At 43.4% G+C, this 288358-nt stretch overlaps 2 protein-coding genes across 3 annotated transcripts; both read left to right on the forward strand.

The window, feature by feature from the left end:
* The first annotated feature begins 10658 nt into the window (after positions 1-10658).
* WDR1 (WD repeat domain 1) lies at positions 10659-33266 on the forward strand. The gene is made up of 15 exons (XM_072126077.1): positions 10659-10818; positions 12876-12997; positions 14739-14829; positions 16462-16609; positions 20958-21138; positions 25926-26003; positions 26090-26170; positions 26912-27145; positions 27244-27331; positions 28825-28981; positions 29222-29309; positions 29505-29615; positions 31092-31265; positions 31574-31718; positions 32613-33266. Exons 1-15 carry the CDS (start codon positions 10803-10805, stop codon positions 32720-32722), a joined length of 1824 nt encoding a protein of 607 aa, XP_071982178.1. The 5' UTR covers positions 10659-10802; the 3' UTR covers positions 32723-33266.
* A 5646-nt stretch (positions 33267-38912) lies between these two features.
* SLC2A9 (solute carrier family 2 member 9) lies at positions 38913-214544 on the forward strand. 2 transcript variants are annotated; one of them, XM_072126078.1, is made up of 14 exons: positions 38913-39071; positions 61245-61324; positions 69725-69784; positions 71018-71116; positions 77379-77539; positions 80617-80741; positions 84651-84796; positions 109716-109848; positions 121665-121852; positions 123561-123671; positions 150792-150893; positions 153075-153150; positions 189479-189606; positions 213988-214544. In XM_072126078.1, the coding sequence occupies exons 2-14, from the start codon at positions 61295-61297 to the stop codon at positions 214270-214272; spliced, it is 1644 nt and encodes a 547-aa protein (XP_071982179.1). In that variant the 5' UTR covers positions 38913-39071; positions 61245-61294; the 3' UTR covers positions 214273-214544. The 2 variants fall into 2 exon arrangements, with proteins under 2 accessions (XP_071982179.1, XP_071982180.1); XM_072126079.1 differs by lacking the exon at positions 38913-39071 and adding an exon at positions 51024-51042.
* Positions 214545-288358: the final 73814 nt, after the last annotated feature.

Consider the following 288358-nt stretch of genomic DNA (forward strand, 5'->3'; position numbering starts at 1 on the left):
CAGCCATCAAAAGAGCCACATATGGCTCCCGAGCCATAGGTTCCCTACCCCTGCATTAGAATAAATTAAAAAAAAAATGTTAAAATATAAGCCCCTAAAATGTAACTTTCCCATAAAAACACTTAATAAAGTATAAAAAACACAAAACCCCCCGCATATTTGGTATTGCCGCGTCCGTAACAATCTGTATAATAAAACAGAATCATTACTGGAACTGCACGGTAAACACCAGGGGAAAAAAACGCAAAAAACTTTCCAAAAAAAGATAATTTTTAATTAATACCTTTAAAAAAAACTCTCTAAAAAGTGATTAAAAAAAGTTACGCACTCTAACATGAGACCACTAAAAAGAACAACTCTTCTCGCAAAAAATAAGCCCCTAACCAGATTTGTCAGCCGAAAAATAAAAAAGTTATGCACATGAAAATATGGTGATGCTAAAATTAACAAAATTTTCTCCAAATTAGTTTTTATTCAGTAAAATTGAATAAAATACACAAAACCCCTACATATTTGGTATCGCTACGTCCGTGACAATCTGCATAATGAAACGGAATCATTATTGGATCCGCAAAGTGAACCTTGTAAAAAAAAACTTGTTACTTTCTATTCAGTAACAATGGAAATTTTTTTTTTTAAAAACCTATATAAATGAGGTCTTTTCGTAATCGTAGTGACCCATGGAATAAAAATAATACTATTTTTACGGTATGAAAAACGGCCAAAAAAACCACACAAAAAAATGTTCCTAAAAATTTATGGTTTTCATTTCCTCTGCCAACAAAGAGTTAATAAAATCTCACCAATTAGCTATAGATGCCCCAAAATTATGTACCAGAAAAGTGCATCTCATGTGGCAAAAAAATAAGCCCCTATAGGTCCACAATAAAAAAACAAAAAGATTATAGCCTGTACAATGTGACATAGCAAATCTGATCTGCATGGCGCCTCCTTCCCTTCTATGCCCGGCCATGCGCCCATACAGCAGGTTACCACCACATATGGGGTATCACTGTACTCGGGAGAAATTGGGTATCAAACTTTGGGGAGCCTTTTTTCATTTAATACATTACAAATGTTTAATTTTCCATCCAAAATGCGTGTATTGTCAAAAAATATTACAATTTGTAGACTGCGCCTCCATTTTGTTGTAACCCCTATAAAACACCTAAAGGGTTAACAAACCTCTTAAAAGTGGTTTTTCGTACGTTGAGGGGTGTAGTTTACATAATGGGGTCATTCACAATTCTAGCTATTATTTAGGCCTCTCACAGTCAATTAAAAGTTGAGCAGGTCCATCTAAATATTAGTTTTGGTGATTTTCCCAAAAATTTGAAAATGGCACCCAAATTCTGAGCCTCATAACATTCTTGTAAAATATGTGGAATCTTAAAAAACCATGCCAACATAAAGCAGGCATTTAGGAAATGCAAGTTATGAATTTATTTGGGTGCTATGACTATCTGCTTCAAAAGTAGAGAATTTAGAACTTTGAAAATAAAGAATTCTTCAAAATTTTTGCCAAATTTAGTTTTTTTTCATAACTAAACACAAAAGATATCATCCAAATTTTTAAACTAATTTGAAGTACAATGTGTCACGAGAAAACAGTCTCAAAATGGGACGCGTCCTTAAGGTTAAAAGAGGCTGAGTCCCGTAGGGATTAATATTGCTAAATTTGCTGGAAAATTTGCAGGGCATATCTTCTTCTTAGGAGACCCCTGTAAGAAGATATGGCATAATTAAGAAATATGTCCCCAAACACACACCTTGGTATCAGTGTAGCCACGCCTCTTTCACATAAAAAAGGAAGGATTAGGTAGGAGCTCTCAAAAGAGTCTGTCAACACCTACACCTAGTCAGTCATCTTAAGACTCCAAAATAACACCTGGAAGGCTGCCCAAAGGAATTCTTAGCTGGGTCTCACAGAAGCGGATACTGCTACTATTTCATTAGTAAGGTTATTCATTTTATTCCCTTTTGATTTTGCAACTGTTTATGTTTATGTCATGTGTATATTCCTTTTAACCTTTTTACCTGACAATTGATTGTTTTTGTATGTCTGCGCTGCACTTTTTGTATATTATGTTTAATTAAAACTTAATAATTCTCTGCTCGTAGCCTTAGATAATCTAAGTTAAGGAGATAGCACTACCAGGATGTATAGAGGACTGTGTTATTTATAAAACTGTAATTTGGGTTTCTAAATTGTTCAGGGAGTTATGTAGACAGGCGCCTAATTGTCTAATTAATACTAATTTTTATGGGTGGTAGCTGTGAGGAAACTAAGGGAAATTAAGTGAGCACAAGGGTTAGGAGGGTAAGGTTTAGCATAAAGGTGTCATCTCTCGTAGGTGGATGGGGCTTTATGTGCCAGAATTGAACTTCTCTAGCGTAGGAGCACCCCATGATTTCCTATAAGGCTTAAAGATTATAGAGATTATTAGACTTACCTCATAAAGCAGACATTCATGACCATAAAATGGCCACAGATGGAGGGTCATATGATCTTTAACTGCCAATTGCTCGTGGACAGATAACATCACATGACCCTCCATCTGTGGCCATTTTATGGTCAGGAATCTCTGGATGATGAGGTAAAAGAGGAGGCTTCACTTTACATATCAGGAAAGCAGAGCAGAACTATTACTAGATGTATATTGGTAAATTACCTGATATATTCTGCCCCCCTCACTTACACACACATTACAAAAACATGAGGTAACGTGTCCAACTCCTTTAAAGATTAAAGAGCATCTCTTTATAACTGTGTAGGAGGAGAAGGAACTAAATGAAGGAACCAACATTTAGAGACATCGCTGTCTTTGTGTAGTGTTTTCGAATTACCCTATATACTTGAGTATAAGCCGTCCCGAGTATAAGCCGAGACCCCTAATTTTGACACAAAAAACTGGAAAAACCTATTGACTCGAGTAAAAGCCGAGGGTGGGAAATACATTGGTCACAGCCCCCCAGTATATAGCCGGCCAGCCCCCTCAAGTATATAGCCTGCCTGCCTGCCCCCTCAAGTATATAGCCTGCCAGCCCCTCCCGGTCTGTCACAGGCACCATGATGTCAGCCGCAAGCTGACCTCATAGTGTGTGCCGATGCAGCTGACGTCACGAAGACTGTGACGGATCAGGACTTGATGTCGGAACCGCAATGGATGCCGGGAAGCGTCAGAAGGTGAGTTCACTTTTTGTTTTTTCCTTGACTTGAGTATAAGCTGAGTTAGGGTTTTTCAGCACATTTTTTGTGCTGAAAAACTAGGCTTATACTCGAGTATATATGGGTACTTGATCCCTTCAATTGGGTTTCCCCAGTACAACTCTAGCTCTACAATTACAGTGTGAACTGGGACTTACCTGCTAGTGTTGTGACAGGTTATTATTTAACCCTATGGTTCTATCATTGTCTGACCTCTAAGATAATCCTGAGATGCAGGTTCCGGTGTGAATTGCTACCTGTAATACAGATGATTGACGTCATTACTATGTATTGTAGGATTCTCAATCATATCTGTATATTCCTGGCTCATGGAGTGAGAGAATAGAACGGATGATTCCCTAATATCTGCACAAACTTTGTGTTCTGTTACAGTAAGTGAATCTTATTACATTGTTCATGTGAAGCTACAGCCAACCACCAGTGTCTATAATATCCCTGCTGCTGCGGGGGGAAAGTCTCCATCCCCTCTGTGCCTGTTATAGGACTCTATACCTAAGAAAATGTTTGTTTTTTCCAACTGCCCCTTAGTTTGGCAATGTACAGGTACACACCTTGTTATAGGTAAAATGCACAAACGTGTATAGCAAGTCCTGATGCCGAAATCAGAATGTAATATAACGTTTTACCACTAGAGGTCAGTGAACAGCAGGATATCAGCTCTTCTCTATTTTGTCTTTTATTATAGTATTAACCCCTTCCCACCTAATCCATTTTCTGTTTTTACAATTATTTTACTCCCTGCAGTCCAAAAGTCATAACTTTTGAATGTTTTTTGGCTAAAACTGCCATATGAGGACTTGTTTTCTGTGAGACAAAATTGTGCTTCTTACTGTCTGGAAAAGCTGGAAAAAAGTACATATGTGGAGTATGCAGACACGCTATTTTTGTATGGGCCTTGTATTATGTCATTTATTATGCAGTGATATTCAGAGTTATGAGCTAATGAATATACAATACAGTATACAGTATGTGTGCACATTTTATGTGTATACTGTATATGTGTATAAATGTATGGATGCACATACCGTTTTTGTGTATATATACTCTGTATGAGTTTGTATATACTGTATGCATGAGTGTATAAATGTATAATTGAATGTACACATCTATGTATGTGTGTAAAACTGTGTGTCTATGAGTGTAGAACTTTATGTGTGTATATAAATGTGTTTATATATGAGTGTATTCATATGTGTGATTGTATGAGCATATGTGAGTGTAATAGTATAAATATATTTTTAAGGGAAGGGGTCTCTATGCAGAAATCTGCTTCGGGGCCCAGACGCTCCTAGTTATGCCCCTGGAGAGCACTAATGATAACAATGTCCAGCAGCCTCCCCTCACAAATAAAATGTCCAGCAGCTTCCCCTCACAAATGAATTGTCCAGCAGCCTCCCCTAAACAGACAACAGAAATAGAGTCTCTGTGGGAAGAGTTCAGAACCAGTGGACCCTCAGGACCACCACGGGAGATGATGATGGTACTAGCCGACACCCGGGACCAGAGTCACCTGGTCTTCACCAGAGCCCGCCACAAAGCAGGATGTTTTTGCTGTGGTGGGGTGCCACCAGGTCGTTCCATGGGTCGAACTAGGCCTGCGATGGCAGCCAGGGAAAGGTGAGCCTGGGGTGACAGCAGGAGTACGGCTTGGAAGGATAAGCTGGAACTCACGGCAGGCAAGCAGGAAGCTGGAACATGACCCAGGCAGACAGGAACGGAGAGGTGTCTGGAAACGCTGGAAGACACACAGGAACATGGAGGCGCCTGGAAACGCTGGAAGAACAGGGCTGGGGAGGGCTTTCTCTTCTACAGAAACTGCTGTGGGAAGCGAGGTGTGGAAACCTTGGAAGTTCCTTGTAGAATGCTGAAGATTCAACGAGGCAGGAAGGAAGCTGCCGGAATATAAGGGCGAGGCTGGATTAGCCAGCCCATTCAGGGGGATGCTGGATCTTTAAGGCTAGGAGAGGCGGCGCGCCCTAGAGAGTGGGATGCACGTGGCCTAATCAGGAAGCAGGAGTGCTGGAGTTCAAGTTTGGATACAGCGGTGGCGCTGAATGATGACATTATAGAGTGTGAGCAGGTACAGCGCACAGACGTGTCTCTGTCAGGGCCGCTCTCCTAATCACTAACATTTGTGTCTCACACAAATTGATTGTTTTCCACTCTGTTGGGCTCACACTCGGCGTTTGCATTGCTATGTTGACCCTTCAGTACAGCGCTCACCAGTGAGCTGAAGGCTTAGGGCTGTGGTCTCTGTGCAACTTTTTAGTCAAAAAGTCACAAATCCCCTCCTCACAATAACATTTCACGCGCCAATATGAAGATACATGGTGCCGCAATAAAATATAAGGATCACAACGGGAAATGTGTCCAGTTAGTGTCTGGAATGGGAAAGAGAGAAATGTATGGCCTCATCTATCACTATTCCTGTCCTGTCAGCTCTGCCATATAAGGACTACTCCACCTAGCAGAGTAAACCTGTGCTGCAGGACATCCACATTTGGTAAAGGTCTTCTTCTGGTCAGGGACGATGATAAGAGCTAATTATTATGTGAACCTGTGTGACTAGATATAGCCATGAGCTCACACCGCTCACCGGCTACACATGTAACACGAGCAGCGACCACTCCTCGTCAGTCACTGCCCATATCTGTCCACACAACAACTCCTACTATAAACCTCCACTAACGTGGCCATAAGGAATGCGGGAAATTCCCTTTCCTCCTCTGTCCGGATAGGCTAGGTGATATTGTCTAGAAGGAAGTAAAAGCACTTAGATGGTAAAAAGAAGCAGTGAAGAGACTTTTCTGCCCACAGTAAAGATGGTGGATGTGTCATGCCTGCCTTAGTCACCTAGCGGCCATATTTGAAGTGGGAAGAAACCAGAATATTAATATATGTTATAATCAAACTACAAGAACTACAAGTCACATTATTACATACAGTATTGTATTACTAAAGGATTACCAGCACATACACTTTAATATACATGCAAGTAAAATGAATGAATGAATGAATGAATAAGTGAAAGAATAGAGATTGAATGATCTGAGATCACCACATTGCTATCTAGAAAGATTACATGAACCCCGACTAGTACACGACCATGAATGAGTGAATTAATTCAAATTAGTTCCTTAGGTCTCTTAGGCAGTTTTCTACAGTATGTAACGTTAGGGAATATTTATTTGTGTCACAAGATCTGTTTTTTTTGGTGCAGAAATTGTCTTGTTTATTAGACTGTTGTCCAGGTTTATTATTAGAGTGTGCCAGATTATTGAATACTGGTGCACAGTCTTCATGAATCTGGCGCCCCCTGCAAGACAATTTATCAAGTTGCAGTAATACATGTGATGCACGGGCCGAATGGGCAAGATAGGGTCCGGAGGTTTGTTCTTAAGTTGAATTTGTATGTAAGCCGAAACTGTATATTTTATAATTGTAGATCCAGACAAAAAAAATTTTGGCCCCAGTGACATTTGGAGTTTAAACATTTTTTTTGCTGTAATGGGACCAAGGATTATCAATAAAGCTTCATGGAAAGGAGCAGTTCCCCCCACCCTTGGGAAACATGTGACCTTTTCAAATATATGAATAACGCCCAACACTCGGGATTGGCTGTAGAGGAGCAGGGGGCGTCGCTAAGCCCAGTGATGGGTGTTTTCATATATTTGAAAAGGTCACATGGAGGAGCTGTTTCCCAAGGGTGGGGGGAACTGCTCCTTTCCAGCCACTCCCAATAGGACACTGCCTAGTCACACAGCAGATACTAATGAAAGGTACAATATAACATATCTTTTTTTCTGTAAAACCAATTTTTAATACAAAAACACTTTGGCAGTGTATGTACTATGCTCTGTGGGGACTGGGGGAGTGCTAAAAATGGCTCTCCTGGTGACAGGTCCCCTTTAAGTAGGGGACCGCCTGTACATGTGCGGGCAGTTTACATGAACTTTACATTGCAAAGTCAGACAGAAAACTGGCGCAAACGATTTAATAAATGTGCTCCTGTAATGTGGCGATGGTGGTGCAGGAAGTGTGCTATAAATTTTCCCAGGATGTAAGTTTATGGCGCAATGGATTAGTGATTTGCACACAAACAAAAAGGTTTAGAGCTATGTCTCTATTCATGAAAGCAAAATAGAACTTCCTACACCAGCTAATAACTGCTCCAATTGTGCGCCAAAAATGTGCCACAAAAGGAGTCGGAAAAATAGAAACGCCGGAAAAGTGTCGGATTCACAAGTGGCGCCACAATTTTGTGCCTAAAAGAGAACATGTCATGAGTGTAGAAAAAACACCAATATTGTGGCACCGACAATAAATAAGGCGCAAGAGGCGCAGCAAGGAAAAGAAAATTCCGACAGGTTTTTATTTTAAAGTTAATAATAAATGCCCCCCCAGTGTGTCCAAAAAAATGGACTCTACAACGCTCTTCATGAATGTCTGAAATGACTCTGCACATTCATTAAGGTGTTTTTTGTGGGTCTAAGTTTGTGCTACAAATTGCGCCAGAAAAAGGTGTTGGTAAACAAGAGGTGTAGGAAAAGTGTCAGGGAGAAAAAGCTGAAGGACTAATTCATTAAGAGTTGTGAGGAAATTTGTGGTGCCGACACACAATGAATAGGTCGCCGGAGGTGCACCAGGAAAAATGGTAACCCAGGCCAAAAAAACAGGCGCAAATAGCATAATATATGAAAGCTACGGTAGTTTAATGTCAGGCAGTATATGACAAATGAATGAATGAATGAATGAAGGAAGGAATTTTGTCTTGACGCACGTGAGCTGTACACACGCCGCATAAGCAGGAAATTCTGCATCCTCCATATGGGATGTACAGGATCAACCAAAAGAAACAGTTAAAGGATATCTACCACCACCATGCTTGTTACCTTAGGGGTGATGTGGGGGTCCTCCTGCCACGTTCCGGCACGTGCTCGGCTAGCGGAGAAGTGAGTGCCTCCTGCTAATTTGCATAAACTTATAAAGTACAGTATTTATTTCGGGGTAGCAGATGTAACGTGGCAGGAGGACTCCTCCGTCACCCCTAAAGTATGCATGCATTTGGTGACAGTCTACCACCCCTAAATGTGGAGATAGATGTCCTTTAAACATGTTCAAGGTTTACCTGAGTGAGAGGCTATTAATTAGGGTCAGAAAGTAAAAGTTCTCCTTACGGAGACTCCAAACCAGTTCCCTACTCTGTGCTGAACAGATACAACCAGGTCGAAACAGATTTGTCTACAGTTGGGTATATCTTCCTTCTGGAATAGATATACTGGTTGTATTTTAATGGTATTTTATGCTTGATGGTAAGGGAGCTGCCTTACAACGGAGGTAAAAGAGACGTGATTTTCCCTATCCCATCCTTAAAAACATATTTGCATATTTTTCCAGAACCCCTAGTGAAGCGTCAATGGCTAATAGTTTCCACGCATCTACTAGGCGGCCTTAAAGGGAACCTACCACCACGAATCTACCTATAAAGGTAGAAGGGTGGTAGGTGGATGTATGGGACGTGAGTATAGCACTTTTTAGAGCCAATCCTCACATCCCCGCTATTTTAAAAAAATCTTTATTGCTCTAATATGTAAATTTTGTAAAGCGGCTACTGGGGCGTGGAGTAGCCAACATGAGGCTACACGTCGCGGCTACTCCACACCCCAGTAGCCTCTTTGCTCCTCCTACTCTGAGATCTTCGGCGCGCAGATCCTCATAGCTGCGTGCCCTCATCCGAGAAGCTGGCGTTCTGTGCATGTGCAGAACGCAGGCCTGCGGCCGCGCGGCCCCTGCTCCGAAGCCGGAGCTACTGCGCATGCACAGAACTCCGGCTTCTCGGATGAGGGCACACAGCAAGATGTCATGGTAGGAGGAGTAAAGAGGTCACTGGGGCCTGGAGTAGCCGCGACGTGTAGCCTCATGTCCGGCTACTCCACACCCCAGTAGCCGCTTTATAAAATCTCTAACAATGTACAGTATATGTTAACTGAAATGAATGAAGTTTAGACTTGTGCTTGGTAGTAAGAATGAAGAAGAAGATTCTATGAATGTATATGGTAACATACAGTTTATCATGATGCTATGTGATTAGAATGACTATTGATTATTAGATCATTGTATACAGTAGCTGAAATGAATGAATATTGTTACAAATATGAATGAATGAAGTTTTGCATATTAACCAAATTCAGAATTTGATAGAACAATGTACATGGTAACATATATAAACAAATAAAGTTTAGCATTTTGCTCTGCGATTAAAATAAATTAATAGTGTTATATCAATGTATTGCATATAATATTACAAATGTGGTTGTAAGAATGAGTGAAGATTATTACATTAATATATATGCTAAAAAATGAATGAATAAAGTCTAGTGTGGTGTCTGTGATTAGAATAATTAATTATTGTAAGATCAATGTATATAGTAACAAATTAATGAATGAAGTTTATGAAGGTAAGAATGAATGAATGTTATAGCAGTAATGCAGCTGGTAACAAATATGAACACATTGGGAGGCATTCATCATTTGTGGCGCTGGATCCATTCTATGTTGTGCTATATTTTGAACAGGGGTGTAAGATTGTGGAGCAAGGGATTAATGGATTGGTGCACGGACCAAAATCTAACCGAACACCACATTCATAAGGGTGAAATAGACAGCTCCCTAGGGCAGCTTTTTGTAGTTCTAAGTGTGCACCAGAAATTGCCACAAAAAACATGTCAATGCAGAAAAATGCAGAAGTGGCAGATTCCCATGTGGCGCCCAATTTATTTGCCCAAATTTTTGTGAGCGCTTGAAAAGCAGAAATATTGTGGTGCCGACAGGTCATAAGTAAGGCACAACAGGCACAGCGGAAGGTAGGGGAATAAACCAGTTTTCACTAAGTTTTGCAGGGTGATTGGAATGAATGAAAATAGATATATCATTGTATATGGTAAGTAATGAATGAATAGAGCCTTGCTTGGTGATCTGTGATTAGAATGAATATTGTTAGATGTATATGGTAACAGTAACACATGTCACATAAGAATGAACTTTAGTACAGGGTTCTGTGATGTGAATGAATGAATGAGGCTTTGCTTGGTGATCTGTGATTAGAATGAAGATTGTTAGATGTATATGGTAACGCATGTCACATAAGAATGAACTTTAGTACAGGGTTCTGTGATGTGAATGAATGAATGAAAGCTGCTGATATTCTCTGATCTGTAGTAACAGAATGAATGTTAGTGTAGTATCATGGTTCCAGGTCTAGGGAATGATGTGATACATATGGATAACACAGTTCGGCTCCCGTCCCATTAGAATTCCATAAATGTCCATTCTCGCCCACAGTAATGATGGCGGCGGCCGCCTCCCCGCCCCCGGGTGACGTCAGGACGAGCTGACAGCGCGGCGCGGGCGGGGGGAGCGCTGGAGGAGCTCATTGTTGACCATATATGGTCACAGCACAGGGAGACGTCGCAGCTGGGAGCTCGGGCTTTGGCTTCCGGGTTTGTATCGCTGGGCGGCCGGGAGCAGAGGCTTATCCGTATACACTCCGTACAGGCTCCGCACAGACCGCATCATGCCCTATGAGATCAGTAAGTGCAGGGGCAGCCGCCCGTCACACCCGCAGGACACGGGCCCGCAGTGTGCGTATAGGGCGCCGTGCACACAGCCCCGGAGCCGCGCCTGTACCGCAGTATGCGTATAGGGCGCCGTGCACACCGCCCGGAGCCGCGCCTGTACCGCAGTGTGTGGCAGCACTTGTCAGGGAGTTCTCCCGGCAGCCTGTTGCGGGGGTCTCCTCCCTCCCTCCTGAGTGCGGGCCCTGAGCTTATTACAGGGGCCCCTATGGGTGGCAGGCAGTTAGGGGGTGCCCTCTGTAGGTGTTGTGCATTTTTGTGGGTGCCCTCTGTCTATGGTGCACAGTTCTGGGGGTGCTGCTTGTGTCTGATGGACAGCTATTGGGTTGCAATGAATGAAGGGGGGCACAGCTCTGGGGGGTGCCGCCTGTGTGGAGGTGGGCACACAGATTTGGAGGGGGGTACACTAATCTGGGTTTAGGGTGCTGTCTGTGGAGGGGGGCACACTAATCTTGGGGGGGGGGGTCTCTGCCTTTGGAGGGGAGCACACCGATCTGGGGGGGGGGGGGGGTCTCTGCCTTTGGAGGGGGGCACGTAGATCTGGGGGGGTCTCTGCCTTTGGAGGGGGGCACGCAGATCTGAGGGGGGGGGTGGTTTGTTGCCTGTGGAGGGGGGCACGCAGATCTGGGGGGGGGGTGTCTCTGCCTTTGGAGGGGGGCACAGATCTGGGGGAGGGGGGTCTCTGCCTTTGGAGGGGGGCACGTAGATCTGGGGGGGTCTCTGCCTTTGGAGGGGGGCACGTAGATCTGGGGGGGTCTCTGCCTTTGGAGGGGGGCACGTAGATCTGGGGGGGTCTCTGCCTTTGGAGGGGGGGCACGTAGATCTGGGGGGGTCTCTGCCTTTGGAGGGGGGCACGTAGATCTGGGGGGGTCTCTGCCTTTGGAGGGGGGGCACGTAGATCTGGGGGGGTCTCTGCCTTTGGAGGGGGGCACGTAGATCTGGGGGGGGGTCTCTGCCTTTGGAGGGGGGCACGTAGATCTGGGGGGGGGTCTCTGCCTTTGGAGGGGGGCACGTAGATCTGGGGGGGGGGTCTCTGCCTTTGGAGGGGGGCACGTAGATCTGGGGGGGGGGTCTCTGCCTTTGGAGGGGGGCACGTAGATCTGGGGGGGGGTCTCTGCCTTTGGAGGGGGGCACGTAGATCTGGGGGGGGGGTCTCTGCCTTTGGAGGGGGGCACGTAGATCTGGGGGGGGGTCTCTGCCTTTGGAGGGGGGCACGTAGATCTGGGGGGGGGGTCTCTGCCTTTGGAGGGGGGCACGTAGATCTGGGGGGGGGTCTCTGCCTTTGGAGGGGGGCACGCAGATCTGAGGGGGGGGGTCTCTGCCTTTGGAGGGGGGCACACAGACCTGGGGGGGGGGGTTGACAGTGGAGGGGGCGCAGCTCTGGGGGAGTGCTGCCTGTATCTGTTGGACAGTTTTTGTATGTTTTGTAGGTACGGTGCCCCATCTGATTGGCATGCTACTGAGAGATGCTGTTTGTATTGGGTGCACAAGCTTGAGGTGAGGTGGGTGCTTGGCATGATGTGTCTGGGGGGCATAGATGTTGATAGAGTTGGTACATGTTGTGATCACTGTGACCTTAGTGGGTGCCCCCTGTGACTATATGGTTGCAGTGCCCTGTGTGCTCTGCTATAGGTAGGGTGCCCCGTCACACTGGCATGCTGGGGTGAGATGCCTGATATGGCAGGGGGGGCTTGATATATACATATATACAGTATGTGGCGGGCAGTGAGATGTCTTCTATCATCTGGGGTTTGTGTAACTACAGATACAATTGTATCCCGCCTGGACTATCTGTGACCTGAATAGATGCGACTCTGGGCTGAGACCTGATGATACTGATACATTGTAACAGACTCTCAGCTGTGGAGAAGGAATGAATGATGATTATCACATGGAGATACATGTGGCTGGAGAAAGTTGTTCCTTGCACAGCCTGGTATGGAGTGGGGGCGCCACTGTGCCACTTCCTCCATTGTTATTACATGATAGGTATGTTTCCTTCTCTCCTTTAGAATATGTCTTCGCCAGCCTTCCTCAGATGGAACGAGGAGTGGCCAAGGTTCTCGGAGGAGACCCCAAGGGAAACAACTTCTTGTACACAAATGGGAAATGTGTGATCATCCGGAACATTGAGGTAGGACATGATACATGTGTGTGCGCTCTGTATCCTCCTCTAATCTACCATCTGATCACTGTGCACCTCCGCTTTACCCCCATAGCTCTGCCCATGGCTATTCATGTAATGCTTTGCTGGGGCCTCATGGGATTGATGGCAGAGCAGCAAAATCTTAAAATCAAGGAGAGCCACGTATTTGCTCCCTGTCCATTTATTCTTGGTGGTGCATATAATATGCCACTATTTGTTACTGCCTTATTGAAACATGTAACCCCAAATGCCATGTTCCTGTGATCAGTATCCGTCCTGTTCTTCCACCTGGTGTTGCGCCCACATTGGATGCCTGATCCGCACAGTCTGGTTACTGCTGCCTTCTCTTACTACCAAGATTCTTTTGATCATGTAGAGATTCTAAAATTGGCACAACAGGTTGTTTTGCCACGCAGGCCACCTGTCGACTGTAGCGTGGCTGAGCTGTGCTGCACAAACAAAATAAATCGTGCTGGTTGTATATTGGCGCTCCTGGGGGAGACAGGAAGGCACACGTCCGTGTAGAGGGAAGTGGCCTCTCCTGCTGTATACAGGGCCTGGCAGAAGTTTTGCAGAAGTCTTACATAAGGGAAGTGCTTGTTACGTTGTGTTCTGTGCCTGATATGCGGCAGCGAGTGCAGGCTTGTCAGGCTGAGCAGGGAAGCGGTGGCCAGTCTGCTGCGCGCCGCCCGTCTGTCATTATCCTGCCCGTAGGATCTACGTATCTGGGGTGAGTCAGAGCCGCGCCCGCAGAGGTGACTTGTGTAATTCATTCCTGGAAGGGCAAATGTTACTTACAGGCAATGATTACCCTGCTCACACCCCGGACCCCCAGGATCCTTCTCACCCCTCACTGTAACACTTTGTAACAATTCCTCAGGTCCATGAGTAGATATTTCCTAGCTGTGGTTCTGTGTAGTGTGTATCCCCTGCCACATCATGCCGGCCAGGGCCTGGCACACAATGTATTGACCCTGTGTGTGTCTGGTTCTGTATTTGTACTTTTTACATTTTGCAATGGGCTGATATTCCGGACTGTTCCTGGAGAGCATAGATCCTGGATTTATTAACCACCTGCTTACTCACCGGACTATTTGTAGCAGTGGATTTCGGCGTCTCCTATTCAAGTCTGCCGGACGGCGCTGCCATACGTAAATCCACCGTTATAAATAGGCGCAGCTGATCTACGGTGGCCCCCGAATGTCAGACTATGACCGATACTAAAGAGCTGATGTTGGGTTATAAAACTGGGGATAACCCCCTTTGAAAGTTTAGTCTGTGATATCAGCATTAACCCTAAATTTCCCTTAATGCTGTATTATATAATCGTGTTAGCAGTGACATGCAGGCGGCTCTTCTACACACCGCGAGCCCGCGCACAGCTGGATATCCGTGATCGCAGCGTCTGATCTGTTGATCTTTCTTGTAACGGGTCTCTAATGAGGATGGATATAAAAGGGGGGTTGGGGAATGAATTATTAATGCTCTGGTTTGTAGAGCTTCTTTGATCCCCTGAATCCTCAGTTATACGATGTTTAATAACACCCTGTGCCCCCATACCCCCCCCCCCCCTTCGGCTGATCTACAAATGAGGCTTTACACTATTGACTTAGTGATAAGCGGCGGAGCCCATGATGAATACGCCGAGCTATGCACCTTGTACCTCAGATAAATCATGTCTGTACGTATAGAAATAATCTCTATTCTGTTGTATCTTTCCCCATTGTAGAACCCGGCCATTGCCGATGTCTACACCGAGCATGCTCACCAAGTTGTTGTTGCCAAATATGCTCCCAGTGGGTTCTACATTGCGTCTGGAGGTAGGTGAATGGATAATATAATGTGGATATCATGTTGTGGGGGAGGCAGGGATTTATTTACAGGTGGAAGGGGGGAAAAGCTGTAATTTCTGTGCCTAGAAGAGATGCAGAAGATGTACTCAGTGTGCATATATGACACCTGAAAGAGACCAGAAAGCAGTACTGTCTGTGCCTAAGGGGTTTATGCTCATGGGTAATTTACTGGGATAGAGGCAGTACTGCCTGTGATAGTATCTCTTACCGAAAGATACAGGAAAGTGCTACTGTCTGGGCACCGTTAATTAGAAGAGAGGGGGAGGTATTTCTGTTTTTGCCCACATGATTTACAGGGACGGACAGGAGGATAATACTATCTGAGTACAGCACTTAATAAAGAGACAGTAAAGTAGTACTATCTGTGCCTGTGCCTATATTATTCAGTGGAAGAGATAAGGCAGCACTATCTATACCTGGATCCTTTAATGAGAAAGATGGTAAGGAAGCACTCTTATTAAAGGATGTAGGCACAGATAGTGCTGCCTTCCTATCTATCTGTGCCTACGACCTTTAACGAGAGTCCTGCCGTTCTGTCTCTCTTTCACTAAAAGATGTAGCCACAGATAGACAGGAAGGCAGCACTATCTGAGCCTACATACTTTAGTGAGAGAGACAGGAAGGCAGCACTCTCATTACTTACTAAGGTAAGCAGCTCCCAAGCCCTTCACCAGTGTTCAAACACTGCACTGACATAGCCCTCCAGACCAAGCTTACGGTGGTCCGACGTATTCATGAGGGGGGCGGTCCGAGACTCTCCCCTCTCCTCTGCTTCTCACCTGGACCTCCTCGGACCGCCCCCTCATGAATACATCGGACCGCTGTAATCTTGGTCCGGGGTTCAGACAGCTATGGCAGAGTAGAGTTTGCTAGCTTTATTGGTATGTTTCGATAAAACTAGCCGTTTAACACTTCTATTACTGGGATAGGGCTAGGAGCTGCTTACTTTAGTAACTAAGGAGGGTTTAGTTGGGGTGACAGGTCCTCTGTAATGAGAAGCGGGAAGGCAGAACACACTACGATCGCCTCTTTAAAGGGTTAGTCAGTGAAGCCGTCCTGCCTGTTTCATTTACTGAAAGATGCAGAAAGGTAGTACTGTCTGTGCCTGCATCATTTTGTAGGAGAGGTAGGTAGTACTATCTGAGACTACATCCCTTAATAAGAGTGTGTGCTGCATTTCCCTCCTATCTCTGACTACGTCATTTACTCAGAAAGAAATTGAGACCATTTTCTCTGCACCTACATTCGATGGGAGGCATGTACAAGGCAGGACGGTGAGGTAGTCCTATCTGTGCCTACATCCTCTATATATGATGGGTAGGCAGCGTTATCTATATTCTGGTTTGGATGTAACCTTATATATATTCTAGACCAGAGAAGCCTGGTAATGCTGGGGCTCTGTATGGTGGTGTACCTCTGCGCTGTGGGCGTACCGGGCACACCCCGGGTGACCATCTAGTGTAGGGAATGAATGATCATGTTTTTCCAGCCCAGTAGAAATGAATGATGGCAGATTATGTACAATCCTCTATGCATTATTCAGGAAGTGCAGGTCACCGGTAACGTGATGATGGAGGTCTCCATGTTCTTCCTTGTCAGATATCACGGGGAAGCTCCGAATATGGGACACCACACAGAAGGAGCATCTGCTCAAGTACGAGTACCAGCCCTTTGTGGGCAAGATTAAGGACATCGCCTGGACCGAGGACAGCAAGAGGATTGCCGTGGTGGGAGAAGGAAGAGAGACGTAAGGAGGCGCTTCCCGATTTTGCTGGTTTCTTTTAGGTTATCGGATGTTTGATGCTAAGGTTACTAGAGTATAGGATGGAGTGTTACTGCCCGACCACTGGGACAGAGCTGTGGTATTGGATAGTAAAGCGAGCGGCGCAAGTAACGCCATCAATTAAGGCCTCATTATACAGTTTTATCGTGTTCTAGCTTGACAACCATAGTGCTTGATGCCTCTGTGGGTAGTATACAGCTGTACAGTACATCGTGTACCACTGAGTTATCTATCTCTTCCCATGGGCCGCTACTAACTCTCGCACTCCTATCCTTGGTCGTGTCTATAGAACTACTTGATCACTGCGCCTCTGGAGTAGTAGAGAAAATCGCGAGTCCCTGACCTCCCCGGTGGAGGAGTTTGTAGCCTGTAGATGTTGTGTTCACCCTGTGACTTGGATGTCTGACAGGATACATAAGTGCTATCTTGTGTGCGCCAAGAATTGTCTCTTAATCTTCAAGGCGATGGTTTGTACCTATTCCAAGACGCGTGGGAAAAAATTCTGATTGTGACTGGTGTTTGTTAAGGGATGTTTGACAGCAGAGCTCCATGTGTGAATGAGCTGAGAAGAGTCACTTTTATAGGCTGAAGCATCACTTAAGATGGCCATATCTAGGTTCTGGTACTACTTAAAGATAAGAATCTCATCTTTCGAATTGCATCCGGCTCATGGTTCTGGTCTACGGAATCTGAGATGAAGACACGGGAGATTAATCAGAGCTTCTACGCCAGTTTTGCATTCCTGCTCCGCGCTTGCACACTTCTGTGTGCAGGTTTTTATGCAAAACATCCGGTCGTCGTTTTACCCGGCAGCCATGCTTCCCAGCAGATACATCAAGAGGCCAAAAGCCCCTTGATGTTTCCACAGGGATGTGGCCTTGATGATACCCCAGCACACAAGCCTGATGTTCACATTAAAGAGCGAATTCTAGAAAGTACATTTCATCCCCTGCCGGGAGCTGGTAGTTCAAGGAGGTAAAATCTGCTGACAGGTTCCCTTTAATGTTGTCTATAGCATCTTGTAGAAAGTGCAGCAATGACATCACCTGTCATGTAGATTTATTGCTCTATGATGCTGACGTGTACTGACTGCACCGCTGCTTGTAAATATTAACATCTCCTATGACATCTATTGTGTGGTAGGTTACGTTGTACACGGTCTGTGCTCCTCCGCTCTGCTCCAGGCAGATCATAAACATATTATGTATGTTGTGGGTTTAATGGCTGAATGAATCCCTGTATGTATTTGGCATAATGGAGGTGATCTCCCAGGAGGCGCTGAGGCAATGGAAGGCTCCCACGTGGGGGGAGAGGAGGTTTAACTCTTAGGTGGCTGAGTAGCCGACATTGTTCTGCGTCTTCATGTTTATATTCCGTTCATCTTTGTAAAGTGCAGGAGGTTTTTAGGTTTTCTCGTGTATCCCACTTATCGGTCTTGGTGTTGACCTCATCTGTATTAATTCAGAAGACAACCTGAGGCTGGACACATCTGCTGTGACTTTTATTGTTGTGCATGGAATTGGAACTTTTTTTTTGGTGGTCAACTTTGTATAGCTTTTCATTACATAAATATCAATCTTCAAATATACTTTCTGTATCGGTTTTCTAGAAGCTTGCTGTCATTTTATAGGAAGCTTCATGTGGATAAACGCTGCTCTGTGGTCATATGACGTCACACGGGTGCAGGACTCGTTATATCCCAGAGGTTAATCAAAGCTGCAGGTGCACGGCTCATATAACACAGTTTTGATTAATTTCTGGGATATAACGAGCGGGGCACCCATGTGGCGCCTCATGACCAGGAACATAATGAGCCATGCACCTGTGTGGCGCCTCATGACCAGGAATATAATGAGCCATGCGCCTGTGTGACGTCTCATGACCAGGAATATAATGAGCCATGCGCCTGTGTGACGTCTCATGACCAGGAATATAATGAGCCATGCACCTGTGTGACGCCTCATGACCAAGAATATAATGAGCCATGCACCTGTGTGACGCCTCATGACCAAGAATATAATGAGCCATGCACCTGTGTGACGCCTCATGACCAAGAATATAATGAGCCATGCACCTGTGTGACGTCTCATGACCAGGAATATAATGAGCCATGCACCTGTGTGACGCCTCATGACCAGGAATATAATGAACCATGCACCTGTGTGACGTCTCATGACCAGGAATATAATGAGCCATGCACCTGTGTGACGCCTCATGACCAGGGACCAGCATTTATTCACAAGAAGAAAACAATGAAACTTCCTTTTGAATGTCAGCAAGCAGAGGTCTAGAGAACTGTGAGGAATTGATGCTGCACTCTCCTAGCCCAAGCCTATCGATGTACCCGTATTGTAGCTTAGTTCTGTTAGTGTTAACATGACCCGCGGTTTTGCCCCTCTTTTCAGTCCATAGTTGCCACATTTTTATAAACTTTGTCAAACCCTTTAATTCAAGTCCAGACGAGTGTTCCTTTACTGCGGTGTTGATATTACTAGCAGAAGATGGGGTGATCGCTTATGTGGAGACCTGACTACTTTTTGCACCTAGCTCCAAGATAAAATCGAGGAGGGGGGGGAGTAACACGAACGGAGAGGATTTTAAAACCAATCTACCCTCACCCTGCATTCCTGTGAACTCCAACTACTGCCTGAACAGACCAGTTCATGACCAGTAGTGTTACTGCCGCTGTACGCACTGTCCTGCCATCTCTAACCCCTTCCCAACTCATCCACTTCCTGTACACCACCCCTATACGCACTGTCCTGCCATCTCTAACCCCTTCCCAACCCATCCACTTCCTGTACACCACCCCTGTAGGGAATGTCCTGCCATCTCTAACCCCTCCCCAACCCATCCACCTCCTGTACACCACCCCTATACGCACTGTCCTGCCATCTCTAACCCCTCCCCAACCCATCCACCTCCTGTACACCACCCCTATACGCACTGTTCTGCCATCTCTAACCCCTCCCCAACCCATCCACCTCCTGTACACCACCCCTATACGCACTGTAATGCCATCTCTAACCCCTTCCCAACCCATCCACTTCTTGTATACCACCCCTATACGCACTGTCCTGCCATCTCTAACCCCTTCCCAACTCATCCACTTCCTGTACACCACCCCTATATGCACTGTCCTGCCATCTCTAACCCCTCCCCAACCCATCCACTTCCTGTACACCAGCCCTATATGCACTGTCCTGCCATCTCTAACCCCTTACCCAACCCATCCACTTCCTGTACACCACCCCTATATGCACTGTCCTGCCATCTCTAACCCCTTACCCAACCCATCCACTTCCTGTACACCAGCCCTGTAGGGAATGTCCTGCCATCTCTAACCCCTTCCCAACTCATCCACTTCCTGTACACCACCCCTATACGCACTGTCCTGCCATCTCTAACCCCTTCCCAACCCATCCACTTCCTGTACACCAGCCCTGTAGGGAATGTCCTGCCATCTCTAACCCCTTCCCAACCCATCCACTTCCTGTACACCACCCCTGTAAGGAATGTCCTGCCACCCCAGTAGGGAATGTCCTGCCATCTCTAACCCCCTTCCCAACCCATCCACTTCCTGTACACCACCCCTGTAGGGAATGTCCTGCCACCCCAGTAGGGAATGTCCTGCCATCTCTAACCCCCTTCCCCTTTCTATTTATGTGACTATTTTGTGCACATACATAGTGTAGCAGTGGTGTCTCCGGTTGCTTTGCATGTGTGTTTTCCGCTCGGTTACATAAGTTCCTTTTTTATTTTGCATCTTCTCTACAGGATTTTATGCAAATCTCTGATTCACAATCTTAATTGTGCAAAACCCTGGGATCTGACAGGTTGCATGTAAACACCCCCCACGCAAACCCATCGCTGACAGCCGCAAGAGTGCTGGTTGCTATGAAGATACTTGAAAGCGACTGAATCCCCCCCCCTGAAATATAATTATAGACTTTTGATTTATTCAGAATCCGAATTCCTCGATGATTTTGGAGCGTTTGTAGTTTTGATTAACCCTTTCTTTAGGCTTGTGGGTAGATGTTTGAAGGTTTAGAGGGAAACTATTTGCTGCACAATCATTGTTCCGAGGTTGATCCAAGCGGCTCTGGTTGGTCCATCAATTGTCTGTTTCGGGGACCTACCATAGTGCAGAGATCTGTGAGGACACTGTGATTAACAGACCGAAAACGGTTGTATGAAACCGGCGAAAGGTCAATCGTTACATGGTTTGTTGCCAGCACTTCGACCCAGCCCCCCGCCCCCGACTCGTTACTTATACTGTAACCATTGACGTCTCTCCTCTCCCCACATCCAGGTTCGGCTCTGTCTTTCTCTGGGACACGGGCTCCTCCGTTGGTGAGATCACAGGACACAACAAGGTGATAAACAGCGTGGACATCAAGCAGACGCGGCCCTACCGTCTGGTGACCGGCAGCGATGACAGCTGCTCGGCGTTCTTCGAGGGACCACCATTCAAGTTCAAGTTTACAGTCCCTGTGAGTCCCGTGACCTGACACCGCTGCACTTTCTGAAATGAGGTTTTCCTGTGACCTGGTTTGCACTGTCATTCCATCCCGCATGGCTCTGCTTAGTAAGAGGTTATGTGGTGGTGGGGAATAATGCAGGGAAACCACACGGGATGTGAAAACTGAGAGATCAGCGTTATCTGAGAGGTGAACGACAAATATATGCAGGAGGCCGGCAGTTTTATCATCTTTGGAGACAGTGTCCAGCCATTCCCAAACTTGTTACATTTTATATGCCATGGTTTCTTAAAGGGGTATTTTGGAAATGTACCCGAATATAAATATATAGATATTACATTAAAAAGTGGTCAGAACTCCAATGGTCCAATTTCAAAACTAGGTGAACTTTTATTGAAATAGTGGCCACGTTTCGGCATCAAACACCTTCATCAATAGTGATGGTGTTTGACACCGAAACGTCAATCACTTTTGATGAAGGAGTTTGACGTCGAAACGTCGCCACTATTTCAATAAAAGTTCACCTATTTTTGTATTTTGGACCATTGGAGTGCTGCTCACTTTTTACAACCTTTGATTATTTGAGGACCCTGCCGGAGCCTGTGGGGGCCTTGCACCTCTCCTTCTGAGGAGTACTTGCACTGTGCGGGCTTGGATTTTACTGCTATGGCTCCATTTGGAATTGCAGTTCACCCACTTTATTATAGAATGGCACCGAGCTACAGACTTGTTACATCTTGAGTACTCAATGTGCTGCCACAGAATCGACCAGGGTGTTGGGGGTCCCTTCCTGATCTTGTAGAAATCACCTGTTATAAAGTAATTTCTAAAAGTAAATAATTCTAGAAAACGCCCTTTATAGGAAATCTACCATTAAAACCCATCATAATAAATCAGGGAAACTTATTCATAGATTCAGGAATTGTGACTGTAGTAATCTTCTTATATTTGTTATCCATGGTCTCCTGCCTTCTTATATCGACTTTTATAATTATGTTAATGAGCCCAAAGTGCTTAAGGAGAATACTTGTAAAATTAAAAAACTGAGGGGCAGATTTACTTACCCGGTCCATTCGCGATCCAGCGGCGCGTTCTCTGCGCTGGTTTCGGGTCCGGCCGGGATTTATTAAGGTAGTTCCTCCGCCGTCCACCAGATGTCGCTGCTGCGCTGAAGAGCATCGGAACGCACTGGAGTACACAGAGCCTCACCGAGTGAAGGTAGGTGCAATTTTCGCGACGCATATATATATTTTTTTTAAATGCGGCGGATTTTCTGAATCCGTCGGGTTTTCGTTCGGCGCATGCCGGCGCCGATGCGCCACAATCCGATAGCGTGCGCCAAAATCCCGGGGCAATTCAGGGAAAATCGGCGCAAATCGGAAATATTCGAGTAACATGTCAGGAAACCGCGAATCAGGCCCTTAGTAAATGACCCCCTGAATGTCCCCCATGTGTCTTTTTTGACCTCATGGGGGACATATAAAGTAAAAACGCACACAAAAAATATGAATAAATATTCATAAAAAATCGCATTTCCCCATATTAAAAAAAAAAAAAAAAAATCCCCTGCTACACTACAAAAAGCATCACCATATGCCTATTATATATCGCACATCGACTATACGTATTATATATCAAAACTAACAAAATGGGGAATTCATAAATAATCACTATATATAATTTAACCCCCCCCCCCCCCCAATAAAACTAAAACTAGCTCTGTGTCCCAGAAAATACGCCACCAAAAATTGTAAGATAGTGTGTGGGTTTTTGTTTTTTTTTTTTTTAAAACATTCTATGGCCTTTAAACCGCCGCTTATGAAAATTCACTAAAATGTCTAACCTTGTAAGGTTCTGTCACTAAGTGGCTAAAGCAGCTGTATGGGATTCGCTTTTTATTTTCTACAGGCCCAGGGGGGTGTAAAACTAAAACGCTATACACGCCTCACTCCAGCGTTCCAAATACAGAATGCGCATTTAATCACCAGCCGCCACTTTGTATACGGGTGCTCAGCGGTGATTTGCCATCGGCAGTGCACGCCCACTACCGTGACGGGAGCTCGGCTGTTTACGTGATGTCCCCACTGAACCACCGGGTGGTGATGGGAAGTGCTGAGCTATAAGGAACGCGAGTGCTAGATATTGCTATTATAGCACCTTTGTCCTACCAAGGTAATAGTCCGGGTTAGAAAACGACCAAAAAGTGTTAGTACTTAATATTCTCAGCAGTTTTCCCTTCTTCCCGTGCTGGGGTCTCCATCCATGTCCATACACTTACATGAATATTAAACCATGGGGACTGCAAGGTCTGCTGATCCTTTTTATGTTGGGACAGCTCCGGGCATGTAAGGGTTAAGGCGCTAGCATTATTTCCGGATTATGAATAATAAAAGCACATGAAGCGCTGGGGTTGTGGCTGTTGACTGTCCGTGTACGGGGCATTGTTATAGAGCACAGAGCCCCCCGCTGCCGGCAGTGTATAGTATGGGGGATTATACAGGGAGCCGGGATGTCGCTCCGCGGTGTAACATTACAGTGACAGGGATTGTGCCGCTCCGTCACTCCTCATTGTGGCGTCTCTCTCTAGTTCCCGGTCAGACGGTCGTAGAACACTGGGGTCTCTTTTTGTGTGTCTTTCGCTTGTGTCCCTAATGATCCAGACTCGGCTGTCCCTCTGAATTATTCATGCCTCCACAACCCGCTGCCCCGATCAGTCTGCTTCCAGAGAGAAGCGTCTGGTGAATCTCTATTCCTCCCGCATTCAGATTCTTCGCTCGCTGGGCTGATGCTTAAATGGCTTTGCCACGTGATTTTGTTTTTTTTCATCCTGGTATTGTCTGCGACGGGTGGATGGCATCTTGTATTGTCCAAGATGATACAGGGTGCCCCCTCCTCTCGCCCGCCTGTCGCAGACAACACAGGGTGCCCATCTGTATTCTTCAGTTTTTAAAGGCTTTCCCCAACCATATTTTATTGTTAGTGTGTATAGTCACTGCACAGTGTTCAGAGTGTTGGTATCTGCAGTGACAGAATGATGTTGATAATGACATTTAGTGTAATGATGTCCCATTTCAGTGCCAAAGTAGAACTGCCCTTCTAGGTCCTAGGAATCAGGGGAAGCGGAGAGTGAGAAAGCCTATTGGTTAGGCTACATGCACAGTTTACCATCCATTTACTAGGGGTGTTGAAAACCTAGGGACATTATTTGCCAGCCTTCAGTTTAGTTTGAGGGGTCCACAAAAAATGATGACCCATGGAGCGCTTTTGCCGACGTGCACCACAGGAATGCATCCGTTGTACAATTATTTTTCTTATTTCGCTAGACAAACCCCTTTAAATGAAATTAACTTTTGGTTAATTTCTGTCTTGTTAAACCAGGACTGACTGACTGAAGCTCACATATGTGTTAGAAGGGGGGAGAGGGAGCAGGAGCTGAGCTCACACACGTGTTAGAAGGGGGGAGAGGGAGCAGGAGCTGAGCTCACACATGTGTTAGAAGGGGGGGGGGGAGAGGGAGCAGGAGTTGAGCTCACACATGTGCTAGAAGGGGGGAGAGGGAGCAGGAGCTGAGCTCACACATGTGTTAGATGGGGGAGGGAGCAGGAGCTGAGCTCACACATGTGTTCGACGGGGGAGGGAGGGAGCAGGAGCTGAGCTCACACATGTGTTAGACGGGGGAGGGAGGGAGCAGGAGCTGAGCTCACACATGTGTTAGACGGGGGAGGGAGGGAGCAGGAGCTGAGCTCACACATGTGTTAGAAGGGGGGAGAGGGAGCAGGAGCTGAGCTCACACACGTGTTAGAAGGGGGGAGAGGGAGCAGGAGCTGAGCTCACACGTGTGTTAGTAGGGGGGAGAGGGAGCTGAGCTCACACATGTATTAGAAGGGGGGAGAGGGAGCAGGAGCTGAGCTCACACGTGTGTTAGTAGGGGGGAGAGGGAGCTGAGCTCACACATGTGTTAGACGGGGGAGGGAGGGAGCAGGAGCTGAGCTCACACGTGTTAGAAGGGGGGAGAGGGAGCAGGAGCTGAGCTCACACATGTGTTAGAAGGGGGGAGAGGGAGCAGGAGCTGAGCTCACACATGTGTTAGACGGGGGAGGGAGGGAGCAGGAGCTGAGCTCACACATGTGTTAGACGGGGGAGAGAGGGAGCAGGAGCTGAGCTCACACATGGTGGTCTCCCGTCGCCAGCAACTGAGAATTAGTGACTGCAGAGGGGAAAACTGCTATATAAAATGTATATTATTGTCACCCATTTTACACTTTAAACCTTCAGAACCCCCCCCCCCCCATTACTGCGTAAAAGAAATGAAGACTGAACCGAGGTGTTAATATTTACTATGCTCCGCATTCGCTTTCCTTGTTATCTCCTTTAATGAGACATATGATACGTTTTATCCCTCGCTGGAAAGTGGAGCCGGTGTCCAGTGTCAATTAATCATTGATTGGGAGCGGCTTCTACGGATTCCTCACAAATACTCACTTACCATATACTGTGAGGCCCTGGAACGTGTAATAAACGTAGTGAATCAAGAATGGCGCAGCGTCTAATTCAATGGATTGGGGGAAACTATATTATATCTCGTAATGCAGGGGCCATGTTATCCTGCACAGCCACAGTGACCGCTCCGTCCTCCTGTATGGATGTCAGGTCCTGGTGTAGAGATGTCCGCAGGAGGGTAACAGCAATTCTAAAACAAAAATGATAATTTGATGAAATGTGGGTTGATATGAAATGTTTCTTCTGTATAATCCTGTCTTGCGGTCGGACATTTACCGGATTTGTGTTTTGCGATGCAGGACCACAGCCGTTTTGTCAACTGTGTGCGGTTTTCACCCGATGGCAACCGATTTGCAACAGCCGGTGCGGACGGCCAGGTAACACATAGGGATATGGGGGACAACCAGCAATTTTTAAAATGGTCTTTTCCCACATGTTCACGTTATTTTGTATGTTTTAATAGATTTTCCTGTATGATGGAAAAACTGCGGAGAAAATTGGCAGTCTCGGCGGCGAAAAAGCTCACGATGGAGGAATTTATGCAGTAAGTGTTTTTTTTTTTTTTTTTTTTTTTTGGTTTAAAATTCTATCTTTAGTTTAGACAAATGATTGATTGAATTTTTGTTTGTATGTTGCGTGATTTTATTTTATTTTTTTGGCTATTATAAACCGTTCCTTGGGAAAGACTACGGCTGCTTTCAGATGATCATATGCCCGCACGGCTAAGGTCGCCTGGATGGAGAGAACGACAAGTAACACGGGCAAAGATAGGGCATTTCCTATCTTTTTTTCCAGTGTGTGGAGCGGTACATTGCCGTCTATACGGGACGTATGTGCAGCCACAAGCTTTAACTTGGATTAAAGTTGCCTAAATGGGTGAATACTCAACTTCTGGTGTATTATCTATGATGTGGGTGGTCTGATAGAGATGCACTTCATTGGGTGGGGGGGATTTATCAGTAGTGTCTGAGGTAAAACTGTTCTAGTTGCCCATGGAAACCAATCAGAGCTCAGCTTTAAATTTATAAACCGCTGTGGTAAAATGAAAGCTGAGCTCTGATTGGTTGCCATGGGAAACTATAATAGTCCTGCTCTCGGACACTTCTGATAAATCTCCCCCATTATGGCTGAATTGCCAAAAGTTTAATTCCGACGGTGGCGTCCAACCAGAAGTTCTAAAAATTTTTAATTTTTTTTAAAAATGGTAATGAGTGCCAATGTCGCCCCCTCTTACGTCCTGGTCATACATCCCGCTGTAATACACGGCTCCTTTGTTTCCCTATAGATTAGCTGGAGCGCTGACAGCACCCAACTCCTATCTGCATCCGGGGACAAAACCGCTAAAATCTGGGACGTCGGGGCCAACTCTGCAGTCACCACGTTCCGGCTTGGGACGGATACGCTGGACCAGCAGCTGGGATGCTTGTGGCAGAAGGATTACTTGCTGAGTGTATCCCTGTCTGGATACATCAGTTACTTGGACAAGAATAACCCGGACAGACCCATCCGTGTCGTCAAGGTTTGCTGCACCAGTACTTTATTTTATTTTAGTTTTTTGTCTTTCGGTTGTTAAGTAGTTAAAATATATATATTTTTTCTTCTCCCCTCCAATTTTAGGGTCACAGCAAGTCCATCCAATGCATAACTGTCCACAAAAGTGACGGCCGATCCACCATTTACACCGGCAGCCACGATGGACACATCAATATCCTTTTACTGATGGCATTAAAGGTTTATTTCCATCACCCAATGATGAGGTATAGCCCATTGATATCTGGTCCTAACAATCCACAATGCTGGAGCCTGTAGTCCCTCTTGTTTTATGGCCTTGCATCTTGACTTGCACAATATTCTTCGTTTTTAGAGCTGGTCCTCGTTGGTAAACGGCTTAGTATTTGGTGGGGTGGCTTATTTTATTAAAGGGCCAGACCATATACACAAAAGGGGGTATTCAGAATGGGGGGCCCACAGGTAGGGGCTGGATCAAAGCTGCCAGGGGCCCTTTTCTTCGGAAAGGAAGGGTGTCCTTTCTGTTCATCTGCCGTTTTAAAGGGAACCTGTCACCAGGGAGCTCATTTTCACTGAAGAAAGATTGTAAAAGCCCATGACACCTGCAGTGCAAAAATGCGCCTCTGCCTTTTCTTAGCATTTGTATTACAATATAACTGTGTTTCATAACTTACTCTTGCATCCTGATAAAATCCTGGGGTAGTCACAGGGTCTGGGCTTTGGTTTGGATGCATTACAAAAAAACATGTGACTTGTCTTTGCTGCAGGCTGCCTCCATCTTTGTGCTCCTATACAGCTCCTCCCTCCCCCACTGATGTCAGTCTCACCAGCCTGTGACCTCTGAGAAGGAGCAGGAGGGAGGAGATGTACAGGAGCACAAAGGTGGGGACCTAGCTCTGAGGAGTGAGTAACACAGACAAGGCACATGTTGTTTTTTTTTAAATGCATCCAAACCAAAGCCCAGCTCCTGGGACTACACAGAGGATTTAATCAGGGTGCAATGTAAGTTATAACACACAATTATATTGTAATGAAAATGCTTATAAAAGGCAGACATATGTGCACTGCAGCTGTAATGGGCTTCTGCAACCTGTCTTTAGTGAAAATGAGGTCCCTGGTGACTGGTTCCCTTTAAATACCTTTTGGAGGGCTTTTAAAGGTCCTGGAAGGAATCTTCTATACTGGTGTGTTTAAAAGCAGACCTACATGTATGAGGGTTTCAAAATTGGTGGATGGCATGGGAGGCCTCAGCCCCAGGCTGTCACCCAAACCGCCCATATTATACTGCCCACAAGTGCTCCCCCAATGATTTGGAGTGCCCTATTTACTTCTATGGGACCTCGGCCATGAATAAGGAGTACGTTATTAATGTGCTCCTCTGATATGAAGCAGGTATGAGGCACTTGCGGGGTCCAATTTGTGTGATTACTTGGAGCACCAGCATATGGACCCATTTACAAGACCCTACCTATGGATAGGGGAGAAGTGTACTGCATGGCACTACCCCACTTTTCCATTAATACCTATATTTTTATATTTATTTTCGATATACAACCAAAAAAGTTGGGACGAGATCCGTCAAAACGATTCTGTAGTGGGGGACTACATTCGCACAAAGAAAAAAATATTCTGTAAAATTTTGTGTTATCCATGTTATATAAAAATGTTTTTCTTAACCATTGTCCATACATTATTTTGATGCCGAGACTGGGGAGAGCGACTCCTTTTCTGGCAAAGGTCACACCAACCAGGTGTCCAGTATGGCGGTGGACAGCTCCAACCAACTGGTCACGTGCAGCATGGACGATACCGTGCGTTATACCTGCCTGACCGAGAAAGCCTACAGGTGTGTGGAGTTCTGCTGATGCTTCCCGTTTTGGGGTGAAATAGCAGGTTCCCCCCCCCCCCCTCAAAATTCCCATATTTGTCTATGGATTGTACAAGATATTTTACCTTCTCTCTATATTCAGGAATCCAGAACACTAGGGGAGTTCAGCTCTGAAGCATGTCGTATTGTTAATGTAGCTAGGGTTAGGTAGACTGGATAACTTTTGATTATTTTTCTTGTTTTTTTTTCCACCACCAGCCCTCAGAATACTGTTAAATTAGACGTCCAACCGAAAAGCATTGCCGCTGGGCCTGGAGGCTACGCCGTCACCGTGTGCATTGGCCAGGTACATGCCTTACACTTCCAGTGTTCTTCTACATATATACATCCGTAGTTCTTCATTGCTAAATCTGTGTGATGCCGTCATCTTGAAGGTCTTTCGCCTCGGCTTGTGTGCGGGTTCCTTCGATCTGTCAGATGCCTACCTAATCCTGAAACGTTCCTTTTAATATGTATTTGTTATGAATCTATGTTTCCGCAGATTGCGCTGCTAAAGGACAAGAAGAAGGTGTTTGTCGTTGATTCTCTGGACTATGAGCCGGAAGTTGTTGCCATACACCCCGGGAACGGAGACGTTGCAGTCGGTGGTGCGGTAAGTTCTATGTCTACAGGTTTCTCCTAGAATTATCAACAACGTTACTCGCTTAATTTTCTCCCAATTATCCAGAAAATAATCTATGGGATCAGGAGGCTGGAACGGTCTACACACTTGACAACAGATAGTGCTACCCTTTTTTTTTTTTTTTTTTTTTTTTTTCTGGATCACTATATCAGTGCTGAGATAAATGCGGCCATTCCTTCCCAGTGCGTTACTCCTCTGATCTATGGCATAGAGTGCACCCCTGAGCATGTACATAAAATGCAGCCACATTCATCTCAACCAAAAGGGGTATTGGCCGTGCACAAGGTACGTCAGGCCAAATGCAGCTTGTTAAGCCATGAGCTGCTCCAATGAACACTTCCATAACTGATGGCAGATCATTTGGAGCAGGAGGTCGGGTAGCTGTGAGTGCAGCTGACTGCACTGCTCCTGGGTCCTCTCCTGCTCATGACGCAGTTCTGCTTTGAGTCCTGATGCCGACACCTAACCCCAGCAAATAACACAGAGCAGAGCGGCGCAGGGAGGAGAAAAAGTCAGGAAAGGAGAGAATTTGTTTTTTTTGTCTGCTCTGAGATCTCCAGTATTGATTGCAGTTTTTGGACTCTGGGGCGGTAGTAATTGCTGTACTCTGGCATCCAGGGTGCTGGTTACTGATGCGGCTCCTTAAAGTGAAGCAGTATGACAATATGGCCCTTGGACCAATGAATGTCTGGCCTAAATCCTTACATCAGGAATTGAACAGCCATTTTAAAAAAAAAAAAATCACATTTTTTATAATTTATTATATGTTTGGAGTCTGTCCACAGCCCTGCCCCTAACAATGTATTTTCTATAAGGCCACTTTTATATCTTGTTGTAGCCCTCTTTTGTAAGAATAGAGCATTCTGCTAGGATGTATCCCCCCTGTATGTGCGCACAGTTGGATATGTTGTCCAGTTCAGCTCCTCCCCTTAAAGCGGGAAGCGGAGGAGTGCACATCAATGATTGGCAGCTGCTGATATTTTTGGAGTTTCCCCAGTGATGTCACTGTCCTTATATAGTCCGTGACATCACCAGAGACCTTCAGGTCTACTCTCAGTGGAGGCTTGGGATGGATGTAGTACAGCTACATCCGTCCTCCATAGGCTATCATGGCCTCCACTGAACGTAGACATTGCTCGGCAGCAAGAAGACATAGCATGCTGCAGCTTTCTGACAGATTCTATGCAGATGGAGGCAAACAGGACGCCAGCATAGGTCTATGTATATACTGGGAGCTTTCCTGGTGTATACACTAAATGTATCCATAAAACAAGATGTGTGTGCAGCCTATCATTGCCTGTATCTCTGCATCAGCCTCCGGATGCCATAGATTTTCGTGAATTGGGAAGTATATGAAGAGCAGCGCACCAAGGGTTGGTCACGATATCTCGGCACAGATACTTCCATTACACGGACTGGATCATTGTAATTTCTCTCTCTCCATAGGACGGCAACATCCACCTTTATTCCATCCAAGGGAACACTCTGAAGGACGAGGGGAAGACTCTGCTAGTGAAGGCGGCCGTCACCAGCCTCGCCTACTCCAACGATGGAGCCTTTCTTGCTGCGACCGACGTCAACAGAACGGCCACCGTCTTCACCGTCGCTGACGGATACGCGGTAAGTAGGCGCTGATGGATTCGCCTATAGCTCAGAACATGTGCTGTCTAATACAGCTGGTTGCAAAAGTATTCATACCCCTTCAAAATTCCCTTGCTTTTAACATTCTAGCAACAAACCTAAAATGAGTGTTATTGATATTTTACGTGATGGATGCATCAAAAAGCAATTAACTTATCAATGGTAAAGTCCTGGACTGCCCCTTTAAGTGCTGTAGCTGCACTTGCGCACAGAGCCGTGTGTGCGGCTCATTGTTTTGGCTTAGTTTTAGTTTCCGTAAGTAATTTTTGTCTCTTTTTGTTTGCTAGGAGAAGGATCGCTTCTACGGGCACCACGCTAAGGCGGTCTGCGTGGCCTGGTCACCGGACAATGAGCATTTTGCCACTGGGGGCATGGATATGATGGTTTTTGTATGGACCGTGAGCGATTCAGATAAACGTTTAAAGATGCCAGGTAATCCTGAATGTACGGTAACTTGTAATCTAAAGACCAAGTGGGCTGCATGTGTCATGACATATTGGCCACTAGGTGGCATCGTGCTAACATTTGTTTTTCTATGTGACTGTGCACATGCTATTGCTCAGTATGGACACAAGGGGTCAGTGCTTTCCCATACAACACAATACACCTCTAGCAAAAACTTCTTTTAGAAGTAAATGGACTGAGTTTGCAGCATGTTCAGGTCTGACTGTGGAAAGGTAAGTTCACTTTTTTTTTTTTTTTTAAATATTTTATTTTCCATTTTCAAAAAATAATCTACTCTTAATAACCTGCCACTAATTCCCTGCTCCTTTCAGGAGATCTGAATGTAGTTCAGCAGATCTGGTTAGTTATGTCAATTACAGTGAAGGAGCCATCTGCAGAAGAGAGAGCTTGACTTCAGTGTTTAAATCTCCACCTCCTTGACTTTATAAGCAATTTACTTCTCACTATGAAGTTGATTTTCTGAATAATGAAAGCAATGTGATCTAGAAGGTGTTCAGCTGTTTGCCAACATACTGGTAGTGGTTTATTTCTGCTGACGGGTTCCCTTTTAAGCTTCCAAAAGGTTGACAGCAAGCAGATATTTAGAAAATGCGGAGAAATTGATCAAGTATATTCAAAAATGGTATAACTTTTCATTACACAAACAAGATCAATTGCTCAAGGAGGACGACCCCTTTTTAAGTAAAGTCTTAGCTGTTGAATCGACTCATCCACTACATGGTGTCTGCTCCTAAAGACTCCCATTCAGGACCGCCCCCCCACCCTCTGAGGGTGTGACTATATCGTATGTAGTTGTATTGGACGCCTTCCGGTCACTTGCTCTACATTGTACATTGACCTTCTCTCTCTTTAATCTTCCAGATACCCATCGGCTACACCACGTGAGCGGTTTGGCTTGGCTGGACGAGCACACCTTGGCCACCGTGTCCCACGATGCCTGTGTCAAACAATGGACAGTCACCTATAAATGATCCCTGAGCGTGGACCGGCACAACATAGCTAGGACTACTGCAATTGGAAATTCTATTAAAAAGAAAAGAAACAAATTCTATATATATATTTCTGTTCTCTGCTCCGTGGTTTACATGGCCACGTTCTCATTCTCCAGACATAGGTGGTGTGTCTATCTATAACACATGTAATATTAAAAAAAAAAAGAAACAAAATGAAAAAAAAAGCTTTAGTCAGTGACCGCTCGCAGGTGAATCGCTCTTACATGTCAGATTTTGTCATCGACATTCCAGAGGTAACAGGCCAAATACCGCAGCGTCAGAGGGAGGGCGAGCCCCTACGTACCGGCAGGACGCAGCCTTCTCGCTGTCCTTTCCTCGTACAGAACATTTCTGTATTTGCTGCCATGGTGACAATAGTTGTGATCTATTTTTACAATCCTGGTGCATTTACCGTGTTTTGTTGCTCTGCTTGTCCTTAAAACTGTTGCCTCAAAAAAAAACCCCTGTCCGATGATCATGGGGGTACATGAGAAACAAAATAAACTTTTTTATGTATAGTTTTCTTCTGCTTTGTGGGTCTCTTTTTGGTGCTGAGGATTCGGGTGGGGGGGGGGGGGGGGGGCTGTGGATGGTATCCAGAAATTTTGTGCATTACAGGGGTTTTCCCACGAACGTATAGGGGTCCAACCTGCTGATCAGTTGGGGCCTCAGTGGTGAGACCACCACAGATCACGAAAACGAGGGGTCCGTCAGAATAACAATTTCCATCAGTTCCATAGAGATCAATGGAGAAGAATGGTGGCTGTCTGCTCAATAGTCTGATGGAGTGACTAGAGGTCTGACAGACCCCTCGTTTTCTTGATCTGTGGGGGTCTCATCACTGAGACCACCATCGATCGCCAAATTGGGCCCTATGCTTTGCTGAAGCTCCAAATAAAGCAGCAGTTAACTTGAGACGACCCCTTTGGGAATTAAGTGGAGACCGTGAGCACGGGTGATGCCTGCCCCTGTTCAAAGGCTGCAGGGGCCTATGGCAGGAGATGACCCAGTGTCCTCACATGATGCCTAGGTGCAGGTCCTATTTGGAAGGACTTGCACCTAGCAAATATTTCTGATAAAACACCCAACCCAACAGTGGATCCCATTAAAAAAGGGTCTGGAAACACAATGTCAACTATCGTTCGGGACGTGCAAAGTCAAAGAAACTACTGCTGAATACACCACGGGTGCTTTAAACCAATTTTGGCAAATGAGCACCGTGGTGGATGTGAAACAACTTTCAGATCCGGATTTCTGTTGTACCGTGCTGGTAGAAGTTTGACAGAGGACCCATGAATTCCTTCTTGTCAGATGTGAGACTTGTGGATATGTAGCTGAGGAACCTCCGGTGGGGCCTTATGATAAACCATTACAAGACAACCCAATTCGGGGGCTGCTGTGTTCTATCTTATAGAGGTTGATGGAGAGTGTCCTCCAGAATCATTGCCTATGGTGGACCCAAGGTACCATAGTCCTACGCTGGGTAGAGTAATGGTGTAGCAAATGTTTATTTAGCTGACCCCGAGTCTGACTCGTCTGATATTTGTAGACTGTTCTTCCATCTGTACAAATGTGCAAATCGTTTTCATCACATCAAGGCGTGGTACCATTCTACAAAGGACATAGAACGTGCCCCAGGTACATGACAGCTGGTCTTCCTTCAGTCGTCTCTGGGAAGAAGTATAGAAGACTATAGAGTATGTCTACACCTTATGTGAGAGAGGCCGATGTTTCCAACACTTCATGGTATCTATTCCATGACAAATTGCGACCCATGGAAAGGCCAAAGGAAGGGGGGGGGTTCAAGAGGAACACAGTACTAGCTGATGTCACTATAGTGGCCATATTTTGGTCAGCAAATCTTTATCTCCATGTCCTACCTTCAAAAATCTTAAATTCTTTGGTAAAAAAAAAGTCATGTACAGAGCTGTGTGTGCTTCTTTCCAGTTAAGGTATGAGATGAAATTGGAGAAAAATACTTTTGTGCCATTTTCTTGTGCTATCTTTTTGTTCTAAGGGACACCTCTCCTTTATTTCTTGAGTTGGGATGATCATGGGGGATACCAAATTTATAAAGGTATTCATATGTTTTTACACTGGGTTTTAATTTTCATATTCTGACACACTAAACCTTTTTTGATGGCTTAAAGGGAACCTACCACCACAAATCTACCTATAAAGGTAGATCGGGTGGTAGGTGGATCAATGGGACGTGAGGATAGCCCTTTTAAGGGCTAATCCTCACGTCCCCACACTTTTTTAACTTTTATTAAACTTGTATGCAAATTTACTTATGCGGCTACTGGGGCCTGGAGTAGCCGCATCTGAGGTTACACGGTAGCCTCTTTTCCCCTCCTACTCACCATCTTCGGCGCGCAGCTCCGCGCCCTTGTCCGGCGATCCTGCCATCTGCGCATGCACAGGAGAGCAGGCCCGTGCCTGTTTCCGAGCAGTGACCACGCATGCGTGGGCCTGCTCTTCCGCGCATGCGCAGACGGCAGGATCGCCGGACGAGGGCGCGCAGCTACGCGGAGCTGCGCGCCGAAGATGGTGGGTAGGAGGGGAAAAGAGGCTACCGGGGCGTGGAGTAGCCACTCAGATGCGGCTACTCCACGCCCCAGTAGTAAATTTGCATACAAGTTTAATAAAAGTTAACAAAAAAGTGTGGGGACGTGAGGATTATCCCTTAAAAGGGCTATCCTCACGTCCCATTGATCCACCTACCACCCAATCTACCTTTTATAGCTGGATTTGTGGTGGTAGGTTCCCTTTAACATGTACAGCCTCTGGCAGACTTTAGAGATCAGGCTGAAGGACCGGCCTGAGATAAACTCTTAGCAACCGATCTCCGCGCCCCAATGACCCTCACGGGTGGAGGGGGGCAATTGAAGAAAACTTGCCACTTTGCCAGAGACATTTAAATGGTTAAGGCTTGAGATTGGTTCCAGCACCGACACCTGGCGTAACGTCAAGTGTTGGGAAGATTCATGTTATTTATGATGGTTGTTGGAGTCTTGGATCTGATCTATAGGTATACAGCTTGTATGGTGTATAGGTCCAGTTCAAGAACTATTCCATGTGGGGCGGCTGATCACCACGTATATTTCCCAGTGACTACTCGGAGTGGGGAGAGGTTCCTTCTCCTGATGAAACCTTCTCTTATATAATTGGCAATGCTATTATTAACGCTTCTTAATGAGCCGCCCCTGGATCATACACTTCTATTGTGTGAATGGTTTCCACCCTCAGATGGAACAATAAAGTTACTTTAGGTCCATTATGTTCATTTCGAACCTGAAAATGGGATTAATAAAGCGGTGACATGAGCGATGACAACCTGACGACTACCGAGCTGCTTCTCGCCTCCTCCGCTGTCAGTACGATATCTGTCTATGGCAGCGGTGGGCAAGTAATATTCCCATGGGCCGGATGAATATACTTACCTCAGTACTACCCAATAAATACTGTATGTGGATAGATTTTATATATATATATATACACACACTATCCTTCTATAAATGAAAACACTAAATGAAGCATAACAATGATTCAATGACAATATGGAGGCCTAATAACATTTAATGATGAGATGAAGAACTTGTGATTGCGCAGTTTAGAAAATTGTCACCTTTTGCAGTGTTTAAAAAAAGCAAACATCACATCCTGACGTACAATAGACTAGCACCCCTTTACTTAAAAGGGTTTTCCCACAAAGCAAGTTAAGCCCTATTCACTGGATAGGGCCTAACTTGCTGATCGGTGGGGGTCTTTGTGTTGAGACCCCCACAGATTACTAGAACGGGGGAGCCTGCGCATGCACAACCGGCTGCTCCAGCCATCTCAATAGTGCTACGAGGGGTGCAACACGCATACAATGGGCCACCATCCTAATGATCTTTGGGGGTCCCATCAATGCAATGCCTACCGGTCAGCAAGTTGGGCCCTAACTTGCTTTGTGGAACCCCTTTAATATGGAACGAAGCACAACTCCACCACTACATGCAGCATGAGCACGGACCAAGACTGGAGGGAGGACCCCAAAGCCATTGGACATCCGGCACCAACCTTGTGATACATCAGTGTTCAGGTGCAAGGGGGTTGGCGGGGAGCTCAAATTTTTGAACAATTTCACCAAGTCTGGTCAGAACTAGAGGGCCAGATGTGGCTCCGCGGGCTGTACACTGCCCAGTTCTGGTCTAGATGTTACATGAGATGCTGCTCGCCAGCTACAATCTTTTTCACTGCCACTTCATTCATTCCTAGAATTAATGGGGTGGGGGGCGGGGGGTCACATCATTGAGACCACTAGAGATATCATTTAATATGGCCTCTAAAATGGAATCAATGTAGTGTCCAGCAATCAGGACTTCTCTGCTTTTGGTCCATACAAGTTATTTTATAGATCGGTAGATGTAAAGCATCAATGCCAATAAATGGTTAAAACCTCATTGGTTTCTTGTTGTTTTTAAATATTTGTAACCATAGAGTAAAGAACAGGTAGTAATCTGGTAAATACAGAGAGCGGGTCCATTAGAAATATATCACTAGGAACATAAACCATATAAAGGGCACAATCAGGGCCGGTGCCACCACTGGGCATACCAGGGCAAGTATAGAGGCCCAGGGCTACTGGGGGGGCCCACATAAGGCTTTATATAAAATATCCATGAGGGGGCTGTATGGGGTAATAAACTAGAAAATATTTTAGGGAACAGGAGACTGTTTTAGTTTCACAATTTTTTAATGGTGCCACGTGAGTTCTCTGTAAAGGGGCACACGTAGGCTCTGTCACCCAGGGGCCTACTGATACCTGGAGCTGACCCTGGTCACAATAGTGGTATGAAACACAGATACAAAGATAGTAAATAATTGAGTCTTTACAATGACAACAGGATACACAAATTCCAATAGTCTAAACCCTATAGTAGTACAACGTTGGTATTCATTCACAGGTTTTTCCACTAAAACTGTGCCAGGTTGGACCTGACCTATTTTGGCGAGTGGCGTGGCCGCTCCCCAGATACATCAAGAGGCCTGAGCTTCTTAATATGTCACCTATGATTTGTAATGCGCTACGGAATAGGATGGTACTATATAAATAAAGATTATTATTATTCATGTATCCGTCAGGATGGGGGTGGTGGTTATCTTTATCATAACGCGGTGCATCGCGGTGTATGATAAATTCCCCCCATAGAATGTGTATCATACATGTGACTTGCTGAAGCCTGGCTGTGGGATTGTTGCATCTCTCTCTGAGCCTCCATCATGGGGGGTGGGGGGCCGTTACTGTGACTGCAGGCTGACACTTCTATCAACATATACTGTATTACCATCGCAATGGAGAAGCAGTGATATGGAGTGAGCCGCAACGATCGCAGTCAGCTTCAGTTCCATACACTCGGAAAATACATTAATTATATGAACTCCATGGCATAAAAAAGAGTTTGTATGTTCTCTCCGTGTTTTCGTGGGTTTCCTCCGGGTCCTCTGGTTTCCTCCCACACTCCAAAACCTACTACTGGTAGGTTGATTAGATTGTGAGCCCCATTGGGGACAGGGACCGATTTGGCAAACTCTGTGCAGCTCTGCGTAATCTATGTGCGCTATATAAATAAAGGAATTATTAGTATTATTATTATTAAGCAGTGGCGGTCGGCATTTGCCCAACCCTTTATAGAGATTTGTGAAGTATGTAAAAAAAAAATATATATATTATTTAAAAAATCTTTTACCAAAAATAATTCACCAATATACAGTGTGCTGACTGCAGATCTGGATACTATAATACTGCAATGATGTTTATGTCACCTTGAGGCCTCACTCTTGAAATCCAGTTGTTGTCTGTTGTGACTCGCAGAGGCCTTGACTTCAGGTCTAAGAGAACGGAGACAGAGATAAGAACCAAACTGTGATGTAACGAAGACTATTTTGTCTTTGTGAGACTCCTAGTATCTTGAAAGTTGAAGTTCAGTTATTAGGAGACTTCCCACTGACTGGAAGGTACCCAAAACAGCTTGAGAACCTAAGTTTTTGGATGAAGCTCTAGACTTCTTCCTTTGGCTTCCTCCTACTAATACTTTATTATTTCTGGGTTTTTTATTACTCTCACATCACTCTAAATAATTTTTCAGCTTGCCTTCTCTATGAGACGGATTATTTTGGATTTTCTTATCACTCGGTGGAGATTACGGGCAAGCCTGGCTGCTGTGGACATAGAGAACAGGATCTACAGGACAGACAGCTGAAGCTTCTTACCAGTCTCTTTCCTCCCGGGTTGTGCTCTTGGGACGCTGGCTACAAACGACCGATTCAATCTCTCTCACAGGTGACTTTAATTATTTGTAACTGATTGCCAGTAGGAGGTGGGGATGTCCTTCATACACTGTGGATTTCTTGGCCAGGCAGTTAACGTTTCCCATGGTCTATGTTCAGAGGAGAGGGCCCCCCTTCCTTTTAAAAATTTTTTTTAGACATATTTGTGTTCTGCCGTTCTGCTGTCCCCGTCCCCTTCTTACCTGAGCTTCTGGCTCAGCTCTGTGCTGTGGAAGATGTGCGCTGTTATATACATATTACTCTGTACAATGTGCAGTATCGGTGCCTGAGTGGGTAGCACTTCTGCCTTTCAGCGCCAGAGTCATGGGTTCTAGTCCAACCCAGGTCAACATCTGCAAAGCGTTTGTATGTTCTCTCCATGTTTGCGTGGGTTTCCTCCGGGTCCTCCGGTTTCCTCCCACACTCCAAAACATACTGGTAGGTTGTTTAAATTGTGAGCTCCATTGGGGACAGGGACTGATTTGACAAACTCTGTGCAACGCTGCTTAATCTGTGTGCACTATATAAATAAAGAATTATTATAATATGTATATAATGGTGCACATCTTCCATTCTTTAGGATGCCGGGGCCCCCTGACACTGCAGGCCCCATAGCAGCTGCTATGGCTGATACCCCTGTAGTTACGCCCCTGGCTAAGCTAAAAATAACAATTCCATCTACAGCGAAACAACATAAGGAAGGAGTCCTGGGGCATTTCCATAGATTAATAATAATATATATTATAATATATTTTATTTTGGTCTCTGGGACATTTGGATTTAAAAAATGTTGTTATTAGGTCTGACTTGACAAAAATTGTTTAAAGGACATCTACCACCAGGATGAAGGATTGTAAACAAAGCACACTGACATACTGGTGTGTGCCCCCTCTGACAGGATCTGCACTTCTTTTTTCCTGGTTTTTACAAATACCTATGCAAATGAGCCTGAGGGGCTCTAGAGGTATTAATGTAGCCTGGAGCCCCTCAGACTCATCAGCATGATTTTTGAAAACTTTCATTAAAACAAGGGTATAGGAAGGCAGACAGGGTACACACCAGTATGTCAGTGTGCTTGGTGTACAATCCTTCATCCTGGTGGTAGATGTCCTTTAAAAGACCACCCTAATACAATATAGTCCGAAAAATACTGTATGTTTTAGTGTTTTCATAGGTTCTTCAGTGTCATATACTTTTTTGGAGAGACAAATACCTTGTAACCTTTCACTTAGTGCTAAGGGACTCTAGTAATGCCCTTAAAGAGAAAGCCTATGGTACCCCATACATGAGGGGACAGGGAAGGGCAAGACTCAGTAAAGACAATGTACCAAATCAGTAAAAATTAAGTACGTTATTATTGCCAAATTGATAAAACATGATATACTAAAAACTATTTTTGGCCCCCACATAAGGTGCCACGGTAGCGGTGACACAGATATGCCGTCAAACCGGACAGAATTAGAGGAAATACAAATAGTACCAATACTGAAATACAGGTGGTAAGGAGAGACAATTGAAGCCTAGTGCAATTTTAACCCAATGTATCATCTAGGAGAGCAAGCAGCTGAGTCCTATAGTAGACTAAATTTAGGCTAATGGGGAATGGAAATCCTTACCAGTGACAGAGGGGAATCCTCATCTGTCCGCGATGACGGCAGCCCCGACGCGCGTTTTGTCTCTGATTAAGCCTTCACCTGGGGGTGGCGTCATATCGGTAAGAGGAGGGATATAAAGAACCATCGGACCAATGAGAGCGCCTTGCTGGAAGCGTGTCATCCTGAGCGAGCTGCTGGGCGGAACTGTGTGCTAGTCACATGGTACCTGGTCACGTGATCATTAGATCATTAATTGCATGACATCCCCTGTTTTCTACAATTGTGTTCGTAATGCCCTCAAAGCCCTTCGAGCTCATTAGCATAATTTTAATAGTTGATTTTAGAGGGAAGGAGGCCACGGATGACAAATATAAGAATATACCACAGTCACGGTGCCTGGATCTATGGGTAAAGGTCCCTGGTTTATCAGGATGGTAGTTTTCCTTTAACAATCCCTTTAATCTTTGCCTTTCATACCTGCCAGTCTCAGTTGTTTTGCCAAGTTACTCTGACCAGTCACTGGAGTATAAGGTATAATTCATTCTATGGTCAACCAGTTGGCTGAATACATTGTTCTCATCAGGCGTGGCCCAGAATTCCAGCCAAGTTTCACACCAAGTGTAAAAATGCAGCAACGTGCCGGGACATGGTCCTACATCCCCGAGCGGAGACTTCTGCTTCTGCTCAAGGTATTTGCTCCGTCATTATTGGATTGTCAGTATCGGGCTCCAGCCAAAACACCACGTGCGTGTCCAGCCTAAGAGGAATATGTGTACACCGGCTTCTAGAACGTGTTCCCGCTTTGTAGACAATGCTCCTTATCAGCAGCACAGCATTGGCTTCTGTCCTACAGCTCTGCCCACTGTAACAGTCCCATCAGCCGCAGGACACTGTCAGATATCCTCATGTTGTGGCCTTGCAGACAGGACATTGTGGACATAACTGTAGTATGTCTGTGCTTACATTGCTGTGTGTGTGAGGTGTCAGAGACATTCAGTCTTATTATAATTATTATTATACTTTATAATCTAAAAATTGATATTAGAAGGAAGGAGGCCATGGTTAACAAATATAAGAAGATTACCACAGTTACGGTGCCTGGATCTATGAGTAAGTGTACCTGGTTTATCATGATTCAGTTTGATGATAAAGCTTATCTCATAAATCTTTATATTATATTATACCAAGTGTCCTGAAGTACATTAGCAGCTGTCATACAATTATTTATAGTATTAATGCATATAGAAATCATACCTGTCTCCATTGGAAGCTAATGGGGTAGTTCTATCTTATGTTAACTGCAGAATGAGTCTTCTCAGCTATACGGCCATCTACTGCTCCATTCCTGACTAGCAGGACAGAGAACATTTTCTATTTGCTGTCCTACAGTGACCACTACAGTCATGGCCATAAGTTTTGAGAATGAGACAAATATTATATTTTCACATGATCTGTTGCCCTCTGGTTTTTATGTGTGTTTGTCAGATGTTTGTATCACATACAGAAATACAAGCGCAATCAAGGTGCAATCTTTCTAGCTGCGATACTCTTCCCTGTTAGGCCAGTTTTGTGCAGTGCAATGATGACTGCACGTGTTTCTTTAGAGATAACCATGGTTAACAGAAGAGAAACAATGATGCCAAGCACCAGCCTCCTTTTAAAGTGTCCAGTGGTGTGATTCTTACTTAATCATGACAGATTGATCTCCAGCCCTGTCCTCATCAGCACCCACACCTGTGTTACTGGAGCAATCACTGAAACCATGTTAGCTGCTCCTTTTAAGGCAGACCTGCAATGAAGTTGAAATGTGTTTTGGGGGAAAAAGTTCATTTTCTAGGCAAATATTGACTTTGCAATTAATTGCTGTTAAGCTGATCACTCTTTATAACATTCTGGAGTAAATGCAAATTGCCATTATAAAACCTGATGCAGTAGACTTTGTAAAAATTAACATTTGTATCATTCTCAAAACGTATGGCCATGACTGTAGATCAGCCAAGATCTGGCTGTGGATAGAGTTACTGAAATAGTGCGTCCTCCAGGGGTTAGTGTATGTGGACATGAACTTTGCTATACACTTTAAAGGAAAGCCACTGTCAAAATCCATCATGACAAACCAGGGACACTTACTTATAGATCCAGGTTCCTGGGTTGTAACCAGAGCCCCTCTATGGAGTAGCTTCACAGGCTGTTGCACTGTCTCTCTGTCTCTCTCTCCACCATGATCCCTCAGCCTGGGAAGTGCTCCTGTTTAACAACCCATGAAGCTAAAACATTGAGGGGCTCTGGTAAAACCCCTCAGAGCCCTTCAAGCAAATTATCATAATTTTAAAAGCGGGGAAGAAGGAAGCCATGAATAACAAATATAAGAAGATTACCACAGTCACAGTGCCTGGATCTATGAGTAATGTCCCTGGTATATCAGGATGGATTTTGATGGCAGATTTCCTTTACCATTTTCAAGACTGTGTCAACAGTTTTGTGTCTCCTATTTTCACTATCTGCATTTGTTTTTTAAAAAAAATTACAAACCAGTATGAGGGCTCATTGTCCGCAGGTAAATTGTACTTCCTTGTGTCACCATTTAAGTTTTTGTCCATTGTACTGGGAAGCTGGAAAAAAATTCCTAACGCAGTGAAATGAAAAAATCAGTTGCGCCATTCTCTAGTGGGCTTAGTTTTTACAACTTTCACTGCCCTCTCCAAATGACAACTTCTAATTTTTCACTGAGATTGCACTGAGATACCGAATTTATATAGTTTTGTTGTGTCTTGAAGCCGATAAAATTTATTTTAAAGCTTTGTAAAATGAAAAAAAAAGTCTCTGTGCAGGGGAGTAACTAGAGTGGTAGCAGCCATAGCATACACACAGCCTTAATTGTATAGTAATGTCTAGAAATGTCCTTATATATGAAGGGGTTAAGCAACAGGTGGCGTCAGACTATGTAAGGCTGCGTTCACACATATCAGTGGGGTCAGTCTTTTAGTGCTATAGCTGATATGTATGAACGCACCCCAAGAATACTACATAACTTTTTACTGCATCATTTTTAATAATTACATAAATGGCAAGCATCGCCTTATATATCCAGTGGAACAGTAAACCTGCAGTGCACAAACATGAACAGCAGAGGGCAGCAGAACACAACACATACACATGCATCTAGTTGGAATTCCAGTTCCCTGCTTGGATGGCACAATAATTAGTGAATGAATAAACTTTGGCATTTACATAATTGTCCATTGTAATACTGTCATTGATGATCCGATTAAACACACTGTAAATTTCTGAATTTGCACTTTTAATAATTTTTTTTCAATTTCTGTAGCACTTGGAACGGAAGAAGATATGAACTTTCCATATCAATAACAATCTTACTAAAAATATCAAATTTACTAATAATATCTTATTAATAATAACCTTGATTTATATAGCACCATCATATTCCGCAGCGCGGCACAGATCATGGGGGGACATAGAAAACAAAGAAAAGACATTACAGAGCAACAGCACAAGCAAATGAAACAACGGCACACAAGAGCTTACAATCTATGAACGTACGAGAGGCAGCAACACATTATATTATATTGTACAGTATATATACATACGCATGTATTATATAATATTATACAGCAGTAGTGAGCAGTATAACATTGAATCCAAGACTGGAGTGACTTAGAAAAACACTTACTAGAAGCAGCACTGAAGACATAGTACAGCAGTACTGAGCAGTATAACTATGGATCCATCATAGGGGTGATATAGTAAAGCACTTACTAGAAGATGCTGTTCAGAAGATATTATGCAGCAGTACTGATAAGTTTACCTTTGAATCCAAGACTGAGATGAGATAGTACAACATGAACTAGAAGCAGCAGCAGCAGAGAAGACATAGTACAGCAGTACTGAGCAGTATAACTATGGATCCATCATAGGGGTGATATAGTAAAACACTAACTAGAAGCAGCAGCAGCAGAGAAGACATGGCACAGCAGTACTGAGCAGTATAACTATGGATCCATCATGGGGGTGATAAAATAAAGCACTAACTAGAAGCAGCAGCAGAGAAGACATAGTACAGCAATACTGAGCAATATAACTATGGATCCATCATAGGGGTGATATAGTAAAACACTAACTAGAAGCAGCAGCAACAGAGAAGACATGGCACAGCAGTACTGAGCAGTATAACTATGGATCTATCATAGGGGTGATATAGTAAAGCACTAACTAGAAGCAGCAGCAGCAGAAAAGACATTGTGCAGCAGTCCTGAGCAGTGCAATTTTGAATCCAAGTCTGGGTGAGGTAGTTACATAGTAGCATAGCAGTCAATGTAATACAGCAGTGTTGAACAGTATAATTTTGAATCCAAGACTTGTTGAGTTAGTAAAACAGAAGAAGCAGCAGCACAGAAGACATTATATAGCAGTAGTGATCAGTACAGCTTTGAATCTAGGTCTGAATGAGGTAATTAATCACTTGCTAAAAGACATTATACAGCAGTACTGAGAAGTGTCGCTTTGATCTATTATTGAGGTGGTGTAGACGCAGCAGATAGGAGGAGATAAGATGCTTTTTACTTCACACTGCCTATTACTTGGCTTAGGTTACATCAGTCTGCTTTGTGTTGCGCACACTTTTTACGTAAAACCATATCTATTTTTTTATGCAGGTTGTAAATGCCAAAAAAATGGTAAGATATGCCTGCCATGGGCCCTGGGCTGTATGAATATTATAGCCCCTACAAGTCTGGAATCACTTCCTACATATGTTACTACTTCTTGGGGGATGGAGGATGTGTCCCTTCTACTTTCAATCTGCAGTTTCAGTACCTTTGGAGGACGTTCAAAGGTCCTGAAATGGCTCTGGTGTACATGTGTATTGAGAGCAGGAATAGATGTAGGAGGACTTCATGGGTGAAGGTCCTTCTCACTAAAAATTTGGTTGATGGTTTGGGTGGTCATGGGCCCCCTAGAAAGCTTGGGCCCGGGCTATTGCCTATATTATAATCCACTACTTCTTCTATAGAGAATGAGTCAACAGCAATCACCCCCCCCCCCTATTCCTGTGGCTTGAGGGGGCCCATGATCACAAAATAGTCTATATTGTTCATATGAAAATTTGGTGGTTGTGGGATGGTGGGGGAATACTTTAAATACAATGTAACTTTGCATGTAACAAACGATGTGCACAACAAGTGTGAATTGTCTGCAAGACATTATTCACGTCTCATGACTCCTATTCCTAAAGATGACAAAGATGGCGGGTTATTATATAATTACCGGGTGATCTGGAGATCTGTGTATTAAATTATATTTTAATTATACATCCTGGCATTATAAGTGGTGGAAATAATGAGTTAATGTTCTCTGGTGAAGGATGTAGCCCAAGGGTGAGGGTCATGTGGTTACTTCTGTGAGAACCACTTTACCCTTCATATTATCAACAGAAGTAGGTAATGATAGAAATCCATGGATTTACACGTCTCCTCCTGACTCCGACATGTTATAATAGCACTACTACAGGTAGTTGTTACTCCATGATATCAGCTGCTTGTTACATAGTGGTACCATATTCCCGGGATGCAGGACACTGCCGACATGGTGGTACCTCTACTGCAACTGCTGCATGGTCCATGACTATTTATATTCCTTTCTGCTGTGGGACTTTACTGTGATTTAAACCAGTGGTCCCCAAACTTTATTTGCCCAGGGACCGGCTGTAAACATAAATTTACTCCAGGGACCTGTGGGTGGTGGGATGTGGTCTGGTGTATGTTTGCATGCCCCACCATAACTACCTGTGTGTCTAGCTTATGTTGTCCCATTTCCTGAAGAAGCACCCCCCCCACGCTTTCACCCATTTTCTGTAGCATGCCCCCTCCAAAGTTTCCTTTCCTGCATCATGCCTTCCTCCCATGTCCCCTTTCCTTTAGCTGCCCCCGCCCTCTGCTTCCAATATCCCCTACTCAGCCCAATACTCACCTTCCCCATTCCCCTGCAGCAGTATCTTCTCTTCCTTCACTTCTCTTCCGCGTTAATGCATGGTTCTATTGTTGGCAGATACAATGTGATGACATCATGACGCTCGTCGTCAATACAGGTGTGCATTAACGCGGAAGTAAAGGAAGAGAAGACTGCTGCAAGGGAATGGGGAAGGTAAGTATTGTTTTTTTTTTTTTGCTTTTACAGAGGTTGGCCGCAGCCAAGAACCAGGCGTTCCATGGCCCGCTTTTGGGCCGCGGACAGGTGGTTGGGGAAAAATTTTTGAATTTTTGGGGAACACTTATTTAAAGGACCAGTACACATAGTTACATAAGGGGTAATTTATCCTACCCTCACACTAGGTTTATTGTCCTATGATTAAATCCCTGAAGATCCCACCCTCTTTCCCCTTGCTGGAGGCTGCTGATGTATCTGGTGGTTCATAGGACCCAGTTGGTATCTCTAAACACATTTACCATAAAAATAGATGTAAAATGCACGAATCCCATCGATAGTAACAGTACTAGTGCTGTGGCCAAAACTGAACTGGTTAAACCATGACTACAGTAATTTCATTGTAAATCCTACGACACGCACAGAGAATAGTTTTTTATCACTGGGAAAGTGCTCTCGGCTATTAGAGGTGGCACAGAGACAATGGAGGATGCAGATCCAGTGCAAGAGAAGTAATGTGCTATCACATACACCCGCAGGGGGGTCCCATGACTGAATGTGAACTCTACCAAAACACTGGAAATATAAGACTCCTTTATAGATATTGCAGTTACATAATGACTGCCCGGGAGGTCATTGTGACATGGGTGGGTGTATGGAGGACATACCATGGGTGGTCCATCCATCTTTGGATCAAGGATCTTTTCTAATAACATGTACAGTAGAGGTCACTACAGGAGTTGTCAACTTTTTGGCCAGTTGAAACTTGAGGCTGTTCTAGAAATCTGACAGATGGATTCTATATTGGACGTCTTTCCGTACAGAAATGTATGGGACAGTTTGAAGAACTTTCTAAAGTTTACGGGGCAGTTTGGAGGAATTTCCATTACGTTCGGGACAGTTAAGCCTACTTTCAATTGTGTATAAAGCAGTTCAGAGGACTTTCCATCATGGATTAGACAGTTTGGAGGACTTTCTGTTGTGCATGGGACACTTTGGAGGATTTTTCATTTTAGATGGAACACTTCAGAGGACTTTCCATAATGTGCGTTCAAGGGCTTTCCTATAATGTACGCTACAGTTTGGAGGACTTTATATTATTTTTGAGACAGTTTGGAAAACTTTTGTTAATGTATGAGACCGTTTGGAGGACTTTCTGTTGTAAATGGGACAGTTAGGAGAACTTTCTGTTATGTATGGGACAGTTTGAAGAACTTTCCATAATTTATTGGACACTTTGGAGGCTTTTCCATTCTAGATACTTTTGCAGATAACATCACCGCTGCCTTACTCCAGAACACTAGTGACTGTCTCTCTGCTGTCTCTAACATCATGTCTTCTCTCTTCTTGAAACTTAATCTTTCTAAGACTGAACTTCTTGTCTTTCCACCATCGACTAAACGACCCAACGCTCTACTTCTCCATCTCGGTCTGTAGGATCAATATAGCAGTGAGGCAGCAGGCCCGCTGTCCTGGGCAGTGGTGTAACTAGAAGTTGATTGGCCCCAGTGCAAAGTCTGCGCCAGGCCCCCGACTATAATGTATGGTTTATAGTAATATTCTTCTCATATGGGAAAGTGACACCATAAGGGCCCCTAAACCTCTTGGGCCCAGATGCGATCGCATCCTCTTCACCCCCTAAAGATATGCCCCTGGTCCTGGGGTTGTGCTGGACCTCTCCTTTCCACCACATATTGAATCTCTTGCTCGCTCTTGCCGGATGCATCTCAGAAACATCTACAGAATCCGCCCATTTCTGACAATAGAAAAATGCCTATTGTCACTCGGATTCACTCTCGACTAGACTACTGTAATTCCTTACTAATTGGTCTTCCACTAGTCTTTCAGACCAAATACTACACAAACGCCTCCAATTCATAACAGTCACTGGTTGCCAGTCCCCTATATACAGCACCAGAACCAGGCTCAGCTTTTTTTGACCCATTGTTTAAACTTCTGGCTGTTCTTAAACTGTGGGCAGTCACATGACCAGTGCTGTCAAACAGTATAGGGGGCATTCATTACTGACTTTCAGATGGAAAACTGGAATTTTTTCTGTCTGAGAACAATTTTTTCTTCCTTGCTGCGCCTGTTGCTATATATATATATATATATATATATATATATATATATATATATATATATATATACACTCACCGGCCACTTTATTAGGCACACCTGTCCAACTGCTCGTTAACACTCAATTTCTAATCAGCCAATCACATGGCGGCAACTCAGTGCATTTAGGCATGTAGACATGGTCAAGACAATCTCCTGCAGTTCTCCCGAGCATCAGTATGGGGAAGAAAGGTGATTTGAGGCCTTTGAACGTGGCATGGTTGTTGGTGCCGGAAGGGCTGGTCTGAGTATTTCAGAAACTGCTGATCTACTGGGATTTTCATGCACAACCATCTCTAGGGTTTACAGAGAATGGTCCGAAAAAGAAAAAACATCTAGTGAGCGGCAGTTCTGTGGGCGGAAATGCCTTGTTGATGCCAGAGGTCAGAGGAGAATGGGCAGACTGGTTCGAGCTGATAGAAAGGCAACAGTGACTCAAATCCCCACCCGTTACAACCAAGGTAGGCAGAAGAGCATCTCTGTACGCACAGTACGGCGAACTTTGAGGCAGATGGGCTACAGCAGCAGAAGACCACACCGGGTGCCACTCCTTTCAGCTAAGAACAGGAAACTGAGGCAACAATTTGCACAAGCTCATCGAAATTGGACAGTAGAAGATTGGAAAAACGTTGCCTGGTCTGATGAGTCTCGATTTCTGCTGCGACATTCGGATGGTAGGGTCAGAATTTGGCGTCAACAACATGAAAACATGGATCCATCCTGCCTTGTATCAACGGTTCAGGCTGGTGGTGGTGGTGTCATGGTGTGGGGAATATTTTCTTGGCACTCTTTGGGCCCCTTGGTACCAATTGAGCATCGTTGCAACGCCACAGCCTACCTGAGTATTGTTGCTGACCATGTCCATCCCTTTATGAGCACAATGTACCCTGTAACATCTGATGGTTACTTTCAGCAGGATAATGCGCCATGTCATAAAGCTGGAATCATCTCAGACTGGTTTCTTGAACATGACAATGAGGTCACTGTACTCAAATGGCCTCCACAGTCACCAGATCTCAATCCAATAGAGCATCTTTGGGATGTGGTGGAACGGGAGATTCGCATCATGGATGTGCAGCCGACAAATCTGCGGCAACTGTGTGATGCCATCATGTCAATATGGACCAAAATCTCTGAGGAGCTTCCAGCACCTTGTTGAATCTATGCCACGAAGAATTGAGGCAGTTCTGAAGGCAAAAGGGGGTCCAACCCGTTACTAGCATGGTGTACCTAATAAAGTGGCCGGTGAGTGTATATATATATGCACCACAATATCGCTTCTTTTCCAACACTGACAAATTTTTCTTTTTTTGGGGTGCACAATTTGGGCGCCACTTGGGAATCTGTGCTTCTAGTTTAGTGACACTGTTCTTGTGCGCAATTTTTGGCGCACTGTAAAAAGCTGCTCTACCGAGTTCTGTTTCATCTCTGTGAATGTGGAGACAGTTCTAAAACTTTATGGTCCAGCGTCACTTCATTAACCCCTTGCGCCAAAATCTTACATCCCAGTGAAAATGATAGCACGAATTGTGCGCCAAAAACTAGGACCCTGCGCCCATAGTGATATATGCCTACCTTTGCTACCAACTGTAGGGATTTTCAGCAGTGGCATCACCGTTCCTGCTCAAGCCTCAATTATTTTTCATTTTGACCCTACCTCAGCTCCAGAGGGATTATCTAAAAATTCTATAGACCAAATACAGAGATAGACGTATCCTCCATAAGTATGTGCTGGGATAGAATAGTACAAGGGGTAGGTCCCACCAATCCTAATCCGGAGGAGAAGATTGGGGTAGATTGTAGCACATACGTGGAAGATTGGGATGCTATTAGGGTGATACAGGGCCAGCATGGGGGGGCATTCTGAGATCAAGTCCTTGTCCTTACTGCATATCCTGATGAACATTGCAACAATTCAACTCAAGAGACACAATTAGGAAACAATCTCATGTTTCCAATTATAACAAATCAAAGAGCACAAGTCAGTATGCAGCAATGAGGAAATTCTGCTGCCCGGCATCATATGATACCTATTTCCTAAGAAGATTCATAAAAATATGATATGAAGGGAAGCCTCCTCTTCAGAACTCTTCTAAGGAAGCTCAGGCCATGGTGAGTACAAAGGAATGAGAACTCCCAAATCAGTAGAGATGTAGCAGAGCCTGATGCCTTATTTAACGCTATTGGGCTGCATTGTCAGGGCTCCTTGTTTGTTCTTTACAGATCTGTCAGTGGTGGACGTAGAAGATAATGGTCATAGCAGAAATAAAAGTAGGATCCTTTCAGCTTCCGCTTGACCTGAACGTCCCTATAGTGTGAGGTTCTTGTGTTCCTGGGTTATGTGTGTGACTTGTATGGCTCGCCATCATTATAGTGTTGTCACACATGTCAGATCCATGCACTTGTCCCATATAAGTATTGTAAGTAGTGTATTGTTATGTATGCATAGTATTATACAATTCATTTACTATTCTTTCATCCAAAAACAGACCCAATCTTCTGTGTGTGTCTCGAATGGCAACCCAGACATGTCCTATAAACAATAGTGGTACTGTTTATGGAAGAAACTGGGGTTTCAACCAGTCTTAGGTTCTGTAGTACCTAGAAGCCTGTTTTTGGTGTCATCTTAAGGCCCCTTCCACACTCGCGTTGCATTTCACGTCAGAGTTTGATCAGGGTGCGATCAGGGTTTGGTCAGTGAAAAACGCGCATTTTGCATCAGAGTGCAATCAGTTTTCAGTCAGAGTTTGTTCAGTGTCTCAGTTTTTCACGCGCGTTTTTGATGCAATTGCAATGCGTTTTTACGCGCAGAAAATGCGCGTGAAATGGACTCAGGACTGAGTTCTATCTTTTCTATGGCAATTGATGCGTGAAAAACGCATTGCACTTGCATTGCACTTGCAAGTGTCTCAGAGTGCAATGCGTTTTTGATGCGCCTCCATAGACTTGTATGGTGCATTTTTCACGCGCGTGACTTGCAAAAGTAGAGCATGTCGAGATTTAAACGCGCGTAAAAAAAATGCGCTTGTGTGCGTGAAAAAAAATGCAAGTCTGAAAAGACTCATTGATTACAATGGGTCAGAGTGCAATGCAAGTTCTGCACGTCAAAAGCACGCGCAGAAAACGCGCGTGAAAAACGCAAGTGTGAAAGGGGCCTAAGGATGAGACTCTAATCTTTCGATTGGCATCAGGCTTTTGGTTTTGTGTGATACAGAGACATATAGTTAGGAATCTTTATCTGCAGTTCACATTTTTGTGTTTCCATTTTTTGCTCCCCTCCTTTAAAAATCCATAACTTTATAAAATTTTCCTGTGTACAGAACTGTATAAGGGCTTGTTTTTTTGCATAACAAATTGTACTTCCTAGTGATGATATTTAATATTGCATGCCGTGTACTGGGAAGTGATAAAAAAAATTGCAAATACAGTGAAATTGATGAAAAAATGCATTTGCCCTGTTTTCTTATGGGCTCTGCTTTTGCGCCTTTTACTGTTTATGCCAAATATCACCTCTACTTTATACTTGGAGTCTGTCCGATCACAGGGATTTTATATTACAAATAGGTTTTATAGATTTACAAAGCTTTATTCGCCATATTCTGATGTTAATAACTTTCTCGTACTACGGCACAGGGAGCTGTGTAAGGTGTCATTTTGTTGCAAGATCAGATGTAGTTTTCATTGCTAACATTTTTGGGACTGTGCAACCTTTTGATCACTTTTTATAAACATTTTTATGTGCTGCACTATGTGTTGTGCAATTTTCCATTATGGGTGAATAACCGTTTCTATATTTTGATAGATTAGAACTTTTGGGATAGTGCTGATACTTAACATGTGCCACCAACACATTGGGGGTCATTTACTAAGGGCCCGATTCGCGTTTTCCCGACGTGGCGGAAATCGGGGGTCGTGGCCGAACGAAAACCCGACGGATTCGGAAAAACCGCCGCATTTAAAAAAGGAAATTGTGTCGCGGAGCTTGCACTCACCTTCATCCAGGATAGGATCGTGAACTTCCGTGCATTTCAGGGAACTTCAGCGCAGCAGCGCCACCTGGTGGATGTCGGAGGAACTGCCTTGATGAATCCTGGCCGGACCCGAATCCAGCGCAGAGAACGTGCGGCTGGATCGCGAACGGACCGGGTAAGTAAATCTGCGCCATTGTTACAGATTTGCATAAATGGCAGGTCCTGGAGATGTATATAGACTCCAGGCTGTTATAGATACAGATTGTCAATGACATGAGCCAATATGGCGGCACCCATGCGGTGTCGACTTTTAAATGTCTCTGGAAGCACCGATCAGGGGTGTTAGCCACAGGTGTTTGCTGCAATATGCAACCAAGGTGTTTGCTGCAATATGCAACCAACACCTGTACAGACAGCTCCCGGGTTACGTAAAAGATGGGTTCCTTGGGTTTGCACTTAAGTTGAATTTATATGTAAGTCCCAGTGACAATTGGATTTTCAAAATTTTTGGGACCAAGGATTATATGCAATAAAGCTTCATTACAGACACCTTACAGCTGATCATTGCAGTCTGGGACTATAGTAACATCCAGAGAGGTCACCAGAGGTCACAGTGGGCAGAGAGGTCCGCCTGAAACTAGGGGTTGTCTGTAAGTCAGGTGTCCTTAAGTAGGGAACCACCTGTATTGTATGGAGGGAGCTCAGCCCATGAGCACTTTCCATACTCCCCTTTGCCACCTACCAACGTGCTATTACGATGGTTTGTGACAAGGGATTGAAGGACATCCACTATCCGATATACTGATGGTAGACTCCTATAACTCATATGTATGTCGTCTTCTCAGGTATATGAAATGTGTTTTATTACTTTCCTGGACATCGTTCCTTTGGAAATATAGACTGATGCTAATAAGCTGGAGCTTACGCTAATGAGCTGACGTCACCTGAGCGCCTCCTGGCTCCTAGGGCTGATAATTTATTCACGCTCCTTATATTTTAGTTGTAGCCGGGTTCTACCCTTGTATCCTTCACACTGCCGGTGACGTCTCCCTGCAGTCTGTAAGTGAGACTTTCCTTGCTCAGGTGGCTCAGGTATCACAAAGATAAGAACGAATGTGAGTTATAGGAGTCTACAATCAGTGTATCTGATGGTAGCTGTCCTTTAGTGTGACACCATGGTTCTAGGTGCTATAGAACCCTATATAGGGAAGTCTGAAGTCACGCTCCCCCTCCAGCCACTCATCTCAGCCTCAAGCGTCATACCCATGAACCCAAACGGACACTTGGCTCAAACATGGAGCCATGGGAATGAGCCCATAGAAGTAGGAGATGTAGTAGCCACTGAAACTACTGCCATCACGTGTCTACCACAGTCATGGTGCCTGGATCTATGAGTAAGTGTCTCTGGTTTATCATGATGGATTTAAAATGGTAGATTTTCTTCAATGGGTAGAAGCAGAAGAAAGGTTTATTTAATAGATAAAAGTTGAGAGTCCTCAGTTGTTGATCCCTTTTATCGGCGAACTAAAAAAGACGAAGTCATCATCCTTTTTAGTTAGCCAGAAAAATGAAGGGGCACTGTGAAATCGGATTTAGATCCAAAAATAGGGTGCAATCTTGTTGAGGTCTAACTCGAGGATCCCAAAGTTCCAATAATCCAAGGTAGAGAAGCAGCACTCCGTAACAAATAAGTGTTTATTTCACAAGTGGGAATGTTTCAGCTAAGGTTACTTGAAAATGGCTACATTGAGATAGCTGAAACGTTGTATTTCCCACTTGTGAAATAAACACTTAATTGTTACGGAGTGCTGCTTCTATACCTTGGATTATTGGAACTTTGGGATCCTCGAGTCAGACCTCAACAAGATTGCACCCTATTTTTGGATCTAAACCCGATTTCACAGTGCCGCTTAATTTCTTAATTTTTCTGGCTAACTAAAAAGGATGATGACTTCATCCTTTTTAGTTCGCCAATAAAAGGGATCAACAACTGAGGACTCTCAACTTTTATCTATTTAACCAGTGGCTAACATGGTACAAAGAAACTTTTAGATTCATATAATGGTCATTTTATAGTCCTGTTTTTTTAATCGTAGAGAAGAAAATTGACAGTTCCATGGTGCAGTTCTGAAGATGCGGACATGACTATGGGCACAATTTCAGCATTTACTGATAATATAATACATTATAAATACTTCTTTTCATTACTCTCCCAGTAATGTGCCGTGCTTAGAGGTAAAGTGATGTTATTCCTTATGAAGTGGGTGGAGGTGGACAGATTTGTGTGGCACGCTGCGCGCTTATCTTTCACACTGCCCACCTCATTGGCATCTTGCCCAGAACAGGTGACATATCAAAAAAAACTGCAATTGACATGAGCCAAGATATCTGTAGATTGTGAATAACTGCTGCCAAGAACCATATTTTTTTCTTGTTGGTATTTTTGCTTGATTTACTTAATTTATAACCTAGAGTAAGTTTACAGACTTCATTTACTTAACTTTTTATCAACTTTTTTTTAATCTTATTTTTTTATGTGGTTTTGATGCTGAGGGACTACAGGTAATAAAGATGCATCCTGCTACACATAGTAAGAGCAGAAATCTCAATTATTTCAGAAGACATGGGGCAGCAGGGGCGGATTAAGCACCATGGGCCCTGGGCTGTATGAATGTTATATCCCCTACAAGTCTGGAATCACTTCCTACATCTGGGACTACAAAAACGTTTCTTCGGAAATGGAGGATGCGTCCCTTCTGCTGCTTTCAATCTGTTTCCGGACCTCTCAATGTTTAATTAATTGAAGGACAATTTAATGAAAAATCCTTGTGTTTAGAAATCAAACATCATACGTTTCCCAGAAAATAGCGCTAATGAATTAAAAGCCTCCGCTTTGAAGAAGATGAGGACTCCATGGACGTTGCTGTCACTATGGGAATATGTTTTGAGATTTGATGGATGTTATTTTGCAGCTCACATTAAAGAGACTGAATAAGAAGCACACTGTACGGGTAAAAAGCTACTTTCAGAAGTGTCAGGCAGCAGATTATTCTTCTTTGGCTGAGCATGCATGTGCATGTGTGTAAAGTAGGGAGGCAGTGAAAGCAATCAATCAGGCCAACACTCTACTTGCTCCCAGGCGGAATGGATGTGCCACTAAATACACTGCATAAAGAAACAAAGGGAACACTCAACTGACACATCTTAGATCTGAATAAAGTTGAATGTGCTGACAACAAAACACAAAAAAATGGAAATCAAATTTATTAACCAATGGAGGCCCAGTTTTGGAGTCAACCACAAAATTAAAGTGGAAAAACACACCACAGGCTTATCAAACCTTGATGTAATGTCCTTAAAACAAGACAAAATGAGGCTCAGTATTGTGTGTGGCCTCCACGTGCCTGTATGACCTCCATACAATGCCTCAACATGCTCCTGATGAGGCTCAGTATTGTGTGTGGCCTCCACGTGCCTGTATGACCTCCATACAACCCCACTGTATGCTCCTGATGAGGCTCAGTATTGTGTGTGGCCTTCACGTGGCCTTCAAGTGGCTCAGGCAGTGCAACTCATCCAGGATGGCACATCAATGTGAGCTGTGGCCAGAATGTTTGCTGTGTCTCTCAGCGTAGTGTCCAGAGGCTGGAGGTGCTACCAGGCGACAAGCTAATGCACCCGGAGACATGGAGGGGGCCATGGGAGGGCAACAACCCAGCAGCAGGACCGCTACCTTGGCCTTTGTGCAAGGAGGAACAGGAGGAGGACTGCCAGAGCCCTGGACTGGCTACTCGTTCCCCAGACCTGAATCCTATTGAGCACATCTGAGACATCATGTCCCGCTCTATCCACCAAAGTCACGTTGCATCACAGAGTGTCCAGGAGTTGTGGGAGCTTTAGTTCAGTTCTGGAAGGAGATCCCTCAGGAGACCATCCGCAAACCTCATCAGGAGTATGCCGAGGTGTTATAGGGAGGTCCTTTAAGCACATGGAGGCCACACACAATACTGAGCCTCATCAGGAGCATGCCAAGTCGTTGTAAGGAGGTCAAACAGGCACATGGAGGCCACACACAATACTGAGCGTCATCAGGAGCATGCCAAGTCGTTGTAAGGAGGTCAAACAGGCACATGGAGGCCACACACAATACTGGGTCTTATTTTGTCTTGTTTTACAGACATTACATCAAAGTTGAATCAACCTGTGGTGTATTTATCCAGCCCTCCATTGGTTAATAAATTTGATTTCCATTGATGATTGTTTTGTGATTTTGTTGTCAGCGCATACAACTTTGCACAGAACAAAGTATTCGGTACTATAATCAGATATTAATGACCTAAAAATGAGTTATTGTTTAGGGGGAGCCTTTGGCCGGCTACACTGCTAGTATTGAGTTTTGCTTTATCTGCTCTTGATTCTTCTAATAGATCAGTGCACTTCCAAAGGTTGACATTAGTACTTTATGAACTCTTTTTACCCAAGTTTTTCTGGCAGCAGAATCCGCACTGGTCATATTTGTTGATGTGGTGATAACCTTCACATTTCACCATCAGCATGTTTTTATATTGGAGCTAAAGGTTCTGTTCGCTGAACTGGTAGGAGATAAGAGCTATCGTGTAACATAATTTCAGTTTTGATCATTTGCTGGTTATTATAGTATTAGGTATTATGGCGAGTGATAGGAGGTTTTATGTTAGGTGCTGTTCATCGGCTGTTCATGCACGATTCTTTGTCTTGGTTAAAGGTGAACTATATAAACTCCTGTCACTTCAGGCTCCAGCAGGTCATGGGCAACCATGACCACATTGTTACTGTAATAATGCCAATAATCGTGATGGCCTGGGCAAAAGGACCACACACTGCTAAACCCAGGGGACAATGGTTGGTCCTCATTCTTTTACATCCCCTCTCTGGAAACACCATCAGAGACCTTTTGGCTCATTAGAATAATTTTACAAATCGATTTTATAAAGAAGCAGGCAATGGATAACAAATATAAGAAAATTACCATGTTCACAGTTACCTATATGTAACTGTCTCAAAATTGGCCAAATCCACAGATTATAGATCATTTATAGAAAACGTAATGGGGCACATTTACTAAGGGTCCACACGGCGCATTTTCGTCGGGTTTCCTGACTATTTCCGATTTGCTCTGCATTTAAGTGGGGTTTTTGGCGCACGCAATCGGATTTTGGCGCAATTGCCGCAACTTGCATGTGACACAAATTGGGGGCGTGGCTGATGGACAACCCGACTAATTCGGACTGAGCGCGGGATTTACAATTCAAATTGTGTCGCAAGACAATGCACTGACATACACCGGGAAGAAGATGGTGAACTCCGGCGAAACTCAGCGGGGAAGTGATACATGCAGGATATCGGGCGCACGATCTTGAAGAATCACTCCGGACTTCATCCTCGTCAGAGCACGCACCTCGGGGATCGCGTCAAGACTGGGTAAGTAAATCTGCCCCAATATCACTAATATATTAAAAAAATAAATAAATAAATTCCATTCCATTTTACCTTTCTGCTTACAGCTCCTAGAGTAAGTTATGCAAATAAAAGTTTACAATTCCTATTATGAGTCGTGTTTCACAGTCTCTTCGCGTAAGATGTAGCATGCGAGGCCTCGGGGCGGCGAGGTCTGGCCACTTCGCATACAAACAGCAGTTATCTGAATGCAGATTGTACATAAATATTCAGCTTTTTCACAGCCTCCGTTATAAGCAGAGGACAGGTGACGCTTAGTGTTTGGTTATAGGACATTGAGAAGGGATAAACTTCAACACTTTACATTGTATATAGTCCTACTGATTTCTCACGCTGTCTGCCCACCGGTGTATTTTACAAGGTCTCCATGGAAACAGTGTTCCTTGTTAGACTTGTAAATAGTCAAATAGAATGTTCTATTAAAGTTTTGGAGAAAAGTTATTTAACCATATATCCGCCATTTGTGGCCAGACATTTCTCTGTAGTATACTCATCATACTTAGCTAATGGTCACATACAGTCAGGAAAAGTTTATCAGCTGTGACTCAACCACAGCCATTGCTGATAGCAGAGACAACAACGATCTCTGATTTCTGTTTGTTACATTTCCCAGCCTTAGAATATTACTTGCAAAGTTGGAGACCGTTTCCCCAATTGGTTTGTCCACAATCTGTCTGAATCCCCAGATGTCTACTTCCTGTTTATTTCATGACGGACAGGAAGTGCTTAACATTCATTCCAGACAATCACCGGTGACCAGTCTCAGGCAGTGATTGGCAGGATGGGTATCAGTAATGGCAGGACATTATGAACCAAATTAATCCCAGTTGGCTTCCTTACTAGCTAACGGAGTGTGCACATCTCTGTTAAGCGAAGTCTAGAAATTTTATTTGTTTCCACTGGACACCTTCCTTTATTTCTTATCGAATGCTACTGTAAAGTGTGACTGTATAGTACTACATTATTTATATAAATTGTTTCATTATGTGATCTTTACTGCAGTGTAAAGCTTTGGAGCTTTGGAAATCCCCTACTGCTGGAAGTCTAATATATATATATACTCACCGGCCACTTTATTAGGTATACCATGCTAGTAACGGGTTGGACCCCCTTTTGCCTTCAGAACTGCCTCAATTCTTCGTGGCATAGATTCAACAAGGTGCTGGAAGCTCCTCAGAGATTTTGGTCCATATTGACATGATGGCATCACACAGTTGCCGCAGATTTGTCGGCTACACATCCATGATGCGAATCTCCCGTTCCACCACATCCCAAAGATGCTCTATTGGATTGAGATCTGGTGACTGTGGAGGCCATTTCAGTACAGTGACCTCATGGTCATGTTCAAGAAACCAGTCTGAGATGATTCCAGCTTTATGACATGGTGCATTATCCTGCTGAAAGTAGCCATCAGATGTTACAGGGTACATTGTGGTCATAAAGGGATGGACATGGTCAGCAACAATACTCAGGTAGACTGTGGCGTTGCAACGATGCTCAATTGGTACCAAGGGGCCCAAAGAGTGCCAAGAAAATATTCCCCACACCATGACACCACCACCACCAGCCTGAACCGTTGATACAAGGCAGGATGGATCCATGCTTTCATGTTATTGATGCCAAATTCTGACCCTACCATCCGAAAGTCGCAGCAGAAATCGAGACTCATCAGACCAGGCAACGTTTTTCCGATCTTCTACTGTTCAATTTCGATGAGCTTGTGCAAATTGTAGCCTCAGTTTCCTGTTCTTAGCTGAAAGGAGTGGCATCCGGTGTGGTCTTCTGCTGCTGTAGCCCATCTGCCTCAAAGTTCGACTTACTGTGCGTTCAGAGATGCTCTTCTGCCTACCTTGGTTGTAACGGGTGGCGATTTGAGTCAGCTCGAACCAGTCTGCCCATTCTCCTCTGACCTCTGGCATTAACAAGGCATTTCCGCCCACAGAACTGCCGCTCACTGGATGTTTTTTCATTTTCGGACCATTCTCTGTAAACCCTAGAGATGGTTGTGCGTGAAAATCCCAGTAGATCAGCAGTTTCTGAAATACTCAGACCAGCCTTTCTGGCACCAACAACCATGCCACGTTCAAAGGCACTCAAATCACCTTTCTTCTCCATACTGATGCTCGGTTTGAACTGCAGGAGATTGTCTTGACCGTGTCTACATGCCTAAATGTACTGAGTTGCCGCCTTGTGATTGGCTGATTAGAAATTAAGTGTTAACGAGCAGTTGGACAGGTGTACCTAATAAAGTGGCCTGTGAGTGTATATATTCCCTCTTGATTTCTGATTCTTTCCGTCTTTCATTAGTAAGTTTCTGTAAATCTGCTGAGTCTGTCAGCCTGCAGCTGCTGTCTCCCACCAGAAGGATACCCCTCTGACAGAGCAGAGGTTATGTGTGCCAAATTCCACAGAGACTGTATCAGGATAGCTGTCCAAGCAGCCTAAGGTATGATCTATCTTCCGGACCAGGGCTAAGGTACTCTGCCAAGCTACAAATCCAACCAATCCACTGCCTTGTGGAACCCTGCGGAGAAACAATGTTATTGTCTGGGATGGATCACCAATTAAATTCTCACATATCTGTTCCTGCTCTCAGTACACATATACACAAGAGCCATTTCCTTTGATTCCTAAGGATTCCTAAAGTTTTATCTAATATTATCTATTCTTTTTTTGAATATGTGATGACTTTTGAGTAGCTGTTCATGAAGTTATTGCCTATAACTACTATGAGCTTCATTTTGATTACTGTTAATGATTGATCACTATGAAAAATAAGTCAGTGAAATTGTAGCCAATAAAAGAAAATATGCTTAATGATTAATTCTATTTTGATCCCATTCGTAGGTTTTTTTTCCCCATTACATTTGGCAAACAACACAAGGACACGTTACACAATGAAAGAGGAAAACGGAGTCGGCCAGCCGGTAGGTGCATTGTGTGGGACTGGGGAGTTCTAGCTGTGTGTATGGGTGGATTGGGTGGTACCATCTGCATATTGTTGTATTGTGTCAAGGTTGTGCTTAAGTATACAGTATACTGTATTTGTGGCAGTCTTATTGCTATGTCCTTCTTTTAGGGTCCTGTAGGATATGAAATATCTTCTTTCTGAGTACACATGTCCTTAGATGAGCTTCATAGTCCATCAATTCCGTTCTTTGTAATAACTCATCATCAAAGTGTTACACTAGGTTACCTTGGACCAACCCTATGGAATGGTATAGAGGTCCCACTTTCTGTCTATAAAGAACATGGCCATATAGATATCATTGTACACACAGGACATGTCATCAATAAGTTATCTGTAAATGATCCTTTACGACAGACACCCAAGTGATGGGCTTAAAAGTCAGGTTGAGGTGGTTTGTGTGCTGGACCATTACCATTAGTGGACTATTATTAGTAGGGTATGTGCTATATTTTTCCCAGTGGTAATGTTTCAGTTGGCCTGTTTAGAAGTGGCAGGACCACAAAGTGGTGGTCTTGGGGTTGATGTTGCTGCTGACTCTAGGACAGTGGTGGCGAACCTATGGCACTGGTGACCACTCGGAGACCTCTCTGTGGGCACACGGGCTGTCTTCCAGGCACAGAGTTTGTCTGACATGGCACCTTCCTGCAGTCTCAGGCAGTCCAAGTAGTGCCCTGCTATTTTAAAGTGACCCATCCTGTGCTGCTTGGTCCTGTCCGAAGAGTGAAAAGGTGCCGTGTTTGCACTTTGGGAAAAGCTAGTGGTTTTTGGGTCTCATTTTGGGCACTCGATCTCTAAAAGGTTTGCCATCACTGCTCTAGGATCATAATCAGGGTTGGACTGAGGTACCTGTGGCCCACCAGTGAAATTGATTTTGGGGGCGCTAGTGCACGGCTCTTGGTGTGTGTACAGGGGCTGCAGAAGTTGTCTCAGGGCATTGATGTTAGGAATGGTATGAGTAACCTGGTGGCTGGGCTATGGTTATGGATGTAAGTGTTTGCACTCCATGCCTACCTACCAATAAGAAAATGATGAAAACCTTTACAAGAACTGATGACAATAACCCTACACCCTGATGACAATAACCCTCACACTTGTGTATATATGCAAATTTTTGTGCTAAAAAGTCCCACTTGGCTTATACTCAGGTACATAAAAAATTAACTTAGTACTCACCCTCTGGAGCTGTCCTCCGCATCCTCTTCTCTCTGCAGCACCTTTTGGGGTTCCCAGCTGGGCCGGCAGATGGAAGTCTATACGATCTGCCGCCACAAAAACTATGACACGACAGTGGCTGCCCAGCCAGGAACCCCAAGAGGTGCTGTGGGGAGAAGAAGATGCTGGGGGACAGTGCTGGAGGTTGAGTGCTAAATTTATTTTTTAAGGGAGCTCTCTGCTGTATGTTTTATTAATGGGGGCACTCTGCTGGATGTTAAATTAATGGGGGCACTCTGCTGGACGTTAAATTAATGGGGGCACTCTGCTGGACGTTAAATTAATGGGGGCACTCTGCTGGACATTTTATTAATGGGGGCACTCTGCTGGACATTATATTAATAGGGGCACTCGGCTGGACTTCAGATTAATAGGGGCACTTTGCTGGACATAATGGGGCCACTCTGCTGGACATTACATTAATGGGGGCACTCTGGTGGACATTACATTAATGGGGCACTCTGCTGGACATTTTATTAATGGGGACACTCTGCTGGACATTCTTTGGACATTTCATTCATGAAGGGAGACAACTAGACATTTTAATAGAGAGTAGCAGCTGCATTTCCCACTGTAAAATTAGGTACATTGGCTTATATTTAAGTATATATGGCAACCCCCTCCAAATTATTAAAGTGCATATAACATCCCTTCAATTATACGTTTACTAATCTACACATAGTTTCTGCACATTATTTGATTCTATTATTATATAAAGCCCCCAAATTATTAAAGGGATCTTGTCAGCAAAGATTCTCCCAGTAACCAGCAGTGATGCCTTGTGCAGCATGTAATTCGCTTTCCTTATAACTACTGAATTTAACATTGGGTCCCTGCACCCCTCCCCCCCCCCCATTATTTTACATAGGGCCCTCTCATCATACTCAGAGCCCCCCACATGGATTTAACATTGGCCCTCTCATAACCACTGCTCCCCACCCCCCATGAATTTGACATTGGGCCCCCTCATATACCCTGCCTCCCCCCCCCCACACATTGTTTGCACTGCCCCCCGTGAATTTGACATTGGACCCCCTCAAACACAGTACCCTCCCAAATTTTAAATAGGCCCCCTCAATTTTTACACTGAAACCCTACCCATGAATTTTACATATGGCCCAGGCCCCCTCAAACACACTGCACCGAATACAAGAAATAAGGTACGCTTCATCCGGAAGCGATACGCGGCCATGTGATGATGTCATATCATAGAAAGACTCCTGGTCACATCACACTCACAGTGTCAGTACTTGAGAGCCTGTTTCCGGCCGCATTGAGTACTATTGCAGACACTGGCAGGGGCCTCCCATGAATCCAAATGGAGGCCAGGTGTCGGGGCTCACCGGAAGGATTCACCAGCCCACTGGTAAGCCAGTTTCACCCTGTCATCTTTACCGGTGGATAAATCCCACCTATCTTGGCACAGACTGTGGTATAAATTATACAATGGAAAGGCGGCACTAGATGGAATAACCATAGAATGTTTTCTGTGGCCCTTTTGGCCCCTAATTTATTAGCCTTCCTGGCCTTGCAATACTTTAAAAGAGACCTATCAGGAGGAATCTACCTTTAGAAGTAAATCTGATGGTAGATTCCTTCTGCTGCCTCTGCTCTAATCAGTAATTTAATAATCCTGGAACCTAACTTGTTATAAACTTTAGTTTAGTAACATGTAAATTACCTGCAGAGGCTACTGGGGCGTGTACTAGCCTGGCCAGGCACTGGGGGCAAAGGCTTCTACACGCCCCAGTAGCCTCTGTATTTAATTGACATATGTATGATGTATGAGTGGACTTTTCACCTTGGTTTTATATCACACGGAGTATCAGATTGTGACAAATTACGCTAATATTTTCTGATGGCTAAAACACCAACAAATTAGTGAGTTTCCTTTAACTCCACACTAATAATTACGAGCTGAAACCATGAAGGAGCAAGGTCACGCGTAGGAAATGATCAGTATTCAGCCTTGGAGTAGGGGACTCTGCTGTACTGGGAATCCACGGCTGAGGAAATAAACGTGAGTTATACAGGGGTCAGTCAACTGAAAGGATTGAGTTGATCAAGGTCAAACATTTGGAAAAAGAAAGAGAGATGAGGAATTAAAAGCAGCTCAAATGGACCAAAAGACACATCATTTAATTATAGTAATATGAAAAGTACTTACCCCCTTAGAGACTTCCCCTGGTATTACATATTTATCGAATTTATTTCCTAATTTACATCTAAAATCAGATTTTGTTTAAAAAACTCAGTTTTCAAATTTAGTCAAAAAGGGTGATCCAGTGTCTGAGACAAAATGATTAAGAAAATCTCAACTAATTGATTAGTCATGAGCAGACCCGGACCACAATGTTTGGGTTCATACCATAGAACATAAATCCGGACTTAAGTTGAAACCACCTCCATCCCCACTGATAATACCCATGATCCCATGCTGATGGACCTGGCAAAGCCTCCCATGGCACGCAATTGCCGTTGGTGCATGCATGCCTGAATTTGTTAGCAAATGTGTATCTCTCCGTGACTTCATGGGGAGTGAAAAGATCTTCCAAAATGGTGGCGTGCATGCAGGGGTACCAATGGGTGAGGGGACCCATTAAAAAGGTGTTTGGATTCATGGCCGAACCCACCAAAACCTAAATATTGATTGATCCGCTGATCACTAATATTGATGGGTTCACGTGGTCCGGTTTTAGATGCTGAATTTGTTCTTCTCAAAAAGGAAAGAAACAAAAATAGAAAGAACAAAAAGTTGATTTTTCAATGTACTTTTTTAGGCTCACATCATGACTTTTTTGAGAAATGCTGAATTATTATAACATTATTTTTTTGCTCACAATTTTCACCTAAAGATATATGAGGCTTAAGAGAGAAATAGTAAATAAAATGTAATCTATTTTTGTCTAGTGGTAATTTAGTGTTACTCTCAGACAGACATTTTGGAGGGTGTTTATCAATGCTTCTGTGGCAGGACACAGGCATAGAAGCCCTGAACTAATCGCAAATGTTAGCTTACTGCTAGCACTTGTGATTATTCTCCCCTTTCTGCAACTTCCATGCCAGGGGAGCATGGAGGGGCGTGAAGGAGGGCGTGTCCGGGTGGGGAGTAGGCACTGCCGGTGGGGTAGAGGGCTGACACAAGGTGTTCTTGCCCCTGTGCCGGTGCACTGAAGTATGTTGGTGGGGCCATCATATTCTTTATACATACAGACTGGGGGGTCATGGGAGGCTGGACTGGAGCGCCAGAGGGGGGTTAGAACAACTGCTTTCTTGTTTAACAGCCTCCCCAAATTACTGATATAGAATATATACAAGCTTGGACAATCCCTTTAATCATATATGTATATGTATGTATATGTAGAATCCATTAGACAGCCCCCCTTCAGTAATCCATTAGGCAGGGTCCCCTTCCCCTTTAGTAACCCATGAGGCAGGGTGTCCCCTTCAGTAACCCATTAGACAGGGTGTCCCCCCTTCAGTAATCCATTAGACAGGCTGCCCCTTCAGCAACCCCTTATGCAGGGTGCCCCCCCTTCAGTAATCCATTAGGCAGGTTGCCCCCCTTCACTAACTCATTAGGCAGGGTGCCCCCACTATTCAGTAATCCATTAGGCAGCGCAACCCCCTTCATTAACCCATTAGGCATGGTGCCTCATCCTTCAGTAATCCATTAGGCAGGGTACCCCCACCCTTCAGTAATCCATTAGGCAGGGTACCCCCACCCTTCAGTAATCCATTAGGCAGGGTACCCCCACCCTTCAGTAATTCATTAGGCAGGGTACCCCCACCCTTCAGTAATCCATTAGACAGGGCACTCCACCGTTCATCCTCCTTTAAGCCCCACGCAGGAATAAAAAAAATAAATAAAATGAGTACTTACTACTGCTGTGCGGCTACTTTGAGCCATGGTAGCACGGTGAGGTAGCATACTCTTGCGCCCTAAAGAGCCAGAGCTCAATGCTGGAGCTGACTTAAACCAAGGACTGGATAATGATCAGAGCTGTTGGAGCTCCAGGACAGGGCCCAACACTGGAGCTTTAAGAGCGTGAATGATGATCCGCAACCAGCAGTTGACACAGGTGATATCTGACACCCCAACCCTCCCCCTTGGGAAAGAGGGGGCGCAATTGTGTCCTGTGGACTTTTTAAAAAATAAATCTGCCCCCTTCCTGGCCGCTCCCCTCTTCTGGCCACCCTGGGCACTGTGTCTATGGTCCCATATGGCCATATGGACTTTGGGCTTCTCGACCACTCGGAAAGCCACCTAAAATCCTGCCCCAATATTGCTTTTTTTTTTCAAAAAGTAAAACCTATACAACATAAACTTCCTGACCTATTTGCTTTATTCATATTATGGATCCTTTTATAATGTATAACATTCAGGAATAGACTATGAGACAATACTATGTAGCCATGACCTTGTAAGAGGCGGCAACCTTGCCTTTGTCTCCACTTTATTTGTAACTTTCTCCTTAAGTTGCAGAAGAGCCACACATGATAATAGCTGCTTGTACCTCATACATCTCACCACATTCTTCATCAGAAGCCATCGCCACTGCTTGTTTTATAAGGTCATCTTTTACGCTTTTGTATGCCTCATACTGTATGCATTGTTACTATAGCAACAAATAAATATGGAATTTATGTGTCCTCAATGCTTTCCTTTGTAATCTTAGCTGCATACATCTTGTTTACTATTATTTCCAAATCGTCTGTAACTGTTTATTTTAATAATTCCTATTTTATCACATATTGGCCCAGATTTCCTAAAAACAGTGCAGTGTGTACTTGGTGCAGTTTGCCTGTGTAGTGTGCAGGGGGCGCCATATTCATGGTGCCCGTTCTTCCTGAATCTGGTGCCCGCTGCACAGCTCAGAGTGCACCAATTTTTTTTGGTGCATCTTAGGCACATTTTTGTTAGACTTTGCATGTTAAATCTGGAGCATGGTCCGACTGAGCTCCGGACCACCCCCTTCAGTGCAGAAATTTGTGTCGCTTGAAGATTATTGCAGCCATGACTCAAAATGGTCGCATGCAACACACATATGTGGTGCAGACACCTCTTAAATATCTGTGCAAGCAGTTTGCACTGAAAAGAACGTGCAAAGTCTGACAGAAAACTGGCACACGGAGCTTAGTAAATGTGCCCCCTTATTTGTGATCTTTGAGTAACTGATGTTTCACTTTCTTTACTTTCAGTCAACTTGATTCATTCCATATTACAGTTTAATCAGATCCCAAAATTAGATGAGAAATCCTATTCTTATTACTTCCTATAGTAATAAAAAGAAAATATATGAGCTGGACAAACAGTGAAAATGAACCTGTTACCTTATCTGAGAGCAGGATATTAAAGAGGGGGACAATATGAGTTCTTATAGATATAGATATGATTGGGAGCAAGAATTCTAAGTGATTAGTGGAGAAAATCCTGACTGGACTCTTAGGAGAGACAGTGAGAGTCCTGATTACTCCGCCCACACACAGTGATTGACATTGAGAGTCCTGATTACTTCGCCCACACACACTTATTGATAGTAAGAGTCCTGATTACTCTGCCCACACACACTTATTGACAGTGAGAGTCCTGATTACTCCGCCCAAACACAGTGATTGACAATGAGAGTCCTGATTACTCCGCCCACACACACTTATTGACAGTGAGAGTCCTGATTACTCCCCCCACAGACAGTGATTGACAATGAGAGTCCTGATTACTCCGCCCACACACACTTATTGACAGTGAGAGTCCTGATTACTCCGCCCAAACACAGTGATTGACAATGAGAGTCCTGATTACTCCACCCACACACACTTATTGACAGTGAGAGTCCTGATTACTCCCCCCACAGACAGTGATTGACAGTGAGAGTCCTGATTACTCCGCCCAAACACAGTGATTGACAATGAGAGTCCTGATTACTCCCCCCACAGACAGTGATTGACAGTGAGAGTCCTGATTACTCTGCCCAAACACAGTGATTGACAATGAGAGTCCTGATTACTCCACCCACACACACTTATTGACAATGAGAGTCCTGATTACTCTGCCCACACACTTATTGACAGTGAGAGTCCTGATTACTCTGCCCATACACAGTGATTGACAGTGAGAGTCCTGATTTCATCACCCACACACAGTGATTGAAAGTAAGAGTTTTGATTTCTCCACCCACACACAGTGACACTGTCTCTCCTAGGAACATTTTACTCCAAATCACATCAAACCTATACATCACACAGCTCATCTTCTCTCAATTTATTATATCAAGTTTACCTACATAATACATATAGATGAACTAGCATACACTAGTTTTATTATTAAAATTCTTATTGCCTTATAGATAATTTGTCTTTTTTACCCATAGATACCAATCACATGACAATTTTCATTTTTTTTGTGTGAAAAATTCAATGAATACTCTAGTAGGTTTGGTGCTTAGGACAACATAGACAACTTCAATATAAGGTTTCATGTGTTTATCATTAACCTTCATTAAAGGAGATCTACCACCAGGATGAAGGATTGTCAACCAAGCACACTGACATACGGGTGTGTGACCCCTCTGGCAGGGTCCAGTCTTCTCTTAGCGTCTTATGCCCTGTCTTTTTTTTTTTTTTACAAAAAAGGCTCATTTGCATAATTTTAAAGCCCCTTTTTCTTTAAAACCAGGATTTAAGAAGCTTAAAGAAGAGTGGATCCTGCCAGAGAGGTCACACACCAGTATGTCAGTGTGCTTGGTTTACAATCTTTCATCCTGGTGGTAGATGTCCTTTACGTTGCTCAGTTTTTACAACTATCCATGAGAAGAATAATCATGAAAGTAGTAGAAGAAACTTCTAAGCAAAGTGGTTATTATTTTAAGAGCTTTCGAGTCTTTGGCATAGTTAAGCTTACATATAACTTGTTCACATGAGTAGAGTCAGGTGCCAGGTCCATCGATTGACTCTCTGCTCGATCTTCATATACCATTACCACACCACTGCTGCCTCCTTAGATGTCACTAAGGCTCCTTAGGGATGTTGATGTCACTGCAGATGGTCATAATCTCTAGTCTTGGTGCAATTTATTGTATGTATGTTTCATCCATATAAGTATATATATATATATATGTTACTAAACTCTTGTCTATTTTAATAGGGAAAAGAAATACAAAAAATGGACAAACCCATAAAAGTGAAGGATGAAAATTCTGAAAAGGTAAGAGATACCATAAGTACTCTACAGGATAAAACTATGGAGAACATTCAAATAGCTCATTCCGATTCAATGTGATGTCCATGTGATGAGCAACCATCTCGTGTTTTTCCGATATACTCTGAAGGTTACTCTGGTGGCAGCAGTTGCCTCAACAGCCATCCTCCTTGACCCCCATATATATCGGGGCAACTGCAACCTCAGATGAGCACAATTATTGGGATAGAAAACAATAGCACAACATTGGCATAGTTGAACTCACTGTACGGAGGATGTCAATAGTCAGAAGGAGATGTCACATCCCCATGTCGGATCAGAGTGGATGTATCCGCTTTGTGTGAACTCTATTCTGCTGTAAGAAATATGAAGGAATAGGATCAGCCAAGCCCCAGATGTTTGCGCAACATCTATATTATGTATAGAAGATATGATAGAGGCATAGAGTATATATATACACTCCTGTATATACCTGGCCTAAAGTTTTTAACTTCTCAGAGAGTATGTTCAGTTAATCAAAATTGCCGGTACACCACCTCCAACAATATTTGTATAATTTAAGAGACACAATTCCATTGATCCTAAGAAAATTGGAATTATTCCTCCATCTCTCACCATGAATGATTTATCAATGTCAAAATGTTCATCTTTCTACAGTCATATGGGTGGAGCCAACTTGTGTGCTCCAGCCCCGAACCACTTAATGTGCATAGTTTTAGGGTAGTTTTAGTCCTCAATATGGCAATTATTGTCAGATAGAGGTCCTAGGCTGCAGCAGACATCCTAGCTCCGCCTATCTGGCAGTAGAGATCACAAAATATTTATATTGATTGCACCAGAAGAAATGTTTCAAAAGAGAGAAAACTCCAATTGTTCTGAAATCAGTGGATTATCACCTATTGGAAGTCCTTCTGAATAGTTGTTGCCATTGATTCAAAGTCCCGATCATTTATGGGAATTTAAGTCTAGTTTGGACAACCAATATGCTAATCTGGCATAGGCCTGGGCTAGAGAAGATAGCCTAGGATCACCCTCCTAACATTAAAGGGCATAATTATTGGGTGTGGTAAGTAACAGCATTGACTCTTCGGGATTAGAGGAAAAAATGTTATCGGCTCTAGGACCAATGAGGGTGACACTTATGAAAGAATGCAAAGAGTTGAGTTGAATAAAGGTCCACTTTAAGATTATGTTGATATTTTATCTTAATTTTTGTGTTATGTTTTTTTTTGGGTCCAGGAGTTCACATGGAGGCTGATAATGGCGGCTCTTGTTGGAGCATTGGGATCTTCTTTCCTGTATGGTTATAACTTATCTGTAGTGAATGCACCTGCATCGGTAAGTACAAGAAGGTAGAGCTTTCTTGTAACATTTAGCTTGATGTCACTACAATGGCCCCTTCAAGTATTTGGGGTCTGCCGCCACTGATGGCCGTCATGTGGCATCCCAAGATTTTAATGTATAAATAGTTTTTTTTAGTTTAGGTATTTGAGGTTTTCTAGGAATCTAGGTGGCCGGGATGGAAAAAAAAATACTTTGCCACTTCCGGGATACTTTGGAACTCCTGGTTTTCAGGTTTGAGCCTTGTTGTAAATTTCAGACAGGGAGGAGGGCACATGAACCACTTTTGGCAATTAGTGGTCTTTTTGGACCAGAGAACCACAAAGGAAGTGACCTTCTGTAACATTCTATGGTTCAAGGAGGCCACCCATTGGCTGAAGTGGTTCTTGTGAACCAGAACTACTGTAGCGATACAGGAATCAGGAGCTTCGAGGGAGAAGGGGTAAGTATGCTCTTTTTCCCACCCTAGGCCCAACCCTTTCTAGAATATTTATGACATGCAGACAGGATATGACTTAAAGAGATGACAGATGGGGGTCCTACCGCTGGGATCTGCACGTAATTCAGAAATGGGGGTCTACTGACCACCTTGTTGCAACCGGGCTGAACGGGGCTCCAATCTCCAGTCAATGTTAACAACTGAGTAATCCTTTGGGTCAGTAGCCCCCAACCCAATTGCCTTAGAGGGCAGGATTACAATGAGAGCCATGAACAATAGATGCATGATACAGTACCACTACTCATCCTCAAAATGTTATTGTGAGTATAACTCCGAAACAGAAATAATTTATTGCTGCATCTTTGGAACCTCTTTTTTTTATAACAATAAATCTAAATGACAATTTTGTGCTACGTTTGCAGTGGAGAAATTTTACAACATGTAATGTAATTGTAGCTGCGAAGGAGCCGCGCTCCACCTAATTCACATGGATCATTTCCAATGAAAGTCCTTGTATGATTGAATAAGCTCTTTTAATAGATTCACTATAGAGGATTTTTTTGGGTCACTAGGTCATTCCACTCTTATAATCTGTGCGCTTGTAGAAGTATTTAATACTTTATTATAGATACTCCATTTAAGCTGGTGCAGGGTGTTACTGTAGGGGCTTGTTAAACCCCCTGTCTGGTTTCCTGCACTATGCTGGGCTATATGGGGAAGGTGATGATCAGGGATTATTTTCTATAATTTGATTATAAAGTTTTTTAACAGCACAGATAATTTCTCTATTAGTAAGGGCGGCAGAACTCTGAGGCTTACTCTACTGTATTAGTAGGGGGGGTGTAGGACTCACATGCTTTCTCTATTAATGGGATGTGAGCAGCAGAACTCTCAGACTATTCTGGGGGCAGGGGGGCGGGGGCAGGACTCACACGCTTTCTCTATTTGTGGGGGTGGCAGGACCCTCAGGCTTTCTTTGTTAGTGGGGTGGGTCAGGACTCACAGGTTTTCTCTACTAGTGGGAAAGTAGGACTCACCGGCTTTCTCTATTAGTTGGGGGGGGGGCATGACTCGCAGGATTTCTCTATTAGTGGGGGGGCAGGACTCACAGGCTTTCTTTATTAGTAGTGGGCAGGAATAACAGGCGTTCTCTATTCGTGGAGAAGTAGGACTCACAGGCTTTCTCTATTAGTAGGGAGACAGGACTCACAGGCTTTCTCTATTAGTAGGGAGACAGGACTCACAGGTTTTCTCTATTAGTAGGGAGACAGGACTCACAGGCTTTCTCTATTAGTGGGGAATTAAGACTCACAGGTTTTCTCTATTCGTGGACATGAGATGCATAACTATTATCATTCTATAATTTTTTTTTTATATTACTACAATTAGTCCCTGTATAAGCACAATTATTCTATAGCTTTAACACTGCAGCGGCAGGAAAGCAAACACTTAATGTTGTCGCTTCCCTGTGCATCGCTCTATAGCGGACACAGCTAATTCTTAACCTAAAGCTTTGTGCATCTAGTAAGCCGGAAAGTTAGGGGCTTGGAGTTTTGCTTCTTCTAAACTGGTTCATTCCCTATCAATGGTATTTAACTATTGCTGTATGGTGAAAAAATAATTTTCCTCCAAGTTTGCTATAACACAGACTTTGATCTTTGTCCCCATCCATGTCCAAGGCATATCCCCCATCATAGAATGCTCCATATGCCCCCACTCCTGCACAGACTGCTTTCCATGACACATCATAGTGAAAAAGTTTTTGACTTCTCATATAAACATCTGTAACCTTGAGTATAATTGATATTCCTGTGTATACAGCAGAAATAGAAAGGACTGATAGACACAATAGTCCACTGTTCTACAACAAGATTTAGTCAGATACAAATGTTCTTTGAAGATTTCCCTTGTCTGCTTTGCTTTTCTTCTTCATTGTTGCCGTTACGACAAAGGAGCTTTTATGTAGGAACTGAATGTCAGTCTTTGGAATGAAATAAAGAGAGAGTAAACTATGTAGCTGGCTTTCTAAGAAAATGCACAAACCACTCTGAATTGAAATTGAATTTGGATAAAGGGGTATTTCGGGATTATAAACGTCTGTTACAAAAACTCATAATATAAATAAATAAATACAACAAAACTCAATGTCATTAATCACAAAATGAAGCTTAAATGGTTTGCTTTTAAAATTCACAACATTTTATGGGCTTTCTTAAGTAGGTGGAGTTATCTCCAAGATGACCGCCACAGAATACTACAAGTCCCATGATCCCACAGTTTTCCATAACAGCTCCTCTTTCTTATGCTCTGCTCCCAGTGATGATGTAACAGACTGTCTTGCTGTGTTACCACAGTAATGATGTGAGACTGCCATCACTCACATGCTGGGTCAACACTGACCATATTGGATGCACTGCAACCATCAGACTACAGCCATACATAGTGATGGATATGTGATACGGGCATGTGACCATTTGCCATCTTTTGTCCTGTGTCTCCTCCACAGGGACAAAATCAATGGACTGATTATTTATTTTAATCATTTTGTATATGAATAATGTTTAATCCTGGAATACCCCTTTAAGAATTCCAATAAAATACAATTTTATGATGTTATAAGGATGCACTATGGACCCACTTTGTCACCTTACTAGTTTGGCTGCAAGGCACTTGTAAGATCTGAGTGACTTCTCTGGACTTTTCTGCCGGAGGGCCACCAGGCTTCTAGTTCTTGGGGTGGTCCTGATGAAAGTAATAACTAGCCACAGCACACTAAAAGCAGTCAGAAAAAGATTTAACAGGTCAGAACGAAGTCAGGGCCTGCAGAACATGTACAAAGTTGGTGTTTAGACATTAGGTCAGGATAGGCAGCACATGAAAAATGATGCTACTCAGGGACTTCAGCAGAACTAGAACAGATAACAAATACATAGTCAGAAAACCAAAGTCAGTTACAAAAAGAAGAATCAGATCCCAGAACCTTGTAGGATCATAGCAATCTGGGATCCTATAAACTTCTCAGGAGCCTTCCTCGGGATGTGACACGTATGTATAGATAGGAGAAGAAAAGAATTCAATAGGGACCAAAAATTGAATGTGAGAAGCACCAATAGTGAATGCATACACCCTAGAGATAGAGGAGGAGCGTGGATGGTTGTAAGAATAGTGCTACATAGACATAAAAGATGGATAAAAGATATATACATATTTAGAAGACAGAGAGTTTGATGATAGATGTCCACGTCCCTTATAATCAGTATCTGGAACATTTAGGGCCTTACAGCCCCAATTTTTGGATAAAAGAACCCCAGAGCCATTCCTATACTCAATCGCATAATTTTAACAGTTGATCTTAGAAGAAAGGAGGCCATAGATAACAAATATAAGAAGATTACCACAGTCACGGTGCCTGGATCTTTCGTGATGGTTTTTGTGGTAGATTTCCTACAATATTTTTTACTCTTATTTTACACGTCTGACATTTTCAGCATTGTATTATCTCAGAAGATGAATGAGTCAGTTCTGTTATTTACTCTTTATACCTAAATGCTGTTGCTTTACTTGGTTGTTTTTGTCCATGTGGCGGAGAACACATTTAATCTAGAAATGCTAAAACTTATCACCCATAACCTCAGTTCTGGGGCACATTGTAGACTTTTACCTGAATGGTTGGGAACTGGAACACAAGGTCTGTCAGTGTCGCAGGATGATTGATGACACCTTAGTCTGCGGAAGAACTGTATAAAGTCAGGTCACAGACGTGGCACCAGGACTGAACTTACAGACTGGCATCCTGTGAATTGGTACATCCAAATACATAATAACACTAGGGATCCCTTATACAACCAGAGGGAAGGTCCTTGTTCTCTAACAAAATGAATATACAGTCGGTCCCCTACTTATGAACACCTGACTTACAGACGACCCCTAGTTACAGATGGACCTCTGGATGTTGGTAATTTACTGTACTTTTGCAGTATTCCCTGGCCACGCCCCAAATTTTAGCCATATTATAATAATAAAAATCATCTCAATAAAAAAAAAAAAAGTTATCCTCATTGGGATTTGAACCCAGAACCTGCAGTGTCCATGTACAATAATGTCACAGCACCTCAACCAACTGAGCTATAACCTCTGTGATTAACAAGGTGTAGAATTTTGGTAACTAAGAACTATGACTACTGTTACACTGTGACACAGATTTAATGCTTTGGTATATAGGGAGGGATCTTCTCAGAGATTATTGTAATTATTGAGACTATTATTATTATTATTATTATTATTATTATTATTGAGATGATTATTATTATTTTACTATTATTAATAATCGTCTCCATAATAATAAAAATAATAAAATTTATAATAATAATAATAATAATAGTCTCAATAATTACAATAATAATCTCTGAGAAGATCCCTCTCTATATATCAGTGCATTAGTCTGTGTAACAATGTAACAGTGGCAGATAACACTTCTTAGTTACCAGAAATCCTCAGCTATGTATCACTGGGCTTATAGCTCAGTCAGTTAAGGCTCCTGTCTGCAGTGCAGAGTGTCCCAGGTTCGAATCTCAGCAAAACTTTATTTAATTAAATAAAGAGCTTGTGTCTGGGGAAGCCCTGGAGACCATATATGGACAGATGCTGATCTGACCTGATGACGTGGTCCCTGCTCTCCGCTAAGCCGACACTTCTCTGAAAAGGATTCCCTGCCCGATGTCTGCTCTGGGGAACCCTAGGAGATGCAGTGACCATATATGGATAAAGATCTGAAGCTGATGACGTGGTCCCTGCTCTCCGCTAAGCCCGACACTTCTCTGAAAAGGATTCCCTCCCGATGTCTGTAGAAGCCATTCTGTACTGTGAGTTCAGGCTTTCAAAGTATTTACTATGCGGACACAGCGCCGGGACACAGCTGGACCTGGGGGGAAAATCCATGACAATCTCATAGCTGCCCGTGACACAGGGCAGAGGTTAAAAAACTTGACTTTCCCGGCAAAATCGGGACGGTTGGGAGCTATGCTTTAGCCTTAAGCTACAATAATCAGCTATAACAGTTATCACAGGCGTCTGTAATGAAGCTTTATTGGTAATCCTGGTTCTGATGACAATCCAACATTTTTTAAATCCAATTGTCACAGAGACCAAATAACATTTTATCTAGGGTTACAATTATAAAATATACAGTTCCGACTTGCATACAAATTTAACTTAAGAGCAAATCTAAAGAACCTATCTTGTACGTAACCCAGGGACTGCAATTACATACTGGATTTTTCCATTAAAAATTAAATAAAATCTACCATCAAACTCCATCATGATAATCGAGGGACACTTATTCATAGATCCGGGCACCGTGATTATATTTGTTATCCATGGCCTCCTTCCTTCAAAATATCAACTTTTAAAATTGTACTAATTCTCTCATTGCTGTAGCTTCACATGCTGCTACAATGAGCAGAACATGTCTCACCCAATCTCCTGCTCTCTCCACCCTCCCTATGCGTGTGTACTCTAGCAGCAACAGGAAGTGCAGCAGGAGGGGAGACCTGCTCTGCTCATTGTAACAGCCGGAGAAGCTACAACAATGAGGAAAACACCAACCAGATCTTTTTATTAGCATAAAAGATAGTTTTAGAAGGACGGAGGCCATGGATAACAAATATAATATTACCACAGTCATGGTACCTGGATGTATGGGTAAGTGTCCCTGGTTAATCATGCTTGGTTTTGATGGTAGATTTCCTTAAAATATGTCAGGCAGGATTTGAACCAGGCCTTTATCCTATATAATATTATTATATTTTGTTTTATCTACAGTATATACGACAACTATATAATGAAAGCTGGTCCTCGAGGTACAACTACAGTATAAGCAGCAACACGATAACTATAATGTGGTCTGTTACAGTATCCATCTTCGCTATTGGAGGTCTTACAGGGGCTCTGATTGTGACACCATTGGTAAATAACTTAGGAAGGTAAGTGGATACCTCCTCACTTACACATCCAGTGTATGATGTCTAGAAATGTCTCCCATCCTGAGTGTGATAGTAAAATGCAGTATCTATTATATGTTTGGTACTAAAATGCAAAGTAACTGCTTAGAATACGCAACTGACATAAGAGGTGATCAGGGGCGTCACTACAGGGGTAGCAGCCATAGCAGCTGTGATGGGGCCCTGAGTGACAGGGGGCTCAGCAACTGTGGTATTGGGTGTATATGCTCTATGTGTGTGTCGTGTGTATATGCTGTTTGTGTTTGTATATGCTGTATGTCTGTATATGGCATTGTATGTATCTGTGTATTTGCTGTAGGTGTGTATATATGTGATATGTATGTGCTCTATATGTGTGGCCATATGTGATGTTTATATGCTGTACGTATGTGTATGGGATGTATGGTTGTATATGGTACTACATGTATGTGTGTATATACTGTATGTATGTATATATGGTGTGTATATACAGTATGTGATGTGCATATGCTCTACATGTGTGTGCATATCTGATGTGTATATGCGGTATGTCTGTGTACATGATGCATGGGTGTACATGGTACTGCATGTATGTGTGTATATGCTGTATGTATGTATCTATGGTGTGTATTGTATATACTGTATTTGATGTGCATATGCTCTGCATGTGTGTGCATATCTGATGTGTATATGCGGTATATTTGTGTACATGATGCATGGGTGTACATGGTACTGCATGTATGTGTGTATATGCTGTATGTATGTATATATGGTGTGTATATACTGTATGTGATATGTATATGCTCTCTATGTGTGTGCATATCTGATGTGTGTATGCTGTATGCCTGTGTATATGATGAATGGGTGTACATGGTACTGCATGTATGTGTGTATATGCTGCATGTATGTATATATGGTGTGTATATACTGTACAAGATTGTAACTCAAATTTTAGAGTATACAAATAGGTCTACTTCTTAATGGGAAGGGGCCCAATTCAATAGCCTGCTATGGGACCCTGTATCTCCTAGTGACACCACTACCTGCTGTTATAATATATTTTGAAAATCAAATAAAAATTGTTGTTTAAAATGTGAAATTCATGAAAAATTCTCAATGTCTCATGTCATGAGCTGGGACTATAAAACCACCACATCTATACATTGGTTGCATAGTTTATATAATGATTATATCACATTTGTCAGGCAGGGGTTGGTAAGCTCATAGGCCGATATGTCACACATGTTTATTCAGAGATGTCACAATTATTAATACGATTTCTACACATGGATCATTGAGTCCCCCCCCCCCCCCATGCACTGACATAGAGCAGTATAAAAAAGGGACATGATATTCGTCATGTAAGAAATTGGAAATCTGACAGTGACTGTCACTAATTCTCTCCCACCTGAATTTATTGTCACTCTCCTATTATCATGTTTTGTCTGATTTACATCTATTGCTATGCAACTGCCAAATGTTCTAATGTAACAACATCTATCAAACTGTTTACTGACATTTATCGTCAGGGAATTAGTAATGGAAGACTGACATCATCTGTATCAAATTGATATAATATTACTGCAACCTCTATGTCGTTGTCTACCTCTGTCCGTGGAGTGCGGCTAAGGAGGTGCTGATTGTGTCTTTCTTAAATGCTTTCAGTGTGAACATGGGTTAAAACTTGTTGGCTTTTTAGAATGATCTATCTGACCACACCTATTCAGTAGTGGATTATAATATAGGCAGTTTGGGATGTAGCCCAGGGCCAAAGCCACCAAAACCACCCACCAAATTTTTTACTGAGAAGGGTCTTCAACTATGAAATCCTGGTCCATTTGTCCCTGCTCTCAATGCCCACAGCACACACAAGAGCCATTTCAGGACCTTTGAAGGTCCTTCAACAAAACCACAGATTGAAAGCAGGCAGAAGGGACACATCGTCCATTCCTCAAGAAGCTGATTCTAGTATCAGAAGTAGGAAGTGATTCCAGGCTTTTAGGGGCTATAATATACAGCCCCTGGCCCATGTCAGTCTTAACCGCCCCTTTACCCATTGCTCTCTTGCAGCTTGGCTCTCATTCATCAATAGTTAACCTGCTGTTTTTGACAGGTTCTCTCTCTACTCACATTACTTCTTTGCTCTGATCTCAGATTTCTGACACTGTTTGGTGCTGGGACTTTGATATCACATAACAGTTCTGCCCACCATTGTAAGGGTGTCTGTTAGCTCCAGACTTTTCTTGTGATTCTGATCTCCAGGTATCTGACTTTTTGCTTGTGTTTTGACTATCCCCTGCTCTTGTGATTTTGTACTGCTTTTGTGTTCAGGGTTCCTACTCAGCTCTGCAGACTCCCCTTATTTGTTTGTATTGTCTTGCCTTTGTGTTTGTGCCTTTGTACTTTGGCACAATGAGGGAATATCTCCTAGTTGTCCCTTACTGGTAGAGATTGTGATTAGAAATTAGATTGTGAAAGCTGGGAAGTGGGCCTAGCATTAAGGCCCGCTGTCTTTGTCTATTGTTCTAGTCTGTCTGTTCTCCCTGCGTTACAATTACATAATAAAATGTGCGCATTACGTTGAAAATTTGGATACAATTATAACGAGCCGTGCACCTGTGTGACATCACATGACCAGGGAATGGTTTGGATTTAAAGGAAGTAAAAGATGAAGCTTCCTGTTGCATGACAGCAAGCAGAGATCTTGGAAACCATAAAGAATTGATACAGAAAGTGTATTGGAAACTTTTGTAACTTTTCATTACACAAATAATATCAGTTATTATTGTGCTAAAAGTGAACAACCCCTTTAAAGCGTAACTGAGCTTTACAGAAATTTTTTTTATCAAAAGTGCAGATGATAATGGTAAACTTTGTAATATACTTTAGTAACAAAATCTGTCCTTGTGTTTTTCTCTGCATTTCTTCTTATTTAAGCAGTTTGGGAAGATGCCCCCCCTCTATAAAAATAGAATCATATTAAAATATAATTCTAATAATAATAATAATTATTATAATATAATCACCGTGTATGACTTTATAAGATAACTAACATTTCCATTTGTTCTTATGTGTTGCAGGAAAAAAACATTGCTGATCAACAACATATTTGCGCTTATGGCCGCATTATTGATATCATTAGCAAATCTAGCGGGGGCCCCGGAAATGGTGATTATCGGCCGCTTTATAATGGGAGTTGATGGAGGTAGAGTATTAGTCCTATTATCTATCATATATTATATAGTTATCAGACGGGGAAAATAAGATCCTGAAATGGGTCCTGATGACAAGATATACCAAGAGAGCTCAGATATCCGCATTAATATGATGAGAGGGTCATAATCTGACCCCCGGGACTCATTATCTGCCTTTATATAAGGATCCTAAAGCATATTGTAAGAATTATGTCTTAGTCTGCGGATAGATGAGTTATTATACTAAATTATACTACTAAAACTGCTTATATCCACAGAAAGGGGCTAAATATCACATTTCTGGGGGTCTGGTTGCTGGATTCTGCTTAGTTTGTTAAAAAAAAATCTAGCTACTCCCTGCCATAGAGATGTGTATTCTAGCCTGTACATTGTGTGTCTATGGTGGCTGCATGAGCTACCATCTAATATCCCTGTGTTGGGTTAAACTGCTCTGAGAAGGGAGGATTAACCCGCTCACTTTCAGCTTGATCTTCAAAAATACTGCTCATAGCATACTACAGCCAGGGAGAGAGCAAAAAGGGTCAAAACTCACAGCTGTGTAACAAATAAGAGAGGAGAAAGAGACCCGTCTTCAATCTTTAGCTTGGCAGCACCTAGGTAATTTATAAAATCTCAAATTATTACAAATTTTCTAAAAATTTTCTATACAGATAGACAAAACGAGTGAACAAAATACGGCTAACAACAAAACAGGTATGTTTATATGGGCACAAAAATGCTAGGTGGAAGATTATGTAATGGTGAAGAGTTTAACGGCCTCAGGTTGGCTGACATTATACCTTCAACTGATATAAGTTGTTTCTTACCTTACCAGCATACGATACCCGAGGATGATGTAGGGCTGGGTAGGAGCCTATCGTCATTACAGACAGGAAGGTGTGGGGTTCTAAATAGTCTAACTCTATTACCCCATGACTCACGCCCTTACAAGGGCAGTCCCAAAAACTGTCCCTTGTACTGAAACACGTATCACACCTCCCTGATGCGTTTCGACAGAGGTCTCATCAGAGCCAGACAGAGCCGTGTGTTCACACAAGGTGTTGACCAAGGTGTGACGGTCACATCTTGGTCAACACCTTGTGTGAACACACGGCTCTACTGAGGGATGAAGGCACTCCTTCCCCCTCCCCCTTAAGGCTAACCAGACTTGGAGGCATTAGCTGTATGGGCTACTTCTGTGTTGGTATATATTCTCCCTCTGATGAGACCTCTGTCGAAACGCGTCAGGGAGGTGTGATACGTGTTTTAGTACAAGGGACAGTTTTTGGGACTGCCCTTGTAAGGGCGGGAGTCATGGGGTAATAGGGTTAGACTGTTTAGAACCCTACACCTACACGATTACATTATCTTCCACCTAGCATTTTTGTGCCCATATATACATACCTGTTTTGTTGTTAGCCGTATTTTGTTCACTCATTTTGTCTATCTGTATGTATCTCTTTGACACTGTAAATTAGCGGTGTCAAATAAGAAGACATAACGCATCTCGCTCCTTAGTGAGTAGTTCCTAATTTTTATAAAATTTGTAATAAACTTGAGATTTTATAAATTACCTAGGTGCTGCTAAGCTAAGAATTGTTGATGGTAAATACATTTGTGTATATTTTTGAATTGTTGGCTGCTATTTCATCCGTCTTCAATCTTGTAGACAGATAGAAACGGAAAAGTAACATTGTAACTAAGTGCGATTATTGCAGTCTGTTTCTTTACAAACTAAGCAGAATTTCTCAATGACGTATATTACCAAAAACGTTCAACCCCCCCCCCCTATGCATTGTCAAAAATCATCTGAAATGACGGTCACTCTTAAAAATATATGTCATGGGAATTCCCCTTTAAGTAGTTGAAAGTTTGTGAATCATAAAACATTGAATATTTATGTTTAAAAGATTACTGAGCAGAAAGACAATGTTCTCAGTTTTGGTGAGACCAAGCTGGTACTAAGACAGAGAATCGAGCCTGAATCATGTTCCTTTGATTGAAAGTTGTGCTGCAGTTACTCTTTCTGACCACTACATAAAGAATGGAGCTGTTTTTCCAGGTTCGTTCTCTATGCTGATATTCTAGAGCCTGAGGCTGTCCATTTAGTGGAGGTCCGGAGTGTCAGAACCTCACCAATCTTAAATTACTGACCTATTCTATGGAAAGATCATCAGTATCACTAAAATGGAATACCCCTTTAAATATCATTTGGCTGAATGTTTGATTGTTTGCAATTACAGAAAATATCTGACAATTTTGTGTGATGCCATTATGTGCGGTTTAAGAGATTTCCAGTATTAAAATACACAAAAAAAATTTATTCCTATTCATTTGTTGGTCAGGATTTATCTTTAGATTCCTACTGTTCTTCAAATGATGTCTCGCTGTTATTTCACTTTTTTTTTCTCTTTTACAACTTCTTTTGTTCTGTTGTTTGTCAAGTAGAATTTTCATTTTTTTTCCCCAATTGTGCAGCAAACAAAAGTCATTTTACTATAAAACATTTGTTTAGCTTCATGTTATTCATTTTATACTACAAGGATATCAGAAAAGATTCCAATGTTAACAGAACTGGATATATTGAGGATGGAGGAATGAAATATGTACATGACCATGTCCGGGCTCTTCTTGGTCTTCTTATATGGGATGATAATAACCGGGGGTGTAAGTAGAGGGGGTGCAGAGGGTACCTGTGTCTGCTCAGTATATGGAAACACATGGTGGAAATATGCAGAAAGCTGCTGAGCTACATACACACTCAGCGGAGGTCATTTGAACCTTTGAGGGACGGATGCAACGTATTACATCCAGCCCCAGCCTCCGATGAGCGTATGTTATGGAAGGTCCTCAGTAATGTGACTTTCCATATAAGGAAATACCCTGAACATTAGCATCAGACATGATGTTCACTCCACCTCCTGCTTTCAGGGGGGAAAGTGAGGAAGAGGATGACGTATCACACTGTATGCAAATACAGTGTGATACGTCCTAGTCCTCCATTGTAAGTCATAAAAACATGATGTAAACCAAGCCTAAGTCATAGATAATGCCCCTTCCATTGTCTCAATTCAGAGCAGTGGAGGGGGCATCTTTGTGACTAACAGGCAGCTACCCTAAACAAGTAAGCAGCCATTTTACAAGAGAGCATGTATCAGAGATTAATAAAGAAATGGAGGCACTCAGAGCATTGGGTATGTTGACTAGTCAGGGTTAATGTTAGTCATATTTTTTTGGGGGGGAGGGTCTTTAGGATTCAAAGTGGGGGAAAGTGTTGCTGAACACTAAGCTGCAGTGCAAAAACTGAATGATTCTTGTGTAGGACGCTTGGGCAGGCCAGCTATATGGGACTCAAGTGTATTCATCTGAATGATGGTTGTGTAGGACGCTTGGGCAGGCCAGCTATATGGGAGTCAAGTGTATTCATCTGAATGATGGCTGTGTAGGACGCTTGGGCCGGCCAGCTATATGGGACTCAAGTGTATTCATCTGAATGATGGCTGTGTAGGACGCTTGGGCCGGCCAGCTATATGGGACTCAAGTGTATTCATCTGAATGATGGTTGTGTAGGACGCTTGGACAGGCCAGCTATACGAGATTCAAGTGTATTCATCTGAATGATGGTTGTGTAGGACGCTTGGGCAGGCCAGCTGTATGGGACGCAAGTGTATTGTGCTGGCCATATTGGTCTATCTGTCCCTTTGTTCAGATAGAAGGACCTTCATTCCAGTTATCAGTGAATGTTCCTCCCATTTGTCATACTAATTTAAATTTCTCATGGTTATTGTGTATATTTTTGCTTTGATCTTTTTTTTTTTTAGTTTCTGTCCAATCTAGAACCTTAACTTGTAATGACGGTATTTACCACATATTTCCCGTTGTATGGTTCTTTCATTATGATATTGTTATGTTTTTTTCAGGTATAGCGCTCAGCACCCTCCCGATGTATCTCAATGAGATAGCACCAAAGAAGATCCGCGGGTCTTTGGGTCAGATCACTGCGATACTGATCTGTGTGGGAGTATTTACCGGTCAAGTCTTGGGTTTACCAGAAATATTTGGACGGGTAAGGACTACATTTATGGCATTTTCTTGGGGAACAGGTTCTTCACCCTCTTTCTTTTTTATTTCTTTATAGCTTTAAAATAAAAAGTCTTTTACAAATATTCCTGACAAACAATGCGTGTACATGTCTCATACATGTCTCATGAGTGTCCATAGTAACAGACTACAAACATTGGAAGGTAATTAATTAAGACTGCTGTCTTAAAGAAAATCTATCATCAAAAATGTTAAACTTTTAAAATTATGTCAATGAGCCTCAGGGGCAGCCTTAGCCCCTCTGTCATGTGGCTTTACCGGTTGTTAGACGGTCTCACCTTCTCCCTGCTCCCTCAGCACTTCTGTAGTGACCACTTCATGCTGTATTCTCAGTGCTCAGAGGGCATGGTGAACCAGGTTGTGACAGCCTTACAGGTAGCCCCTCAGGCTCGTTAGCATTATTTTAAAAGTTGGATGGATAACAAATATAAGAAGATTACCACAGTCGCGGTGCCTGGATCCAAGAGTAAGTGTCCCTGGTTTATCATGATGGATTTTGATGGTAGATTTCCTTTCAAAACCGGTATTAGAATTCCATTCTGCTTGTGCATTGCATTCCGGATCTCCTAAAATACTTCATATGGGATCTCTATCAGATCAGACCTGTTCAGACGTATTTAAACACCTGCCCTTGTCCTCACCCATCACATACAAAGTGATGTGCGGTGCACAAAATCCAGGATACTGGTTGACAAAGGCTTTATAAATTCCCCCAATGACTTTGTAGCATAGAATAAATTCACCAATAATAATGCTTTCTTCTATTACTTTTTGCTAACCTGGGTAAAAAATGATGCACGCCTGCAACTTGAGCAACTATCCATACTGCCCCCGGTGCCCCCACCAGGAACTCCTCTGCACCTGTTTTTGGACTGCTCCTCTGCTCAGGGTCAGTTGGACGCCCTGGAATACAAACCCAAAGACTGAGTGCCCAAACACGATGCCATGTTTTTTGGATTGTTTCAGTGCACCCCCAGTGTTGGGGCTCTCTAGGATACCCGGCGTCTTCTCAGGGATTAATCTAAACTCTCTACCGTCTGAGTTGAGCTATAGAACGGCACTTCAGCCCCCCTGTCCAGAAGTAATATATTAGGTTTTTTTTTTTTTTTTTAAGGAAGGGGGTTCTTTATGTAGTGTCTTACACTGGATGTGAAAAGACACTATTTTTAGGTGTCAGGTCCTGCTTTGTCGCAGGTGACTGTGTCCCTGATGCTGCCCCCATTTTACAACATGTGGTGCCGCCTGAGGCAAGAGGCTCAACTCATCTCACGAATGGCGCATGTCTGTGCCTTATAAACTATTTTAAGGACACTATTTTGTAAGAGATGCCTTACTTGCTACAAAAAGGCTTTGTCTATCTTTGCATGCCACCATCTGGTCCTGCCAGTGTATGCAATTGAAAGGAGACAAAGAAGAAGTGGGATTCTAATAGGATCCATTCCACTCTTCTTCTTGGTGGCAATGGCCAAAGCAGAAGTCTATATCTTTACTGCAAGAACACGGTGAGCAACATCTTTGACCCTAACAGTAGCAGCAGCTTCTAAAACCTATTAGGGGGAAGCAATTCTTTTAAGGAATCTGAGAAACGGAGGACAATCCTAGGACAACATGAAAGTTCACAGACGTGGTGGTGGGACAGGATGACTAGTATTGTGAGGGCTCTATGGCTTGTTGGGGACAATGACTTTTCTCCTGCTTCTAATTATGGGAACACCTTATAGTTGTCTTTCCTTACAGCAACAAGCGAAGATGGTCTTGTTGCCACTAGAATACGTAAGGCCAATGAAGCAGATGAGGATCTAAGCTGTTCACACAATCCTCTGTACTGTTTACCCAGTCATTAAGGGTTACTCATACAGGAAAATGTGAAAAACACATAACCATTAAGCAGATATCAATCTCTACATTGTCATACGAATAGTAGCTGTTGACTGTCACCGTCGCCTCATGCGCCAGTGGAATTGTTACTTATTAATACAATATGAGAACACAGGGGTCTAAGAAAAGATGATCCAAAATTGTGACTTCATGGGGAATACAAATGTTTTCTAAAATAGGTCCGCCGGGAGAGGTCGCCTTTAAGTGATATGGGGCCATACATTAAATGTATTATCGCTAACAGCAACCAAATTGTATGGGAGGTGAATTGTGATTGATCACTTTTGATGCAGGTCAGGATAATTTATTGCTGTGATTTCTTATTTCGGTTCTTTGCAATCTTTTGTTTCCCATCGTGTAAGAGATCATAAATTGCTTCCGTACCGGTGAGCTCAACAATGGGACGACAAAGTGGTTCTGCGACCAGCAGAGGCTAATTGATAGAATTGCCCCCAATGTGTTCTGGAATATGTTGGCTTCATTTGCCTGAGAATCATCTGTTTATGCTTTTTGGAATAGGAAATGCTCATTTTACTTGTTTACTATTCAATTGAATGTTGAGAGTGAGCTAATCTGTCACAATTTACCTGTGGTTTTGACCATCCAATATTAAGTAGTATATTCCAGGATTGTAGCTGGATCCATATCAGATCAATCAAGGTCCAAACAACAGTTTGAAGAGCTAACAGCTTTCAGAGAAGTGATGTGACCTCTTCAAATCTGTCTCTTAGCTGAAACTGGAATAGCCAAGTCTCTTCCTCCCTAAAGAGGTCAGGGGTTACAGAAACAAATGCGCACATCTGTTCTACTCTGTTGCTGTGACTCCAGCAGTTACAGAAATAGCGGAATTCTCTCTGCTTTGCTACTATGTAACTTATTTACCTCTTTGGATGTTATGGAAAAATTTTAAAAAAGCCATGTTATGGGATTTCCATTATTCTTGAATGGGTTAGATCCAGAAGAGCTCATGTGATAATATCCCTTTAAAGTGCTTTTCATGGGCTATGAATAATGGCCTATCATGTTTGCTGCTCCCAATACTGAAAGCTATACATAGAATCAGAAGTAGATGTGCCATTGACTATATTGTTCCAGTGACGTAATTTGGAACTAAGCTCATCAGTCAAAACATTCCTCAGCTTAGAAAAATATGAATAAAGTACCAATTCCTAGCAATGATTCATTGTGGGAGAAAAAGTAATGTAGAGATGAGTGGACACAAACTTTAAATTTGGGGTTAAGGTGCATCCCATGAGACCAAGACATATTGGTGGAATGGAGGCCTTGCAGCCAATCCGGCAAATTGATGCCTCTAGCTACTAGCCATAGATGTGATTGGTCAGTGGGACAGCCCTGACCAATCGCAGGCATGGCTAGTAGCTATGCCTAAAATTCAGAGACATCACTCCTGGTAGGATCTCATAAATATCAGCCTTGGGAGACCCTCAAAAACATCACTCCTGGTAGGCTGTCAGAAATATTACATCACCTCTGGTAGACCCTCAGAATAATTATCTCAGTGCCCGAGATGGGGGTGGCCCCAATGTTATGCTGGTTCTGCCAAGCGCCGTCGAGTTGTCACCACATGTTGCTGCTCTCCTGAAGGGATTGCAATGGGAAATAAGTCCAGAGAGTCAGGGTCTGCAGTGAATAGTTTTTTCTTTACTACAGAAACAAAGAAATGCAAGCAAATCAAGGGACTAACTCCTCCCTGGCAGAAGAGGGTTTAATGCTGAGTAAAGGCCTGGCATAGCTGTCCCTCTATTTCTTAGAAACCTGGTACCCTGGTCACAAGCTAGGAGCCCAAAGTCTATGGCAGAGTATCCCCATCTCAGCTTCTTCTTCTGGTTGCTCAGGTAGACTGAAATTCTTCTCCTCTCATAGGAGAAAAAGAAAACTGCCCATAGACTAACATTGAGTCCCTATAATATTCTATGGCAGCAAGTTTCTAAAGTGTAAACAACTTTCCAGACAGCACCTGTCATTCTAAAGCTCAAGCTGTCTGCTTTTCTAGTAAACAAGTCTATTTTTGTTTTTCAAAACAATCTCTTTTAAAGCTGGAAAATTACTGGCTTCTCTTGAGTTAGAGGTACACCGCCAGAAATGTCTCTCATTGTTCATTAACTCTTTCTACTAGTCTAAACAGATACAATAATAATCAACAGAATGTATATAATAAAACAAAAGATTAATGCAAGTTAACTGATGTAAAATAAATTACTGAGTTTGCATAGGGGAAATATCCAAATGTCCAAAATTTAATGCTCCTCTGTCACGGGGCACTACATTGGGCCTTCAGGTATATCATCCATGGTAGGTTGACTTTGAAGTAGTAACCTTAGAAGCTGTCAAAATTACACTTTGTATAGATTACTCAATCTGAAAAATAGTTCTCCTACATGGACATGCACAGATCCATTGTAGATAGAGGAAAGATTCTCTGTAGGACCTTCAGATACATTACATCTCGTAGGCCCTCGGAGACTTCACTTCTCGTGAGCCCACTGCACTCTAGTCTTTACTCTAGTAAAGAGATTTATAAAAAATGTATTGCAAAGTTAGAGTGTCTAGTCTTACCTAACACTACTGTATCTAATATTTTTTTCTTGTTTCATTTGCATAATCTTTGTCGCACCAAGTGAGGCGCCTTTCCCCCGAGGCAACGCTCCTTTTGTTATACTAGTTGGAAGAGTGTCAAAAAACTGCCTGGCCCCCTTGGTAAAGTTGGTGCAAGGCATTTTAGACAGTTTTTTTGTGGAGCAAATGACTTCAGAATTCTGTACAGTTGGATAATTCTGTTACATTAATTCTCTAAATGATAAAAAAGAACAGTATGATGACAGATAACAGGACTATTTTTCACTCATAACTGCAAAACAAAATAAAAATTAAAAAAAACACAGAATAAAATGGTCTTTCTGTACTCATATAGCCTCAGCCAATAAAAGCCAAAGGGTTAAACTGGCCCATCTGTGTATCCGCCATAAAATGCAGCTGCTTAAAAAACCCGTTTCCTCCTCGATGAGGATTTCATGCTGATGGGGATGTAATAGGGAAATGTAGGAGATGACAGATCCAAATATGTCTTTGTCAGCTACACAGAAAGCAACGGGAGAGATTTGTCAAAATATGTGAAAGGTTAAATCATCCATTGTGACAATAATTTTCTCGACTGGAATATGCCACCCTCTGCATCTGATTACACTGTGCCACGACGTGTCAGCGTCTTGAGTGGGCGTTAAAAAAAGAGTCAAGAAATCAAATAATTTAACCCATAAAAAAAATGTTAACACAGTGAGACCGGTCGCAGGCACACAGTCACACCGCAGGCTACCACACAACCACTAGAGGCACACCTCGCACATGACTTCAGAGGAGGGGTATGGAGGGGATTCCAAACCTATTTTTACACCCAAAACTTATTATAGTCATAATGTATCATAAATAGTATGTACAAAAAACACATAAAACACATTAAAAATGAGTACACACCAAACTAGGCTCCCTTAATAAGATTAAAGAGTTACTGTAAAGGTTTTTTTCCCCACAAATCAATAGCTGTCGGGTGCTTCTTTGCTATGCTCCTCAGATTATCTCATTGCTGCAGTAGCTGCTTCCTCTGCCTGTGCTGATAAGCCCTGTGAGTCCGTACTTTATCATTCAGTTTTTTTCGAGGGGCTGCTGCTCCCTGCTCACAGAGGAGGCGGTCATGCAACTGTGCTCTCTCTGTGTATATGTAGCACAGTTCAGAGAATTCAAGACTGTGGGTACAGATGCCTCCTGTACAGAATAGTGAGGTACAAGATCTCCCCTGTTCCCTATCAGTCCCTCCATACCAGTCTGTGATTCTACAAAACTTTCTTTGTGTCTCTCCTTATGCTTCCTCCTTCCTTCCCCCACCTTGACATCAGCACAGTGCAGATAAGCTATTAACCCTTAATTCTCAAATAGCAGAGGCTATACACTGCATGTATCTGGGTTACTTATGATTTATACCACTTATTACATGTTCCCTGCTCCTCCATGTGATGGAAGCTGCCAGGCTGAGAGAGTACAAAGTGGACATCATTCTGTTTTTAAGGGGGAAATCACATATAATAATCTGGTAAAATCATAATAACTTTAAAGTTAAGCTCTAAAGACCCCCAAGACTAAGAGTGCCCCTGCTTACGGATACCAAACAGATTTTCACATTGTCAAAACTCTATGCCAATGACCTATTTACAGAACCAGTATTAGAACTACCTCTATATACAGATCCCGAATCCAGTCCTTCTGTATACAGACTCCAGTCCAGTCCCCTTTAAGCAGAACTAACACTTGGTGAGACAGACCCAGACCTTACCTGACTGGGTCACCACATTCTTAAAGATTATAAACTAGAGCTTTCCCCTATAGATAATCCAGAACCAATATTAGTCTAGCAGACCACAACCACCTTACCAGACCACACGCTCCTTTCTACAGGCCCTAATGGTGGTGTTATAGCATCTCTGTGAAGACTCAGGCTGAGTTTGCCAGACAGGCTGAGTAACCCATGGCCTCCTACTGAAGTCCTGGGCAGTGCAGAAGGGATGTAACTACAGAGGTATAAAATGTATGTGTGTGTGTATATGCTGGATGTCTGTCGATAGCATGTATGTTTATGCTGTATGTATGTATATGTGATATATGTATACTGTATGTATGTTTATGCTGTATGTGTGTATATGTGATGTATGTATACTGTATGTATGTTTATGCTGTATGTATGTATATGTGATGTATGTATACTGTATGTATGTTTATGCTGTATGTGTGTGTATATGTTGTATGTATCTTATATTAATGTGTTTTTATATCAGTGTATGATATGTATATTATTTTAAGTATTTTTTTCACCATTATTTAATTTCATATACAGTAGAGGTGCATGTACTGTATTTAAGATTGCCCCTTATTATCTAGGCAGGTTATGCCCACCACTCAGATCTTGTTTGAAATCGCTTGTGTACATGTGAAAGGAATAAGACTAAAGAACGGAATAGAAGTGCACGGGAATTGGAGTGTGAGTGGAGTGAAGGGGAAGCTCTCAGGGGACAGATAAGGGTGTGTCCAGGCTGAAGCTCATGAATAATTCTCACTTCTCTGCTCTGATTTGTGTAGATTGTACCCATCTAATTTGCATACACATTGGGATAAAGATTTATTTTATGTATATATTATTAATATTATATAGTAAATTATTCTTATTTGTTATTACAGTACATTGGGGTCCAACAATTTGATATATAACAAACTTCTGGGTAGATATAAATAGAGCGGTGATGGATGAGACGGTTTAATTTGATGTAACGGGTGTTCTTTAAGATTCTACTAATAAATCTGTCCCATTGTATCCACTGATTTAATAAACAGTAAACTTCCTGTGGAAACCATTCCATTGTATTCTGCCTGTTGACTCAGTGAGTAAATAGCCCATTCCTCTATATGGTGATAAAATGCACCTTGTGTAATTAGTATTTCTTTATGAAACTCTGTGGGGCTCATTTACTAAGGGTCCGAATCGCGCTCTTTCGACGGGTTTCCCGGCGATTTCCGATTTGCGCCAAATTGCCCTGGGATTTTGGCGCACGTGATCGGATTGTGGCGCATCGCCGCCGGCTTTTACGTGACACAAATTGGGGGGCGTGGCTGTCGGACAACCCGACGGATTCGGAAAAAACGCGGAATTTAAAAAAGAATTTGTGTCGCAAGATCAGCACTCACACGTACCGGGACGAAGAAGGTGAACTCCGCCGGACCTCGGCGCAGCAGCGACACCTGGTGGATATCAGGCACACGGACCTTTGTGAATCCGGGGTTGTGCTGTTATACCTTACATCCCAGCCTGGTGTCATACTGTGCACATGGCTCCTCTATCATTTTACCATAACCTATCATTTTTTTCTTGCATATTCCTACAACGTTACCATTTCTCAGGGATGCATTACCATTGCCTCTTCTTGACTCCCTAATGAAGTAGATCAAAGATGTAAGAAAATTGCGTATGCAGAGATGTGTGTTAAACATCATTGCCTGTCATCCAGGGCGAGAATCCTCATTAGGTAAAGCAAGGCAGCGCTTCGGGGCGGCAGAGGCTAAGAGGCAAGCGAATTAGATAGAACTGGAATCTTTTTTTTTTAATTTATGATATGAGGATAAATCAGAAACCTGGATTTTACTGTTTGGCGTGTGTTATGCAGGAATTTTTATGCAATGTTGCAAAATGTAGATGTGAGTCCAGTTACGGAGGCCACTACATGGTGACCTATGCCGATCCTGCAGCTAAGGTTTAGAGTGACATTCCGTATTATATCCAATGGGGAGTGTTTAATGATAATGCCACATTTTTAGTAAATCCCTCACAGATGTGTTTTATTCCTTACCCTTCCTACTGGCTAGACCTTATCTTTCAACTATTTTGGATTGAGCAGGACTGTACCAAAATTTGGGGTCTGCCTTGCGGTCCCAGGTAGTGAGAGGAAGTGTATGTGGGTACATTAAAAATAAGGGTGTTTCCAAAAATCTTAAATTTGGGGGGCGTGTAAGTGGGTACTAAAGGAAGGGAGATTTATTAGTGGGCAAGTAGTAAAAAAGAGGGCATTATAAGTTGCACAGTTTTACTAGGGTGGCATTATTTATGGGGGGCACCATAAGGGGACTTTTTTTGTTTTAGCATCAGGGTTAAGGGGCTACTTAAATATTCAAGCAAACTTAGTGCTTTAATTTTTGAAGATGCTGATGATGCTTGCCTGATATTGCCTGGTTACTGCTATGGTGTGACTGCTTTGTGCAAGCTAAGGGATGTTTTTTCAGGATACAGTGTGTGACAGATACCTGCAGATTACGGTCAGGACCATTATACAGGCGGTCCCGTACTTAAGCACACCCGACTTCCAGACGACCCCTAGTTCCAGACAGACCACTCTGCCCACTGTGACCTCTGGAAAAGCTCTATTGATAATCCTTGTTCCCATTACAGCAAAAAAATTTGAAACTCCAATTGTCACTGGGGCAAATAAAAAAAAAATTGTCAGAAACTACAATTATAAAATATACAGTTTCGACTTACATACAAACTCAACTTAAGAACAACCCTATGGAACGTAACGTACGTAACCCGGGGATTACCAGTATTGATGTCTAGGGTTAAGCTGACCCGAACCCTAACCTGGTCTTCAGCCAGAAGTTTGTGTGCGGGTTCACCCCAACTGGTAACACCTGTGATCAGTGCTGACATTTACCCTAGGATTGCTTCTCCCCATGACACCATCAACTTTGGCGGCAAAATTTAAAGGGTTAACTACTGCGTATATGTGTTCCCATTTGATCCCCAAACTCAAAGTTTATCGGTACTTGGTATAAATGAGAATATGTTTGTTTTTTTCCCCCCAGGCAGAGATGTAGGTATGTAGGTTTTCCATGCAATGTCTCACACCCATGCAGACATTTGATGTGAAGAGACACTGGGGCACAGTGCAGTGTGTACTAAGAACTGTGCAGTAGCCTGTGTATAGTGCAGGGGGCGCCAGATTCATGATTTCTGCCACCTGTTCTTCATGAATCTGACGTCCCACTGCTCCGACAAAGAGCACCACCTTTAATAAGGGGAGTGCAACACACTCCTGTCGGACTCTGCTTGAAAAATGTGGCGCACGGTCCGACGGTACACCTCCATCAGTGCACAAAATTGTGTTGCGTGTAGAATAGTGCAGCCGAGACACAAATGTGGCGCAAACACTTCTTAAATACATGTTCAAGCAGTTTGCACATGAAAGAACTTGCAAAGTCCGACAGAAAACTGACACACTGACCTTAGTAAATGTGTCCCCATACTTTTTAGTGTCAAGTTCTGCTTTGTAGCTGGACTGCACCCCTGTTGCTGCCCCCCATCTTGCGGTGGATAGTGCTGCCTGATGCAATAGGCTCAACTCGCCTCATGGCTGGTGCATTTCTGACTGAGGCAACTAGCAGCACACACAAAGGTCTCATAATTCTCCTCTACCCAATAATGGAGGTCAAAGTCGAATATATATATTAGTACAGACACTAACCAGGCAGCTAGACTTTATTATCTGAGGGCTTTGCTCTATTGATTGCGATTCTAGTGATGTTTTTAGGTTATTTTTATTCGGGAAAAATAAAATAAAGATAGAATTTCAGCACCACCATCACTGCCTATTGCGTACAGTAGATTGAGCGGTGGTGATCAGTAATTACCCTCAGTAGTACAAGGATGGGAAAAATTTTAGCCTGGGCTCCATTTGCCGTCATCCGTCTTCTGCCGACAGAGTGAAGACATAATGAGCGGAGCAAGACTGAGTCATTCAGAAATAGAACAGAGAATTGGAGACTGAGACATCTATAATCTCACATATAATGATGACAGCGTAGTGACGGCCGAGAGTCCCGAAGTCCTGAGACAACTCATCACGAAGGTCATAAGAGAAACATAGCGCTAAAACTAACCAGAAAGCGGAGGCGGAGGTGAGATGACTTCATCTGACCAATGGAATTGTACGTGATAATGAATCCATATAAACACATTCCTTTGCTTATGGTGAGAAATAAGTAGAAAACAGCGTCCGGGTCTGTAATGAAGAAAATAACAAGTCTAGAGATATTCATAAAAGTAATATTGCGGCTGCGGATTTCATGCCTGCTCAGCAGCGACTGATCATCAAGATTCAGCTGAAATTACTAGCACAGCGAAAGCAGGTCCCGGGCCTCTTTTATTAACATTTTATTATTTAAAGAAGATTTCTGGCAAGTTGGGACGTGTTTGCTTTATTAAAGAGGTATTCCCATAAAGACAAGTTTCTTATATATACTCAGGATAACAAAATATCACATTCTCTAATTCACTGTTATTAACAAAAATGCAGCATTTCACAGATATAAGTCCAACCTGTCTCTATCAGTCCTGCTGTACACAATTTCAAATGCCCCTGGTTTCCGACAATGTATCTTCTGATTTTAGGGTCAGCAGCCATCTTGCCTGACTCTCTCTGCTCCCTGCAGCGGCCCCTCCCCCTGCATTCCAGGATGAGCTCACACCAATACACCCACTTCCTGCCAGCAAACAGCAGCAGCTAGAGGAGAGCTGCAAGCTATAGGCAGATAAGTTCTTTATCCAGGGAGGGGGAGGGAGGCACATCAGATCTGATAGTGTGAGAGCAGAGATGTAGCAGAGATGACTCTGTTGTTGTGTGTAAATTGCACAAACGCATGGATCTCATCATCTCGGATCTGTACTAGCAGTACAATGTTCCGAAGGTAAATGAAAGTGTATATAAACCTTGTACCCTGATAATCTGAACACATTGTCAGCTGACAGACTAGAGGAATCATGAAGTGTCTGCTTAGAGAGTCCCTACTCACACCTTGTAATTTTACACTGACCATCACTGAGTGATAGGAACTAAAACAGCAATAAATCTGAGTAAAATTGTAAAGGAAGGAGGTTAAAATGATTTTTATTGGGTAAAAATCACTAGGGGATTGAAATTTGAGAAAAGTCCTTCTTTTTCCCAAAGGGAAAACAATTCTATTCCTTTTTTCTTCCTTATAGTAATTCATGAGTAGTCGATCAAGTGGGTTTACCAGTTGTGTTCAGAGGTGTAGTTCATGGGCCCTTGTGTAAAAGTTTAGCTTTGGCCCCTTCACCTGATGCCCGGTCCATATTACCTCTGCTAAAATCACTATACAAATCTTAGGTATGGAAAGTAATAGCTCACCTGAAGGAGACTTTGCCATTAAAGGCCGTCTCTGCAGTCTTATAGCCACCGAATGGGATAAGTAAAACATTCTTAAACTCAGGATAACAAAATAACACAATTGTGTAATTCACTGTTATTAACAAAAATACAGCATTTTGAAGATATAATTCCAACCTGTCTCTATTAGTCCTGGTGTTTACAATTTATATTGTCTCTGGATACGACTGTAAATCTCCTGACAATGGTCAGATTCTTCTCATGAATAGCTTCTGCTGTCTGCACACTGCAGTGTTCTCTGCCTTCAGCCCCTCCCCCTGTAGTACAAGACCAGCTCAAACACAGGCACTTCCTGCCTGCAAGCAGCAGTGTGCAGAGACTTATTCTACAAGCTACAAGCAAGAGTATGTATTTATCTGGGAGGGAAGCATATAGCAGAGCTGGCTCTGTGTGTGTTATAGCTGAGATGTAGCAGGGCTGAGAGTTTCATTGTGTTTTATCTCATGGATCTCATGGATCTCATCTCAGATCCGTCTCATCTCTTTTTCTATGTGTCAGATACTAATGAATCTTTAGAAGCTAAATAAAAGAGTAGATAAACCTGTACCATGATATTCTAAGCACATTGTCAGCTCACAGCATCTCATAGCACAGAGGAATCATGAAGTGTCTGCATAAAGAGTCCCCGTCCACACTCTGGAATCTGAGTAAGAGGAGCTAAAACAGCAATAACACTGAGTAAAATTGTAAAGTAAGGGGTTAAAAATGATCTTTATTGTCTGAACATCATTAGGGGGTTACATTTTGAGAACATTCTTTCATGGGCAAATCCTTTTAATGACTTTCATTAAGCCTAATGACATGATGCAGTTTAAAGCCAATCCTGTATAGATTTCTCACAGGTAAATATTAAAAAGCCTCTAGTCCCATCCAAAAAAATGTTGACATCATTACGGCCCTGGACACAATTGCAACCCTTTGCAGCGTTGCCACTGGTTCTGTCCCTACACAGTCTTTACTGTCAGCGCTGATCGGATAGTATCAGACAGTGGAAGGATACACCAACAAATAGCCACACCTACTTGACTAACTATTCATTAATTACTGAAATGGTACAACATAGTTTTGTACGAAAAGAGGCTCCAAAACTGTTCATTCATGGGGAATGGGGAGAGTCAGTAGAGGTGGAAACTCCTCTTTAAAGTGAATGTTCTTTACTATCCCCAACATTTTATCATTTAAACGGAACAAAAGCTATAAAGATTTTTTTTAATTTCAGAAATGAATGGAGCAAGTGATAATAGTAATCTTTGTAATATACTTCATTAAGTAAAGCAGCTTCTATATGTATTTTTTTCTGCTCTTCTTTCTCCTGTAGTGAGCATTGTATCTGTGTCCTGTACACAGCATACAGATAAGGAAAGGAGACTAAGGATTAACTTTTTCCATACCTAGAGAATATTTCACTTGATCGTTCATTTCTTTGAGGAGATCAGGCTATCCTGTTTGTAAAGTCAATTTACACCTTATCAAATTCCTTTTTCTATTTGTGGATCGAGGACAGGAGCTGATTATTTACAAAAGAAAGGCAGGGAAAAAAGAAGGACACATAACGATTTTTCTTACATAAAGTATGTTACAACGATTACTATCATTACCTGCACTACTGATTTATGCAATTTTCTTAAAAAAAAGTGAATTGTCCATATTTTCCATGCACCATGTGGCACAGATATGGCATTGTAATAATGTATTCATGTTGCAGTAGTGAGTTATGGGGAAATAATATATGATAAAAAAGAAAGAATAGTTGAAATTCTACATAGTTGCAATTTTCATAAGCAAAACACATTTATTTTAACCAACTGATCAATAGAATAGTTTCTCTTAAATCCCTTCCTTATCCAATCCCTTCCTTGGAACTTGATTTAGAAGTGGAAGTTTGACGTGCCCAAAGCTGGGGCATCCTGCAACTTTTACTTAAAGGGAACCCTAATCAAAATATTGTAAAGCATTGAAACACCTTCTAGTTATTGTTTCTTTCATGGTGCAGTGTGGTGGCATCATCCAGAAAATCATCTTTGAAGTGAGCTGTAAATTCAAGTGTAAAGTCAAGGAGGCGGAGAGTTTAACAGTGAAGTAAAGGTGGGGAGCTCTAAATGCCTCCTCCTCTGTGATTGACATCATGCCTTGGACTTCAGAAGATCTGGTTAGTGATGTCTCTTGATGCAGGACAATCAATTACAGTGAAGGGAACTTTCTCACTAAGAGAGAGCTTGACTTCAGTGTTAAAATCTCCACCTCCTTGACTTTATTCAATCAATTTACATTTTACTTCAAAGTACATTTTCTCAATGATTCTATTACACTGGGTCATGAAAGAAACATGATCTGGAAGGTGTACAGCTGCTTGACAACATACAAGTAGTGGTTTATTAGGTCAATTTCTGCTGACAGGTTCCCTTTAAAAGTAAGCAAATAAAGGTTCAAAATCAGATTGCAGCACGAAAAAGTAAAAAAAACAAAAATAACTAGCACTAGGTAACACTGTAGCATTGCAGAAAGTTTTCCCATTTGCCAGCAGATCCTCCTACTCTGTCCAGAAGGAGACATCACATGGGCAGCTAGAACAGTTCCTTTAACTACTGAGCTAAGAATACAGGTTCAATTCTCAAAACCGAAATTTTCTATAGCAACGGCAAAATCCTTCACCCTGTGTAGTTGCACCATTAACGACTTTTCCAGCCACTGGCTTGCAATATCTCTACAAGATTTTGATAATGTATCCAGATTCTGATAATACCCCCTTTGGGTTCAATTGTTATTCAATTTTGTTGCTTTATAATAAGCATCTTAAAACTTTAGACAAAGTTTAAAGAAACTTTCTATATTACTTGTATTATCATATCAAAGTTCTACCTTGTCCACATAACCTGGCCCACTTATCATCATGCTTCCTTCTTTTCTAATCTGTTTTTTACCCTATAAAATTTCAGCTGAATTCCATCTTGCTAGTAAGTTTGGTAGCTACCATCAAAAACTGTCTGTATATACTGATGGTAAAGCTTCAGTTTTACTGTTTTTACAGTTTTGTTATGTAGCCAGGAGCCTCCATGGGTGGCCAGGGTTGAGTTACTTCATCTTCAGTCTCAGTCTTTCTAATCTGTTTTTCACTCTAAAATCTTAGTTGAATTCCATCTTGCTAGTAATTTTGGTCGCTACCATCAAAAATTGTCTGCAGGTACTGATGGTAAAGTTTCACTTTTACAGTTTCTACAGTTTTGTTATGTAGCCATGAGCCTCCATGGGTGGCCAGGGTTGAGTTACTTCATCCTCAGTCTTACTGACAACAAATCATATGTGACTTTTATAGGTACAGTTTTCCCACCTCCACAGTGGTAGCTAAAAATATTACAATAAATGTGAACTTGTAGACCCTGCATGCTTTAATAAGTAATAATGGAAGTGTCTATTTTAGGACCTGAAAATGTTACATAATTGTATGTTCTGAGGTCTTTGTGTGTACTGAAATCTCAACCCTTTGTCCATTGTGTTGTGTCAATGCAGAACATTATATGAAAGTGAATTGAGACCCCATAGAAAATGTAGATGAATGACAGCATTGTACTTAAAGGCATCAGGTCACCACATGAATTACTAATTATTAGTGGATGTAGATAATGGTGGATTAGTGATGTGAAATATTTTTGATCCCGTAGGAGTTGAGATACATCTGAAAGCTTTGTAAGCACTTCGTAAAGCTCTTTCCTCTAGAAGATTATTTTTCTCATATTTTTTTTTAATTTTATTTTATAAACAATATACTTATTACTACTGTTTCAAAATATGTTTAAAGGGCAATCTTTAAAAGTTTAAATTTGAAATCCTACTCTGCTATCTCTCTATATATAAGTAAATATGTCCAGGTGTTATACAGGGTCAAGATGACACAGACAGACAGTGGGCATTGAGACCCATTCTTAGTTGTCCCTGACTACTTGTCTGGGCTATGCAAGGTGGTCGGTAGACAACTAGTCGACATTCCCTACCTTTGCCAAAGTGCAAACATGGAGACAAAGACATTGCAATGCAAACGGAAAGGAATAGTCACCAAATAAGGGTCAAAACCAAGAGAACAATGCAGTACAAAATCTAGACAATTGGATAGTGAATGGATAGTCAAGAATAAGGGTCAAAGATCTCAGAATACATTATGAAAAACATGCTAGATTGTGAAGTATTAGACAATAGCAGAAAATGACTACTGATTCACAAGATCTTATATGAGAATCCGTAGCCCTGGTCCAAATGGTGATTTCATCAGTCCTCTAATCATAACACAGGATGGCAATGGAAGTGGAGAGAAATTCTGTTCATCACAGCTGTTAACTATACTTGGACCAGAGCAGAGTCTGCAGGAGACAGACAGGTGTGATGTAAATCAATCAAAGTTGCCAGTAGAAAGAATGTACTCGTTTTTGGACTAGGAAGAAGCAGAATAAACAAACTGACATTATCGGTGCTGCCTCAGCCATACTCTACAGACAGAGGATGATGCAGACACAGATGTAACACCAGGATTAAAGGGTGATGACTAGAGATGAGCGAGCACTAAAATGCTCGGGTACTCGTTATTCGAGACGAACTTTTCCCGATGCTCGAGTGCTCGTCTCGAATAACGAGCCCCATTGAAGTCAATTGGAGACTCGAGCATTTTTCAAGGGGACCAAGGATCTGCACAGGGAAGCTTGGCCAAGCACCTGGGAACCTCAGAAAAGGATGGAAACACCACGGAAATGGACAGGAAACAGCAGAGGCAGCATGCATGGATGCCTCTGAGGCTGCTTAATTGCACCATTATGCCAAAACTATAGGCAACAGCATGGCAATGACAGAGTGACCGAATGAGGCTAGATAGCATCTAAAACATCCAATAATTGACCCTGACACTATAGAGGACGATGCAGAGGCAGCGGCAGCAGCGGCAGGCTAGAGAGTGTCTTGGCAACATACCCCAAATGGACTCAGGCTTCCAACCAATGGGTGGCAGAGAGGAACCAAACGAGGTGAGCAAGAAGCGCTCAAATAATATCGGTAAATGATAAAAGTTTGCCAGTATATTTTGTGGATTACACAGCAGGGTGGCGACAAAGTTAACAAGTTTGATGAGGAAGGCATGAAAACAACCCAAAATTCTGCCTGACACAGCTCGTTTCATAAGGGGACCATGTATGGAGGCAGTGAACTAGTAGTAGATTAAAGGTGCTGCAGTTAAAACTATGTTAGTTGGATCTTGGGATGGAGCTGGCGCTCCGCTGCCAGGCGAGCTTTCGCCAATCCAAGCCCCTGTCTCTAGGCAACTCCCCAAACAGCACTTCTAAGAACCTTTTGTATAAGATCAAATGTAGTAGCGTTCTTGTAAGTTTGGGTTCTGGCGGGTGAGGGGAATGTAAACAGATGCGCAAGAAACGCTGAAATAATATTGGTAAATGATAAAAGTTTGCCAGTATATTTTGTGGATTACACAGCAGGGTGGCGACAAAGTTAACATGGAAGCCATGAAAACAATCCAAAATTCTGCCTGACACAGCTCGTTTGATAAGGGGACCATGTATGGAGGCAGCTATATGGACTACTTTTGGAGGCAGCTATGTCAATGACGTGTGGAGGTAGCAATGGAGACAACGTGTGAAGGCAGCTAAAAAGACGACGTGTGGAGGCTGCTATGGAGACAATTTAATTTGGATAGTGCCTGTATGTGGCAGTCCAAAAAAGTTTGCAAACCAGAGGAGCAGGTAGCTTGTCCTCCAGAAAAATTACATAGATTGAGTGCCTGTATGTGGCAGTCCAAAAAAGTTTTCAAACCAGAGGAGCAGGTAGCTGGTCCTCCAAAAAGATTAAATAAATTGAGTGCCTGTATGTGGCAGTCCAAAAAAGTTTTCAAACCAGAGGAGCAGGTAGCTGGTCCTCCAGAAAAATTACATAGATTGAGTGCCTGTATGTGGCACTCCCAAAAATTGTTTAAAACAGAGGACAGTGTAGTTGGCCCTCCAGAAAAATTAAATACATAGAGTACTATAGCCAGAGCCAGTTGGCCCTGGCAAAAAAATAGCCAGTTTCCTCTGCTTTAGTGTACAAAGAGGAGGAGAAGGAGGACAATGAGGAGGAGGAGTGCATAAATTATTCAGGTTCAGCTTCTTTCACCTGGTGGAGAATGGAAATGCGGAGAAATCCAGGCTTTATTCATCTTAATAAGCGTCAGCCTGTCAGCGCTGTCAGTCGACAGGCGTGTACGCTTATCGGTGATGATGCCACCAGCTGCACTGAAAACCCGCTCGGACAACACGCTAGCGGAAGGGCAGGCAAGAACCTCCAAGGCGTACAGCGCCAGTTCGTGCCACATGTTCTGCTTTGAAACGAAGTAGTTGTAGGGAGCTGTGTGATCATTTAGGACGATGGTATGGTCAGCTACGTACTCCCTCACCATCTTTCTGTAAAGATCAGCTCTACTCTGCCGAGACTGGGGACAGGTGACAGTGTCTTGCTGGGGTGACATAAAACTGGCAAAGGCCTTGTAAAGCGTACCCCTGCCAGTGCTGGACAATCTGCCTGGTCGCCTACTCTCCCTCGCTACTTGTCCCGCAGAAGTACGCCCTCTGCCGCTAGCGCTGTCAGAAGGGAAATACTGTTTCAGCTTGTGCACCAGGGCCTGCTGGTATTCATGCATTCTCACACTCCTTTCCTCTCCAGGGATGAGAGTGGAAAGATTTTGCTTGTACCGTGGGTCCAGGAGAGTGAATACCCAGTAATCGGTGCTGGAATAAATTCTTTGAACGCGAGGGTCACGGGATAGGCAGCCTAGCATGAAATCTGCCATATGCGCCAGAGTCCCAACGCGCAAGAATTCACTCCCCTCACTGGCCTGACTGTCCATTTCCTCCTCCTCCAACTCCTCTTCTTCTGCCCATACACGCTGAACAGTGAAGGACTGAACAATGGTCCCCTCTTCTGTCTCGCCAACATTCTCCTCCTCTTCCTCCTCATTCTCCTCCACCTCCTCCGATATGCGCTGAGAAACAGACCTGAGGGTGCTTTGGCTATCAACAAGGGAATCTTCTTCCCCCGTCTCTTGTGACGAGCGCAAAGCTTCCGACTTCATGCTGACCAGAGAGTTTTTCAACAGGCCAAGCAGCGGGATGGTGAGGCTGATGATGGCGCATCACCACTGACCATCTGTGTTGACTCCTCAAAGTTACTCAGCACCTGACAGATATCAGACATCCACGTCCACTCCTCATTGTAGACTTGAGGAAGCTGACTGACCTGACTACCAGTTCTGGTGGAAGTTGACATCTGGCAGTCTACAATCGCTCTCTGCTGCTGGTAAACTCTGGATAACATGGTTAGTGTTGAATTCCACCTCGTGGGCACGTCGCACAACAGTCGGTGAGCGGGCAGTTGGAGGCGGCGCTGCGCTGCCCTGAGAGTGCCAGCATCTGTGCTGGACTTCCTGAAATGCGCACAGATGCGGCACACCTTCGTGAGAAAATCAGACAGATTGGGGTATGTCTTGAGGAAACGCTGAACTATGAGATTTAACACATGGGCCAGGCATGGCACATGTGTCAGTCTGCCGAGTTGAAGAGCTGCCACCAGGTTACGGCCGTTGTCACACACAACCATGCCTGGCTTCAGGTTCAGCGGTGCCAGCCACAGATCAGTCTGCGCCGTGATGCCCTGTAATAACTCTTGGGCGGTGTGCCTTTTATCGCCTAGGCTCAGCAGTTTGAGCACCGCCTGCTGTCGATTAGCGATGGCACTGCTGCTGTGCCTAGAGCAACCGACTGATGGCGCCATGCCCACGGATGGTAATTCAGAGGAGGAGGTGGAGGTGGGGTGGGAGGAGGAGGAGGCATAGTAGGCCTTTGAGACCTGGACCGAGGTAGGCCCCGCAATCCTCGGCGTCGGCAGTATATGACCAGCCCCAGGGTCAGACTCGGTCCCAGCCTCCACCAAGTTAACCCAATGTGCCGTCAGCGATATATAGTGGCCCTGCCCGGCAGCACTCGTCCACGTGTCCGTGGTCAGGTGGACCTTGTCAGAAACGGCGTTGGTCAGGGCACGGAGGATGTTCTCTGACACGTGCTTGTGCAGGGTTGGGATGGCACATCGGGAAAAGTAGTGGCGGCTGGGGACCGAATACCGAGGGGCGGCTGCCGCCATGAGGTTTCGAAAGGCCTCGGTCTCTACTAGCCTATAGGGCAGCATCTCCAGGCTAAGCAACTTGGAGATGTGGACGTGGGTGGGTTGCGCTATACCTCCTTTTGCGCTCCAGCATCTGGGATATGGAGAGCTGAACGCTGGTGGATGCTGTGGAGGATCGTGGAGGCGAAGATGGGGTTTTTGCACGGGAGGTGTTTGGGCCGGGGTCCTGGGCAGGGGGCTGACTAGCAGATGACACAGGGGAAGGAGCAGTGGTGTGCCCGGCCGGAGGTGAACGGGCTTGGTGCCATTGAGTGGGGTGTTTAGCATTGACAACAACTTCACCACTGTCTGACAACTGTGTCTCCTCATCGTCCGACACCTCTTTACACACTTCTTCCACTACGTGAATAATGTCATCATCACCCACAGACTGCGACTGGTGGAAAACCTGGGCATCGGAAAATAGCTCAGCAGCAGCAGGATAAGTGGTTTGTGACTGTGGGAAGGGTCCAGAAAACAGTTCCTCAGAGTATGCCGGTTCAAATGCCAAATTTTGGTGGGAGGGGGCAGACTGGGGGGAAGGAGGCTGAGGTGTAGGAGCCGGAGGAGTGCCGATTTCGGTGACATGGGTGGACTGCGTGGAAGACTGACTGGTGGACAAATGGCTAGAAGCATTGTCCGCAATCCATGACATCACCTCTTCTCACTGTTCTGGCCTCAACAGTGCTCTACCACGAGTCCCAGTAACTTCAGACATGAACCTAGGGAGTGTAGCTCTGCGGCGTTCCCCTGCTCCCCCATCAGCAGGTGGTGTCTCACCCCGCCCAGGACCACGGCCTCTGACCCCTGCAGTAGTTGGACGCCCACGTCCCCGCCCTCGTCCTCTACCCCTAGCCCTCGGGTTAAACATTTTCCAAATTAAAGTGTAAACTTGAAAAAAAAAATTTTTTGTGTTTATTTTTTTTTATTTTTTTATTTTTTTTAACAAAACGATGCTATCCTATTGCTATGGCTAGTTTCTAACCTACACTGACAGCACACAACTGGATTTTGTGCTTTGCAAGATGAGTTTGAGCTATAAAATGAAATAAAGGTAAAAAAAAAAAAAAAAATCAGCAGACTCTGCCTAATTCTAATCAAACCCCTAATAAATTGTCCCACTTTGGTGTTTGAGGTGGATATGCGTGTCACTAAGAGCTAAACACAACGGTCGCAGGTCTCCCAGCAAATTCCTCACAGTATGGTACTAGCTGCACTACTAGTGCCAGCAAGCCCAGCCACAAGCAAACAAAAAAAAGGAAAATATAACGCTATTGTAGGCCTAAGTAAGCCGTTGGGGTTCTCCTATGGCTATTTTGTAGCCTACAATGAGAGCACACTGCTTTGCAAGATGAGTTTGAGCTATAAAATGAAATACAGCTAAAAAAAAAAAAAAAAAAATCAGCAGACTCTGCCTAATTCTACTCAAACCCCTAATAAATTGTCCCACTTTGGTGTTTGAGGTGGATATGCGTGTCACTAAGAGCTAAACACAACGGTAGCAAGTCCCCCTGCAAATTCCTCACAATATGGTACTAGCTGCACTACTAGTGCCAGCAAGCCCAGCCACAAGCAAATAAAAAAAAAAAAGTATAACGTTATTGTAGCCCTAAGAAGGGCTGTTGGGTTCTTGTAGAATCACTCCTGCCTAACAGTAAGCTAATAGAACACCCTAACGCTTTCCCTGACCAGCAGCAGCTCTCTCCCTAGCGGCATCCAGACACAGAATGATCCGAGCAGCGCAGGCAGGGGCTAGTCTATCCCAGGGTCACCTGATCAGGCCAGCCAACCACTGCTATCGACGTGTAAGGGTACCACGTCATGCTGGGTGGAGTGCAGAGTCTCCTGGCTTGTGATTGGCTCTGTTTCTGGCCGCCAAAATGCAAAACGGCGGGAGATGCCATTTTCTTGAGCGGGCGAAGTATTCGTCCGAGCAACGAGCAGTTTCGAGTACGCTAATGCTCGAGCATCAAGCTCGGACGAGTATGTTCGCTCATCTCTAGTGATGACCAGAGGTAATTTTGATATCTGTCCAAAAAATTTACAACATTTTGCATTATTATATCACCTTTGGAAGAAGTGGATGGAAAAGCAGACATGGTTAGCCCAGTGACGTAATCAGATTTATCGGAAGCAAGTTCACTCCTTTACATGCCTGAAAGTGGAGTAATATCTTAGACCAGAAATGTTAGACCTTATACCCACAGCAGAAATAATGGAGAGAGGGATTCAAAATGGACGGAAATAGGATGCAAATCAGCAGTGAAAAACTGGACTTTGACATCCGATATTCATGGGCAAGGATCGGCTTGGTTGTTGGCATCTAGACCTATGTTACAACATTGATTGACTCAAGGCATCGCCAGAAGGGTTAGATATGCTTAAAGGCAATGTACCCAACCAAATACTATAACAAAATTTATAACAAGTCAAGTAGGCTATGTTCTTGATGCTTAGGAGAGGATACCTTGGGAAACATGATACCTTACAAACTCCCAACTGTGAAATCAAAATTACAAGGCAACACATCTAACTGATAAGACTCCCCAACACTTATCTCACTATTAATTATTAGAATTCGGTAATCTAAGAGTCAAACGGTTAGAATTTTGATAGGTTTATCTCTAGATCTTCTCTTCAAAATGTATGGTAGCGTACATTTAAAACCATTTTTTTTTATCAAAAAATGTTTTCTTTTGTAATGTTTAATCAAGCATTCGAACCATTTATGTATCTGTTTTGGTAAAAATAAATAAAAAGCAGGGTAAGTGCAGATATCGAGGTCAAAATGTTTATGTGAACCGTTCAATGTTCTTTATATTGCATTGACTTAGAACTGATAACTTTTGTCAACAAATATATTCAAAAAAATTTACGTGATACAACTTATAACTCACTAGCAGAAAATGGCTTGTCTCTTGAAGACTGTGAAGAATCACAGTCAGGAACGCCACATGTGTTACTCAAGAGTTCGGCTAGAAGGACACGAAAACTCAATTAATATAACGAAAACTTTCATGCATTAAAAAATACTTAAAATCTTGTAAACCACATTTTAAAAGCCAAATAAAATACTGGACTAGCACAGAGCAATCCTGGCGGTACTCCCCTCCCTTCCATGTCACACACAAGAGAAATCAATAGGTTAGGCAGACAATTAACTACAACATTTTGCTTCTTCTTGCTAAAAATATCCGACCTGTTCTAAATTTTCAAACTGCTGAGGAAGAACAGCTCAATATAAGCTTTCTGATGTTAGCTAAGCCAGCTTAATAAGAGTAGATAGTCTTATACTATATCAGATTTATCAACCAGCATCAGATTCGGTGATAAATCCGGCACCATATAAGATTTACCTAGTCTAAGGCAATTGATGCGTGAATAACGCATTGCACTTGCATTGGACTTGCATGTGTCTCAGAGGGCAATGCATTTTTTTGATGCATCTCCATAGACTTGTATGGTTTTTCAAGCGCGTGACTTGCAAAGGTAGAGCATGTTGAGATTTTAAAAAAATGCGCGTGTGTGCATGAAAAGAAATGCAAGTCTGAAAAAGCCTATTGACTACAATGGGTCAGAGGGCAATGCAAGTTCTGCATGTCAAAAGTAAGCGCAGAACACGCACATGAAAAACGCAAGTGTAGAAGAGGCCTAAGGCTACATTCACAGGATGTATGACGGGCATACATCGGCGCTAGGGAGAGGAGGAGAGAATGAGCGCTGCTCACCCCTGTCCTTCTCCATAATGATTTATGGCCACGGCGCGGTATTCCAGCGAAAGATAGACATGTCCTATCTTTCTGACGGCTACGGAACAGTATGGTGCCGCACGTATGCTGCACGGCACCACTCCTGTAGGGCACCGTGAGCCCATATCGCCGTGTATGGGGGGACGTATATACACCGTATAAACGTTGGCCGTATAAACGTCCCCCATGTGTCCCCCATATATAACTGTGAACTATATAACTGAGGTGTGTTTTAGGAATCTGCACCACTGTGTACAATGAATTTGGGCAGGGCTGGACAGTACATAGGCAAGGCTTAAAATATGATACTGTGCACCAAAATATAGTATTTTTTGGCATAAACTAAGCCAAATAAAAGGTGGCATAAAGTAGACTAGACAGTCTTTAATTGGACCATTTTATTAGAGTGGATGGTAAATTTGGTGCAAATGAGAACTGTTTAGTATATATTTATATATATATACACTTTGTAACTTTTAGACAGTATTAATAAGAAAGACAGAGAAATTAGAGAATGAGGTGCAGACCTTGAGCTCAACCACAACCCCTGTCCCTGCCTACTTGCTGCACTCTGATAATCCGCAGGGGACAACTGTATGACAGTCTATAGTATGAGTATGTGTTCAGAACAGATGGAAAATGAATAGAGATATAGATAGACAAACACAAGAAAAGTTAGGATAATCATGTCAAAACCTAGATGGCGGCGAGGTACTGAATCAGGAGGCAAAGATTAGTTTAAAAGAACACAGATCAGAATACCAGCAATAGCACTATAGAGGTTTCACGACCATAAGTAACAAGAGACCAGTGTTGCCAGCATTGGACCGACATTTAGAACCTGGTCTATGTTCTGGGGTTCCTGGAACACCTCCCTTGGCACTGTATATGCCATCTATCACTCAAACCTCACCTGACACACACACACCAAGATGAAACCACCCAGCTTTCTACAGAAAGCACACCCAGCTCAGACATCAGAACTAAACTCTACAGAGCAAGCTGTTAATGACAGCCTTAAGTAGAACAGCCCTGGTTGTGGTTCACAAGCTCATAACACTACAGCAAAAACACATTCAGAGAGTTCACAAGGTTTGCAATATCCTTGAATTGAAAAAAAACTTTTAAAAGTTGTATAAATGTTGTAATAGTGTAAAATTTTGCACAAAAATCACAAAAACCTATGAACTAGGTATTGCATGATGTCTAAAATTTGAGTCTCCTTATAATCAGAGTTCAAATACTTATTTATGATGTGTTCTTCTTCATGTTGTAGGAATCCCTCTGGCCCTGTTTGTTTGGCTTCATCCTGGTTCCCGCAGTGATACAAGTTGCGATATTGCCATTTTTCCCAGAAAGTCCACGATATCTCCTGCTAGAAAAGCAAGATACAAAGAAAGCTGAAAAAGGTACAAAATCATAAGACTTACTGCTAATGTGATGTGTCGGAGGCATGCGGTTTTCAGGATTGCTCTGCACCAGCTGTTATGGCAACTGTTATGAGATGTGACAAGTACACGCTATTTTATTACTTCACAATCAAAAGTGCGCGAGTCCTTAAATTGGACCGTTTTTAGCAATTGTTAACCAAAATCACAATGGACTGGTCTCATCTAATCTGTAATAGAGAGTCATGTTGTGCGTCACTTCTTATCTGTGTGGGATGGTATGGGATGTAAGAGGTTGTCCAGGTATAACACCTCTGGCCTACTAATGGTCTCCTCGTATGGTAAAAAAACACCCTATGGGACCCCTAAGAATTCTCTGTATAGCCTCATTTCCTGTCCCTCCTCAAGAAAGATCCTTTGGCATTGTTTTTGGTGGTTATATAGACATTTTGGGGCTCATTTACTAAGGGTCTGAACGCTGCACTTTCGTCGGGTTTCCCGAATATTGCCGTTTTGCGCCAAATTGCCCTGGGATTTTGGCGCACGTGATTGGATTTTGGCACATCAGTGCCGGCTTGAACGCGACAGAAATTAGGGGGCGTGGCTGTTGGACAACCCGACTGATTCGGACAAACCACAGAATTTAAAAAAGGATTTGTGTCGCAAGATCAAGCACTTACATGCACCAGGAAGAAGCAGGTGAACTCCGGCGGACCACGGCGGGAAGCGATGGATGCAGGAACTACGTGAATCTCGCCGGACTTCGCACCACGGTATCGCGACAGGACCGGGTAAGTAAATGTGCCCCTTTGACTTTGTTGGTTTTAGTTGAAAGTACACAAACCTGCAGACGCATTAGCCAGTTTGGTCACATTGGGATAGACGTGACCCGTAGGTTCTCTGGAGATGAACTTGCTACATAGTTGAAATCATATAATGGCAGTTGTATTTTGTTGTATTTTGTTGTGTCATCCATAAGAAATCTAAAATCTGTGATATATCTTGACGTTCCTTGACGGTTTACTAGAGTCAAAAAACTTGTCTTACTCGCTATTTTAAGGTTGTGCTGACACTGCTTTTAGCCAAAATCTAAAACTGTAGACGCTGGCTAAACAGTGGGGCTCATTTACTAAGGGTCCGCAGAGCACATTTTCGTTTTGCGCCACATTTAACAGGGGATTTTGGCGCACGCGATCGGATTTTGGCGCATCAGCGCCGGCTTGCACGCGACACAAATCGAAGGGCGGGCCGTCGGACTACGCGCAGGATTTAACATTTCAAATTGTGTTGCAAAACACGCACTTACAAGCACCGGGAAGAAGAAGGTGAACTCCGGCGGAGCTCGGCGGGAAGCGACGGATGCAGGAACTCGGGCACACAAGCTACGTGAATCGCGCCGGACTTCGCACCGTCCGAAACGGGGATCGTGACCGGACCAGGTAAGTAAATTTGCCCCAGTATGTTTTAGGGTGGATGGTGATGACTTATTTCAAGAGGTTGAACATCTCAGAGGCCAAGCCTCCAATATACTTGAAGAAACATCTCAGCCCATTAATTCCATGGCATTGTACATATGAAAAAACATATGTTTTTAAAAAAACTCATATATATTAAACAGCTTACATAGTGACAAACTGGTACAAAGAGGGAGGATCCTGTCCAAAGGAGACTACACTTTAGAAGGGAAGCGAGAAGATGGTAGGTGAGAACAGTCGCTATTCAAGTGTCATGATTTCCGGGGCTGCATTTGTAGGGACAGTCTGAGTAAAACTTCTGTTTGACCTGAAAACTTTAGGAAGCCCTAATCACTTCATGGAGGTACCCATGGAAAAGTGGAAGGAATTCAGCTTTCTGTAATATCCTTAGATGCTGTGCGACACTGGATGGCAGGTGGACAATCAAATCAGATGGGACTCGTACAGAGGCCGTTGTGGGAATTTACGTTCAACTAGTTGTGCTCTACTCATTTTGCCATGTTTACTTTCATCGCGGATGTTTTACATTCTAGGAAAGTTTTGCTCTTGCTCTTTAGAAAAATTCAGCCAATTTGTCTTGTTTTCTCTTTCACTTGACATTGAGGAGGATGAGAGGGAAAGAAGTCACGCTTGTGATGCCGTGTTTTTGATTAAGAATATGATTTGACAGGGATTAATATGGCCCTTGGCTTTCTCGTCGGCTGGAAGTCGTGCAATTATTTCTGTAATAATGAACTGCTGCTATCTCATTTAGGTAAATGTACATATTACAGGAGATTTCTATACCTTTTGCCCTGAGGGATTTATGTCTTGTAATTATTTACATGTTATTCATATGTTAACACAATGAATGCACATTTTGTGATTTTTAAAGATTAATATGATATATGAGATGAGCTTTTACGGGTTTGTGTTTGCAATCAGTCATATATGTAACTGTAAATACGATGTACAGGCAGTACCCGGGTTACATACAAGATAGGTTCTGTAGGTTTGTTCTTAAGTTGAGTTTGTATCTAAGTCGGAACCGTATACTTTATCATTGTAACCCCAGTCAACATTTTTTTGGCCTCTGTGACAATTGGATTTTAAAAATGTTGGATTGTCATAAGAACCAGGATTAACACTACAGCTTCATTACAGACGCCTGTGATAACTGTTATAGCTGATTATTGTAGCCTAGGACTAAAGTACAGTAAATTACCAACATCCAGAGGTCCGTTTGTAACTAGGGGTCGTATGTTAGTCAGGTGTTCTTAAGTATTAAGTATTATAAAAATAGCCTGGGATCTTAACCCGTAATGTTCCTCGACACTTGTTTTCAGCTTAATGTCCAGACTCGATTTACAGATTGTGTCATGATAATTGGTTACAACTTGGGAACGCTTTAACATATCCAGATGATTTTGATATTGTTTTCTCGTAACACATTGTACTTCTTGTTAGTTGTATAATTTAAGTGATAAGTTTTGCGTTTCGTTCTGTGCACTGCAGACAGAGGGGCAGATTTACTTACCCGGTCCATTCGCGATCCAGCGGCGCGTTCTGTGCGGTGGATTCGGGTCTTCCGGCGATTCACTAAGGCAGTTCCTCTGACGTCCACCAGATGTCGCTGCTGCGCTGAAGTTCCCCGAGGTCCGCCGGAATGCACCATCCTATACCTGGTGAAGGTAAGTGCGTGTCCCGCGACACTTTTTAAAAAAAAATCCGTCGGGTTATCATTCAGCCACGCCCCCCGATTTCCATCACGTGCATTCCGGCGCCGATGCGCCACAATCCGATTGCGTGCGCCAAAATCCTGGGGCAATTCAGGGAAAATCGTTGCAAAACGGTAACACGTCCGGAAAACGCGAATCGGGCCCTTAGTAAATGACCCCCCAAGTGTCTTGTGACTCGGTCTTATTGGTGATCACCTCATGGTCACAAGATTTTGTTGCCTAATGCAGACTCCTCCCCTCAAGATTGCAATTGCCCTCCTTCCAAACCCGGGAAGGCATAATGAGGATCCGGTGGCCCCTCATAAAAGAGGGGGTACTATAATGTCCATGCCAAAATGCCCCTCTATCCACAGTTGGCACATTCAGTGGCATTAATTTGTTTGTGTTTCCTGTGTGTGAACTGCAACTTAGCTTTTGTTGTGTTTTGATTTACTGAGCCCCACTCTGTTCTTTGTAGTTTAGCCCTGTCCATGTTTCTCTTATCTCAGCTCTGTATGTTGATTGTGCTTCCTATTGTAGTTCTTTAGCTTTTCCTGGTTTTCTGATCTCGGCTATAGTACCCTCAATTATCCCGTTGGACTGAGATTCTGCTCTGTACCTGCTATCTTCATTGTGACCCGGACCTCTGGCTCTGCTTTCAGTGTTTTTTTGTTTGTTTCGTGTCTGCACTGTGACATAGGAAGGGAAGGGCTCCTAGTTACTGCCTACCACTTAGGGTGGGGCCAATAAGTAGATAGGTGACAGCGTGGGGGCTCAGCTTTGGGCTCACTGTCCTGTCTGTCATCCTGCGCCCTCTTGCCATCCTCTTTGCAAACTGGCTAAAAATATAGATATAGATTCTTCTCCTGGATTCTGTTTTTGCCTGATACACTTTGGTTGCTATTTTTAGATTATGATTCTTTTTGTCGTTATCTTAAAATTTGTGATTCATTAGCAAAGCACAAAGTGAGCTCCCAGAGTCTCAAATTTAGTCCAAATATAAATAACCTCACAGAAACCATTGCTTAACCATTCTCGATTGTGGGTTGACTCGGGGTTGGCCACAGCTTTATTGTAACCATTAATAATTTAACCATTTCTTTATTTGAATATATAGACACTTTCAATCATTCCACTTTACATAACACCAGATAACCCCCTGTATGCCTTACCCTGAAAAACCACCCGCTGCGACAAAAAATACACGAAAAAAGATTTAAAAAGGGAGGGAAAACCGATGAAAATGAGGGGGGGTTCTCTGCTGTTCAGAGTATTTAAGCATGTGCCCACCTCTTGTACCGCCCACATTACTAGCCACGCCCCCAGCACATCCCTTGATGAATGAAGATGAGAGAGGATACGGCAACCTCCAATTAAAGGGGCCACACACCTTTTATTGTATTCGGACTGCTAGCCACCTTTGAGCAGTCATTAGTCCAACGGCTATGCCCCTAGGCGCTATCAAGACTTCATAAACATTACCAACAAATATCATGGTTCCAAAGAATTGTTCTGCTGATCTTCTATGTTCAAGATAAGTGACTTATAATAATTCCTTTATTTATATAGTGCACACAGATTACACAGCGCTGCACAGAGCTTGTCACATCAGTCCCTGTCCCCATGGGGCTCACAATCTAATCAACCTACCAGTATGTTTTGGAGTGTGGGAGGAAACCAGAGGACCCGTAGGAAACCCACGCAAACACGGAAAGAACATACAAACTCCCTTTAAATTTTGACCTGGATAGGACTTGTACCCAGGACCCAGCTCAGCAAGGCTGTAGTGCTAACCACTGAGCCACCACGCTGAATAGTGGTCACTTAGCTTTCAAATTATTTTCTCAGACAGAAGAACTAAGAGGCAGAAGTTTTGTGATATCATTATAAGTACATCTACTATTCTTTTTCCATGTAAAATTGAAAATCTAATACCGAATTCCTTACACCCACAAGAAAAGAGTGACGGGACCTGTGCGTGCCACTCGAAAACTATTCTTTCAGTTCTATTACTTTCCTACTTTGAAGTATATTATGACAAACATGAGCTCCGTGTATACCGCAGTACTGTAGCCTCAGGACCGCCAAACTTTCTTCTGATACGTCTATTTTCAGTGCGTAATCCCAATTTCTAGAGTCACAAGGCACTTTCATTCCTTCATGAAAGATAAATGTCAGGTGGCTTGTCTCTTGGCACTTGATCTCTCTGCTGAAAAAAGTGATGAATAAAACATCAGCTTCACGCTCACTTGGTAACACTCTCTGCTTACTTCTTGTATCCAATAGCAGAACTAAGAAAAGGATCATAAATTTTGGTAACACCACTATACTTTATTCTACTCTTTTTCCTATGGGCTCTCTTTCTTTATATGTTGATGGGATGCACTAGGTTTGCCTGTTCTCCAATTTGTTGTTATGGTCAAGTGAACAAAGATCACACATCCCCAGTGCTACATCTGTCTCACTTTGGATAGAAAATTTGGAGAAGTGCTGTTTAGTTCAGTTCTTAGTATTGGGATGATATTATCATAGTATCATCGTTCTCCCACCTGGGACTGACCTTTCGGTATGGTGGCATCTGGATTCCCCTGGCACCTGAGTGGCTGGCGGTGGTGCATGGTCATGACTTGTCATGGTCACTTGGTCCAGGTGGGACAGGCCTCAACCACACCAGACAGGGTTTGCAAGAAGAGGGGGAGACCACAGTACGATGGAGATTTCCCCCCTTGGGCACTTCTGTATGTGTGATGTAGGGATCCCCGGGTACATGGCAGAGGGGAGGTCCGTAATGTTAGCAGCAGTCAGGTGGAGACAAGAAGTAGAACGCAAAATTTACTCTTTACTCTAAGACTTCAACATAGCAAACATAAGAAGCTAAAGTAGTGGTCCTATCTGCCAACGTCTTAGGTAACTGGTTGGATGCAGTCTGGTAAAGAAAGCTCACAGCCTAGATTCAGGAACCGGGGGCTGGGGTAGGTAGTGACTGCTTGGGCCCCAATGTTAAGGAAGTCTCTGTAGGGATTCAGAGCTGCAGGCCTGAAGGAGGGAGATTGCCATCAGATGAGACAGCAGCAGCAGGTTACTAGTCTGCAGGCCATGTGTCCTATATACTGTCCTATACCAGGAGCACTAAGATTGTTCTCTGTCAAGTCTGAGAGAATCTCTGGAACTTTCATCCAGAGGGTGTATAAGTTAACTTCCACTCTGGGCGGAGTTTCAAGGATCTACTAATAAAGAACTTTGTGGCAGAACAGTATTGACAATCATGAAACATTACTGTAGTTATAATTGGTAAACACGTATACCCTCCCTTCCAGGCAGACAACATAAAGCTGTATTACCAGAAAGGGACAGTAGAAGGTGTCAATACCAAGAAATAAATACATCATTAAGGGGAACATCATATAGGACCACTTAGACTATAGGATATAGTCAGTCGTGTTTCACCTACATAGCTAAGGATCAACTGAAGTATAAAGGTTTGTAATGTCTCCGACCAGCGGGCCATTACACATACACGTTTTGGCTTGTATCTAGGCCTTATTTATAGTGAATACAAGCTGAAAGGCATAGGCTTGTCTTACATCTACCACACATGATGGACATGTGTTTTTAAATGAATATACAGTAAAGTAGTTTTAATTTCACCTATCTTACCCAATATATGGAGTAGAATTGGATTCAGGGAACTGTGCTAGCATCAAATACAGAAATCTCAATATTGGCAAACATAAAACACCTTTTCTGGAAACACAGGGACCACAACATTCAGATACCTCCGTGTGCTCAGCAGTCTCTTAGCACCGTAATATCACATGATGTAACTGTCTCTCTATCGAAGAGTAATCTGAATTAGACTCTATAGGTAGGGTCCAATTCAGATGGGGTAAATACTGCACTACTCTTGTGTTGCAGTATATTGTAAGATCAATCAAACCCCTTATGGTTCAAGTACCCTAGGGGGCCAAAAGAAATTATGTGTCTGTAAAGAAAAATAAAGTTCTTGGAAGACGTCTAAAGATAACAAAGTGCTTTGAGAGGGGCCCAAGAGCTGTGACCTCTACAGATACACCGCTGCTATGGACGTGCTCAGCGACAACAAATTTATCGAGAATTTTTTATCTGCATAAATAACTGGCATTTTCACTTTTTCTTGCTAAGATTGAGCATTGAATGACATAAAGTCACATACACTTGAGTATTCTGTAATCTTTCTGCTAAGAAAAATGATTTTTGCCCTGTGTGTAGGAGAGAATACGAAATGAAGACTTTAAGTAATTCTATGTAAAGCTGCGAGTGGGATGCGGGCTTGTTACGCCGGGGTCTTAGATAATGTAATGAAGTGGAACATTCGATGGTGATAAATGGGGACATGAATAATTATTTCAGACAATCTGTTTTTAATCTTGCTTTACATTTTTTTTAATGCTTGTTTGTCCTGTACGTCGTCTCGGAGTTGTGCTTAGAGTTACATCAGGAGCTTCTTAATCGTAATGCATTGCGGGGGATAATTATTGTGGGGTCCGATGCTGCTCATTGTTAAATGTCATCCGAAAAGCAAAAGTAGAACTTAAAAGTAAGAAACAAGATAAAAAGAAAGTGAATAATATTGAGAAAATGAGAGCCCTTGGCTCCTGGCAAAACTGGTCATGAGCGCCTTACAACCATCAGAGATTTAGGCCAATTTTCATATTCGACAAACTGTTATGATTATTGTATTAAAGTTTCTGCAGAAAATTGCCCCTTTGGAGGGAATCTGTGGGTCCTAAGGGGACCACAGACTCCCCTATGCTTCCCCTCCCTACAGATCATCTGTAATAAGATCCCATTCATAGTATACCTGATGTCTTAGCCTTTCCCTGGCCTCGGTTATGACTGTTGAGACCACTGGAAGACCAGAAAAAAGAACATCACAGATGGTCCATATGGTCTTATGCTGTGCCTGATGATGAATCTGGTGTAGTATTGGACGCCCCAAGATCTTGTGGCTGGAAGAGTCAAGGACACCCTTTAGAGGGGTAAGTAAATTGCATCTTTAGGCATTTCCCCCAAATACTTCTTATATTAGGGTTTTCTGCAAAAGTAGAAGACCCCTTTTCACTTTATGGGTAGGTTACGGTTCGTTCCCGAAAAAAAAAGACTGAATTTATGACTCAATTATCACCCAATCTGCCCTTTATTAGATTTTAACACACACTTTATGTACTGTGTATGGGACATGGAAGTAACTCAAGTGTTGGGTCGAGAAGTTGTAATCCTAGTTAAGATTGGGTACAGTTTTGGGTGAATCATAGTCTGAATCAGTGGCGTAACTAGAAGCTGGTGGGCCCCAGTGCAAAGTCTTTGCCAGGCCCCCGACTATAATGTATGGTTTATAGTAATAGTCTTCTCATATGGGAAAGTGACACCATGAGGGCCCCCTAAACCTCTTGGGCCCAGGTGCGATCGCAACCTCTGCACCCCCTATAGTTACGCCCCTGGTCTGAATCCAGCTCTGCTTCCAATTAAAATTATTATAAAATATTTCTTATTAACATTGTATAATTATAAGGGGTTATCATGGTGGGAAACCAAATAAAATGGGCAAAATTGTGTAAAATTAAAAACACAACTTACTTTCTGACCCTGGTGGTCCTCCATTCTCTATACACTGACTGATGGATTATGACTGTAGCTCCCATCAGTGGATATCAGCCGTGATGTGCCAGGCTTTCTGGCACGCTGGCCCCATCTATAAGTTCGCTTGCCAGTAGTTATGGCAGGATACTATTCGGCCACTGATTGACCACCAATTATTAAACAAACAATGGTGACCTATCCTAATGATCTATATAACGGATTAGATTTGCTGTAGAAGTAGATACTCTTCTGATCCTTGTGCACACGTTAGGCTGCAGTGATCCGGGATTTTTCTCATTAGTTCTTGGACAATTTATGTCTCTGTTTTCATCCTGTAGTGACTCAGTGGCAGACTTTCTTATTAGATAAATATGTGTACTCAGCTCCCTTCAATTCCTGGGAGGTTTGGGATGTAAGTAGGCCAGTACTTGGTACTTAACTTTTCAATGTGCATTCACCTATAAATCAGAATTTTTTTTCCAGGTGTATGGACAAACTCTGTTAGTAAATGTCCCCCGTATGCCACATTTTTCTTCTATATAAATGACTATATAACTACTATAACTGCTAGAATTCCAGGTGCTTGATACAAAATATATATATATATATATTATATTACACTAGTATAATATATAATATTTAGATCTAAATATACCAGAATTTAAAAGCTTTTACCAAAAAAACACATATCTACAGGATAGGGTTCAATTGTCTCATTGAGGGTGTCTTGAATTCTGAGCCCCCCTCTAACCAGCAGAACAGGAAATCACAACAGATTTACAACTGCCCTGGTCCCTGGGCTATGTGAATATTATAGTCCCTACAAGTCTGGATTCACTTCCTACAAATGCTACTAGAATCAGCTTCTTGGGGAATGGTGGATGTGTCCCTACTGCTTTCTAACAATCTGCGGTTTCAGGACCTTTGGACCTTTAAAGGTCCTGAAATGTACATGTGTATTGAGAGCACAAACAGATGTATGAGGATTTTATGGGTGAAGGTCCTTCTAACTATAAAATTTAGTGTGTGGTGTGTCTACTTTATATCGGCATGGACTTTTTATGCATCCTCTCTCTTTTGTAGGTTATTAGGAGATTCAGAGATTTGGGTGCAATTTTTTCATTTTTGTGAAAATCTCCAAAACTCTTATTTAGAGGCACCTGCTCAGCTTTAAGTGACTTTGAGAGGCCTAAATAACAGCAATATCCCGTAAATGATGGCATTTTAGAAACGACAACCCTCAATGTATGCAAAATCACCTTTAAGAAGTGTGTTGACCCTTTAGATGTTTCACGGGGGTTAAACAAAATGGAGGTATAATTTACAAGCTGTGATTTTTTTTGTAAACAATACATTAATTTTTGACAAAAATTAAACAATCACAATGTATTAAATGACAAATGACGAAACTGTACATCATGTTCCGGTAACTACCCGAACCTTATTATGTGCAATTACATCAGGGTGTGGGAAGGGGTTAAAATCCAATTGTCACTGGGACAAAAAAAAAAATTGTCTCTAGTAACAAAAATAAAATATACCTCTTCCGACTTACATACAAATTCAGCAAGTACAAACCTAAAGAATCTATCTTGTACGTAACGTGGGGATTGCCTGTAAATTGGCCACATAATTATGTCAATACCCAAGAGATGAAGACTGGAAATCATCTTGTCACTCCATGCATTCGTATGGGATTGTCGTAAATTGCTGAGCACAGCACTTGGTTATCTCCATCACTTCCATGTCAGGATTCAGGATCAGTGGACCCCCTAGACCACCGTGGGAGATGGTACTAGCCAACACCTGGTCCAAGAGTGGCACCTGGTTTTCACCAGAGCCCGCTGCAAAGCTATCTGAGAAATGGATTGTGGGGGCACCCGTGATATTCCATTTACAATGAATGTAGTGCTGGAGATAGCTGAGCACTGTGCTCTTCATGCTAAATTTCAATAATATTTTTTTAAAAGCTTATCATCTCACAACACCTGCGGACATGAGCATAGAGAAACAGCATAATTCAATAAATTCTGTTAAATGACGGTAAATACAAAAATTGTTTAGATTTATTAACCAAAGTAAGCTTGTTTGAACAATATCATTTTATCCTAACACCTCCTTAATAATTTTTAACAATCCATAGGGAAAGTCTCATTCCCTACCATAAGACTTCAGTCCGATCTGCAGCATCTACCATCCCGTACATGGGCCCACATTTACTAAGCTCCGTGCGCCAGTTTTCTGGAAGACTTTGCACATTCTTTTCAGTGCAAACTACTTGCATAGGTATTTAAGAAGGGTCCGCACCACATTTGTGTCGCATGCAAATTTCAGCACTGAAGGGGGCGCTCCGGTGCTCAGTCGGACCCTGTGTCACATTTATCATGCAACGTCCGACAGAATTGTGTTTGCAAGCCCCATGTTAAAGGTGCACCAAAAAAAAATTGGTGCACTCTGTCGTGGCAGTGCAGGGGGCACCAGATTCATGAAGAATGGGCACCAGAGATCCTGAATCTGGCACCCCCTGCACACTACACAGCACACTGCACTGTTCCTAGTAAATGTGCCCCATTGTATGTATTGAAGTCACAGAACACAGACTGTAACCAGCTACATTTGTAATCTCCCTTTGCTTCTTGCTGCGCCATAGAAAGAAATGTCAAATCCATTCCAGCTATAGGTCATTTTTGGCAACGCGCCCGTGATACTGTTCAGTGGCGTCCTTATCATTGGGTGTTCTCTATTAGCTCAACGAGCCTTAATATTCCTATATTAGAAGCAGAATATTCTACAGCATAAAGCTTTTTCAAATCAGATCGTAACTTGATGAGATGATTTCCAGTTATGTAAGATGAGTTATTCTCAATTCATCACAATGTAATGTACGGTAATAAAATTCATCTCATAAATTCGAAGAATCGTAATGGAGTCTATTGTCAGGGTAGAACCAGCTAAATGCAGTCGGTTTTGCTTTATAGAATTATATTATATTACCCCATAAACTGTAAAAACCATTCACTGTGAATGAAATTCTTATTTTACTTAGCTTTCCGCACCTTCCTTGGAAAGAAGGATGTTTCTCAAGATATTGAAGACGTCCTGGCAGAGACCCGGATACAGAGGAACATTCATTTGGTGTCGGTGATGGAGCTTTTCAGGATGCGTTCAGTGAGGTGGCAGATTATCACCGTCATCGTAACGATGGCTTCCTACCAGCTGTGCGGTCTGAATGCTGTAAGTATCTACAGTATATGACTTAATGAACTTCATTGTGACATAATAATACATAATAGTTACAGGAGGATCTCTGTCTATGTGTTTGTTAGAGCAGAAGCTGAGGTTAAAGGGAACTTGTCACCACCTTTTTCACATATACAACTAGTGACAGGTTCCCATAGAGCCCTAATTACTAAATGCCACCATTCTTTTATCTAGAATTTGGTTCCCTGACATCCCCATAAAATCAACTTTGTTATCTTATCTGGCATCAACAGTGAGTCAGATGGTTGTGTGTCCAGCTCAGCTGAGTCCAGCGGCTCCTCCCCATGTCTCCTTCTCACCATTCAGCACTTCATGTCATATGACCACGGTGATGTCATCTAAGGTCTTTTACCCACTAACATTAGCAAAGTCTACCCCATGTATGTGTCTGAAATCATGACTCAGTTGAGGTTGCTGTGATTTCATGTGATCAGATGCATACATGGGGTAGATATTGCAAATGTGAAGGACCTTAGATGATATCACCCTGGTCACATGACATGAATTACTGAATGGTGGGTGAGAAGGAGGCATGGAGAGGAGCCACTGGATTCATCCAAGACTCACTGCTGATGCGAGATAAGATAACAAATTTTATTTTACAGGGATGTAAGGGAAACAATTTTTAGCTAAAAGAAGGGTATCATTTAGTTAATATATCTCTATGGGAAATTGTTACTGGCAGTATTTATTAAAATGTAGTGACAGGTTCCCTTTAAAGACAGCTAAAGGGGATATTTCATTTCTGATTATTATTCCCTATGCACAGGATCAAGGACAACAATAAGATAAGTGGGGGTTTAACTCCTCGCTCCCCACTGAACCTGAGAATTTGGGTACCATTCTTACTAACTGATGGAGCACTAGGTCAGGAATATCTCCTTCCACTCCATTCAATGTAATGAGAGCATAAGAATTTGGAGAGCCCAATGCTCAGGTATATCTGGCACCCCACCTCACCTTCACATTGACAGACCTGGAGATAGTCGAGCTCTTTCCTCATTTCCCAATTATCCCATAGAATTCAAATGAACAGCAGGAAGCATGCTACACTTGTCCCTCCATCATTAAGTAAAAATGGCAGTATGTACAACCCTTTTAAAAGTTGTATATACCAAATTAAGTAATTAAAACCACATCTCATCCAGCAAAAAACAAGCCCCAATTTAGATTCCTTAATGGAAAAATATAAAAAGTAAATACCCGGCATTAAAACAAATATATACTGTATTTTTAATAACTTACTTTCTGTAATACACATGTAAACCAACAGGCTGGTTGCTGAGGGTGTGGTTGAATCTAACTTGCAACAATAGGGTCAAACAGGGATAGTTTTTTGTTACTGGGGGCAAATTGGATATATCTGCCACCAGTGTCTTGAAATCTAGAAGCCCCGTGCCCTTTGGTGTAGAGGAATAACTTGCTGGGTCCCAATGCAAAAATTGTACCCAACCCCCAACTTGAATGTATTACTGATCTTGTATTACTATTATTTGTATGGGAAGCAGCTTATGTTCCTCTACGTCCTCTGCACCCATCTAGAGAATGCCCAACGACACCAGGCCAAGAAGTTGGCTAATACTTTACTCTTAGCACCACCGGAGATGGGTAAAGTGGTTTCCCTAAACTGATTGATGCATTTCTAATAACATGTGGTCACTGTTGCTTTGATCCTCTACAGATTTGGTTTTATACGAACAGTATATTTAAGGAGGCCGGTATACACCCACAGACTATTCCGTACATCACCTTATCCACGGGGGGTATTGAGATTTTGGCTGCTGTTGTGTCCGTAAGTAGAATTTTTGTATTGATAATCAATTATATTTCGTCTCTGGACTATTGAAAATGTAAAACTATTCAGAAGTGATATGTTGTACTGCTAAAAGAAAATAGAAATATCTTTAGGAACAGAGAGAGGTTTTACTATCTAAAATTCACCAGTAATATTACCAGTAGTAACCAATACAGTACAATTCTACATAGAGACTGTGTTTAGGCTCAGACTGGTAGATTGCTGAATCCGACACCAGACCCCTGCCAGTAATAGTGCTCAATAGCAGAGGCCCCTACCAGTAATAGTACTCAATAGCAGAGGCCCCTACCAGTAATAGTGCTTAATAGCAGAGGCCCCTACCAGTAATAGTGCTCAATAGCAGAGGCCCCTACCAGTAATAGTACTCAATAGCAGAGGCCCCTACCAGTAATAGTACTCAATAGCAGAGGCCCCTGCCAGTAATAGTGCTCAATAGCAGAGGCCCCTACCAGTAATAGTACTCAATAGCAGAGGCCCCTACCAGTAATAGTACTCAATAGCAGAGGCCCCTGCCAGTAATAGTGATCAATAGCAGAGGCCCCTACCAGTAATAGTGCTCAATAGCAGAGGCCCCTACCAGTAATAGTACTCAATAGCAGAGGCCCCTGCCAGTAATAGTGCTCAATAGCAGAGGCCCCTACCAGTAATAGTACTCAATAGCAGAGGCCCCTGCCAGTAATAGTACTCAATAACAGAGGCCCCTACCAGTAATAGTACTCAATAGCACAGGCCCCTACCAGTAAAAGTACTCAATAGCAGAGGCCCCTGCCAGTAATAGTACTCAATAACAGAGGCCCCTACCAGTAATAGTACTCAATAGCAGAGGCCCCTACCAGTAATAGTACTCAATAACAGAGGCCCCTACCAGTAATAGTACTCAATAACAGAGGCCCCTACCAGTAATAGTACTCAATAACAGAGGCCCCTACCAGTAATAGTACTCAATAACAGAGGCCCCTGCCAGTAATAGTACTCAATAACAGAGGCCCCTGCCAGTAATAGTACTCAATAGCAGAGGCCACTACCAGTAATAGTACTCAATAGCAGAGGCCCCTACCAGTAATAGTACTCAATAGCAGAGGCCCCTACCAGTAATAGTACTCAATAACAGAGGCCCCTACCAGTAATAGTACTCAATAACAGAGGCCCCTACCAGTAATAGTACTCAATAACAGAGGCCCCTACCAGTAATAGTACTCAATAACAGAGGCCCCTGCCAGTAATAGTACTGAATAACAGAGGCCCCTGCCAGTAATAGTACTCAATAGCAGAGGCCACTACCAGTAATAGTACTCAATAGCAGAGGCCCCTACCAGTAATAGTACTCAATAGCAGAGGCCCCTACCAGTAATAGTACTCAATAATAGAGGCCTCTACCAGTAATAGTACTCAATAACAGAGGCCCCTACCAGTAATAGTACTCAATAACAGAGGCCCCTACTAGTAATAGTACTCAATAACAGAGGCCCCTACCAGTAATAGTACTCAATAATAGAGGCCCCTACTAGTAATAGTACTCAATAACAGAGGCCCCTACCAGTAATAGTACTCAATAACAGAGGCCCCTGCCAGTAATAGTACTCAATAACAGAGGCCCCTACCAGTAATAGTACTCAATAACAGAGGCCCCTACTAGTAATAGTACTCAATAACAGAGGCCCCTACCAGTAATAGTACTCAATAACAGAGGCCCCTACCAGTAATAATACTCAATAACAGAGGCCCCTACCAGTAATAGTACTCAATAACAGAGGCCCCTACCAGTAATAGTGCTCAATAACAGAGGCCCCTACCAGTAATAGTACTCAATAACAGAGGCCCCTACCAGTAATAGCACTCAATAACAGAGGCCCCTACCAGTAATAGCACTCAATAACAGAGGCCCCTACCAGTAATAGCACTCAATAACAGAGGCCCCTACTAGTAATAGTACTCAATAACAGAGGTCCCTACCAGTAATAGTACTCAATAACAGAGGCCCCTACCAGTAATAGTACTCAATAACAGAGGCCCCTACTAGTAATAGTACTCAATAACAGAGGCCCCTACCAGTAATAGTACTCAATAACAGAGGCCCCTACCAGTAATAATACTCAATAACAGAGGCCCCTACTAGTAATAGTACTCAATAACAGAGGCCCCTACCAGTAATAGTGCTCAATAACAGAGGCCCCTACCAGTAATAGTACTCAATAACAGAGGCCCCTACCAGTAATAGTACTCAATAACAGAGGCCCCTACCAGTAATAGTACTCAATAACAGAGGCCCCTACCAGTAATAGCACTCAATAACAGAGGCCCCTGCCAGTATTAATACTCAATAACAGAGGCCCCTACCAGTAATAGTACTCAATAGCAGAGGCCCCTACCAGTATTAGTAATCAATAGCAGAGGCCGCTGCTAGTAATAGTACTCAATAGCAGAGGTCCCTACCAGTATTAGTAATCAAGAGCAGAGGCCCGTGCCAGTAATAGTACTCAATAGCAGAGGCCCCTACCAGTAATAGTACTCAATAACAGAGGCCCCTACCAGTAATAGTACTCAATAGCAGAGGCCCCTACCAGTAATAATACTCAATAACAGAGGCCCCTACCAGTAATAGTACTCAATAGCAGAGGCCCCTGCCAGTAATAGTCCTCAACAGCAGAGGCTCCTGCCAGTAATAGTACTCAATAGCAGATTCTCCTGCCAGTAATAGTACTCAATAGCAGAGGCCCCTGCCAGTAATAGTACTCAATAGCAGAGGCCCCTGCCAGTAAAAGTACTCAATAGCAGAGGTCCCTGCCAGTAATAGTACTCAATAGCAGAGGTCCCTGCCAGTAATAGTACTCAATAGCAGAGGCTATTCCTTAACAGTCAATTGTATCTGTGTATTTAAAGAACATCTACCACCAGGATGAAGGACTGTATGCAAATGAGCCTGAGGGGCGACAGGCTCCATTAACACCTATGGAGCCTCGGACTCATTTGCATACATCCCTTCATCCTGGTGGTAGATGTTCTTAAGGCAGTTAAAATGAGATGATTGTTAGGATGCGAGAGTCAGACCATCACAGATCCAATAGTGATGACCTATTCCATGGATTGGTTAAATATGCCAGTTAACGGACATCTACCACCAGGATCAAGGATTGTAAACCAAGTGCACTAACATACTGGTGTGTGCCCCAACTGGAAGGATCTGGTTTTCTTTTAGCTACTTATGCCAGATGAGCCGGAGGGACTCCTGGCTCCATAGGATTTAATGGAGCCTGGAGCCCCTCAGTCTAATTTGCATAATTTTTATTCTAACAAAAAACAAGGGTATAAGAAACTTAAAGAAAAGTGGATCCCTCCAGGGGGGCACACATCAGTATGTCAGTGTGTTTGGTTTACAATCCTTCATCCTGGTGGTAGATGTCCTTTAATTATTTTCATTTTCAGGATTTCTACCTTATAAATAGAGATACATTAACATCACCCTAGAATCCATAACCAAATTCTACTCCACTTTTCATATTTCATAAATGATTAGAAAAGTAGCAAATGTCAGTACAGATTTTTTTGTAGGAAGTGGACCTGAACCCCAAAGTTTGGGTTCTGCTAAACTTTCCCCCACAGATAACGGCGTTAAATGGCATTGAGCAGTTAATGGTATTGACCCATGGTATTTAAATGGCTGGTATTTATGTGAGCCAGTATATTATACTGTATTAGTGTATGCATTGTAGCATGCTGACCAGGTGACTTATATTTCAGGAGTATAGCTCCATACATACAGAACCAGAAAAAGCCTGTAATCCAGTGATGAGTCTATACTACTCTATACTATGTAGTAATACGGGATCTACCTCTGAACTATAGATGTTATCCATAATATTCATTTCTTGCATCCATTGTTATAAAGGTTTGTAAAGGCGTTACCTTAAATTATTTTCATAACTATGGTTCCACATCTAATATCTATAATAAAGTTGATTCCATCTATAATTTGATACTTTCATTTGAAACACTTGAAAAACTGCAGATATATAAATATATCGCCGTCAGGGCCCCCACTAATCACCAAAATGAACCCCTGTTGATCATCAGAATGGGGGAACTTTTTAAAAATAATTTCTAAAGTGGCAGATCAAGCGAGAGTCTGGGCACTCCATTCAATACTAAAGGGGTATCGAGCACAGCAAAGTCATGTAGACATTGAACGGGAGCAACGAAAAATACCGGACCAGTTCATCACTCCAGTAGACTTACTACTTACAATTTTTCATATTGGTGTGTACAGATTGAATGAGAGTTCATAGTGTTCTTTAACTTACAACACTCCCATAGGATTGATTGGAACAGTAGGACAAATTCTCATGATTGGTGGGAATCCGTTCTCGTAATCAATGAGTGTCCAAACAGCCCACTGATAAGCTGGTTAACCTCTGTCTTGTTCATAAGAGAAACAATCAAATTTCGTACAACTCTTTTAATCCTTAAACCTCCCATGATTCCTGTTTAAAGGAAACCTACCACCATGGATCTACCCATTGAGGTAGATGCGGTGGTAGATGCTTCAAATGTATGAAAGGATAACCCTTTTTAGGGCTGATCCTTTAGTCCTCTCTATATTTTTTCATCTTTAATTGTGCTAATATGTAAATTTACCAAATAGGCTACTGGGGCGTGGAGTAGCCGGAGCTGAGGCTACACGGCGCGACTACTCCATGCCCCAGTAGCCTGTTTGATCCTCCTACCCAGACATCTTCAGCGTGCAGATACGAGGTGTTGTGCACACTTGACCGCAAAACCGGAGTTCTGTGCATGCTCGGTTTCTCCGGCTTCGGAGCTGAGACCGCTCAGCCACCTGCCTGTATTCTGCGCATGAGTTCGCAGATGAGTCTGTGCGCTGAAGATGCCTGGGTAGGAGGATTAGACAGGCTACTGGGGCATGAAGCAGCCGCTCCATTTCCAGGTTCCCCACGCCTCAGTAGCCTTTTTGGTAAATTTACATATTAACACAATTAAAGATTAAAAAATATACAGGGCACTAAAAGATTAGCCCTAAAAACGGGCAATCTTTCATACATTAGATGCACCTACCACCGGATCTACCTTAATGGGTAGATCCATGGTGGTAGATTTCCTTTATGGGATAGAAGGTAAGGAAAACGGGATCTCCTAGACTCTTAGGTGCTTTGCCAGTGTCAACTAGATTGTTTTAAAAAGTCCACTTCCAGCATAAGTTTTAATCATTTCCAATCTGGCCAGATCAGTTGCCTTTTTGATTTTCTGAAGTTCTCAGCCCCAACAATACAAAAGTTCACAGAAGTCATTCTTTATTTACTCCTGTATGCAATATACAACTTGCCATGATTTGTAAGAGGAACATTGTGCCGTCTGTGAACTTTTGCTATGTCTCGATGGACCACAGTATTTATATGTTTTTTTTTTCGTCTCATAAAGACACTGCTCTCCTTACATACAGATAAACATATTGGTGCTGTAACCTGTGAGCTGAGAATGAAGGCAGCAATGTTATCGTAGATAACAAGTAATTGATGATGCAGGTCTTGGTATTTGCTAAACAAATTAAGAGCTTAGAGGTCATGGAGTCTAGAGGTCATGGGGCATAGCTGTCTAGCAATACCTGAAATCTTTTTAATGTTTCTACTCATCTGTGACCCCCCCCCCCTTTACTACGTACTTCATGACTTGAAAACTTTTTGACCATAACGACTGGACTTGGTTGCGTGTCTTACACAATTATTGCACATCATAGACTGGTATTAATATTTTCTGGTAATATGCAAATTTGTATTTGAAAAGTATCATCAAGCTTCCTCTACCGAACTTGAGAGTTCCTTCAATTTCTCGACCCGTTAGCCTCCTTTTCCCTCAAGGAAATAGACCTTGGTCTATTGACTTTCGTCTCATGAATCGAAATCACCAATTTCCAATCTTTTACTGTCCACCTCTTGTAATTTTTGGCCAACTAGAGCCGATGATTCATATGATGATTGTCAGGGTTCGGGGTCAGTGAACACCCTGGACCATCGCAGGGAATGGTACTAGCTGACACCTGGGACCGGAGTCTAAGTGGCACCTGGTCTTCACCAGAGCCCACCACAAGGTCACCAGGTCATTCCACAGGTGCAACTAGCCTGCGGTGGCAGCCAAGGTCACGGTGTCAGAGTCCAGGCAAGTGGTCAGGCACAGACAGACAGTCAGGGCAGGTGGCAGAGATGCAGAGGTTAAAGGTCAGGTCTGAGGTCACAACTAGAGATCAACACCGAACGGGAACAGGAAGGTCAGAGAAACAACGCAGGGAAGCTTTCTCTAGGGCTAATAAGTGCAAAGATCTGGCAGGGAATTATGGGAGCCGCCGGTCTTTATGGAAACCCGGCAATCAGAGGGGCGCTGGCCCTTTAAATCTCCGAGTGCCAGCATGCGCACCCTAGGGAGCGGAGACGCGCACGGCCTAGCCAGGACGGGAGCAGGATCATGGAGAGGTAAGTGAGGGCCTGGGGGTGCCTGCGATTCAATGCATTGAATGAAGTAAAGGCTTCTCCTCCTTCAGAATAGTGGAATGTACTTTACATAGTGCTTGTTGGACATCTATGATCTCACTTTTTCGAGCCACCACCACCATAAGTGCCACATCCAACTGCCATGTGGGTCACTCTGGATCTGATAGACCTTGTCGTGAGCCAACTTTAGAGTTTGGCAATTTTCAAGTTTTGAAAGATTGGTAAACCTTTTGCTTGTCAATGTACTTTCTATAATTCTATTCATTGTAATTTACATGGAACATGATTTTAATTCCTCCGCCGCAGTAAAGACTGACATGAGTGTCGTAGTAGTATAAAGCGGTTGGAGGATGAAACACTGCATTGCTGTACAGAATTCTGTATTCCGACGCGAGGTCTGGGTTAGATAAAACAAAGCAGAAAAGTCTTTTCCACCTTCTTTCATTCCAGTTTAATTACTGACATCTTCCAGAGAAACCGATGAATTATGGATTTGTTTAAAGCAGAATACAAGCCACCTCTGCCGTGATAGCACCACATAAAAACCTCCAGCATGACAGCAGATTAACGTGTCTGTCACATCCAATGCTCGCACAACTCTTTTAGGAGATGCGCTGACAATTAAATGTTTCAGTATTCCGGAGAAAAGTTTTACATCTTGTTCCGCATCCTTTCAGGTATAAAATAGGCTGTAAAATAGGTTTATTGCATATGGTTTATGTAAGGATCCAACAGTAATGTTGGAGCTGAGTTGGCTGTAATTCTGCAGTTTGCAATGTCTATTCTTTACTTATATACTAGGGCAGTGATGGCGAACTTATGGCACTGGTGCCAGAGGTGGCACTCGGAGCCCTTTCTGTGGGCACTCAGGCCATCACCAGAGATGACTCCAGGTATCTTCCTACAGTCCCAGACAGCCCAGGACTTGCTGTGCACAGAGCTATTTTAAAGTGACAGCTGTACCTGGGACTATTTTCTGCTTTATTGGTGTCCTCAGGTGCTGGTATCAATGAAAACTGTGACAGAGAAGGGAGTATAAATCACAAATTAAATTTCTGTGTTGGCACTTTGCGATAAATAAGCGGGTCTTTGTTGTAGTTTGGGCACTCGGTCTCTAAAAGGTTTGCCATCACTGTACTAGGGCATATAAACCATGAGTGTCTTTGAACAGTGGATTATAATATGGGCGGTTTGGACATCAGCCCAGGGCCCAAGTCTTCTAGGGGGCCACCCAAACCACCCACAAAACTTTATACTAAGAAGGACCTTTACCCATGAAAGCCTCAAACATCTGTTCCTGCTCTCAGTACAGATGTACACAAGAACCATTTGAGGACCTTTGAACGTCCTCCAAAGGTGCAGATTGAAATCAAATAAAAGGGACGCATCCTCCATTCCCCAAGAAGGTGATTCTAGTACTATATGTAAGAAGTGATTCAGATTTGTAGAAACTGTAATATTCATACAGCCCAGTTTTCTTTAATAAAATATTTTACTTAAGTTCCTTCTAAAGTAAAGTATCTTGAAAAATTTGTGACTGTTCAGCTCCTTAGTAACCCTATGATAAGATTGCAAGGAATTGAAGTGAGCCGTGTAGCCGTGCTTAGCTGTCTCCAATATTGAATGGAGTGGCAGCGCACATAGGTGACCAGCTGCTCAATTATTTTGGGATGCATTGGAGGTACAATGACCGCCCCCCTTGTACTTTAAAGGGAACCAGTCACCAGGAGAGCCATTTTTAGCACTCCTCCAGTCCCCACAGAGCATAGTACATACACTGCCAAAGTGTTTTTGTATAAAAAATTGGTTTTACAGAAAAAAAGATATGTTATATTAGCAGATGCTAATGAAAGGTACAATATAACATATCTTTTTTTCTGTAAAACCAATTTTTAATACAAAAAAACTTTGGCAGTGTATGTACTATGTTCTGTGGGGACTGGGGGAGTGCTAAAAATTGGTCTCCTGGTGACAGGTTCCCTTTAAAGTGTGATGTAAATTGGTTGAACAAAAGTCATGGGGGCAGAGAGCTCAGTGCTGAAGTCAAGCTCTCTCCTCTCTGCTGTATTTAAAGTTGTCACGGGCGTCCCCACAACCCGGGACGTAGGTCGCGGGCACACCCGTGCCTTGCTTCGGTGCCCAGCTCCTTCCCCTGCTTCCTTACCTATCCACGCTCCTGATCCGGATCCAGCATCCCAGCTCGTGTTTCCCCTTATCCTGGCGCTCGAAGATTTAAAAGGCCTGCGCACCGCTAATTGGTGCTTGCTGGATAAAAGCCGGCCTCTCCCAGCATTCCCCGCCGGATCTTTGTGCCTAGACCCTTTGAGAAAGCTCTTCTATGCGATTTGCTGTGTTTCTGAATTTCCGTTATGACGCCGGTTCTGTTATTGTCTCTGATCCTGTGCTGCCTGTCTCGACCTCCTGCCTGTCCCCGACCACGACCTTGCCTTACAATTCTGTATTTCGCCTTGGCCACCGCCACAGACAGAGTCACGCCTGTGGAATGACCTGGAGGTAGCACGCCGCATGCAAGTCCAGTGGCGCCCGATTTTCACCAGAGCCTGCCGCAAAGCAGCCTGGTGAAAATTGGTTGCCACTTAGACTCCGGTCCTAGGTGTTGGCTTACGTCATCGTCCGCGGTGGTACAGAGGATCCACTACCATCGATCTTGACAATAGTCCTGTGTTCAGGGACATCACTAACTGACTCTCTAGAAGTCAACTCTCCCTTTACTAATCCATCCTATGTCCAAACAGCAGATATATACCAAGCTTCTCTGCAGTCTTCACCTAGGACCCTGTAAATAAGATGGTGGCTGATGGCTGGTTCAAGCAGCAACATCGTTGTTTAATAAATTATTTGTTAAATTATTTTATATTGTTCCCTTATAAAGAATGGCTGGACCATTATACAACCTCTTGTGTCACCGCCTCATCCTCATAGTCTGTAAGCTCTTGTGTCACCTCCTCATCCTCATAGACTGTAAGCTCTTGTGTCACCTCCTCATCCTCATAGACTGTAAGCTCTTGTGTCACCCATCATCCTCATAGACTGTAAGCTCTTGTGTCACCGCCTCATCCTCATAGTCTGTAAGCTCTTGTGTCACCCCCTCATCCTCATAGTCTGTAAGCTCTTGTGTCACCTCCTCATCCTCATAGACTGTAAGCTCTTGTGTCACCCATCATCCTCATAGACTGTAAGCTCTTGTGTCACCGCCTCATCCTCATAGTCTGTAAGCTCTTGTGTCACCCCCTCATCCTCATATACTGTAAGCTCTTGTGTCACCCCCTCATCCTCATAGACTGTAAGCTCTTGTGTCACCCCCTCATCCTCATAGACTGTAAGCTCTTGTGTCACCCCCTCATCCTCATAGACTGTAAGCTCTTGTGTCACCCCCTCATCCTCATAGACTGTAAGCTCTTGTGTCACCCCCTCATCCTCATAGACTGTAAGCTCTTGTGTCACCCCCTCATCCTCATAGACTGTAAGCTCTTGTGTCACCTCCTCATCCTCATAGACTGTAAGCTCTTGTGTCTCCTCTCATCCTCATAGACTGTAAGCTCTTGTGTCTCCCCCTCATCCTCATAGACTGTAAGCTCTTGTGTCACCCCCTCATCCTCATAGACTGTAAGCTCTTGTGTCACCCCCTCATCCTCATAGACTGTAAGCTCTTGTGTCTCCCCTCATCCTCATAGACTGTAAGCTCTTGTGATCAGGGCCCTCCCTCCTATTGTTCCATATGACTGTTTGTTCTTTGTAATGTAATATAGTTGTATATGTCCCCTATGATTTGTAAAGCGCTACGGAATTTGATGGCACTATATAAATAAAGATTATTATTATTATTATTATAAGTCTGGTGAAGGATGTTAAGGGGGGTTGTTTTATGCTGAGGAGAGCTTGACTTTAGTGCTAAACTCTCCGTGACTTAACACAACCTCGCTTCAAAGTTGATTATTTGGATAATGTCACCACACTGGGTCATGAAAGAAACAATAACCAGAAGGCGTTAACCCATTTCACAGCATGCTGGTAGTGGCTTATAGGGCCAGATTCTGCTGAAGGGTTGAGGAAATTAGGATTTTGGTAAAAGTTTTAATCTTGTCCTTGACTGTCTCCTTTAAATCGAGCTTTTATGAATAAGGGATTTTATGCTTCACATCTGTAATGTATATAGACGAATATATGTAAAAATGTGCATAAAAATGCTAATATTTCTGCTCTATTTTGTGCAGCGGTGAAGTGTGATATACATATTATAGTATATAGGTGTCTGGTGTTAAGAGTCCAATCATCTGACATTCCCAATGTGTTTCAAAGCAATCTGCCATCCCATTACTCTGAGAATGAACAGTCCCAATACCTGAGCGCTCTCATCCGTCTTGAAGACACATACGTCACCCGGCTCATTACCGCCTCAGCCGTCATTTCTTCTTTATTTTCTTGCATTATACATGTCTGCGATGCGAGTTCATATGAAATTTAGATTCCTGTCCTCATGAAGCTTTCATGGAGTCTTGTGGGATTAGGCTGTAATAAACATTTAATCATGTAAGAGAATAAAGTAAGGGGCTCATCCATATACAATGTGGCTTGTCAATCATGGAATATTTATGGGACATGGAAGCTATACTCCGGGATTGGAGAACTCTTCAATGCTGGAGATTGCATTGTTAAACTATATGGTTTACGCACTTTGGCAAAAGTCTTGTATTGCTCTTCATTCTCTTTGTGGTGAGAGGTTATCACAGAACACATTTATCTGCTTATACACTTGTGTCCTGCCTTACATTAGTTTATATTCAGCCAAAATATTTCAAAGCGCAGTCTCTGGGACAACCATCCTTTGCCTAGTCCCATGGAAAACAACAGATTTTCTCAAGGGAATCTATGGCCAAAGCTCTTCTGTACTTGTTCACAGGGTCGTCTACATGAAACAACACCTTTTAGAGAACCTAGTCATATTCAGCCTGCAGTCCGGTCTGCAGCATGTTATAGAGCAGGGAACTGAACTGATTGAGAATAGTGTTTTATTTGATTGCAGAATGATCTAGAGAAGAAGGAACAGAGCAGATTGTACATAGTGTCCTATCTCCAGGCAGCATGTTATAGAGCAGGAGGAGCTGAGCAGATTGTACATAGTGTCCTATCTCCAGGCAGCATGTTATAGAGCAGGAGGAGCTGAGCAGATTGTATGTGGTGTCCAATCTGCAGGCAGCATGTTATAGAGCAGGCAGCACTGAGCAGATTGTACATAGTGTCCTATCTGCAGGCAGCATGTTATAGAGCAGGAGGAGCTGAGCAGATTGTACATAGTGGCCTACTGCAGGCAGCATGTTATAGAGCAGGAGGAGCTGAGCACATTGTACGTAGTGTCCAGTCTGCAGGCAGCATGTTATAGAGCAGGCAGAGCTGAGCAGATTGTACATAGTATTCAAAGTGCAGGCAGCATATTATACATCAGGAGGACCTGAGCCGATTTAACATAGGGGCTCATTTACTAAGGGTCCGAATTGCGCATTTTCCTTGGGTTTCCTGAATATTTCCAATTTGCGCCGAAGTGCCCCGGGATTTTGGCGCACACAATCGGATTGTAGCGCATCAGCGCCGGCTTTCACATGACAGAAATCGGAGGCCGTGGCCATCGGAAAACCTGACGGATTCGGAAAAACTGCGGACTTCAGCGCAGCAGCGACACTTAGTGGATATCGGGTGCACGACCTTATTGAATCCGGGCAAGCTCGGAATCAACGTCGGACAACGCTCCGCGGGATCGCAAATGGACCAGGTAAGTAAATGAACCCTATAGTGTCCTACCTGCATGCAGCATGGTATAGAGCAGTAGGAGCAAGGCAGATAATACATAGGGGCAGATTTACTTACCCGGACCTGTCGCAATCCAGTGTTCTCAGTCGAGGATTCAGGTCTTCCGGCGATTCACTAACGTAGTGCGCCCGATGTCCACCAGGTGTCGCTGCTGTGCTGAGTTCGCTGGAGTTCACCATCCGTTGCTGGGGGCAGTTAAGCGCGTGTCAAGCGAAATACCACGGTTTTTCCAAATCTGTCGGGTTTTCCGACGGCCACTCCGATGTGCCAACAATCCGATTGGAAAAATTCGGGAAACCTGACGAAGAAAGACGATTCGGGCCCTTAGCAAATAACCCCCATAGTGTCCTATCTGAAGGCAGCATGTTATAGAGCAGTAGGCGCCAAGCAGATAATGAATAGTGTCTTATCTGAAGGCAGCATGTTACAGAGTAAGAGGAGCTAAGCAAATTGTACATACAGGTAGCATGTGATATATCAGTAGAGGACCTTGTACAAAGTGTATAGTCTGTAGGTGGCATGTTATAGAGCAAGATGAGCTGAGCACATTGAATTATAAGTGTCAGAATTGTTGACAGGTCCTTTTTAAAGGGACCAAATTTCAAACCCCTTTAATGATCCATATTCTCCGGTGGTAGTGATGTCAGAGATAACAACTTTGTTCCTCCAGGAAGGCAAAAGAAGAAACTACATTTACGCTGCTGTATAAAGGATACTTTATATAATAATAAGAAGTTACTGGATATATATAAAGCAGTGATGCTTTTCATTATCTAAAAGCAACAAAGTTCTAACAATTATTTTCTGTGTTATACATTATTTTATGGTGATGCTGTCAGGAAATAAATGGGATCCTCTGTCCAAATAGCATATACACTCACCAGCCACTTTATTAGGTACACCTGTCCAACTGCTCGTTAACACTTAATTTCTAATCAGCCAATGACATGGCGGCAACTCAGTGCATTTAGGCATGTAGACATGGTCAAGACAATCTCCTGCAGCTCAAACCGAGCATCAGTATGGGGAAGAAAGGTGATTTGATGCCTTTGAACGTGGCATGGTTGTTGGTGCCAGAAGGGCTGGTCTGAGTATTTCAGAAACTGATGATCTACTGGGATTTTCACGCACAACCATCTCTAGGGTTTACAGAGAATGGTCCGAAAAAGAAAAAACATCCAGTGAGCGGCAGTTCTGTGGGCGGAAATGCCTTGTTGATGCCAGAGGTCAGAGGAGAATGGGCAGACTGGTTCGAGCTGATAGAAAGGCAACAGTGACTCAAATCGCCACCCGTTACAACCAAGGTAGGCAGAAGAGCATCTCTGAACGCACAGTACGTCGAACTTTGAGGCAGATGGGCTACAGCAGCAGAAGACCACACCGGGTGCCACTCCTTTCAGCTAAGAACAGGAAACTGAGGCTACAATTTGCACAAGCTCATCGAAATTGGACAGTAGAAGATTGGAAAAACGTTGCCTGGTCTGATGAGTCTCGATTTCTGATGCGACATTCGGATGGTAGGGTCAGAATTTGGCGTCAACAACATGAAAGCATGGATCCATCCTGCCTTGTATCAACGGTTCAGGCTGGTGGTGGTGGTGTCATGGTGTGGGGAATATTTTCTTGGCACTCTTTGGGCCCCTTGGTACAACGCCACAGCCTACCTGAGTATTGTTGCTGACCATGTCCATCCCTTTATGACCACAATGTACCCTGTAACATCTGATGGCTACTTTCAGCAGGATAATGCGCCATGTCATAAAGCTGGAATCATCTCAGACTGGTTTCTTGAACATGACAATGAGTTCACTGTACTCAAATGGCCTCCACAGTCACCAGATCTCAATCCAATAGAGCATCTTTAGGATGTGGTGGAACGGGAGATTCGCATCATGGATGTGCAGCCGACAAATCTGCGGCAACTGTGTGATGCCATCATGTCAATATGGACCAAAATCTCTGAGGAGCTTCCAGCACCTTGTTGAATCTATGCCATGAAGAATTGAGGCAGTTCTGAAGACAAAAGTGGATCCAACCCATTACTAGCATGGTGTACCTAATAAAGTGGCCGGTGAGTGTATACATTCATTATAAAAAGCTCTGCTAGTGTTGAAGAATTTTTCATCTTGGGTCCAAATTGCATCCAGTATAAACACCCACCAAATTTTATATTGTAAAAGACCTTCACCCAAGAAATTCTCATACATCCGTTCCTGCTCACAATACACATTTTAACACAAGAGCCATTTCAGGACCTTTGAAGGTCCTCCAAAGGTCCTGAAACCACAGATTGAAAGCAGACATAACCCAAGAAGTGATTCTAGTACCATATTTAGAAAGTGATTCCAGACTAGTAGGGGGCTTTAATATTCATACATCCCAGGGCCCATGGCAGATCTAATCTACCCCTGATTGATTTGGTTCGTTTTCAAAACAACAACATATACAAACAAATCACAAACAATAAACAGTTGACAAAATCTTCCACATTTCAAAACTATAAAAGGCAGAGCATACTTACTTTTTTTTCAGTAGGTTAGAGTTCCGATTCCAACGCTAACCCTAATGGGAAAAAATGTAAGAAAACAAAACAAGTTAGGACCTTTCTGTAAAAAAAAATACATCTGTGTTTTGGAGGACCAAATTCCAGGAAGATTAGAGCACCATTGGTTTGTCCGGATAGATCAGCTCATCTCCACTGATCAGCGCATTTATTATTTGGATTCTGTAAAGGTTAGGGGCACAGTTAGGGAAAAATAGTTGTTGTCATGAATAAATAGAACTTTATGACCTCATTGTATTTAGGCTGTTGTGTAGAGATGAGCGAACATGCTCGTCCGAGCTTGATGCTCGGTCGAGCATTAGGGTACTCGAAACTGCTCGTTGCTCGGACGAATACTTCGCCCGCTCGAGAAAATGGCAGCTCCCGCCGTTTTGCTTTTTGGCGGCCAGAAACAGAGCCAATCACAAGCCAGGAGACTCTGCACTCCACCCAGCATGACGTGGTACCCTTACACGTCGATAGCAGTGGTTGGCTGGCCAGATCAGGTGACCCTGGGATAGACTAGCCGCTGCCCGCGCTGCTCGGATCATTCTGTGTCTGGATGCCGCTAGGGAGAGAGCTGCTGCTGGTCAGGAAAAGCGTTAGGGTGTTCTATTAGCTTACTGTTAGGCAGGAGTGATTCTCAAAGAACCCAACAGCCCTTCTTAGGGCTACAATAACGTTCTACTTTTTTTATTTTAATTTGCATCTAGTACCATTTTGTGAGGAATTAGCAGGGGGACTTGCTACCGTTGTGTTTAGCTCTTAGTGGCACACATATCCATAGCAAAGACCGAAGTGGGAAAATTTAGTAGGGGTTGGATTTCAATTAGGCACTAACTCAGTGTCATCTCATCTGGCATAGTAGTGTGCTTTGATACTTGGCTAGAAAATAGCCATAGGAGAATACAAAGAGCTTACTTACGCATACAGTAGCGTTCTATATATTTGATTTCTGGTTGATCTGCTGGTGGCTGTACTTTCTGCAGTGCATGTACTAGCCAATTCTGAGCAATTTGTAGTGAGACTTGCGACCGCTGTGTTCTGCGCTTAGTGACGCACATATCCATAGCAAAGACCGAAGTGGGAAAATTTAGTAGGGGTTGGATTTCAATTAGGCACTAACTCAGTGTCATCTCATCTGGCATAGTAGTGTGCTTTGATACTTGGCTAGAAAATAGCCATAGCAATAGGATAGCATTGTTTGGTTTTAAAAACTCAAAAAAAAACAAAAAACACAAAAAAAAAAAAAAAAAAAAAAAAAAAAACAACAAAAAAAAGTAAAAAAAAAAATAAAGTTATAACTCTCATTTTAAAAATGTTTAACCCGAGGGCTAGGGGTAGAGGACGAGGGCGGGGACGTGGGCGTCCAACTACTGCAGGGGTCAGAGGCCGTGGTCCTGGGCGGGGTGAGACACCACCTGCTGATGAGGGAGCAGGGGAACGCCGCAGAGCTACACTCCCTAGGTTCATGTCTGAAGTTACTGGGACTCGTGGTAGAGCACTGTTGAGGCCAGAACAGTGCGAACAGGTGATGTCGTGGATTGCTGACAATGCTTCGAGCAATTTGTCCACCACCAGTCAGTCTTCCACGCAGTCCACCCATGTCACCGAAATCGCCACTCCTCCAGCTCCTGCACCTCAGCCTCCTCCCCCCCAGTCTGCCCCCTCCCAGGAAAATTTGGCATTTGAACCGGCATACTCTGAGGAACTGTTTTCTGGACCCTTCCCACAGTCACAAACCACTTGTCCGGTTGCTGCTGAGCAATTTTCCGATGCCCAGGTTTTCCAACAGTCACAGTCTGTGGGTGATGATGACCTTCTTGACGTAGTGGAAGTGTGTAAAGAGGTGTCGGACGATGAGGAGACACGGTTGTCAGACAGTGGGGAAGTTGTTGTCAGGGCAGGAAGTCCGAGGGGGGAGCAGACTGAGGGATCGGAGGATGATGAGGTGACAGACCCAAGCTGGGTTGAGAGGCCGGGTGAACACAGTGCTTCTGAGACGGAGGAGAGTCCTCGACCAGAACAGGTTGGAAGAGGCAGTGGTGGGGCCAGACGGAGAGGCAGGGCCAGAGCTGGTGCATCAGCGCCAAATGTGTCAACTAGTGAAGCTCCCGTGGCGAGGGCTTCTGCGGCGAGGGCTAGATCTTCAGAAGTCTGGAGGTTCTTTAAGGAAACACCGGATGACCGACGGACTGTGGTGTGCAACATTTGCCAAACCAGGCTCAGCAGGGGTTCCACCACTACTAGCTTAACTACCACCAGTATGCGCAGGCATATGAATGCTAAACACCCCACTCAGTGGCAACAAGCCCGTTCACCTCCGGCCGTGCACACCACTGCTCCTTCCCCTGTGTCAGCTGCTAGTCAGCCCCCTGCCCAGGACCCTGCCACAAAAACCCCATCGTCGCCTCCACGATCCTCCACAGCATCCACCAGCGTTCAGCTCTCCATACCCCAGACGCTGGAGCGGAAACGCAAATATAGTGCAACCCACCCGCACGCCCAAGCCCTTAATGTGCACATCTCCAGATTGCTTAGCCTGGAGATGCTGCCCTATAGGCTAGTAGAGACCGAGGCCTTTCGCAACCTCATGGCGGCGGCCGCCCCTCGGTATTCGGTCCCCAGCCGCCACTACTTTTCCCGATGTGCCGTCCCAGCCCTGCACCAGCACGTGTCAGACAACATCATCCGTGCCCTGACCAACGCCGTTTCTGACAAGGTCCACCTGACCACGGACACGTGGACGAGTGCTGCCGGGCAGGGCCACTATATATCGCTGACGGCACATTGGGTTAACTTGGTGGAGGCTGGGACCGAGTCTGACACTGGGGCTGCTCATATACTGCCGACGCCGAGGATTGCGGGGCCTACCTCGGTCCAGGTGTTTCAGGCCTACTATGCCTCCTCCTCCTCCCACCCCTCCTCCACCTCCTCCTCCGAACTACCATCCGTGGGCACGGCGCCATCAGTCGGTAGCTCTAGGCACAGCAGCAGTGCCGTCGCTAAGCGACAGCAGGCGGTGCTCAAACTGCTGAGCCTAGGCGACAAAAGGCACACCGCCCAAGAGCTATTACAGGGCATCACGGCGCAGACTGATCTGTGGCTGGCACCGCTGAACCTCAAGCCGGGAATGTTTGTGTGTGACAACGGCCGTAACCTGGTGGCGGCTCTGCAACTCGGCAGACTGACACATGTGCCATGCCTGGCCCATGTGTTAAATCTGATAGTTCAGCGTTTCCTCAAGACATACCCCAATCTGTCTGATTTGCTCACGAAGGTGCGCCGCATCTGTGCGCATTTCAGGAAGTCCAGCCCAGATGCTGCCACTCTCAGGGCAGCGCAGCGCCGCCTCCAACTGCCCGCTCACCGACTGTTGTGCGACGTGCCCACGAGGTGGAATTCAACACTGACCATGTTATCCAGAGTTTACCAGCAGCGCAGAGCGATTGTAGACTGCCAGATGTCAACTTCCACCAGAACTGGTAGTCAGGTCAGTCAGCTTCCTCAAGTCTACAATGAGGAGTGGACGTGGATGTCTGATATCTGTCAGGTGCTGAGTAACTTTGAGGAGTCAACACAGATGGTCAGTGGCGATGCCGCCATCATCAGCCTCACCATCCCGCTGCTTGGCCTGTTGAAAAACTCTCTGGTCAGCATGAAGTCGGAAGCTTTGCGCTCGTCACAAGAGACAGGGGAAGAATATTCCCTTGTTGATAGCCAAAGCACCCTCAGGTCTGTTTCTCAGCGCATATCGGAGGAGGTGGAGGTGGAGGAGGATGAGGAGGAAGAGGAGGAGAATGTTGGTGAGACACAAGAGGGGACCATTGTTGAGTCCTTTACTGTTCAGCGTGTATGGGCAGAAGAAGAGGAGTTGGAGGAGTTGGAGGAGGAGGAAATGGACAGTCAGGCCAGTGAGGGGAGTGAATTCTTACGCGTTGGTACTCTGGCGCATATGGCAGATTTCATGCTAGGCTGCCTATCCCGTGACCCTCGCGTTCAAAGAATTTATTCCAGCACCGATTACTGGGTGTTCACTCTCCTGGACCCACGGTACAAGCAAAATCTTTCCACTCTCATCCCTGCAGAGGAAAGGAGTGTGAGAATGCATGAATACCAGCAGGCCCTGGTGCACAAGCTGAAACAGTATTTCCCTTCTGACAGCGCTAGCGGCAGAGTGCGTAGTTCTGCGGGACAAGTAGCGAGGGAGAGTAGGCGAGCAGGCAGCTTGTCCAGCACTGGCAAGGGTACGCTTTACAAGGCTTTTGCCAGCTTTATGTCACCCCAGCAAGACACTGTCACCTGTCCCCAGTCTCGGCAGAGTAGGGCTGATCTTTACAGAAAGATGGTGAGGGAGTACGTAGCTGACCATACCATCGTCCTAAATGATCACACAGCTCCCTACAACTACTGGGTTTCAAAGCTGGACATGTGGCACGAACTGGCGCTGTACGCCTTGGAGGTTCTTGCCTGCCCTGCCGCTAGCGTCTTGTCCGAGCGGGTTTTCAGTGCAGCTGGTGGCATCATCACCGATAAGCGTACACGCCTGTCGACTGACAGCGCTGACAGGCTGACGCTTATTAAAATGAATAAAGGCTGGATTTCTCAGAATTTCCAATCTCCACCAGGTGAAGGAAGCTCAACCTGAATAATTGATCCACTCCTCCTCCTCCTCATTTTCCTCCTTCTCCTCCTCTTTGTACAGTAAAGCAGAGGAAAATGGCTATTTTTTGACAGGGCCCACTGGCTCTTGCTATAGTACTTCATGCATTTAATTTTTCTGGAGGGCCACCTACCCGGTCCTCTGTTTGAAACAATTTTTGTGAGTGCCACATACAGGCACTCAATCTATTCCATTTTACTGCAGGGCCACCTACCTGCTCCTCTGGTTTGAAACATTTTTGGGACTGCCACATACAGGCACTCAATCTATTCCATTTTACTGGAGGGCCACCTACCTGCTCCTCTGGTTTGAAAAATTTTTGGGACTGCCACATACAGGCACTCAATCTATTCCATTTTACTGCAGGGCCACCTACCTGCTCCTCTGGTTTGAAACATTTTTGGGACTGCCACATACAGGCACTCAATCTATTCCATTTTACTGCAGGGCCACCTACCTGCTCCTCTGGTTTGAAAAATTTTTGGGACTGCCACATACAGGCACTCAATCTATTCCATTTTACTGCAGGGCCACCTACCTGCTCCTCTGGTTTGAAACATTTTTGGGACTGCCACATACAGGCACTCAATCTATTCCATTTTACTGGAGGGCCACCTACCTGCTCCTCTGGTTTGAAAAATTTTTGGGACTGCCACATACAGGCACTCAATCTATTCCATTTTACTGCAGGGCCACCTACCTGCTCCTCTGGTTTGAAACATTTTTGGGACTGCCACATACAGGCACTCAATCTATTCCATTTTACTGCAGGGCCACCTACCTGCTCCTCTGGTTTGAAACATTTTTGGGACTGCCACATACAGGCACTCAATCTATTCCATTTTACTGCAGGGCCACCTACCTGCTCCTCTGGTTTGAAACATTTTTGGGACTGCCACATACAGGCACTCAATCTATTCCATTTTACTGGAGGGCCACCTACCTGCTCCTCTGGTTTGAAAAATTTTTGGGACTGCCACATACAGGCACTCAATCTATTCCATTTTACTGCAGGGCCACCTACCTGCTCCTCTGGTTTGAAACATTTTTGGGACTGCCACATACAGGCACTCAATCTATTCCATTTTACTGGAGGGCCACCTACCTGCTCCTCTGGTTTGAAAAATTTTTGGGACTGCCACATACAGGCACTATCCAAATTAAATTGTCTCCATAGCAGCCTCCACACGTTGTCTCCATTGCTACCTCCAAAAGTCGTCCATATAGCTGCCTCCATACATCGTCCCTTTATCAAACGAGGTGTGTCAGGCAGAAATTTGGGTTGTTTTCATGGATTACACATCAAAGTTGTTAACTTTGTCGCCACCCTGCTGTGTTATCCACAAAATATACTGGCAAACTTTTACCATTTAGGGATATTATTTCAGCGCTTCTTGCGCATCTGTTTACATTCCCCTCACCCGCCATATCCTAAACTTATAAGAACGCTACTACACTTGATCTTATACAAAAGGTTCTTAGAAGTGCTGTTTGGGGAGTAGCCTAGAGACAGGGGCTTGAATTGGCGAAAGCTCGCCTGGCAGCGGAGCGCCAGCTCCATGCGCATCATGCGCTTCTTGCGCATCTGTTTACATTCCCCTCACCCGCCATATCCCAAACTTATAAGAACGCTACTACACTTAACTTGGTGCAGGCTGGGACCGAGTCTGACCCTGGGGCTGGTCATATACTGCCGACGCAGAGAATTGCGGGGCCTACCTCGGTCCAGGTCTCAAAGGCCTACTATACCTCCTCCCACCCCTCCTCCACCTCCTCCTCCTCCGAATTACCATCCGTGGGCATGGCGCCATCAGTCGGTAGCTCTAGGCACAGCAGCAGTGCCGTCGCTAAGCGACAGCAGGCGGTGCTGAAACTGCTGAGCCTAGGCGATAAAAGGCACACCGCCCAAGAGCTATTACAGGGCATTCCACATCAAAGTTGTTAACTTTGTCGCCACCCTGCTGTGTAATCCACAAAATATACTTGCAAACTTTTACCATTTAGGGATATTATTTCAGCGCTTCTTGCGCATCTGTTTACATTCCCCTCACCCGCCATATCCTAAACTTATAAGAACGCTACTACACTTGATCTTATACAAAAGGTTCTTAGAAGTGCTGTTTGGGGAGTAGCCTAGAGACAGGGGCTTGGATTGGCAAAAGCTCGCCTGGCTGCAGAGCGCCAGCTCCATCCCAAGATCCAACTAACATAGTTGCAGCACCTTTAATCTACTACTAGTTCACTGCCTCCATAATAATAATAATAATAATCTTTATTTATATAGCGCCATCATATTCCGTAGCGCTTTACAAATCATAGGAAACAAATACAAATGTATTGTAACAGAGCACAACATTTGTATGGAACAACAGGAGTGAGGTCCCTGCTCGCCAGAGCTTACGGTTTATGAAGATGATGGGGTAACACGAGGTAAAAGAATATTTAACGGTCAAGCCATTCTTCTTAGGGAATAGAACAAAATATAATAAATGGAATTGCTGTCGCTTGAACCACTCAGCCGTCATCTTATATACCAGGTCCAGGGTGAATGGGACTGCAGAGAAGTCTGGTGCCTGTTGGTTGCTGGATAACAGATGGGAGGACGACACAGGACGGGTTAGTAGAAGAGTTAAAACTTCATGCAGTTAATGAGTGTTATAGGCTTGCCTAAAGAAATGGGTTTTAAGAGCACGTTTGAAACTTTGGAGGTTAGGTATTAGTCTGATAGTCCAGGGCAGAGCATTCCATAGAATTGGTGCAGCTCTAGAGAAGTCTTGGAGACGCGAGTGGGAGGTCCGCACTAGGGTAGAGGTTAATCTAAGATCACTGGCGGATCTAAGAGCACGGGTTGGGCGATAGACTGAGATAAGAGAGGAGAGGTAGGGGGGTGCAGCATTATACAGAGCTTTATGGATGAGGGTTATTATTATTTTAAACTGTATTCGAAAGGAGACTGGCAGCCAGTGCAGCGACTGGCATGAACTGTAAGCATACATGGTCCCCTTATCAAACGAGCTGTGTCAGGCAGAATTTTGGGTTGTTTTCATGGCTTCCATGTTAACTTTGTCGCCACCCTGCTGTGTAATCCACAAAATATACTGGCAAACTTTTATCATGTACCGATATTATTTGAGCGCTTCTTGCTCACCTCCTTTGGTTCCTCTCTGACACCCATTGGTTTGAAGCCTGAGTCCAATTAGGGTATGTCGCCATGCCACTCTCTAGCCTGCTGCCGCTGCCTCTGCATGCCGTCCCCTGTAGTGTCAGGGTCAATTATTGGATGTTTTACATGCTATCTAGCTTCATTCTGTCACTCTGTCATGGCCATGCTGTTGCCCATAATTTCGGCATAATGGTGCGATTAAGCAGCCTCAGAGGCATCCATGCATGCTGCCCCTGCTGTTTCCTGTCCATTTCCGTGGTGTTTCCATCCTTTTCTGAGGTTCCCAGGTGTTTGGCCAAGCTTCCCTGTGCAGAGCCTTGGTCCCCTTGAAAAATGCTCGAGTCTCCCATTGACTTCAATGGGGTTCGTTATTCGAGACGAGCACTCGAGCATCGGGAAAAGTTCGTCTCGAATAACGAGTACCCGAGCATTTTAGTGTTCGCTCATCTCTACTGTTGTGTTTGTGGCATTGTGATTGCCCTACAAGTATACAGTATGTCTCACGAATAATAGATTCCTCGTTCATAGATATTCCTGGGCATCATTTGCATTATGAATGCAGAGAACGGAAGACACAATGTTCTTCCATGTTGGTAACATTCGTTTATTTTAATGTAAGTTTAGTCATTCAAAAAAAAGTGCAAACAATGCAGGAAAACTAAATAATAATGCCACCAAACTTTCAAAAACTTTAAGGAGGACCTTTTGTCCTTTTTCTCTAGAAGCTTCTGGGAGAGTTAGAGATCTTTTTTTGCTATATATTTCTGTGTATATTTTTATATCTATAATTTTAGTGATTTAAAGGAACAACTAAATGCAAAACAAATGAACTATAATAATTGACAAAGCTTTACAAACTTTACATTTATATAAAACTTTTTTTTTACATTTATTTAAAACTTAAAGGGAACCTGTCATCAGGAAGGTCATTTTTACATGGTGACTGGTTTCAATAGCCTGTGGAATGTTGAATCAAAAAATGCCTGTGTCGTTCATCTAAATAATCACACTGCTTGTTAATAATTTCTTTTACATGGCTCTGCATGTGGTGAGTCACAGGGGAGGGGAGTAGGGGAAGGGGGGCGTTGTTTAAACAAGAGCTGCTTACAGTGGTGAGAAGAGAGCCCCCCTCTTGAGGGGGTTGAGGGGTCTGGGACAGATAGAGGGATGAGGCGAGTGGAGAAGATGAGGCATTGAGGAGTAGTTGGCTGAAAACATTTAATTTGCACCCCCTTCCCCGGGACTCATCACACACTGCTGGCAGGGAGCCAAGTATTGTTAAAAATTGAAAATCTGTGAAATTATTCAGAGCCACAACAAAAGCAAAAGCATTTTTGAAATCAACATGCCAGAGGCTATCAGAACCTGTCATGTAAAAATGATCCTCCTCATGACAGGTTCCCTTTAAGGAAAGACTGACATCATTTTTCTCCTTTAGAATTTTAACAGGAAGTTTTAGTTTTTTTTCCTTGTTATAAATTGCTGCATATATTTCTTCCTAGGTAATAAAATACTTGCAAAAATAATAATACTTAACTATAAGTGACAATAAAATAAATAAGCTTTTTTTCCCATTTTCCTGCGATCCTCTATTTGTGTGCCACGTTATGTCCTTTCACTTCACTCTCTGAATCTCCTTTGTTTTGTGTACATAGATTATGCTTTTTTTTTTACCACAACTTAAATGTAATATTTTACCATGAGTCTAGATTATTGGCCCTTTGGAGTGAAAGGTCCTTTGTCAAAGTGGACACTTTGGGGGTCATTTACTAATGGCCCGATTTGTGTTTTCCCGACGTGTTAATCGAATATTTCTGATTTGCACTGATTTTCCCTGTATTGCCCCGGGTTTTTGGCGCACGCGATCGGATTGTGGCACATCGGCGCCGGCATGCACGCGACGGAAATCGGGGGGGGCGTGGCCGAACGATAACCCAACGGATTCGGAGAAACCGCCGCATTTAAAAAAAAAAAAAAAGTGTCGCGGGACACGCGCTTCTTACCTTCATCCAGGATGGCTCGGTGAACTCCGGTGCGTTCCGATGCTCTTCAGCGCAGCAGCGACACCTGGTGGACGTAGGAGGAACTGCTTTAGTGAATCGTCGGGAGACCCGAATCCACCGCAGAGAACGCGCCGCTGGATCGCGAATGGACCGGGTAAGTAAATCTGCCCCTTTGGGTCACCCAGGTGCAAATGTTTCATTTCCCCACACAGCGCCATCTCAGGTTAAATGAAGCATTGCAACTCAAGCTGCATAATTCATGGACATGTGAGAAATGCTGCTTATCTAAAAAGGTACATACTGTGAATGGCTGTGAAGCTTCTATTTTTGTTGTTGAATTAATCGGTCCTAAGCTTTGCCATGTGACCAGCAATGAGATCTTATTTTGGACAGGAAGTCACTTTCTCTATCCATCTTGCTTTTGGACCTGTGACTCGCCGTGCCAGATTTTGCAATGATGGAAGTCTCCAGACTCCGAGGACCAAGATCCTAATTATGTATGCCTTGTATGTGTTACACTGGTCTGAAAGTAATTTTCATTCTATTAAACACATTTCTCCAGTAATTTCCCTTTCTGCAGTTCTCTCGCACACTGCCAATGACTTCATTCACACCTCAGTCATTTGTTACAAACACAAGATCTCAGATTGTTGTTCTCTTCTTGAAAGAATTTATTTAATTGAACAACCTGTTGTTTGATCTGCACCGATGTGTTCTATCTTTGGCTGCACTTATAGCCATTAGGAGCGGATTAAGACTGCCATGGTCCCTGGGCTTTTCAGGACCTTTCAGGGTCCTACAAAGATCCTGAAACTACAAACAGAAGGGTCACATCCTCCATCCCCCAAAAAGCTTAATCCAGCACCATAGGTAGGAAGTGATTACAGCACCTACAAGTCTGGAATCACTTCCTACCTATGTTGTTAGATTAAGCTTTTTGGGGGATGGAGGATGTCTGCTTTCAATCTGCGGTTTCAGGACCTTTGGAGGAACCTGAAAGGTCCTGAAAAGGCTGTTGTGTACATGTGTATTAAAAGCAGAAACAGATGCAGGAGGATTTCATGGGTGAAGGTTCTTCTCAGTATAAAACTCGGTGGGTGGGTTGGATAGCCATGGCCCCTTGAAGGTTTGGGCCCCCGGCTACTGCTCAAGGTCGTAGAGTGGATGAAGAATAGGTTAAGTATCAGGTTGTGCAGATGTGTCCATCTTTACCGTCTCCTTGGCATCTTGTTATAAAGGGGTCAAGATGACTTCATGATGATATTAATCTTTATTGACTTTGTTGGGAACAATATGTGGTCAACCAATGGTAATGATTAGTCAAGTGTTTGTGGAAAGGCAATGAAGGAAAATCTGTACTGATGGAAGGTGTCTGAGTAGCAGTTACACCCCAGTCCTGGTGATTCATCAGTATTGTAAGCCGCTACTTGTAACTCTGGCACCGGGACTGGGGTCCAACTTGCACAGAACTTTAAGTCATGCTCTACTAAGGTATACAATATACAGTAGAGGTTTTCAAGTTTGTATAGTCTTTGGAAAAAGACATTTTAAAAAATTTCTTTTAGTCCCATTGTGTTCAAGGTTCACTAAGAAAGAAGCCATGGAACCCTTGTATATACCATAGTAAGAGGCCACTATGAATATGAAATAGAAAACCTACTCACCTCTCTAGAGGGGCCACCTGCTTATATGGCGGTGACTGTCCAGCCTCTTGGGCTTCCATATGACAGGAAGTGATTATGTCTCATACACTGTTCTGAGCCAATTGGTGGCCTTAGAAGTTATGTCTGAATTAAAGGAGTAGGCCACTCTTTTACATAAGTTGCCCATGAGCCTTTACTGCCTTAATAATAATATCTGAATGTTCATCAAGTAATTCAGCTTTCCTGCTGCTTACTTTAGTGCTGTCTGCGGACACTTTTGTTACATGTCTGAACAGGATGAATAGGAGGGGCTGCAGCAGGAGAGTTATGTCTCATCCTGCGCTCCACCCTCCCCTCTCCCTGAGTTTTTCAGAGAGATGGACAGTGAGAGAGACACAAGGTGGGTGGAGCCATTAGGGCGGACTGAAAGAATCAGAGAAAGGAAGCTGTATATATGCAGAGGGCAGCATGGTGAGAGCAGGGAAAAGATGAAGCTCTCACAGGAGTCGAAGACGCAGGTACATGTACATGCAGAGACATGTCTAATGGAAAAGGTTTATTGAAGTGGCTAACCCTTTAAATCCACCGATCACTGAGGCCAATAATTGGGTCTGTTGACTAGAAAGATACTGCTTAGACTAGAGGAACATATTTATATTTTTGTACAAAAGGAATTTTTCACCATGTCGGAAGACTCCTTTAATGTGATCACATGTTAGTATTACGACTAACATCAATATTTTCTGTTCTGTACCTATCCAGGGAATGACGATTGAAAAACTTGGAAGAAGGGTTCTTCTCATTGGTGGCTTCACCTTGATGACAGTGTTTTTCGGAATTCTGACAGTATCATTGACTTTTCAAGTAAGAATCTTTTAAATATTAGCATAGTTGTGTTAGAAAATGCCATATTAGGGTTCTTTCTCATCATTTCCTTCAAACTTTGTATATTTGTATATAACATTTGGATAGGCTAAGACTTTTACAGTACAGGAAAGAGCAATAAAATGTAACATTTTTGATTTTCTGACCTGAAGCTCTGCACAGGGTACAACTCAACATAGTAATCAATCCAATTTTAGGGCTCGCTAAGATTTTCCCCTCTTTCCAATGCATGCTATACACTTTGTGCAGATGTATGGTAAGTGTTCACATTTACAATTTGATGTGGATTTTGTACCTTTAAAGGGGTATTCCAGGAATCAGCATAATATGTAATTAGTTATTTAAAATTTTGCTCCGCTTAGCAGGAAAATCTTTAGACACACACTGTAATGGAGAATTGATATGCTATTGGCCCTTTAATCAGTCCGTTGATTTCCTCTGTGCTGAACAGACACAGGACAGAATATAGCCAATGGTCACATGTCCACATCACATGTCCTGCAACTGCCTGGGAAGGTCATGTGATCACCACTGTGTTTGGCTGTAGTTGGTTAGTTGCAGTGCATCCAGTATGGCCAGTGTTGTGGTGAGACGTCATCTCAGTGAGGTAATGTGCAGTGATGGAAGTTACACATCATTACTATGAGTAGGACAGTCTGTTACATCATCACTAGGAGCAGAGCACAAGAGGGTGGAGGAGTTGCCGAGAACTAAAGAATCATGGGACTTGTAGTTTCCAGTGGCAGTCATCTTGGTGATAACTCCACCTACTTTAGAAAGTCTATAACATTTTGTGAATCATAAAATTAAACAATTTTAGCTCCATTTGTAACTAATGACATTGAGTTTTGTTATATTCATTCATTTATAGAATTATGGGTTTTTGACATTTTGTTGATATTCTATCATCATGCTGCTGAAATATGGGTGTCAGCATCAGATTTCTCCAATGCCTCCATTTTTGTAGACCCCACATATTTATACTGCTCCTTTTTGTGCACTTACTCTTCCCCATTTCCCCGAGGCAGCTCTCTTGTTCTGTTTTGCGGTGCTGCTACGCTCAGCTTTGTGACCGGCAAGTGTGATGACATCATCCTCTTGCGTCTGCCACACACACAGCATCGGCACGGGCTGAATGGTGGTGCAGGGAGCCAACAACTTCCTGGGGGTCATTTATTATAGTTAGTTCTCTTTGTGCTCGATTCTTCTTTTGTTTCCTGTTTTTATTTTTTGTCTAATTTAGACCGCTAAATTACTGTCAATTCACTTTACTGTTCATTTTTGGTGCCCTTTTTTTGTGCCTTTCCCTCCATCCAAGAAAGAAACTTGCTAATGCCAAGGATTTTCTGGCATAGTTTTTTTTGGCACAATTCAGCCCATATGAGCCAAAAAAGGCACAAATCAAACAAACACATCTGCCCTTCTTAGATAAACAAGGCAAACCTGAGGTAGCAAACAATGGGGGTAATTTACTAAGGGTCCGAATTGCGTGTTTCCATCAGGTTACCCGATTATTACCGATTTGCGCCAATTTTCCCTGAATTGCCCTGGGTTTTTGGCGCATGCGATCGGATTGTGTTGCATCCGCGCCGGTATGCGTGACCGTGGGAAAACCCGATGGATTCGGAAAAACTGCGGAATTTTTTTAAAAAAAAGTGTCGCTTACCTGCACCCAGGATAGGATAGTGAACTTCCGTGAACTCCAGCGGACTTCAGCGCAGCAACGACACCTGGTGGACATAGGGCGCACTACCTTAGTGAATCCCGGCCGGGCCCGAATCAGCGTCGGAGTACCCGCCGCTGGATCGCGACAAGACCGGGTAAGTAAATGTGCCCCAATGTTTCTAATATTAAAGAATTTAAGGAATAGGCGTAAAAATGACACAAATCTACTGCTTATTACACAACCCTTGAAATGCATGAGATTTTCAGGATCTCATATTCACATATTTTCTTCAAAAAGCCTAACTTTTGGTACTATACCAGAATGCTTTGAGTTATATATTTAAAGTACATATCAAATAAAAATTTCTAAATTATCACAATTCCCAATACTAAATTATCTCTAAATTAGTTCTTGTTATCTGGAACAGTATTTTATTATCATTTTATGTTCTTTTGTGTTATTATCTAATCAGATATCATTCTCTCTATTCATAGGACCGAGCACCGTGGGTCCCGTACATTAGCATTGTCTGTATTCTGGGTGTAATTGCATCATTTTGCATCGGACCAGGTAAGACATTTCTGCTGGTAGCAGCGTATTATTTATCACGTGAAGCCTGACAGCTCGCCGCTTCTGCCATGTGTCTCTTTGACAGCATTTAATTTTTTGCCGAGCTGAAAAAAAAAAAAAAAGAAAGAAACCAAAGCTTCGCTAATGTCATTCAATTTTGTTGCTGGAAATTCAGCAGATATTTTAATTAAGATAATTAGATGAATCAAGATGTGTTCACAGAGTGCTTAGGAAAGAAAGGGAGTTAATTTAATTGGCAATAAGCATATAATAGAATAATGCAGAAAATACGCTCCGCAGAATACTAAATTAAAATTCCGTATTGGCTCCTTATTTGTTACTTTCGTATCTAAATGTGATATTCTTGTTAAAGGGGCTGATTGATAAAGACAATCCCTTTATGGTACATGGACTTCATCATGGGGATTATACATTCAGAGCTAAATGGGAAGCTGTTGGGGGATTAGACCTGTTCATATGAACATCTTGGCCATTCATAAAAATAACCAGCATGTAATCTTATATTTCACCAGCAGAGGCTGCTGCAGTAATAATAGGGCAGATTTACTTACCCGGCCCATTCGCGATCCAACGGCGCGTTCTCTGCAGTGGATTCGGGTCCGGCCGGGATTAACTAAGGCAGTTCCTCCAACGTCCACCAGGTGGCGCTGCTGCGCTGAAGAGCATCGGAACGCACTAAAGTACACCGAGCCGGGCTGAGTGAAGGTAAGTGCAAGCTCCGCGACACTTTTTGTATTTTAAATGTGGCGGTTTTTCCGAATCCGTCGGGTTTTCGTTCAGCCGCACCCCCTGATTTCCGTCACGTGCATGTCAGTGCCGATGCGCCACAATCCGATCGCGTGCGCCAAAATCCCGGGGCAATACAGGGAAAATCGCTGCAAATCGGAAATATTTGGGTAACAGGTCGGGAAAACGCGAATCGGGCCCTTAGTAAATGACCCCCAATGTGTAGTTAACTAGAGGTTCCTCTATCGATCCACTGATTGCCAGATAGGTTCCTTTTAGAGAAAAGGTCAGAGGTATAACTAGACTTTTCTGACCCTAGTTCACTGCCCTTGCAAGTATGTGATGCATAACTCAGGTTATTTTAAAGGAAATCCATCATGATAAACCGGGGACACTTATTCATAGATCCAGGCCCCGTGACTGTGGTGTCTTCTTATATTTCTAACCACCCTTTCATCTCTAAACTCCTGGAACGCTTGGTCTATTCCTTGACTAACCCGCTATCTGTCAGCTAACTCCCTCCTTGACCCCCTACAATCTGGTTTCCGCTCTATGTATTCCACTGAAACTGCCCTTTCTAAAGTCTCCAATGATCTCCTCACTGATTAATCCAACGGTGACTCTTCTCTCCTCATTCTCCTGGGTCTTTCGGCAGCGTTCGATACTGTGGACCACCAGCTCCTCCTCAGGATGCTTCACTCCATTGGCCTAAAGGACACTGCACTCTCTTGGTTTTCTTCCTATCTCTCTGACCTCCTTCTCCTTCTCTGGATCTTTCTCTTCTCATCTTCCTCTCAGTGTCGGGGTTCCTCAGGGCTCAGTCCTAGGTCCTCTTCTCTTCTCCCTCTATACTGCCCCCATTGGACAAACCATCAGCAGATTTGGTTTCCAGTATCATCTTTATGCTGATGACCCCCAGCTATATACCTCAGCACGTAACATCACCCCTGCCTTACTCCAGAACACTAGTGACTGTCTCTGCTGTCTCTAACATCATGTCTGCTCTCTTCTTGAAACTTAATCTTTCTAAGACTGAACTTCTTGTCTTTCCACCATCTACTAACCAAACCACCCTGACCTCTCCATCTCGGTCTGTGGGATCACTATAGCACCGAGGCAGCAGGCCCGCTGTCTTGGGGTTGTGCTGGACTCTGACCTCTCTTGCTCGCTCTTGCTGGATGCATCTCAGAAACATCTCCAGGATCCGACCATTTATGACAATTGAAACTTCTAAAATGCTAATTGTTGCGCTTATTCACTCTAGACTAGACTACTGTAATTGGTCTTCCACTCACTAAACTCTCTCCTCTTCAATCTATTCTTATTGCAGCAGCCAGGCTTGTCTTTCAGGCCAAACGCTACACGGATGCCTCCAGTTTGTGCCAATCACTGCACTGGCTACCTGTCTCCTTCCGTATTCACTTTAAAATAATAACCCTCATCCACAAAGCTCTGAATAATGCTGCACCTCCCTATCTCTCTTCTCTCATCTCAGTCTATCGCCCTTCCCGTGCTCTTCGATCTGCCAGTGACATTAGATTAATCTCTACCTTAAATCGAATCTCTCATGCACGTCTCCAGGACTTCTCCCGAGTCGCTCCAATTCTCTGGAATGCCCTTCCTCAGACTCTCAGACTTATACCCACCTTCCAAAGTTTGCTCTCAGACAATTCTGATAATTCTCCATCTATATTTTAGTAGTAGTAGAGTGATGGTAGGAGGCTCAAATTAATTTGTAATGAGGTAACCCTTGTCTAGTATGTAGATTTTCAGGATATGCAAATCTATGTGTCTCCATGGTACATGCAGTCTTGCTCCCATCCAGCTGTCATCTATGTCGTATGCAAATATGTGTTAGCAAAAGTTATGGGATGTAAAAAAGTGAGTACGACCACAGGAGGTAGACATAATTTGTTTGTAGTCTGTTGCCATGGAGATTTCATGGAAGCTGTTAAGGGGAATGTTTTATTACAGATTAATAGCAAAATTGCATTATTCTCCATTTCATTTTCAATTTATTGGTGCAACAATCAGTGCTATTGTTTACAAAGCCTTTATAATGCTTCTATTACTGCGTTATGGGGTATATATAACATGATTTATCTTTTTGTCTGTGCTACCATTTTCCCTTAATGCTGTAATATAATCCCATAATGTCATGTGTAGATCTTGAGCATGTAAAATAATCCTGTAAGGTTCCATTAAAGCTTTAAATCATACAATTTGTCTTCCAGTACCTGGAAAATCTTAAAGGGAACCTGTCAGTAGATTTGTGCTGCCCAATGAGCAATGGCAGCATCACTTTGAAACACAAGTTTTTGAAAGTCCACAGTGTCTTCCCCCCACCTGGCTCATTTTGACTGACAGGTCTCTTCCTATATGCAAATTAAGGAGAGCTGATCAGGTTTTTAACTTATTGTTTAAATTACATTTTTATGACCAGCATAGTCTTTTTCAGCATTTTTAAAATTACATTCCCACTTGTAGAAACACTATTATTTGTAACAATCCTGCAACTTTCACTCTGATGATCATGATAGACAAGTACTTCCTGCTCTGTAGAGATCACTTTTGACAATATCCTCTGTACACCTCATTATTTACCATTCACAATAGGTAATGATCACAATTTACCACCTCCTGCCTGTAATGCACCCTAGTTAAATTGGTTGGGAGAAACTCCTAAGGGTGTTGTTTAAGGGGTTCCCTGGATTTCCTCCCTTAACGAATAGTTCAGAAGACTAATATATTTGTGATATGCCTTGGCTAGGAACCTTATTGCTCAGACACCTTCCTACTGGGAAAGGTGCCTTATATAACACTGGGATGCTAGGGAATGGCTGGACTGAATTCTAAGGCACACCCACTGCCCTCTAAACAGGAAGTCAGAGCCCCCACTTCAGAAGAGACATGCACCTGGTGCACAGGTCACGGAGCATGCTCAAGACACTATTCCCCAGTTTCTATGGTTCATCATTGAGGAAATCTTTGAATGCTATAAAATGGAACCCAAAGTCAAACGGTTGATCCCTCCCATAAAAAATAAATAAAAAAATAAAATAAAATAAAAACGGATTTGAAAAAATACTCCAAACCTCTTGTTTCCTTTCATTCAAAAATATAGGTAACCTATTCCCCTTAAAATTCTGAATGGAACCTCCTCTCACCTATGGCAATAAGGTTCCAGGGATGGAAGAGTTAAGGCTGTCTATGTTTTCCGGTGATAATGCAGTGGATTAGTCGGAGTCTGACGGGGCTGCTTTATACAGCAGATTAAAATACTGTCTGTGTCATTTTTATCTCCGTGGTTCGGCAGTCATAGAGTAAGATTAGGACAAAGATTAACATATTTTGTGTATAAGGAGCACATAACGGTTGCACATTGAGTACAAGGCTAAGCCGGAGCACGAAACGCGGTGATTGACCATTTATCAGATATACTACATCTTCTGTGTCCCCCTCAGCATAATGGATGGGCTGACCCGAACCCACAATGTTCTGTACCAAACACTGCAAAAGTTCAGGTCCAGCGTTCGGGTTAACCCCTACCAGTAACACCGATCGTGGTGGTCAACACTTTGAAAGCCACACGTGCCAGTGTTCCGGCATTTCCCTGGATTTGCCGCTCCTCTATGACATCACAAGGAAAATAGTGGCAGCATCAATCATGGGTGTTTCCGATGGGGGTGAACTTTCTAGTTTGGGTTAAGCCGAACTCAGCCAACCTAAAACTGAATGGGTTCAGCTGATTTTTAGTGGATATGCTAAAAGCTGATTTTGTATATGGTGTGTCAATCAAAGAGGACATTTCACCGCTAATTATTTTCACGGCTGCTGATTCTGGAATAGAATGTGAGCAAATCTTATCATTTGTGGACCACAACTGTAATGGGTGGAGCCAGGTAGTCTCCCCCGCCCAGGACCACCCATCTCATAGTAGAGCTTGGCTAATATAGTTTCAGGAGAGTTGAGTACCCAATATGCTATATAGTCTTTCCACTGTCGTATGGGTGGTCTATATTGGGGGAGATGTAATAACATAGAACTAGTGCTGCCTACAGTTGGGTGTTTATTCCTTTAGAAAGAGACTTACTAGTTGAAAGTCAAACATAAATGTTGAGGGAGCTTCCTAATTTAAGCTAGCACTGAACAGTTTTCCTTTACCCACCCTGCAAAACTTATTTGCATACTCCTTACCCAGAATCAAGGAACAACATGTATTAAAGGAAACCTACCATGAGGAATCTATAATTGGAAGTAGATCTGATGATAGAGTTATTCTGCCTGCCCCTGCCCTGAAATAACACAAAGGGGCTCATTTACTAAGGGTCGTGCTGCTCACTTTTGTCGGACTGTTCGCCTTTTTCCGGGGATTACATGGCTTGTACAGGTATTTAACAAGTGTTTGCGCTGGGATTGTGTCGCACGTGATCCTTTTTTGGCGCAGCTGTGCTGGCTTCCATGTGGGGCGCGCCATCGGACGATCCAACTGATTCGGATTGACTGCGGGATTTATCTTTCAAATTGTTTTGCAAAAAAGATGGTGAACTCTGTTGGACCTGAGCGGGGAAGCGACACATGCAGGATATCAGGTGCACAATCTTAGTGAATAGCGGCACAGTGCATTATCGTCGGACAATGTACTTTCCGTGAACTCCAGCGGAGGGATAAGTAAATGTGCCCCAAAGACTGTGTTTCTTGGTGCCATGGGGTATAATATTTCACTGTTTGAAGTCTACCTCCGCACGCCTGTTAGAAGAAGGCAGCATTGAAGAGGTGGAGGGAGCAACAGGGAAGGATACAATGGCTACAAGCAGTAACATGGACGAGAGGAGCACGTTCAAGGAAATTTCCATTACTAGATAGGAGAACTTGGGTCCAGAAATAATAAATAAATAATAAAAAGCCACAATGGAATGCAGGGTTTGGGGAGTTATGACATTCCAAAGGATGAATAAATATACATTTTTGCTTAAGAAAAATAAGTCCAAACTCATTTTTCAGTGAACAAAATAATATATGATCCTGTAAGTTTTCTTGGAAGGTTTGTCTTTTATAGAGATCGTATTGTGTCTTTTTCTGTGAACAGATAACATCAGATATTATTATTTAGCCCACGTCGAAATTCTCAGAATTTTAGTCATGCTCATTTATATTCTAGAAGTAGAACTCTCTTGTTTTACTGTTTTCTGCATTCAAGACCTTCACTCTTCTGCACGTCAATTGATTGTTTTTTTTAAATTTTGTAATGTTATTTCTCGGGAAAAAAAACAAAAAAGCAAACAATTTGTCATGTACAGTATCCTGACCATTGAAGCCTCTACTGGTTATTTGATGGATTTGTCATTCCCTGAAGACCACATAGCCAGATAGTTGAGTCATTTATCTCTGGAGGATTTCTTTCATGCTTATTTTTGTATCTACATGAGGTCACGATTTACATTATTATGTGGTATGTTTTATAAAATATACTTTATGGATTATATGATACAGTAAAACATGCAAAGAGCAAGACAGGAGGCTAGAGAACATAAAGAACTACTAGTTCCTTCTGTAATTGGATGGTTTGGGATTTAACCTTGGATAAATCTGGACGTAAAATCCGAAAAGTTGGAGAAACAGTCTGTCTGATTTAGCACAACATCCTATGTGCTGCACCACTGCTCATCATTCTCATAGTTGGTCTTAGGAGATTGTGAGCTGGGCCAGGGTACACCACCGATAAAGGGATGGCCAATGGATTCTTATGGCCATTGTGATTCTGAAAGGGAACCTGTCAGCAGACCTTGATCTAATAACCCACTTCAGAGAGATCTGGATGGTGCCAAGAAAAATGTTAAACTACTTGACAACATGCTGGTTTATTGGGGCATATTTATCAGGGCCTCTGCGCTACGCCAGTGGCGCAGAGGCCCTGAAATAATTGCAAATGCTAGCTTATTGCTAGCTTTTGCGATTATTTGCCGCAATCCGCCACCTTCACGCCAGTGGGGTGTGAAGGGGGGGCGCCGGCCAGGAGTGGGCTTTTTCATACGTGAAAAGTCGCGGAAGCCTCTTGATGTATCGGGTTGCGAACTTGCAGCGGCGGGACTATCACGAGCGCCAGCGTATGATAAATATCCCCCATTGAGTCTATTTCTGCTGACAGGTTCTCTTTAAACACATTTGTATGAATGTATAAATGTGTAATTTAGTAATTTCTGTTGTTATATTATTTAGTTACTTTTTTATTTGTACGTTGTATGCTCTGTACCTATCTGGCCAGTGGTGGGTTAGTTTTTTTTTGGAATTCATACTGTATGATGGCGATTAGTAAGCAATGTATGTTGTGACTGGAAATGTAACTGCACTGTTAGGATTCTTAGGTACTATGCTTGGTTGTGATTGGCTTGACTTCATTTGGTCATGTTTCGCATATGTGCAGATACACTGATAAAATATATATCACAATAAAGGTTATATATACACATATGGCTCCAGTCTTCCTCACGGTACCTGGAGGAGGAACGCGATGTACCCCCTTCAAGGCTGCGCTTGGAATTATGTTATCTTGGAGGTCATACCTCGCAGACACCATCCTGCATAGCTGCAGAATATGAAATATTATATCCACAAGAAAAATTAACTCTTTCTTGCATGACTGTAACTAGAAAATATAATCATATCCATAACAGCACCAGGCACTGATTAAAAAAGTAGCAGCCATGTCTCCTTGTACCAAGAGTATGTGTCCTTAGCATTTCAAATCATAAAATGTAAAACATTTTTTATTATAAGACTTAAAAGGCACCTGTTACATGGAATATGCAGTCTGATATGGAGGTTGATTTTACACCATAGATGTAACGAGAAAATGACAATTAAAAATGTAGTACCTTTCCATAAACTTTGCATAAATCAACATACAGGCAGTCCCCAGGTTATGCACAGGATAGGTTCTGTAGGTTTGTTCTTAAGTTGAATTTGTATGTAAGTCGGAACTGTATATTTTATCATTGTAATCCCAGCCAGAACTTTTTTGGTCTCTGTGACAATTGGATTTTAAAAATGTTGGATTGTCATAAGAACCAGGAGTAACACTAAAGCTTCATTATAGACACCTGTGATATCTGTTATAGCCTATAGTTTATTGTAGCCTAAGGCTAAAGTACAGTAAATTAGCAACTTCTAGAAGTCTGTTTGTAACTAGGGGTCGTCTGTAAGTCTGGTATTCTTAAGTAGGGGACCGCCTGTATTAGTGTTTTTACATGAGGAATTGATTTGTATTTTTAGCAGTTTTCCCTTTTGAGGAATGTACCGGTTGTACTCATTGTACTCATACTCGTTTTCATAGAGCTGGTAGCTGGAGAGTAGCTGCTATATTGTCTCCCGTAGACTGTGCACAGGGAGTAGAGACAGGGAGTATCAGCAAGAACATATAGAATATTGTACAGATATCCAAAAAAATGCAATAAGGCACCACTCCGGTACGTATAGAGGTGATCTTTATTCACCCATGGCAAAATAAGGTGCAACGTTTCAGCTCATCCATAGAGCCATTATCAATATACTTGACAATGGCTCTATGGATGAGCTGAAAAGTTGCACCTTATTTTGCCATGGGTGAATGAAGATCACCTTTATACTTACCGGAGTGCTCATTGCATTTTTTTGGATATCTGACCTTACAAACCGGTGGATGGGGTATGTTGGAGGCGTGCACCCACCATTGGACTTGATCCATTATACTCGCTGTGCTGCTCCACAATCGGACTGTTTGCTAGAATATTGTACAAGTACTGGCTATTCTGATACTGGAGTGCAAAAAATCACTTCGGGTGAGAGAGAACCTCCATATTTTGCTACAGCAGATTCTTTCTTTGCATGTGCCTTTTCTGCAAGACTAAACTCATTTGAACTCCCCTCCTGCGGAGACGTCTATTTTCTCTGATTTTGTGACAGTCAAGTCAACTAGAAGAGATTTCACAGTGATTGTCAGAGTGGAAGTCGAGGAAGAAGCATTTTTATCTAATAAGATATATTATAAAGTTTCTTATATTTACTTGTTTCATCGATATATATGCAAAGCTTGTTAATAAGTCAGGAACCATTTAAAGGGATATCATAACCAGGCTACTCATTGATTGATCTTTTTTTAATCCCCACCCTCTTCCTAACCCGTCTTTTCACACCCCTAATCAGGTGGGGCACAAAATACACGTGATGACGTCAGAATAGAAATATTTTTAGCTAAGTCTCCTCCATTGTAAATGCAGACTTATTAATATTAATATTTCTTGTGCTTCACGAAACGGAACAAACGGACATCCAATAACTAAGGACAAATGGCTACTTCTCATTGAGATGACCCCATCCTTGGCTTTATTGTAGTTGAATCACTTCTGGATAGAGCATTTATCTGTGCCACGAAATCAGGATATAAGAGATCCTCATTCCACCACCAAAGCCAATGATAAGTCGCCCTCTGATCAACACGGATTTAGTGTCAGAGGTGAGAGCACAGCAACATCTCATCCTCTATAATTAGAAATTTATCTAAATCAGAGTAAGGGATGAACAGTGATACTGTAATCCCAGTATCTGTACTGCTCTCTGCAAATCCTACACCTTCAGTAATAGAGCAATGGAAGGAGATAAAGTGTACTATATATTATATAGGGCCATCTTCACCAGGGTAGGTGATGTGTTTTTCGATTTCTGTTTAGCATTTTTGATGAATTTTTGATGATGATTTCCTTTGGACACTAAGCCATAAAAGAGACTAAAGACTAAACATATTTACTATATCACACAATAAGCTCCATAGAGATGGCATTACTGACCCATCATCACATCACTACTGACAATAGATGATGTCACAGCTTATCTCCTCCTCCCTGTACAATGACCTCTATATAGATAACACTGACCCATCATTACATCACTACTGACAATAGATGATGTCACAGCTTATCTCCTCCCCCTCCCTGTACAATGACCTCTATATAGATAACACTGACCCATCATTACATCACTACTGACAATAGATGATGTCACAGCTTATCTCCTCCCCCTCCCTGTACAATGACCTCTATATAGATAACACTGACCCATCATTACATCACTACTGACAATAGATGATGTCACAGCTTATCTCCTCCCACTCCCTGTACAATGACCTCTATATAGATAACACTGACCCATCATTACATCATTACTGACAATAGATGATGTCACAGCTTATCTCCTCGCCCTCCCTGTACAATGACCTCTATATAGATAACACTGACCCATCATCACATCACTACTGACAATAGATGATGTCACAGCTTATCTCCTCCTCCTCCCTGTACAATGACCTCTATATAGATAACACTGACCCATCATCACATCACTACTGACAATAGATGATGTCACAGCTTATCCCCTCCCCCACCCTATATAATGACCTCTATATAGATAACACTGACCCCCACACGTAGATCATCATTTAAAATTCGATTTACTGAAGCTTCAACAAATTTTCTAAAGATTTCATTTGGTTCCAAATCAAATCACTCTGAGACAATTTTGCTTGAATTTCTTGGAAAATGGTAAATAACCCCAGGGGCTGCCAAGGGCCCTGGGCTGTATGGATATTATAGCCCCTAGAAGTCTGGAGTCACTTTCTACATATGGTACTAGCATCAGCTTCTTGGAGAATAGAGGATATGTCCCTTCTGCTTGCTTTCCATCTGAGGTTACAGGACCTTTAGAGAAACTCCAAAGGTCCTGAAATGGCTTTTGTGTATATAAAGAAACAGAAATGCAATGGTTTCATGGGTGAAGACCTTTTTCAATGTAAAATTTGGCTTTTATAATAATCCTTTACTGATAACCACCTCTAGTCCTCACTTAAATTTTTTTTAACAAAAGGTCCTATCTTGTTCCGTTTATTTTCTACTATTTATTTTTCTTTAGAGTTACGGTTAACCTTAAGCTTATGTTCAGTCTTGTATTGAGCGGCCATTTTGAAAGATTCCTCCAAATAAAAAACGGATTTATGCCAGTGATTTGTCAAATTTATACACAATCTCCGAATCAATTGGGGAGACGAGTTCCGGTGTAGGATGGAAGCCCTGTCCTTCTGGTGCCTCCAGATACATCAAGAGGCTTGGGCCAGGTGTGTCGGTAGCCAAGACTACACCAGCTGCTAGATGATGTAGTTTTGAGCAAAAACCATGGAAACTTTCAAGGTGAATGTTCTAGGTAGTGTGGAGGTACAGGGCAGGACTGCCCCACTACAGCCCTGCTTCTGGCCATACCCCCTTTATGCCCCCACCACACCCTCTAGGCATGGAGGTCACATGACGGGGAAAATAATCGCAATTACTGGCATTTGACAAGTATTTGTGATTATTTTAGGGAGGGCGGCGTGTTGGATGAGTGAGTAGCACTTCTGCCTTGCAGCACTGGGGTCCTGGGTTTGAATCCCACCTAAATCAACATCTGCAAAGAGTACGTTTGTATGTTCTCTCCGTGTTTGCGTGAGTTTCCCCCGGGTCCTCCGGTTTCCTCCCACACTCCAAAACATACTGTAAGGTTGCTTAGATTGTGAGCCCCATGGGGACAGGGACCAATTTGACTTATATATTTGCGCTATATAAATAAAGAATTATTATTTTCTACTCCACTTTTCTGCTGTAAAATCCCTGATAAATGTCCCCCAACGAATCGATTTGTTTATCTCTACACACAATAAATTATATATTTATCACAAATATTCATAAGATTGGATTTAAGGCGAATGTGATGAGTTATTTTCTGTGCTTGTGACTTGTCTGTGTGTCGTCGGGCAAAATCTAAAACAGCATCTCTGCAGGAAAGAGGGTTTAGCTAAAAGCAACACATTGACCTAGTTTGACATCAGAATTATTATCTGGTGGATTTGCTTTTCTGTTTTCGGAACAGTTTTTCTGACAGTTTCTGGACAATGTGATGTTCTGGTTATAAAAATACAAATCCAGTTTTGTCATTTTTTATGCTTCATGAAAGGGCTGAATGCAATGACTATTTCCTGACATATAAACAACCAATATACAAATATAATATAATTATACATACACATTCGTAGAAATGGATTTGTTGTGGTAAGAGGAATTTTTTCGGGGAAGTGTGACATCAACAAATGTCACACTCCTACCTTAGGGCCTACATGACGGCCATCTTGGCTGTCCTCTGTCTCCTGACCTTTGTACTTGGCATCTTGCCTTCTTTTGCATTTCCTTGCCTTAGGCCTCCAAGCTCTTTGATTTGCTCACAGCCATGACCCTCTAACTGATGAAAGGTCCAGCACTAACACTAATGTTTACACAGTGGCCATAGTCTTCTTTACGAGCCTTGCTCCAAACTCCCAGTGCCTGAGCAATAGGCACATTAGTTCCAGCACTCAGCTAAGGTGTAATTCATCTCTGGTCTATTAGTTTTGATGTAACCTGACCCCTGTTTTCTGTTTGAAGCCTATCCAAACCTTTTGCCTATCTCATGAACTGCTGGAGTCCCATCTTGCCCTCACTTTCCTTATTTGAGGCCTCGAAGACCCTTGATTTGCTCAATGCCATGATCCTCTTGATGATGTAAGGTCCAGAACTAACCAACATTTATCTTCTTAAGGAGCGTAGCCCCAACTTTATAGTTATTGAGCTATAGGTACATTTGGTCCAGCTCCCAGCTAAAGTGTAATTCATGTTTCATGCATTGTTTTTGACCTAACCTATCTTCTAGCCTTTACTTTCTGTTTGCTATCCATCCAAACCTTCTGCTCATCTACTGAACTGTTGCTGGCCTATGTTACCCTCTCTTGCACTTTCCTTTCTTGGGGTCTCAAAGCCCCTCTATTTGCTCAACATCATGACCCTATGGATAATGAAAGGTTCTTTTTCAGGACCCTACTGCAAACTAAAGGTTCTTGAGCAATAGGTACATTTGGTCCTGCACTCAGCTATGGCATAATTAATCTCTGATGCATTGGTTTTGACCTAACCTTTCTGCTCATCCCTACTTTCTGTTTGCTATCTATCTAATATTTCTGCTTATCTACTGAACTTCTGGTGGCCTGATCTTGACCTCTCTTTACTTTTGCCTGCCTTAGTTCACCTTTTACCTAGGACAACTAGGTGCTGGAATCATCTTCTAAGAATAACATCGACTTTAGCTAACAGAGACTATCCCTAGAGCAGCAACCTGGGAATTCTTTATAGGGAAATCCAGATTCCCACAAAAGAGTTAAAAGGTGAATACCGAGTAATCCCTGGTTTAGCCCCAGTCGCCCCACACTTACTTTAGTAGGTCTGTAACAGTGCAGGCATTGATGAATAAACACAAAAGACTATTTTTGCCTATATCTCCTCAATCCTCTCATTGGGATTCTGTAGCACCGGCAGCTAGGGAGGCAATGGTTAACTAGTATTAAGTAAAATACATAAGAATCAATCAGACAGTGGAGCAGAAGATGGATTCAAGTGGTACAATTCTGTGTGATGGTAGATGACAGATGAGGTAGTCTAATCAGGCATATTTTCATATCTTTATACTGGTATACAGTATAGACATATAGCATTTCAGTATAGTTGCCTTCAGCAGCTGCTGTATATACAGCCAACATACGTCTTAAGTGTCCATGATTAGAAATAGCTCTGATTCCGAAAAAGTAATTCTTCATATACTATTACATCTAAAGCGATCCTGAAACTTTGTCGTCCAGCACCATGATTGAAATATCACCTAGGGATCTGATGAAGGCCATTATTAACTAGGTCATTCTAATTTTTTTTAAAATTTTAATGGTAAACCCCTGACGTACTGGGGTAGAGGTAAGGGGAAATAATGTGTTACGCTACCCTACACTATTTCCCCGTTCCTATGTTGCCACTTCCGACCAGTTGGCTGACACTCTCGGGTGAACCATTTCACCATTGACTACTGAAGCCACTGATTGAATCCAATGGGCCCTAATGACATGGCACAGTCACTTAGGGAACTGATGATGGATGGGGAGGCTATTATTGTTTTGTTTTCATTTTAACATTTCTCACATTATTATTTAGTTCCTTCTTAGTTTGGGTCTAGTCTTTATGGAAAGCTCCTGATGGGGCAGAGATAAGGGGAAAGAAATGAATACTAACCCTACTCCACGATCCGGCGTTGCAATGGTCAGCTGCCATTCCCTATGTGCCTGTTTCACCTCACCATTGAATGCTAAATCCCAGTGGGCTCTAATGATGTGACATGTCTGCGGAGGCCACTGACTTGGTGAAGTGTTGGTGAACTGTTTGCGAGCTGCAGGACAGGAATGAGTGGATGAAACTGGGAAAATATACATTTTCTTTCCCTACCCTGATCCCCAGGGACTTTCCACCAAAAGTCCAGAAGGGTCTCCAAACACCAAAATAAAAATGTGACCAAAAGCTGCATGGTAGCAATATAAAAATTTCCTATAAAAATTAAGCCTTTTTTTCATTCAAAATACAGGCAGTCCCAGGGTTACGTTCAAATTTTTTTTGGTCCCTGTAACAATTGGATTTTAAAAATGTTGTCATAAGAACCAGGATTATTAATAAAACTTAATTGCAGACGCCTGTGATAACTGTTACAGTTATTAAATTACAGTAAATTACCAACATCCAGAGGTCCATTTGTAACTAGGGGTCGTATGTAAGTCGGGTGTTCTTAAGTAGGGGACCGCCTGTAGTGTGAACATGAATCCGATATTGCAGTGATAATACAATAAAACAAAACAATAATAACTTCCCCATCCACTATGCTAATAAGACTAATGGCGGGGGCTAGAGAGAAAGTTCCACCTATATCAGAATCTGTAGATTTGACCCTATTTAGAGGGAACCTGCCATTTAAATTAATCCACCTGAAATAAATACTACGATAAAAACTATGATAAAAAGCATTGCCCTTATCCATAAATGTTTACTTTCCATGGCTGCAATGTTAACAAATGAGTTAGTAAACTTAATATGCAACTCACCTGAGGTGAGTTCAATGATATTAAAGGAGTCCTGCCTATTACATTTTACTTGTATTGCCCTGCCTCCTTGTTCCTTATCGACGGGTCTCACGGCTAGGACATGCTGCTGTATGGAACTAATGTTTTTAGTGACTGTTTAGCCAATATGCCAAAAAATCCGTGTATAAATGTTTTACACAGTTTCTTGCTGGAACATTGAGTGATAGTTCTATTACATCATTGAGCACTTCATGTCATGTAACCAGGGTGATATCATCTGAGGTCTGATACCCGGTAACATTAACATCTACCTCATGTATGTATCTGATCATATGAAGCATTCCTCCATGGAGAATGGGGAGGAGTTGGAGACAATAGAGGCATTCTATGATTTTATGTGATCAGATACATACATGGGGTAGATGTTAATGTTACTGGGTAAAGGACTTTGGATGACATCACCCTGGTCAAAAGACATGAAGTGAAGGAAATGGGAGAGACCAGCTGAGCAAGACACGCCTCCTCTGATGCCAGGGAATATAACATAAAGTTGATTTATGGGGATGCGAGGGAAACAATTTTTGGCTAAAAGAAGGGTGTCATTTAGCTAAATGGGCTCTATAGGAACCAGTTACTAGCTGTATTTGGGAAAAATGTGATGACAGGTTCCCTTTAAGGATTCATTCAAAGAATGAAGGCAATGAAAGGTCCTTTTTACAAAAGTTTTCTTTAAAGGGTCACCAAGGGGTCACCTATGAGTTGGGCTGATGTAGCCATGTCCACACTTGGCAGCATTATCAGATAACAACAATCATCATTCCAATAAATTACTTTAAGTGCTATTTCGAGACTCCTATAGTCCTTCCATTATATTCTCCAGTTGTGTTTATACTGCATAGAAATAGTAATTTAGGTCTATTAACCACCAGAATGGACCTGAGAGTGGCTACTGTGCTACAGATTGCATCACATATTGCATTCTGCTATGTCAAGGCAGATTGATGGATCTGCATTATAAAGACTGGAGCGAGGAAATATACCATAAAACATCTCCATCTGAATATAACCTTGGACAAATCTATTATGTAGAGTGCAAAGGGTCAATAAAAACCCATCAGGGACAAAGTATCTTTACTGTTCATTCAAGTATGTGATGTCGATTTTCAGTGAATGAGAGTAACAAGAAATGTCAGCGGCTTTGAAAATTTCTGGAAAATAATGTAACACTAACAAAATATTCTTCCGAACTGGAAATGTACCAGAGATGTTATAAATCCGACATGAATAATCAGTGAATATTGAATCTTACGCTAATGGAATGTTGAGACAGGAACAATTGTTCTTACCCAATCTCACCCATTTACATTGGGTATGGGAAGTATTCAGACCCCTTTACATTTTTTACTCTTTGTTTCATTGCATCCAATTGGTAACATCAAAAAGTTCTTGACAGAAAAAAAACCTGAAATGTAGATATTTTTGTTAATTTAATTTTTGCATGGCGATACGTATTCAGCCCCTCAGCTCAGTATTGAGTAGAAGCAGCTTTGGAACTTTGGAAGATGCAACAAGTTTTTCACTCCTGGATTTGGGATCCTCTGCCTTTTCCTTGCGGATCCTCTCCAGTTCCCTCAGGTTGGATGGTGAACGTTGGTGGAGGCCATTTTCAAGTCTCTCCAGAGATTCTCAATTGGGTTTAGGTCCGGGCACTGACCGGGCCAGCCAGTAATGGTCACAGAGATGTTCTGAACCCCCTGCTTAGTTATTTTAGCTGTGTGCTTAGGGTCATTGTCTTGTTGGAAGGTTCAACCCAGTCTGAGGTCCATAGCTCTGGAAGAGGTTTTCATCCAGGATATATCTGTACTTGTCCAAATTCATCTTTCCTTCATATGCAACCAGTGATCCTGTCCCTGCCTCCATAGCCCAATGCTGCCACCACCATGTTTCACTGCTGGGATTGTATTTGGCAGATGATGAGCAGCAACTGGTTTTCTCCATACATACCACTTAGAATTAACACCAAAAAGATCAATCTTCATCTCATCAGAACAGATAATCTTATTTCTCATATTCTGGGAGTCCTTCACGTGTTTTGCACACTGTATGCTGCTTTCATATGTCTTGCACTGAGCAGAGGCGTCCTGTCGGCAGACTCTGCCATAAAGCCCCGACTGGAGGCTGCAGTGATAGGTGTATTTGTGGAACTTTCTCCAATCTCCCTACTGCATCTCTGGAGCTCAGCCACAGTGATCTTGTACTTCTTCTTTACTTCTCTCACCAAGGCTCTTCTCTCACTCCAGGTCGAGGAAGAGGTGTAATCACCCCAAACGGCTTCCATTTAAGGATATTGGAGACTACTATGCTCCTAGGAATCTTGAATGCTGCAGAAATTTTTTTGTAACCTTGACCAGATCTGTGCTTTGCTACAATTTTTACTCTGAGCTCCTTGGGCATTTCCTTAGACCTCATGATTCTCATGTTCCCTAACATGCACTGTAAGCTGTGAGGTCTTATATAGACAGGTGTGCGCCTTTCTTAATCAAAGCAAATCAGTTTAGTTAAACACATCAGGACTCCAATGAAGGAGTAGAACCATCTCAAGGAGGGTCAAGAGGAAATGGACAGCATATGAGTTATTTACGGGTGTCACAGGAAAGGGTCTGTATACGGTTCTGTTTTTTTCTGTCAAGATGGGTGCAGAGTGTAAATTACTGAGCAAAAAAATAACTTTTTTGATTTTACAAATTGGCTGCAATGAAACTTAAAAATTTAAAGGGGTCTTAATACTTTTCATACCCACTGTACCTGTAAAAAAAAGTGCCTTTGAAGTTATGTGCAAATGAGCTGAAAAAAGTCACTTGTATCCATAGATGAGTAATCATGGGAGGCTGGAGGTAAAGTGTCAGTTAACATGCTTTTATTTTGGGCTCTCTAGTGCCTACAACTATGTTGCTGGTGACATTTTTAAAAATATCACCTTTAAGAAAAACACAAATGTGCTCATTTTCACATGACTTTGGAGAAGATTTTATGTAGGTGAGATTTCACATAAAAGAGGTAATTCTAAATAAAAAAGGATATTTCATACCCCACCTGAGGGGACTAGTAGTTTAGAAGGGTAAAATCTGTTGACTGGTCTCCTTTAAACCTTGATTATAACATGTGATACTTTTCAGAACAGTATAATGTCACTTGCTCGTAATCTCCTACTTTAAAGCTCTTTTATTTTTACTCTTTCAGTATATTTTTATCATCTATTAAAAGTTGAAGCACGCAGTGCAGTTTTAATGTCCATCTCTCTCCAGGTTTTCTTTGTTGGTTTGCATTTCTGCTTGATGAATATGTATAGTACTTTATCATGTAGCATAATCCAGCTTATTACTGTAGAAATGTATTCTGTGATACATTGTTACACCGCCTTTCTAACACTATAAATTACTTTTCTTATATAAAGTAAGTGCTATAATTTAGTACAGTCTGCATCCTTTGTATTACAGTAGGCAGTGCCCTGTGCTGCCCCCGCAGTGTAGCTACCCTGTGGATGTACAGCACAAAAATATGATAAAAAGCTCCTGAATGCTACCTCTGGCTATTCTACATCCATCCTGGTCTATGTCCTGTAGTCTGTCTAGAGATAATAGTGGGGATAGATCATGTAATGAAGACTTCATTGTATAGGTATTAGTTATTATTGTGTGTGGGTGCAGAGGATGTTTTCTTATAAAAACTAGATTTTAAACAGTATAATAGTCCTGGAAACAGCCAAGTGTTAAGGTGTCAACCTCAGAATCCTTGTCTATGCATCTATATCAATCTTTCTATCTATCTCATGTCCATCTACAATACATGTCGTACAATGTCATCTCTGTACTTTGTAGCACTTCCTGGTCTCTGTAGCCTCTATACTTTGTATCACTTCCTGGTCTCTGTAGCCTCTGTATCACTTCCTGGTCTCTGTAACCTCTGTACTCTGTATCAATTCCTGGAATCTGTAGCCTCTGTACTTTGTATCACTTCCTGGTCTCTGCAGTCTCTGTACTTTGTATCACTTCCTGGTCTCTGTAACCTCTATACTCTGTATCACTTCCTGGAATGTGTACTTTGTATAACTGCCTTGTCTCTGTCGCCTCTGTACTTTGTATCACTTCCTGGTCTCTGTACTTTTTATCACTTCCTGGTCTCTGTACTTTTTATCACTTCCTGTTCTATGTATCCTCTTTGCTTTCAACAAAGTTTATTATTCAAAACTTGTGATCACATACACAAGTAGCAGGTAGCACATTTCCGACCATACATGTGTGTCATACCTCCCAACATTTGTGAAAAGGAAAGAGGGACAAAATGGCGGCACGCGTAGCGTGCCGCGGCGATCCCCCTAAGCCACACCCCCAATCACTCCCTGGCCACGCCCCAAATTTTAGCCATATTAAAATAATAAAAATCATCTCAGAAAAATAAAAAAAAAAAGTATCCTCATTGGGATTTGAACCCAGAACCTGCAGTGTCCATGTACAATAATAACACAGTGCCCCAACCAACTGAGCTATAACCTCTGTGATTAACAAGGTGGAGAATTTTGGTAACTAAGAACTATGTCTATTGTTACACTGTGACACAGATTTACTGCCGTGGTATATAGGGAGGGATCTTCCCTATTAATAATTACAAATAATTATTGTAATTATTGCGACTATTATTATTATTATGGAGATTATTATTATTATTATTGTTATTATTGAGATGATTATTATTATTTTTACCATTATTAATAATCATCTCCATAATAATAAAAATAATAAAATTTATAATAATAATAATAATAATAGTCTCAATAATTACAATAATAATCTCTGAGATGATCCCTCTCTATATATCAGTGCATTAGTCTGTGTCACAATGTAAATGGCAGATAACACTTCTTAGTTACCAGAAATCCTCAGCTCTGTATCACTGGGCTTATAGCTCAGTCAGTTAAGCTCCTGTCTGCAGTGCAGAGGGTCCCGGGTTCGCATCTCAGCCTGGTAAAAACTTTATTTAATTTAATTATATAAATAGCTTGTGTCTGGGGAAGCCCTGGAGACCATATATGGACAGATGCTGATCTGACCTGATGACGTGGTCCCTGCTCTCTCTGCTAAGCCGACACTTCTCTGAAAAGGATTCCCTGCCCGATGTCTGCTCTGGGGAACCCTAGGAGATGCAGTGACCATATATGGACAGATGCTGATCTGACCTGATGACGTGGTCCCTGCTCTCTCTGCTAAGCCGACACTTCTCTGAAAAGGATTCCCTGCCCGATGTCTGCTCTGGGGAACCCTAGGAGATGCAGTGACCATATATGGACAGATGCTGATCTGACCTGATGACGTGGTCCCTGCTCTCTCCGCTAAGCCCGACACTTCTCTGAAAAGGATTCCCTGCCCGATGTCTGCTCTGGGGAACCCTAGGAGATGCAGTGACCATATATGGACAGATGCTGATCTGAAGCTGATGACGTGGTCCCTGCTCTCCGCTAAGCCCGACACTTCTCTGAAAAGGATTCCCTCCCGATGTCTGTAGAAGCCATTCTGTACTGTGAGTTCAGACTTTCAAAGTATTTACTATGCGGACACAGCGGGACCTGGGGGGAGAATCCGTGACAATCTCATAGCTGCCCGTGACGCGGGGCAGAGGTACGAAAAACGGGAAAGTCCCGTCAAAATCGGGACGGTTGGGAGCTATGATGTTGGTCCTTATTCAAACATGTCTAACCTTAAGCCTTTTTTGTACCAATATTTTGCATGATTTGTGGCACCTGCTCCCTTTCCAGTAAAGCCTTTCATTAGGACACAACTCTTTTGACTTAGTGCCTTAAAAACCCCTTCATGTTTTCTGCATTTCATATCAACAGTGGCCCATTGTTCCAGAATTTTGGAGGCTTTTGCATTACATTAAAGGAACAATGAAATTCACATGACATTCCCTTTAAGAACAGAACGGTACGATGCAATCGCTTCAGTCCAGATTAGATAAGACTTGGCAGTTTTGTGAATGTGAAGGGAAACTATTTTTTACCTTTGAATTATCCGTCCAAAATGTCTTCTTCCTTCCTGTAAAATATTAATTCTGAGACCGGCAGAGTATTGCAGAGTGATGTAAATGGACACGGAACATTCCCGGAACAAAGAATAACAATGTCTGACTAATATGCAGTTTTTAAAGGATTTAGCACGCAGAGAATAGTAATGGCCTATTTTTCGCACATGGAGTGCAAATGGATTGTGATATTTATAATGGCACACAGCAGTAAATTTGTTTTATGTGGATAAAATATTAAGTCGGAAAAGAGAAGTTCTGGACTTTTAATTTTTCCGCAGAAATATAAACTTTTAGATAGCACTCAATGCCAGACAGGGGCTGCAACAGTTATGCTCCTTGTACATGGACATTTCTATACGGCTTGCACACTGCCACATTCACTTCAATGGGCAATATGGTCATCCAGGAGAATGGCCCTATAGCCCACCATACCGGGCCAGAGCCACCCAGCTTCCTGAGGAGAGGGGAGGGGTGAAGAGTGCACCCCCCCACCACCCAACTCCTGCACTCGGCCATATGCTATGCCCAGGTATGACCTAGGTGAGCACTCAGCCGTTCGCAAGGTTCCTTATGTTATTAATACTAAGATATACATAGGTAACACTCAATGCCAGGCAGGGGCAGCAACCCTAAGGTTAGTGTGCTCATACAAAGAGATATAAAGGATGTAGTTATAGTAACTATTTTATTTCATTATACAGATTTTATAATGTTTTCATACATTTACAAAAATGTAAATCCCCTTCGGACACTCATAACTTTTTCATACTTGTGTGCTGAGCTGTGGTGTCAATAGATGGGGATTTTCTACATCATCTATTCCAATATGCAAATCGCATGTTATATTAAATGTGTTAAAAAAAAAGACAGGTGCAGGTCTTATTATGACCCTAGGCTGTCATACTAACAGATCGTCGCTCCCCGATGTCGTTAAGGTGTTTTTAGTGTGAATTGCCCTACATGACCACATGTGTTATACCCGTTTCATGTTGTAAGACTCCATTCAAGAACCTACTGATTGTAACAATTAATGAGACATCACAAAGACAGAGTGACAAGGTAAAATGATAGTACATCATACTGACTTAAGGGTCTCATGCAAATAACCGTTATGGGGGCCGTGATCTGGCTGAAAAATTGGTGACCAGATCAAGGCCCCCATAGAGGTCTACAGCACCGGATCACAGTGCAGTGAGCACTCTGTGTCTCACCGCACTGCGGTCTAGCTGGACGGCTCGTCTTTCTATGGAGAGGGGATTTGTGAGCAGTCTTCACCCCTCCGCTCTCCTGCACCTGGCTACTTGCTTGTCCGGGTTATGGTGGGCAGGAGGCCTGAGGATGGAAGAAGAGTCCTCACGGTCTAAACCCTTTTGTAAAACACCGGGTGTTTGCTCCATTATATAGCCATACACTGTAGTATGAAAAAGTTATTGGCGTCAGTATATGGCGAAACAAAAGTTTTCTTTACAAAAGGTTTTCATTTTTTAAGTCGATTAAAACATAAAAACCCTATATAAATTTGGTACATATGTGATTGTACCGACTTAAAGAACAAAGTAGAGGTGTCATTTGGAGCACACTGTGGAGGCCAAAAATGGCACATTTTTTCTTCAGATTCAAAGCATTTGTAATTTTTATTTTCCAAGTACATGCCATGGAATATTAAATACCATCACTAAAAAGTACAATTTGTTACACAGAAAATGAGCACTCACATAGCTGTGTACATGGATGTATAAGTTATGGATTTTTAAAGGCAGGGAGCAAAAACTGGAAACACAAAAACAAGAAAGTGCACCGGCAGGAGAGGGATAAAGAAACTTTTGCCCTTTAATTGGATCTAAACTATGTGACTCTTTCCGTGACCGTAACTTTGCTAATACTAGTGATCACACAGTGCTAGAGACATGTACGGGGATTAGAAGCATATTTCAGCGTGAAGCTTGATTAACTGTCTACAGGCAATATCAAACACAGAAATGGTTATACCACTCCGCAAGCAAGGACGAAGCCAGTGCCCTTGTCAAACGCACCCATTAAAAAAAAATCTCAAAGTATAACAGGCCTGGAGAAATGATGGGGAACGGCTTAATATGAGTGGAAGCAATTGAGAGAATATCAGATTCAGCATCCACTCCACTAACACTAGAGTCACGGTATTTTAGCATTAAGGCTCGTCAGCTCCTGCTCACATCATGGGATTCAGGATACAGATGATGAAGGTGATTGAAGACCTCGCCGCATTTTGTGTTTTTTTTATTTTCAAGGCTGAACTTTTATATATGCAGAACATTAACCTTTGAAGGGAAAAGTTTCCATCTCCTCCAGACAAAGAAAATTGAAAGACTAGGGAGACTGAAAGACACTGAGACGTGCCAATTCACAGAAAATCAGGATCATTTCACCCCCCCTGCAAAACCTGCTGTGCGCGCCAGTGTTTACCTACGCAATGCAGACTCTTCACTCCTATAAAATCACTGAGCACCAAGATTTTGTGTTTGCCGAGTAAACCCGAAGAACTGCAAGATGAGCGTAAAACATGTCACAAGCAAATCAAAGCTACTAACATTTATTCAAAGGGTTAGATTATGATTGACTATTCTCTGCCCGATCCCCCAATGCTCCACACCAGCATCTTTTTACCCACTGGGGTTCATTAGGCCCACCAGAGATGATTAATCTGGAGACCCACTCTTCATTATCCCCCAGAAATCTTGGGTTTTTTTCTGCTTTAATTCTGTTTTTACCCACTTGGCTGCAATGGGATCACCAGATCTTTACCACGAGGATAAGTTCTGGTATTGGATCACCATTGTCCCAAGTGCCAATCCCTGAAAAGGGTTTAATAAGAGAAAATGATGGGGTTACTCAGTCAACCGCCTCTGGAGTATCCTATATTAGACTTTAAGGCTATCTAAGGATGTTTAAGCACACCAAAATTCATCTGAGTAAGAATCAGATGGTCAACTTACACTCTCTCCCCATGCATGAGCCTCAGCTACCAGCTCCAGCAAGTCAGGTAGCTCTTCCCATTCACAGCAGACTGCTCAGTTAATACCATTCAGTCCTGCTGACTCCTGCTAAAGTCCCACTTCCTCAGACACGCCCCTTTCCTCCGATCTCACAGCAGACTGCTCAGTTTAATACCATTCAATCTCGCTGCCACTCACTCCAGCCCCACTTCCTCAGACACACACCTTCCCTCCCATCTCACAGCAGACAACTCAGTCTGATCCAGCTAGATCCAGCTGCCTTCCTCCCCAGCCACATCCCCTTCTTCTCTGTGTACTAACAGTGGGCAAAGTTTCCTGGAATTTCCTATTCTAGTAGCCATGCGATGTGTATGGATAATGGGGGGGGGGGGCACAATGCTGGTGCATGCTAGATACAAACAGACAGAACATGTGCCACCTGAACACTGAATGTAGAAGAAGGAGCAATCTGAAAATGATGATTGATGAACGCATGATAAGAAATGGTCAGAGCAAAAATCTTTTTTCTACTACACGGACCCAGCGATATATGTTTTTATTGATTTCTGTTGCACAAAGGTGACCAGAGCTTTTTAAAAAATTTAAGTGATGTTGAAGGTTCATACATAAGTCACCAAAATGGGGGATACACCATTATTTACTTTGTAAAAATTTTTTTTATGCATAATAGTAGGTATGAATCGTTGCTTAAAACCCAAACCAGAGAAAATGGTATCTATGGGTCAAATAATAAGATACTGGTGTTATAATGGCATAATGGTGTTCAATAACCTTTATAATGGTAAGGTGGACACTGTTACAAATGAAACGTTAGGTGCCATTAGGTATGAAAGATTATATTATGTATATGTTTAAAGTGAACCTGTCACAATGAATGCTGGTGTGAGGTTCCAGTAGCCTATGTTATGCTGATTTTAAAAATGGCTTTTTCAGCATTTTGAATCATTTCAGTGATTTATATAAATCACATTACCTGGCTCCCTGCCAGCAGCATGTGGTGAGTCCTCGGGGAGGGGCAGCTACAACCTGTTTGTGTCTCAGTCTCCTCATGTATTCTTCCTTTACTCCACATCATCCCCCTCCTTCCTCTGCCGGCTCAATGCACATGACAGAAAGTGGGGAAGGGGGGAGGGAGCTGCATGTCTGTGGAGGAGACTGAGACACAGACATACACAGGTAGAAGCTGCCCCCTCTGGACTCAGGCTGCTGGCAATGTGAATAAACTACTGAAATGATTCAAGATGCTGACAAAGACGTTTTTAAAATCAGCATAGGATACGCTATTGGAACCTGTCACCAGCTAAAAACAAAATTCCTGGAGACTGGTTCACTTTAAGCATGTGATTTCTGCTTATAGGGGATCTCAGAATTCATGCCGTATTGTATTACATTTTATTTATGCAGGTACGAAATGACACTTTTTATGCTGATATAACAAAACTGCCTTTATTGGTAATAGCATGGAAATGACACAGAAATAAATAGAAAATGCTTGTTTTCAGTACCTGCTAAACTGCTGCCACGAGCCACACATAGGAAATAATTACAATGTCTAATGCTCATAGCCACAAACTGCATTACCAGCCCGAGCATAACCCAGGCATAGGATCTACAGAAATTGATTGTCCTGTACTATATAATAGAGTAGAAGACTGACCCCCCCCCCATAGCGCTTCACTAGATGTGTTCATCTGGAAATGCGCTCACATAGCACTTATTGCTGGCAATTATATTTCTTACAATATTATTTTAATAGGTTTTAAATGGAGTTCAAAGAGGGAAAGAAACACAACTTTACGGGATAAGTCAGTGTAACGTAACCAAATAAATGATTTCCAAGGACGCTGTTCAAAGACCAGATAGCCGGGAGGTATGAAAGAAAATATTTTTGCAGGAACACTTCAAAGTGGGCACCATGGAAGGAAATCCGGAACGTCTGCTTTTTATGATGAGTGCACCCTGCAGTACGGAGCGATTTCCTTCTGTCAATTCTGCAATCGGGTTATGTGGATTTTTATAACTGAATTCTTTATGACGTGAATGTTTTTTGAAGTTTCTAGTATCAGTAAAGTTTAATAAGTATTGGCCAGAACTTTTGCTTAACTCCTTAAGGGGGACTTGTGACCAGAATCTTACCTGTCACACCAGTAATGTCTGGTAGAGGGTTAAAAGTCCTCCCCATATCATCTAAAATCATCTGCCACTGAGGCACTGTACCTTAATGACAGCAGATTTTCTGATATGCAAATGAGTAAACTTCTGAATAGAAGAGTCAAGTTTTCTCCCAGGCTGACAGCTCAATGGGGCAGATTTACTTACCCGGTCCTGTCGCGATCCCACAATGCATTGTCTGATGAGTATTCGGGTCTGCCGCGATTCACTAAGATCGTGCGCCCAAGTTCCTGCATCCATCGCTTCCCCCGCTGAGGTCCGTCGGAGTTCACCTTTTTCTTCCCGGTGCTTGTAAGTGCATGTCTTGAGACACAATTCTAAATGTTAAATCTTGCATGTTGTCTGAATCCGTCGAGTCGTCCGACGGCCTGCCCCCCGATTTCTGTTGCGTGCAAGCCGGTGCCGATGTGCCAAAATCCGATCGCTTGTGCCAAAATTCCGGGGCAATTCGGTGCAAAATTTGGACCCTTAGTAAATGAGCCCTAATGTCTCTTCAAATCCCGGCCTGAGCAGACAGGAAGTCCTCTCCCTGTACACTTCCTGTCCTTACCAGAATGCTGTCCCTCTCTGTACTTAGCAATGAGCACTGTGTGGGAGACCGGAGATCTTCTCACCATTTCACCCATCACACGATGGACAAGGCCAACTGAGATATAGGTGGGAAACATCCAGGGAAGGAACCTGCAGGAGAAGGGGGATTTCAGCCGGGACGCCTGCGCTGCACTTTTCAACAGAGGCATTGCAAATGGGCATAGGCGCTTCCCTGAGCATTTTATTTGTAAGGAGCAACAAACACTTGTCTTTTCGGTGCTTGTGTGAGACATGTGTCTCTGTACAGTTGAAAGCAACTTTCACTATAGGATTTTTCTTTTTTCTTTTCAGCTCAGAACATAGACAGAGGGTCTTGGGTTTTACTTATAGTAATAAAGCGCAAAGTGATAGTGCAGAGATATTACACATAGTAATGTCACAGTACAGGGATGATAGACACAGTGATGTCACATGACAGGGGTAATACACACAGTGATGTCACAGTACTGGGATAATACACACAGTGATGTCACAGTACAGAGATAATACACACAGTGATGTCACATGACAGGGGTAATACACAAAGCGATGTCACAGTACAGGGATAATACACACAGTGATGTCACAGTACAGAGATAATACACACAGTGATGTCACAGCACAGAGATAATACACACAGTGATGTCACAGCACAGAGATAATACACACAGTGATGTCACAGTACAAGGATAATACACACAGTGATGTCACAGTACAAGGATAATACACACAGTGATGTCACAGTACAGGGGTAATACACACAGTGATGTCACAGTACAGGAATAATACACACAGTGATGTCACAGTACAGAGATAATACACACAGTGATGTCACAGTACAGGGACAATGCACACAGATTAAAGGAAACCTGTCACCAGGGACCTCATTTTCACTAAAAACAGGTTACAGAAGCCGATCACAACTGCATTGCAAATATGTTTTTCTGCATTTTCTTAGCATTTGCATTACAGTATATTTGTGTGTTATAACTTACCTTGCACCCTGACAGAATCCTCTGTGTAGTCCCAGGGGTTGGGCTCTGGTTTGGATGCATTTAAAAAAACAACATGTGACTTGTATGTGCTGCTCAGCCCCCACATTTGTGCTCCTGTACAGCAAATCCCTCTCCCACTGATGTCACCAGGCTGTGAGTTCTGTGAAGGAGCAGGAAGGAGGAGATGTACAGTGGGGTCTGAGAGCTGAGGAGTGAGCAGCACAGACAAGTGTTGCTTTTTTATATGCATCTAAATCAAAGCCCAACACCAGGGACTACACAGAGTATTCTGTTAGGGTGCAAGGTGAGTGATAACACACAACTGTATTGTAATGAAAATACTTAGAGAAAGCAGAAAGACATCTGTGAAATTCAAGATGGGCCTTTGCAACCTGTCTTCAGTGAAAATGAAGTCCCTGGTGACAGGTTTTCTTTAAAGTGCACTGAGTGAAGCGGTTGTCCCATGAGTTGCAATTTTCAGGGGAGGTTAAGAAAAAGGGGATCCCTAAATCCTCTGTGTGGATGTGTTTAATAACTTTTATAGCAAAATCTTTTCCATTGCTCCCCTTTGGATGTGTGTGAAGGGGTGGTGATTGTGGGGAATCGGTTCTCTATTTAAAAAAAAATGGACAGGCTTATAAGTGAATTTTCTATTGACATGTTGATATTATATTGCATTTAATCATGAGTGATAGAATTTTTCAATTAAAAAAAAACTTTTTGGGAACTGACAGAGATGGCCGAGTGCAGTGACACAGAAGTACATTAAAGGGAATCTGTCATTCATGGGTCACATATAAAATAAACCTATGGCTTTGTAGGTGAGGTCTGATAAGAATGGATTTCATGAGAAAGTCTATGGGGCACATTTACTTAATGGTCCCAGCACGATCCCCGTGGTGCGTTGTCCACCGGAATCCACATCCGCCGCGATTCATGAAGATCATGCTCCTGATATCCAGTATGTGTCGCTTTCCCACTCAGGTCCGCTGGAGTTCACCATCTTCCTCCCGGTGTATGTAAGTGCATGGCTTGCGACACAAATTGCTTTGTTAAGTCCAACGCATAGTCCGGCCCGATGGCCCGCCCCCCGATTTTTGTTGTGTGAAAGCCGGCGCCGATGCTCCAAAATCCAATCGCGTGCGACAAAAACCCTTTTCTAAATGCAGCGTACATCGGAAATCGCCGGTTGTTCCAACGATAGTGCGGACCGCGGACCCTTAGTATATGAGCCCCTTTGTTCTGAATGCATAGAAATCTTCATTTCAGTGTCCCATGGGTGCGGCCATGAGGATCAGTGCACCTTATCTTGTCCAATTATCAGACATCTTCGACTATCAAAACTGGACATGAGATATAAAAATACAAATGGCAATTTCTCTGCATTCAGACCACAGGAAAGGAATATTTTATAAGCTGACAGGTTCCCTTTAAATATTGGATTCCATGTGAACTACAAGGCTCTGTTCACAAAGAGGACTTTGACCACCCATTTGTTGGTTATGATTTAATCCCTTTAAGATAATGACATAGTCACTAGTAACCAGCACAACCACAGTCCATAAAAGAGTCGACCTATCAATCACATTGACTTGCTCTTTATGAAATTTAAAAATTCCTAAATCCTTGTAATGCACTCACCGCTCCTCATAGATGGTCATTGCAGTCATAGATTGTGCCTTAAATTATAGCTCAGCTCCGCTGAAATGACAGTGTCTGAGGTGCAAATAACACACCGCATGTGGACATGAGTCACGGGGCTGAAAAGCCTTTATTCCTAATGTTACACAAGCCCTCAAGGTGCTTTAGTTACATTTTGCAAGTTGATACATAGATATTGCAAAGGTGACTGTTTGTATAATGATGCAGAAGTTGGATTTGGCAGTAACTTGTCTAACAAAGGGTTAATGTCTACTTATAGCGATTGGCCACATATTCACAATATTCACAAAGTGGCTCCTTTGTTTTTGTTTTAGTGGCAACTAAATTGAAATCTGAGCAACTATTCCTAAAATGGGATCTGCCGGGTCAATTGGGAACCTAAACGAACTGCAGGTCCATATGGACCTGTGCTTTAGTGTTGACATGTAGAGAGCTTTCTGTGTTTTCAATTTTTAAAAAACCCAAACATTTAGACTTACCTAAATGTGAGTCCGACGAGGCACATCGGACTCTCATCTGAAGATCCTAGAGCTGGCAACTCTTCTTGTGTTGCTTGAATGAAGCCGGAGTAATACCTGGAGTGTACTACGCCGGTTTCATTTGTTGCAACAAACAGACACCAGGTGAAATGATGAGTGTTGTGAGTATTAATGTCATACAGGGTGATTTGGGACACTAAAACACTGGTCTATAATACAAATGACTTTCCCATAAGAAAGTAGGGTATGATATGAACAGTCAGACAGCCGATACATGGAGTCGTGGAGCAGTGGACTACTACAGGCAGTCCCCGGGTTACATACAAGATAGGGTCTGTAGATTTGTTCTTAAGTTGAATTTGTATGTAAGTCGAAACTGTATACTTTATCATTGTAACCCCCAGCCAAATTTTTTTTGGTCTTTCTGACAATTGGATTTTAAATATGTTGGATTCTCATTAGAATCAGGATTAACAATAAATCTTAATTACAGACACCTGTGATAACTGTTACAGCTGTTATTGTAGTCTAGGGCTAAAGTACAGTAAATTGCCAACATCCAGAGGTCCGTTTGTAACTAGGGGTTGTATGTAAGTCAGGTGTTCTTAAGTAGGGGACCGCCTGTACTTATATATAGAATATATTCCCTGGATGGGTCAGCAGTAGTACAGGAGCCTGAAAAAACACTTTATATATCTTTTAACTATTGAATGGCTCAGAATTTCTTATTTTTTCACCAGTATCACCAGTATCTTTCAAGTGCTAATAAATATAAGCTGAGAAACGGATACAAATAACATTATTACAATGATATACAATATCCCAGCATTCCATCTTCTCAGCTACCTTTTTAACACAAACATCTAAATATCTCTTCTGTCTGTATCCCAAGAGATCAGCCATTTTGTATTCCTCCTCCTCCATGGCCTGTGCGTGGAGCAAGGGCCTCCTGTGATTCAACACCTCCCTCCTAGGCAGAAGTTGAAGATGGAACAAAGCAGCAGCAGATGTAAGGGGTTTTTATGACAAAAAGTATTAACCTATTTGCATAAGTGCTGAACAGTTGCTTATCACTGTTTAACAGTGGGCCCTGGGTTGTTTACACGACTAGGGCCCCCCCCCCCCCAACATCCAAACCAACACGTGCCCAGATGTTACTACTCTACATACTCTATATCCTGTATATCCTCTGTATACTCTATATCCTGTATATCTTTTGTATACTCTATGGGGCAAAGTTACTTAATGGTCCTTTAGCAATCCCTGAGGTGCATTGTCTGATTCACCAAGATCGTGCGCCCGATATCCTTCTTCTTCCCGGTGTATGTTAGTGCATGTCTTGCGAGACAATTTGAATTTTAAATTCCGCACTTAGTCCGAATCAGTCGGTTGTACGATGGCCTTCATCTCATTGCAGTACCTCTCCACACTACATTCCTAAAAATACTGCGGTCACAGTGATAACAACTATGTTCCACACTGTGCTTCTAATAAAATATACCTCTTACATTAACAATGACCATGCTGTATCCGCTACATATAACACATATACCTCTCAAAACACAAACAAGGAGCACCCTCCTTTCATTGGCGCTGTGACCAGGAATACTGCTGGTACTGCCCTGATGGTGGACATGAAGTAGTGGCTGTACAGGCTCAATCCATACTTGGCTCCCTTTTATGAACTGACTTTGCAATAAGCCTTTATGACCACTACACAATTGACATATCTACCTGCCTCTGGCTTCGTCCTAGGTTTAGCCCCGTAGATCCCACTAATTATGTATTAAGGATCCATCCCAGGGATATACTTTTTGGCCTGTAAAACTTTTTTTTTCTGTAGGATTTCTACTAGACTGTTTCAGGATCATATTGTAAATGCTGAAGTCTGACAAACACTGAGAGCAACTACTGTATATTTCTTGTATAATAAAATGTATGTGTAGTGTTCCTTTAAGATACACATTTGGGACCAGAAGGGTTAAAAAAGAAAAGTGGACTGTGCAATTGTGAAGATGTTATTAAAACTCACACAAGTGTAACTAATGATGTATAATAATGAAAGCGGCCAACCAGAAGAAATAACACAACTTTCATTTCAATGGCTCTTAGCAGCTGTTCGAGTCTCCATTACATTGCTGCAGATTACGAGGCGGGAGCATCAAAGCGAGCACCCTCACATATCCACACAGCCCAAGCGATGACGTCGCAAATGCCTAATTGCATATTGTACATTAGACATGAAAGGTGCAAGAAGTAAACCTAGAAAATGCCTGGCAGAGGAGCGCCTCTGTAATTACTCTCATTATTTCTGGGAAATTCTCCAAGTGTTTCCTTCCTGCTATATAAATGTTTAGCACATTTCTATTTCTGTCCTGCGTGGAAGATGCAGATTCTCCATGTGGAGCTCTAGCAGATACCTTACGACAATGCTCCTTGGGTAAAGCATGCAAAATAGTTTTTCTCCATATTAAGTGACTGTCTGTCATAGGTAGAGAAGATGACGAAGGTCCTAAACTCATCCACAATGACTGCCACCTACCTAAGAAGCCTCACAAACCCTATTAGTTAGGGACCTCTGGTTGACAATCTCTACACTGACCAAACACAGGAAAGATGACCAAACACAGGGGGACAAATAATAGACAACAGACAAGCAAAGTCAGACAATACTGGCTCAAATCCAAGATGGTGGTAGAGCACATAATCGAATAACAAAGGGATGGTCAAATAACGAAAACAGAGGATGGATACACAGTATAACAAAGCAATAGCAAGCAGAAATAGGGATAGGTATCGGGAGACTAGAAAAAACAGCAAGGTGTAATGGAACTAGGAAAATATGCAAAGTTTTCCAGGATGGGGTAAGCAAAACCACGCCTCTTAGCTACCTTGTAAGGCAGCTCCCTTGACATCGAGCATGACCTACAAGAGGCCTTATGACATAATGCGGAATTAAAACCAAACCAGTATATCTATTCCAGAAGGACTCCCTACTGTAGACGGCTCTTTGCAATGTTTCGACCTGATTGGGTCTCCTCAGTACAGAGTAGGGAATTGGTTTGGCTGGGTGAGAGGCTTGTGACTGGGGTCGGGAAGTAAGAGTTCTCCTTACGGAGACTGCTAATTAAGGCCACCATCTAGGCGTGTGGAGTCTTATAGCAATGGATGCTCCACTAGGGAGATTCTGGGAAAATATACGAAGTTTTCCAGGATGGGATAAGGAAAACCACGCCTTTTTTAGCTACCTTGTAAGGCAGCTCCCTTGACATCAAGCATGACCTACAAGAGGCCTTATGATATGATGCAGGATTAAAACCAAACCAGTATATCTATTCCAGAAGGAACAATGGAACTAGACAGATATATAAAGAAGCTCCTGGATGTGTGAACGCTCTGCCCTCCACATTTACTATAGTCTTTGCCGGGAACCTAAGGGAACGTCCCTGCTGCCCCTGCCGGAGCTATACGGGTGTAAACTCTGCCACATCAGACCTGTAGAGCGGGTCTAAACTGGCATAGTTTTTTGCAATAGTCTCTGCCCGTTTTACAGCAGAGACTATAGTGAATGTGGCGGGTCGGGCGTTCACGCCTCCAGCTTCCTACCCCCCTTCTCCAACTTCCTGCCCACTCTCTGCACCGCACTCTCCGCCAGTTCTGGAGAAGAACGCATAATAAATCTCCCCCAATAAACTGTATCTGCCTTCAACACTGAATTGAGTTGTTTCAGCTCTTCAAGAGAAATGCAGAGAGATAAGATATCTTGACAACCTGCTAAATAGAATTCACTTTGTGACATTAATTACTGTGCGGAGTTCATCAAGCAGAGAACATTAGTTTAATAATATGGCCGGCCAGGAATCAGAGCTAAAGCGCTACATGAATGGATGGGTTCCGTCTGTCCTATGAGTCATCACTTTGATACAATTATGCAGTCGTATTGAGTGATGTAGTATATCATAATGCAATGTGGATGCAGTCAATGGACCATTGTGGAGCTCTGTCTGCTCTTTGTGACAATATTTCCAAAATAGATATTTCAATTTAAAAACAAAAATGTGTATAACAAAAAAAAGTGTAAAAAGGTTCTAATATAAATTCTGAACTCGTTCCCTTCATTACCTTAGTTCCCTTCATTGTTATACAAATCAGTTCTGGTCATTCAGTTCTGACAAAACCTGAATTTAATACTGTTTTATTTTTACATTGAGCAAGCTAATGGCAGGCTTGCTTTTTGCAGGATGAGCTAAATTTGTTATAGGTCCCTTTCTGCAGCATGTGCGATTTTTGAAAAAAATAATTATTTATTATTATTTAAACTTTGTTTTCAATAATAGTAATTGAAAATATAACACAGTTTTATAAAAAGATATTAAAGACTGGTAAGTATATCAGGGTTAATATATTATTGGGTTTTTGTCTATATTTGGTGTTGTTTTGACTCAGTTGTGGTACAAATGCTGTTTTGCGACATTCCATTGCGCCAAATGAACATAGGACAGTGCAAAGTAGCTTTGACATAGACCCTGATTGGGTAAAATTCATTATTTGCATAGACTAGTTTTCACAATTCGACTAAATTAATGATTTGCAATTTGGCGCAAATTAACGCCAATCCCCACATTGGTTTATGTTGGGACTTTTAAAAGGGTTTTTTTGCAACTTTTCATGCGACTGACGCAAACAACCCAAGCAGCAAAGGACACTGCCAGCAAATGTATCAAGGGTGAAAGCCACTTTAAAGGAAAACAAGCATTTAGTTTAACAACAAAAACAAACTAAACATACTCACCTGTGCTACTATTCATCACGATCCCGACAGTGCTCTTCTTTAATGTTGACACGTCGGGATCACCTAAAAAAAAGACTTATAATTGCCAGCCAGGAACGCAGGACAAGATGTCCAGTGCTCCGGGCTGCTAATTATTCACACCCCTGCACCTCCCCCTCCCATGCTGGTGAAGGAAGATGACATCACGCAAGAGGTTTGAATAATTATCAGCCCGGAGCACCGGATATCTTGTCCCCGTCCTCCTGGCTGCTATTTAGCAGTCTTCTTTCTAGGTAATCCCGGCATGTCAACATTGAAGAAGACCACCGCCGGGATCGTGAAGAAGAGGAGCGCAGGTAAGTATGTTTACTTTGTATTTTTGTTAAACTGAATGGTTGTTTTCCTTTAATGAGTCTGATTGCAGCGGAACTCTTAAGACAGACATAGAACCATCATAAAGAGCCGGTCTAATGATAAATTACCCCTATTAGGTCCTACCTCCAGATGGACCTAACACAGAGTTGACTATGGCACACCTAGGATCTATAATAGACTCTTTTTATAGGGCTCTCCTTTACATTAGTTGCTACACTATTTATTCTCTCAGTTAACAGAAGGTGGAATGGAATCTTGTGTGAACTTAAAATCCCTACCTACCCTGACCTTTTCACCCACCACTGATATCAGCATGTGGGGACCACTGCATTTACTTTCACTTTTAAAAAACCTCTCAGATGCTGTGGTGAGTACTGACCATGGCATTTTAAATCACCACAATCAGAGTAAATTCTGAATTTGGCTGCTGCAGTATCTGACAGGTTTCTGCTTTGATCTAAACAATGCAATCACTAAGATATAAATGTCCTGGTGCGGGAAAATGAAGCTGACCTGGACGTTTAGTGTCCCGAAACAGAGGTCTTCACATGACAGATTTAGTACAACAAGTAAATGCACAGCAGTTATCCTAATCAGAAATCAGATTTTTCTAACCTGCCTTTTGCATTTGTGAACATAAATTTCTGTAATATGAAGGATGTGATTTGTAGATATTCCACTGCACAAACTTTTCCTTTTTCGTGGAGGTTTTTTGTGTGGGTATTTATGGTACCTAGGGGATTTAACCTTTGCCCTTCAGTAAAATCTGCTGAATATCTTGACATACTGTGGATTTTCAGTTAGATAAGATTTATTTAAAGGAAACCTAGCATTACCATCAATCATTATAAACCAGGGACAGAGAGTGAGACCTTTTCCTGCACAGTGTAACAGCCTGTGAAGCTACAGCATGGAAGGACACCCCCAGAGCCTTTTAGGCTTATTAGAATAATTATAAAAGTTTTTATAAAAATTTTTTTTGAAGAAGGAGACCAGGGATAACAAATATAAGAAGATTAGCACAGTCACGGTGTCTGGATCTATGAGTAATGTCCCTGGTTTATCCTGATGGATTTTCATGGTAGATTTCCATTAACTCATCCACTAAACTGCAAAATTAAAAATGTTCACTGTTTAGCCACCAGCAACTTTGTGGGGCTATGTGTGTAACACAGTGGGGCTTATTTACCACGGATTCGGACTGAGCGCGGGATTTATCTTTCGATTTGTGTCGCAAGACAATGCACTTACATGCACAGGGAAGAAGAAGGTGAACTCCGGCGGACCTGAGCGGGGAAGTGACACATGCAGGATATAGGGCGCATAATAATATGTGATCTAAAGTGATCTATATATTGGAAGTTATATCAATAAGCCTCAATATTAATTGAGCAATTTTATCTTGATCCTATGATTGATTTGGTGGCAATTTCTACAATTCTTTATATGATACAACATGTCACTGTATTTTGGATTCCACCCATACTTCATATCTTTTCATATTTAAGGTGGGATCCCTTTCGTCTTGGTGGGAGAGTTTTTCCAGCAGTCTCAGCGTCCGGCAGCCTTCATGATAGCTGGTTCTGTCAACTGGATCTGCAACTTTGCTGTAGGACTTCTCTTTCCAATAATCCAGGTAATTATACTGTAACTTGCCAACACGGTGACTCCACAATTGTTGTGATTACGTTTCATGAGGAATATGGTAAATTGTAATATATTTGACAAAATCAGAAGTTTTGTTCCAGCTGTCGATGCCTCCATTGATTCCTAGAATAACGCGCATGAGACTGCATACTCGATTGGTTCCTTTTGCCTCTCCTTGGACCACTGAACACGTTCAACAGAAAGAGTCCATACACTGATCTCGGTTACTAGAATATGGGCAGAGCACTCGGATATATGATTCTGCACAATCATTCTAGTGCTGTCTTTCGGACCCTCACTTATCAAAACAGGGGACCTAAGTTCTTTAAAGGGAACCTTTCAGTTAAACTAACCCACACTAACTAAACATATCTTTGAAAATTGCTATTGCAGTACAACTATCCCTATATCGTTCCTCCCTATGCCTGTATAGTTCAACAGTCTGTTAGTAAATCTGACTCACCATCTAAGCATATTTATGTTCTTTAATATCAGCCAACTTCCTGATGGACAAGTGGCCTGCTTACTCTTCAGTCAAGCCAACTCGGCTCTAATACCTGACTCCCTCAGGAATGGGAGAGATGCTGGTTGTGTGCCTCGCTGAAGAGAATTCACAAGGGTGGGGGAATGAGGAAGCTGATTTCTCTTCAGCGAGTCAACATCTCTCTCAACTAGCTCATTCCCCCTTCTTCAATAATTCTCTTCAGCACACAGCCAGCATCTCTACCAGAAAGTTTGTGGGGCGCCTGAGCAGGAGGGACATGAATATGCCGGATTCAGCTCAAATAAAAGATGATAACCGGACATTCCCTTTAAATTTCAATAAGTTGGATTCCAGACATGTTCATCATCAGATCACCCAGGTCTGCCAAGCGCTTAGATATCGGTCCATAAGGTTATCCATGAATGGGCCCTGTATGGCGGGAGGAGGGGAAGGGGCATATAACTACATGAGGGGGTACTCTGTCTTTAAATTTTTCAAGCAGGTGAGATGGGGGTTACTTTTTTATGGAGACCTATATTGTCTATGCCCCTTAGAGGGGATGTGCCATCTGTCCTCTATGTGTTCTCACCCTTTACCCCACTTGGCTTCGGCTTTACAAACTCCATAATTGGGTGCACGGACATTGGTTATGTCTCAAATCACAGACTAGCCACAGGCGACTTTACCTTGTTTAGCTATAAAGTCCCTCCTGACCCCTGTGTAATGACAGACGTGCCCTCTGCAGATATTGTACATTACCAACACCAATATCTAGTTCCTAATAAAAAAAACCCTCTAAAACTCTTTTTGTACAAACCGAAAGGTTCCTATTTGTGATGTCTGCCCGAGAGCAGCAATTCAGACAAAATGAGCAATTTGTTAGGAAAAAATGAAAAGTGGAGTTTTTATGTCTTGTGCTATTTGACTTTTTATTATGAAATGTTCAAAACCTTGTATTTGCCCAGGAAAGGTAAATTACTGACAAATGGGAAGAGGATGTGCAGAATGAGTTGATAATAAGGTGGACGTTGTCAGACTGTTAACTTAAAAAGGATTTGGTAGATGTTATTGGATAAACGTGTATGACCCCATAAACATTCCGACCCTTAGACTAATTACATGAGCTCATAAAGGCAATAGATGAATTAAAGGGGATGTCAATTATATAAAAATATAATTCATTTGCCACTTCCATGCTAAAACTCCCCCCCCCCCCATCACTTTGCCCATAAAGGCCGTCTGGCAGGCGTGTGGAAATATACAAGCAATACCAATGGAAGTATATAGGATGCCACAGTAACTGAATGGATAATAAATCACATAATTACGTACTCAATTCAAAAAATCCAACATAACTTTATTTAATCGGCCATCAAAAAACATACGGTTAAAAAACACACACATAAAAACCACAAAAGATGTGGCGGTGGTCTTAAATAATGCAGTATATGTTAAATACATCCAGAATAACAAACACCAGTATACACAACATCAGGTTATAACCAATAGTATTACCCACCAGGGTGTAGTAGGTAGCCCACAATTGTAAAGGTAGTAATTCTGACCACCGCCACAGCACCCCGACGCGCGTTTCGCCTCTAGGGAAGCGACGGCTTCTACATAATGTTTGAGTCAGACTGGATATAACATGGGTATACAATTAAGGTCCAGAGTATGAGTGGACAAACTAATGTAGAATAAACTCATATTGCTCAGGCACCTCGCCATCAGGGGAACTGCCTTACGTAACCCCAGGTCATTCATTCATTGCAGTCTAAGTGAGTGTAAACCTACTGGCAAAGGGGAACACAGAACCGGCAGACTGTAAGCAGGGCTAAGTGGCATTACACGCAGTTATTGGAGTATCAAGTTACTGAATAACCCATACTATTTCCTCTTACACAACCTCATAATATTTTAGATGACCCTCCGACTTTCTGTTGTGCCCGTCCTCTCTATAGCATTGCTACATTACTGGATGACTGGCAGGTTTTGCCTCGTGGACAGACTTTCAATCTACTGCGCCAATGTCATAACATTTTCTAGCAACTATTCATTTCAGGATGGATGCTAAACATTTCTGTGTGTCTGAGGGGAATGTCCTTCTTGGGAATAAAACAATAGAAATTTTTGATCTCCAAGATCATACTGACCCAAAGAATAAAGGGGAGTTGTCCTTGACAGCACAGTGAAAGCCGTAAAAACAAAGCGCATGAGAAGATGCATTTTTTTCATCCATTTTCCTGCATTTGGAAATTTCTTTCCGGCTTCCCAATACAAAGCATGGAATATTAAATGGTGCCACTAGGAAGTACAGTATGTCCTGCAGAAAACAAGCCCTCACGCGTCTCTGTAAATGGAAAAGGTGGAATTTTGGAAGATGGGCAGTAAAAAATGGAAAAGCTAAAACAAAAAAGGGCTTAGTCATCTAAGGCTTAAAGGGGTTGGCCAGGAGTAAAGGGGTTGTGCATATGTGCATGATAAGCCATCAATAGGTGTTTGAGGGGTACTGACACCCAACTCTTGCTGCCATGTAAACACAGTGCATTGAGCCGTTAGCTCTGTGTCCTTGCCGTGGTCACAAACATCACTGGAGCTTCTGCTTCCACTGAAAGTGCTTGTGGTGCTCTGGTATAGCCCACCAGAGCCCTTCTGCCTCATTAGCATAATTTTAAACGTAGATTTTTGAAGGGAGGGGGCCATGAATAATAAATATAAGAAGATTACCACAGTCATGGTGCCTGGATCTATAACTTAGTGTCCCTGGTTTATCATGTTATTAAAAGCACAACGGGGCTCATTTACTAAGGGTCGCAACACACTTTTGTCGGACTGTGCACCTTTTTCTAAAGCGGTTTGCACAGGTATATAAGAAGTGTGTGTGCTGAGATTGTGGCGCGGCTGTACTGGCTTCCATGTGACACAAATTAGGGGTGTGCCGTCGGGCGATCCGACTGATTCGGACTGAGCGCTGGATTTAACTTTTAAATTGTGTCGCAAGCCAAGCACTTACATGCACCAGATAGAAGAAGGTGAACTCTGGCGGACCTGAGCGGGGAAGCGACACATGCAGGATATCGGGCGCACGATCTTAGTGAATCACTTTCTGTGAACTCCGTTGACCCTGTAAGTAAATGTGCCCCAATATTCTGGCTTTTTTTAGTGTAAACCTCTGTTACTGAGGCTGCCATGCCGGACATAGCCTATGGAAAATGGTGGTGCTACTTTCTTTATTTTTTTTTAAATACCTTTTTTCTATTTTCCCGCATATCTATTTTTATGTTAGATATGAATTTCCCTTTGGTCTAAGAGACGTCATAGCATAAATTAAGTCAATAGAACTACAAAGGCGATAACCCGGGGCAAACCATTAAAACCGAAGTGTCAGTGCGTTTGCACTTTAACAAATGGGATCAACATCATGTTCAGTTTTCCTGTTGACAGCTCATGAGCCATTACACTGGGAATTTGCTCCATCTCCTCTCGGCCTGAGATAATTATCGGGTAGATGAGTAAGTAATAAATCAGGCCATGTAATGAGGGCTCCTGAACACATCGTCATTATTATCTGCCAAGTGCACAGCGCTGACCTGTGTGTCCCCTGACGCTATTTACTAGATTCGATTTTATCTACGTTTTATATTTATGCACTTTACAGTTCATTTTTTATAAGAAATCGGGAGATAATTAGGCGGCGAGTGCCTCCTCTGTACATGTGGTTTGTCGTGTAGGTCATGTGACTGACGCGGGTTAAAGCCTTAGCGTTTCCTCTATACTATTCTATTCCTATAACATATTTAAGGAAGTAAGTGCTAAATTTGTGAGATAACATGTATGTAAAAGAAGTGAGAGTAAGGCTGCATTCACACAGCTGTATGGGGGATGTATATACGGCTGAAAAATATACGACGGATTTACGTCCCCCATAGAAGGTAGTGGGCGCAAGGCACCCTACGGGAGCAGTGCGGAGCAGGACACATGCGGCACCGTACCATTCCGTACCCTGTGAAAAGATAGGACATGTCCTATCTTTTTATGGAGAGGGGCGGTGTTGAGCAGCACTCACCCCCTCCTCCACTCGTGTGCACACGTCAATGTATATGTAGCCTAAAACAGGGTAAAAAAATACCTAAATTACAGTAGCAGGTTCAATGTCATTGGGTGACATAAGTTAGGACTTGTACACCAGATTTCTGGGGTACACGCCCTGAAATAATCATTACTACTTGCAAACCACCAGGAATTATGATTATTTCACCCTTTATGCAACTTCCCTGTGGAGGGGAGTGAAGGTGGACTTGACCGGCAATGGAGTTGGCCTGTCGCACTTGCTATAGCCTGCGCCCATTCATACAGGCTTGGAATTGTGCGCCAATACAGCCGGACACAAGATATAGCATGTGGCCGGAACTTCCTGTTGTGTCCAATGCAGCAGAGGGGTAGAGATTTCATCGTGCACAAGCATATAATAAATTTACCCTATTAAAGGGGTATTTCCACGAAGACAAGTTTTTTTTATATGTACTCAGGATAACAAAATAACACTTTTCAACCTGTCTCTATCAGTCCTGCTGTGCACAATTTCAGTTGCCCCTAGACACAACCCTGTAACTTCTGACTTATGGTCGGGTGGCCGCCATCTTGGATTTGTATGTGACAGCCTGGAGCTGAGTTTCTGTGTCTTTCTGGTCTGTGCCTGTAGCCCCTGGCAGGGAGCTCACACTGATACACAGACACTCCCTCACTTCCTGCCAGCAAACACATTGTGAGGAGAGAGAAGATACAAACTACAGGAGATAAGTGATCCATGGGAAGGGGGAGGCAGGCACATGTCTCTGAGATGTAGGAGTGTTGGTAGTTTAAAAGTCTGTCAGCCTCTATGTAATAGGTATCATGCATCTCATTGGGGGTCATTTACTAAGGGCCCGATTTGTGTTTTCCCGACGTGTTACTAGAATATTTCCGATTTGCGGCAATTTCCCCTGTATTGCCCCGGGTTTTTGCCGCACGCGATTGGATTGTGGCACATCGGCGCCGGCATGCACGCGACGGAAATCGGGGGGCATGTACGAACGAAAAAACGGATTCGGAAAAACCACCGCATTTTTTTTTTAAAAAGTGTCGCTCGGCACGCGCTTACCTTCACTCAGCCCGGCTCAGTGTACTCCAGTGCGTTCCGATGCTCTTCAGCGCAGCAGCGACATCTGGTGGACGTGGGAGGAACTGCCTTAGTGAATCGCCGGAAGACCCGAATCCACTGCAGAGGACCCGCCGCTGGATCGTGAATGGGCCGGGTAAGTAAATCTGCCCCATTATCTCTGATCTGGCTCATCTCTCCTTCTATGTGTCAATGTGTTAGTACAATGTCAGATGAAAGTGTGTATACACCTGTACTCTGATAATCTAACCACATTGTCATCCCACAGAACTAGATGGATCATAATATGTCTGCTTAGAGAGTCCCCGCCCACACCCTGGGATATTACACTGACCATCACTGAGTGATAGGAGCTAAAACAACAATAAAATCTGAGTAAGGCTGCATTAACTTGTGCCCGCTGTAGCATAGCACGATGGACACACGGCGGCGCCGGGAAGAGGAGGAGGGGATGAGCGCTGCTCACCCCTGCCCTTCTACATACAAATATATGGTGCACAGCACTGTTTTTCGGCAAAAGATAGAACATGTCCTATCTTTTTCCCGGCTATGGAACGGTACGGTGCCGCACATGTGCAGGTAACGTATATAAATCGGCCGTCTATACGTCTGCCGTATGCACATCCCCCATTCGTGTGTTGCCTAACATTGTAAAATGAAGGTTAAAATGATCCTTATTATGCTAACATCACTAGGGGATTGAGATGTGAGAATTTTCTTTCGTGGGAAAACCCCTTTCAATATACTTGCTCCTTTCTTCACTCAGGTTGGTCTAGAAAATTAATTAATAAAAAGGACATCTACCACCAGGATGAGGATGTACACCAAGCACACCGACATACTGGTGTGCATCCCCACTGGCAGGATCTGCTCTTTTTATGCCCTCGTTCTTACAAAAAAGGCTTTAGAATAATCAAATGAGGGGCTTCAGATTCAATTAATAGCTATGGGCTCAGGATCCAGCCAGAGGATCCACCAGCATGTAAGTGTGCTTGGTTTACAATCCTTCATCCTGGTGGTACATGTCCTTCAATAGGGTTTTCTCCCTATAGTCTTAAAAACACTTGAAGTTATATAAACAGCATGTAATATCCTATTAATTTTTTATTTGTTTTTATACACCAAATAGTCTGCAATCAATGATAACCCGCAATAACATTTTATTGTGGGTTTGTGCAGAATTAAGGAGATAAACATATTGTAACCCAGCACAAAACACAACAGTTAGATAATTATCATGACTTGAACTGCTCTGCTCAATGAAGGAACATGTTACAGCAGCCACTAGAAGAGAGAAAGACAGAGACACAAGGGCACTGCTGCTGCTTCTAGTAAGTGCTTTAAAATCTCTGCTGCTGCTGCTGCTTTTACTGTTGGGCTGCTGCAGGGTTTCCTCTTCTCTATGTCATGTACAAAGTCATAGCAGCAAGTGTTTGCCACAACTGTGAATTAGAAATAGAGTTTGCAGTGGGGAAAACTGCTGAAGACATAGAATAACATTCACATGATAAATATTTACTAATATGTCACCTAAAACATACAACATAATCATCTCCGTATTGTATAGATATAAGTGTCTATAATATACATAGATAACACAATAATAACAAAAGCCATTGACAGCCATTGATAAAAGTCAGGTTTGCTTTTGAGCTGTAATGTTGTACTTGAATGTATAAATGCAGTTACACTGCAGTGATGTGAAGAGCATCTCCATGGTTATGTTATTATTACATGTATATTAAATCTTCTATAAATGTAACGTGATCATCAGGATTCACAAGGCGGTGAGTATCATGCTCTCTTCTTCGCATCCACTTTCTGTTTCGACAGCTAATTCAGTATTACTATAGTAACACACGAGTGTCTCATCCGTCAGGTGCTTCTTCCTACACATACGTGTGTAGCTATGGGGAAATTAAATTATAACTCCAGACAGAAAAAAAAAAAAGCAAAAAAAATAAATACATAAATTGTTGGCAAAGGTAGATAATGATTTGTCAGACTGATTAATGTCTAGAAAAAGTAGTAATCTTAGTAGTACTGACTACCAGGTGCTCCAGCACTAAATAATACTCAGTCTCCTGTCATGGATGTTCAACCCTTTAGATGCCCTGAACAATGGCATCTGAAGCATTATGGATAAGAATGAGCGGACCCGTTAAAGTTTGGTTTAGGTTTGTGTACCAAACCAGAACGGTCACCCCCACTGGTAATACCCATGTTTGGTGCTGGCCAATCGTCAAGAAAATATGGCAGCTTTGACACCGGCATTTGATGCCAGTACTACAGTCGGAAGTACTGGTTCAGGCACCCGAACAATGTAGGTTCTGGTCAACTGCATGCCAGCCGAGGGGCTAATGGCCACCAGGCTTGCCATCAGGGGTGGAGTAAGCCTGCCATGGGCCCTGGGCTGTATGAATATTGTAGCCCCTACAAGTCTGGAATCACTTACTACATATGGTACTAGAATCAGCTTCTTGGGGAATGGAGGATGTGTCCCTTCTGCTTCTTTCAATCTGAGGTTTTTAAGGATCTTTGGAGGACCTTCAAGTCCTGAAACGACTCCTCCCTGTTTATTGACCTTGCGCTCTCGAGCAACACATGACGCCTATATAAGTCTCTAATTTTACTTGAGAAAGGGACCTTTAGAGTCCCGAAATGCGCTGTGCATCCAAAGACAACTAAATAATATAAAGCCCTTGTAAGACAACCATTTGAGGTGTCCGCACTCATTTCCTCCTACACTTTTACCCTACAATTTCCCTGATCAGAAGCAGTGAGACAACTGCATTCCAATACAAGAGGACGTAGGCTGCACCCGACTATTGAAAAACACTTTAATTAGTGTTGTGCCTGAATACGCCCAATTTAAAAAGGTGAGCGAGAATTATTTTGTTGAATTTTCACTTTTAAAACAATACTACCCTATAAGCGCTATTTCTCTCACGATACTGTTGAGTTTTACATGTTTATTGAGATCAGGAACAGATGTAAATGGATTTCATGGGTAAAAGTTCCTCCCAGTATAAAATTTGGTGGATGGTTTGGGTGGCCAAGGGCCCCCTAAAAGGCTTGGGGCCCTGGGCTACCACCAAACCGCCTATAACATTATCCACTGCTGCTTGCCATCCTTAACCCTACATTAGGACAGACTGTGGGGCAGATTTACTTACCCGGCCCATTCGCGATCCAGCGATCCCGCGATCCAGCGTTCTGTGCGCTGGATTCGGGTCTTCCGGCGATTCATTAAGGTAGTTCCTCCGACGTCCACCAAATGTCGCTGCTTCGCTGAAGTTCCCCAAGGTCCATCGGAATGCACCATCCTATACCTGGTGGATCGGGTGCTCCAAAAACCCGGGGCAATACAGGGAAAATCAGCGCAAATCTGAAATATTCGGGTAACACGTCGGGAAAGTGCGAATCGGACCTTAGTAAATGACCCCCATTATACACTACAATACCCTATCATTAAAAAATAAAAAGATAAATAAAAATATAAATTATATCTAAAAAAATAAATCCAAACCACAACCTATTTGGTATCCCTAACAACTCGGACTAGAAAGTTGCACCTACCCCATTATTCTACCAATAAAAAATTACAGCTCATCCCAGGGAAAACTTTCTGTCCACAGAATAGCCCTTAAGTTCTTCTACTGCCTTAATACCCTCTATAGCTACAACCCTAAACGCTCCTTCTTGCTCCATAGTAAACACTTCTCTTCTACTGATTCTATAACTAAATATTAAATTATGACCCAAATATACAGAAAATTCCTAGTTTTGGGAATTTTTGAGAAATTCTTTAATCTGCATGTTCTTTGTGCTGACCTTTTCTGGGGCCCTACATGAGGCTAAATCTATACAATATATTAGTCAGGGGTTGTTTCCGAAATGATTGCTACATTTGGACTCCACGGACTTCTATTGTTTGTCATTGCACGGCATAGCGCAGAGAGTACACTTTGAGCCCTTGGCAATAAACATGGATGTCCTTCCATAACCTCCCGGTATCACTCATGACCTTATGAACAAGTACAATTTATTGGCTAGTTTTGTTTTGCAGAGAGATGTTTGCAGATCTCCTTCGGGCCCTGTCATATTAATTATTGTCTGGAGACACTGCGCTAATGACCTCCGTGATTACTCCATCTCTCGGATCTCTAGAGAGAACACGATTGTTCTCAGACTGGTGATGGGGTCAACTAGATCCTCGTTTCTCAGTCATTTTTATTGTGATTGTGTAAATACTTAGAGTTTTGTGAGGAATAGTCATTAACTGTGGGGGAATATTTACTAATAGTGTCCGGCACAGTTATCGTAATATCTGATCCTGGATAACAAACCTGTTGTATTATTAGACTGTCTGGTCTATTTTTATACAATCTGATAGTTGGATAAGTTTTTGCCAGAAAATTGCATTGAAAATTTGTTGCAAATTTTTGACACCCTGGGGCATATTTATTGCGCCAGTTTCTGTCGGACTTTGCACGTTCTTTCCAGTGGAAACTGCTTGGACAGGTATTTAAGAAGTGTTTGCACAACAGACCCTTTTGTGGCGCAGCTGCGCTAGTGATCGTGCGACGCAAATGTGACGTCTAACATAATTGTGTTACCGGCCCTATGTTATAGGTACACCAAAAAACCGTTAGTGCACTCTATTGGCAGAGTGCAGGGGGCACCAGATTCATGAAGAACGGGCACCAGAAATCCTGAATCTGGCGCCCCCTGCACACTACACAGGCAAACTGCACATAGTACAGACTGCACTGCTCTTAGTAAATGTGCCCCAATGGGGCTCATTTACTTACCCGTCCTGTCGCGATCCTGCGGCGCGTTGTTCGACGTGGATTCGGGTTCTGCCGGAGTTCACCTTCTTCGTCCCGGCGCATATAAGTGGTGATCTTGCGACACTTTTGGTTTTTTAAACGATTTGTGTCGCGTGAAAGCAATTGCGCCAAAATCCGATCGCGCGCGCCAAAATCCCGGTGGAATTTGGCGCATAACGAAATTAATTCGGGAAACCCGATGAAAGTGCAGCTGTGGAGCACTTAGTAAATGAGCCCCATTGTGTTGCAATTTAGACCAAGTTAACCTTTACCGAATCTATGCCCCTTTCCATTAAAGACACACTCCTACCAAACCAAACCCTATTCTTTTTAGCCATGAAGATTTGTTGAACTGTAAATAAGCTGGTGCAAAGCAGAACCAAGATGTACAAGTCTGAAGATATTACAAACACCAGAGTAAACCAGAGTTGAATTGAAAAACGGCACATTATATAATTTACTTACTAATCAAAATGATACAAACTCTACCGTACATCAGGTTTATTACCAAAAATTATAAACTTTTAAATGTTTACTAGAGATGAGCGAGCACTAAAATGCTCGGGTACTCGTTATTCGAGACGAACTTTTCCCGATGCTCGAGTGCTCGTCTCGAATAACGAACCCCATTGAAGTCAATGGGAGACTCGAGCATTTTTCAAGGGGACCAAGGCTCTGCACAGGGAAGCTTGGCCAAACACCTGGGAACCTCAGAAAAGGATGGAAACACCACGGAAATGGACAGGAAACAGCAGGGGCAGCATGCATGGATGCCTCTGAGGCTGCTTAATCGCACCATTATGCCAAAATTATGGGCAACAGCATGGCCATGACAGAGTGACAGAATGAAGCTAGATAGCATGTAAAACATCCAATAATTGACCCTGACACTATAGGGGACGGCATGCAGAGGCAGAGGCAGCGGCAGCAGGTTAGAGAGTGGCATGGCGACATACCCTAATTGGACTCAGGCTTCAAACCAATGGGTGTCAGAGAGGAACCAAAGGAGGTGAGCAAGAAGCGCTCAAATAATATCGGTACATGATAAAAGTTTGCCAGTATATTTTGTGGATTACACAGCAGGGTGGCGACAAAGTTAACATGGAAGCCATGAAAACAACCCAAAATTCTGCCTGACACAGCTCGTTTGATAAGGGGACCATGTATGCTTACAGTTCATGCCAGTCGCTGCACTGGCTGCCAGTCTCCTTTCGAATACAGTTTAAAATAATAATAACCCTCATCCATAAAGCTCTGTATAATGCTGCACCCCCCTACCTCTCCTCTCTTATCTCAGTCTATCGCCCAACCCGTGCTCTTAGATCCGCCAGTGATCTTAGATTAACCTCTACCCTAGTGCGGACCTCCCACTCGCGTCTCCAAGACTTCTCTAGAGCTGCACCAATTCTATGGAATGCTCTGCCCCGGACTATCAGACTAATACCTAACCTCCAAAGTTTCAAACGTGCTCTTAAAACCCATTTCTTTAGGCAAGCCTATAACACTCATTAACTGCATGAAGTTTTAACTCTTCTACTAACCCGTCCTGTGTCGTCCTCCCATCTGTTATCCAGCAACCAACAGGCACCAGACTTCTCTGCAGTCCCATTCACCCTGGACCTGGTATATAAGATGACGGCTGAGTGGTTCAAGCGACAGCAATTCCATTTATTATATTTTTTTCTATTCCCTAAGAAGAATGGCTTGACCATTAAATATTCTTTTACCTCGTGTTACCCCATCATCTTCATAAACCGTAAGCTCTGGCGAGCAGGGACCTCACTCCTGTTGTTCCATACAAATGTTGTGCTCTGTTACATTACATTTGTATTTGTTTCCTATGATTTGTAAAGCGCTACAGAATATGATGACGCTATATAAATAAAGATTATTATTATTATTATTATGGAGGCAGTGAACTAGTAGTAGATTAAAGGTGCTGCAACTATGTTAGTTGGATCTTGGGATGGAGCTGGCGCTCTGCAGCCAGGCGAGCTTTTGCCAATCCAAGCCCCTGTCTCTAGGCTACTCCCCAAACAGCACTTCTAAGAACCTTTTGTATAAGATCAAGTGTAGTAGCGTTCTTATAAGTTTAGGATATGGCGGGTGAGGGGAATGTAAACAGATGCGCAAGAAGCGCTGAAATAATATCCCTAAATGGTAAAAGTTTGCAAGTATATTTTGTGGATTACACAGCAGGGTGGCGACAAAGTTAACAACTTTGATGTGGAATGCCCTGTAATAGCTCTTGGGCGGTGTGCCTTTTATCGCCTAGGCTCAGCAGTTTCAGCACCGCCTGCTGTCGCTTAGCGACGGCACTGCTGCTGTGCCTAGAGCTACCGACTGATGGCGCCATGCCCACGGATGGTAATTCGGAGGAGGAGGAGGTGGAGGAGGGGTGGGAGGAGGTATAGTAGGCCTTTGAGACCTGGACCGAGGTAGGCCCCGCAATTCTCTGCGTCGGCAGTATATGAGCAGCCCCAGGGTCAGACTCGGTCCCAGCCTGCACCAAGTTAAGTGTAGTAGCGTTCTTATAAGTTTGGGATATGGCGGGTGAGGGGAATGTAAACAGATGCGCAAGAAGCGCATGATGCGCATGGAGCTGGCGCTCCGCTGCCAGGCGAGCTTTCGCCAATTCAAGCCCCTGTCTCTAGGCTACTCCCCAAACAGCACTTCTAAGAACCTTTTGTATAAGATCAAGTGTAGTAGCGTTCTTATAAGTTTAGGATATGCCGGGTGAGGGGAATGTAAACAGATGCGCAAGAAGCGCTGAAATAATATCCCTAAATGGTAAAAGTTTGCCAGTATATTTTGTGGATAACACAGCAGGGTGGCGACAAAGTTAACAACTTTGATGTGGAATCCATGAAAACAACCCAAATTTCTGCCTGACACACCTCGTTTGATAAAGGGACGATGTATGGAGGCAGCTATATGGACGACTTTTGGAGGTAGCAATGGAGACGTGTGGAGGCTGCTATGGAGACAATTTAATTTGGATAGTGCCTGTATGTGGCAGTCCCAAACATTTTTCAAACCAGAGGAGCAGGTAGGTGGCCCTGCAGTAAAATGGAATAGATTGAGTGCCTGTATGTGGCAGTCCCAAAAATTTTTCAAACCAGAGGAGCAGGTAGGTGGCCCTCCAGTAAAATGGAATAGATTGAGTGCCTGTATGTGGCAGTCCCAAAAATGTTTCAAACCAGAGAAGCAGGTAGGTGGCCCTGCAGTAAAATGGAATAGATTGAGTGCCTGTATGTGGCAGTCCCAAAAATGTTTCAAACCAGAGGAGCAGGTAGGTGGCCCTGCAGTAAAATGGAATAGATTGAGTGCCTGTATGTGGCAGTCCCAAAAATTTTTCAAACCAGAGGAGCAGGTAGGTGGCCCTCCAGTAAAATGGAATAGATTGAGTGCCTGTATGTGGCAGTCCCAAAAATGTTTCAAACCAGAGGAGCAGGTAGGTGGCCCTGCAGTAAAATGGAATAGATTGAGTGCCTGTATGTGGCAGTCCCAAAAATGTTTCAAACCAGAGGAGCAGGTAGGTGGCCCTCCAGTAAAATGGAATAGATTGAGTGCCTGTATGTGGCAGTCCCAAAAATGTTTCAAACCAGAGGAGCAGGTAGGTGGCCCTGCAGTAAAATGGAATAGATTGAGTGCCTGTATGTGGCACTCACAAAAATTGTTTCAAACAGAGGACCGGGTAGGTGGCCCTCCAGAAAAATTAAATGCATGAAGTACTATAGCAAGAGCCAGTGGGCCCTGTCAAAAAATAGCCATTTTCCTCTGCTTTACTGTACAAAGAGGAGGAGAAGGAGGAAAATGAGGAGGAGGAGGAGTGGATCAATTATTCAGGTTGAGCTTCCTTCACCTGGTGGAGATTGGAAATTCTGAGAAATCCAGCCTTTATTCATTTTAATAAGCGTCAGCCTGTCAGCGCTGTCAGTCGACAGGCGTGTACGCTTATCGGTGATGATGCCACCAGCTGCACTGAAAACCCGCTCGGACAAGACGCTAGCGGCAGGGCAGGCAAGAACCTCCAAGGCGTACAGCGCCAGTTCGTGCCACATGTCCAGCTTTGAAACCCAGTAGTTGTAGGGAGCTGTGTGATCATTTAGGACGATGGTATGGTCAGCTACGTACTCCCTCACCATCTTTCTGTAAAGATCAGCCCTACTCTGCCGAGACTGGGGACAGGTGACAGTGTCTTGCTGGGGTGACATAAAGCTGGCAAAAGCCTTGTAAAGCGTACCCTTGCCAGTGCTGGACATGCTGCCTGCTCGCCTACTCTCCCTCGCTACTTGTCCCGCAGAACTACGCACTCTGCCGCTAGCGCTGTCAGAAGGGAAATACTGTTTCAGCTTGTGCACCAGGGCCTGCTGGTATTCATGCATTCTCACACTCCTTTCCTCTGCAGGGATGAGAGTGGAAAGATTTTGCTTGTACCGTGGGTCCAGGAGAGTGAACACCCAGTAATCGGTGCTGGAATAAATTCTTTGAACGCGAGGGTCACGGGATAGGCAGCCTAGCATGAAATCTGCCATATGCGCCAGAGTACCAACGCGTAAGAATTCACTCCCCTCACTGGCCTGACTGTCCATTTCCTCCTCCTCCAACTCCTCCAACTCCTCTTCTTCTGCCCATACACGCTGAACAGTAAAGGACTCAACAATGGTCCCCTCTTGTGTCTCGCCAACATTCTCCTCCTCTTCCTCCTCATCCTCCTCCACCTCCACCTCCTCCGATATGCGCTGAGAAACAGACCTGAGGGTGCTTTGGCTATCAACAAGGAAATATTCTTCCCCTGTCTCTTGTGACGAGCGCAAAGCTTCCGACTTCATGCTGACCAGAGAGTTTTTCAACAGGCCAAGCAGCGGGATGGTGAGGCTGATGATGGCGGCATCGCCACTGACCATCTGTGTTGACTCCTCAAAGTTACTCAGCACCTGACAGATATCAGACATCCACGTCCACTCCTCATTGTAGACTTGAGGAAGCTGACTGACCTGACTACCAGTTCTGGTGGAAGTTGACATCTGGCAGTCTACAATCGCTCTGCGCTGCTGGTAAACTCTGGATAACATGGTCAGTGTTGAATTCCACCTCGTGGGCACGTCGCACAACAGTCGGTGAGCGGGCAGTTGGAGGCGGCGCTGCGCTGCCCTGAGAGTGGCAGCATCTGGGCTGGACTTCCTGAAATGCGCACAGATGCGGCGCACCTTCGTGAGCAAATCAGACAGATTGGGGTATGTCTTGAGGAAACGCTGAACTATCAGATTTAACACATGGGCCAGGCATGGCACATGTGTCAGTCTGCCGAGTTGCAGAGCCGCCACCAGGTTACGGCCGTTGTCACACACAACCATTCCCGGCTTGAGGTTCAGCGGTGCCAGCCACAGATCAGTCTGCGCCGTGATGCCCTGTAATAGCTCTTGGGCGGTGTGCCTTTTGTCGCCTAGGCTCAGCAGTTTGAGCACCGCCTGCTGTCGCTTAGCGACGGCACTGCTGCTGTGCCTAGAGCTACCGACTGATGGCGCCGTGCCCACGGATGGTAGTTCGGAGGAGGAGGTGGAGGAGGGGTGGGAGGAGGAGGAGGCATAGTAGGCCTGAAACACCTGGACCGAGGTAGGCCCCGCAATCCTCGGCGTCGGCAGTATATGAGCAGCCCCAGGGTCAGACTCGGTCCCAGCCTCCACCAAGTTAACCCAATGTGCCGTCAGAGATATATAGTGGCCCTGCCCGGCAGCACTCGTCCACGTGTCCGTGGTCAGGTGGACCTTGTCAGAAACGGCGTTGGTCAGGGCACGGATTATGTTGTCTGACACGTGCTGGTGCAGGGCTGGGACGGCACATCGGGAAAAGTAGTGGCGGCTGGGGACCGAATACCGAGGGGCGGCCGCCGCCATGAGGCTGCGAAAGGCCTCGGTCTCTACTAGCCTATAGGGCAGCATCTCCAGGCTTAGCAATCTGGAAATGTGCACATTAAGGGCTTGGGCGTGCGGGTGGGTTGCACTATATTTGCGTTTCCGCTCCAGCGTCTGGGGTATGGAGAGCTGAACGCTGGTGGATGCTGTGGAGGATCGTGGAGGCGACGATGGGGTTTTTGTGGCAGGGTCCTGGGCAGGGGGCTGACTAGCAGCTGACACAGGGGAAGGAGCAGTGGTGTGCACGGCCGGAGGTGAACGGGCTTGTTGCCACTGAGTGGGGTGTTTAGCATTCATATGCCTGCGCATACTGGTGGTAGTTAAGCTAGTAGTGGTGGAACCCCTGCTGAGCCTGGTTTGGCAAATGTTGCACACCACAGTCCGTCGGTCATCCGGTGTTTCCTTAAAGAACCTCCAGACTTCTGAAGATCTAGCCCTCGCCGCAAGAGCCCTCGCCACGGGAGCTTCACTAGTTGACACATTTGGCGCTGATGCACCAGCTCTGGCCCTGCCTCTCCGTCTGGCCCCACCACTGCCTCTTCCAACCTGTTCTGGTCGAGGACTCTCCTCCGTCTCAGAAGCACTGTGTTCACCCGGCCTCTCAACCCAGCTTGGGTCTGTCACCTCATCATCCTCCGATCCCTCAGTCTGCTCCCCCCTCGGACTTCCTGCCCTGACAACAACTTCCCCACTGTCTGACAACCGTGTCTCCTCATCGTCGGACACCTCTTTACACACTTCCACTACGTCAAGAAGGTCATCATCACCCACAGACTGTGACTGGTGGAAAACCTGGGCATCGGAAAATTGCTCAGCAGCAACCGGACAAGTGGTTTGTGACTGTGGGAAGGGTCCAGAAAACAGTTCCTCAGAGTATGCCGGTTCAAATGCCAAATTTTCCTGGGAGGGGGCAGACTGGGGGGGAGGAGGCTGAGGTGCAGGAGCAGGAGGAGTGGCGATTTCGGTGACATGGGTGGACTGCGTGGAAGACTGACTGGTGGTGGACAAATTGCTCGAAGCATTGTCAGCAATCCACGACATCACCTGTTCGCACTGTTCTGGCCTCAACAGTGCTCTACCACGAGTCCCAGTAACTTCAGACATGAACCTAGGGAGTGTAGCTCTGCGGCGTTCCCCTGCTCCCTCATCAGCAGGTGGTGTCTCACCCCGCCCAGGACCACGGCCTCTGACCCCTGCAGTAGTTGGACGCCCACGTCCCCGCCCTCGTCCTCTACCCCTAGCCCTCGGGTTAAACATTTTTAAAATGAGAGTTATAACTTTATTTTTTTTTTAACTTTTTTTTGTTTTTTTTTGTGTTTTTTGTTTTTTTTTGAGTTTTTAAAACCAAACAATGCTATCCTATTGCTATGGCTATTTTCTAGCCAAGTATCAAAGCACACTACTATGCCAGATGAGATGACACTGAGTTAGTGCCTAATTGAAATCCAACCCCTACTAAATTTTCCCACTTCGGTCTTTGCTATGGATATGTGCGTCACTAAGCGCAGAACACAGCGGTCGCAAGTCTCACTACAAATTGCTCAGAATTGGCTAGTACATGCACTGCAGAAAGTACAGCCACCAGCAGATCAACCAGAAATCAAATATATAGAACGCTACTGTAGGCGTAAGTAAGCTCTTTGTATTCTCCTATGGCTATTTTCTAGCCAAGTATCAAAGCACACTACTATGCCAGATGAGATGACACTGAGTTAGTGCCTAATTGAAATCCAACCCCTACTAAATTTTCCCACTTCGGTCTTTGCTATGGATATGTGCGTCACTAAGCGCAGAACACAACGGTCGCAAGTCTCACTACAAATTGCTCAGAATTGGCTAGTACATGCACTGCAGAAAGTACAGCCACCAGCAGATCAACCAGAAATCAAATATATAGAACGCTACTGTATGCGTAAGTAAGCTCTTTGTATTCTCCTATGGCTATTTTCTAGCCAAGTATCAAAGCACACTACTATGCCAGATGAGATGACACTGAGTTAGTGCCTAATTGAAATCCAACCCCTACTAAATTTTCCCACTTCGGTCTTTGCTATGGATATGTGCGTCACTAAGCGCAGAACACAGCGGTCGCAAGTCTCACTACAAATTGCTCAGAATTGGCTAGTACATGCACTGCAGAGAGTACAGCCACCAGCAGATCAACCAGAAATCAAATATATAGAACGCTACTGTATGCGTAAGTAAGCTCTTTGTATTCTCCTATGGCTATTTTCTAGCCAAGTATCAAAGCACACTACTATGCCAGATGAGATGACACTGAGTTAGTGCCTAATTGAAATCCAACCCCTACTAAATTTTCCCACTTCGGTCTTTGCTATGGATATGTGCGTCACTAAGCGCAGAACACAGCGGTCGCAAGTCTCACTACAAATTGCTCAGAATTGGCTAGTACATGCACTGCAGAAAGTACAGCCACCAGCAGATCAACCAGAAATCAAATATATAGAACGCTACTGTATGCGTAAGTAAGCTCTTTGTATTCTCCTATGGCTATTTTCTAGCCAAGTATCAAAGCACACTACTATGCCAGATGAGATGACACTGAGTTAGTGCCTAATTGAAATCCAACCCCTACTAAATTTTCCCACTTCGGTCTTTGCTATGGATATGTGCGTCACTAAGCGCAGAACATAGCGGTCGCAAGTCTCACTACAAATTGCTCAGAATTGGCTAGTACATGCACTACAGAAAGTACAGCCACCAGCAGATCAACCAGAAATCAAATATATAGAACGCTACTGTATGCGTAAGTAAGCTCTTTGTATTCTCCTATGGCTATTTTCTAGCCAAGTATCAAAGCACACTACTATGCCAGATGAGATGACACTGAGTTAGTGCCTAATTGAAATCCAACCCCTACTAAATTTTCCCACTTCGGTCTTTGCTATGGATATGTGTGCCACTAAGAGCTAAACACAACGGTAGCAAGTCCCCCTGCTAATTCCTCACAAAATGGTACTAGATGCAAATTAAAATAAAAAAAGTAGAACGTTATTGTAGCCCTAAGAAGGGCTGTTGGGTTCTTTGAGAATCACTCCTGCCTAACAGTAAGCTAATAGAACACCCTAACGCTTTCCCTGACCAGCAGCAGCTCTCTCCCTAGCGGCATCCAGACACAGAATGATCCGAGCAGCGCGGGCAGCGGCTAGTCTATCCCAGGGTCACCTGATCTGGCCAGCCAACCACTGCTATCGACGTGTAAGGGTACCACGTCATGCTGGGTGGAGTGCAGAGTCTCCTGGCTTGTGATTGGCTCTGTTTCTGGCCGCCAAAAAGCAAAACGGCGGGAGCTGCCATTTTCTCGAGCGGGCGAAGTATTCGTCCGAGCAACGAGCAGTTTCGAGTACCCTAATGCTCGACCGAGCATCAAGCTCGGACGAGCATGTTCGCTCATCTCTAATGTTTACCAAAACCAATCAATGTAAATAAATCATCCCAACTTAGAACAATTCAAAACAAAATACCTCTGTGAATCATTCAATGTCCTCATTAACTGTCACATTCCCCGTTTGCAGTGATGGCCTGAAAGGTAGGCAAGGGTTAAAATCTTGAATCTAACACAAAAAGAGCAATGCAGTTAACCCTTTTTGTTAAAACTGCATGACAAATTTCTTTTAATGCTGTTTCGTTATATGTCATGATTAAGTGTGAGGTACCGCTTGAAAAGCATAGACTTCATACGTACCTACCTGTTATGTTTTCAAGAAGACTCCAATTAGAATATTTTAAAGGGAAATGCTTTTTCTCCTATACCTTAGGTGACTCTCAGTAATCTCAATTGCCAGCTATAAAACTATTCTTGGGGCTGGACTTCTCTGCCAGTGATTTTGATTGTTTGATTGTTGATACACTCACCTGTATATGTTGCCTAATCTGGACTATTGTTGCTTGACCTATTACAACTTTTTCTGAATACCCTTTATACTCTGATTCTCTACTACATTAGCCTCTGTGTTTGACCTATGTTCATATATATCACTATTTTTTTACTGTTATTTTGTCTATGAAGTGCCCCCTAGGTTTGGTCTGCCCTTCTCCCTATCTCTCATAGTATTTGGTGGGGGGGCATGGCCCAGTCAGTGACCATCACCTAGATAGATCATCAAGGGGGGAGATGCTTCATCTCAGGGCTCTCTCTCCCTTTCCCCATCCTGACCAGACACCTTCATTAAAGTCCCCGGATTATGTACAAGATAGGTTCTGCAGGTTTGTTCTTAAGTCGAATATGTATGTAAGTCGGAACTGTATATCTCATAATTGTAACCCCTGCCAAAAATTTTTGTGACAATTGGATTTTACATTTTTTGGATTGTCATAAGAACCAGGATTAACAATAAAGCTTCATTACAGACACCTTTGATAACTGAGGTCAGCTGAGGTCCATTTGTAACTAGGGGTCGTCTGTAAGCCAGGTGTTCTTAAGTAGAGGACCGCCTGTATATGAGTTGTTGTCTATACATTTTAGTTCCCCCAGATACAGACACTTATCAAGATGTTGCTGTTACTTTCCATCTTTTGTATGTTCCACTAAAGATTTATTAAGCTAAAATGTCATGAAATGAGTTTGTCACTAGAAGTAAGAATGGCTCTTTTGTGACAAGAGATGAGTTGTTAAATATAGAATTGATTTGCAAAAAAGATTTCTGCTTTTTGCAGCTTGAAGTTCAATTATAATAAAACATAATGAAACATCTATAAGTGTCATTCAGAGGAAATAGCAGGTGCATTAGGAAATCCCAAGCTATTACTTACAGATAAGTGATGTAATGCACCTTGTAGTGTAGGAGGCTCATCAGTACAGGTCCAATAGCTGGAACTATTCAAGAAACGAACTGCAGCTGGACCCAAATACAAAATATGTACCAGGTTCCAATCTATAATGTATTGCTTCTAGCACTGCTCCCAGTAAAATGGGTATAGACATATTATTGGTCTGTTAATGCAGAATGGCAGGGGTAATAATAATTCCCAGAACAACCCTCTTACATCAATGTAAATGTTGTATGTCCAAAGGTCTACTAGTGGTGGCTGTAAATTGCTAAATCAATGATTGACAAAAAGATTCCATATTGTCCCATCTACATACAGTATACAAAGTGAGAGTCCTGATTACCCCGCCCACACACAGTGATTGACAGTACGAGTCCTGATTATCCCACCCACACACAGTGATTGACAGTGGGACTCCTAATTAACCCACCCAGACAGTGATTGACAGTGAGAGTCCTGATTACTACTCCCACACACAGTGATTGACAGTATGAGTGCTGATTACCCCACATACGTACAGTGATTGACAGTGAGAGAGTTCTGATTACTCCACCCACACACAATGATTGACAGTGAGAGTCCTGATTACTCCACCCACACACAGTGATTGACAGTGAGAGTCCTCATTACCCCGCCCACACACAGTGATTGACAAAGAGAGTTCTGATTACTCTGCCCATAAACAGTGATTAACAGCGAGAGTCCGGATTACCCCGCCTACACACAGTGATTGACAGTGAGAGTCCTGATTACCCCTCCCACACACAGTGATTGACAGTGAGAGTCCTGATTACCCCTCCCACACACAGTGATTGACAGTGAGAGTCCCGGATGTGGGTGGAGTAATGAGAACTCTCTCTGTCTGTAACTATTTAGTAATGGCCATCTACTAGGTTAGATGTGCCAGTGGCCCTTTGCAGCTCAAAATTCTGGTCTGCCATCATTCCTTGTCTCATCGTATAAAAGCCTTAAGAAATCATAAAGATTGTGTACTGTCCTTGTTTGTAATGAGTTAAATTAAAGTTTAAGAAGAAGAACACAACTTCAGAAAATGTCAGATTCCTTTAGATGTGCGACCTATTGCTTATCTGCTATGGCATTGCTCTGAAGAATTATTGTACCAAACCAATCAATAAAATCAAGAAAGGTATTTACTTTGCTTCGTTTGCTCAGTACCAGTGCTGGCGGCTACGAGCAGAATAAATAGCTTCCTCCGAGACTGGAGATGACGGAAATCCACCATTTAAGATTCATGCTATAAAGTAACCGTCTACTCTTATTCCAACATTACAGTCCAGGGAGACCACATCTGTGCAACGTATAGATATAATCAAAATAGTGTTATATCTCTATGGTCGATAACTCGGAATTGTGAAAAAAATTATAGCAACTTTGCAATATGCTGTAGAAGAGAAAATGCTTCCTTCTCCACTTTTCTGGCTTTCTATTGCATCTACAGGTGGCCCCCTACTTAAGAACACTTGACTTACAGATGAACCTTAGTTACAAACGGACCTCTGGATATTGGTAATTTATTATACTTTAGTCCTAGGCTACAATGATCAGCTGTAACAGTTATCACATGTGTCTCTAATGAAGCTTTAGTGTTAATATTCATTCTTATGACAACCCAACATTTTTAAAATCCAATTTTCGCAGAGACCAAAAAAATTCTGGCTGGGATTACTATGATAAAATATACAGTTCCAACTTACATACAAATTCAACTAAAGAACAAACCTACAGACCCTATCTTGTATGTGACCCTGGGACTGCCTGTATTGACCTTTCACCCTCTTAACAACTCCAACTCTTTACTTAATAGGTGTCGTTCCTCAGATTCTTTGGAAGATTTCAGAATACAATGACAGGGGTATCTGTCACTAAGATAAGAAAATACCAAGCAGGATAAAGTTTAGGATCAGAGAACTGCCTTTTTAGACGACACGTTTCGACATCGGAATGGCACCTTTTTCAGGCAAAAAAATCTTTAAAAGCAGATATGGAAGTGAATAAGATCAATACAACCTATTTGGGCTTATATGTAAGTTTTTCTGCTGCCCGGTGGGCATTCCTGGGCCAGAGCACACCATCTGACCCTGCCCACCTGACAGTTGGATGCCCAAGCTATTCAGGAATAGTAAAGGAAAAAATCCAGATGTGCCAGAATCGGTGGAGTGACCTAATAAAGGATACAACAATTTGGAGTCACTGAAGGTGGTTAAAATTCCTCTTTTGATGGACAATATCTCACTGAGGTTGCTGTTGTCATAGATGCTTCTAAAGGGGGAAAACAGAGACAGAAACAGCTGGAAGTTGCTATCTTACCCCAAGTGCTTCATACCAAAAAATATAGATCAACACTTCTCTATCCTCTTCAGATATGATCCTACTGATTCTTCCCTACTACTCAACAGCTAAGACTGAGTCTGTAGGGGGGACAACTGCTACAAAATGCAGTTGAGATATCTGTGCAACTGCATTTGTGTGTGTGTGTGTTCTTTACTGCTGATCTATGCACATTTTGCTAAAAAGTTTGGCATGATTAGAAGGCCGAGTCCACTATCCACTGTGATAACCCTGCAAAGCCACTTGAAAAGGAAGTTTGTCTGTTGACATAATATTTTTTGCCTGGACAACTCTCCAGCCTGGGTTCACAAAGAACTTTCAGTTCTGTTTTGCTGCAATATTTTTTATTTTTATAATGGGGCAGATTTACTTACCCGGTCCATTCGCGATCCAGCGGCGCGTTCTCTGCGCTGAATTTGGGTCCGGCCGGGATTCATTAAGGTAGTTCCTTCGCCGTCCACCAGGTGGCACTGCTGCGCTGAAAAGCATCGGAACGCACTGGAGTTCACCGAGCCAGGCTGAGTGAAGGTAAGTGCAAGCTCCGCGACAGATTTTTTTTTTTAATGCGGCGGTTTTTCCGAATCCATCGGGTTTTCGTTCGGCCACGCCCCCCGATTTCCGTCGCGTGCATGCTGGCGCCGATGCGCCACAATCCGATCGCGTGTGCTAAAATCCCGGGGCAATCAGGGGAAATCGGCGCAAATCGGAAATATTCGGGTAACACGTCGGGAAAACGCGAATTGGGCCCTTAGTAAATGACCCCCAATGTGTTTTACGGGACAACTGATAACTATGATATCTGGTCCTCATTTTGACCCTTCTTCTTTTGTTTTCATAGGAAGGTTTGGGCAACTACTGTTTCCTGGTTTTTGCTGCCATCTGCCTGGCTGGCGCCCTCTACCTCTTCTTCGTGTTGCCAGAGACTAAGAACAAGACGTTTAATGAAATCGATCAAGCATTCGCTAGGATAAATAATATTTCTCACCCTGTAAGTGAGCTTGAGGACATCCCACCAGAGAAGACTATGGAACAGCTGGAGCAGAATAACTTCCACTCGCCAGTCAGTGACCACAACGATCTGGAGATGGACCACTTGGATCAGGCATATGGCGTGCAGAGATAGTAGACACGGGATGGAGTACAACTCCAATCATCTGGACCAAGTCTGGATGATGGGTGTTACACATAAAGAGCGGTTTTGTGGAGCTCTACAGTTACATTACTGTATTTGCTGATATCATAAAATTGACAAACTGTATGGACTTTACAAATATTTTATATATTATAAAATATCTTCGTTTCTGGTAAACTGGAACCAAAAACTTGTTCGCTTTTATTGAAAAAAAAATTACTTTTGTAACTTTATGATTAAATTCAATAAATTAAAGAGGACCTGATGTAACTACTGACATGTGCTCTATTACCATAAAATACAAAATCAGTTTTTTCTTTTCCCCTACTTTTATGTTGTGTCAGTTTTCTGTCTCTCCTTCTAGTTATGTGTAAGTGTCACGGGTGCCCCTGTGATCCATTTCTCGGACCGCAGGCACACCCTCTCCGTGGCGGTGCCCCGTTACGAGTGAACTCACCTCTCTTCGTTCCTGCTCCCATCCCAGCTGGCCAGCGCTCGCATCCCGCTCCCTAGGGCATGCACGCTGGCAATCGCAGATTGGCACTGGCAAGTTTCGGGTTTCCTTAAAAGCCGCCTTCTCCCAGCAACCCCTGCCGGATCTTAGAGCTTCATGCCTATGGGAAGCTTCCCTACTGATTTTCTTGTATTCAGACCTCCTGTTGTGACCCCGGACTTGACCCTGACCTCACTTCTTCGCTGCCAGCCCTGACCTCCTGCTCCGTTCCAGTTTCTACATCATTGATGCCTCTCCGGACTACGTGCCTGTCCCCGACCTCGACCTTGGCTTCCACCATGGACAAGTGGTGCCTGTGGAACGACCTGGTAGCAACATGCCGCAGCAAGACCACCCTTTGCGGGGGGCTCTGTTGAAGATTGGGTGCCACTGGGGTCGGCTTGTGTCATCATTCGTGGTGGTCCAGGGGGTTCACTAACCCCGAAGCCTGACAGTAAGTAGTTAGCCAAGTGTATGTTCCAAACAGTTTGCATGTTCCTGCAGATTGATATTGCCCAACTTGACAACTGGGTATTGCCTTCCTCAAAGAGGTGTGACTCTACAGATTGGACTGTGTAAATGTATATATGTGGACAGACACTAAAATGGTTACACCCATGAATTTCCTGATCACATCAGAGGAACTGGATAACATTGAGCTACACTGAGTGTAAGGGCTCAGTTGCTCAAGTTATGTTATCTAGAGTGACTGACATAGTCATATCACATTTATTACAAAACAAAATCAAGCAATATTATATTCAGCAAATGTCCACATGATATTCAACAGTTCCAGGTGGTCCAAAACCAAATTCAGCACATGGATATCATGGTCAACATAGGTCAATGCGGCAGCTTTGTTAATTCGGTGGTAAAAAGTCATGTTCGGTGTAAGTCATGATGTCTGATGCTGGTATTTTGGTATCACTATGGTCATTAGAAAGGCTTGGCCAGTTTCGGACATCCTCTTGCTTATGGATCAAGCTGATGTGATATTCAGCAACAGCTGTCCCTTCGGCCTATATTCATCTCATCTTTGGTAGAAACAAAGGGGGAATTAATGGCGCTTCCCCACTTCCCCACACTGGCGCTCTGCTGCCCGTATCCACAAAGAGGCTCCGGCATCTTAGAAAATATGGGAGCAAACTCTACCAGTGCAGACCTGTAGACTAGTTCTGAACTGACTGAGATATTTGATATAGTCTCCGCCGGTTTCCGACAGAGACTATAGTAAATCTTGTTCCGGTCGGCTCACGACAGCTCTCCATTCCCCACAAGCCCAAAGTGGCATAGGGGTCGGAGAAGCGAGAAAACTAGCTAGGGTATACTCCTGTGCTGTCTCTGCCAGAAAACTATGAATCTCTCCCATTGTATCATGTTAAAATTCAATATGGCCTGTTGTATTGTTCTTTATCCCAAGGACTGGGAAGGAGTCCAGTGACCTCTATACACATCAGATAATGGGCTGATGCCGGGAGCCGTGCACCTTAACAAAGAATTTATGCAGAAAGTAAATCGAGAAATTGTTTCACTTCTCCTTGTCTAAGAATAACATTTACTAGAGAAAACTAAATTTTTAATTTATTATGTCAACATTTCACTGATCGAATTCTTATATAATGTTATTACTATTCCTAGAAGATGCTCTTATGTCCTTGAGAAGACATTGTGACCAAGGAAGAAAGTGTTCTTATTGTGTTATAGAACATATAATCGGCCTGAGTTCGTCTTGAATATTAGTTGTACATGGAGCATTTATATAAAGGCACACTCAGGGTTAATGAACTTATACCTCAATAGATATAAATATGTGTGAAAAATGCTACATAAAACAGCACAATAGTGGTGGTTACAAAGCATCGAGAGGTACGAACCTAGATTCAACAGTCAAATCCAAGAAAAGCACTCCTTCCAGGAATGAAATAGTGGAGTTCATGTCAAGGCAGAGGAAGGGGTACAGTTCCTGAACTCACCCACAACCCCAATTCCCTACCTAATAGCCTTGCAAACCCTGACGGTAAGGGACTACTCGTTGACAATCCTTTATCTGAGTATGTGCTCAGAGCAGAAGTAAAATGAACAGATAGACAGATAAAGGTAAAAAACACAATAGATTCAGGAAACAGGCTAAGGGTTCAGACTAGATTCAGGTTCAGGTACTGATTTGGGGTTCCAGATCAGGCAGTATCAGGTGCTGGCTTAGGGTTAGAATCAGGTTGGGGGTTCAGGGTTCCAGATCAGGCAGGATACAGGGTTCTGGATCAGGAAAGATAAACACTCAGGTACAGGTTTGGGATCAGGCAGGATTCAGGCTCGGGTCCAGGTTTCAGGATACGGATCCAGCAAAACACAAACAGACAGTAGTTCAAGCTCAGAACAAGGTTCTGAGAGTTCTGACAGAAATTTCCCACTGGATGGGTTACGGCATTCTACCGTTTCTTACATCATGACTTTTCTCTACCTGAAGCATATACTTTCTAAGACTGAACTTCTTGTCTTTCCGTCATCTGCCATCAAACTAACCCTGACATCCATTTCCATTGGATATATCACCATAATTCCAAGGCAGCAGCCCTCACTCTTGGAGTTTTGTTGGACACCAACCTTTCGTTTGTGCCTTACAGAAAATCACTTGCACGCTCCTGCAGCCTGCACTTCAAAAACATTTCTAGATAGCCTGAGATTAGGGCAGAGAGGTAGGTGCTATAGACCTTCTATGCTCTTTTTTTATAAGCACATGAGTAAGAAAAGAGGGAATTCAAGAAAGAACATTTCATACCCTACCCCCCACCGGGGCCTAGCCTCTTTAATGGCTTGGGGGAAGACGGAGCCCTGGGTACCTGAGTAGCTGGCCTCTTCCACAGCCTGGTAATTCTCCGGCAGGTGGAAGGTACAATAAATGGAGGGAGAGGCTAAAGATGTAGGTCTACTGTTTCCTAAAATATTCCCTAGTTTTTCATCCCAAACAGCCCCATCATGGTTATTTTATAAGAAGCCCCTCTCACTTTTTATATGAAGACCTATGTGGTCCCACCAGCAGCTCTGGGCTATGGGCACTTGCTGGCACTGGCCCTTCCCGTGGTGGTAACAGCCTTGCACAGGGATCACTCAGAGGTAGAGTTTGTAAAGGATTCAAGTTACAGTTTGTTTATTGGCACTCGTTACCGGCTAGAGCAGCAGTAACTTCAACTGGGGTGAGATGACTGGTTGGATATCATTCCATAGGAGTTACTCACAGACTGGTAACGGTAAATTCAGACTGGAGAGGTTTTATAAACTCCCCTTGTGAGGTGGCAAGCTCATTATCCAACCAAAATTCTCCTTGCATAGTAACATTAACATTACATCGGATTGGTCAACATTAATACATTCCTTCTCTGGTAGGGAATTACCAGTTGAATTACCATTTCCAAACACTTGAGGCCACTCTAGGAAGATCAGGTCATATAGAATACAATGGCCAACATTTATTAATGCGTTTGCGCCAGTTTTATGTCTGATTTTGCACTAAGGAAAACGTACAAACTGCTTGCAGATGTATTTATGAAGTGTTTGTACCAGGTTTTTTGTGGCGGTTGCATTGTGTCCGACAGACAGAAAAAAATGTGCACCAAAAGGGGCTGTTACTGCTTAGTCAAAGTTTGCGCCACATTTATTATTGACATACTCCACAATTCTGCAACATTAACAAAGTGCTCCAAAAAATGGTTCCCACTTCCAGAGCAGTGCAGGGGATGCCGGATTCATGAGGAAAGGGGGCTGGAAATCCTGAATCTGGTGCCCCCTGCACACTACATGGGCAAACTGCACATAGTACACACTGCACTGTTTTTGATAAGTGTAGGTCATTGTATACTTTTATGTCACCTCAGTCATTGCCATGATCTCCTGTTAACCCCTTTACACAATGCACATTGTTCCAGCACTTTAGTAGAGACAAAAGTTCCATCAAAACTACCTTTTATTTTAATAATACAGGAGATAACAGTGAATCTGGAATTGAATCCCATTTAGCCTTCAAAAATACATCAATGCGTCATCTCCTCAATGTACTGAAATTATTGTGTAACAATTTTGGCCTCTGTAGACAGAACAACATCTTCCTGTTTCCACACATAACAAGAAAGAACTGACGTCAGGCCGAAAGTGTCCTTCTGCCACAAGGTTAGTAGCTGCCGTGTTGGGATGAAAATGGTTTGCCACAAAGCCTTGGTAAGTCCCAGTAGTGGATTATAATATAGGCGGTTTGGCCCAAAACTCCAAGGGGGCCATGAACACCTGAACCGATTGCTAAGTTTTATACTAGCCCTGTAAAGACAGTAAAGTGAAGGACCTCCAGTCATGAAATACTCAAGCTCTTAACACATACAAGGGGAGTTCAATGTATTCTCGGTATAGGCATGAAGGAAAAAACTGAAAATTTGGAATAAATGTAATTTTTCAATGTAGTCCTCCATAACCTAAATACACTTGTTTGATTGGGAAACTAACTTTTCAATACCCTGTAAAAAATCTTTTTCGAATTACGGGCACTTTCAGCTCTTCATAATCGGTAAAACACTTACCACGAAGATCTTTTTGATGTTGGGGACCAGAAAGTAAACATTGGGGGCCAGGTTTGGGCTTTAAGGTCGATGGTTGATTTCGTCCACACCATGTTCTCACACCTTGGAAACACGCCCTGTGTTCTCAGTATAAATCGCTTTGAGTCTCAAAACAAAATGGCCATGAGTTTTCCGTCCAATGGACTTCAAAATTTTTTGGTGGCTGTGATCCTTTTTTAATGCCACTGCTTGGACTCCTGCTTGCTCTCAGGATCATAATGATCAACCCACGTTTCATTTCTGGTAACAATCCGGACGATAATACTCTGCGGATTTTCACAACCGAGCTCCAAAAACTCCCCACTACACTCTACGCGAACTTGTTTCTGAGGCGCCGTGAGCATTCCCAGCAACCATCTTGCACTGACCTTCGACAGTTTAAGATGGTCATGTTGGGTAGTGTGAATGGTACCCAAGGATAGGTAAGTCATTTCCCCTAACATTTTGACATTTGACAAGTTCCTCAACAAATTTCACATTTTTTTAGTAGTGGCACTAACCAGCCCACCAGGCCTCCAGGGGTCATCGTCAATGCTTTTTCTCCCCATTTTAAACTCACTTGACCACTATTCAACAGTGGATAGTGAAGAAGCATAACTTGATAAACAGCCACCATCTCTCCAAGGATAATTTCTTTGAGTTCTTCCTTGTGTTTTTAAGGAATTTTATCACAGCACGATGCTCAAGTTTTTGCAACATTGTCGCTTCAATCATTCTGGTCGTCTTTTCCCAAGGATAACAAGAATAGAAATGATGATAATGAATTGAAAATTTTTATTCATACCCTCAGGGAGTGTCGTTTGCCAATGAGATCATTTTAAAACGTCATCATTACTTAATCGCCCCGATACCGAGAATACATTGTACTCCCCTCCTATGTATACAAGGGTCCTTCTAGGAAATTTGAAGGTCCTCCAATTGCAAAACTTAAATGGATAGAAGGGACCCCTCTTCTTTTCTAAGTTGCTTGCTTCTAGTACCATATGAAGAAAGTAAATGCCATGAAATAATTAGACTTAAAATGGCCCAGGCTATTTATACAGCCCAGGACCCATGGCCCTCTTAGTCCGCATCTGGTAGGTCCCTAGTCTAAATATCAATCCACAGATGTCAGGTATCCAGGGTGTGACAATAAAATATTCTTACTCCACCTCACCCAGCCTGACCTGTTGACACCTGACACAGGAACGGTTCAATGATACATGGTGTTTGCACCAGATTCTGACCAACTTATTACCATGGTCCCATGTGACAAAAAGTAGATGTCAACAACAACCACCCTCTTACTAATGCGTGTTGGGACATCCACTAACCTCCAAATGCACCACATACCTTCCCCGTGCGACCATTATCATAGATATCTAGGGGTATTAAAATGAATGTAGATTTTAAAATCTCAATAATACTCTAATAACAATGCAATACAATAAATATAAAGATGCATTGTAATATCGAGTCATGGTAGTTGGGACATCCACTCACTTCCATAATCTCCATGTGCCACCTTTTTGGTCACTTATCCCTGTGCGCAGCCCTGAGCATGATCAACATAAATAGAAAATAAATAAAAAATTATTAAATGGGTTTGGGCACAATTTAAAACTTTACCAGGGTAAGTGCAAGTGCCTAATATGGTCACATTTCCAGCCAGCAGCAGGAATCGAGACATCCTGTAATGCCCTGTGTCCTGCTGACTTCTGATGGATGATGGGGGGGCCTTGCTGCCATTAATGTAGACACGCCCCCTCCATGACAACCACGCCCATATCAGAGGTTGGATGGCCCTTGCGGATGTCTTTGGCACACCCCTCCAAACACTGCTTTGGAAGTTGTTATCATGGAGGGGGCTTGCATACAACAATGGCTGCACGCCTCTCTCCATCCACTGGAAGGAAGCAGGACACGGGACATCACAGGAAGTCCAGAGTCCTGCTGCCAATGGGTCATATGACCTGCTGGGCCCGATGGCTTTACACAAACTTAGCACATCCACACACCCATCAAACATGACTCGACTGGTGGGTCATATGAACCATTGGCAGCAAAACTTAGGACTTCCTGTAAACTCCTGTGTCCTGCTGCCTTCTATCGGATGAGGGATACCATGCAGTTATTACTGTAGGCCCACTCCGTCCATGATTACCACCCACATCAGAGGTTTTTTGGGTGTGCGCCCCTCCAAATACTGCAATGAGAGTTGTTATCACGGAGGGGGCTTGTATACAATATTGGCTGCACACCCCGCTCCATCCACTGGAATGAAGCAGGACACTGCACTTCACAGGAAGTCTCGAATCCTGCTGCCGACAGGTCACATGACATGCTAGTCCCAGTGCCTTTACCATGGTAAAAACTATATGGTTGACCCTATTTGTAATTGTGCCAACCCCTTCAACAGCAAAATCACAAACCATTTTTAAATTCTGAAAAGACGTAGAACCTGAAACATTGCCGTACATAATTAATCTTTCCCCCGTATATCGTCACAATTTACATTTGTATATATGACAGACGCTGCACCACAATCAGATTTTACAGCGAGGGATAATAATTCCTGTCTTGGGCTTCTACTTTCCCCCTTGGCCTGGCTGAGATTATGTATACATATATTACCCTATAAATGATAAATTAACATTTACAGGAGGTAACAGATGCTGCTGCCAGGCTTTATCATCTAATAGGAACAGGCAGAATAAATTGATTTTATATCCACACGTTTTATATTTCTTTCAGCTCTTCTCACGATAAGACCTGCAGTGTTTCCCTTCTGACTGTCAGCCGCAGGGCATGGATGGCACGCAGAGAGGTCTGTCTCAGGGATGTCAGACCATCGCTCTGTGGATGTAGCTAGCAGCTCCACTCGTCGGCTGGGGCCATGTTTTTGAACAAATGTCGCTATGGGATATCATTTACAAGGGACACATCCTTAGGCTATGACTACGTGGGCTACAAGTTGCTGACTAAGAAAAAAAATCTCTGCAGTCTGTTTATTTTCCTGAAATCATACGATTTTACTTGAATTGTGTAACTGAAATGTTTTAATACATAGAACGTTATGTTATACAATGTTTAGTTTTAGGCTACATTCACACTGCCGTATGGGGGACATATATACGGCCGACGTATATACGCCCCCCATAGACGCCAATGGCCGCACGGCGCCCAACGGGTGCGGTACAGTGTCCTATCTTTCTCCGTAGTACGGCGCCGTGCGCCATAAATTCCTATGGAGAGGGGCGGGGATGAGCTGCGCTCACCTCCTCCTCCTCTCCCCGTGCACTGCTGTTGCCCACTACGGTACGGCGGGCAACGGCAGTGTGAATGTAGCCTTAGGTTGAGTTCCGTAACGTTCTGCTGTAAGATGTGTTTTCATTTTTAATACATTTTTCTATTTAAGAAGAATTTTTCTTCAAGCATGGATAAACCAGGGGCACTTACTTATAGATTCAGGCACAATGGGGCTCATTTACTAAGGGTCGCGCTGCTCACTTTTGTCAGATTGTGCATCGTTTTCGGATTGTGCACAATCCGACTCATTCGGACAGACCTTTTGATTTAACTTTCAAATTGTGTCACAAGCCCAAGCACTTACATGCACCTCTAAAAAGATGATGAACTCTGTCGGAACCTAGTGGGGAAGCAACACATGCAGGATATCAGGCACAGGAGGATGCAACAGGAAGGAGTCCTTCAGAAATATGTGAAGAAACTTCTTCCAAAATGGCTGTGAAACTGAAAAATTTAAAGACACAGTTAGTAATGCTATGAACTGGGAACAGATGCTTTCTTTAAAGGGATTGTCTGGGATGAACTGGTTAATCATTTAAGAAAATGGCTATGACTTTCTAATCTCGTTCCAACCTTTAATCTTATGAATATACACAATTTATTCATAAGTGATAGAAATAGATGGCAGAACAGTACATGTAGTACATTTAGAGGGCAGTATAGTACATTTAATACAAGTAGAGGGCAGTATGGTACATGTAGTACATGTAGAGGGTTGCACAGCACATGTAGAACAGGTAGAGGGCAGTATGGTTCATGTATTACAGGTAGAGGGCAGTACAGTACATGTTGTACAGGTAGAGGGCAGTACGGTACATGTAGTACAGGTAGAGGGCAGTACGGTACATGAAGAACAGGTAGAGGGCAGTACGGTACATGTAGAACAGGTAGAGGGCTGTATGGTACATGTAGTACAGGTAGAGGGCAGTACGGTACATGTATTACAGGTAGAGGGCAGTACAGTACATGTAGTACAGGTAGTGGGCAGTACAGTACATATAGTACATGTAGAAAGAAGCACAGTACATGTAGTACAGGTAGAAAGCAGTGCAATACATGTATTACAGGTAGAGAGCAGTACAGTACAAGTAGTATAGGTAAAGGGCAGGACAGCACATGTAGAACAGGTAGAGGGCAGTACGGTAAATGTAGTACAGGTAGAGAGCAGTACAGTACATGTAGTACATGTAGAGGGCAGTACAGTACATGTAGAACAGGTAGAGGGCAGTACGGTACATGTAGTACAGGTAGAGGGCAGTACAGTACATGTAGTACAGGTAGAGGGCAGTACGGTACATGTAGTACAGGTAGAGAGCAGTACGGTACATGAAGAACAGGTAGAGGGCAGTACGGTACATGTAGAACAGGTAGAGGGCTGTATGGTACATGTAGTACAGGTAGAGGGCAGTACGGTACATGTATTACAGGTAGAGGGCAGTACAGTACATGTATTACAGGTAGAGGGCAGTACAGTACATGTAGTACAGGTAGTGGGCAGTACAGTACATATAGTACATGTAGAAAGAAGCACAGTACATGTAGTACAGGTAGAAAGCAGTGCAATACATGTATTACAGGTAGAGAGCAGTACAGTACAAGTAGTATAGGTAAAGGGCAGGACAGCACATGTAGAACAGGTAGAGGGCAGTACGGTAAATGTAGTACAGGTAGAGAGCAGTACAGTACATGTAGTACATGTAGAGGGCAGTACAGTACATGTAGAACAGGTAGAGGGCAGTACGGTACATGTAGTACAGGTAGAGGGCAGTACAGTACATGTAGTACAGGTAGAGGGCAGTACGGTACATGTAGTACAGGTAGAGAGCAGTACGGTACATGAAGAACAGGTAGAGGGCAGTACGGTACATGTAGAACAGGTAGAGGGCTGTATGGTACATGTAGTACAGGTAGAGGGCAGTACGGTACATGTATTACAGGTAGAGGGCAGTACAGTACATTTAGTACATGTAGAAAGAAGCACAGTACATGTAGTACAGGTAGAGAGCAGTACAGTACATGTAGTACATGTAGAGGGCAGTACAGTACATGTAGAACAGGTAGAGGGCAGTACAGTACATGTAGTACAGGTAGAGGGCAGTACGGTAAATGTAGTACAGGTAGAGAGCAGTACAGTACATGTAGTACCTGTAGAGGGCAGTACAGTACATGTAGAACAGGTAGAGGGCAGTACGGTACATGTAGTACAGGTAGAGGGCAGTACAGTACATGAAGAACAGGTAGAGGGCAGTACAGTACATGTAGTACATGTAGAGGGCAGTACAGTACATGTAGAACAGGTAGAGGGCAGTACAGTACATATAGTACAGGTAGAGGGCAATACAGTACATGAAGAACAGGTAGAGGGCAGTATGTTTCATTTGTTACAGGTAGAGGGCAGTACAGTACATGTTGTACAGGTAGAGGGCAGTACGGTACATGTAGTACAGGTAGAGGGCAGTACGGTACATGAAGAACAGGTAGAGGGCAGTACGGTACATGTAGAACAGGTAGAGGGCTGTTTGGTACATGTAGTACAGGTAGAGGGCAGTACGGTACATGTATTACAGGTAGAGGGCAGTACAGTACATGTAGTACAGGTAGAGGGCAGTACAGTACATATAGTACATGTAGAAAGAAGCACAGTACATGTAGTACAGGTAGAAAGCAGTGCAATACATGTATTACAGGTAGAGAGCAGTACAGTACAAGTAGTATAGGTAAAGGGCAGGACAGCACATGTAGAACAGGTAGAGGGCAGTACGGTAAATGTAGTACAGGTAGAGAGCAGTACAGTACATGTAGTACATGTAGAGGGCAGTACAGTACATGTAGAACAGGTAGAGGGCAGTAGGGTACATGTAGTACAGGTAGAGGGCAGTACAGTACATGTAGTACAGGTAGAGGGCAGTACGGTACATGTAGTACAGGTAGAGGGCAGTACGGTACATGAAGAACAGGTAGAGGGCAGTATGGTACATGTAGAACAGGTAAAGTAAGTAGATTGTGGAACGGCACCGTGTGGAAAGCGGGTGCAGGTCTTCACATAGGGCCCGACACGGTCCTAAATTGTTAGACAAAAACTGAAGAGGATGAAGCAGCACTCCAATTAAGATGAAAAAAGTGAAGATTTATTCCACCATAAGAGCTCTTATGGTGGAATAAATCTTCACTTTTTTCATCTTAATTGGAGTGCTGCTTCATCCTCTTCAGTACATGTAGAACAGGTAGAGGGCTGTATGGTACATGTAGTACAGGTAGAGGGCAGTACGGTACATGTATTACAGGTAGAGGGCAGTACAGTACATGTAGTACAGGTAGTGGGCAGTACAGTACATATAGTACATGTAGAAAGAAGCACAGTACATGTAGTACAGGTAGAGAGCATTACAGTACATGTAGAGGGCAGTACAGTACATGTAGAACAGGTAGAGGGCAGTACGGTACATGTAGTACAAGTAGAGGGCAGTACGGTAAATGTAGTACAGGTAGAGAGCAGTACAGTACATATAGTACCTGTAGAGGGCAGTACAGTACACGTAGAACAGGTAGAGGGCAGTACGGTACATGTAGTACAGGTAGAGGGCAGTACAGTACATGAAGAACAGGTAGAGGGCAGTACAGTACATGTAGTACATGTAGAGGGCAGTACAGTACATGTAGAACAGGTAGAGGGCAGTACAGTACATATAGTACAGGTAGAGGGCAATACAGTACATGAAGAACAGGTAGAGGGCAGTACAGTACATGTAGAACAGGTACAGAGCAGTACGGTACATGTATTACAGGTAGAGGGCAGTACAGTACATGTAGTACAGGTAGAGGGCAGTACAGTACATGCATCACATGTAGAAAGAAGCACAGTACATGTAGTACAGGTAGAAAGCAGTGCAATACATGTATTACAGGTAGAGAGCAGTACAGTACAAGTAGTATAGCTAAAAGGCAGTACAGCACATGTAGAACAGGTAGAGGGCAGTACGGTGCATGTATTACAGGTAGAGGGCAGTAAAGTACATGTAGTACAGGTAGAGAGCAGTACAGTACATGTAGTACATGTAGAGAGCAGTACAGTACATGTAGAACAGGCAGAGAACAGTACAGTACATGTAGTACAGGTAGAGGGCAGTACAGTACATGTAGTACATGAAGAAAGAAGCACAGTACATGTAGTACAGGTAGAAAGCAGTGCAATACATGTATTACAGGTAGAGAGCAGTACAGTACATGTAGTACAGGTAGTGGGCAGTACAGTACATGTAGTACATGTAGAAAGAAGCACAGTACAAGTAGTACAGGTAGAAAGCAGTGCAATACATGTATTACAGGTAGAGAGCAGTACAGTACAAGTAGTATAGGTAAAGGGCAGTACAGCACATGTAGAACAGGTAGAGGACAGTACAATACATGTAGTACAGGTAGAGGACAGTACAGTACATGTAGTACAGGTAGAGGGCAGTACAGTACATGTAGTACAGGTAGAGGGCAGTAAGGTACATGCATTACAGGTAGAAGGCAGTACGGTACATGTATTACAGGTAGAGGGCAGTATAGTACATGTAGTACAGGTAGAGGGCAGTACGGAATATGAAGAGCAGGTAGAGGGCAGTACAGTACATGTAGTACAGATAGAGGGCAGTACAGTACATGTAGTACATGTAAAAAGAAGCACAGTACAAGTAGTACAGGTAGAAAGCAGTGCAATACATGTATTACAGGTAGAGAGCAGTACAGTACATGTAGTACATGTATAGAGCAGTACAGTACATGTAGTACAGGTAGAGAGCAGTACAATACATGTATTACAGGTAGAGGGCAGTACAATACATGTATTACAGGTAGAGGGCAGTACAGTACATGTAGTACAGGTAGAGGGCAGTACAGTACATGTAGTACATGTAGTAAGAAGCACAGTACATGTAGTACAGGTAGAAAGCAGTGCAATACATGTATTGCAGGTAGAGAGCAGTACAGTACAAGTAGTATAGGTAAAGGGCAGTACAGCACATGTAGTACAGGTAGAGGGCAGTACGGTGCATGTTTTAGGTAGAGGGCAGTACAGTACATGTAGTACAGGTAGAGAGCAGTACAGTACATGTAGTACATGTAGAGGGCAGTACAGTACATGAAGAACAGGTAGAGGGAAGTACAGTGCATGTAGAACAGGCAGAGAACAGTACAGTACATGTACTACAGGTAGAGGGCAGTACAGTACATGTAATACATGTAGAAAGAAGCACAGTACATGTAGTACAGGTAGAAAGCAGTGCAATACGTGTAACACAGGTAGAGAGCAGTACAGTACAAGTAGTATAGGTAAAGGGCAGTACAGCACATGTAGAACAGGTAGAGGGCAGTACGATACATGTATTACAGGTAGAGGACAGTACAGTACATGTAGTACAGGTAGAGGGCAGTACAGTACATGTAGTACAGGTAGAGGGCAGTACGGTACATGTATTACAGGTAGAAGGCCGTACAGTACATTTATTACAGTTAGAGGGCAGTAAAGTACATGTTGTACAGGTAGAGCGCACTACAGTACATGTAGTACATGTAGAGGGCAGTACGGTACATGATGTACAGGTAGAGGGCAGTATGGTACATGAAGAACAGGTAGAGGGCAGTACAGTACATGTAGTACAGATAGAGGGCAGTACAGTACATGTAGTACATGTAGAAAGAAGCACAGTACAAGTAGTACAGGTAGAAAGCAGTGCAATACATGTATTACAGGTAGAGAGCAGTACAACACATGTAGTACATGTATAGAGCAGTACAGTACATGTAGTACAGGTAGAGAGCAGTACAATACATGTATTGCAGGTAGAGGGCAGTACAGTAGACATAGAACAGGCAGAGAACAGTACAGTACATGTAGCACAGGTAGAGGGCAGTAAGATAAATATAGTACAGGTAGAGGGCAGTGCAGGACATGTAGTACAGGGAGAGGGCTGTACAGTACATAAAGTACAGGTAGAGGGCAGTACAGTACATTTTGTACGGGTAGAGGGCAGTACAAGACATGTAGTACAGGCAGAGAGCAGAAAAGTACAAGTAGTACAGGTAGGGGCAGTACAGGACATGTAGTACAGGTAGAGGGCAGTAAAGTACATGTGGTACATGTAAAGGGCAATACAGGACATGTAGTACAGGTATAGAGCACTACAGTACATGAAATACAGGTATAGAGCAGTACAGTACATGTAGTACAGGTAGGGAGCAGTACAGTACATGTAATACAAGTAGAGGGCAGTGCAGTACATATAGTACAGGCAGAGAGCAGTACAGTATATGTAGTACAGTAAGAGGGCAGTACAGTACTTCTAGTACAGGTAGAGAGCAGTACAGTACATGCAGTACAAGTAGAGGTAAGTACAGTACATGTAGTACAGGTATAGGGCAGTACAGTACATGTAGTACAGGTAAAGGGCAGTGCAGTACCTGAAGTACAGGTACAGAGCAGTACATGTAGTACAAGTAGAGGGCAGCACAGTACATGTAGTACAGTTAAAGGGCAGTACAGCACATGTAGAACAGGTAGAGGGCAGTACGGTACATGTATTACAGGTAGAGGGCAGTACGGTGCATGTATTACAGGTAGAGGGCAGTACAGTACATGTAGTACGGGTAAAGGGCAGTACAGGACATTTAGTACAGGTAGAGAGCAGTACAGTACATGTAGTACATGTAGAGAGCAGTGCAGTACATGTAGTGAAGGTAGAATGCAGTACAGTACAGGTAGTACAGGTATAGGGCAGTACAGTACATGTAGTACAGGTAAGGGGGAGTACAGGACATGTAGTACAGGTAGAGAGCAGTACAGTACATACAGTACAGGTATAGAGCAGTACAGTACATGTATTACAGTTAGAGAGCAGTACGGTACATTTATTACAGGTAGAGGGCAGTACAATACATGTAGTGAAGGTATAGAGCAGTATAGTATATATAGTACAGGTAAAGGGCAGTACAGTACCTGAAGTACAGGTACAGGGCAGTACATGTAGTACAGGTAGTGGGCAGTACAGTACATGTAGTACAGGTAAAGGGCAGTACAGCACATGTAGAACATGTAGAGGGCAGTACGGTACATGTATTACAGGTAGAGGGCAGTAGAGGACATGTATTACAGGTAGAGGGCAGTAAAGTACATGTATTACGGGTAAAGGGCGGTACAGGACATTTAGTACAGGGAAAGAGCAGTACAGTACATATAGTACATGTAGAGAGCAGTACAGTACATGTAGTACAGGTAGAGAGCAGTACAGTACATGTAGTACAGGTAGAGGGCAGTACAGGACATGTAGTACAGGTAGAGAGCAGTACAGTAAATGCTGTACAGGTATAGAGCAGTACAGTTCATGTATTACAGTTAGAGAGCAGTACAGTACATTTATTACAGGTAGAGGGCAGTACTATACATGTAATGAAGGTAGAGAGCAGTATAGTATATATCAGGGGTCAGGAACCTTTTTGGCTGAGAGAGCCATGAACGCCACACATTTTAAAATGTTATTCCGTAAGAGCCGTACCATATGCACATGCCCCCCAGTAGATAAGTAGTCCCAGTGTCACGGGTGCCCCTGTGATCTAGGTCTCGGATCGCAGACACAACCGTGCCCCTCTCCATGGCGGCGCCCCTTTCCGAGTCACTTAATCCACCACTTTCCGGCTCCCGCCCCAGGTGGCCAGCGCATACGTGCCGGCACTCGCAGATTGGCGCAGCCCACTTCCTGGGTTCCTATAAAGACCAGTGGCTACCAGATAAGTAGCCATAGCACATGTCTCCCAGTATATAGGTAGCCACAGCACATGCCCCCAAGTAGATAGGTAGCCACAGCTGTCTGAGAGCCAGATGCAACCAACAAAAGAGCCATATCTGGCTCCCGAGCCATAGGTTCCCTACCCCTGGTATATATAGTACAGGTAGGGGACAGTGCAGGATATGTAGTACAGGTAGAGAGCAGTACAGGATATGTAGTACAGGTAGAGGGCAGTGCAGTACATGTAGTACAGGTAGGGAGCAGTACAGTACATGTAGTACAGTTAGAGATCAGTACAGTACATGTTATACAAGTAGAGGGCAGTGCAGTACATATAGTACAGGCAGAGAGCAGTACAGTACATGTAGTACAGGTAAAGGGCAGTACAGTACCTGAAGTACAGGTACAGAGCAGTAAATGTAGTACAAGTAGAGGGCAGTACAGTACATGTAGTACAGGTAAAGGGCAGTACAGCACATGTAGAACAGGCAGAGGGCAGTACGGTACATGTATTACAGGTAGAGGGCAGTACAGTACATGTATTACGGGTAAAAGGCAGTACAGGACATTTAGTACAGGTAGAGAGCAGTACAGTACATATAGTACATGGAGAGAGCAGTACAGTACATGTAGTACAGGTAGAGAGCAGTACAGTACATGTAGAACAGGTAGAGGGCAGTACAGTGCATGTAGTGCAGGTAAAGGGCAGTACAGGACATGTAGTACAGGTAGAGGGCAGTACAGGACATGTAGTACAGGTAGAGGGCAGTACAGTACATGTAGTACAGGTAGAGAGCAGTACAGTACATGTAGTACAGGTAGAGGGCAGTACAGTACATGTAGTACAGGTAGAGAGCAGTACAGTACATGTAGTACAGGTAGAGGGCAGTACAGTGCATGTAGTGCAGGTAAAGGGCAGTACAGGACATGTAGTACAGGTAGAGAGCAGTACAGTAAATGCTGTACAGGTATAGAGCAGTGCAGTACATGTATTACAGTTAGAGAGCAGTACAGTACATTTATTACAGGTAGAGGGCAGTACTATACATGTAGTGAAGGTAGAGAGCAGTATAGTATATATAGTACAGGTAGGGGATAGTATAGGATATGTAGTACAGGTAGAGAGCAGTACAGGATATGTAGTACAGGATATGTAGTACAGGTAGAGAGCAGTACAGTACATGTAGTACAGGTAGAGAGCAGTACAGTACATGTAGTACAGGTAAAGGGCAGTACAGGAGATGTACTACAGGTAGAGAGCAGTACAGTACATGTAGTACAGGTAAAGAGCAGTACAGGGCATGTAGTACAGGTAGAGGGCAGTATATTACACGTAATACATGTAGAGAGCAGTACAGTACATGTAGTACAGGTAGAGATCAGTACAGTGCATGTAGTACAGGTAGAGGGCAGTACAGTACATGTAGTACAGGTAAAGGGCAGTAAAGAACATGTAGTACAGGTAGAGAACAGTACAGTACATGTAGTACAGGTATAGAGCAGTACAGTACATGTAGTACAGTTAGAGAGCAGTACAGTACATTTAGTACAGGTAGAGGGCAGTACAATACTTGTAGTGCAGGTAGAGAGCAGTACAGTATAAGTAGTACAGGTTGGGGGCAGTACAGGACATTTAGTACAGGTTGGGGGCAGTACAGTTCATATAGTACAGGTAAAGGGCAGTAAAGGACCTGTAGTACAGATAAAGGGCAGTACAGTACATGCACTACAGGTAGAGGGCAGTACAGTATATGAAGTACAGGTACACTGCAGCACACTTAGTGCTGTACAGTATATATTTTATGCTGTATTGTCTTTATGAACTTATTACCTAATGAGCAAAAATACAGCAATAACAGCTATGTGCTGCACACCTCTCTCATGGAGCTACAAACAGTCAAGGGTTGATCCAGTAAACCCAAATTGTAAAACATAGAAAATGAGTTCTGACCGGAGCTCCCGATTCCCTTGCTTCCGTGTGTCTTTCTCTTCCAATATGTCAAAATAGAGCGGTTCACACTCCTCCAGCACAAATTCCTGAATCTTCCGATAAGAATATATCGCTATTCAGACCAACACTCCTGCGTTTTTCTTGTGACCTCCTCCGTATGCAACATATGTTGCAGTAGATCGCTGGAAGAAATTCACCCGCAGATAGCGTAGTACTGTTTACTTTCAGGATTTATTTAGATTAAAAACATACTCACAAAAGAGCGATAAAAATGCGCATATAAAACTCCAATATGGGACGCCAGCTGCACGTTCTTGCCCGACCCTGGGTTTTGCCCGGTTTGGCTTCTTCTGGCCAATCCTAATCTATGGTAGGGAATTCACACCATCCAATCCCCAGCCCTGCAGGCGACACACCTATTGTCTTACTTGTCTAAATAAATTAGGACTCCCTGTCGGATTGATACACAGGTACCAAGTCCCAAATTATAAGTTGGAAATTTAGGCGCTGTAGGTGTCGTAGACAAGTAAGACAATAGGTTTGTCGCCTGCAGGGCTGGGGATTGGATGGTGTGAATTCCCTTCCATAGGATTAGGATTGGCCAATATGGAAAATGGTGCATTGTGGTCTATGAATAAAATGAATAGAGTGGATAAACAATGTATGGTTGAGGAATTGCTTTTATAAAGAGTAATGTACAAAAAATTACAGTGAAAGTAAATATGTATAGGAACGAATAAGTTGTAAATATATATTTATAAATGTTTCTCAGTGTAAGTTGAACCATTAGATTATATGTTGGGTTTAAAGAGTAATTGGGACTGGACGCTAGCAACGCCCCAGAAGAAGCCAAACCGGGCGAAACCCAGGGTCGGGCAAGAACGTGCAGCTGGCGTCCCATATTGGAGTTTTATATGCACGTTTTTATCGCTCTTTTGTGAGTATGTTTTTAATCTAAATAAATCCTGAAAGTAAACAGTACTACGCTATCTGCGGGTGAATTTCTTCCAGCGATCTACTGCAACATATGTTGCATACGGAGGAGGTCACAAGAAAAACGCAGGAGTGTTGGTCTGAATAGCGATATATTCTTATCGGAGGATTCAGGAATTTGTGCTGGAGGAGTGTGAACCGCTCTATTTTGACATATTGGAAGAGAAAGACACACGGAAGCAAGGGAATCGGGAGCTCCGGTCAGAACTCATTTTCTATGTTATTACCTAATGTCTTGTTTATGGCTCTAGAGATAACTGTATTATGTATAAGTATTAATTTTATTTTTCGGAATTCTAAAAAAAACGTCTGAATATTATGAAGTAGAAATCCCATATTACGCATTCACAAGAGAGAGTCTTGTTGCTTTCTGTGCTTCCCTGTGGCAATGGAATATTTATAGATATACACTGATATACATTTGACCTTAAGACATAGAGATTTTCTCAGTAATTTGCTGTTCTGAATACAGACAGCGGCCGTCTATCTGTTCTGTAAATTGCTTTTAGGATTTATGTTGTTTAGGATGTGCGGCATTGGATTTATATTACGGCATTTAGTCTTGTATGATGGTGATTTGTTGTTGCATCTCTAGAGACTGTTAACTTGCTATTTCTCTCTTTTTTTGAAGACTGTGATTCATTTTATCTTGCCAAATACTATGTGTAGGCGAGGGTAACCTTCATCTCCAGTATCGCACAATAAATAGCCTTAACTTGCAGTTGAATATGTTGTATCACTTCACAAATCTTTAGAAGAAAGCATATGTACACAGCGGCTTCGTCTCCAGTGTCACACTGTTATTCTGCGCTTTGTTATGGGACTCGGGTTCTGTTTAATGGAGATCTAGAGTAGACTTGCAACATGACTAGACCGAATTCATAGGCTTCATATTGCTGAGATAATTACTTTTCACTCATAATTCATTCTCAATGATTTGCTTTAAATGTAAACAGGAATGTCCATTCAGGAAAAAGTATAAGAAAGCTTAGAATAGATTATTACAACGAGTGGAACTGTGGCTTACTGTGACACCGATCACTAGTTGAACAGCTTATTTACCCCTGCTCCTCCCAATAATAGAGACACTTAAATCTTCTAAAAATGGGCAGCTAAAAAATTATATTGTGTCAAGAAGTTTCACAAAGCCTCCGTCCCTGCCTGCTTGCTGGCCCTACACTAAACCACAAGCAGCAACTGGGTGGCAGTCCTGATAAGTGTTACAATATAGACAACTACAATCTTAGAAGAATTAACAGCACTTCAGGAGACTGTTGTCCAGAAACTTCTTACTTTATTATGTTCCACTAAAAGAGTATTTCATATCACAGGAAAACGACCTACGCGCTTTGCTTATACAAGCTTAATCATGGTTAAGCTTGACCATCATGACCATGATTAAGCTTGTATAAGCGAAACGCAAAGGTTGTTTTCCTGTGATGCCATGCCATTTGTCATGTTTATCTATGCACATTGCCATGAAATATGCTTTTATTGAAACACAATAAAGTAAGAATTTTCTGGACAACAGTCTCCTAATTCTTCTAAGATTGCCCGTGGAGCCCGTGGAGTACTGGGGGTGAATCGACCTTAAGGTAAGCTGAACTTTTTTTTGCTTGTACTTTAAGTAGGTGATGTTAACAAAACGTCAAAAAACGTTAAAAAGTCAAATCAAAATAGCGGCATGGTACAAAATCAATAGACAAAACAATAGTCACGGAACAGGCATAAGGTCAGTATCACAGCAAAAACTCAGTAGAATATGTAGAATCTCAAAGAGCCTGGAGGACAGGTCTTAACAAGAACACACATTCCCGGTTGAGGGTGGCTGTTGACTTGTCAATCAACCAGCCCTCTGCAGAACATTACACCTGTGGTGCTCAGCCAGGAGAACTCAGTCTGTTCAGCTTGTTCCAGCAGAAGTTCTGATATATTGCATATACAAATCATCTAACAGAGTGTATATAGAGCAACCTCAGCATATAGTAACCCTAATCAGCCTGTACAGGATATGTAATACAGATTGTATTGAGAACTGTACATGTTTTTAGCTCATATTGATAAATTCATGTAGTGTGATGGTTGTACCCTCAAATAAAAGATGAGGCAATAATATTCAGAAATGATTCCTGTTATCTGGGTGACATTGGTCTTCACTCTAAACATTATTATACTGGAGATAATGTACAAGATACACACAGGGGTTTCAATGTATAGACTCCAGTGCTCAGACTCCTCTGCTAACCAGATGAATTGCTCTAATACCAGTATGGAGTGTTGGGTATTATACAGTAAAAATGATCACAAGGGGACTCCACATTGCTTGTTCTGCTGATTACTAGGGACTGGATCGTACATACAGTACGGACTATAATAAATAAATGATGAATGTACCACTAACCATCAGAGACTGGGTGCTATATGGACCACTAACTACCAGGGACTGGATGCTACATGTAATACTGATGTCACGGGTGCCCCTGCAACCCATATCCCTGGTCGCAGGTGAACCCATGTACCCCTGTGTGCCCTAGCCAGTAACTCACCTGTCCCGGCTCTAGCGGTGGTCCCCGAGATGTCCGCGCTCTGGCGCATGTGCTTCTGTATCCTAGGGTGCATGAACGCCGGCTCTGTAGAATTTAATGGGCCAGCGCGCCAATAATTGGCGCTGGCCAGCTGCCTGCCCTGGTAAGTTCCAGCCCCTTCCTATGTCCCAGGCCGGATCTTTGTGCTTCCATGCTTGAGAAATCTGTATTCCAAGCCCTCTACAAATATCCTGATTTCCCGTAGTGACCTCAATTCCGTTCCTGACTCCAATCCCGTGCTGCCTGCCCTGACCTATCACTACGTCCCCAACTCTGTTCCTGTCTCCGACCACAAGTTTGTCTTACAATTTTGTACTACGCCTTTGCCACCACCGCGGACAAAGTCACGCCTGTGAAACGACCTGGTGGTACCATGTCGCAACAAGTCCAACCTGCTTTGCGGCAGGCTCCGGGTACCGGCTAGCACTTAGACTCCAGTCCAAGGTGTTGTTGGCTTGTGTCATCGTCCGCTATGGTATACACTACCTCCGATCCTGACAACTGACTACCAGGGACTGGATGCTACATGTAACACTGACTCCCAGGGACTGTATATCTCAGACTGGTTTTTGGTGGGACTTAAAGATCCCTATTTTACCAACTTAAAAATTGCTTATGTGTGCACCAGCATATCCTTGCATGTATATAGGATTAGACTTATGATCTCATAGTAGATACTGCCATATTCATACTTTGTTTCTATGTTATTAATGTAAAGAGGTAATGCTGCCATTTTTCTAATTATGATATCCTGTTCTTTGTACTGAGGATGTGTCCTCTAGGCAGATGCGGTGATGCTAAACCTATATGTATTACTTTCCCTATTAGGTGCGTTATAAGAATAAGATATTATGAGACCATAGGAATCACATAAACCTGCACAGATAAAAGACCGATAACCCATTTGTGTTGATCCCTTATGCGTCTTACAGGGAATACAGTAACACTACAATAATTGTTTAGGATTGTTCCTACTACAGAAATATCCCAGCAAGCCTCCAGTGTTATTAATGGGGCGTCGTTTGTGTTGTAGACACTTTGTTTCATGGCTTCTATTAAAATAATCTTCCATTTCCAGAACGACACCGGGGGAAGTGTCTGCTGTGTGGCCTTGTTATATTCACATGAGCGGATCACTGTATCTTTCTGCCATAAGAAGGCAATGTTACAGCATAGTGTATGAGGTGTTTGTCAATGCAAGTCATAAAACTGCCATATAGAAAAGGAAAATGTATCCGCCATAGTGTTACCACAAATATATCACATTATACAGGATGGAAGCCGCTGAAATCTATTTACAAAGGAAACATCTACTATTTATATCAACTCAGAGGGTTCTTTGAATAAAAGATATAATGTAGCACCCCCCACTGGGGCTTGGAGACAGCCGGGGCCCAGAATACCGGAGTAGCTGGGGATTGCAGCCTAGGCACGCTGATGTCACGGTGCTTGGTATGGGGATGTCCTACAGGTCTCCAGCAGGTGGTGTGTGCAAGAAATATGGAGGGAAAGGCTGAAGTACTTGTTTCTCCCTAGGGCAACCCCTGAGTTTCTGTAATATATGTCCCTGGGTAATGGATGGGGAGCCCGTGGTGGTAGACAGCTGTATCCAGGGATCAGACGGAGGCAACGTTGTGCAAAATAACTCACGGTTCTTTAGTGACCTACAAACAGCAGGCAAACACGATTTACATCGCATTCTGGTTACTGGAGTGGTCATGGAGAGTGGTCCACAGGAATGGTGCACCAGCCTGATAGTAGATGTAGGCTTGGATAGTTGTGGTGGAGCTGTGTCCAAACTGTGGAAGCTCTGGGTTAGAGTCTCCGGACTCAGTTCCTAGGATTGGTATATGTGGCAGCACTGAAGGTGTGCTGTACACTCTCTCTTCACTCTGACAGACTCCACAAACCATGAGGTCAGACCATGTGCTCTCCCTGCACAGGGATTTAACACTCCCCATGGTCAGGTGGTAGCAACTCTCCAATCACACTACAGCTAACAGTACAGCCACATCATAACTGGTGTAATTACTTACACCAGTTTAACTGTTGCCTTTCCAGGCAGAATCTACAGCTGCAGTTACACTATATTCTCCAAATGTTATCCTCTGGGCTCACCAGAGAGATCCTGAGATGGAGAGGGCATTATTTGCAATTACCACCTTGCTTATACATCGGCAGGGGTGTTGAAGATACAATGTAACATATCTATCTAATATCCCATTGTACCATTCTTCTATCTATCTATCATCTATCTATCTACAGTATATATCTATCAATCAATTATCTTTCTATCCACGGCCGATTCTAGCCATTTTGCTGCCTGAGGCGAAAATTGAAAATGCTGCCCCCCGACTCCCATTTTAAAAATGTTGGGTTGTCATAAGAACCAGGAGTAACAATAACGCTTAGTTGCAGACTCCTGTAATAACTGTTATAGCTGATTATTGTAGTCTAGGGCTAAAGTACAGTAAATTACCAACATCCAGAGGTCCGTTTGTAACTAGGGGTCGTCTGTAAATCGGGTGTTAAGTAGGGGACCGCCTGTAGTTGATAAAAAGATCTTTTGCAGATGAAGCGTACTGCTATACCGATAGAATATACAGTAACACCAGATTAGTTCAGTCGCTAAGAATGGAAAATACTATTCGTATCTGATAAAGGATTAGCTCAGTCTGTGCAGGTGGAATATACAGTATTTGGTAGAGAATGAGTTCACTTTATGCACAGGGGGCATAATATAGTTGCTATTCAGCTGGAATATACAATAGCGGATACCAGGTACCAGTAGGTCAGTCTATGAAGAATACCATTTGTAGCTGAATTAGTTCAGTCTGTGCAGGTGAAATAAGCAGTAGCGGATGGAGGATTAGGTGATGCAAGTGAAGTATATAGTAATTACCAGTATCCTCAGCCTATCTATACAAAGCTGAGCAAAAATCAATAGGTAAACAAAGTTGAGGTAAAGAGTTTATAAAATCTTTGGGGATGTTTTGCCTCCATGCACACACCAAGGGTTAACAACCTGATATTGGAGGACATCCAGCCCCTGAGCTCTGTTCTTTACTGCTCCCTGGCACAGCAGGGGTTACAGCCAGCATTTCAGAGGCTCCTGCCTGCAAACCTGTGACACCCGACACCCGGACTGCACGTGTGTTGCTGAAACCAGTGACTCTTCAGGTCCTGAGACTCGGCCATTCCTGGGCTCCTCCACCTGCAGTCTCCTGCTGCTCCTCCTGTCCTCCGGTCTCCCTGCACAAGGTCCTGAGAGCGGGAGCATCAATCATGGCTCCTCACTAATGTTAGCTGCACATGGAGGCCGGTGGGACAGGAGAACCTGTCAGCAGGCTGGAGATACTTGCAGTGCACACTGTCACATTGTGTATACACACCACGCCCCCCGTCCCATCTCCGCTCTGTATAGTTTTCGCGTCTGTGTTCTTAAAGGACACCTGTCATCAGGTCTCCGTCACTTGTCCTGTCACTACTACCTTTTGGAGCAGCTCACAAGGATCCCATCCCAGCCTTTATCTAGTTATTTCATACATTATTCATTGTAAAATCATCTATTCTTTATCATGTAAATGAGGCTGGTCACATGGTCAGAGGCAGTGATGTCATCGCTGTTACCCCTCCCCTCCCCGCTCATGTCTGTGTGTAATGTATAGTAAAGCATGGCTAGTGTGTGTGCTGCATCTGCTGACATGCTGCATCCTCCTAATATACAGGTGAGAGACACAGACATGAGCTACACATGAATCTGACATGTTCTGCTGTAACATGGCTGCCTGGAGCTGTTGTATCTCTCCTATACACACACACACACATGTACACACAGGCTGCAGGGGGCGTGGCCACCAGCACCAGGAAGCACATCATTATACAGCCTCACATCATTATACAGGCTGTCAGTCATGCACTGGGGGTGTGGCTGTGCCTCCCACTCATGAATAGAGTGGACAGCTTGAATATGCTAATGCTTCATTGGACATTTCACAGGTCATTTGCATACAGCTTTAGGACCTCATTGCTTAGGTTTACAGGCATGTAGAGGGACAATGAAGGGATAGAGGCAATGAGCGCCCGAATCACCTACATTACAGACGCCCAGGGTGCCGCTCTAATCAAGGATCGGGCATCTGCCGCCTGAAGCGAGATTTTCATCTCGCCTCATGGCAGATGCGGCCCTGTTTCTATCTAATATCTATCTATCTACTATCTTTTCTACCATTCTCATATCTATCTCTCATCTATCTATGTATCTAAAGTTCGAAAAATGGTGGCACACCAAAAAATTAAAGTGTGCTTAGGGTCTTTGTCTCATTAGAAAGTGAACCTTCAGCCCAGTCTGAGGTCCAGTGCATCTAGAAGGGGTTTTCATCCAGTATATCTCTGTTCTTGGCCGCATTTATCTTTCCTCCAATTACAACCAGTCGTCTTGTCCCTCCCATAGCCTGATGCTGCCCCCACCATGTGTCACTGTTGGGATTGACTTTGGCAGGTGATGAGCAGCGCCTGGTTTTCTCCACAAATAGCCCTTAGAATTACCACCAAAGTTCTTCGTCTCATCAGTCCAGAGAATCTTATTTCTCATAGTCTGGGAGTCCTATATGTGTTTTTTGCACACTGTATGCGGCTTTCACATGTCTTGCACGAGGAGAGGCTTTGTAGGCACACTCTATCATAAAGCCCCAACTAGTGGAGGCTGCAGTGACTTTGTAGAACTTTCTCCCATCCCCCTACTGCATCTCTGGAGCTCAGCCACAGTGATTTGGGGGTTCTCCTTTACCTCTTTTACCAAGGCTCTTTTCTCATGATTGCTTAGTTTTGCTGGATGTCCAGGTCAAGGAAGATTTGGATTTTGGAGACCCTGGCCAGATCAAGTGCTTTGCCACAATTCTGTCTCTGAGCTTCTTGGGCAGTTCCTTAGACCTCATGATTCTCAGGTGCTCTGACATGTACTGTCATGTCTTATATAGACAGGTGTGTGTCTTTCTCAATCAAGTTCAATCAGTTCTATAAAACACATCTGGACTTCAATGAAGGAGTAGAACCATCTCAAGGGGGATCAGAAGGAAATAGACAGCATTTGAGTTATATGAGTGTCACAGCCAAGGGTCTGAATTCTTATAATCATGTGATATTTCATTTTTTTTGTTTTTTCTACAGGGATGCAACATATAGTGTGTACATTACCTATCTATCTAATATCTATCTCCTATTATGTATCTATCTCCTTATATCTATCTATCTACCTATCTATCATCTATTTATCCATTAAACATCTAAAAAAGGTATACATCAATGCCATAACTATCTGTGTCTGTGTAAACTATGTCCATGAACCTGCTGTTAGTTGTAAAGGGTCTTTTGTCCCTCCCAAGGAACGTCAATAAAGATAAAATAGACTCTGCAGCGCTATAACCCTGGTCCCTGGTGAGAACTGAACGCTGATGGTTTCCATTTCAATGAGTTCAATGATAATAAACACATTGGGAGGCATTTTCATGGAAGCCAGCAGGATGCCACACATTGCTTGTGGACTTACGTGACACCATGGTGAGATCCTAGGCCTAGCTGCCTTTGTGTTAATGTGAACATAACCCAACACCTCCAGCGCCTGCATCACTTGTTCTCTGTGTAACTGGATAGATGTACACTAAAAGAGCTTCCCTAAGGGAAAGATAAAGCACAAACACTTCCCCTCTCCTGGTATGTTGTTAGATGAGTGTTTAACATGAGCTCTTCCCCTTATGTATATAGGATCGGGAAGTAAGAGTTCTCCTTACAGAGACTTGGCAATTAAAGCCGCCTTGTAGAAGTGTGGAGACTTAAACCCATTGGCGCTCCACTATGGGATTCTAGGAAAATATTCAAATAGGTTTTTCAGGATGGGATAAGGAAAACCACATCTCTTTTAGCTACCTTGTAAGGCAGCTCCCTTTACATGAAGCATGTGCAACATCCCCCACAGGGTCTGACCTAATCGTTTGGGGACAGCTTGGTCATGGTCGCTTGGTCTAGGTGGAACAAGCCTTGTAGACACTGGTCAGGTGTCTGGCAGGCCGATTGCAAGAAGAAGGAGAAGCTACGGTATGGTGGAAATAGTTCTTCCTGGGGCACCAGGATGGTAGATGGTAGAGGGGAGGCCTTGATTTTCACAACCTAGACAAGAGATGTAAAACATCAACTCACAGTTCCTTTATTCCAGAACCCAAACACAGCAATGGCAACAGGCCAAGGTAACAGTCCAATCTATCCAGGTTCAAGGTAGCTGGTTGGATTATGTCTGGCAAAGGGTACTCACAGCCCAATTTCAGGAGCTTTATGCTGGAGCTGCTTTAGCTGCACCTCGGAAAAAACCTTCTACCTCCTGATAGATTCAGCAAGCGTTGATAGCAGGGCCCACATCAGTCAATGTATCAATGTATCAGTCAGGATTCCAAGCTGTGCATTGTCTAGACATGATATAATTATATAAGCACCATATAGTGCCTGATGCAGAGACAAACCCAGCTCCTCCTTATAAAAATCAAACCCATCAAAATAGTGTCATGGTTGCCCTGTCTGCCCAAGACATTTAAAGGAAAGGAAACCTATCACCACGGATCTACTTATAAAGGTAGAGCGGGTGCTAGGTGCATCTATTGGACGTGAAGATAGCCCTTTTAAGGGCTAATCCTTATGTCCCAGCAATCATTTTATAACTTGTATTTCCCTTATATGCAGATTTTCTAAAGAGGCTACTGGGGCGTGGAGTAGCTAGAGCTGAGGCTACATGGTGCAGCCACGCCCCAGTAACCTCTTTGATCCTCCTACCAGATATCTTCGGTGAGGAGCTCCGCGCACTTGTCCGTGAAGCCTGCCGTCTGCATATGCGCAGTAGCTCCAGGTGCGGAGCACTGACTGCACAGCCAGCGGGGTTGCTGTTCAAAGCTATTGGTGACATGCATGGGCACAGGTTTAGGTAGGTAAATTGTGGCGACAGATTGTCTTTACTATATACAGTATAAACAACCTTAATACAGAACAATGTACATTTTTATAAAAGCCCAAAAAAGGTACGGTAGTTCAAAATAAAAGGAAATCTATGAAGGGGAATCTACTTTTTGAAAAGATTCCCCATGGTAGGTTCCCCGTCCCTGCAGCAGCTATATCCCAGCTTAATCTTTAAATATGCAAAATAATTTCAGAGGCTAATGGGAGCGTGTAGTAGCCTCAGACAGCTCCGGGGGCATACTCCACTCCCCAAGAAGCCAAGTAGGTCCTATGGCACGTCTGTAGTAGTAGTCGAGCTCCACGCATGCGCAGAGCTTCCCTGCTGCTGCCGCATTGTCGACAGATGAATAGGAGCTACTGCGCAAGCGCTGAGCTCTCAGCACCGAGCAGGCTGTTAGAAGATTGGTTAGGATCTTCATTTAAACCAGCCGTTTAGTATATCCATGTTATACGAGAAGTGGCTTTGAATATTGGGGCAGATTTACTTACACGGTTCGGTGCGATTCACTAAGATCGTGCGTCCGAGTTCCTGCATGTGTCGCTGCTGCGCTGAGGTCTGCCAGAGTTCACCTTCTTCTTACCGGTGCATGTGAGTGCTTTTCTTGCGACACAAATCCTTTTTTAAATTCTGCGGTTCGTTCGAATCCGTCGGGTTGTCCGACAGCCATGCCCCCCAATTTGTGTCGCGTGCAAGCCGGGGCCAATGCGCCACAATCCGATTACATGTGCCAAAATCCCGGGCAATTTGGCTCAAAACGGAAATATTTGGGAAACCTGATGAAAGTGCGGCGTTCGGACCCTTAGTAAATGAGCCCCATTGTGTTGATGGTCAGCTTCACGAGGTCCACAATGGGGGATTGGAAAGGTTCGTATTTGATGCTTATTTTATTTTTAACCCATTCTGCTCCATTGCTCGTTTTCATAATAATGAAGATGATGCTGAAGGAGCTGAAATAACACCAGACCTTTCTGGGTGAATTCTTATGTCCGTCAGTAACGTTTTCGCTATAATAATTGGATTTTTTTTTTAATAACTTTGTTCACTACTCGAATGGTAAAAATAAAAGATCTACCAGATTAACAGCAACTAAAAGGGCTCGAGGGATAAGAAAGGATTACATATAAATGAAGATGGATGACTTTCCAATAATGAGCAGTCACCTTGAGGATACCGACCTAGCAGTAAAGACCCAGAGGAATGATGAGATAATTAGGAAGGGTTTTATATGGTCTGCCAAGTGCCGGACCCATTGATAGGGAGTCGCCCTGCGATTTATGTAGCGTTTGTGTACTTCAGCCATGACTGCTTTAATGAATCATGATAATTAAAACTGTGATTGTATATTTCTGCCGGGAGAAGAGAGCGTCCATTGTCTTTATGTCTATAAAACATCTAATCCCTAAGAAGCTGTAGGAGACTAGACGAGACAAAGGGAGAGTACAAAAGAGGAACTGGGAGGAGGTCACCGATCCATACATGAGGTCACCGTCCTCTTCCAAAACTGTAGTTTAGAGAGAATTCACGTATCGGATGTTGTTTGATATCGGGGTTTTTTCACTTGTAGCTGCACACTCCATTCATTGTTATCTGGGGCAAATGTCTGCAATGGGGATTTTCTGACTGTACAGTGCTGCGGAATATGTTGGCGCTATATGAATAAAACTTTATTTTATTACTAGTACATAAGTACATATCTGTGATCACAGCAGCATCAGCGGTGATTCAACAGACTATGGGGCAGATTTATCCAAGCTTCTATGCCAGGAAACAATTGCAAGCTGAAATAATCTTAATTGCTAGTGAACCCCCTGTAATTGCAATTATTTCCACCTTTACACCATCTACATGTCAAGGGGCCGTGGAGGGGTGTAAAGGGGGGCAAGACTGGTGGGGGACTGTGCCGGCCCATGATCGGTACCATGGAAGACCATGATATCAACTTACTGTCCAGGAGTGATACAGACCGCTGCAGCACAAATGCTGTAAAACGAACCTCTAGAAATGTCATTTTTAGCTGGGACAGGTTACAATGGCCTGTGATATGCTGATTTTAAAAATACCTTTGTCAGCATTCCGAATAATTTAAGTAGTTAATATAAGTTTATTTCACATGACCCGGCTCCCTGCCAGCAGCGTGTGGCGAGTCCCGGGGAAGGGCAGCTGTAGCCTGTGTGTGCATATGTTCATCTTCGCTCCTCCACGCTCATGCTGTCATGTCCATTGAGCAGGCAGGAGAGGTAGGGGGTTGGTCTGGAGTAGAGGAAAAAGCAAAGAGACACAGGCACATACAGGTGCCTCTCCCCAGGGACTCACTACACGCTGCTGGCAGGGAGCTAGGTCATGTGAATTAACTATTTATAAACTACTGAAATAATTCAGAATGATGACAAAGGCATGTTTAAAATCAGCATAGCATTTGCTGCCGTGTGTAGGGGGATGGAGCTTGACTACATAGATGAGCTTCACGCCTCCTTCACAATATGTTTGCTATGGATGATTGAAAGTTACATTTTTGAAGAAAGGGGCATCCGAAAATAACATCAGGAAGTGGATGTAGTAAAAGAGCAGAATAAGCTAATACTGGGAGTTTTTAGTGTATTGGTGAGGTGATAGGTTTCTTTTAGGCAGAGAAGCCTTTCTAAGACTGAGGGTGATGTCAGACATGCCATTTTGTCTGCGTTTGCAAACCGGGGCGGGCCGCAACCCGATCGAATCGGTGTTTCTATGGAAACGCCTGCAATCGGGAACAAGTCGCCTGTGTTTTGCATTAAATTAATCTCGATCGCAGGCGTTTCCATAGAACGCAAACACAGACAAAACGACACGTCTGATATCACCCTTAGGTGTATCACAGATGAGGGTTGCCGCCAACAGCAATTTCGGCCTATGGAAGCCTGTGGCTTATTATTTGCAGGGAAAAGACAACTTGTGGGCCCCAAAGTCAACTGGGTCCTGTATTTTATAGGTTCCATGTTACTTCCAGATCCATGTCTCTGCATCCTTTTGCCAATCCTAATAAGTATTAAATCCAGTGTGGTGGTAAGTGACATCATCACGGTTAAAGGGGTTGTCTGAAATTTTTAAATGTGGATGCTTTATTCCATAAACAGCGCCACACCTGAGCATGGTGTGTCGCGGTATTGCGCTCAGCTGTATAGAGATGAATGGAGGTAAGTTGCAATACCAACACAAACCATGGTCAGGTGTGGAGCTCTTTTTTGGAAGAAATAAGCCATTTTTTTAACCTTGGGACAAGCCCTTTAAATATCCTTTATTTTTTGTTCATTTTAGTTTACAGTCTATAGTCACAGACTAAAAATGTATAGAAATACATCAGCTACTGAAAATAGAGATAAACCTTCCCACTCGTATATTAGGCATAAAACAGGTGGAAATGCATAGAAATAGTAATTAACCCTACACTACCCTCGTGTCCACAAAGGGGTAATTAGTTTGTAATCCTTCTCATCTGTGTTTTGCATGTGGGAAGGTTTATCTCTCGGATATAGCTGATGTGTCTAATGTTATACTATGACTAAGGGAACTATTGTGACACAAATGCCTGAACAAGCTCAAGTTTCTCACGTTTTTATGTTATTTACAGCTGGAGGATACAAGAAGAGGAGGAAGGCACTCAGCTAACATGTAATAGGGAATAACAATGCTTTATACCAGTGATGGCGAACCTTTTAGAGATCGAGTGCCCAAAATGAGACCCAAAACACACTGGGGGACATTTACTTAGAGTGTCGGTGTCTGCATTGGCTTTGTTACCGACCTGCTCTCGGAAAGAAGATACACATTTAATATTGTAGAGCTGTGCAGAGACATTTCTGTCCCCGAGCCCATTTTCTGTCCCCGAGCCCATTTTCTGTCCCTGGGACCAAAATCTGTCCCAAGCACCAGAAATGTGTCCAACAGTCCCTGCTAGACCAGTTTTCTTTTGGTCTACTTTCCGCCAGTTTACAGCGCCCAAAAATGGCTGTGACACATATTAATTCTGTCTGAGTTTCCACTCCGCCAAAGCCACGCCCCTTTTCGGAGAAGAGTCGGAGCAGACGGAAAAAGTCCTTTTTTCTGTCCCCGACAGCTAATAAATAGGTCTGAGAGCAGAACATGTGGTGAGAGCGCCACAAAACTGGCGGAAACGCCATAGTAAATGTCCCCCACTAGCTTTTCCCAAAGTGCCAACACGGCAATTTAGGCAGTAACAAAGTTATTGCTACCAGAATCTTTGAGCTCTAATCCCACCCTGTCCACACCTTCTCACTCTTCGGACAGGACCAAGCAGCACAGGATGGGTCACTTTACAATAGCAGGGCACTACCTGGACTGCCTGAGACTGCAGGAAGATTTCATGCCTGGCAAACTCTGTGCCTGGGAGACAGCCCGTGTGCCCACAGAGAGGCCTCCGAGTGTCATATCTGGCACCAGTGCCATAGGTTCACCACCACTGCTTTATTATAGCCCAGGGTTGGATTCAGGGTCCTTCGGGGTCCTCTAATAAAATCCACTCTGTATGCTACCTCGTGCCACCCCCCTCATATTATACATAACTTACCCAAGGGTGAATACATCCGGGCTAAACGAATTTGTTCTAACAATTCTTCTATGAGGAAATGGCTAAACAAACCACTTCTAGACTCAAAGCCAGAGGTAATCGAGCCAAATCTCTTTCACACATTTCCTCAGCTATACATAAAAAAACCAGACACCAGGTGTTGCATTCTAAAAGTGGCAAACATAAAAATAATACTACCACCTCCTGTCCTATTACTTTCAGTACCACATACAACCCACAATACAACAATGTTATTCACATTATAAAAAAACACCTATCTTGTACCAAGACAAAATCCTGTCTTAGGTGTTAGACAAAGGAGTACGTTATGTCTCAAGAAATGCCCCTTCCTTGGGCAAAATAGTGGCTCCCAATATGTTTACCTCCTGTCCTGCCAAATCTACGTGGCTTCAATATAAGGGCAGTACTACATGTGGACACACTCACTGTAATATGTGTAAATATATCATCAAAACCTCTGTTTTTTCTTCCTATGTTACCAAAAAATCTTATTCCATATATACTCACCTTAACTGCACCAGTGATCATGTCGTATATTTAGCGTCCCGTTCATAATGCAACGTGCAGTATGTTGGCTGCACTATTAGACCGCTCAAAAAACGCATTGCTGAACATATTAATGGTGCCACTAAACACCAACTTACCTTGTCCTCAGGTTTGTCGGGACTCTCAAAACACTTTTCAGAGATACACCATGGCGATGTTTCCACACTATGGGGGACATTTACTATGGCGTTTCCGCCAGTTTTGTGGCGCTCTCACCACATGTTCTGCTCTCAGACCTATTTATTAGCTGGTGGCGCCAGAAAAAATGCCTTTTTCCGTCTGCTCCGACTCTTCTCCGAAAAGGGGCGTGGCTTTGGCGGAGTGGAAACTCAGACACAATTAATATGTGTCACAGCCATTTTTGGGCGCTGTAAACTGGCGGAAAGTAGACCAAAAGAAAACTGGTCTAGCAGGGACTGTTGGACACATTTCTGGTGCTCGGGACAGATTTTGGTCCCAGGGACAGAAAATGGTCTCGGGGACAGAAACGTCTCTGCACAGCTCTACAATATTAAATGTGTGTCTTCTTACCGAGAGCAGGTCGGTAACAAAGCCAATGCAGACACCGACACTTTAAGTAAATGTCCCCCAATCTGTCATTCCTATCGTAGAGGAGGAGATTGGACCAGACAGCTGCGATCCCGTGAAGCCTTCTGGATCCTCTCCCTCCAAACAAGGTTCCCACAGGGTTTAAACTACAAAAATGATATTATGTATCTCTATTAATGTATTATACCTGTGTGTTCCCTATCATTGTCTTTTTGTTTTGTTATTCCTTTATCATGTTTTGTGCTTTGCCCATTTTCTAACATGCTCCTCCCCGTTGTACCATGTGACCCCCTCACTTATGCTTAAATAGTCCTTGCATATTCCATGTATTAGGCTACGACTAAGGGCGTCAGTTTTCCTTTCCATGGACGTCCTATGATGTTTTTAGCCTGCTATTTTTTCTAAATAAAGTGGACTTTTACTCTAATTTTTGCTTTTCGTTGGAAGCTGGACTACACTTTTTTCTTTTGCTGTTACTTACTGGTTCCCTAACCCAGGTGTCCGTGCAGCCACGAATCGCTATCTGCATTGAACTCTTAGGTGAGCTGAAAAATTTCCTTTTTTCTTTGCCCAGAACTTTGTAGCTTCCAAACCGAGTGATCTCCTCCTGGAGCTCTGGGACCTATTATCATATGGGAACTTGGGCCTATCGGAGGATCCTTTGATTCTTTGGTGGCCATTTGAAAACTTTGCTTTTTATCTAGGACATTAGGACATGCTTCTTTAATTTTGGCCTCTCGACACCCATCCTCTTATACTAAAACCTCATGCACAGGACCTTGGTTTTATCCATGAGGTAGCTCCACAAGCTGCGGCTGACTCAATGCCCCATTAGCTTCTATTGGGCACGCTGCCGGTGGCACTGGCAGTCACTTATGGACATCGGAAGGGCAAGTACTGTTCCTGTGAGTAAAGGATAAGTGTCTTAAAATGACATGTAGCAGATGTCAGATTACCTGATGGTAGATGATTTTTACGTACCTCCCCGTCCCGTCTCGGTATGTCCCAAGCTTCATTTCTTATATGTTTGCATGGCCGCGCTTCTGTAAAAAATAAGTTTATAAGATATGCAAATTAGCCTGTGGTAGCACCACAGGCTAATTTGCATATCTTATAAACTTATTTTTTACAGAAGCGCGGCCATGCAAACATATATATAAATGAAGCTTGGGACAAGGGAGCTACGTAATAGTCATCTACCATCAGGTAATCTTTAATGCTTTGCTTTTAATTAACATATTACCTTTTTCCAAATTGGCTTAAATTGGTGTTGAGTTGAGAACACAGAAGAGATCAAACAGCCATTAAATGACTCGTCTCAGCCAGGGTCTAGCTGCAGAAACTGGGAGAAAAGTAATTTTTTGAACTAGAAAAAGAGAAGTAATTGCAGATCGACCGTAATCACCAGGAAAGATACAGACGGCCACTACAGGAAACATGAAACCTGTCATCAGGAGCCCTTTTTCTGGCCTTCCCCCCCCCGTGTCCCCATAGAGAATAGTGTACACATTACCATACTGGGGCAGATTTATCAAGCAGTCTGAAAGTCAGAATATTTCCAATTGCCCATGGCAACCAATCACAGCTCCCCTTTAAAATATTCATGAGCACTGGTGAAATGAAAGCTGAGCTGTGATTGGTTGCCATGGGCAACTGGAAATATTCTGACTTTCAGACTGCTTGATAAATCTGCCCCAGTGTCTTTATAGTAAAACTGACTTTTTCCAAAAAAAAGATAAGTTAGATGAAAGTTTCCCTTTCTGTATGCAGAGCTGTGTCCCTAGTCCCATGGGAGTGGCCAGTAAGGGGTGGGGTAAATATGTCTGAGGAGGAAGCAGCAGGAAGGGGGGAGATATGGGGAACATGGGAGGTTTTTTAATTTTACTATAAAACATCTTTGGCATTGTGTACATTATTCTCTATGGGGACATGGGGGAGCCAGAAAAAGGGCTTCCTGATGACAGTCTCCCTTTAAGTATTACATAGCAGTCATTTAAATGAATGGTCTGCTATATAATATGTGGTCTTCTTAAGTCCTAGAGGAAGACATATCTAAGATATCACTCATATTAATGACAATATCAACATCATGTCTACACCACAGCCTGTCCATGGTACAGTATAGATATATTGGCCCCAGTGGGTAATTTCCCCTTTACAAATAATGAACGTTGATCTTGTCACTCAGTGTCAGGCCTCATCTAACAATTCATTTTTGTTTTGTAAAGTCCAATAAAATGTCTGCTGACCTGGTATGTGGCCATCAACGAGTACTGACAGCAGTGGTGGCCAACTGGTTTATAGGTACAGGTATATATTTAGTCTTATTTGGGGTAAGAAAACCAAGGCCCATATTACTCTTGAAGGGGGTCCTTGTAAAAACGGATGGTAAGTAGAGATGAGCGAGCACTAAAATGCTTGGGTACTCGTTATTCAAGACAAACTTTTCCCGATGCTCGAGTGCTCGTCTCGAATAACGAGCCCCATTGAAGTCAATGGGAGACTCGAGCATTTTTCAAGGGGACCAAGGCTCTGCACAGGGAAGCTTGGCCAAACACCTGGAAACCTCAGAAAAGGATGGAAACACCACGGAAATGGACAGGAAACAGCAGGAGCAGCATGCATGGATGCCTCTGAGGCTGGTTAAACGCACCATTATGCCAAAATTATGGGCAAAAGCATGGCCATGACAGAGTGACAGAATGAAGCTAGATAGCATCTAAAACATCCAATAATTGACCCTGACACTATAGGGGACGGCATGCAGAGGCAGCGGCAGCAGCGGCAGGCTAGAGAGTGTCATGGCGACATACCCTAAATGGACTCAGGCTTCAAACCAATGGGTGGCAGAGAGGAACCAAAGGAGGTGAGCAAGAAGCGCTGAAATTATTTCCTCTGTGAACAAAAGGTTGACGGTATATTTAGTCGATAACACAGCATGGTGGCAACATAGTGACCAAGTTCCATAACGTATGTGGTGAAATACCCGAAAAATGAGCCTGACACAGCTCGTTTGATAAGGGGACGACATTTGGAGGCAGCCATGGAGAGGACTTCCATGATTAAAAGCGACAGTATGGGGCATCCATATTGCGCTTCTATGATTGCAACTGCAGGTCTCCAGCATAGCGGCGACAGACGCGCCGAGTTCCACTATGTATGTGGTGAAACACCTGAAAATTCTGCCTGACACAGCTCGTTTGATAAGGGGACCATGTATGGAGGTAGTGAACTAGTAGTAGATTAAAGGTGCTGCAGTTAAAACTATGTTAGTTGGATCTTGGGATGGAGCTGGCGCTCCGCTGCCAGGCGAGCTTACGCCAATCCAAGCCCCTGTCTCTAGGCTACTCCCCAAACAGCACTTCTAAGAACCTTTTGTATAAGATCAAGTGTAGTAGCGTTCTTATAAGTTTGGGATATGGCGGGTGAGGGGGATGTAAACAGATGCGCAAGAAGCGCTGAAATAATATCGGTAAATGATAAAAGTTTGCCAGTATATTTTGTGGATTACACAGCAGGGTGGCGACAAAGTTAACAAGTTTGATGTGGAATGCCCTGTAATAGCTCTTGGGCGGTGTGCCTTTTATCGCCTAGGCTCAGCAGTTTGAGCACCGCCTGCTGTCGCTTAGCGACGGCACTTCTGCTGTGCCTAGAGCTACCGACTGATGGCGCCATGCCCACGGATGGTAATTCGGAGGAGGAGGAGGTGGAGGAGGGGTGGGAGGAGGAGGAGGTATAGTAGGCCTTTGAGACCTGGACCGAGGTAGGCCCCGCAATCCTCGGCGTCGGCAGTATATGAGCAGCCCCAGGGTCAGACTCGGTCCCAGCCTCCACCAAGTTAAGTGTAGTAGCGTTTTTATAAGTTTGGGATATGGCGGGTGAGGGGAATGTAAACAGATGCGCAATAATATCCGTAAATGGTAAAAGTTTGGCAGTATATTTTGTGGATTACACAGCAGTGTAATCAACAGATGCGCAAGAAGCTCTGAAATAATATCGGTTAATCATAAAAGTTTGCCAGTATATTTTGTGGATAACACAGCAGGGTGGCGACAAAGTTAATAACTTTGATGCGGAATCCATGAAAACAACCCAAATTTCTGCCTGACACACCTCGTTTGATAAGGGGACGATGTATGGAGGCAGCTATATGGACGACTTTTGGAGGTAGCAATGGAGACAACGTGTGGAGGCTGCTATGGAGACAATTTAATTTGGATAGTGCCTGTATGTGGCAGTCCAAAAAAGTTTTCAAACCAGAGGAGCAGGTAGGTGGCCCTCCAAAAAAATGAAATAGATTGAGTGCCTGTATGTGGCAGTCCAAAAAAGTTTTCAAACCAGAGGAGCAGGTAGGTGGCCCTCCAGAAAAATGAAATAGATTGAGTGCCTGTATGTGGCAGTCCAAAAAGTTTTCAAACCAGAGGAGCAGGTAGGTGGCCCTCCAGAAAAATTGAATAGATTGAGTGCCTGTATGTGGCAGTCCCAAAAATTGTTTAAAACAGAGGACCGGGTAGGTGGCCCTCCAGAAAAATTAAATGCATAAAGTACTATAGCTAGAGCCAGTGGGCCCTGTCAAAAAATAGCCAGTTTCCTCTGCTTTAGTGTACAAAGAGGAGGAGAAGGAGGAATATGAGGAGGAGGAGTGCATAAATTATTCAGGTTGAGCTTCCTTCACCTGGTGGAGATTGGAAATTATGAGAAATCCAGGCTTTATTCATCTTAATAAGCGTCAGCCTGTCAGCGCTGTCAGTCGACAGGCGTGTACGCTTATCGGTGATGATACCACCAGCTGCACTGAAAACCCGCTCGGACAACACGCTAGCGGCAGGGCAGGCAAGAACCTCCAAGGTGTACAGCGCCAGTTCGTGCCACATGTCCAGCTTTGAAACCCAGTAGTTGTAGGGAGCTGTAAAGATCAGCCCTACTCTGCCGAAGCTGGGGACAGGTGACAGTGTCTTGCTGGGGTGACATAAAGCTGGCAAAAGCCTTGTAAAGCGTACCTTTGCCAGTGCTGGACAAGCTGCCTGGTCGCCTACTCTCCCTCGCTACTTGTCCCGCAGAACTACGCACTCTGCCGCTAGCGCTGTCAGAAGGGAAATACTGTTTCAGCTTGTGCACCAGGGCCTGCTGGTATTCATGCATTCTCACACTCCTTTCCTCTCCAGGGATGAGAGTGGAAAGATTTTGCTTGTATCGTGGGTCCAGAAGAGTGAATACCCAGTAATCGGTGCTGGAATAAATTCTTTGAACGCGAGGGTCATGGGATAGGCAGCCTAGCATGAAATCTGCCATATGCGCCAGAGTCCCAACGCGCAAGAATTCACTCCCCTCACTGGCCTGACTGCCCATTTCCTCCTCCTCCAACTCCTCCAACTCCTCTTCTTCTGCCCATACACGCTGAACAGTGAAAGACTGAACAATGGTCCCCTCTTGTGTCTCGCCAACATTCTCCTCCTCTTCCTCCTCATCCTCCTCCACCTCCACCTCCTCCGATATGCGCTGAGAAACAGACCTGAGGGTGCTTTGGCTATCAACAAGGGAATCTTCTTCCCCCGTCTCTTGTGACGAGCGCAAAGCTTCCGACTTCATGCTGATCAGAGAGTTTTTCAACAGGCCAAGCAGCGGGATGGTGAGGCTGATGATGGCGGCATCGCCACTGACCATCTGTGTTGACTCCTCAAAGTTACTCAGCACCTGACAGATATCAGACATCCACGTCCACTCCTCATTGTAGACTTGAGGAAGCTGACTGACCTGACTACCAGTTCTGGTGGAAGTTGACATCTGGCAGTCTACAATCGCTCTGCGCTGCTGGTAAACTCTGGATAACATGGTTAATGTTGAAATCCACCTCGTGGGCACGTCGCACAACAGTCGGTGAGTGGGCAGTTGGAGGCGGCGCTGTGCTGCCCTGAGAGTGGCAGCATCTGTGCTGGACTTCCTGAAATGCGCACAGATGCGGCACACCTTCGTGAGCAAATCAGACAGATTGGGGTATGTCTTGAGGAAACGCTGAACTATCAGATTTAACACATGGGCCAGGCATGGCACATGTGTCAGTCTGCCGAGTTGCAGAGCCGCCACCAGGTTACGGCCGTTGTCACACACAACCATGCCTGGCTTCAGGTTCAGCGGTGCCAGCCACAGATCAGTCTGCGCCGTGATGCCCTGTAATAGTTCTTGGGCGGTGTGCCTTTTATCGCCTAGGCTCAGCAGTTTGAGCACCGCCTGCTGTCGCTTAGTGACGGCACTGCTGCTGTGCCTAGTGCTAGCGACTGATGGCGCCATGCCCACGGATGGTAGTTCGGAGGAGGAGGTGGAGGAGGGGTGGGAGGAGGAGGAGGCATAGTAGGCCTGAAAGACCTGGACCGAGGTAGGCCCCGCAATCCTCGGCGTCGGCAGTATATGACCAGCCGCAGGGTCAGACTCGGTCCCAGCCTCCACCAAGTTAACCCAATGTGCCGTCAGCGATATACAATGGCCCTGCCCGGCAGCACTCGTCCACGTGTCCGTGGTCAGGTGGACCTTGTCAGAAACGGCGTTGGTCAGGGCACGGATGATGTTGTCTGACAAGTGCTGGTGCAGGGCTGGGACGGCACATCGGGAAAAGTAGTGGCGGCTGGGGACCGAATACCGAGGGGCGGCTGCCGCCATGAGGTTGCGAAAGGCCTCGGTCTCTACTAGCCTATAGGGCAGCATCTCCAGGCTAAGCAATCTGGAGATGTGGACATTAAGGGCTTGGGCGTGCGGGTGGGTTGCACTATATTTCCTTTTCCGCTCCAGCGTCTGGGGTATGGAGAGCTGAACGCTGGTGGATGCTGTGGAGGATCGTGGAGGCGACGATGGGGTTTTTGTGCCAGGGTCCTGGGCAGGGGGCTGACTATCAGCTGACTCAGGGGAAGGAGCAGTGGTGTGCACGGCTGGAGGTGAACGGGCTTGGTGCCACTGAGTGGGGTGTTTAGCATTCATATGCCTGCGCATACTGGTGGTAGTTAAGCTAGTAGTGGTGGAACCCCTGCTGATCCTGGTTTGGCAAAGGTTGCACACCACAGTCCGTCGGTCATCCGGTGTTTCCTTTAAGAACCTCCAGACTTTTGAAAATCCAGCCCTCGCCGCGGGAGCCCTCGCCACGGGAGCTTCACTACGTGACACATTTGGCGCTGATGCACCAGCTCTGGCCCATACAGTTCCTCAGAGTATGCCGGTTCAAATGCCAAATTTTCCTGGGAGGGGGCAGACTGGGGGGGAGGAGGCTGAGGTGCAGGAGCTGGAGGAGTGCCGATTTCGGTGACATGGGTGGACTGCGTGGAAGACTGACTGGTGGACAAATTGCTCGAAGCATTGTCGGCAATCCACGACATCACCTGTTCGCACTGTTCTGGCCTCAACAGTGCTCTACCACGAGTCCCAGTAACTTCAGACATGAACCTAGGGAGTGTAGCTCTGCGGCGTTCCCCTGCTGGTGTCTCACCCCGCCCAGGACCACGGCCTCTGACCCCTGCAGTAGTTGGACGCCCACGTCCCCGCCCTCGTCCTCTACCCCTAGCCCTCGGGTTAAACATTTTGAAAATGAAAGTTTTAACTTTAATTTTTTTTTTACTTTTTTTTTGTGTTTTTTAGTTTTTAAAACCAAACGATGCTATCCTATTGCTATGGCTATTTTCTAGCCAACTATGAAAGCACACTGCTATGCCAGATGAGATGACGCTGAGTTATGAAAAAATAATCGTAAAATAAAAAGTAAATGGCAGACTGTGCCTAATTGAAATCAAACCCCTAATAAATTTTCCCACTTTGGTGTTTGAGGTGGATATGTGTGTCACTAAGAGCTAAACACAACGGTAGCAAGTCCCCCTGCTAATTCCTCACAATATGGTAGTAGCTGCAAATAAAAAAAAAAAAGTATAACGTTATTGTAGCCCTAAGAAGGGCTGTTGGGTTCTTGTTGAATCACTCCTGCCTAACACTATTCTAATAGAACACCCTAACGCTTTCCCTGACCAGCAGCAGCTCTCTCCCTAGCGGCATCCAGACACAGAATGATCCGAGCAGCGCGGGCAGCGGCTAGTCTATCCCAGGGTCACCTGATCTGGCCAGCCAACCACTGCTATCGACGTGTAAGGGTACCACGTCATGCTGGGTGGAGTGCAGAGTCTCCTGGCTTGTGATTGGCTCTGTTTCTGGCCGCCAAAAAGCAAAACGGCGGGAGATGCCATTTTCTCGAGCGGGCGAAGTATTCGTCCGAGCAACGAGCAGTTTCGAGTACGCTAATGCTCGAACGAGCATCAAGCTCGGACGAGTATGTTCGCTCATGGTAAGGGGTGGAATGACAGTGACCATCCACAATCTGTTGATTGGCAACTGGTCCCTCAATAATTTTTGAACAATTTCAAGAAAAGTTGACAATTTAGAAGAGCAAAGTATTGATGTAAGTGAATGTATAGGCTGATGTATAGTGGTCATAAGGTGGTGGATGGAAGACATGTACTGTATAAAAAGATATCTGTTCTTGGTTTATATGGCTATTGTGAGAAGGTTTTGGAAGGATATGCAACAAATGATATATTACCATTGGGCTAGGCATACATAAGTAAAAGAGAGCAAGGAAATGTACGCTATGTTGAATATTCAATCCCTCAATACATGGTGTAATGGGAAATATAAAGTGGATGAGGGTAATTTAAATTGTATTCAACTCTTTCAGAATACAGTTTAAATTAATCACTCTCATCCACAAAGCACTGCACTGTGCTGCACCTCCCTACCTCTATTCTCTCTCATCTCACTCTATCACCCAACCCGTGCTCTTGGATCCATCATTGATCTTATATCATTCTCTTCCTTAATTCAAACATCCCACTCATGTTTCCAGGACTTCTCCCGAGCTGCACCAATTCACTGGAATCACCTGCCCCCATATACAGTCTAATACCCAAAACCCAAAGCATCAAACATGCTCTTATAATCCATTTATTTATGCAGGCCTATCACACTGCACAATACTTTAACTCTCTTTATTAACCAATTCTGGGTATTCCCCCTGTCTGTTATGTGCAAAATGCCAGGTACCAAGCTCCAGATTTTTTAGCAGTACCATTGACTATGGACTCTGTATATAAGAGGGTAGCTTATCACTGGTTCATGCAGCAGATTTTTTATTTATTAAATGATTTATTCCACTCCCTTATGAAGAATGGCTGGAGCATTATACAAGCTCTTTTTTCCTCTTTGTCACCCCCTCATCCTCATAGACTGTAAGCTCTTGTGCCCCCCTCATCCTCATAGACTGTAAGCTCTTGTGTCACCCCTCATCCTCATAGACTGTAAGCTCTTGTGTCACCCCCTCATCCTCATAGACTGTAAGCTCTTGTGTCACCCCCTCATCCTCATAGACTGTAAGCTCTTGTGCCCCCCCTCATCCTCATAGACTGTAAGCTCTTGTGTCACCCCTCATCCTCATAGACTGTAAGCTCTGGTGTCGACCCCTCATCCTCATAGACTGTACGCTCTTGTGTCACCCCCTCATCCTCATAGACTGTAAGCTCTTGTGTCACCCCCTCATCCTCATAGACTGTAAGCTCTGGTGAGCACCCCCTCATCCTCATAGACTGTAAGATCTTGTGTCACCCCTCATCCTCATAGACTGTAAGCTCTTGTGTCACCCCCTCATCCTCATAGACTGTAAGCTCTTGTGTCACCCCCTCATCCTCATAGACTGTAAGCTCTTGTGCCCCCCCTCATCCTCATAGACTGTAAGCTCTTGTGTCACCCCTCATCCTCATAGACTGTAAGCTCTGGTGTCGACCCCTCATCCTCATAGACTGTACGCTCTTGTGTCACCCCCTCATCCTCATAGACTGTAAGCTCTTGTGTCACCCCCTCATCCTCATAGACTGTAAGCTCTGGTGAGCACCCCCCCATCCTCATAGACTGTGAGCTCTTGTGTCACCTCCTCATCCTGATAGACTGTAAGCTCTTGTGTCACCCCCTCATCCTCATAGACTTTAAGCTCTTGTGTCAGCTCCTCATCCTCATAGACTGTAAGCTCTTGTGTCACACCCTCATCCTCATAGACTGTAAGCTCTTGTGTCACCCCCTCATCCTCATAGACTGTAAGCTCTTGTGTCACCCCTCATCCTCATAGACTGTAAGCTCTTGTGTCACCCCCTCATCCTCATAGACTGTAAGCTCTTGTGTCACCCCCTCATCCTCATAGACTGTAAGCTCTTGTGCCCCCCCTCATCCTCATAGACTGTAAGCTCTTGTGTCACCCCCTCATCCTCATAGACTGTAAGCTCTTGTGTCACCCCTCATCCTCATAGACTGTAAGCTCTGGTGTCGACCCCTCATCCTCATAGACTGTACGCTCTTGTGTCACCCCCTCATCCTCATAGACTGTAAGCTCTTGTGTCACCCCCTCATCCTCATAGACTGTACGCTCTTGTGTCACCCCTCATCCTCATAGACTGTAAGCTCTGGTGTCGACCCCTCATCCTCATAGACTGTACGCTCTTGTGTCACCCCCTCATCCTCATAGACTGTAAGCTCTTGTGTCACCCCCTCATCCTCATAGACTGTAAGCTCTTGTGTCACCCCTCATCCTCATAGACTGTAAGCTCTGGTGTCGACCCCTCATCCTCATAGACTGTACGCTCTTGTGTCACCCCCTCATCCTCATAGACTGTAAGCTCTTGTGCCCCCCCTCATCCTCATAGACTGTAAGCTCTTGTGTCACCCCTCATCCTCATAGACTGTAAGCTCTTGTGTCACCCCCTCATCCTCATAGACTGTAAGCTCTTGTGCCCCCCCTCATCCTCATAGACTGTAAGCTCTTGTGTCACCCCTCATCCTCATAGACTGTAAGCTCTGGTGAGCACCCCCTCATCCTCATAGACTGTAAGCTCTTGTGACACCCCCTCATCCTCATAGACTGTGAGCTCTTGTGTCACCTCCTCATCCTCATAGACTGTAAGCTCTTGTGTCACCCCTCATCCTCATAGACTGTAAGCTCTGGTGTCGACCCCTCATCCTCATAGACTGTAAGCTCTTGTGCCCCCCCTCATCCTCATAGACTGTAAGCTCTTGTGTCACCCCCTCATCCTCATAGACTGTAAGCTCTTGTGCCCCCCCTCATCCTCATAGACTGTAAGCTCTTGTGTCACCCCTCATCCTCATAGACTGTAAGCTCTGGTGAGCACCCCCTCATCCTCATAGACTGTAAGCTCTTGTGCCCCCCCTCATCCTCATAGACTGTAAGCTCTTGTGTCACCCCTCATCCTCATAGACTGTAAGCTCTTGTGACACCCCCTCATCCTCATAGACTGTGAGCTCTTGTGTCACCTCCTCATCCTCATAGAGTGTAAGCTCTTGTGTCACCCCCTCATCCTCATAGACTTTAAGCTCTTGTGTCAGCTCCTCATCCTCATAGACTGTAAGCTCTTGTGTCCCCCCTCATCCTCATAGACTGTAAGCTCTTGTGTCACCCCTTCATCCTCATAGACTGTAAGCTTTTGTGTCACCCCCTCATCCTCATAGACTGTAAGACCTTGTGTCCCCACTCATCCTCATAGACTGTAAGCTCTTGGGTCTCCCCTCATCCTCATAGACTGTAATCTCTTGTGTCACCCCCTCATCCTCATACACTGTAAGCTCTTGTGTCACCCCCTCATCCTCATAGACTGTAAGCTCTTGTGTCACCCCCTCTTCCTCATAGACTGTAAGCTCTTGTGTCACCCCCCCCCTCATCCTCATAGACTGTAAGCTCTTGTGATCAGGGCCCTCACTCCTATTGTTCCATATGGCTGTTATTAGTCTGTAATGTATTATATTACTTGTATATGTTCCCCAGAATCAGTAAAGCCCTACGGAATATGATGGCGCTATAAAAATTAAGATTATATATAGTGTTGCCTATTTAATGCCTACAAGTTTTGCGGTATAAAGAAGAGAGGAGCTGAAGCAAGACTAAAACTAGTGACTATTATGGTACACAGTGACAGTGGCGCAAGCACTAGTTTTTGGTAAGGCTGTGCTGGCTTCCATGCACCACAAATCGGGGGTTCGTGCCGCCGGACGATCCGACTGATTCGGACTGAGTGCGGGATTTAACTTTCAAATTGTGTCACAAGCCCAAGCACTTACATGCACCAGGAAGAAGAAGGTGAACTCCGTCGGACCTGAGCGGGGAAGCGACACATGCAGGATATCGGGCGCACGATCTTAGTGAATCGCGGCACAGTGTATTTTCGTCGGATAATGCACTTTTGGTGAACTCCGCAGGAACGGGTACATAAGGAGTGACTCAGTTTCTGCTAATTTTTTGACTTGAAATTGTCATTTTCTTGTAGCTTTCCTCTCTGCTGTCTGTATATTATGTAATACCTCAGTGCTTTTCTATCATTATTCATTTATGCAAATGTTGAAAAGTTAGTGACCATTTAAAGAACATCTACCGCCAGGATGAAGGATTGTAAGCCAAACACACTTACATACTGGTGTGTGCCCCAACTGGCAGGATCGACTTTTCTTTAAGCTTTCTATGCAAATTATGCAAAGTATGCAAAGTATGCAAAGTATGCAAAGTATGCAAATTAGCCTAAGTGGCTCTAGGCTCTATCAACAACTATGGAACCCAGAGCCACTCAGGTTCATTTACATAATTTTAAAAGTAGGGCATAAGAAGCTAAAAGAACAGCAGATCTTGCCAGGGGGGGCGCACACCAGTATGTCAGTGTGCTTGGTTTACTATCCTTTATCCTGGTGGCAGATACCCTTTAAGATAGACAGTCAGGTTTCATCTTCTTCTCTAGTACAGGACTGAATATCTACATTTATCTATGAGTGGATTTCATGTGAAGGAATAAACTCTTTGGTTTTTAAGTTCCTTTTTATGTAGAGCACAATTTATAGGATTTGTGGAGTTCAGAGATAAATCACATCGGGGTCACTGGAGCAAGAACACAGAGTTCAGTTCTTAAACAGGATCAGCAACCAAAAATCTAAATGTAATTGAAATCAACAAGACAAAACATTTGTGACTAGTGAGCTGAAAATATAATGAAAGAAGTTGTGCTTTCCAGCTCAGATCACTTGGTATTGACAAGAAAGAACCCCCCACCCCTAATATGAAGAAAGCGCAGAAGCTTTGTAATATCTTATGGATTACTGCAGTTATCTTCAGAAAAAAATTGGTTTTAGCTGAGACTTGCAGAATGTCCTCCTCATAGACTGTAAGCTCTTGTGTCACCCCCTCATCCTCATAGACTGTAAGCTCTTGTGTCACCCCCTCATCCTCATAGACTGTAAGCTCTTGTGTCAGCCCCTCATCCTCATAGACTGCAAGCTCTTGTGTCACCCCTCATCCTCATAGACTGTAAGCTCTTGTGTCACCCCCTCATCCTCATAGACTGTAAGCTCTTGTGTCACCCCCTCCTCCTCATAGACTGTAAGCTCTTGTGCCACCCCCTCATCCTCATAGAATGTAAGCTCTTGTGTCACCCCCTCATCCTCAAAGAATGTAAGCTCTTGTGTCACCCCCCTCGTCCTCATAGACTGTAAGCTCTTGTGTCACCCCCTCATCCTCATAGACTGTAAGCTCCTGTGTCACCCCTCAGCCTCATAGACTGTAAGCTCTTGTGTCACCCCCTCACCCTCATAGACTGTAAGCTCTTGTGTCACCCCCTCATCCTCATAGACTGTAAGCTCTTGTGTCACCCCTCTTCCTCATAGACTGTAAGCTCTTGTGTCACCCCCTCATCCTCATAGACTGTAAGCTCTTGTGTCACCCCTCATCCTCATAGACTGTAAGCTCTTGTGTCACCCCCTCATCCTCATAGACTGTAAGCTCTTGTGTCACCCCCTCATCCTCATAGACTGTAAGCTCTTGTGTCACCCACTCTTCCTCATAGAGTGTAAACTCTTGTGTCACCCCCTCATAGACTGTAAGCTCTTGTGTCACCCCCTCATCCTCATAGACTGTAAGCTCTTGTGTCACCCCCTCATCCTCATAGACTGTAAGCTCTTGTGTCACCCCCTCATCCTCATAGACTGTAAGCTCTTGTGTCACCCACTCTTCCTCATAGAGTGTAAACTCTTGTGTCACCCCCTCATAGACTGTAAGCTCTTGTGTCACCCCCTCATCCTCATAGACTGTAAGCTCTTGTGTTACCCCCTCATCCTCATAGACTATAAGCTCTTGTGTCACCCCCTCATCCTCATAGACTGTAAGCTCTTGTGTCACCCCCTCATCCTCATAGACTGTAAGCTCTTGTGTCACCCCCTCATCCTCATAGACTGTAAGCTCTTGTGTCAGCCCCTCATCCTCATAGACTGCAAGCTCTTGTGTCACCCCTCATCCTCATAGACTGTAAGCTCTTGTGTCACCCCCTCATCCTCATAGACTGTAAGCTCTTGTGTCACCCCCTCCTCCTCATAGACTGTAAGCTCTTGTGCCACCCCCTCATCCTCATAGAATGTAAGCTCTTGTGTCACTCCCTCATCCTCATAGAATGTAAGCTCTTGTGTCACCCCCCTCGTCCTCATAGACTGTAAGCTCTTGTGTCACCCCCTCATCCTCATAGACTGTAAGCTCCTGTGTCACCCCCTCATCCTCATAGACTGTAAGCTCTTGTGTCACCCCTCAGCCTCATAGACTGTAAGCTCTTGTGTCACCCCCTCATCCTCATAGACTGTAAGCTTTTGGTCCCAACTGATTTTTCATATTAAAGAGGACCTGTCAGGTCAATAAAACACTTTAAGAGGTATTCCCACAAAGACAAGTTTCTTAAATGTACTCAGGATAACAAAATATCACATTCTCTAATTCACTGTTATTACCAAAAATGCAGCATTTCACAGATATAAGTGCAACCTGTCTCTATCAGTCCTGGTGTACTCAATTTTAGTTGCCCCTAGACACAACCCTGTAACCTCTGACTTTAGGGTCAGCTCCCATCGTGCCTGAGGCTTCACGGAGCTTGGCTCCCTTCACTCTCACCCCCTGCAGTCCAGGACGTAGCTCACACTGATACATACACTGACTTCCTGCCAGCAGCAGCATGAGTAGAACTACAAGCTACTGGCAGGTGAGTTATTTATCAGGGGTGGAAGACACAGGATAGCAGATATGTAACAGTATAATATGCCTCTCATGGAACTCATCTCTAATCTGTCTCATCTCTCTTTCTATGTGTCAGATACTAGTGCAATGTTCATTAGGTAAAGTGTATATAAACCTTGTGCCCTGATAATCTAACCACATTGTCACCAAACCACAATAGAGGAATCATGGAGTGTCTGCATAGAGAGGTCCCGCCAACACACTGGAATCTTACACTGACCATCACTGAGTGATAGGAGCTAAGACAGCAATAAACATTCTCTTTATTGTGTAAACACCACTAGGGGGTTGAGATTTGAAATTTTTCTTACATGGTAAACCCCCTTTAAGTGGCCCATACTAAAGTAAGCAGCTCCTTCCCATCCTCCACTGTTAAATCTCTAGCTTTATCAGAACATACTGAAAAGGCTATGAAAAACTGCAGTACATAGTGGTCTGACTGACGGACGCAGCTTACATTGGTCTGGCTTATTCATGAGGGGGCGGTCCAAGACAGTGCCGTTTATTCAGATTCTCTCCAGGGGCCCCACTCCCACTCCCATACCATAAGCCGGCAGTGACTGCCAGGCTAAATGCTGCAGTCACTGCTTCCTCAGAGCACCCGCACTGCTGTGTTTCATAGCTTTTTGGTGTGTTTAGATAAAGTTAGAGATTAAACAGTGCGATAACTGGGGGAGGGCTAGGGAGCTGCTTACTTTAGTACGTTCAACTACAATTTTTTATTGAGCTGACAGGTCCTCTCTAAGCTCCCATTTTCTATAGTTAATTTTTTTTATATTTATATTTTTTTTTCATTTTCCCTTACCCTTCCCTCCTAAACTCTGGGATGATTGACAACATTAGCTATCCACCATTTTAAAGGGAACCTGTCATCAGGAATACTTTTTATGGCTCCCCCATATTCCCATAGGGCAGTGATGGCCAACCTATGACACGCGTGTCAGCACTGACACACGTAGCCATTTTCAGTGACACACGGCTGCTGGAGAAAAATTGCTATAGTGCAGTTGTCTGTTGTCTGGGTCCGGTCGGGCGGTCGGTCGGTTGGCGATGTGGTCTGCAGTGAGCGGCTGCATCTCAGTCAGAGAGATCACAGCTGCTGCTCCTGTCCTGCTCTGCGGAGGCCGCCCAATGACGCCAGAGTGGAGCGTGGAAACAGAGCAGCCCCAGCTCGCAAAGACGCAACCTATGCTGTGCCTGCGCGGGAACATCTACACAGGAGCTGAAGCGGCCTGAAGAGGAGTAAAGGAGGCTTGTGGTGTCGTTGGAGCCTGTGCCAGTTAGGTAAGTTAATTTATTGAGTTGAGCTCTGCCGGGCTGGGCTGTGATGTACACTCTTTGGGGGGCACTTCTCAGGTCAAAAATGTCCTTAAAACTAGCTGTTGCTGGACTGCCACAGGTTCGCCATCACTGGAAGAATTCCCCCTCCCCCTCACTTATCTTAGTTCATGGCACCCCACACAAGTTAAATAACAGCAAGACCAACAAAAGAAACCAACTGACCAATTAACAAAGAAGTCACTAAGCAGGTAAGTTAAAGAACTATACGTATTTGTTATTTAAACTCTAAATATCACAAGATTAGGTTTTTTTTCTCAAGGTGACACACCACCCGAGTTATGCTCGTTTTTTTGGTGAATTTTGACACACCAAGCTCAAAAGGTTGCCCATCACTGTAATAGGGAATAGAGTGCACATTGTCAAAGTGTTTTTCTAATAAAAATTTTTCCCATAAAAAGAAAAGTTAGATAAAAGTTTATCTTTCTATCTGCAGAGCAGTGTTCCGTGTTCCGTGTTCTGTGGGAGGGGCCAGTGAGAAGCGATTTCCACACCCACCCCCAACGCTAAATGTTAAGTGACTTTTCAACCTACTTTGAATACATAAAAACTGATCACTGGAAACTTTGTAACATATCAGATCAGAGTAAAGTATTTCGTACTCAATTTACTTTGGCTCATATCATCCTCCCTCCTGTTTTACTTTGCTTTCTGCATAAGAGTAGGAAGAGAAGAGGAGGAGCTGTGAGTCACAGCAGGTAGGTCTCCACACACCAGCAAAGAGAGGACTGCAAATTAATAGACAGAGATTACAAATATGTATACAGACATATGTATAACAATTAATTCATCTCAGTTTGAAAACCTTGATTCCCTAATTTCTATATTTCAAATGATAGATTATTATAGATTATTTCAGATTACATGCCCAACCCCTTATAAATTGAATTCATATTTTGCATTCATTCACACATACAGGAACAATGTTTCCAGCATATTAGATATTGCGAAAAATACAACAGAAGCTCCTGAGGAAAATCAGCCTGAGGTCATCCCTCAAATCAACAACAAATGTCCTGGAATTAGACATGTATGTACAGCTATGACCTCAGAAGTTATATCCATTGTATTGTGAGCTTCGCCTGCAGCTTTCAGATCTCTGGGGTCCAGCACTTCCCCCCCTTAGACATAGAAATTGATCCCCGTATTTTCATAGGGGAATTTGTCTTGTCCTCTTAGGGTACAAAAACATTAACATGTCCTTTCTTCAGACAAATAAGGGTTGTAATAGAAATTAAAATATTGACCCTCCCCCCCCCCCCCCCCCCGTTCAGCACCGGAGCATTCATCAACTCTGAGACTTTCTTGTTAATAATATTACTGAGGTGTGAATGGTATTACAATGATATTCACTATGATATTCACTATGCGGCCGATATACGTCCCCCATACACTTCTATGGGCTCACGGTGCCCTACGGGAGCGGTACGGTGCAGCACACGTGCGGCACCGTACCGCTCTGTAGCTAGGGAAAGGATAGGACATGTCCTATCTTTTCCCGTATTACGGTGCCGCGGCCATATATCGCTATGGAGAGGGGCGGGGGTGAGCTGGGCGTGCGGCGGGCACACGGCAGTGTGCATGTAGCCTTAGATTGTGGAGCAAGGAGTTAAATGGGGTTTTCCCACGAACAAAAGTTAGGCCCTATCCACGTGCACCGGAGTTTGCCATGTAGCAGTTTCCTGGTTTGCGCCTGATTTGGCTTTGCATTTCTCCTGCTTCCAGATGTTTGCCCCTGATTTAACATTGATTTGCACTTAGAAAGTCTCAGAAAAAACCCTGTATTTGACAAAGAGCTGAGACTACACTTGTTGTGCTCACTGTAACGAGCCCGGACACCATAGCTGGCAACAGAGGACGTATGTACAGCCACAAGCTTGCTTGTATTAAATGATCAGTAAAATCCCCATACACTGCCGTATTGTAGTATAGCCCCTGCCTGCCCCTGTAGTATATAGCCTACCAATCCCCTGTAGTATACAGCCTGCCAGCCCCTGTAGTATATAGCCTACCAATCCCCTGTAGTATACAGCCTGCCAGCCCCTGTAGTATATAGCCTGCTATCCCCCTGTAGTATACAGCCTGCCAGCCCCTGTAGTATATAGCCTACCAGCCCCCTGTAGTATACAGCCTGCCAACCCCTGTAGTATATAGCCTGCTATCCCCATGTAGTATATACCCTGCCCCCCCAGTATATAGCCAACCTGCCCACCCTCCCAGTATATAGCCTTCTAACCCCCCATTATATAGCAGTCCCCCCGGTATATAGCCTTCCAGCCCCTGTAGTATATAGCCACCAGCTCCCTGTAGTATATAGCCAGCCAGCCCCCTGTAGTATATAGCCTGCCAGCCCCTGTAGTATATAGCCTGCCAGCCCCTGTAGTATATAGCCAGCCAGCCCCCTGTGGTATGTAGCAAGCCCCCTGTGGTATATAGCCACCCACCCCCCTGTAGTATATAGCCTGCCAGCCCCTGTAGTATATAGCCAGCCAGCCCCTGTAGTATATAGCCAGCCAGCCCCCTGTGGTATATAGCCACCCAGCCCCCTGTAGTATATAGCCAGCCAGCCTCTTTTGTATATAGCCAGCTAGCCTCTGTTGTATATAGCCACCCAGCCCCCTGTATTATATAGCCACCCAGCCCCTGCCCTCAATATAATGCCAGTAGGAATAAAAACAAAAAGTGTGCTCACCTTCCACCGCCACCCCCACCCCTGACATTCTAATGTGTGTGCCATCAGCACACACTATGATGTCAGCGAGCGGCTGACGTCCTGGTGCCTGTGACGGACCGGGACACGGAGCCAATGCCGGAGCTGCAATGGATAGAAGAGGACCTGCCATGGGGCATTGGAAGGTAAGTACTTTTAAAAAAAAAATTCTAGACTCGAGTATGAGCCGGGGTTGTTGAGCACATTCTTCAACGCATTTTTTGTGCTGAAAAACTCATCTTATACTCGAGTATATATATATACGGTTTATGTAACACACACTGTAGAAAAAAAATAAAACTATGAAAACCAAAAAATGTAATGATGTGTCCAAACTTTTAACTGTATGTAAGGAAGTTAAACTATTCTCTGCTATTTTTATGGCATCTTATTGTACGGCTGAGCAGCATCGGCAAGTACAATTCACTCATGCACATCGTGTAGCAGCTGAAGTGAGATGGCAGACGGCTTGCCCGAGGATTTGTCATCTTTCTCCTCTTCACTGTGCCCTGAAGTACCACCAGAAAGAAAGATGAATTATGAAGAATGAGACCTCCATCAACTGCCACGGGAACACACTTACTTATAATGAACAACAGGAACTATATTTAAAGGGGTTGGCCACTATTTTGCATAAGTTGCCCATGTTCTTTTACTGATTTAATAATAATCCCTGATGTGTAGACTTAGTGGAATATGTTGGATATAATGTGAAATGTCCATGCTGTATGTCATTATTATTACCTGTATGCTTTCAAGATACTGCCCTATATAAGCACCCTTGGGCGTTGGTCCTTCATTGTTTGAGTCTTGTGGCACCTATAGAGGTGACAGGGTTTATTAGTCTATCCGCAATATCAGCTGAGGTCAGTAATATTGACCAAGCAGGATCAAGGGATAGAACAGGTGATTCAGTAGTCTGATATATACCAATGTATTGTGTGCCGGTGTATGATGTAAGCCCCGCCCCTCTGCCATGCCAGATACATCAGGAAGCTCCGGACTCCTGAAGTATCCGGCAGACTGTCCCTGCGTACAATTTAACACCAGACAGAATCACATTATTACCTGGAAACATGAAGGTTGTGTCTTATATACCAAAAAAGCCCTAATAAATGTAAGAAACAATAGACCAGATGTAGACGATCAGCCAAAATTGATTGAAACCTGATAGCTCTGCCAGTCAGGTACTAAACCATTATAAGAAAGATGTTGTAACAATGCTCACCTTAACCCAAACAATCAAAATTAGGTCGTCAACTCTACCCATCTGAATAACCTGGCCTACCTGATCCGACCAATCATGAGCAATATTGTGCAGTTATGTTAGTGTAACTGACCAATCATGGACAAGATTATACAGCCCACCCCTCCCCAACTGCCCATTAAGAAACAAAATTATGCAGCCCCCTTATCCAACTATAAATTCCTGTGCTGCAGGCAGTGGGGACAATTCAATGGTGTCTAGACCTGGAGACCTGAACACCTTGAAAATGAGGAACAGCTACAAGAGGGCCAGAAGGAATGGATATGGCTCTTGTCGGTAAGAAATATCTAAATTGTAGAAACATTCCTAGTATAAATTTTATGATGCTGGGGAATTGTATACTGATATGTTACAAAAAATAAAGGAAGAGAAGGTGTGACAGTGAGCAAATATATACAATCTTTATTAATACATATAGTTCTAGCAGGAACATAAAGTAGATAAAACCACTTAAAAAGTGCATGAGCACATGAAAAACACACACATGATGCAATTGTAACCCTAGACAACATCTGCTTCCCCAAATGGATGGGTCAAGCGTCACCCTCTATTATTATGCACATAAAAACTCACAGGGGGAAAGCCCTCTCAGGGGAGACAGCAGCAGCAGGCTGCTAGTCTATGCAGGACTAGTGATGTTCACCAATTGCACGATCCAGGCTTCCAACCAATAGCTGACCTTGAGGCAGAGAAGGACACACACATAAGATATATTATAATATCAGTATTGGAAACATTAACCCTTTCCTTCAGACAGATGGTAATAACAGCTGCAATACCAGAACATGCAGTAGATGGCAGTAAAAACTAAGAAGTAAGTATGCTCACTTAACATGACCTAGATAGGTATAATAGAGTTGGCCATACTAAGTTGCTAAGGGTCCCATCAAGTGCAAATGTTCGTAAGGTCCCGACCAGCGGGCCATTACACCAGCTGCCAGGGAGTGGTGTTGACTGGTGGTTAGGAGATGTGGCTTGAGTCAATGTAGAGCTAAGTAAAATGGTCATTTATTGAGTGAAATCGGGTCTCAGAGGGACCAATCCAAATGCTCTGTCAGTCAAGGGCTGTGTGGATTACAGTTGATGTCAATGATGAGCTTGCAAATGACTATTAGCGGTCTGGGAGTTAAGAGAGTTGAGCTGTGGAAGAAGAGTTGCAACAAGCTAGATGTTGGCTGAAATACGTACATCATAAGATTTTCCATCTGTAAAGCTCTTCCACGGACCGCCGGTACGATACTAAACTGCTCTCCACACCGAGCACCGCAGGAGTTACACTGTCTAGTGTAGGAGCTGCAGCCTGCCCAGAGTTATGCAACATAGTAACTCAGATGGACTCAGTTGTTACTACAGTACTATATTGCACTGTGTATTTATATATATTTTTATATATATTTTTATATATTGGTGTAAACACAGGGTCATTCACACATAGGGTCATGGGATGGAGATTCCAGATAAATGGAGAATCTTATGGGTCTCTGGAATAATTGGGACCAGGTAAGTAAAGTGGCTTAGTGGTTAGCATTACAGCCTTGAAGAGATGGGGTCCTGGGTTCACAAAAAAGTTTGTATGTTCTCTCCTTGTTTGTGTGGGTTTTATCCAGTTTCCTCCCACACTCCAAAACATACTGCTAGGTTGATTAGATAATGAGCCCCATTGGGGACAGGGACTGATGTTACAAGCTCTGAGCAGCGCTGCGTAATCTGTGTGCGCTATATAAATAAAGAACTATTACTATTGAATTTATTGATAGGATAAACGCTTTTGCTGTAATTTATATCAAAATTTGATTTGCTGCTTTTTTCATCCCAAAATGACTTTAATAAGAACACTTTGTCCAATTTGTAAAAAAATACAGTGTTTTTTTTTGTATTATTTTACAATGTATGATATCATTATGCAGATTGATGCCCTTTGGTCCTTACAGCAGGTACATAATTATCACATTATAACATTTGTCATGTACACAGATAATTATAGCGGACAGAATGTTAGCCTTAGGCTTTTCTATATATATATTTATATGAAATTCAGTGGAATGAAACAAATTATCTAATGTCACATAATTAGGGAAACAGATGTTTTCATAAATCCACATTGCGCTTGCTTGGTCAGGGGCAGCTGCATAAAGACCCTGTATTTGATCTAATTAGGGTAAAATTAAAATGAAACTCTTTTTCCAGGGCTATAATTAAAATACTAATACTTACATAGTTGTTAAAAATCCCAGGTCCATTAAGTTTATCCTATTGCATACTGTTCGATCCAGAATAAGACAAAAGAAGCCCTGTCCCGGATAGCCTGCTGATACACTACTGGGACGCCCATCAATCATTATAATTTACAAAAGGAAATGCAGGAGAAAGAGTTCAATGTGCCTATAGCAACCCCGGAGGCAGAATGAAGTATTACACAGTTTTTGTAGTGTCCATATAATGCGAGACAGGTTGGGTCCTCCAGAACTATACAACTTCTTTGTAGATACTGACAAAAAAATAAAGATTGCCCAGAGAAAGCACTATTTACATCAGCCCCAAATGAGGTTTATGATGTAATCTTGGACACAGTGGGGGAGGTTCATAATGCATTCTCCGACAATTTTTTGGCAGAGAGGGAACATGAGATGACCTTTGGAGATGTAAAAATGATTGTTAGTGTTCCCTGAAACACTGTAAAACCAAACAGCTGCTAAACACTTTATATCTACACTTGTAATGGTGCCCCTCACCCCTCCCTTCTTTGTCCCCCCCCCTCCCTATGTATGTGGTATGTCTCACTTTGAGTCGATTTGTCAATCGTGGTATTTAGGGTTCCATCATGAACAATCAGGAATGGGGTCGGCAAACTTCTAATATTCTACTGTACCTTTTACTGTATGAGAAATATTTTGTATTATCGTGCAGTGTTTGAAAGTTCGGGCTGGAAGGAACACCCAAAACACCCGGAAAAACCAGCAGAGACAAAAGCAAAGATGCCCACCAGATAACATCTGGTCTACAACTCCAAACTGGCAGAGTTTCCGACGTGGGTGTCGGAGTGCCAACGGGAGGAATTTTAAGAATCGTGTTCAAAACACCAGACTTAATTAATTTCTTCAATTGGAACCAGCACCATATATAGCCTATTATTAGCCTTCCTATTATAGCGGAATGGTAATGGAACGTAACCTCCCATACATGTAAGTCAATGGAAATTGGAAGGTGAGACTTTCCGTTCACGTCCCATTCTTAGTTTTGGTTACACTCTCCTTAAATGGAGACCATTACAAAACCACCAACACAGGTGTGAACTGATCCTAACTCAGCAATAAGTTTCTGGATTTTGGGAGTACACCTAAGAACTTGGAGGGGAACATACGCACTCAGTGCATTTAGCGTCCACTATCCTAAGGCTGCTGGCCAACCATAGGGCCACTTTGTTACCCAATGACACTAATGGAGACCACTGGTGCCACTCTGATCATACCTTGCTCAATACAGAGGTTTGTTAGATTTGCTATTTATGACATATGTCTAAATTCATTAATTTATTCCAATGTGTGCAATGCATTATATAGAACAGTGTTCCCTAGACACTGGGCAGTGACCATATGCCGGGCCATGGGTCATTCAGTACTAGGCCACAGCAGGAGGAGATAGGAGTAGTACTGACTGCAGATACACAGATGTCTGCCTACAATCTAGAAGAAGCTGTAATGGTCCTGTGGGCAGTGGTAGGTGTGATGGCAATAAAACCTTCACCACACCTTCAGTAGGCAATATTGTCATGCAGCACCTCAGCTCCTCCTCTCGAACGCCCACCGGCCACCGACTAGAACTCCCATCCCAACATATCATGTACTCTACAGGTCCTTGCAATTGATGGTCCACTGATGTACAAAACTGCAGGAAACTTCATCACGATCATATGAGGCATGTGACCGGCACAGAGATTGCATGGAATAGTTTCATTAAGTAAGAGTTTACAATGTAATATATCCCTCACAGGCACGTGTACATACACACATACCATATAATACTACTTGTCATCGTGACCCTTAATTCTTTATTATTTGTGAAGCAGTTTGACATTTTGAGTATGAGATCAAGGTATCAGCGCTCCTTACAATGCAATAACATCTATAATACATTTTTAATGGTGGAAAACAACCTTTTTTTTGTAAAATTGTGGAAGAACGTGTTGTCTCCTATGAATAGATTTTCTGAGCTGAATGGACATACTTTGGCTGCACAATAAATGCATTGCCTTGAGGCTTTCAATGCTTTTTTTTATTCTTAAAACATTTCCATTACAATAGAGTATTGCAGTAGAATCAGGGACTTTTGGTTATTGGTTATTTTAACATTGTAAGTTTTCACTGCGAAAAATCCAATAAGGGATCCTTCAGACTAGCCTGGGAACCTCCACTGTGTGCATGAGCCCATAGAAATACATGGGACGTGGAAAACTCCACTGTGCATGAGCCCATAGAAATACATGGGACATGGAAACCTCCACCGTCTGCATGAGCCCATAGAAATACTTAGGGACGTGGAAACCTCCACAGTGTGCATGAGCCTATAGACATACATGGGACATGGAAACCTCCACCGTATGCATGAGCCCATAGAAATACATGGGACATGGAAACCTCCACTGTGTGCATGAGCCCATAGAAATACTTAGGGACGTGGAAACCTCCACCATGTGCATGAGCCCATAGAAATACATAGGACATGGAAACCTCCACCGTATGCATGAGCCCATAAAAATACATGGGACATGGAAACCTCCACTGTGTGCATGAGCCCATAGAAATACTTAGGGACGTGGAAACCTCCACCGTGTGCATGAGCCCATAGAAATACATGGGACATGGAAACCTCCACCGTATGCATGAGCCCATAGAAATACATGGGACATGGAAACCTCCACTGTGTGCATGAGCCCATAGAAATACTTAGGGACGTGGAAACCTCCACCGTGTGCATGAGCCCATAGAAATACATGGGACATGGAAACCTCCACCGTGTGCATGAGCCCATAGAAATACATGGGACGTGGAAACCTCCACTGTGTGCATGAGCCTATAGACATACATGGGACATGGAAACCTCCACCGTGTGTATGAGCCCATAGAAATACTTAGGGACGTGGAAACCTCCACAGTGTGCATGAGCCTATAGAAATACATGGGACATGGAAACCTCCACTGTGTGCATGAGCCTATAGAAATACATGGGACATGGAAACCTCTACCGTGTGCATGAGCCCATAGAAATACATGGGACGTGGAAACCTCCACTGTGTGCATGAGCCCATAGACATACATGGGACATGGAAACCTCCACTGTGTGCATGAGCCCATAGAAATACTTAGGGACGTGGAAACCTCCACCGTGTGCATGAGCCCATAGAAATACATGGGACATGGAAACCTCCACCGTGTGCATGAGTCTATTTGCAGGCACTTGCCCAGGTATGCCCGGGTATGGTCAGTCATCCAGAAGTTATCCAGCACACTACAATCCCAAAACACATGTAGCATAATGCATTCTTCCAGGTCCCAATGCCAGCACAAAAAGGAGGAGTAGGAAAAGATGGTGTGGAGTTTGGAGGGCATCCTGTAGCAGCGTGAGAAGTTTATTAATCTTGCCTCCTGTGCCCATCAGGAAATGGAGGATTTCACTTCCGTGCAAGTGTATATTCTCCGGCCCTCTGGTTGACAATGAGTGATTTGCTTAAAGGGAACCTGTCACCATGGGACATACAGGGAGTTAAAAATTCCAAGTATGTCTTTTTTTGGTTTTATCTCTGGTTCTTTAGCTCACAAAGCCTGATGTGATCTGGGAAGATAAGATCATTATCTTTAATATAACTAAAACTTGACTCATCTCTTGTGAAAATGAATAAATGGATAAAATTTCACATAAAAGAGGGAATTCTAGAAAGCACATTTCATACCCTACCTTAGTGGGCTAGTAGTTTAGTCTGGTAAAACCTGGTGACAGGTTCCCCAATTTGAGAAGTATGAAAGGTAGAGGGATCATCCAGGTCTAGATAGGGGTCAGAGTGTGACAGCTCATTCCTACAAAGAGGTACGTGTTCTCCTAAAGTTGGAAGGAGGACCTAATGAAGTCAGGTAGTGTCCCGGTAGTAAAGCTTGAAGTGGTCTTAGAGGACGGGGTTCAGAAGTAGAACTTAGCTCTGCAGGAGGAGTGGGGCAGTGGTTCCCTTTTGGAAACTCCTGGTTATAAAACAGTAGATATCGATCCAGGGCCTGTGAAACCCCTTATCCACGCCTGACGTAATGTCAGGATTACCTAGGTTCTAGGATAAGAAATTAAGTACTTTTTTTAAAATATAAGTTAGTTTGACAACTAACTTTCAGTGACTTATCTTGTGAAATCTTTAAGGGGTTGGCCACTTTACCTCATGTTATTTGTAATATGTGTGTAAGTGTGTGGGGGGCAGTATATAAGATAATTTACCAAAATACATCTAGTAATAGTTCTGTACCAGTTTCTTGATATGTAAAGTGAAGCCTTCTGTCTTTTACCTCATCAGCCAGAGATTCCTGTCCATAAAATGGCTGCAGATGGACGGTCATGTGATCTCTTATTGGTGATTTTTCATGAACAATTACAGAGATCACATGACCCTCCATTAGCAGCCATTTTATGGCCCATTAGGGGAGGAAATATTAGTGCAAAATGAAATAATCGATAGGCATATTGTTTTTTTAACTTTAGACACCCATTACCCCAGGGGTATGATTTTCAGAAAGGAATTCAAGTATCATTATTGAATTATTGGAATTTGTGCATTATGATACAGGCATTTGACAATTAATGGTAATACATCTAATTACATGGTTAATTCTGTGGAAGTGAAAACCTTGAGGGAGAGACTAGAGCTGAGTGAGCAAGGATTGCTCTAACTCAGAGGTTTCAGGGGAGAGGGAGGGAAACAAAAGGGGACAAGAGCGCTCTCCTCGTGTAGTAGAGTGAAGTCTTTTTAAGTCTAAAACAAACAGTGAATGGGTGCTCACCTTGAAGCACAACCAAATGTGCATGTAGAGTAGAAAAGGAGGTTCCCGGCGCCAACCTTCTTTACCTATATTTGCCCAGGTGGAGACCAATAGGTATTTGTAGATTCTAGGTTCTGAGTTCCAATAGTGGAGCGAGATGCGGTGGCACTTGACACGGAATGAACTCCCCGGTACGGTCTTTAAAATTGCATAAGTTTATTGCTACGCGTTTTGGTCCGGTACCCGGGTACCGGACCGAAACGCGTAGCAATAAACTTATGCAACCCGGGGACCGGACCGAAACGCGTAGCAATAAACTTATGCAATTTTAAAGACCGTATCGGGGAGTTCATTCCGTGTCAAGCGCCATCGCATCTCGCTCCACTATTGGAACTCAGAACCTAGAATGGCTAATTCTGTGGAATACTTACCATTCCCGGGGTGTCGTGGTGTTTGTGGTTCTTTCTGTCCTTTTGATTGTTTTCTCTCACATTCATGTGTTTTTCCAGGGTCGGCATGGGATGTGGATGTATTTTCTCGGCTGTTTGACTGTGGATTGTTGACTTTCTAATGCTATTCCTATTACAAATAACAGGAAAGTGCCGTTCACAAGAATGTAGATTAAATCGCCCTGTTCGCAGTTTGTTTTTATTATGATCTGATGTTTTGATTTTTCACATCTTTTAATATTTGATCTTCATGTAAATTAACCGTATTCATGTCTATTTTTCTTTTCTTTAGACATGCATCATTACAATCAGCATGTTTTCCAACGATGCTCCCGGACTGTCACGGCAACGCAGGAGCGCGTTATATATATATATAAAAAAATAATAATTTTTTTTCTTTTTTTTCCACAATATTTGTCCTTGTTTTTTACTTACCATGTGGCGATTGCCTAATAATGTAGAGTTTTTCATAGTCGGCAGTCTATTTATTGTTGTAGCTGACTTTGACAGAGTTCATCTCATCGAGTTATAATGACGTGATGGATTTACCATCATATGACTTGATCACATGACCGATCACGTGACGAGCATACTTGGCGCCGTCGTTGCCCTGGAAACATGAAGCATCGAAGGTTCCGGTACCATACCGTAGCGGGCAACGGCAGTGTACGGGGAGAGGAGAAGGAGGTGAGCGCAGCTCACCCCCGCCCCTCTCCATAGGAAGTAATGGCACACAGGTCCTATCTTTTTCCCGGGTACGGAGCGGTACAGTGTCGCACGTGCACCCATTGCCGTCTATGGAGGATGTACTGTATATCGGCCGTATATATGTCCTCCATACGTTAGTGTGAATGCAGCCTTAGTGACATCTACACGACCATAATCCGACATTTGTCTATGATGTAAGGAAAACAAATGAGGTATTGGATCTGTAGATTGTAATATGTGTTACAGGACTCTGTTAATCTCACGGATAAATGGCTGGTACAGAAAATGTCTGTACACATTAATCCGATGTCTAGAAGACCATATGGCAAGTAAGATCAATTTGGGGCCCACATCAGTTTAACATATGAGAAACCGGAAGGTATTATGATTCAACCACAGCACGTACATCTAGTAGCCACCAAACAACAGGTTGTACTACATAAGGATTTGGCATTGGGTAAGGAAAAACTAATCGGACTATAAAAGACCGAGAGGAAGAGTAAGTGTACACAAAGGTCTATGCAAGGTCTCCCAGTTGTAAAACAATAGTTTATTAACAGTCTCAGAACTGAAAAACAAGGAAGTTAAAAGTTATGACTGTTCTGATGGGGTTAAATTTTTACCCGTCTTATCTTTCCAATTTCCCCTTTCAAGTTAATTGTTTTTTATTTGATTGTTTTACTTTGTTTTTTTATTTTCTACCTTCCACATTCGCTTTGGGAAAAAAATATTATTTGCAAGAAAACCTATTCTTTTTTCATGATGTAAATTTGCACTGTAAAGAGTATGATGTGGTCTAATAAGTCTCAAAAGCCCAAGAAGCTCCCAAGTCCAATATAAGACAAATAAAGGGGTAATATTCAGTACTATAATAGGGTCACCCATATTCTACTTACCCTTGTAAACTTTACCTTGTAAAGTGCTGTGGGTCATGTGGCCAGCTGACAGCCTATTTCCGTTCGCGATCCAGCGGCGCGTTCTCTGCACAGGATTCGGGTCCGGCCGGGATTCATGAAGGCAGTTCCTCCGATGTCCACCAGGTGGCGCTGCGTTGAAGTTCCCTGAAATGCACTGAAGTTCACGATCCTATCCTGGATGAAGGTGAGTGCAAGCTCCGCGACACCATTTCCTTTTATAAATGCGGCGTTTTTTCCAAATCCGTCGGGTTTTCGTTCGGCCACGCCACCGATTTCCGTCGCATGCATGCCAGCGCCAATGCGGCAAAATCCGATCGCGTGCGCCAAAATCCCGGGGCAATTTAGGTACAATCGGCGCAAATCGGAAATATTCGGGTAACACGTAGGGAAAACGCGAATCGGGCCCTTAGTAAATGACCCCCACTGTGTCATCCCGTGGACTTCCAGCAGGTCCAGGGGCCATGGCACCAGTACTGAGCACCATTCCTATGACACCAGTTGGAGGACATGACAAGGACATATAGCAATGACACCCCTGACTTATCTACATGACACGGAACTTCAGAGGAAGTCCAGAAAGAATCTGGTGGCGCGTTATATGACCCAGGACTCCTCAGGGCAGAATGGTAAAGTTTACCCCAGTAACTACAGTATGGACATCTATATTAGGGTACTGTATTTAGCCTTCAATACTTTCTTATGTGCGGCAAATCAACCACAGCAGCATAGACTTCTAAACCCATAGATTCATAATGTACAACACTGCATGATTATTAGGTTACAGAATGCAAAATTGGTGAATGTGATGAATTCTCAAAATCAGGCACAATAAACCAGGGGCACTTCCTCATAGATCAAGGGGAGCAGAGGGGGAGGGAGAGACATTGTAACAACCTGGGAAGCTGAAGCAAAGAGCCGCTCTGGTAACAACCCCTCTGAGCCTTTATGGCTCATTAGCATAATTTTGAAATTATTTTAAACTGTAGAAGGAAGGAGACCATCTATATAACAAATATAAGAAGATTACCACAGTCACGGCGCCTGGATCTATGAGTAAGTGTTTATCTCTGCTTGATTTTCATCCTTAAAGGTGAACTGCAGCTATGCAGCAAGTAATACTGCACATCCGTCGTCAGATTTATTTGGCATTTATTTCCACTGTGTAGTAAATTCCAGTAGGATGGTTAAGGCAATGAATTATTTACAAATCACCTTTAAATCAGAAAATATAACAGATTGGGCCACATTTATCACTTGTTTTTTCTGTTGTTTTTGCGCCTTTTCATTTAGGCGCACCGTTTTTGCGCCCGTTTTGCGATTAAACGTCAAATTAGCCGCGCAGCTAAAATAACCACCCTTCCCTCATCTATCATTCAATTCCAGATGTTTTGCTGCGCCTAATGATATTCATCACGTGCGACTTTTGCATTTAGGCGCAAAAACGGGCGCAAAAACACTCCAGCCCGAAGGTGGCGTTATCTGAGAAGAAAGCACTGAGCCCCTTTGCAGAAGAGCTCATTTCTAGCAGCAGAGCTCAGCCAGACACTGGAACATATAATAGATACATTAGATACTCTGCAGACACTAGAACATATAATAGATACAATTAGATACATTACAGACAGGAGCTGCAAACTCTATTTACACTTCATCACCTTCTATTTACAAAATATTCTGCAAAACGCTGAGCTCACAGCAAGAGAGAAGAGAAGTTTGCACAAGTTTGCAGAAGCTTGCAGAAGTTTGCAGATACTAAAAACAAGTGTCCCCCATGTAATTCTGCACAGTGTCTGAGGGGGATACTGTGCAGAATTACAGGGGTGCAGCAGGAGATCAGCACTGGGGGATCCCCTCCAGGAGAAGCCACTGCTGAGGAGGTCACTGGGTGCTGGGTGTCACACACCTGGGTGCTGCTGTGAGTGTTATCTTCATTCTGGGCTGTGGGAGAAGCAGAGAGGAGCTTGTAGCAGGATCACATGTAAGTGCCCGAATCTAACATTGCGCCTAAACTGCGCCTAAACTGTGTTAAAGTAAAGTGATTAATAAGAGGCAGAAAATATACTTATCACAGATGGTTGAAGCTTGTGATAATTCTGGCAAAACAGTGCGCCCGAATTTAGGCGCAACTACTACACTTAGGCGCACAAAAGTGATAAATGTGGCCCAGAGTATGCAGAACACTATTACATAGCAAAAAATTGTATCTTTAATTTGGCGTATTTTTGCGCCGTTTTTTGGTGCACGGCAAAGTCCGGCACTTAGTGGTTTTGAGTCACCGCGCCTTTACCCATTTTCTGTTTGGATAGTGCTGCCCGGATCTTTTCTTACTGTAAAATAGATAGATAGATAGATAGATAGATAGATAGATAGATAGATAGATATAAGATATATAGATAGATAGATATGAGATAGATAGATAGATAGATAGATAGATATGAGATAGATAGATAGATAGATAGATAGATAGATAGATAGATAGATAGATAGATAGATATGAGATAGATAGATAGATATGAGATAGATAGATAGATAGATATAAGATATATAGATAGATAGATATGAGATAGATAGATAGATAGATAGATAGATAGATAGATAGATAGATAGATAGATAGGAGATAGATAGGAGATAGATAGATAGATAGATAGATAGATAGATAGATAGATAGATAGATAGATATGAGATAGATAGATAGATAGATAGATAGATAGATAGATAGATAGATAGATACAGGGCCGGTTCTAGACAAAGTGGGGCCCTGGGCAAAACTAAAAGTGGGGCCCCAAAATAAAACTATTTTATGACCAGTCACAGTCAGCAAGAGGCTCCTTTAGTATGGTAAAACAAACTGTAATATGAGAATTTTATAGGAGATAGATAAATGATAGGGAGATTTATGGGCAGCATGGTGGCTCCGCGATTAGCACTACAGCCTTGCAGCGCTGGTCAACATCTGCAAAGATTTTGTGTGTTCTCTCTGTGTCTGCGTGGGTTTCCTCCGGGTCCTCCGGTTTCCTCCCACACTCCAAAAAATTACTGGTAGGTTGATTAGACTGTGAGGCCTATTGGGGAGAGGGACCGATATTTTCTGAAAGCAGACACTTGCCCCATTTTCAAAATTGCATCAAAGATTTTATAGACATAGGCGCCTTCATGCAATTTTGATTCAAATTGAAACATTTTATTAAAAATACTTAAAATTTGACTTTGATGGCAAAAAATTTGATACAAACATGGACATTTGTAGAGTTCACAAATGTGCCCTATTGATATGTTCACATGAATAAATCCACATAATATCACTAAAACTGTAATAACTAGATATCTGCTTTTCAGCTAGACATTTTTAGACAGTCACAACCTGCAAAATATATCAATAAAACAGAATAAAAAGTAAAGGCGCCATAAAACCTATAGAATTTTGAAAGCAGACAACCAGGCGATGCATTTGGCAATTAACATTCAAAATTTCCTCTAAAATATGTACAAATCCAGATACTTATATAAAGAAAATATACTTTCCTAAAACAGTAAGATGTGAGGAGATCATACATACCCCACACCAATATATTCACCAAAATATGCAGCAAAGGGAACTGCAGAAAATTCACACAGATGTATCATTGTCTGTTCCTTACACAATGGTCACCCAAATAAATAACTATATATCCATAAACCCCTCTAATGAGATAATAAAAGTCACTTTTAGATGTGCGCCATTGTATTATCCGCACAATAACAGAACCCTCCGTGCTTCATAAGAATGAAAGTGAGAATGCCATAACATCGGTGTAAATAATGGAGGATGGGGGGAAATAAAACCTTTATTCCAGAACATGTGTGTGTTTTTGGTGTTACATATAACTTTATGGACATGTTCTGGTCGCGGTGTAGTCACATTAGGCGAAGAGGATTGAATGTTCATCGTATCAGTCAATTTTCCCAACAAGAAAAAACTATCACAAAATAAAAGGGAATAAGAGAGAATCACTTTTGTGCGCCTAAGTATACTAGTTGCGCCTAAATTCTGGCGCACTGTTTTCCAGAATTATCACAAGCTACAACCATCTGTGATAAGGTAATTTCCTGCCTCCTATTAATCACTTTACTTTAAAACAGTTTAGGCGCAGTGTTAGATTCGGGCACTTGCATGTCATCCTGCTACAAGCTCCTCTCTGCTTCTCCCACAGCCCAGAATAAAGATAACACTCACAGCAGCACCCAGGTGTGTGACACCCTGCACCCAGTGACCTCCTCAGCAGGGGCTTCTCCTGGAGGGGATCCCCCAGTGCTGGTCTCCTGCTGCACCCCTTTAATTCTGCACAGTATCCCCCTCAGACACACTGGTGATACTGTGCAGAATTACATGGGGGACACTTATCGGTACTATGTGCAACATTCTGTAACGTTCTCTTCTCTCTTGCTGTGAGCTCAGGATTCTGCAGAATGTTTTGTAAATAGAAGGTGATGAACTATAAATAGAGTCTGCAGCTCCTGTCTGCAGAGTATCTCATGACTGTATTATATGTACTAGTGTCTGCAGAGTATCTCATGTCTGTATGATCTGTTCTAGTGTCTGCAGTGTCTGGATGAGCTTTGCTGCTAGAAATGAGCTGTTCTGCACAGGGGCTCAGTGCTTTCTTCTCAGTTAACGCCAGCTTCGGGCTGGAGTGTTTTTGCGCCTAAATGAAAAGTCGCAAGTGATGAATATCATTAGGCGCATCAAAACATCTGGATTGCTAGGATAAATGAGGGAAAGCTGGTTATTTTTGCTGCGCAGCTAGTTTGGCATTTAGTCGCAAAAATGGCACAAAAACGGTGCGCCTGAATGAAAAGGCACAAAAACAACAGAAAAAAACGATTGATACATGTGGCCCAAAGTGTGTTCTTAGATTTGCATAGAGAAGGGTTAAAAACATGAATATTAGTTGATATTATCCCTTCTCAAAATGTAGTACTAGTAACATATAAAGTGAATATTTCCATTATCTGTGAGGTGCAGCAGCTCCTGTGTGCAGCTAATACTCCCTGCAGCCTGATGGCTAAGAATCTGGAGGGGGGACATTTCAGAGGGCTGTATCTCTGGCTCTGTGACACATAGAACCTTACTTTTTTTTCCTATGAAAGAAGAGAGTCTCTTCTTTTATATGGATATAAATTTGTGTTTCTAAAATGTAGGAAAACTGAGATATTTATATATAAAAATGGCACCTGATATCCTCACTTTAAACCTGAATATCTCTGGATCCATAGCACCTAGAAACAAAATTCAAGATTCATTTGAAAGAAGAGATTCTCCCCTTTCTCCCTGGGGGCCCTGGGCAATTGCCACCTTTGCCTACCCATAGCGCCGGCACTGGATAGATAGATAGATAGATAGATAGATAGATAGATAGATAGATAGATAGATATAAGATATATAGATAGATAGATATGAGATAGATAGATAGATAGATAGATAGATAGATAGATAGATATGAGATAGATAGATAGATAGATAGATAGATAGATAGATAGGAGATAGACAGATAGATAGACAGATAGATATGAGATAGATAGATAGATAGATAGATAGATAGACAGATAGATAGATAGATAGAAAGATAGATAGATAGATAGATAGATAGATAGATAGATCCGTCTGAGAAGTGTGAATATTTTTAAGGTAAGACACTGATGTTGGATTACTTAGTCTGGTTCATATCTCCATTGTAGTTAATCCCACGTGTTTGGTGGTGTTGAGCTCGGAGCTCTGGACTGTGTGACCAGTCAAGTTCTTGCAGACCACACTCTTTAAAGACCATGCTGAGAGCGATGATGGAAATATTCCCACAGGGCTGGAAGAATAAACTTGTCCGATGTGTCTTGTAATATGTCTGAACATAAAGATTTCTCTTTACCAGAACTTGATGGTCTTGGCCAAACACTGGACATCAACCCCAGAGCATTGTCCCTCCTCCGCCAGACTTGGGACCATGTAGTCAGTCACCAGGTATTCACCAAATCCAGGTTCATCCTTTCATGTATCCAGTATTTTTGGGTCTGTAGCAATGAATTGAGCCATTGATGTCACAGATCCCAAAAATACAGATTCCCAAAGGTGCTAACAATTATAAGAGCCAGATGTCCACATAGATGGCAGCAAGGCTGAATGAGACATTTCCAGAGCATCTGTCCCTGTCCTTCAAGCAGTGACCTATATTATCTTCTTATCTTATACTATTGTTTTAATTGAAGAATTTTATTATTATCTCATCATTTACATATTCTGCTGCACAGAACCTGACATCCGTCTGTGATTCCAATGGGACACAAATTCTCATTTACTCATCGTATACACAGTGGGGCTCATTTACTAAGGGCTCTGCAGCCGCACTTTCGTCGGGTTTCCCGATTTTTTTTTTTTTTGCACCGAATTCCGCACGCGATCAGATTTTGGTGCAATCGCGCCGGCTTTCAAGCGACAGAAATCGGGGGACGTGGCCTTCGAACAACGCGATGGATTTTGAAAAACCCCTAAATTTAAAAAACGAAATGTGTCGCAAGATCAAGCACTTACATGCGCCGAGAAGAAGCAGGTGAACTCCGGCGGACCTCAGCGCAGCAGAGACAGCTGTTGGATATCGGGCGCACGACCTTAGTGAATCCCGGCTGAACCCGAAACCACCTCGGACAACGCACCGCGGGATCGCGACAGGACCGGGTAAATAAATAAGCCCCATTGACATTAACCTTCTCAATCTGGTTAATAAATGCAGGTGTGATGATAAGTGGGGCTGATATATTGATATTGATTGAGTCTTCTACTAATTTGCTCTGAAACGCCTGTGTAGACTTATGTGTTTCCATGGCTACAGACTACAGACAAATGGTGTGTAGTCTGATACTGCTGGGTTACCTTACACTCGTCCTTCTGACTTTAGCTTTCTAGTAACAAGTCTTTGCTTTCTTTAATAGACATAGGCGTGAATAAAATAGGGAGATTGGACTGTAAACTTTGATTTTGATAAGGATTGCAGTAACAATTATATGTTAGTGATGAAATAACAATAATACAAAGAAAGCTACATATATCTAGATCCTTTACAATGTGATATGATCAGTCGCAGTAACAATGGACATTACTGATTAATTAACAAAGACTGAGTGGGTAGCACTTCTGCCTTGCAGCGCTGGGGTCCTGGGTTCGAATCCCACCCAGGTCAACATCTGCAAAGAGTTTGTATGTTCCCTCTGTGTTTGCGGGGTTTCCTCTGGGTCCTCCGGTTTCCTCCCACACTCCAAAACATACTGGCAGGTTGATTAGATTGTGAGCCCCATTGGGAACAGGGACTGGTTTGGCAAACTCTGTGCAGCGCTGCGTAATCTGTGTGCGCTATATAAGTAAAAATTATTATTATTATTATTATTAAAGACTCTTCTGCAATGACTCCATGATAAGCTCTTCAGCCACTATGTGACAAAAAGTAGGGTGTGCACAGGGGTCTAAGACAGGTTCACAGAATGACGTCAAAGGATGGGGGTTAAAAATAGTCCTTAATTTCAAGGACAAGAATGTTTTAGAGTAAGGTACAAATGTAAAGGCAACCTGTCATCAAGAACAAGAATAAACCTTCCTGTTTTCCCAGACCGAGATCTGAAGGAACACTGAGCTGTCAGTCAAAGTAAGGAGGTGGGGTTCACGGAAATCTTGGGAGAAACCTTGACTCTTCTATTCAGAAGTTGACTCTTCTCTACTCATTTGCAAATCAGAACTGTAGTTAAAGATAATTTTAGTTGACATTGGGAGGACTTTTAACCCTTTACCAGTAGGTATTACCGATGTAAGGGGTAAAATTCTCGGTCCTCTTCAACATTTGAAAAGGCCCAGGCACAGGTATATTGTACCCCTTCACATGATCAAATCTACCTGCTCACTGCTCATACAGAGCTTTAAACTGTATTGGCATCCTGAGGATGCTGATACAATAAAAAGTAAATGGGGAAACAAGTCAGTATCTAGTTTTTATAACAACCGATCCCACCCATTTGTTGGGCAACACTGCAGTTACATGCGATGCAGCCATGTCTGGATGTGGCTACAGTATAAATCATGAGATTGTATAGGTTATATTGTTCTTTTATACTAAACCACCATAGAAAGGGCTTCATAGAACAATCAAGTCACATGTTTTAAGTTACAGGAAATTGAGACAAAACATTATTCAATCAATGACAATGTTGGTACAATTACATGTAGGATTATGGTATTATTGACACAAATGCTATATATCAAATCCATGGGAAAAATCGAGCATGTGTATGACCCCAATCAATGGATCTGCCATATTTTGATGACAATAGTCTGAATAGAACCTAAGAATAGGAGTTATCTCTGGGTAGATGTGATGTGATCTGAGCTCTTCTATTCTGTTCCAACAGTGGAAAGAAATGTTATTGGAAATCTTATACAATGTTCTATGCAAAGATCAATTCAAATCAATGGCAATTTTCTTAGTCTTTTGTGTTGGATTTCCAATAACAGGAACCTCTTAAAGGGGTTTTCACCACAAAAGGAGATTCTCACATTTCAACCCCCTAGAGATGTTAACACAATAATCAGATCATTTTAACCCCTTCCTTTACAATTTTACTCTGTTTTGTTGCTGTTTTAGCTCCTATCGCTCTCACAGTGCAAAATCCCAAGGTGTGGACGGGGCCTCTCTAAGCAGACACATTAGTATCCATCTAGTTCTGTGGGGTGACAATGTGGTTACAATATCAGGGTACAGGTGTATATACACTTTCATCTGGCTTCTGACATTGTACTAACACACTGACACATAGAGAGATGAGACAGATCAGAGATGCATGAGATCCATTAGATTACACACACAGCACTGCTACATCTGTGTTCACACAGATATCCACCTGCCTCCCCCTTCCCCTGGATCACTTATCTCCTTGTAGTTTGCAACCTCTCTCTCTGCTCACGATCTCCTGCCAGGGAATGAATCAGTGTCTATGTCTCTGAGCTTCATGCAGGGGGCGGAGCTACAGGCACAAGACACAGAAATCTCATCTGCACAATCTCACACAAAGATCCAAGGTGGCTGCCACCCAACCCTAAGTCAGAATTTACAAGCTCGTGTCTAGGGGCAACTGAAATTGTGTACAGCAGGACTGATAGAGACAGGTTGGACTTATATCTGTGAAATGTTGTATTATTGTTAATAACAGTGAATTAGAGAATGTGTTGTTTTGTTATCCTGAGTATATACAAGAAACTTGTCTTCGTGGAAATAGCCCTTTAAGAGAATGAGATTTCTATTGACGCATTAAAATCAAGGGTGGTCTGAGATTACACATTTGATCTCAGACCACCCTCTCCCCAATTTGGAGACATTGCAGACGGACGTTATCTAGATTCATGTTACATTCTATGTGCTACTAAACTAGATTGTAAGCTCTGCGGGGTGCAGGGTCCCTTGTAATGACTTATGTACTATCTATAAATCATGGGTAATAACTATTAATAGACCAGCAGGACACCATTGTCCAGGGCTTGTATCGAGACTGTAGAACTGCCATTAGAAAACGTAGCATTTTTTACATATTTTTATGTATTAGACCCACTGAGACGAAATCAGCACATCAAAATTGTGTGAAATAAATTATAATTTTCTTCTCTGAGCAGTCAACCATCTTATTTTTTTCAGAAGCAGTTATAGTATATGAGTAACTTGTTTTCAGTCACATTGTAGGGCAGTGGTGGCGAACCTTTGGCACGGGTGCCATAAGTGGCACTCAGAGCCCTTTCTGTGGGCACCCAGGCCTTCACCCTAGCACAGAATTTGCTAGACATGACTCAAGGTTTCCTCCTGCGGTCCAAAACTATTTTGGATGCCAGGACTACACAAGAAGCGAGAAGGTATGGACAGAGGTGGATTATGGTTGGAGCTCCTGCTCTGGGTACCCTGATTCTTCCTCTTCAGGGGACCCTGGAAGGAAGCTACAATCCAAATTTTCTTTCTATTGTATTGGTGTCCTCAGAACGCCAATAGGGTTAAGACTTATGATACAGTTGGGATCGATAGATTACTGCTTAAATTGTCATCTTGGCACTTTGCGACATAAAAGTAGGTTTTGGTTGTAGTTTGGGCACTCGGTGTCTAAAAGGTTCGTCATCACTGTTGTAGGGGATCAGCCACTGTTATATATTG

Source organism: Engystomops pustulosus, chromosome 1 (genome assembly GCF_040894005.1).
Source record: "Engystomops pustulosus chromosome 1, aEngPut4.maternal, whole genome shotgun sequence".
In the NCBI taxonomy this organism is placed as follows: Eukaryota; Metazoa; Chordata; class Amphibia; order Anura; family Leptodactylidae; genus Engystomops; species Engystomops pustulosus.

Bases quoted from the DNA above. Each gene is read 5' to 3' on its own strand.
- WDR1 (XM_072126077.1), top strand. The intron at 26,171-26,911 runs GTAAGTGTTTTT...GTTTCCCTATAG, and splicing joins ACGATGGAGGAATTTATGCA to ATTAGCTGGAGCGCTGACAG. The intron at 31,719-32,612 runs GTAATCCTGAAT...TTAATCTTCCAG, and splicing joins TAAACGTTTAAAGATGCCAG to ATACCCATCGGCTACACCAC.
- SLC2A9 (XM_072126078.1), top strand. From the start codon at position 61,295: ATGAAAGAGGAAAACGGAGTCGGCCAGCCG. The intron at 77,540-80,616 runs GTAAGTGGATAC...TATGTGTTGCAG, and splicing joins TTGGTAAATAACTTAGGAAG to GAAAAAAACATTGCTGATCA. The intron at 84,797-109,715 runs GTAAGGACTACA...TTCATGTTGTAG, and splicing joins TACCAGAAATATTTGGACGG to GAATCCCTCTGGCCCTGTTT.